Source organism: Bombina bombina, chromosome 2 (assembly GCF_027579735.1).
Source record: "Bombina bombina isolate aBomBom1 chromosome 2, aBomBom1.pri, whole genome shotgun sequence".
NCBI lineage: Eukaryota > Metazoa > Chordata > Amphibia > Anura > Bombinatoridae > Bombina > Bombina bombina.
Window position 1 is genome coordinate 1,367,332,721 of NC_069500.1, and position 288,358 is coordinate 1,367,621,078.

Below are 288,358 nucleotides of genomic sequence, written 5' to 3' on the forward strand. Positions count from 1 at the left end.
CATATGTCCTCTTTTATGCTGTTGTTTCTTTTGAGGCTCCGGGAGCCTCTAATAAAAAGGCCTAAGGATAAAGAAGTGTACTGGGTGTCTAATCTATGTTTTTTTAGATTTCACGGTTGCAACTAATTATCCCCGGGTTTCTAAAATCAATGCTTTTCCTGTAATCTATTATTCAGAAGGATGCCATATGTCCTCTTTCATGTTGTTGTTTCTGTTGAGGCTCCGGGAGCCTCTGATAAAAAGGCCTAAGGATAAAGAAGTGTACTGGGTGTCCAATCAATGTTTTTTTCTATTTCACGGTTCATATAAATGATCTTTGGGATTCTAAAATCAATGCCTTAACTGTAATCAATTGTTCACAAGGATGCCATATGTCCTCTTTCATGATGTTGTTTCTGTTGAGGGTCCTGGAGCCTCTGCTAAAAAGGCCTAAGGATAAATATGCGTACTGGGTGTCTAATCAATGTTTTTTTAGATTTCCCGGTTGAAACAAATTATCCCCGGGTTTCTAAAATCAATGCCTTTCCAGAAATCTATTTTTCAAAAGGATGCCATATGTCCTCTTTCCTGCTGCTGGTTTTGTTGAGGTTCCTGGAGCCTCTGCTAATAAGGCCTAAGGATAAATAAGTGTACTGGGTGTCTAATCAAGGTTTTTTTAGATTTCCCCGTTGCAACAAATTATCTCTGGGTTTCTCAAATCAATGCCTTAAATGTAATCTATTGTTCAAAAAGATGCCATATGTCCTCTTTCCTTTCCTTTTTTTTTTTTTTTTTTTTCTCTCAGTATTTTTGTTTATTTTAGAAAATTTAATGCACTTATAGGTTCACTAAGATTATGACTTTGAACACTGCCATTTTCCATGCAGCATTTTGACATGTCGTGTGATATGACTAGAAGAATGGTATGTTTTGAATCTGCTGAGCATAATAAAATAAAAAAAAAATTAATTTAACTTGAGTTAATAACTGAAGCATGACTTCAGGAGTCAGGTGTAGTCCTAGGTAGTGGTTGTTAGCCGATTCTTTTTAATGCAAATTGCAATTGCAACAGCGTGCATACAATGTGCGTCACTAGTCTCCAAATCTTACAATTTGTTTTCATTCAGGATTAGTTTGGTGTCCAGCGCCATATTGAAAAGGCGAAATACAGGTCTCTGTACCCGTTGATATAAGGGGTGACTAGTGCTTTTCCTTCTCTTTGTCAATAGTTGTGATTAACGAGTTGTCTAGTTACTATAGAACTGGTTTGATAACCCAGGGTCCTGGGGGGGTATATTGGCGGCACCTTTGACAGCACTATCAGGCTAGAGAGGCCTCTCAGTGTTGCGGCTAGCTGTAACGCAGTCATCTGAGGAACATAGGTAAGCCGATATGAGTAAGGTATCTCGAGGCTCCTCTTGGATAGCCCCAGAAAGTTTGACTATGAATCCCAAAAAGAAAATTAAATTAAGGTTGAAAACTAACTCCAAAGTAACTTGTAAGATCTGGAGCTCCTCAAACACACGTCCTACCGCAACAGCTATAGGCTCCGCCCCCCCCCCAAATCTTACCTTTTTAATGCCAATTGATATTGCCACAGCTGGATCAACAGTAAATAGCATGTGCGTCACCACAGTCTCCGAAGCTGTTGTCGGATGTATACAAAAACACTGATAAAGTATTCCTTTCGGGGCGCAAAGAGATGGCTACCGGAACACTCCAGGAACTTCCCAAGAGTCACTGTCTTGTGTTTCTGGTGATGTTGGAGACATATGGGTAGTGTACAGGGAGGCCCAAAATCCTCTCCATCTCGGTGCACCACAGGACAGGACGTCCTTGTCATCCATAAGCACATGAAATTGCTTGCATTTTATTTGCTTCAAGAAGTTCAGCTTTTGTGGTGATAGTACAGAATTAAATAAACTTTGGTTTCCTACCATACTCAAGACAATCTTGTAGTTCAAGCTTCGGACTTGCTGCGGGAAACAGTGGCCTGTCCATACCAGGAAGATGATTTAGACAGAAGTAACGAGCTCTGATTGCAGGTGACACATGTTTATCGTCAATCATCAAAGGGGTTGCGTGCAAAATATGGCTGATGGCCTCTTATTCACATGTTTGTCCAGAGCCACAACATTTGCAAACAGCCAGAAGAAAGGTCGGTTCTCACCAGCCTTAAGTTGAGCTTCATTTACCAAATGCTGATATTCAAAAAATAGACAAACAGTGTCTTAAAAAAGACTAGGAAGAAAAGGATAGAGGGCGCCACATGGTGCAGATCATAAAAATAAATAAAAACAGCAGCAAATGGATCACAAGAATCCTACTCACACAGTGTAGTGCACTAATGTGCAGTATTCACAGTCCGGAACCACACGTCGTCTGGTAGACCTCTTTCAAGGGATGTCATCAGGTGGGATTCCTCGTCTCAACACGGAGAGTCCAGGGAAATCCAAAGTGGTGTGATGGAAGCAAGTCAGTATCCAATATGGTTCATACCAGAAAGTCACAAAAAAAAACAAATGGATGGTAGTGATATAAAATTGGCCTAGGCCAGAAATGATGCAGCAGATGGAGAGTTAAAATGTAATAAAATTTATTCCAAATTAAAAACAACAGCAATGCGTTTCTCAGTGTTCAACACTGTTTCATCAGGCTATACAAACATACTCTCAACTGCCATATTTAAAATAAACAGGAACCAATCAACAATCTGAACAGAATCCACACCCTAATTGGGGTATACCATTATACACTTAATATGGTGAACAGCAGTTTTTATTTATAACATTGTTTTAAATAAAACTATATAAATTCTCTAAAAATCTGCAGAACCTATTATAGTATGCTATATAAGCAATCAATTACCAAAGACAACAAAATGTAGTGTCTTATTTGGGACATGACAATATTCTAAAGTGTTATCAGTTGTAACTCTGAAATAGTCTCATAGTGGTATGAGCTTTTTCATAGCAACGGCCTTTTGTGTAGTAAACACTTTTTGTGGTATGTATTTTCAAACCTAACAATTTATATTATTACTGATGATATAGTACCATATATTACTCCTTTGCTAATTTCGGAAATATGAGGAAATGATGTTTAATATATTTCTACTTTTGATTTAAATTTAAGAGCGACTATACTGGGCGCTTCCTGTTGCCATAGCAACCCTCCTGTATCGGTCTAAAAACAAGTTTGATGACCGGGGGGGGGGGGAGGGGAGGTGTGGTTGTAATCATGCCCAGAACTGCTAGATCTATCAGGCTAAATTTAGAGTTACCCAATATTTTGTTAATTGTGGATGGCGATTGTGTTCGTGCTGTCTAAAAAGAGATCAGCAAAAATATAACACCGCGGCGTGACATAGCATCTGATGGCGTGAATAATAACAAGGGGAGTGTGAGGATGACGATGCGGGGGGTGTGTAAGAATGGGCCAGTCAGAGCGGCCAGTAGAATCCGAGCGCCAATACAGTGGATGAAGAAAACAAGGGAGTGAACGATGTGACGTATGTCCGTGTATAGGAGGCGTGTAAGTGAATAAGCCGTATGTCCGTGTATTGGGGGCATGTATGTGAATAACACGTATGTCCGTGTATTGGGGGCGTGTATGTGAATAAACCAATGGAAGGATCAGTCTATTTTAAGAACCTGTCTGTGATCAAATGAATAACAAAGTAGACGGAACATTATGTCTATCCCTAATTTAGTGTACAAGAGGATATAACATGTGGAATCATAATATGATATGTATAATGTAATATATAACTAACAAAATAATGATGGGTTATGATAATTAGTAACATCTCATAATATGTGATAATTAGTAACATCTCATTATATCTGCAAATGGGGGAGATTGATCAAACTCCGAAGAGGGTGTTGATTACTATTACCTAAAAGGTATGGAATGTGAGGGTGAAAATGGATATGGGGATGTGAAATGATATGGACTATCAGTGAATAGGTGATAATACTAATGTTCGTGACGCGACTAAATGCGAGTAATACTACGTGCAGTATGGGGCATGAGACTAGGAGCCGCAGACCTAATGTCTATATTAATAAGAGGAGGGGAGGGAAGGGACATTAATAGATATGTCCAATGGGGTAAATGTTATAAGCTGCCAATATTAACACTATATGGTGAGGACTATATCTCAGGATCAAAAGAATTAAAAGATTAAATAAAATTAATATTGATAATGGGTTCCCAATAGGAACAATTAAAATGCTGCCAGTGTATAAAACATAGTATACACAGAATGGGGGACCATGGGGCACCTAAACGTGAGTAGTAATATTTCATGCAAGGACATCAGTAATACAAAAGATGTGGCCATTAGTATGAATAATAACTATGACAATAGGCAATCTGTGGGGAGTGGTCAATATATACAAACAACATATGTGCTAGAGAAATTAATAAAGGAAGGAAGGAGGGGTATGATAATACCCATAGATACCCTGAGTATAAATAGGTATAAGATTCTTTAAGGGGACAAGTGAGGAAACTACTAATATTGGAATTTTTGTGAACAAAATTAGATAGCGAATAACCACAAAACACGATACAATATGATTTATAACTATGCCTATAGGTAATTCATCGTGAGTGGTGAAGAATAGTGATAGTGATATATACTATATAGAAAAAAATACATTAAGGAATAATGAGTCTATTATCATGGTTAATACCTTAATTATTGTATGCAAGCTTCAATATATAAACAAAGAGGGTTTAGAAGGCAGCTAGATCTATATTAAGGTTGAGACCATGGGGAAAGAGTGTTTTTAGCTTGTAGATCCAAAAAGTTTCCCTCTGTCTCAACCTATTGAATCTATTATACAGATGGGAATGAGGGATCATCTCAATAGGACAGATGTTAAATGTATTAGTGATACGTTTATGTATATTGTTACAATGTCTGGGAACACTATGATGTTGGTACTTGTTTTTGATGTTCCTTAGATGTTCATTCCATCTATTCCTGACTATCCTACAAGTACGACCCACATATTGGATCCCACAAAGTTTACAGGTTAATAAATAAATAACGTAAGTTGAGGTGCATGTTATAAATTGATGGATATTGTATGATTTTTTGGTGACACTAGATGTTAAGGTTTTACTACCAAATGTGGTGTATTTACACATATTACAGTTTTTTACAGAACATCTCCCTATTCCGTTCTTTTTGGTTGTTGCATGTGCATTTAATCCTGTGCTACGTTTATGAACCACCACCTTACTAGGTGCTAAAACACTTTTAAGTGTTGGGGCTCGTCTAAAGACACATTTCGGTTCAGAGTCTACCAGATTTCCTAAGATTGGATCTTTTTTTATTATGCTCCAATGTTTTTTAATGATACGTTTGATTTTGGTATGATTAACGTTAAATTGAGTAATAAACAACGGATTGAAATAATCAGCTGATAAGGTATTTGTCTTGTTATTCTTCGGTTCATGAGTAAAATATAGATTTCTATTGTCAAGTTTTGCTCGTTCATATCCAGTGTCAATTATTTGTTGAGGGTACCCTTTTTCCCTAAATCTGGCTTTTAGGACTGTACTTTGTTGTTCAAAATCCTCAATATGGCTACAGTTCCTGCGTATCCTCTTAAACTGCCCATATGGAATGTTATTAAGCCAAGAGTGGTAATGATTACTTGTATAGTTAAGGTAACTATTACAGTCGACTGTTTTGAAATGTGTAGTGGTAATGATTTTGTTGTCATTGGAAAAAGATAGGCACAGATCTAGGAATACTACAGATTGATGATCGATAGTGCTGGAGAAAGTAAGACCCATTGTATTGGAATTTAGATAAGCAACAAAAGATTCAGCAGACGGAATATTACCTTTCCATAAAAATCATAGATCATCTATGTACCTGCCATAGAAGACCAGGTTCGCTCCAAAGGCAGATCTATATATGTACCTCTCCTCGAACAACCCCATGAAGAGGTTGGCAAAACTGGGAGCGAACCTGGTCCCCATGGCGGTACCTAGTATCTGTAAATAATATTCATCTTGGTAAACAAAATAGTTGTGTTCCAGAATAAACATAATCAATTGTAAAATGAACTCTTTTTGTAGTGTGGGGCTATAAATATCCTGTGACAAAAACTCAGAAACTGCTTCAATCCCTAATTTATGTTGGATGTTAGAATATAAGGCATGGACATCAAATGAAATCCAAATCAATTTCTCATCATAGTTGATCTGTTCCAATTTTTTAATCAGATCAGGAGAATCTTTGATATATGTATTCAATGTGGTGACATAGCGTTGAAGGTACCAATCAACATATGCAGATATATTATCCGTTAGGCTTCCGATGCCGGCTATAATAGGTCTACTTGGTGGGCATTGGGCATATTTATGCACCTTTGGCAAATGATAGTAAAAAGCGCAATTCGGTTTTATGGGAATTAGAAAGTTCTTTTCAGCCGTATTTATGATTCCTTCTTGGTATCCAAAGTTGATAACACCTGTTAAAATTTTAAGAAATTTTTCAGTGGGATCGGTACACAATTTTCTATAATATTTTTGATCATTTAATATTTTATTAGCTTCACATAGGTAGTCTGAGATATCCTGCAGGATAATACCTCCGCCTTTATCTGCCTGGCGTATTACAAGGCTGGAATTATTTTTAAGGGCTTTTAATGCTTTTATTTCATTGGGAGTGAGATTATTATTTTTATAATGAGAGGTAGTGGGAAGTTTTTCTAAGTCTTCCAGTATATATTCTTTGAACAATTCTAAATGGGTATTTTTTTTTTAGTACAGGAGAAAAATTAGGGGCGCAATCCGATATAGATCGCAGTTTGCGGCGCAAGCGAGGGAACCCACGTCGCCCGCAGTTTCAGCTCGCAACTCGAGCCATCCAATATGCGGCGCCGTCACTTGCTAAAGTGGCGCAAGTCTCACAAACCAGCGATGTCCAGAAATCTGCGTAAGTACAGATTTTTGGAGTCGCCAGTGACTTGCGCCACGTTAGAAACTGCCGGCGCCTATAAAACCTGACTAAAGTCTAAATCACCCGCACTGTCTAACACGCCTCCTAAACATAGCCCGACACGTCTAACACGCCTCCCTAACATAGCCCGACATGTCTAACCCTCTATCCGCTATCCCCCCTCACTATCCTAACAATAAAAAAGCTATTAACCCCTAAACCGCCGCTCCCGTACCCCGCCGCAACCTAATAAAGTTATTAACCCCTAAACCGTCGCTCCCGTACCCCGCCGCCAGCTATATTATATCTATAACCCCCTAAAGTGAGCCCCTAACACCGCCGCCATCTATATTAAAATGATTAACCCCTAATTTAATCTACCTACCCCGCCGCCAGCTATATTATCTATATTAACCCTAAGTATATTATAGTTAATATAGGTATTACATTATATATATTAACTATATTAACCCTAATTATATTAGGGTTAATATAGTTAATATAGTTACTATAGTATTTATATTAACTATATTAACTCTATCTAACCCTAACACCCCTAACTAAATTTATATTAAATTAATCTAATTCATTTATAAACTAAAATATTCCTATTTAAATCTAAATACTTACCTATAAAATAAACCCTAAGATAGCTACAATATAATTAATAATTACATTGTAGCTATGTTAGGGTTAATATTTATTTTACAGGTAAATTGTTAATTATTTTAACTAGGTATAATAGCTATTAAATAGTTATTAACTATTTAATATCTACCTAGTTAAAATAATTACCCAATTACCTGTAAAATAAATCCTAACCTAAGTTACAAATACACCTACACTATCAATAAATTAAATAAACTACAAACATCTATCTAAAAATACAATTAAATTAACTAAACTAAATTACAAAAAAAAAAAAACCACTAAATTACAAAAAATAAAAAAAAGATTACAAGATTTTTAAGCTAATTACACCTATTCTAAGCCCCCTAATAAAATAATAAACCCCCAAAATAAAAAAAATTCCCTGCCCTATTCTAAATAAAAAAAAATTCAAATCTCTTTACCTTACCAGCCCTTAAAAGGGCCTTTTGTGGGGCATGCCCCAAAGAATTCAGCTCTTTTGCATACAAATACAATACCCCCCCCCATTACAACCCACCACCCACATACCCCTATTCTAAAACCACCCAAACCCCCCTTAAAAAAGCCTAACACTACCCCCCTGAAGATCTCCCTACCTTGTCTTCACCACACCGGGCCGAACTCCTGATCCGATCCGGGCAATGTCTTCCTCCAAGCGGCAAAGAAGAATTCTTCCTCCGGCGATGTCTTCCTCCAAGCGGCAAAGAAGAATTCTTCCTCCGGCGACGTCTTCCTCCAAGCGGCAGCAAAGTCTTCATTCTTCCGGCGGCATCTTCAATCTTCTTTCTTCGCTCCGCCGCCGCGGAGCATCCATCCCGGACGACGACTGAACGACGAATGAGGTACCTTTAAATGACGTCATCCAAGATGGCGTCCGCCGAATTCTGATTGGCTGATAGGATTCTATCAGCCAATCGGAATTAAGTTAGAAAAATCTGATTGGCTGATTGAATCAGCCAATCAGATTCAAGTTCAATCCGATTGGCTGATCCAATTAGCTAATCAGATTGAGCTCGCATTCTATTGGCTGTTCCGATCAGTCAATAGAATGCGAGCTCAATCTGATTGGCTGATTGGATCAGCCAATCGGATTGAACTTGAATCTGATTGGCTGATTCAATCAGCCAATCAGATTTTTCTAACTTAATTCCGATTGGCTGATAGAATCCTATCAGCCAATCGGAATTCGGCGGACGCCATCTTGGATGACGTCATTTAAAGGTACCTCATTCGTCGTTCAGTCGTCGTCCGGGATGGATGCTCCGCGGCGGCGGAGCGAAGAAAGAAGATTGAAGATGCCGCCGGAAGAATGAAGACTTTGCTGCCGCTTGGAGGAAGACGTCGCCGGAGGAAGAATTCTTCTTTGCCGCTTGGAGGAAGACATCGCCGGAGGAAGAATTCTTCTTTGCCACTTGGAGGAAGACATCGCCCGGATCGGATCAGGAGTTCGGCCCGGTGTGGTGAAGACAAGGTAGGGAGATCTTCAGGGGGGTAGTGTTAGGCTTTTTTAAGGGGGGTTTGGGTGGTTTTAGAATAGGGGTATGTGGGTGGTGGGTTGTAATGGGGGGGGTATTGTATTTGTATGCAAAAGAGTTGAATTCTTTGGGGCATGCCCCACAAAAGGCCCTTTTAAGGGCTGGTAAGGTAAAGAGCTTTGAATTTTTTTTTATTTAGAATAGGGCAGGGAATTTTTTTATTTTGGGGGTTTATTATTTTATTAGGGGGCTTAGAATAGGTGTAATTAGCTTAAAAATCTTGTAATCTTTTTTATTTTTTGTAATTTAATGTTTGTTTTTTTTTGTAATTTAGTTTAGTTAATTTAATTGTATTTTTAGATAGATGTTTGTAGTTTATTTAATTTATTGATAGTGTAGGTGTATTTGTAACTTAGGTTAGGATTTATTTTACAGGTAATTGGGTAATTATTTTAACTAGGTAGATATTAAATAGTTAATAACTATTTAATAGCTATTATACCTAGTTAAAATAATTAACAATTTACCTGTAAAATAAATATTAACCCTAACATAGCTACAATGTAATTATTAATTATATTGTAGCTATCTTAGGGTTTATTTTATAGGTAAGTATTTAGATTTAAATAGGAATATTTTAGTTTATAAATGAATTAGATTAATTTAATATAAATTTAGTTAGGGGTGTTAGGGTTAGATAGAGTTAATATAGTTAATATAAATACTATAGTAACTATATTAACTATATTAACCCTAATATAATTAGGGTTAATATAGTTAATATATATAATGTAATACCTATATTAACTATAATATACTTAGGGTTAATATAAATAATATAGCTGGCGGCGGGGTAGGTAGATTCAATTAGGGGTTAATCATTTTAATAGAGATGGCGGCGGTGTAAGGGGCTTACATTAGGGGTTAATAATATTAATATAGCTGGCGGCGGTATAGGGGGATTAGATTAGGGGTTAATAATTTTTATATAGGTGGCGGCGATGTAAGGGGTCAGATTAGGGGATAGATAAGGTAGATGACAGCGGTGTAAGGGGTTCTAATTAGGGGATAGATAAGGTAGATGGCGGCGGTTTTAGGGGCTCACAGTAGGGGGTTAGTTTATGTAGATGGCGGCCGGGTCCGGAAGCGGCGGTTTAGGGGTTAATAACTTTATTAGGGATTTCGGGGGGGATCGCGGTTGACAGGTAGATAGACATTGCGCATGCGTTAGGTGTTAGGTTTATTTTAGAAGATCGCGGTTGACAGGGAGATAGACATTGCGCATGCGTTAGGTGTTAGGTTTATTTTAGAAGATCGCGGTTGACAGGGAGATAGACTGCGCATGCGTTAGGTGTTAGGTTTATTTTAGAAGATCGCGGTTGACAGGGAGATAGACTGCGCATGCGTTAGGTGTTAGGTTTATTTTAGAAGATCGCGGTTGACAGGGAGATAGACATTGCGCATGCATTAGGTGTTAGGTTTATTTTAGCAGCTAGTTTAGGGAGTTACGGGGCTCCAATAGTCAGCGTAAGGCTTCTTACGGCTGCTTTTTGTGGCGAGGTGAAAATGGAGTAAGTTTTCTCCATTTTCGCCATGTAAGTCCTTACGCTGCATATTGGATACCAAACTGTGCTGGTTTGGTATACCTGCCTATAGCCCAAAAAACTACGGGCGACGGCAGAAATATGCGCGCGTAACTTCTAGGTTACGCCGTATATGTGATACCAAACCCGCGCAAATATTGGCGTTGCCGGCTTTTGCGGGCGACGATTTTTATCGGATGGACCCCTAGATTTCCTTTTTAGATCAGTATGAATATAATCATTCAAAAGGTGTTCATTTAGATTTTCAGGGTCATGATATATTATATTATGGGAAATTCTAGCTTGCATATTATCTGTTAATATTGGGCAGGTGTTTGATTTAAGTTTTTTCTCAGCAAAATATTTTTGGAGTGATAGCTTACGAATGTATCTATTAACATCAACATATAATTCAAACATATTGTGGGAATTTGATGGACTAAATGACAGGCCTTTTCCCAAAACTCTAATTTCATCATCAGACAGTTGATGTGAAGATAAATTGAATATGCCACTGGCTAGTTTCTGTAATCTGTTTTTTTTGAGGGTTGATTTTCGTTCCCTAATTCCCCGTCTTCGGGGGCCCTTTTGCCTCTCTGATTTGGAGTATTGGTGACTAGTGGCTGTAAGAATTCTGCTATTTTGGGTTGGTGTAATCTGGGTGTTGGGCGCATGTCTAAAAAAGACTGATCATAGTTTTCATTATCTCTTCTTCATCACTCAAAAGTATTGGATGTCGATGGTTGGTTAAGATATTGTTCATCTGATCTATGTCTAGATCGTGTATCAAAATTGGTTGATGTTGATGGGTGATTGGAATATTGGTCATCTGGTCTAGTTCTAGATTGGATTTCAGAAGATTGTCCAGCTGATCTCAGTCTGGAACGTGTGTCAGGATAAGAGTTATGTGAAGAAGAGTTGTGATGGTAATGATTGGAATTAGAATAATTCTGGTGCTGGTTAGGATGTCTATTGGAATATGAATAATATTCTGACGTGTTATTCTGATACTGACCATTATGTTTTGGTTTAGGATAGATTGTTTTATTATGAATAGGTCTATTATTATTATTAAAATGTCTGGGGCCGTGTTGGTGTTCTGACCTAGAGTTATAATCAGACTCAAGTCTATTAAGAGACTTGTCTCTTAGCATTGCAAATCTATTCTGAGATTCAAATCTATTGTAATCAACATTTCTATTTTGATCCATATGGTAAGCGGATCCTCTATATGAATCATTCTGATGATGATGTCTATTAGAATACTGATCATACCCAGAGTGGTAATTAGAATAATTTCTAGGAGTGTGATTAATATTATTATTAGAATAATGTTCTTTGGGTTCATAATGGCGATTGGGATAGTTGTTGTAACAATAATTGGAAACATTATTATTTCTATTTCTATTGCGAGTTCTCTCAACTAGTGTCCATTCGTATGTATTCTGCGGCTGGTTCTCCCTAGATGTTTGGTTAGTTCTACTCTCTTCTCTTTGGTTAGTGCCAATGGTATCTTGTGATGTTTTTTTCATATAAGTGTACACTACACCTTGTTTATAGTCTTCGTTGTCTCTGGCTAGTTTCTTGTTTTTGAGATTAATAATATCTTGTTCATATTTGTCAATCCTATCCAATACTAGCTGATTGAGACCTTCATATTTCTCATTATTTTGTTCTGTTTGTAGTTGTTTCTGTATTAATTCAATTTCTTTACTTGCTTCATTGACTAATTTCTCTCTATGTGATATTAATATATTAATAATTTTAAAAGAGCATTCGTTAAGTGCTGTTTCCCATTCAGATAATAATGTGGGGTTATCTTTAAAGGAGCAATTTTTAAACATACGCAGACCTCTGGGTATCTGTTTGAGACTCAGATATTTTTTTAAGGTATCTAAGTCCCACCAATGTCTGCATTCGTTTTTAAGCTGCTCCTCTAATCTGAAAAACATGGTTTGTATAGGGACTCCAGATATAGGTTCGTTCATGGGATCATTGTCATTTGTTTGTGAATATTCAACCCTTAAAGTAGTCTTTTATTATGACGTTCGTTATTAGATAACATCCTGGCTGCTCTCTTAGAGGGATTCGGCAAGTGTATAAACAGTAATTAGTGTTTCAGTGAAGATATCACTAAAACACTTATAAGATGCGCCTAGGATAGGTATTACAAAGATTAGTAATATAAAGAATATATGAACTGTAAAGATAAAAATAATAAAAATAATTATATATAAATGTATATAAAATGGCAATAGCAGTATTATAATATTAGTATCAGAACATTGCTTGTAATGACACCAAACCAAAATAGCAGAATTCTTACAGCCACTAGTCACCAATACTCCAAATCAGAGAGGCAAAAGGGCCCACGAAGACGGGGAATTAGGGGATGAAAATCAACCCTCAAAAAGAACAGATTACAGAAACTAGCCAGTGGCATATTCAATTTATCTTCACATCAACTGTCTGATGATGAAATTAGAGTTTTGGGAAAAGGCCTGTCATTTAGTCCATCAAATTCCCACAATATGTTTGAATTATATGTTGATGTTAATAGATACATTCGTAAGCTATCACTCCAAAAATATTTTGCTGAGAAAAAACTTAGATCAAACACCTGCCCAATATTAACAGATAATATGCAAGCTAGAATTTCCCATAATATAATATATCATGAACCTGAAAATCTAACTGAACACCTTTTGAATGATTATATTCATACTGATCTAAAAAGGAAATCTAATTTTTCTCCTGTACTAAAAAACAATACCCATTTAGAATTGTTCAAAGAATATATACTGGAAGACTTAGAAAAACTTCCCACTACCTCTCATTATAAAAATAATAATCTCACTCCCAATGAAATAAAAGCATTAAAAGCCCTTAAAAATAATTCCAGCCTTGTAATACGCCAGGCAGATAAAGGCGGAGGTATTATCCTGCAGGATATCTCAGACTACCTATGTGAAGCTAATAAAATATTAAATGATCAAAAATATTATAGAAAATTGTGTACCGATCCCACTGAAAAAATTCTTAAAATTTTAACAGGTGTTATCAACTTTGGATACCAAGAAGGAATCATAAATACGGCTGAAAAGAACTTTCTAATTCCCATAAAACCGAATTGCGCTTTTTACTATCATTTGCCAAAGGTGCATAAAGATGCCCAATGCCCACCAGGTTGACCTATTATAGCCGGCATCGGAAGCCTAACGAATAATATATCTGCATATGTTGATTGATACCTTCAACGCTATGTCACCACATTGAATTCATATATCAAAGATTCTCCTGATCTGATTAAAAAATTGGAACAGATCAACTATGATGAGAAATTGAATTGAAATTTGGATTTCATGTGATGTCCATGCCTTATATTCTAACATCCAACATAAATTAGGGATTGAAGCAGTTTCTGAGTTTTTGTCACAGGATATTTATATCCTCACACTACAAAAAGAGTTCATTTTAAATTGATTATGTTTATTCTGGAACACAACTATTTTGTTTACCGCCATGGGGACCAGGTTCGCTCCCAGTTTTGCCAACCTCTTCATGGGGTTGTTCGAGGAGAGGTACATATATAGATCTGCCTTTGGAGTGAACCTGGTCTTCTATGGCAGGTACATAGATGATCTATTATTTTTATGGAAAGGTAATATTCCGTCTGCTGAATCTTTTGTTGCTTATCTAAATTCCAATACAATGGGTCTTACTTTCTCCAGCACTATCGATCATCAATCTGTAGTATTCCTAGATCTGTGCCTATCTTTTTCCAATGACAACAAAATCATTACCACTACACATTTCAAAACAGTCGACTGTAATAGTTACCTTAACTATACAAGTAATCATTACCACTCTTGGCTTAATAACATTCCATATGGGCAGTTTAAGAGGATACGCAGGAACTGTAGCCATATTGAGGATTTTGAACAACAAAGTACAGTCCTAAAAGCCAGATTTAGGGAAAAAGGGTACCCTCAACAAATAATTGACACTGGATATGAACGAGCAAAACTTGACAATAGAAATCTATATTTTACTCATGAACCGAAGAATAGAAGACAAATACCTTATCAGCTGATTATTCCAATCCGTTGTTTATTACTCAATTTAACGTTAATCATACCAAAATCAAAAGTATCATTAAAAAACATTGGAGCATAATAAAAAAAGATCCAATCTTAGGAAATCTGGTAGACTCTGAACCGAAATGTGTCTTTAGACGAGCCCCAACACTTAAAAGTGTTTTAGCACCTAGTAAGGTGGTGGTTCATAAACGTAGCACAGGATTAAATGCACATGCAACAACCAAAAAGAACGGAATAGGGAGATGTTCTGTAAAAAACTGTAATATGTGTAAATACACCACATTTGGTAGTAAAACCTTAACATCTAGTGTCACCAAAAAATCATACAATATCCATCAATTTATAACATGCACCTCAACTTACGTTATTTATTTATTAACCTGTAAACTTTGTGGGATCCAATATGTGGGTCGTACTTGTAGGATAGTCAGGAATAGATGGAATGAACATCTAAGGTACATAAAAAACAAGTACCAACATCATAGTGTTCCCAGACATTGTAACAATATACATAAACGTATCACTAATACATTTAACATCTGTCCTATTGAGATGATCCCTCATTCCCATCTGTATAATAGATTCAATAGGTTGAGACAGAGGGAAACTTTTTGGATCTACAAGCTAAAAACACTCTTTCCCCATGGTCTCAACCTTATTATGGATCTAGCTGCCTTCTAAACCCTCTTTGTTTATATATTGAAGCTTGCATACAATAATTAAGGTATTAACCATGATAATAGACTTATTATTCCTTAACGTATTTTTTTCTATATAGTATATATCACTATCACTATTCTTCACCACTCACGATGAATTACCTATAGGCATAGTTATAAATCATATTGTATCGTTTTTTGTGGTTATTCGCTATCTAATTTTGTTCACAAAAATTCCAATATTAGTAGTTTCCTCACTTGTCCCCTTAAAGAATCTTATACCTATTTATACTCAGGGTATCTATGGGTATTATCATACCCCTCCTTCCTTCCTTTATTAATTTGTCTAGCACATATGTTGTTTGTATATATTGACCACTCCCCACAGATTGCCTATTGGCATAGTTATTATTCATACTAATGGCCACATCTTTTGTATTACTGATGTCCTTGCATGAAATATTACTACTCACGTTTAGGTGCCCCATGGTCCCCCATTCTGTGTATACTATGTTTTATACACTGGCAGCATTTTAATTGTTCCTATTGGGAACCCATTATCAATATTAATTTTATTTAATCTTTTAATTCTTTTGATCCTGAGATATAATCTTCACCATATAGTGTTAATATTGGCAGCTTATAACATTTACCCCATTGGACATATCTATTAATGTCCCTTCCCTCCCCTCCTCTTATTAATATAGACATTAGGTCTGCGGCTCCTAGTCTCATGCCCCATACTGCACGCAGTATTACTCGCATTTAGTCGCGTCACGAACATTAGTATTATCACCTATTCACTGATAGTCCATATCATTTCACATCCCCATATCCATTTTCACCCTCACATTCCATACCTTTTAGGTAATAGTAATCAACACCCTCTTCGGAGTTTGATCAATCTCCCCCATTTGCACATACAATGAGATGTTACTAATTATCACATATTATGAGATGTTACTAATTATCATAACCCATCATTATTTTGTTAGTTATATATTACATTATACATATCATATTATGATTCCACATGTTATATCCTCTTGTACACTAAATTAGGGATAGACATAGTGTTCCGTCTACTTTGTTATTCATTTGATCACAGACAGGTTCTTAAAATAGACTGATCCTTCCATTGGTTTATTCACATACACGCCCCCAATACACAGACATACGTCTTATTCACATACACGCCCCCAATACACGGACATACGGCTTATTCACTTACACGCCTCCTATACACGGACATACGTCACATCGTTCACTCCCTTGTTTTCTTGGATTCTACTGGCCGCTCTGACTGGCCCATTCTTACACACCCCCCGCATCGTCATCCTCACACTCCCCTTGTTATTATTCACGCCATCAGATGCTATGTCACGCCGCGGTGTTATATTTTTGCTGATCCCATTTTAGACAGCATGAACACAATCGCCATCCACAATTAACAAAATATTGGGTATCTCTAAATTTAGCCTGATAGATCTAGCAGTTCTGGGCATGATTACAACCACACCTCCCCCCCCCCCGGTCATCAAACTTGTTTTTACACTGATACAGGAGGGTTGCTAAGGCAACAGGAAGCGCCCAGTATAGTCGCTCTTAAATTTAAATCAAAAGTAGAAATATATTAAACATCATTTCCTCATATTTCCGAAATTAGCAAAGGAGTAATATATGGTACTATATCATCAGTAATAATATAAATTGTTAGGTTTGAAAATACATACCACAAAAAGTGGTTACTACACAAAAGGCCGTTGCTATGAAATAGCTCATACCACTATGAGACTATTTCAGAGTTACAACTGATAACACTTTAGAATATTGTCATGTCCCAAATAAGACACAACATTTTGTTGTCTTTGGTAATTGATTGCTTATATAGCATACTATAATAGGTTCTGCAGATTTTTAGAGAATTTATATAGTTTTATTTAAAACAATGTTATAAATAAAAACTGCTGTTCACCATATTAAGTGTATAATGGTATACCCCAATTAGGGTGTGGATTCTGTTCAGATTGTTGATTGGTTCCTGTTTATTTTAAATATGGCAGTTGAGAGTATGTTTGTATAGCCTGATGAAACAGTGTTGAACACTGAGAAACGCGTTGCTGTTGTTTTTAATTTGGAATAAATTTTATTACATTTTAACTCTCCACCTGCTGCATCATTTCTGGCCTAGGCCAATTTTATATCACTACCATCCATTTGTTTTTTTGGGAACTTTCTGGTATGAACCATATTGGATACTGACTTGCTTCCATCACACCATTTTGGATTTCCCTGGACTCTCCCTGGTGAGACGAGGAATCCCACCTGACGACATCCCTTGAAAGAGGTCTACTGGACGAAGTGTGGTTCCGGACTGCGAATACTGCACATTAGTGCTCTACACTGTGTGAGTAGGATTCTTGTGATCCATTTGCTGCTGTTTTTATTTATTTTTATGATCTGCACCATGTGGCGCCCTCTATTCTTTTCTTCCTAGATATATCATCTGTGTTGCGGCACAACACCTTGGAGGAGCAGCCTATACTATCTTGGAATACCCTCACCTGTCTATCAGCTTCTGGAATTGCCATTGTATATTCTTGGACTCTGTATCAGAATACATACATTGAACTTTACAGGTTTTATTTTTATTTTTACTTTAAATTTTATTTTTGAGTGTCATTACAAGCAATGTTCTGATACTAATGTTATAATACTGCTATTGCCATTTTATATACATTTATATATAATTATTTTTATTATTTTTATCTTTACAGTTCATATATTCTTTATATTACTAATCTTTGTAATACCTATCCTAGGCGCATCTTATAAGTGTTTTAGTGATATCTTCACTGAAACACTAATTAACGTCTTAAAAAAGACATTTGCGATATGGATTCACCAGAGCAAGGTCATTGCAAGTACTTCCCATGATAACAAAATTAAAATGCCACAACTCCGCAATCTTCCCCTTCACATTATTATTGTCACACTCCATTGTACTCCTATGCCCAGCTCCCTGCTCTTGTTTTTGTTGAGGGTCCTGGAGCCTCTGCTAAAAAGGCCTATGGATAAAGAAGTGTACTGGGTGTCTGTTCAATGTTTTTTTTAGATTTCCCGGTTGCAACTAATTATCTCTGTGTTTCTAAAATCAATGCCTTTCCTGTAATCTATTATTCAAAAGGATGACATATGTCCTCCTTCATGCTGTTGTTTCGGTTGAGGCTCCGGGGCCCTCTTATTAAAAAGGCCTAAGGATAAATAAGTGTACTGGGTGTATAGCGCTGCGGAATCTGTTGGCGCTCTACAAATAACCAATAATTATAATTTCTATTTCACTGTTGCAAATAATGATCTGTGGGTTTCTAAAATCAATGCCTTTCCTGTAATCTATTATTCAAAAGGATGACATATGTCCTCTTTCATGCTGTTGTTTCAGTTGAGGCTCCGTGACCCTCTTATTAAAAAGGCCTAAGGATAAATAAGTGTACTGGTTGTCTAATCAATGTTTTTTTAGATTTCACGGTTGCAAATAATGATCTGTGGGTTTCTAAAATCAATGCCTTTCCTGTAATCTATTATTCAAAAGGATGACATATGTCCTCTTTCATGCTGTTGTTTCATTTGAGGCTCCGGGACATTCTTATTAAAAAGGCCTGAGGATAAATAAGTGTACTAGGTGTCTAATCAATGTTTTTTTCTATTTCACGGTTGCAACTAATGATCTGTGGGTTTCTAAAATCAATGACTTTCCTGTAATCTATTATTCAAAAGGATGACATATGTCCTCTTTCATGCTGTTGTTTCGGTTGAGGCTCCGGGACCCTCTTATTAAAAAGGCCTAAGGATAAATAAGTGTACTGGGTGTCTAATCAATGTTTTTTTAGATTTCACGGTTGCAAATAATGATCGGTGGGTTTCTAAAATCAATGCCTTTCCTGTAATCTATTATTTAAAAGGATGACATATGTCCTCTTTCATGCTGTTGTTTCGGTTGAGGCTCCGGGACCCTCTTATTAAAAAGGCCTGAGGATAAATAAGTGTACTGGGTGTCGAATCAATGTTTTTTTCTATCTCACAGTTGCAACTAATAATCTGTGGGTTTCTAAAATCAATGCCTTTCCTGTAATCTATTATTCAAAAGGATGACATATGTCCTCTTTCATGCTGTTGTTTCAGTTGAGGCTCCGGGACATTCTTATTAAAAAGGCCTGAGGATAAATAAGTGAACTAGGTGTCTAATCAATGTTTTTTTCTATTTCACGGTTGCAACTAATGATCTGTGGGTTTCTAAAATCAATGACTTTCCTGTAATCTATTATTCAAAAGGATGACATATGTCCTCTTTCATGCTGTTGTTTCGGTTGAGTCTCCGGGACCCTCTTATTAAAAAGGCCTAAGGATAAATAAGTGTACTGGGTGTCTAATCAATGTTTTTTTAGATTTCACGGTTGCAAATAATGATCTGTGGGTTTCTAAAATCAATGCCTTTCCTGTTATCTATTATTCAAAAGGATGACATATGTCCTCTTTCATGCTGTTGTTTTGGTTAAGGCTCCGGGACCATCTTATTAAAAAGGCCTGAGGATAAATAAGTGTACTGGGTGTCTAATCAATGTTTTTTTCTATTTCACGGTTGCAACTAATGATCTCTGGGTTTGTAAAATCAATGCCTTTCCTGTAATCTATTATTCAAAAGGATGACATATGTCCTCTTTCATGCTGTTGTTTCGGTTGAGGCTCCGGGACCCTCTTATTAAAAAGGCCTAAGGATAAATAAGTGTACTGGGTGTCTAATCAATGTTTCTTTCTATTTCCCGGTTGCAAATAATGATCTGTGGGTTTCTAAAAACAATGTCTTTCCTGTAATCTATTATTCAAAAGGATGACATATGTCCTCTTTCATGCTGTTGTTTCGGTTGAGGCTCCGGGACCCTCTTATTAAAAAGGACTGAGGATAAATAAGTGTACTGGGTGTCTAATCAATGTTTTTTTCTATTTCCCGGTTGCAACTAATGATCTGTGGGTTTCTAAAAACAATGCCTTTCCTGTAATCTATTATTCAAAAGGATGACATATGTCCTCTTTCATGCTGTTGTTTCGGTTGAGGCTCCGGGACCCTCTTATTAAAAAGGCCTAAGGATAAATAAGTGTACTGGGTGTCTAATCAATGTTTTTTAGATTTCACGGTTGCAAATAATGATCGGTGGGTTTCTAAAATCAATGCCTTTCCTGTAATCTATTATTCAAAAGGATGACATATGTCCTCTTTCATGCTGTTGTTTTGGTTGAGGCTCCGGGACTCTCTTATTAAAAAGGCCTGAGGATAAATAAGTGTACTGGGTGTCTAATCAATGTTTTTTTCTTTTTCCCGGTTGCAACTAATGATCTCTGGGTTTCTAAAATCAATGCCTTTCCTGTAATCTATTATTCAAAAGGATGACATATGTCCTCTTTCATGCTGTTGTTTCGGTTGAGGCTCCGGGACCCTCTTATTAAAAAGGCCTGAGGATAAATAAGTGTACTGGGTGTCTAATCAATGTTTTTTTCTATTTCCCGGTTGCAACTAATGATCTGTGGGTTTCTAAAATCAATGCCTTTCCTGTAATCTATTATTCAAAAGGATGACATATGTCCTCTTTCATGCTGTTGTTTCGGTTGAGGCTCCGGGACCCTCTTATTAAAAAGGCCTGAGGATAAATAAGTGTACTGGGTGTCTAATCAATGTTTTTTTCTATTTCACGGTTGCAACTAATGATCTCTGGGTTTCTAAAATCAATGCCTTTCCTGTAATCTATTATTCAAAAGAATGAAATATGTCCTCTTTCATGCTGTTGTTTCGTTTGAGGCTCCGGGACCCTCTTATTAAAAAGGCCTAAGGATAAATAAGTGTACTGGGTGTCTAATCAATGTTTTTTTCTATTTCCTGGTTGCAACTAATGATCTCTGGGTTTCTAAAATCAATGCCTTTCCTGTAATCGATTATTCAAAAGGATGACATATGTCCTCTTTCATGCTGTTGTTTCGGTTGAGGCTCCGGGACCCTCTTATTAAAAAGGCCTGAAGATAAATAAGTGTACTGGGTGTCTAATCAATGTTTTTTTCTATTTCCCGGTTGCAACTAATGATCTCTGGGTTTCTAAAATCAATGCCTTTCCTGTAATCTATTATTCAAAAGGATGACATATGTTCTCTTTCATGCTGTTGTTTCGGTTGAGGCTTCGCGACCCTCTTATTAAAAAGGCCTAAGGATAAAGAAGTGTACTGGGTGTCCAATCAATGTTTTTTTTCTATTTCCCGGGTCATATAAATGATCTCTGGGATTCTAAAATCAATGCCTTTCCTGTAATCGATTATTCAAAAGGATGTCATATTTCCTCTTTCATGCTGTTTTTTCTGTTGAGGCTCCGGGAGCCTCTTATAAAAAGGCCTAAGGATAAAGAAGTGTGCTGGGTGTCCAATCAATGTTTTTTTAATTTCACAGTTGCAAAAAAATTATCTATGGCTTTGTAAAATCTATGCCTTACCTGTCATCTATTGTTCAAAAGGATTCCATATGTCCTCTTTCCTGCTGTTGTTTTTGTTGGGGGGTCCGGAACACTATTCTAAAATGGTCGAAGGAGAACAACCTGTACTGTACTGGGTGTCCAATCATGTTTTTGTTTTCAATTTCACGGTTCATAATAAATATCGCCGTGTAACTAAAATCAATGCCATACCTGTACTCTGTTGTTCAAAAGGATGGCATATGTGGTGTTTCATTCTGTTGTGGTTGTTGAGGGTCGTGGCCATGGGACAGCATATAAAACGGCTGAAGGAGAACAACCTGTACAGACTTGCTCCTCTTTTTAAGCAGGCCAGCTCTTTGCATACATGCCCACAGACTCTGTAACCCATGCCTCTTTTAGGGAGAGGTGCAGCCATAATGCAGGGTCAGAACCTCTGCCTGCAACTGTTATACTCGATTTTGCGAAAGGAAGTAACCTTACCATGGTTCCCTGCACGCACGTATTGTTGTTATATTTTGGTGAGGGTAATCATGATGGCCATGTAGACCACCACCACTGAGAGTCCTGGAAGTAACAGGGATGAAATGAAAGAGCTAAGAATAGTAGAACTTGAAACAACAGAGTTAGCCATGGGTGTTAGTGCATGACTGCTTGGCTTTTTTTTGGCTTTGGGTGCGGCTATTCATTCAGGCCATATAGAGCTGCCAACATTCGGTGTTGTATCAGGTATTAAACTAATAAGAACAGTACTACCAAAATACAGCCAATGAAGGGCCTTATGAAGACTGAGCCTAGGTTGGATTGTAGTATTTGGTAAGTTTAATCATGATGGCCATGTAGACCACCACCGAGAGTCCTGGAAGTAACAAGGATGATGAGATGAAAGTGCTAAGAATAGTACTACTTGAAACAACAGAGTTAGCCATGGGTGTTAATGCAAGACCGCTTGGATTTATTTTTGTATTGGGTGCGGCTAATCATGCAGGCCATATAGAGCTGCCACCATTCGGTGTTGTATCAGCTATAAAAATAATAAGAACTGTACTATCAAAATACAGCCAATGAAGGGCCTATGAAGACTGAGCAAAGGTTGGATTGTAGTATTTTGTTCGGCTAATCATGATGGCCATGTAGACCACCCGTAACAGGGATGAAAGTGCTAAGAATAGTACAAATTGAAACAACCGAGTTAGCCATGGGTGTTAGTCTAAAACCACTCAGCTTCTTTTTGGGTTTGGGTGCAGCTAATCATGAAGGCCAGATAGACCTGCCACCATTTGGTGTTGTAACAGGTATTAAATAGCAAAGAACAGTACTACTTTACACAACCTACTTACCATGGGTTCCAGAGCATATGTTTGGTTATTATATTTTGTAAGGGTAATCATGCAGGCCATATAGACCTCCACCGATAGGGTGAGTATGAGTAACAGCTATTAAAATGCGAAGGACATTACTAATTAACACAACATATTTACCATGGGTCGCAGACGAAGAGCAGATGTCTTATTATTATATTTTGTATGGGTAATCATCCAGGCCATATAGACCTCACCAAATAGGGGGAGTTACAGAGATTAAAGTGCTAAGAATGGTAGTACTTAAAACACAACCTACTTAAAATGGGTACCAGACCGCATGTCTTATCATTATATTTTTTCAGAGTAAACAGGCAGGCCATATAGAACACCCCCGATGGGGGGGGGGCAGGGATTAAAGGGGGAGTAACAGGGATTACAGTTATAAGAATAGTACTACTTAAACACAACCTAATTACCATGGGTCCAAGAACAGTTGTTTTATTATTATACTTTGTCAGGCTAATCATGCAGGCCATATAGAGCTCCAACAAAAGGGGGGATAAGAGGGATTCAAGTGATAAGAAAAGTTTTACTTAATACAACAAAATTACCATGGGTCCCAGACCGCGTGTCTTGTTGTTATACTTTGTCAGGGTAATCATAACCGTCATATAGACCTCCACCAATAGGGGGAGTTACAGGGCTGAAAGTGCGAAGAACAGTACTACTTAACACAACCTAGTTGGGTCCAAGAACGCATGTTTAATTATTAGACTTTATCAGGGTAATTATATATCTAACAAATCTATCTATTTCTCTTCTATCGATTCTATCTAACTATCAATCTATGTATATTTATATATCCTATCTATCAATCTATCTTCTGTCCGGGATGTTTTGAGACAGCCACTTTGGGAATTTTAGTTGATTTAGGCCCATTATGGCTTAAAAGCAGACTCTGCATAAACTATGTAATTTTCCATGGGAGTTTTGCCAGGGATCCCCCTCCAGCATGCGACAGTCCAGGTCTTAGCACCCTTGAAACAACTTTTCCATCACTATTGTGGCCAGAAAGAGTCCTTGTAGGTTTTAAAGTTCACCTGCCTAACCGAAAATGTTAGGTTCGCGACATCACTAGTAAGGATACTCTTACAACTGAGGTCAAACAATTTAATTCAAGATTAACTATGGCGGAACACCGTATCTCTGACTTAGAAGATGGCCATAATACCTCTACACTGCAAATAAAATATTTAATTGAACAAAACATCTCTCTACATCAGAAGGTGGATGATTTGGAAAATCGGTCAAGCAGGAAAAATGTACAACTTGTGGGTCTACCTGAATCGATACGTCCTTCTGAACTACTCTATTTTGCAGAGCATTACTTACCGAATGTACTTAAAGTCCCGACTGAACATATTCCCATGAAGGCAGAAAGAGCGCACAGAGTTGGCAGTGACAGGGCCTCCTCTGACAAAAATGCTCCCCCATGAGGAGTAATGATCAAGTACTTAAACTTCCAATCTAAAATACAGCTCCTGAGAGCCTACAGGAAAATACAAATGCTCATCTATGATGACAAAAGACTCTATTTATTCCAGGATTACTTAGCTGATGTACTGAAGCGGAGAAAAGAATTTGCACCTTTGTGTACATTGCTCCCCAAGGAGAATTGACAGGCCACTCTTCTCTATCCAGCACGACCGTGCCTGCATACTTTGAGAGGACCAAGATTCTTTGACTCGCCCAAGGATGCCCAAGCATTCTTTGATCAAGCTAGAGAACACTCTTTACAACTCCAAGTCCCACCACAGAACTCTTCTCAGTGACTTCCACTATCTGATGATGCTACAAATGTCTCCCCTTTTATGGGGGATCCCAGATCTTCATCACATCTAAGGACCCAAAGTGTATTGGTTCCCAATAAGGTTGTATGTGTATGTTAATCTTTGTGTATGTGTGTTATGGTTATGGTTTTAATTGTTGTTTACTGCTATATGGTTCTACTTTAAAATATCTGCAAGATACTATGGTCTGCTAAACTATGCGCCACTGATTGCCCATCTCCACTGGATACTTATCTTGAACTTATATATAACTCCTGGCCATATTTCAATTTTTATCTCTCTTGTGATTATAGTTAATGACTGCTAAAATTCTCTCCCGGAACATAGGAGGCATTAACTCCCCCATCAAAAGGAAAACTGTCCTGGCCCACCTAAAAAAAAAAAAACATGCAGATATTATGTGCTTACAGGAGACTCATCTTAATGAGCTAGAGCATGCAATACTTAAAGGGACATTAAACCCAAAATTTTCTTTCAAAATTCAGACAGAGAATACAATTTTAAACAACATTCCAATTTACTTCTATTATCTAATTTGCTTCATTCTTTAGATATCCTTTGTTAAAGAAATAGCAATGCACATGGGCGAGCCAATCACAGGAGGCATCTATGTGCAGCCATCAATCAGAAGCTACTGAGCCTATCTAGATATGCTTTTCAGGAAAGAATATCAAGAGAATGAAGCAAATTAGATAATAGAAGTAAATTAGAACTTTGTTTAAAATGGTATTCTCTATCTGAATCATGAAAGAAAAAAAATTGGGTTTAACGTCCCTTTAAGACAAATTGGATAGCAGAAATTATTTCTGCCCCTTACAATAATTCCAGTAGAGGTGTGGCAGTACTCTTCCACAAAATCTTCCAGTACCAGATTGACTCTAAAATTATTTACCCACATAGTAGTTTTGTCATTGTTAAATTTAAATGGCCGGAACATTGGTACACTCTAAGTAATCTGTACGGCCCCAATCACCATAGTCTAGAATTCTGGCAGCACTTGACTAATACCCTGGCTCCTTTTTTAGATACTGCCCTCAGTCTTGCAGGAGATTTTAATTTAACACCCAACCCAGTCTTAGACCGATTCAAAGACCCGAGTAATTATGACCCTATGAAGCCATTGACCACTTCATGTAAATACTCATTTGGAGAACCAATACCCTGCAGGCCACGACTATACCTGCACATCTAGAGCACACAATACACTCTCAAGCATAGATCTCTTCCTTACATCTATTTCCCTAGAGCTCTTGGTTACTGAGATGAAAACACATAACATTACTATTTCAGATCATGCCCCTATCTCACTGAGACTCTACCCTGCCCCACACCCCGCCAACAAAATAATCTTTCATTTTCCAAAACACCTCTTAACATTCCCTGACTTTCAAATGTACCTCACCAGACAATGGAATGACTTTACATCTAACAAAGCACCCTACTTAACCCCTGAAATCTTTTGGGAAACAGCAAAGACTGTTTTAAGAGGAAAAAATATTGCATATGTCACTAAAAAGAAACGTCTACATAATAGCAGGGAAAAACTCTGCAATGACACACAAAAACCTACTTATCTTACTGTCAGGCACCGACTGTAGCTAATAGAATCTTATACTTTCAGGCCAAAAAAGAAAGAGACACCTTTCTACTCCAAAATGCAGCATATCAGGAAAATAGAAATCAGGTCAGATTTCTAAGACATGGCAATCGGACTGATGAGTACTTAGCATCATTGATCAAAATTAAACAAACAAAACAAAAAAATAAATAAACAACAAGCATTCCGGTTCTTCGTGAAGATAATTTGTTGATTCCCAACTCGACAGACATAATAGCAGAATTTGCACACTATTACTCTACCTTATATTGCAGCACAACCTAATAATACAAAAGCTCAAACCAGTTTTTGGGAAAAAGTTACCCTCCCCAAATTATCGACAGACCAAATTGACAATCTAAATGCCCAAATATCACAGGAGGAGGTGCAAGTCACCAGGCCCTGAAGGGCTTCCTATGGAATTTTACCGTATGTTAAATAACCAAGTCTCCCCACTTTTAACTAGATTATTTGACCTCTACTTCATACATCAACAAAAACCCTCCACAAATTTTTCAGCAGCCAATATTTCTGTTATACACAAACCGGGTAAAGATCTTACGCTTCTAGAGTCCTATAGACCTATCTCTCTGCTAAATATAGATTACAAACTATTAATGAAAATATTGGTCAATCCCCTTAAACACGCTCTACCTAGCATACTACACAATGACTAAACTGGCATTACAGCTGGTCGATCTCGGTCACCAATATATGGTGAGTCCTGCATGCAGGGACTCATTATTGTATGCCCAGTCACAAAGATGTGACCAATGCTTTACCGGATGCCTTTCTGCTGTTCTTGGATGCAGAGAAGGCATTCAACAGAGTGGAGTAGAGGCATCTGTTTGGTACATTGGGGAATTTTGGAATGAAGTGTTGTTTTACAGATTTCATGAAAAACATTTATTGTAGCCCCATAGCATATTTATTAGTCAATAATTTATATTCCCCGCCAATACCTCTTCATAGAGGCACTCAGCAGATATGCCCTTTATGCCCACTTTTATTTAATATAGCATTGGAACCCTTAGAGATAGAACTCCGATCTATAGTCCCTAGAATTGATCTTCACAATCACAAATTACAAATTGCCCTATATGCAGACTATATGCTGCTATTTGTGTTGGACCCTCAAAAATATGTTCTCAAAATCCTTGATGCTAAACAAATGTTTGGAGAATGCTCCGGATATAAAATAAAGATCAGCAATCAGAAATGTTATAGCGAAACCGTACAGCAGGAGAGGGATCATCCATATATCCCTTCCGTGTGGTCGACACATATCTTACCTATCTGGGCATACATCTATCGGCTAATCCACACAAATGGTATGAATATAACTTCTCCCCCCCCTTCTCCAGAAAATTAAAAGTGACCTTGTTGTTTGTCAAAACCTACCACTCTCCCTGATGGGAAGAGTGCATATAATAAAAATGATCTCACTTCCTAAGATCTTGTACCCGATGCAGATGATCCCGCTTCGACTTAGGGGAAATGACCTATTAGCCCTAAACCACACTTTTCACACCTTTTTGTGGAAAAGTGGCAAACCGAGACTTAGTCTCACTAAATTGTATCTACCTTACTCGAAGGGCGGACTAGGATTGCCGAACGTCCTCTATTACAATTGGGCATCTTTGACAAAGTAAATCTTGGACTAGAGATTAGGCACACAACACTTCTCCCCCATGAATCTGGAGGAGACACTGCTACCACAGATCTCACTACCCTTCCTGCTGCATGCTACTCTCATTGAAAATTCACCATTTTTATTAAACAACCCAATGTTTAAAGACATAATCCTAACATGGCATGCTGTAACAAAAAAAATGACAAGTTGTCCCTTATCACTCCCCTCTTCTACCGATATGTGGAAACCCAAGATTCCTACCAGGCACACTGTACCCTGTCTTTAACAATTGAAATGCTTAGGTGTCGACAATGTAAGCAAAGTCATAGATAAGTCTACGAAAACAGTACTACCTTTTGACATCATCTAACAAACTACTCTATCCCCCCAAATCATAGATCTGCTTATTTCCAACTGTGTCACTATGTAAACCAGACTATACGTGACTGTAACACATTTTGGGACCCTACACAATTAGGCCCCATATATGCTTTGTTTAGCTCACTTCACATTGCCATATTCCCACTTTATCAGATGCTATTATACTCAGGGCTTCCCAGTGCACAGCAAGATCTTGAGAAAACATGGAACAAGCGAACGACCAGATTTCAACCTACTGATATAATCTTTACTAGTCTGAAACTGGTCTGGTCGGCGAACTTAGCAACAGATCTTAGAGAATCTTAGATTAGAGTCATATATCAAGATTATATCACCCCCAATAGACTAAGTAAATGGAGAAGGAACTTTTACATCCATTCAAAAACATGTTATATATGATGGAAGCAAACTTAAGAGGAGAGTGGAATATTTGGGAGTAATTAAACTAATGTGACTAGACTTGGAGTAATTTGAAGCATAAGACACAACCAATTATCTCATGGAGGTATTGTATGTTGAGGGTCCAATGTTTTATTAAAATGTTTAGGTCAGTAATAGTAACAATCCATATATGTTTATGATAAGATTACTTTGCTACTGTAATTTTGAGTATTTTTAGAGTATGTGAGTACCCTTTTCCCATTTGTTTTCACTAGCTGTTATTTATCAGCAGGACTTCACTATATGGGCGCCATGTACTAAGGCGTCAATTTTTTCACACAGACCGTATCGAAATAACCCGCCGGCATTCGCACCATGCGGATGGCACTTCGTTACATGAATGTACTAAAAACCAAGCCGTAAAATTTCGCGTCTATTGTGTGTCGAAGACAATCGGATTATTGATAACTTTGAAGCTTCGTTCGGCGCAAAAGAGCAAAGTTAAGAAGCAGTCTGCAACCTGATTGGTTTAGTTCTTTACCCACGTGACGATCTAGGTGTCATAATCGCCAGACAAGAATGTGCATTTTCCCAGAAATCTTAGAATATTGTTTATTTAACCGGTATATAACCGGTGGCAAAAAAGTGTAAGGCTGCCAACAGTTTTAATAGTCCGGGTATGGCTTGTGAACGCGCTGTCATTGGTTCAAGGTATTCTGCTATTTCATTGTAAAGTTGCATAATAGCTTCTCTGTCCAAACGGAATCTCTGGATAATCTCTCGATCAGAAATGCTTTCCAAACCCATACGTGGAAGGAAAACTCTAGGGACTCTAATTCTTCTACCTCTCCTTCTTTGCAAGTTGTTAACCGGTGCCTGTATAGCCCTTCTTCCTCGTAATTGAATTAAAGAAACATGTGTAAAAGTGTCTCCATCTTCATTCACTGATCCAAAAACCAATAATGCTACAATAGTAGTCTAGTCCTTTCACTTAAGTACTTCTACCTGGCGTCAGGTTGATACCCCCTATAGTTTTCTATTGTATTCGCTACCTAAATGGTCACGAAGCAAATCACGCGAAGTTACAGTGAAAGTTGGAGCGGGCAGATTAGTTGTAACATTCATAATTTCCGATTACAGTGAATTTACGTTCGATCGAACATGTAGTAAGTGGAAAAAGGCTTCGGAACGATGAGTTGAGTAAAATTACGATCGCTGATGAAAATAGTGGTTTTTCAAGCAGATCGTAGATTGATACATACGAGAAGCAGATCGTGAGCGAATTTTGACGCGGAAATACAGACGGACGGTCACTTCGAAGCTTAGTACATGACGCCCTATGTGTTTTTCTCTTTTGTTTCTTGAGGTTTTCCCTAGAAACATCTACAGCAATTGCTACCTTTGGGACTTTTAACACATTCTGTTGTGCACATTCACATTGTTTTTTTGTTTTTGTTTTATTGGATTGTGATTTGAACAAGTTTATATATTGTTGTATCTCCTATAAAATACATACATATGTAATATATATATATATATATATATATATATATATATATATATACATATATATATATATATATACATATATATATATATATATATATGTATATATATATATATATATATATATATATATATATATATATATATGTATGTATATATATATATATATATATATATATATATATATATATAAAACACAGGGAAGATACAGCGCTACAAATATAAATGTCCCAAAATTTGGAGTACCAGTAGTGTCCTGATATTGCAGGTCTCCCTAGGAAATCCATCCCAAACACACCATCCAGTGGGAGTAGGAGGGACAGAGGTTAGTCCTTCACTTGCAGCCTAATCCCAAAGGAGCAAATGGAGTCCACCTGAAGACAGGAAAACTTCCAAAGAAAATCTGGAAGAGAAGAGGGAAGGGCGCACAGAAAAGGAGACCTTCCTGGTGTAGTATGTAAATAGGACTTGAAACTGTTCTACAGAATAAAGCCAAATGGACACTCACATGTTTCTACCTCAACTCCTATGAGTTATGGATAAGACACTGTGTGGTAGATGACCACTGTAGAAGGCAGCTCAGTCTCCTTTATTTTCCCTGTCAGCATACATTCCCCTCCTAAGATCCAATCCGCACCTCCCCAGCAGAAGATGAACCGCTTCGAAATGGGGATGAATACTCTGTGTGGAATGGGGTTGTGTCAACTCTTGTGGGGAAAAGGGAATATGTACCTGCCCACCAGTTTTAAACAAAAGCGTGCTTTATTCAATTGAAAGCTTTAATAAGCCCACGTAAAACATGAAATATAAAAGTCAGAGCATGAAACTGACTATCTACATATAAAAAGTACCGTTAATAATTGTGGCTAAAAAGTATTAACAAACAATGCTCCAAAAGACGTTTAAAATAGTGCCGTAGCACTTCTGTCAAATTTCGGCTAGTGAGGGGGTGTAGCCTATGCCATTTCCCCTTTCGCCATTTCCCATTCCAATGTTCTGTACATGGAAGAATATGTTCTATGTATTCATAATTACATATTTCTTCATATATCTGATGTTATTTAGGTACAATATGTATCTATACCAATATATATATATAGATAATATATAGGTATATATATATATATATATATATATATATATATATATATATATATATATATATATATATATATATATATATATATATACATCAATATATTATATATATATTATATAATATATATAATGATATAATTATATTTATATATATAATTAGATACGTATAATAGATACGACTATCTATTTAGACATAAATACAACATATTCTGCTATGTGCAAAACATTGGAATGTGAAATTTTTACAGTAAATATATACGCCTAGATTACGAGTTCTGCGTTAGCCTTTAAAAGCAGCGTTAAGGGGTCCTAACGCTGCTTTTTAACGCCCACTAGTATTACGAGTCAGGCAGGAAAGGGTCTACTTCTCAATTTTCTTCCGCGACTTTTGTCTACCGCAATTCCCCTTACGTCAATTGCGTATCCTATCTTTTAATGGGATTTGCCTAACGCTGGTATTACAAGTCTTGGCGAAAGTAAGCGGTACAGCCTCTAACTCCAAGACTCCTACCGCATAAAAAAGTCAGTAGTTAAGAGTTTTATGGGCTAACGCCAGAACATAAAGCTCTTAACTACAGTGCTAAAAGTACACTAACACCCATAAAATACCTATGAACCCCTAAACCGAGGCCCCCCCACATCGCAAACACTATAATAAAATTATTTAACCCCTAATCTGCCGACCGGACATCGCCGCCACCTACATTATACCTATGAACCCCTAATCTGCTGCCCCTAACGTCGCCGACACCTACATTATATTTATTAACCCCTAATCTGCGCCCCCAACATCGCCGCCACCTACCTACACTTATTAGCCCCTAATTTGCCGACCGGACATCGCCGCCACTATAATAAATACGCACTCCTGCGTCGCAAACACTATAATAAATTGTATTAACCCCTAATCTGCCCCCCACAACGTTGCCGATACCTATCTACAATTATTAACCCCTAATCTCCCGCCCCCAACATCGCCGCTACTATAATAAAGTTATTAACCCCTAAACATAAGTCTAACCCTAACCCTAACACCCCCTAACTTAAATATAATTTAAATAAAATGAAAAAAAAATAATATAATTAAATAAATTAATCCTTTTTAAAACTAAATACTTACCTATAAAATAAACCCTAATACAGCTACAATATAACTAATAGTTACATTGTAGCTATTTTAGGATTTATATTTATTTTACAGGCAACTTTGTGTTTATTTTAACTAGGTACAATAGCTATTAAATAGTTAATAACTATTTAATAGCTACCTAGTTAAAATAATTACAAAATTACCTGTAAAATAAATCCTAACCTAAGTTACAAATACACCTAACACTACACTATCAATAAATTCATTAAATACATTAACTAAAATTATCTAAACTCAAATACAATTAAATAAACTAAACTATAGTACAAAAAAACAAACACTAAATTACAAAAAATAAAAAAATATTACAAACATTTTAATCTAATTACACCTAATCTAAGCCCCCTAATAAAATAAAAAAGCCCCCCAAAATAATAAAATTCCCTACCCTATACTAAATTACAAAAGTAATCAGCTCTTTTAACAGCCCTTAAAAGGGCTTTTTGTGGGGCATTGCCCCAAAGTAATCAGCTCTTTTACCTGTAAAAAAAAATACAAGACCCCCCAACATTAAAACCCACCACCCACACACCCCTACTCTAAAACCCACCCGATCCCACCTTAAAAAACCTAACACTACCCCCCTGAAGATCACTCTACCTTGAGCCATGTTCACCCAGCCGGGCACCGATGGACCAGAAGAGGACATCCGGACCGGCAGAAGTCTTCATCCTATCCAGGCAGAAAAGGACATCTGGACCGGCAGACATCTTCATCCAGGCGGCATCTTCTATCTTCATCCTTCCGGAGCGGAGCGGAGCCATCTTCTATCCAGCCGATGCGGAGTCATCCTCTTCTTCCGATGTCCTAACGAAGAATGAAGGTTCCTTTAAATGACGTCATCCAAGATGGCATCCCTCGAATTCCGATTGGCTGATATGATTCTATCAGCCAATCGGAATTAAGGTAGGAAAAATCTGATTGGTTGATTTAGTCAGCCAATCGGATTGACGTTCAATCTGATTTACTGATTGGATGAGCCAATAGAATTGACCTCGCATTCTATTGGTTCATCCTATCAGCCAATCGGAATTCGAGGGACACCATCTTGGATGACGTCATTTAAAGGAACCTTCATTCTGCGTTAGGACATTGGAAGAAGAGGATGGCTCCGCGTCGGCTGGATAGAAGATGGCTCCGCTCCAGAAGGATGAAGATAGAAGATACCGTCTGGATGAAGATGTCTGCCAGTCCGGATGTCCTCTTCTGCCCGGATAGGATGAAGACTTCTGCCGGCCCATATGTCCTCTTCTGGCCCATCGGTGCCCGGCTGGGTGAACATGGCTCAAGGTAGGGTGATCTTCAGGGGGGTAGTGTTAGGTTTTTTTAAGGGGGGATCGGGTGGGTTTTAGAGTAGGGGTGTGTGGGTGGTGGGTTTTAATGTTGGGGGGGTCTTGTATTTTTTTTTTACAGGTAAAAGAGCTGATTACTTTGGGGCAATGCCCCGCAAAAAGCCCTTTTAAGGGCTGGTAAAAGAGCTGATTACTTTTGTAATTTAGTATAGGGTAGGGAAATTTATTATTTTGGGGGGCTTTTTTATTTTATTAGGGGGCTTAGATTAGGTGTAATTAGATTAAAATTCTTGTAATATTTTTTATTTTTTGTAATTTAGTGTTTTTTTTTTGTACTATAGTTTAGTTTATTTAATTGCATTTGAGTTTAGATAATTTTAGTTAATGTATTTAATTAATTTATTGATAATGTAGTGATAGGTGTATTTGTAACTTAGGTTAGGATTTATTTTACAGGTAATTTTGTAATTATTTTAACTAGGTAGCTATTAAATAGTTATTAACTATTTAATAGCTATTGTACCTAGTTAAAATAAATACAAAGTTGCCTGTAAAATAAATATAAATCCTAAAATAGCTACATTGTAACTATTAGTTATATTGTAGCTGTATTAGGATTTATTTTATAGGTAAGTATTTAGTTTTAAAAAGGATTAATTTATTTAATTATAGTAATTTTATTTCATTTTATTTAAATTATATTTAAGTTAGGGGGTGTTAGGGTAAGACTTATGTTTAGGGGTTAATAACTTTATTATAGTAGTGGCGATGTTGGGGGCGGGAGATTATGGGTTAATAATTGTAGGTAGGTATCGGCGACATTGTGGGGGGCAGATTAGGGGTTAATACAATTTATTATAGTGTTTGCGAGGCGGGAGTGCTGCGTTTTAGGGGTTAATACATTTATTATAGTGGCGGCGATGTCCGGTCGGCAGATTAGCGGTTAATAGTATAATGCAGGTGGCGACGATGTTGGGGGCGGCAGATTAGGGGTTAATAAGTGTAAGGTTAGGGGTGTTTTAGACTCAGGGTTCATGTTAGGGTGTTAGGTGTAGACTTAGAAAGTGTTTCCCCATAGGAAACAATGGGGCTGCGTTAGGAGCTGAACGCTGCTATTTTGCAGGGGTTTTTTTCAGCCGGCTCAGCCCCATTGTATCCTATGGGGAAATCACGCACAAGCACGTTATTCCAGCTTACCGCTACCGTAAGCAACGCTGGTATTGAGGTGAGAAGTGGAGCTATATTTTGCTCAACGCTCACTTTTCTGAGGCTAACGCAGCCATTCAGAAAACTCGTAATACCAGCGTTGTTTAAAGTAAGCACTGGAAAAAAAAGGAGCGTTAGCCCCGCAAGTTTTTACCTACAAAACCCGTAATCTTGGCGATAGTTTAAACCTTTAATTTTAAATGAATATTGCATAAATATGCTTTAACATGCTTCCATCTATTTAACTTCAAAGGGCTCCAATGCACTTGTGTATATGTCTATATATGTGTACATGTGTATTTACTGTATGTGTTTATATGTGTATATATGTCTGTAAATACATATATACACATATAAATACATAAATGCATTTGTAAACACACACATATATATATATATACACAAACATATATACATCTATAGATATGCATATGTATGTATCTATATGTTTAAGGCCTTTGTCTGCCTTTTTTCATATCTTTGAGCCTTTATAACGTTTGCGTTCAATATTTTTTGGAATAATTTGTATTAGATGGTGTTATTATGAGTGTAACTATATTTTGTAATATATTTTTGATGTGTTTTGTGACACTTTCTTGTTTCACAAAGCAATTAACCATAGCTATGAAGATGCAGTACTCATTCTAGCTTGAGCGCAATTGTGTTTACTTTCAACTTGTAATACCATCAGTAACAGTCCTCCCCCTTCCTGGGAGTTAGGCTACTTCCCGTCAAACTAGATATTATTTTCTGCCGTGTGTTAGATACATGATAAATATTGTAATGCAGGTTTTATCTGGATCACTGCTCAGAGGAAATAGCATAAATAATACAGCACAGTGTCATGGAAGTATAACATGTCATTTACAAGATTTAGGGGTAGATTTATTATTGGTTGAGTGGCCATGGTTCGCTGTAGAGAATCATGTCCTCTCAACCTCGCTAAATGCAGACCGCATACGCAGTCTGTATTTATCATTGCACATGCATTTGTAGTGAAATGCTTGTGCAATGCCGCCCGATGCTCACTGGCGGCCAATTGGCCAGTAGCTGGGGCCGTCAATCATCCAGATGGGATCTTCTTTATTTGTTGATTGTGTTGAGAAATTGCATAAGGTGTGTCATTTTGTTGTATTGTATTCTCTTTCTCCCATATTTGGGCTGAACTCTAGGTTCTTAAGGATATATTAGATATATGTAAGTACTTTACCTTTATATAAAAGATCAGAATTCATTAGCTGAGTCATTTAATTATGAAGATAAATGTCCTTTATATCCCAAAGACCCATTCAAGATGTTCCTCTCGTCATTGTGACTCTTGTGACATCAGGTCATTATTGCCTCTCGTGTAAGTTAATTCAAAGTTAAGTAATCTAGACAAGTAATATTATGTTAAATTAATTTTTGAATCATACAGGGTTAAATTTTACAGAAATGTAGTATCTCTGGATCTTAAATGTTTTGACCTTTACAGTAATTTTTTCCCAAATAAATAAATACATAATAAAATAGATAAGTAGGCTAAAATGATTAACATAATATATATGTGTGTTTCATTAAACACTAGAGCAGGAAAATAGTATTGACAGAAGATCTTTAGCAGGAAAAATTAGAGCCAAGGGTCATATCTTGGAGATTATGTAATGTTAATTATAACAATGATAAATGTGAGAGAGTATCTATGCATGGAACTCACAGGATATTAACTGACAAATGAAACAAATACACTACAGTAATGAACTAGCAGAATGAAATATGTTTTTGAAACTAGCTGCATTTTAAGTATGTAAAACAGAGAATTTACTAGAATATGCCAAATAGACTAAGCTAATACAAAACAATTTATTTCAAAGAAAGGGACATACGTTGGCTATAATAAAATCCATTATAGATTTCAACTATTGTTGCATATAACTATGTTTTTAATCCCTGGCAAAGGGCATAAACATATATTTAAATATATCTAGGTTTAACCAGAGGTTAACTACATGTATCTGATGGATCTCAATTGAGACAGAGCCCTCACCTCTAGGAAAACATTTGGGCCTGGCAATTAGCAGTGGCATCCACCTGCATCATGTCTGGCCACTCTCTGTGACCCCAGGAAAACCAGGCTCACTACTCAAGATTTTACTTTACAATATGGTAGAAGGGTTTCCAAGATGACCACTGCAGTATTGCAAGAAGAACCTTCCACTGGAAAGGAAGGTTATGCATATCCTCTAACCAAGGGGAAATAATGACTCCTATTTATAGATTAAAAGCTCTTCTTGCTTCTATGTTGCCTCCAACGACCATAAAAAGTGCTGTTGAAACAGGCACCCAACCACAGCGATTGCCCTAAGACCCAACAAGATATAGTTATGACCCTGATTTTAACTACATGTCTTTGCATGACTTAAAACCATTAGTTTCCGATTAGGCAAGCATGAGTGCAATAAGAAAATGATGAAAAGCATTCAAGCATTTTCTTGTTTAACTCTATGGGCCCCATTTATCAAGCTGCAATAGCAGCTTCAGAGCCACAGCATTTCAGGTTTGCTTCAGCGAGCCTAAAATGTTAGTTGAGTAGCAGCAGACTTAAGAACGCTATATTAGGCAGTATATTGCTGCCCGCTCGCCTCAAGGCTGGGTGGATGAGGTTCATAACAGCGAACCTTTCTGCCCGCCTGATGATAAATGGAACCCTGTATCTCCTTGAAAAAATTAAGAAAACAATATAAAAAGAATTCTGGTTTGTACAATAAAGTGCATTAAGCATGTAATTTTGAAAATTATTTAAAATTAGTAAATTCTTTATAAAATGCAAAACAGTGTTTCTTTGACAAATTCTGTACACCAGTGAAATTTTGTTTATTTTCTGTGTCCCACTGAAAACAAATCAACAACATGTTAAAATATTCCTGTTATTAATATGCATATGCTTATCTGAGTGAGATGTGGGCACAGGGTAATTCTTTGCTAGAGCACCCTTTTAAATGTCAAGGGCATATTCTGGAGGCTTATATATTACTCTGTCCTGGCTATACAAATCCTTTAAAAAACTTTAATGCACATTCAGTTCTTACAGGAGCATCAATTTTGATTCCTGTCAATTTATTAACCATATGATGTATGGTGCTTTATTTTTATAGTGAGAGTTCTACTTTTTTTGTTTTATAGTACAATTCTTAAAGCACCGTTCTATCTTACCTTGCTTATTTTTATATCAATTTAGCCATGTTAGTTATGATTTCAGTTCCAAAACACACCACCCAATAATTATTACATATAGGGTTAGATAACGAGTGGCGCCCTAGCTGTATTGCACAAGTGATATGGATTATTTCTTGGCTTTTTACGACACAGAAATAGCGGGTGTATCATGAGTCGAAAGTAAACACGTTTGAGTACAATCAAATGTAATGTGTGTCGAGTTGTTGCGACTTGAGAGCTTGTGTAAAGGGTAGTAGAAGAAAAAATGTTGAATATAAAACAAAACATAAATAATTAAAAAGTACAGATATACTCATGTAAACACTGGCTGATAAAAAATGATTTAGAAAAAAAGAGATGTTATAAGTTGATTGAAAAAAGAGATACAAAGGGCTTTAAGATATACAGTATAAGCATGCATACACATTTGTGTTTGTACATATGAATTTATATGTGTATATATGCATGCATACACATTTGTGTTTGTACATATGAATTTATATGTGTATATATGCATGCATACACATTTGTGTTTGTACATATGAATTTATATGTGTATATATGCATGCATAGACATTTGTGTATGTACATATGAATTTATGTGTGTATATATGTATGTATATGTGCATTGGAGCCCTTTGCATTCAAATACCAGAACACATCAAAAAAGCATTTTTGTTCAATATTAACATGAAATAATGTTTTTAACTATGTATTTACTGTAAACATTTAACATTCTAATGTTTTTCACATAGAGGAATATGTTAAGTATTTTTAAATAGATATTACTATATATTTGTTTATATATGTATACCTATGTATAATTATATAAATATAGGTATCAATAAATATTTTACCAAAAATCTTAGATATATAAAGAAATATGTATTTAAGAATAAATACAACATATTCTGTTATGTGAAGAATATTGGAATTAAATATTCATATTTATTTTGGGTTTAGGGATTCTGAATAAACACAGTCGGGTTAGCGTGTGAGTATGGGTGTTAGTTTTTTTTGCAGTTTTCAAGCACCATTGAAGTATATGGGGGAATACACTAACACAGTCGTGATATTCAACGTTTAACTTTTTGCGCACATCAGGTTTTTGCTTGTGCACTGTTTTTCCTTTTAATTTGTAATACAGGTGCAACCTGACATGCGCAAAAATACTCAATCTAGCTAAGCCTCTCAGAAATTCAGAAGAACAATGTTCAGTGTGCACTGTGCCACAGGAACGTTATAGCATCAGGGGTGCTTTAATACTATAGAATTGAGAAATAACTCTGCTGGGGGCAAAGTCGGAGGCTGATGTCTCCTTAAGCAAAGCTCTGGATTGTAGATGCTGTAAATATCACTGACATAGCAACCTATCCAACACAGCTGAATAAGACTACATAAAATTCACAGGTTTTGCATTGTAATGCCTCATAGGCCAAATACATTGTTTAGAAAGTTAAAAAAAAACTTCTGCATTTTGACCAATTATGGCTGCTGCTCAGAGGTTCCCCTTGGACACATTTTTATTGGATTAACAATTCATTTTTTAAAATACAAGCTGACTTCTGTTATTTAATTCTGAAACAATATTGCTTGAATGTTCTACTTTGATATTTTGAAATATATTTCAGTCTATTTAACGATCTACTTGACCCCAAGTTTAAGAAGCAGGTTATAAAAATGATAAGATCTTGGGGCCGATTTATTATGCAGTGTATGCTCCAGTTTAATAATAATAAGTATCCAGAGGCACAGTGTGATGTCATATAAATTAATAAGTGTCCAGAGGCACAGTGTGATGTCATATAAATTAATAAGTGTCCAGAGGCACAGTGTGATGTCATATAAATTAATAAGTATCCAGAGGCACAGTGTGATGTCATATAAATTAATAAGTGTCCAGAGGCACAGTGTGATGTCATATAAATTAATAAGTATCCAGAGGCACAGTGTGATGTCATATAAATTAATAAGTATCCAGAGGCACAGTGTGATGTCATATAAATTAATAAGTGTCCAGAGGCACAGTGTGATGTCATATAAATTAATAAGTGTCCAGAGGCACAGTGTGATGTCATATAAATTAATAAGTATCCAGAGGCACAGTGTGATGTCATATAAATTAATAAGTATCCAGAGGCACAGTGTGATGTCATATAAATTAATAAGTATCCAGAGGCACAGTGTGATGTCATATAAATTAATAAGTATCCAGAGGCACAGTGTGATGTCATATAAATTAATAAGTGTCCAGAGGTACAGTGTGATGTCATATAAATTAATAAGTGTCCAGAGGCACAGTGTGATGTCATAAATTAATAAGTGTCCAGAGGCACAGTGTGATGTCATAAATTAATAAGTATCCAGAGGCACAGTGTGATGTCATATAAATTAATAAGTATCCAGAGGCACAGTGTGATGTCATATAAATTAATAGGTATCCAGAGGCACAGTGTGATGTCATATAAATTAATAAGTATCCAGAGGCACAGTGTGATGTCATATAAATTAATAGGTATCCAGAGGCACAGTGTGATGTCATATAAATTAATAAGTATCCAGAGGCACAGTGTGATGTCATATAAATTAATACGTGTCCAGAGGCACAGTGTGATGTCATATGAATTAATAATTATCCAGAGGCACAGTGCAATGTCATATAAATTAATAAGTATCCAGAGGCACAGTGTGATGTCATATAAATTAATAAGTATCCAGAGGCACAGTGTGATGTCATATAAATTAATAAGTATCCAGAGGCACAGTGTGATGTCATATAAATTAATAAGTGTCCAGAGGCACAGTGTGATGGCATATAAATTAATAAGTGTCCAGAGGCACAGTGTGATGTCATATAAATTAATAAGTATCCAGAGGCACAGTGTGATGTCATATAAATTAATAAGTATCCAGAGGCACAGTGTGATGTCATATAAATTAATAAGTGTCCAGAGGCACAGTGTGATGTCATATAAATTAATAAGTGTCCAGAGGCACAGTGTGATGTCATATAAATTAATAAGTACCCAGAGGCACAGTGTGATGTCATATAAATGAATAAGTATCCAGAGGCACAGTGTGATGTCATATAAATTAATAAGTGTCCAGAGGCACAGTGTGATGTCATATGAACTACTAAGCATCCAGAGGTGAGATATTCTTGATTGTTTGGGGACAGTTATTACTTAGATTTTTTACTTAAACACTAGTTATTTATCTATAGGAGCTGCTAAATAGAAGTTTTATATAATGGAGGTGTCAAACAGGCAAAGAGAGTGATTTCTGTCCCTTCTGCAGTAAGATGTGCTGTACATTTAAGGAGTCCTAGAACATCAGTTAGCCTTAATTGTAGTATACTTTATGAGCTCTCTGTTTTCAGCATGGGGCTGCTTGTGTATTGAGTGTTCTGACCACATACTCTGGCAGGTTGTTATTTTGATATTCTGGTTTGATTTTGTCTTCCTCTGAATTTACTTCTGTATTAACCCCTTGGTTTGGATCAACTTGGTATTTGACTTTAATGCAGAAATAGGGGGACAGCGCCAATGTTGCGAAAAAGTATACAGGCTCACTTCTATTTGGACAATTGCCCCAAGATATTACTTTAGAATTAAAATATCATTGTGTCACAATATATATATAGAGTTTTTTTTATCTATATCCCAAAGTATAGTATTGTTTGCAACACGTCACTGTATTTCACTGCTGACTATACCATTACACGGCAATAAAGAGTATTCTATGGGATATACTTTTTATTTATAAACTTTTATTCATACACTTTTTTTACCAGTACAATATATCTTTTTACACATTCATACATTCCCCCCTCCCCCGCTTTTTTATTGCATCCCCCCTTTTTTATTACATCACCGCCATTATATACAATTGATATACCTTCGCATCACATCCTAGACATTGTATTGTATTCAACACACTTTTTTGTCACTTATTGTTACTATATTGTCACTTGTTATAGACTCTATATCTATACGCGCTTATTTACCTTGGTCATTATTAGCTATATCTGAATTAATTAGTACCCCCTTTTTTTCTCTTTGATGTTTTTTCCAGTCTCTATCCTCTCTTAGTTTGGGACACTTTTCAATACTATTTACTTACCGTATGAGAGTTGTGGCATAAATGTTGATCTCTTTTTAAAATGTGATGTCTGTTTAAAGGTTTCAGATTCCTTAGAGTTCTATTAAGTGCTTCTGATTTAAGCTCAGATCTACAGGTGATTAATCTGTCCTCATTTAGGCTTAACATTTCAGGTGCTCGGACAAAATTCCGATGGACAAAATGCCGAAGCACATTCGTCCGTCAGACATATGTCTGAGATACACTGCTTCCGACTGCACGCCGAACAGCACAATCACGCAATCACGTAATTGCGTAATTGTCATCAGTAAAAAAGTGGAGAATTTAAATATATATTGTGGCTACTGAGGTAAAAAAACAACACAAACACTTAAATAAATAAATTAAAAAAAAACATCAAATTAAAAAAATGGAGTTCATAAAGACGTGTGAAGGAGGAAGAAAAATGTTATATGAAGGTTATGCATACATTGTAGACAAAAAAAAAAAGAAAATGTAACATATTGGAGATGTGAAAAAAAAGGTTTTTGTGGAGGAAGGCTAAAAACCATTAATGATATAATTGAAAAAAATGCATCAAATCATTCACATCATTTCACATTCATGAAAACAATTGAAAAAATAAAAGAAGTTGCTAAAAATTCAGAAGAAGTAACATCAAGCATAATACAAAATTGCACATCTAATTTCCCCTTTGAAGCAGCAGGAGCTCTACCTAAAAAAGAAACTCTTGCCAGAATGGTACGTCAACATCAAACAACACCAAATGGAAAAATTTTAAATAATGATTTAAGAAAAACAACCAGAGGAGAAGATTTCATCATGTACGAAAGTGAAAATTTAATCATTTTGTCTACTAAAAAAATGTAGATCTTCTTTCAAAAAAACAACACTGGCTCTGTGACGGAACATTTGACGCAGCTCCTTTAGGTTTTCAGTTGTATACAATACATGTTTTAATAGAAGATAACCATACCATACCATTAGTATACTGCATATCAAAAAATAAAAATCAGGAAACTTATAATTTAATTTTTAGTATTATAAAAGAAAAAAATCCAGATATCAATCCTATATCAATTACTGTAGATTTTGAAAGAACAGCAATAAATTGCATGACAAATTTTTTTACAAAATACAATAATTTATGGATGCTTTTTCCATTTTTCCCAATGCCTGTGGAGAAAAATACAATCTTTGGGCTTAAAAATATGGTATAATAATGAAAAAAATGCTCTGATCATAAAATGCTTAGAAGCATTAGCATTTGTGCCAGTGGAAGATGTAGTTGAAACATTTAATGACTTTGTAAAATCAATAGAAAAACGAAACCGTAACATTTTATCTGAATTTTTAAATTATTTTGAAAAAACCTGGATTGGAGAACTACAACAAGGTACAAGAAGAAAACCTACTTTCGATATTACGATGTGGAACACTTTTGAAAGAACAAAACTAGGGTTACCTAGAACAAACAACTCTCTAGAAGGATGGCACAGAACATTTGACCAACAAATGTCTATAACCCACCCAAGCATTTGCAGACTAGTTTCAAAAATAAGAAAAGAACAAGCAGAATGGGAGTTAACAATTGAAAAGATTGATTCTGGAGTTGAACTGGGAAAACCAAAAAAAAAAAAAATGAAATCATAAACAACAGGATAATGAAAGTTTTAGAAAAATACAGTGAATACTCAAGATTAGACTTTTTAAAGGCAATAGCACATAATATATAAGATTTACTTAAATAAATCAAGATACATTCGGCCGAGGGCAGATATGATCCAAAAGTTTCTGTTACAATCAGTGACTCGGGAGCCGCAACCGCCTCTGGGAACCTATCCATGGGTCCCTACCCTCACAATGTACTTTTAACACATAATATAATTATTATAATTACAATATTATATATTATAATTAATATGTTACATATAAATTGATTTAATTGTCTTTTGTCAGTCCACTATTAAAAATGTTATAAATGTTATATATAAGTTGATTTAATTGTCTTTTGTCAGTCCACTATTAAAAATGTTATAAAACCGTGATTTTTAAGCTTCATTCCCACCCAGCAGCCGGATAAATGTCTTTCGGAATATTGTCTGTCGGACAAATGTCCGTCAGACAAGCGTCAGTCGGATAACAGTCCGGCCACGACATTTCACACATGAATTGTATTAAAAAAGGACTTTCTTTTTGCCCCACTAGTGGTCTGAACACATGTAAACTTTTAAAAGACCTCCATAGATTTGCTAGGAGAGTCGTACTATCACAAATTTTAAAAAAATAAAGCAAAAAACGTAATAGATGATCTAGGTCTTACTACCGTGGCCGGACTGTTATACGACTGACGCTTATTCTGACAATATTCCGAAAGACATTTATCCGGCTACTGGGTGGGAATGAAGCTTAAAAATCACGGTTTTATAACATTTTTAATAGTGGACTGACAAAAGACAATTAAATCAACTTATATATAACATTTATAACATTTTTAATAGTGGACTGACAAAAGACAATTAAATCAATTTATATATAACATATTAATTATAATATTATAATTATAATAATTATATTATGTGTTAAAAGTACATTGTGAGGGTAGGGACCCATGGATAGGTTCCCAGAGGCGGTTGCGGCTCCCGAGTCACTGATTATAACAGAAAATTTTGGATAGTATCTGCCCTCGGCCGAATGTATCTTGATTTATTTAAGTAAATCTTATATATTATGTGCTATTGCCTTTAAAAAGTCTAATCTTGAGTATTCACTGTATTTTTCTAAAACTTTCATTATCCTGTTGTTTATGATTTCATTTTTTTTTTGTTTTGGTTTTCTCAGTTCAACTCCAGAATCAATTTTTTCAATTGTTAACTCCCATTCTGCTTGTTCTTTTCTTATTTTTGAAACTAGTCTGCAAATGCTTGGGTGGGTTATAGACATTCGTTGGTCAAATGCTCTGTGCCATCCTTCTAGAGAGTTGTTTGTTCTAGGTAACCCTAGTTTTGTTCTTTCAAAAGTGTTCCACATCGTAATATCGAAAGTAGGTTTTCTTCTTGTTCCTTGTTGTAGTTCGCCAATCCAGGTTTTTTTAAAATAATTTAAAAATTCAGATAAAATGTTACTGTTTCAAGGGGGAAATTAGATGTGCAATTTTGTATTATGTTTGATGTTACTTATTCTGAATTTTTAGCAACTTCTTTTATTTTTTCAATTGTTTTCATAGATAAAATTCTTGCTGCATTAGGTGGATGTGAATGATTTGATGCATCTTTTTCAATTATATCATTAATTGTTTTTAGCCTTCCTCCACAAAAACCTTTTTTTTCACATCTCCAATATGTTACATTTTCTTTTTTTTGTGTACAATGTATGCATAACCTTCATATAACATTTTTCTTCCTCCTTTACACGTCTTTATGAACTCCATTTTTTTAATTTGATTTTTTTTTAAATTTATTTATTTAAGTGTTTGTGTTGTTTTTTTACCTCAGTAGCCACAATATATATTTAAATTCTCCACTTTTTTACTGATGACAATTACGCAATTACGTGATTGCGTGATTGTGCTGTTCGGCGTGCAGTCGGAAGCAGTGTATCTCGGACATATGTCTGACGGACGAATGTGCTTCGGCATTTTGTCCGTCGGAATTTTGTCCGAGCACCCTTACTACTGAGGACAGATTGGCACTTCAAGATCTAAAAGCACTATATCTCGAATCATTGTCACAAGTAAGTGACTCTTTGGACTCTACGGAATCTGAAACCTTTAAGCAGACATCACATTTTAAAAAGAGAAATTCAGAATATATCTTATACAGGTGTTATAAATGATAATCTTACTAAAAAAGAAAGAAAAGAATTAAAAGAATTAATGCAAGCCCCTAATGTGGTGATAAAATATGCTGACAAGTGGGACAATATTGTCCATTGGGACGAAGCTCTGTATTGCATGAAAGTGAAAAGATAATTATTAGATAAGGAACAATATCAAAGACTTTCCTATAATCATATTTTAACTTTAAAATTGAACCTATTTAAGATTCTTAGTGATGCTAGAAGTGAGGGTCTCATTACTGTCACTGAATTTAAATATCTTTTTACTGATAATCCGGTAATGTCTATCTTCTATTGCATACCAAAAGTGCATAAAAATCTAAACAACCCCCCAGGCCGCCCGATCATTGCGGGTATAGGTATACTTTCTTAAAATATAGGGAACTATGTGGATTATTCACTTTGGAAAAGAGAAGAGGCAGCGGATCCCAATTGAGAATAGATAAAAATATATTCTTTATTGGACAAAAAGGTTAAAAAGTTGCGTTCAGGGGCAACAGGTGGGGTGCAAAAAGTAAGATAGGCGAGACACCAAATGGCTTACATGTTTCGGCGCTCAGCCGTAATCATAGCCTAAGGTGTCACAGTTGTGAGATGGTTTAAAAACAGTACACTTCATGCTGATTGGATTAAGACATAAAAACAAAACACGCCTGTGTTACAAACCAAAAAGCAGAAAAGTTAACCCTATATGCCTGACAAAGCTAAATAGCTTAATATACATAATGAAAGATAGGGAGTGAGAAGGGGCAAAATAAATAAGTAGCAGTAAATGCATATATTAATACAAAGGGTACAGAATATATATATATATATATATATATATATATATATATATATATATATATATATATATATATATATATATATATATACAAAAGATCATGAAATGCACAAGTGGTGTAATATGATAATTATGAGTTAGCTAATGTGCAAAATAAAACACAATCTAATGAAAAAATAATAATGATGGTAAAAAATAGGGAAGATGAGTATATAGAAAAAATATATATATATATATATATATATATATATAGATGAATATGTATGATATTGAACATGGATGTGAAATGTTGATTGTCCATATTATTAGGACAAGAGCTGTGGCAACAATTATCTGTAAATAATAATATGGATAATCATAGTGTGCATAATGATATTCAACAGATATAAACCTGTAATTATAGATAGCTACATTATAATGCAAAAGGGTGAGAACACCGTTGGAAAAGAAGATTTAGGGAAGGGATGATAAATGAGAAAATAATGGAAAAATGGCCATGTAAGATAATCATAGTATCTGTTTACTCCCAAAAGTTAATAAGATCATATTTAGAATTTAACCCCAGGGGCAGTCTAGTTTTTAAAGTGAAAATCCAATAAACCTCCCTTTTAGGTAGAATATCATCTAGATTGCCACCTCTATTGGGAATTTTGGCTTTTTCAATTGCTGTCCACCTGAAAGAATCAAGGCTACTGTTATGCTTGGTGACAAAATGCTGTACCAGGGGAGTAGTTGATTTACCCCTGGAGATAGTGGAAAAGTGTTCCCTAATATGGGAGTTGACATCCCTAGAGGTCAATCCTATGCATTGCACCCTACATACCGTACATAGAATGAGGTAAACTACATGAGTACTTTGGCAGTTTAAGCAAGACTTGATAGGATATTCCTGACCTGTCACTGAGGAGGAAAACGTGGTGGTAACAAGAGCATGGTCACAGGGCTTGCATCTACGATGGCCACATTTATACATCCCCAAATGTAGGAGCCAAGAGCTGGTAGAGCTCTGAGTTTGTTTAAGTTGTGTAGGGGCCAAGATAGATGCAAGCGTTGGATACTTTCTGTATGAACATCTCTTTATTATGCTACAAATCTGGGAATATTGTGCACTATTGGTCACGAAATGAACCTTGTTAGAGCCCTTAGAAGTTTTTCTGGGTTTGTCACGTAATAGATTAGTTCTGTCGAGACTATCTACCTTGTTTCTGGCCGCTTTTATGTGTTTGCGAGTATAGTGTCTTTCTTTCAATCTGTGCTCTAGCAAATTAGCCTCCTGCATGTAGTCTGATGTCTTACAGCAATTTCTTTTTATCCGAACAAATTGTCCTTTGGCAACTGTGGAAGCAGTATTTTTTGGGTGACAGCTAGATGCGTGCAGGAGGGTATTGCCAGAAATTGGCTTGCGGTAAACTGTAGTGTGTATAGGTCCCTCTATATCTCCAGTTAGACACAAATCTAGATAGTTGATAGACCTGGAATCAAAGACATAAGTAAAGTGGAGATTGAGGTCATTGGTATTAAGGGTCTCCACAAAGTGGGGAATCTCCTTTTGTGAGCCTGACCAGACCAATAGAAGGTCGTCTATATATCTTTGATAAAAACTAATCAACGATTTCAAAGGATTACCGTCTCCAAAGATGCTGTATTGTTTCCATTTGCAGAGGTATAAATTTGCATACGAGGGGGCATATTTCGCCCCCTTCGCCGTACCGCATCTTTGGAGAAAATATCTACCCTCAAATGAGAAAAAATTATGTGTCAGGAGGAAAGTCAAAACACTTACAATATATGCCTGGAAATCCTCAGTGAAATCTGTAGCTGTACCAAGAAAGTACTCAACCGCCTCAATGCCCTCTTTATGGGGAATAGTGGAATAGACGGAAACCACGTCAACTGAAATCCATGTGAAATTGGATTCCCATTTAAAGTCAGCGAGGAGGTTGATTATTCACTTTGTCAGTTTCGATCTACTCTTCCTTCCTTAGTTCTTGATACTTCTGATTTACTTTGGAAAGTTAATGATATGACCATCACAAAGGAAGCTATCCTAGTGTCATTGAACATTGGGAGTTTATACTCTTCCATCCCACATGATATTGGAATAAAAGCATGTGAAGAATTTCTCTCTAGCAGAGGCCCACGTTTTGAACTTAACACTAACCTTGTTATAAAACTATTGAAGTTTGTATTGGACAACAATGTGTTTATGTTTGAAGATAAAATCTTCAAACAGCTAAGAGGCACCGCTATGGGGGCTATGTGTGCCCCAACATATGCTCGCCTCCACTTAGGAAAATGGGAGATGGATACTGTATACCAAAACTGTATTTTCAATAAATATGTAAATTTATGGCTCCGCTATGTGGACAACATCCTCTTACTTTGGGAGCGGGAGTTTAGAATTACTTCACATTTTTGTTGATGAATTAAATCAAAATAATTCCAACATATATCTCACATTGCAGTACAGTGTTACATAAATTGACTTTTTGAATATAAAATTAAGTAAAGAAAATGACACACTAGTAAAAGATAATTTTCGAAAAAAACCCGGCTACAAATAGTCTTCTAATGGCTTCAAGTCATCACCCCTCACATATGATAAAAGGAATCCCTAAAGAACAATTTTTACGATTACGTCAAAATTGTTCATCAAAAGTAAAATTTGACTAGCATGCAGAAGAAATGCATGATAGATTTATACATAGAAGATACTCTAGGAGATGCATTAATAAATCTAGAGCAATATCAAGAAAGCACGATAGGGATGAACTTCTTTTTTATAAAAAGGAAAAAAAGGATTCAACGATTAGACGTATAAATAATTACAATTGTCATTGGAATACTATAAAAATGATCCTAAATAAACACTTAGGCCTAGATTTGGAGTTTGCCGGTAGCCGTGAAAACCAGCGTTAGAGGCTCCTAACGCTGGTTTTAGGCTACCGCCGGTATTTGGAGTCAGTCAAAAAAGGGTCTAACGCTCACTTTTCAGCCGCAACTTTTCCATACTGCAGATCCCCTTACGTCAATTGCGTATCCTATCTTTTCAATGGGATCTTTCTAACTCCAGTATTTAGAGTCGTGGCTGAAGTGAGCGTTAGAAATCTAACGACAAAACTCCAGCCGCAGAAAAAAGTCAGTAGTTAAGAGCTTTCTGGGCTAACGCCGGTTCATAAAGCTCTTAACTACTGTGCCCTAAAGTACACTAACACCCATAAACTACCTATGTACCCCTAAACCGAGGTCACCCCACATCGCCGACACTCAATTACATTTTTTAACCCCTAATCTGCCGACCGCCACCTACGTTATCCTTATGTACCCCTAATCTGCTGCCCCTAACACCGCTGACCCCTATATTATATTTATTAACCCCTAATCTGCCCCCCACAACATCGCCGCCAGCTACCTATACTTATTAACCCCTAATCTGCCGTCCGCACGCCGCCGCCAGCTACATTATAGCTATGTACCCCTAATCTGCTGCCCCTAACACAGCCGACCCCTATATTATATTTATTAACCCCTAATCTGCCCCCCTCAACGTCCCCTCCACCTGCCTACACTTATTAACCCCTAATCTAATGAGCGGACCGCACCGCTACTATAATAAAGTTATTAACCCCTAATCCGCCAATCGGAATTAAGGTAGGAATATTCTGATTGGCTGATGGAATCAGCCAATCAGAATCAAGTTCAATCCGATTGGCTAATCCAATCAGCCAATCAGATTGAGCTTGCATTCTATTGGCCGTTCCGATCAGCCAATAGAATGCAAGCTCAATCTGATTGACTGATTGGATCAGCCAATCGGATTGAACTTGATTCTGATTGGCTGACTCCATCAGCCAATCAGAATTTTCCTACCTTAATTCCGATTGGCTGATAGAATCCTATCAGACAATCGGAATTCGAGGGACGCCATCTTGGATGACGTCATTTAAAGGAACCATCATTCGTCATTCAGTCGTTGGTGAGGATGGATGTTCCGCGTCGGAGGTCTTCAGGATGCTGCCGCTCCGCTCCGGATGGATGACGATAGAAGATGTCGCTTGGATGAAGACTTCAATCGGATGGAAGACCTCTTCTGCCCCGCTTGGATGAAGACTTCTAACAGATGGAGGACCTCTTCTTGCTCCGCTTGGATTAAGAATTTGGCTCGGCTGGGTGAAGACGACTCAAGGTAGGGAGATCTTCAGGGGCTTAGTGTTAGGTTTATTTAAGGGGGGTTTGGGTTAGATTAGGGGTATGTGGGTGGTGGGTTGTAATGTTGGGGGGGGTATTGTATGTTTTTTTTTACAGGCAAAAGAGCTGAACTTCTTAGGGCATGCCCCGCAAAGGGCCCTGTTCAGGGCTGGTAAGGTAAAAGAGCTTTGAACTTTAGTAATTTAGAATAGGGTAGGGCATTTTTTTATTTTGGGGGGCTTTGTTATTTTATTAGGGGGCTTAGAGTAGGTGTAATTAGTTTAAAATTGTTGTAATATATTTCTAATGTTTGTAAAAAAAAATTATTTTTTGTAACTTAGTTCTTTTTTATTTTTTGTACTTTAGTTAGTTTATTTCATTGTATTTATTTGTAGGAATTGTATTTAATTTATTTATTGATAGTGTAGTGTTAGGTTTAATTGTAGATAATTATAGGTATTTTATTTAATTTATTTATTGATAGTGTAGTGTTAGGTTTAATTGTAACTTAGGTTAGGATTTATTTTACAGGTAAATTTGTAATTATTTTAACTATTTTAGCTATTAAATAGTTCTTAACTATTTAATAGCTATTGTACCTGGTTAAAATAAATACAAAGTTACCTGTAAAATAAATATTAATCCTAAAATAGCTATAATATCATTATAATTTATATTGTAGCTATATTAGGATTTATTTTACAGGTAAGTATTTAGCTTTAAATAGGAATAATTTATTTAATAAGAGTTAATTAATTTCGTTAGATTAAAATTATATTTAATTTAGGGGGGTGTTAGTGTTAGGGTTAGACTTAGCTTTAGGGGTTAATACATTTATTAGAATAGCGGTGAGCTCCAGTTGGCAGATTAGGGGTTAATAATTGAAGTTAGGTGTCGACGATGTTAGGGAGGGCAGATAAGGGGTTAATACTATTTATTATAGGGTTAGTGAGGCGGATTAGGGGTTAATAACTTTAAAATAATAGCGGTGCGGTCCGCTCGGCAGATTAGGGGTTAATAAGTGTAGGCAGGTGGAGGCGACGTTGTGGGGGGCAGATTAGGGGTTAATAAATATAATATAGGGGTCGGCGGTGTTAGGGGCAGCAGATTAGGGGTACATAGGGATAATGTAAGTAGCGGCAGGTTTACGGAGCGGCAGATTAGGGGTTAAAAATAATATACAGGGGTCAGCGATAGCGGGGGCGGCAGAATAGGGGTTAATAAGTGTAAGGTTAGGGGTGTTTAGACTCGGGGTACATGTTAGAGTGTTAGGTGCAGACGTAGGAAGTGTTTCCCCATAGGAAACAATGGGGCTGCGTTAGGAGCTGAACGCGGCTTTTTTGCAGGTGTTAGGTTTTTTTCCAGCTCAAACAGCCCCATTGTTTCCTAACGGGGAATCGTGCACAAGCACGTTTTTGAGGCTGGCCGCGTCCGTAAGCAACTCTGGTATCGAGAGTTGAAGTTGCGTTAAATATGCTCTACGCTCCTTTTTTGGAGCCTAACGCAGCCATTCTGTGGACTCTCAATACCAGAGTTATTTTAAAGGTGCGGCCAGAAAAAAGCCAGTGTTAGATACGCGGGTCGTTACCGACAAAACTCTAAATCTATCCGTTAGTCAGTTCTTACCAGTGAAGCTAACATAGCGTAAGAAGTGGGGCCTTCTCCAAATCTAACTGCCAAATGTGCCTTGAATATAAGAGATATGCTTGCTAAGAGTCAATTTGTTCATCTCCATCTAAACACAAATGGATCATGAAACATATTCCAAATGGGAATTTTCCGTTTGGGAAATGTGTGACATGTGAATTCATGAAAAGAACAAAAGTATTTTCAGGAAATTGTGAGAAAGATTTTTGAATAAACCACTTCTTCAATTGTAATTCTGAGGGAGTGGTTTACCTTCTTAAATGTTCTTGCCCCAGCTTTTATGTTGACAAAACTAAGAGAATCTTCAAAGATCAAATTAAAGAACATAGCGATGATCAAAGGAAAAATTCAAACAAGCAGTGTAGACACTTCTAATTGAAACACAATAATAATCCGGTGTGTCTGAAATTCACAGCGATTGATAAAGGCCTCTTCCCTGGTAGAGGAGGGGATAATGATAAATGTCTACTCCAAAAGGAATGTAGGTGGATCTTTACTCTAAACACCCTTACCCCTTTGGGATTAAATGAAAAATTAGATATGGCCAGTTTTATAGGCTAAGGCTAATATTAACACGTTCTCCTCTTATTCCGCGCTCTCAAATTAGTTTAAAATCTACATATAAAAAAAACATAAAAAATTAGTGAAGATCACAACTGAGTATTTTTCTTATGTCACCGTTCCTGCATCTGATATAATGTACTCCTTAAATTTATTGTATCTTATCACACTACATTGCTTTTAACATTGTATTTATTACTGTTTATGTAGAGATATATTGTTTCATTGCACCTGTGGGCGGAGTTAATTGAGCATAAAATCCCAACAAGGGAAAGGATCCAATAGTCCTGAGGAAGCCCCATCTAACAATAGATGTTTGGGGTGAAACAAGCATAGGCATTGGATGCTACTGCCACGTGACCAAACCCTTACTACGCAATATGCTGCTAGTAGATGCCACGGACACTGGCGTTCTATTCAATAGCAAGAGTTTCTTTCTACTTTCCCGGATTCAAAGTTTGCTTCGGACTTGAATTCAGGCTGGACTAAGTTGATACAAGACCACAGATAAGTTGTTACAAACAATGATGACATTTTATATATTGTCAGAACTTTGGGGATACATCTAAGCTGAGAATATTGTTTTTTCTACTAATACCGCAATGTGGAAGGTTGAAAAATTTAAAAACCTGTTAATGTAGAGACTGCCTCTTCTTATATCAGCAGATGTTATTTGTTAAATCTTTGTGCTTCTAGTAGCCTCTTACAGTAATTAATTAATGTAATTATCTATACTTTGCATGGATACCATGTATGTTATACTATAGCCTCTTAATGCACACCTATATTTTTTTAGTATTGGAGGTATCACGCTCCATTTAGATCCCTATATCGAACCTGCCCAGGCCTATTCCTTCTTGGAATTTTTCAAGGGGGATCTGTGCGCAGCTGGGGTGTAGTGGTAGTGCTGTACCATGTAAAGTTATGAATGTGGCTTTTAGATGTACATATCATTTGCCTACATGTTTAAGGGTATTGATAGTCACGTGGCTTAGCAATATAAGTATTTAATGCACAGCATCTGTATTTTTCTAATTGTACATATTGATGTGCTGCTTTACTAAGTATGCGTATCTCACACTTGGCTTGTTAAATATGAGAATGTGTTAAATATTTTAATTGCATAAAAAGTGCTTGATTCCCGATCTTTTGTAAGGTTCATTAATTATGATTTTCCATTCTATTTCTAATAGTTTATAGTTCTAAATAATTTATATAGGGTTTGCACCATTAATACCATGTTTACTAATACTACAATCTAATTTATATCAACCATTTGTCCTCTGAAAACTTTGTATGTATATATATATATATATATATATATATATATATATACTGTATGTATGTATAGGTATCTGTGTGTGTATGTACATTCACCTGCCACTTTATTAGATACACCTTGCTAGTACCAGGTTTGACCTCCATTTTGCCTTCAGAACTGACTTAATTCTTCGTGGCATCGATTGAACAAGATGTTGGAAATATTCCTCAGAGATTTTGGTCCATATTGACATGATAGCATCACGCAGTTGCTGCAGATTTGTCGTCTGCAGATCCATTATGCAAATCTCTCGTGCCACCACATCCCAAAGGTGCTGTGGAGACTGTTTAGGCCATTGGAGTACAGTGAACTCATTGTCATGTTCAATAAACCAGTTTGAGATGATTTGAGCTTTGTGACATGGTGCATTATCCTGCTGGATGTAGGTATCAGAAGATGGGTACACTGTAGGCATAAAGGTATGGACATGGTCAGCAACAATACTCAGGTAGGCCATGGCATTTAAACGATGCTCAATTGTTACTAAGGGACCCAAAGTGTACCAACAAAATATCCCCACACTATTACACCACAACCATCAGCCTTAACCATTGATACAAGGCAGGATGGATCCATGCTTTCATGTTGTTTATGCCCATTTCTGACCCTACCATCTGAATGCCGCAGCTGAAATTGAGACTCATCAGACCAGGCAACGTTTTTCCAATCTTCTATTGTCTAATTTTGGTGATCCTGTGGGAATTGTAGCCTCAGTTTCCTGTTCTTAACTGACAGAAGTGGCACCCGGTGTGGTCTTCTGCTGCTTCAAGGTTCTATGCGTTGTGTGTTCAGAGATGGTATTCTGCATACCTTGGTTGTAACGAGTGATTATTTGAGTTACTGTTGCCTTTCTATCATCTCAAACCAGTCTGCCCATTCTCCTCTGACCTCTGACATCAAGAAGGCATTGTCGTCCACACAACTGCTGCTCACTGGATATTTTCTTTTTTTTCTCTGTGAACCCTAGAGATGGTTGTGCATGAAAATCCCAATAGATCAGCAGTTTTTGAAATGCTCAGACCATCCCATCTGGCACCAACAACCATGCCACGTTCAAAGTAACTTAAATCCCCTTTCTTCCGCATTCTGATGCTCATTTTGAACTTCAGCAAGTCGTCTTCACCATGTCTATATGCCTAAATTCATTGAGTTGGTGCCATGCGATTGGCTGATTAGCAATTTGTGTCACCAAGCAATTGAACAGGTGTATCTAATAAAGTGGCCTGTGGATGTATATATAAGTATATATAATATACAATTTAGTCCGGAAAATGGATTGTAGCTTTCCTTCGTGGCTGTTAGAGTATGTTTACAGCGTGCATCGAGCACTCCCAAGAAGCCGGTTTTCAGCTGTGAAGAATAATGACGTCACACGCCAACGGCCATTTCACCCCCCACGTGACCAAGCGTCATAGGGGCTTCCTCAGGGCGTACGTGGGGGGTGAAACGGCCATTGGCATGTGACATCATTATTCTTCATAGCTGAGAACCGGCTTCTTGGGAGTGCTCGATGCACGCTGTAAACATACTCTAACAGCCACGAAGGAAAGCTACAATCCGTTTTCCGGACTAAATTGTTCCTAAGGACCTTTAATGAGGAGGATTTCTACAGAAAAATGAACAACCCTCTGTAATGTATAACGGACTTACGAGTATAAACTCCCACCATACCCAAAAGTGATATATAGGAAAACTAAAAATTTAAAATCCATATTAGCACCAAGCGAATTTAAAAGAAAGAAATTAGTGAAGAATCTAGATAGAGACCTGAGGGGTAAGGAATTACAAGGATTTTATCCATGTATAACTTGTAGGTCCTGCAAATACAGTAAGAAGAAGAAGAATTTTATAGTCCCCAATACGAACATAGATTTTGAAATTAAAGACACGATAAGGTGTAATAGTAAGGGGGTGATTTATGTTATCCAATGTTCATGCAATCTAATCTATATCGGAGAAACAACTAGAATGCTCAGGGATAGAATGCGAGAGCACCTCTGGAACATAGAGAAGGGGAAACTAGAAACTCATCTATACCAGCACTTTAGGGAAGTACACAAAAACAATTTACAAGATTTTAAATTCTGGGGATTATGTAAAGTTAAGGGGGATTGGAGAGGGGGTGATTATGAAACTAGACTATTAAGAAAAGAAGCAGAAATGATATACAATTTTAATGCGTTATATCCATATGGACTGAATTCCGAAATAGAGATTGCACCTTTTTTATAACCAATTTTTAATAAATAATTTCTTTTAGAAGAAATGGGATTTGTTTTAAATCGTTTTTTGATAAATTTTTCTTAATTTTTGATAATTGAAAGTTTTTTAAATAATATATATATTGATATCTAGTTTTTATAAATCAAATTATTTTATTTTATTAAATTATTGTTATGCCCTGTATTACCCATTGATCAGAATAGATACTATTATAATTAATATCCCTGTCAGTGTAATTGATATTATATTGAATTGATTTTAGAAGATATTATGTAAATATACTTTTTTGAGTTGTTAATAAAAGTAATGAAATTCTAAGACCCAACATTTTAGGACCCCTTTTTTCTATTGAATAATATCGATAGTAGCAATAGAATAAATTTTACACACAGAAATAATCATGGAGGTTGAACAACACATGAGGTTGCCACTCGAAAAGAAACAGAGACACAATGAGAAAGGAAACAGTCAATCTTAATGACCCACCGGAAGTTGCAGGTGTATTTAAGGCATAGGTGAGCAGAACACAGTATCTTGAAAAAGCCCCGTCTGTAAGGGGTGAAACGCGTAGAAATACTGTGGAAAAACTGTGGATCTATTCGGAGAAATTGGAAAACGTAAGCCCGGACCTGTCTCCACTCTGCGTACCAAAGTACTAAGTGCAGAGAGTGAGTAAAGGGCTTTGGAGAAGAGACGGACACTTTCTATAATACTTGCGCAAGTATTCCACTCACCATATAGGAGTTGACAAGCAGATCGGACCCGGTGACGTCAGGCGCTTTGCTAGCAGCGCGAGAACTCCCGGGGAAAGAACAAGCCGCAAACCGAAAAACCGGACTAATCCGCAGGTGAGAGCTCTGTACCTGGAGACAAGTGCTACACCAAGGCGGTAAGACTACAACTATATCATCTTTGCCAACGGAAGTTTTAAGTGATAAATGTGCACATACATCTAAGTATCTATCTTTCACTATCGTAATATTTTCTGCTCAAAGCACCTTTGCCTGAGTTGTATCAAATAGAAACAAAAGTGCAAGAATTAATTAACTGTGGGAAAAAAACCCCTTAAGGAAATAATTGACTGTGGAAAAATCACCTCTAAAGAAAGGATTGTTTGGAGAAATTAGACACCAACTGAGTGTAAATTAAGGGTAAAATCTTTTTACAAAAAGAGATCTGTGTGTAGAAACACCCGATATATGTTTAGATTCTAAACTCTATCTGGAGACCGATTAACCCAAAAAGACAGTTTTTAAGTAATTTGTTATATATCATTTTTTATACATCATTTTTATATTTATCTTTTTATCAAAGGGTCTATATATTAATTCATGAATTGTTTAAACCTGCTTTTGAATGAGTGTGTATTCTGAATGAGTTGTGATTGAATCGTATAGATTTTAAAGTGCTATTATATGTGGTTGTTATTCTTTTTATTTTTTAGCATCTGAATAAATTGTTTATTATTCTATATATTTACAGATTGTCTCAAGTGTATTCTTATAGTGTATCGTAGTGTAGTATTGAGTCTTTTTCCCATAGCTTATAGCGCCATCTACAAACCATATTGTAACCATTTGTTTGTTTTCACTGTCTGGGAAGGAGACAGTTACTCGTAGATTGGCCAGGTGGGCTAAGCCTTAGCGCTTCACACACTTATTTACCTTTCTTTAGGATACAAATAGTCAAGAACACTATATACCGCAGTTTGATTAGTACTGGAGTTTAACCAATACGGCAAAAAAACTGCAAAAACAATCTACCTGGAATGAACTGCTTATTTATTTGTCATGACAACATGTGTTCTTATATAAAAGACTGTTATTATGCACTCATTATAAATTGAACATAGAACCCTATAAGTTTCTATGGTAGCGTATACTTTTTTAAAAATTGGTGCTACCCTCTGGTTGGGGTGTTGTTCATTATAATTTAGTGCAAGCTTATATTACACTTATATCATGTTTTGATATTCATTGTTATGTAGTATTTGGCATAGATCCTCAGGTGAATTTTATCTCATGATAACAGATTTCCAATTTTTATTGGGTTATCCTCTGAGAGAGGTGTTGCCATCTATACCTAAAACTTTTTATGCTTTATCTTGCATGGATCCCCAATATTATCTATGGTAGCAGATTCCTGTGGGTCACAGGGCTACCCTCTGGCCCTGCAAGTTAGCATATTAAATAATAGTATATATTATCACTGTGTGTATCGAGCTAACTTTAAGTAAGCTGGTCAGCTTTTTTATTCATGCTATATATTTAAGATGTACTAATTATTTGCACAGACTAAGGGCTCCATGTACGAAGCAGCAAAAGCTGCTCCGGAGCCTTTGTGGGGCAGGTTCGCATATGCGAGCCTGCTTCCCGCAATGTAAGAAGCAGCGGTCATTAGACCGCTGCTTCCTACACCCTACGCCACCTCTTAGGTGGCGAAGCAAAATTACAGAGAGCTCGCTCGCTCTCTGTGATTGACAGCCCCTTCAGTTGCGTGATTGGTCGCGCGACTGAAGGGGCGGGCATTACACACTCCGCTGAGTGTGTAATGGTACATACGGGCAAGCGGATCAATAGATCCGCTGCCCGTGTGTAGCGGAGGCGGGCGGACAGCTTCGCGAGTTAAGAAGCTGTCCGCCCGCCTCTTAGTACATGGAGCCCTAAATGTATTTGTATTTCAATATGTGTATGGTTTCGTTAAGGGGACCCAGCTGGTGTATATTTTACACCAGAGCAGTAACCGCAGCTAAATAAATCTTCATATTATTTTTCAAATGTGTAATTGACTTAATCATTGTTGTATATATTGAGTGCTGAAATCCCTGGCTTTCGTGAGGGTAATACTTGTACCCTCTATTTCTTCTTTTTGTTTTTGGAGGTTTAACTATTTGTTCTTCAGGGTCTGCACCTAAGTAATTATAAATAAGCTAATAATTGGTCTCTTCTCCCCAATAAATAGTGTTTATATATATTTATTTATGTAAAATTTAGTACAATTTTCTCTCCATGCTTGAGGGGTATTATTTCTGACGCTTCTCCTTTATCTTCATGGTAGTGTCATGTATTGTTTTCATCTATTGCGTATGTCTTGCTTTTGGTTTGTGCCAGTGTGTAAACTTCTGCATTGACCACGACTATACTTTCAGATCACAATTCTTCCTTTATGATTACTGTCTGTTGCCAATTATGTCTCATCTTCCCTGCTACCACTAATCAGCCACTGAGTCCATATATGTGCAGACAAATACTATGTGCCTTACAGTAATAAAGCTAGGTTTTATATTAGATTAATTAAGCAGCAGAAGCTGAGGTGTAGTCTCACTAATGGAAGCCTACTTACTCATTTGTAAGAAGCAAATGCTTATTACTTCTCCACCATATTACGAGTTTTGTGTTATGACTGGCTCGCTAATAACTTGCAAGTTATTTTTACCACTCACCTTTCATAGCGCTGTTATTAAAGGTTTGCAAAAAAATGGCTTGTGTGCAGGCGATATGGTTGCGTTGAGCTCCATGCTTCACCCAAATAAAAGCAGTGTTTTGACATGCTTGTGCACAATTTCCCCATAGACATCAATGGGGAGAGCCGACTAAAAAAATGCCTAAGACCTGCAATCGTGGATCGTAAAGCTCCGTGAGGCAGTCCCATTGATGTCTATGGGGGAAAATATGTATGTTTAAACCTAGCACCCTAACATAAACTCCGAGTTTAAACACCCCTAATCTGCTACCCCTGACATTGCCGCCACCTACATTACAGTTATTAACCCCTAATCTGCCGTCCCCAACGTCGCTGACACCTACCTACACTTATTAACCCCTAAACTGCCACCCCCTACATCGCCGACACCTAGATTACACTTATTAACCCCTAATATGCCGCCCCCTATGTGGCCACCACCTACCTACACTTATTAACCCCTAATGTGCTGCCCCCAATGTCGCCGTCGCCACTATACTAAAGTTATTAACCCAAAAAAAACCTGGCCTCCCACATCACTTACCCTAAATAAATATATTAACCCCTAAACCTAACCCTAAGCATAAGTCTAACCCTAACCCCAACTTAACCCTAACCCTAACACCCCTAACTTTATCATAAATAAAATAATTCTAAATAAAACTTACTATTAATAACTAAATAATACCTATTTAAAAATAAATACTTACCTGTAAAATAAACCCTAAGCTAGCTACAATATAACTAACAGTATCTATCTTAGGTTTTATTTTTATTTCACAGGTAAGTTTGTATTTATTTTAACTAGGTAGACTAGTTATTAAATAGTTATTAACTATTTACTAGCTACCTAGTTAAAATAAATACAAATTTACCAGTAAAATAAAACCTAACCTGCCTTACTCTAATTCACTAAACTGCCAATGGCCCTTAACGGGCCTTTTGCAGGGGATTGCCCCAAAGAAATCAGCTCATTTACCTGTAAAAAAAATACCAACAACCCCCCGATAGTAAAAACCACCACCCACACAATCAAACCCTCCCAAATAAAATCCTATCTAAATAAACCAAAGCTCCCCATTGCCCTGAAAAGGGCATTTGAATGGGCATTGCTCTTAAAAGGGCATTTAGCTCTTTTACATTGCCCAAAAGCATAAGATAAACCCACAAAATAAACCCTTAAAAAAACCTTACACTAACCCCCGACGATCCACTTACAGTTTTTGAAGACCGGACATCCATCCTCATCCAGGCTGCAGAAGTCCTCATCAAAGTCGTAAGAAGTCTTCATCCAAGCGGGCAGAAGTCTTCATCCAGACTGCATCTTCTATCTTCATTCATCCGGCGCGGAGCGAGTCCATCTTCAAGACATCCGGTGAGGAGCATCCTCTTTCTTCTGATGGCTGTTGAAGAATGAAGTTTCCCATTAAATGACGTCATCCTGTGAAATAAATATAAAACCTAAGATAGATACAATGTAACTATTAGTTATATTTAAGTTAGGGGGTGTTAGGGTTAGGGTTATGTTCCGAGTGGGCGGACGTTAGATTAGGGGTTAATAATATTTAAATAGTGTTTTTGATGTGGGAGGGTGGCAATTTAGGGGTTAATCATTTTCTTATAGTGGCTGCGATGTCCGGAGCGGCAGATTAGGGGTTAATAATTTTATTTTAGTGTTTGCGATGCGGGAGGGCCTTGGTTTAGGGGTTAATAGGTAGTTTATGGGTGTTAGTGTAATTTGTAGCAGTTTAGTTATGAGTTTTATGGTACAGCTTGGTAACGTAAAACTCATAACTACTGACTTTAGATGGCGATACGGATCTTGTCATTTTAGGCTGTACCGCTCACTTTTTGGCCTCACCGCAAAACTCTTAATACCGGCGCTGTGAAAATCCCATTGAAAAAGGACTTTTTTAAAAAGTGCAGTACTGATGTTGCGTGACGGCCAAAAAAGTGTGCGGTACAGCTATTCTGACAAGACTTGTAATAGCAGTGTTAGGGAAAAAGCATCATTATGGGCCATAACAATGCTTTTTTGCTCATAACGCCAAACTCTTAATCTGGCTGGCTTTGTCTTAAACCACTATTACATATGGTAGAATTTAATATTTGAGAAATACATAATTTAAAGACTGTGCATAAGCAATTTGGTTTTATTTGAAATGAGCAGTAAAATATTTTCTACAAAATTAAACACAAAATCCTGAGCTCGCATTCTATTGGCTGTTCCGATCAGCCAATAGAATGCAAGCTCAATCTGATTGGCTGATTGGATCAGCCAATCGGATTGAACTTGATTCTGATTGGCTGATTCCATCAGACAATCAGAATATTCCTACCTTAATTCCGATTGGCTGATAGAATCCTATCAGCCAATCGGAATTCGAGGGACGCCATCTTGGATGACGTCATTTAAAGGAACCGTCATTTGTCGTTCAGTCGTCGGCCAGGATGGATGTTCCGCGGTGGAGGTCTTCAGGATGCTGCCGCTTCGCTCTGGATGGATGCCACTTGGATGAAGACTTCAATCGGATGGAAGACCTCTTCTGCCCCGCTTGGATGAAGACTTCAGCCGGATCATGGACCTCTTCAGCCCCCCGCTTGGGCTTGGATCAGGACATCGGAGGAGCTCTTCTGGACCGATCGGTGAACCTGGTATGGTGAAGACTAGGTAGGATGATCTTCAGGGGCTTAGTGTTAGGTTTATTTAAGGGGGGTTTGGGTTAGATTAGGGGTATGTGGGTGGTGGGTTGTAATGTTGGGGGGCTTGGGTATTGTATGTTTTTTTTTACAGGCAAAAGAGCTGTATTTCTTGGGGCATGCCCCGCAAAGGGCCCTGTTCAGGGCTGGTAAGGTAAAAGAGCTTTGAACTTTAGTAATTTAGAATAGGGTAGGGCATTTTTTTTATTTTGGGGGGCTTTGTTATTTTATTAGTGGGCTTAGAGTAGGTGTAATTAGTTTAAAATTGTTGTAATATTTTTCTTATGTTTGTAAATATTTTTTTATTTTTTGTAACTTAGTTCTTTTTTATTTTTTGTACTTTAGCTAGTTTATTTAATTGTATTTATTTGTAGCAATTGTATTTAATTAATTTATTGATAGTGTAGTGTTAGGTTAATTGTAGGTAATTGTAGGTAGTTTATTTAATTAATTTATTGATAGTCTAGTGTTAGGTTTATTTGTAACCTAGGTTAGGATTTCTTTTACAGGTAAATTTGAAATTATTTTAACTATTTTAGCTATTAAATAGTTCTTAACTATTTAATAGCTATTGTACCTGGTTAAAATAAATACAAAGTTACCTGTAAAATAAATATAAACCCTAAAATAGCTATAATATAATTATAATTTATATTGTAGCTATATTAGGATTTATTTTACAGGTAAGTATTTAGCTTTAAATAGGAATAATTTATTTAATAAGAGTTAATTAATTTCGTTAGATTTAAATTATATTTAATTTAGGGGGGTGTTAGTGTTAGGGTTAGACTTAGCTTTAGGGGTTAATAAATTTATTAGAATAGCGGCGAGATTCGGTCGGCAGATTAGGGGTTAATAATTGAAGTTAGGTGTCGGCGATGTTAGGGAGGGCAGATTAGGGGTTAATACTATTTATGATAGGGTTAGTGAGGCGGATTAGGGGTTAATAACTTTATTATAGTAGCGCTCAGGTCCGGTCGGCAGATTAGGGGTTAATAAGTGTAGGCAGGTGGAGGCGACGTTGAGGGGGGCAGATTAGGGGTTAATAAATATAATATAGGGGTCGGCGGTGTTAGGGGCAGCAGATTAGGGGTACATAAGGATAACGTAGGTGGCGGCGCTTTGTGGTCGGCAGATTAGGGGTTAATAAGTGTAGGCAGGTGGAGGCGACATTGAGGGGGGCAGATTAGGGGTTAATAAATATAATACAGGGGTCGGCGGTGTTAGGGGCAGCAGATTAGGGGTACATAAGTATAACGTAGGTGGCGGTCGGCAGATTAGGGGTTAAAATTTTTTAGAGTGTTGGCGATGTGGGGGGACCTCGGTTTAGGGGTACATAGGTAGTTTATGGGTGTTAGTGTACTTTAGAGCACAGTAGTTAAGAGCTTCATAAACCGGCGTTAGCTCAGAAAGCTCTTAACTACTGACTTTTTTCCTGCGGCTGGAGTTTTGTCGTTAGATGTCTAACGCTCACTTCAGAAACGACTCTAAATACCGGAGTTATAAAAATCCCATTGAAAAGATAGGATACGCAATTTACGTAAGGGGATCTGCGGTATGGAAAAGTCGCAGCTGGAAAGTGAGCGTTAGACCCTATTTTGAGTGACTCCAAATACCGGCGGTAGCCTAAAACCAGCGTTAGGAGCCTCTAACGCTGGTTTTCACGGCTACCGCCAAACTCCAAATCTAGGCCAAAGTTATTCCAATTTTCTGGTCATGTTTATCATGAGACAACCATCAGCCAATCACAAAAGACATACATATATGCTGAGCAGTTTTGCACATGCTCAGTAGAAGATTGAGCCTCAGAAATTGAAGTACTGTATATTGGAAAGTTTTTTTTTTCTTTGTTTTTTTTTAATAACTTTTTATCTGATTCATGAAATTTTAGTTTTGACTTTAGTGTGCCTTTAACCTTGCCTTTAACCTTTGAGGTGGCGACAATGAATATCCCTGAACTCTTTCATTCCGAGTGATTGACAGAACCTACTTTTGCATGATTGGTTGCATTAATAAATAAGTGCAGTGTATGAACAGCTTCCTAGCAGGGAACCTTGTCTGGCTTTAAGTTAATAAAAAGACGGAGTTACAATTTGTTAGATGTGCAGAATATTTTCTTGCTTTTCTATCATAATGCTGTTACAAGAAATGTATAATCATAGTAAAGAAAATTTGGTGATATTCATAAATAATAAACAAAAGTTTATGATAGAATGGAAAAAGTTCAGGAGCTAAACTACAGAGACTGGATAGTCATTATTATCTGCTTTTTTAAGTCTGTTCAAAATATAATGCAGGGTTTCGAGGCATTTTTTCATTAATAATGAATTCAATTATCTGTTCCTAGAGATAAGGCAAATTACATTCAGCATAAACTTGGGAGGAGAATTATTGCTAGCCCATACCCATTTATTTATAATAGAAAAATATTTCAGTTATCATCAATGATCTCCCAGTCGTGAAATTACTTTTTTTCCCCCTGTATTTCTTTACTACCTGAAGGATAGTTTTACCTGTTCTATCATGAGGTTACATGGTTTTGAGAATGCTAATAGTTCAATTTTTAAGCACCGTCAATTTATTTTGTCTTAAAAATAGCAAGCAATAAGAAACATTTAACACATATTTAGATAGATAGATAGATAGATAGATAGATAGATAGATAGATAGATAGATAGATAGATAGATAGATAGATAGATAATTAGATATAGAGAAAGATAGATAGAAAGATAAAATAGATGATAGATTACAATTCTTCAAGAATATATAAAAAAAATAAAAGAGTATATAAATATTTTTTATTTTTTTAACACAAAATTAATGAGTATTAATGAGTTATTAAAAAAAAACAACATGCAAGAACATACAGGCAAAATGTTCATGCCAGTTCTGCAATACAAGTATGAATTTCATGTTTACATCATTAAAAACAATATATATTGAATGCAAACATGTTTCAGATTCAATAGCAAATATACACCTAGATTTAGAGTTTGGCATTAGCCGTCAAAAGCAGCGTTAAGGGGTCCTAACTCTGCTTTTAGCCGCCCGCTGGTATTTAGAGTCAGGCAGGAAAGGGTCTACCGGTCACTTCCCTACCGCAATTCCTGGCTACCGCAGATCCTCTTACACCAATTGCGAGGCAGGAGGGTGGCGGTTTAGGGGTTAATACATTTATTATAGTGGCGGCGAGGTCTGGTCGGCAGATTAGGGGTTAATAAGTATAGGTAAGGTAGCTGCGATGTTGGGGGGCAGATTAGGGGTTAATAAATATAATATAGGGGTCGGCAGTGTTAGGGGCAGCAGATTAGGGGTTCATAGGGATAATGTAGGTTGCGGCGGTGTCCGGAGCGACAGATTAGGGGTTAATAATATAATGCAGGTGTCAGCAATAGCGGGGGCGGCAGATTAGGGGTTAATAAGTGTAAGGTTAGGGGTGTTTAGACTCGGGGTTCATGTTAGGGTGTTAGGTGCAGACTTACAGAGTGTTGCCCCATAGGAAACAATGGGGCTGCGTTACGAGCTGAACGCTGCTTTTTTGCAGGTTTTTTTCAGCCCAAAATGCCCCATTGTTTCCTATGGGGATATCGTGCATGAGCACGTTTTTCCAGCTTACCGCTACCGTAAGCAAAGCTGGTATTGAGGGTTGAAGTGGAGCTACAGTAGGCTCAACGCTCCTTTTTCTGCACCTAACGCAGCCCCTCAGACAACTCTATATACCAGCGTTGTTGGAAGGGTGCGTTGGGAAAAAAAGCAGCGTTAGCTACACTGGTCTTTACCGACAAAACTCTAAATCTAGCCGTTTGTTTAAATTTTTCTTTGCATAAATATTTTGTAGATGATCCATTTATATAGTCCAAACAGGTTCTTTTATTTTTTTAAATGTATAGGTTTGCTTATTTTTAAATAACATTGTGCTGATTTTCAGACTCCTAACCAGGTCCCAAAGTTATAGATGTATACTGATGTATACAGACTTCAGATTGTTTCTGGTTGTTTAAAGGGTCCTTTCATATGCAGGGGAGGGAAAGGTCTGCTCGTTTTTTCCCCAGCCCATTTCAGTGGGTGTCCACGCCTAACTTTATCAAGAGTGCTAAATTGGGAGCTTCTAAGTACATTTTTAAAAGATTTTATACTGGATTTTTATATCAGTATCTGTGCACATTCTTCTTTATAGCAGTATCTATTACATGTAGTTATATAATAATTGGTGTATACTGTCCCTTTAATGACAGTTTTTAAAGGGACAATCAATTCAAAATTAAACTTTTAGGATTTAGAAAACAAATTTAATTTACTTTTGTTATCAAATTTTATTTTTGACTTTTTTTGTCCCTTTAAAGGGACACTAAATTTAAAATGTAAATGTCATGATTCAGATAGAGCAAGAAATTAAAAAAAAACATATATTATACTTCCATTATCAAAAAATGCACATTTTTCTGAGGCTTCAGCTTCAACTGAGCATGTACAAAAGTGCATAGTATATACATATATGTTTTTTGTAAATGACTGCTGGCTATCACATGATGATGGAGAGAGACATTTGGATTAACTTTGAAAATTGCCAGAAAATATTCTACTGCCTTTTTTTGTGTATTTGTTAATGATTCAATTCTATTTTATTTAGTGATCCTTATAGATCCTTATCACGAGCAGGCGGCTATCTACGGTAACATATGGGCTGTGGTATGAGGAATCCCCAGAAGCATGAGCAGACAGAGAGATCACAGCTAGAACCATTATGCTGCACTGTCTTCATTAATGGCTCTTCATACTCAGTAAGATCTCTGAAGCCTTTCTAAACATCGGTGGACCTGACCGTACCCATAGCCTACATGATGTTACTGGAGCAGATGAAGCTTTAGCTGTAGTTTTCTCTCTTATATTGTGACTTGCCTGGAAGCAACAGTGTTTCTTTCTGTGTGCACTATAATCCCTTCTTCTGCAGTTTGACTGGTAGCTCATGGTGCATGTTTTTCTGAGGAAGGTGGGTGTTTCTGACATTCATTCCCTCACTTGAAGGATTGGTGCAGTATGTGTTGTTGTTTGGGCTGTTTGAGTATTCCTCCTCTTAGGACCACTCATGACACGTGCTAGCAATCCTTTTTCTACAGATAGTAATTAAGGTCCATTGGCCCAGCCCTACATTCCCCTTCCTGTCCTGTCCTCTTGGTTTTATTTTTTTGGTTTCCAAATGACAGTCAGGGTATTAAAATGATGTCTGTAATAATAATAGTATTTGTATGGTATCTGTGTGTAGTGTTTGTATGGTATGTGTTTGTGTAGTGTTTACGTGGTATTTGTGTATAGTGTCTATATGGTATGTGTGTGTAGTGTTTGTGTGCTGAGTTTAGAATTGGTGCATAGTTTTTTGTGCTAGACAAAATCTATCAGGATTACAAATTTGTTAAAGATTGGATTAGAAGTGTATGCTGTAGCTTCATCTAATCATCAATGGTGCCTTGTGTATGCTGCTGAAACAGTAATAATTTTTACTAGATAAGCTAGACTCATTTTTGCTAATAGTAATTTGCAAAGATGCTTCTAATTGAAATTGAAATGCACTCATGCACATTTCAATTTTTCAATTACTGTCCCTTTAAGATGCTTTTTTTTCACTATCTCTGTCACGCCAATCCTTGTACCGCTCTGGCTGTTGCTGTGAGCGTGCAAGCAATGACGTCATCGCTGCACGTCTGTTCCCCTCTCAAGCCGGATCCTTTGAACAAATCAGTGGTGCAAATCAGTGCCTATGTATGTACCTGCATAACTTACATTTACTGCCCAAGTATAGGTGCTACTGTGTGTGCTCCTAGGTGCTTTATTTCTTTAATTGCTGGATTGCCTTATTATTGCTGAACTCTACCTGTCTGACTACCCTGCCTGTTTAACCCTTGAATTGCTGGATTGCCTTATTATTGCTGAACTCTGCCTGTCTGACTACTATGCCTGTTTAACCCTTGAATTGCCGGATGGCCTTATTATTGATGAACTCTGCCTGTCTGACTACTCTGTCTGTTTGCCCTTGAACTACTAAACTGCTGGATTACCCTTTGTTGCTGACCTCTGCCTGTTACTGACCATTCTATTGGTTTTCCCCTGAACTGCTATTCTGCTGCATTGCCTTTCTGCTGCTGAACTCTGCCTGTCCCTGACCATTCTTTTCCTTCAACTTATTGCCGTGAAGGACTACCCTGTCTACCATGAGTACTGCTTGCCACACTTCTTACACTTACTTTGTTCTGGGATATGTCCTTCCACTTGACGCCAGGATAAGAAGACTACTTGCCAAGTTTGGTCTGATAGGGAAATATCCCGCAAGCATTACATTATACTTTGACCATTGACCCGAATGAGGTAGTAAGAGCAGTCTCTCCTCAGGGACAGACACTGGGAACCCACGCCATAGAATGTGGATTCTAAACTTGAGGCTATATCAGCTATGCCCTGCTCACTGGTTGCAGAAAAGAATGCTGTTCCTGTTGTTAAACAGTCAGCCCCTGCTGCTAGTGCTGTAACACCCCCCCCCGTTATTGGAAGTATACCCCAGATAACATTGACTGACAAGTATGATGGTACTATCAACTGTAGGGGTTTTCTCAACCAGTGCAGACTACACTTCCGCAATCATCCTCACACCTTCCAGTATCATCAGTCAAAGGTTACTTGTATCATTTCTTTATTGAAAGACAAGGCCCTAGCCGGGGTCTCTCCCCATTTGGAACAGAGTACTCATCTCCTGAAAAATGCTGATGCCTTCATTTCTGCATTATCTTCCGTATTTGGCATCTCCAACCACGCTTCTGCTGCCTAGTTCTCTCTTTTGAATCTCCACCAGAGCAATAGATCTGTGGCACAATACGCCATTTAGTTTCACACCTTGGCACATGAGACTAGTTTGGATGGCAGTGCTCTCGAAGCGGCCTTCAGGGGAGACCTGCATGAGCGTATCAAGGACAAGCTCACTTATCGTGATGTTCCATCTTCCTTGGATGACTTCATAACACTTTGTATCAGTCTGGATTCTCACTTTCATGAGACAAGTTGAAAGAGAGAGAACAGGCAGAATCCTTCCCTCTTGTCCTCCTACTTGTCCAGTCTCTAGACTATCCTCTAGACAGCACCTCTTGTTACCTCTGAAGAGGAACCCATGGATCTCTCTTCCCTCAAGCCCTCTGAATCTGAAAGACAGAGAAGAAGGAGCTTGAGACTGTGTTTCTATTGTGGTTTTACTTCAAAACAATTCAATAATTGTGATACACTGCCAACACTTAGAGGATAACAGTAAGGTACCTCTAAGCATGACCACTACTAAATCCCCTCACTTATTTTGGATCCTGGTACCTGTTGCTCTTACCTTTCTTCAGAATTCTGTCCATGCTCAAGCATTTATTGATTCAGGGGCAGCTGGAAATTTTCTGGATCATCGTTTCATGATTCATGCAGGGTTGCCTTTTCTTCAGAAAAAACAATGTCTTAAAATAACTGCTTTGGATGGCACTCCCCTTGGATTCGGTTTAATCCATTTTAAATCAGCACCCCTAACCATGACTGTGGCTGTCCTACATACCGAACAATTGTTGTTCAATGTCATTCATTCTCCTGCACAACCAGATATCCTTGGTCTTCCTTGGATTCATATTCACAATCCTCAGTTCGACTTAACTGAGGGACAGTTGGCCTCCTGGGGTAAATCCTGTTATCACTCCTGCCTGGCTAAGGTTACTCCACTGCATCACGTCCCTATAGCCAGCCTGCAGACCCCTTCTAGTCTTCCCTCAGTATATGCAGAATTTACAGAAGTTTTTTTTTAAAATAAAGCAGCTAATGTGTTGCCACCTCACCGTCCTTACGACTGCAAAATTGACCTGTTTCCTGGAGACCAAATTCCTAAAGAAAGAACTTATCTGCTCTCCAATGCTGAAACCAAAGCCATGGAGGAATACATCCAAGAAAACCTAGCGAAAAGGCTTTATTCGCCCTTCCTCCTCTCCTGATGGGGCTGGTTTCTTTTTTGTCTACAAAAAGGATGGTGATCTCAGACCCTGTATTGATTAAAGAACCCTAAACAATATTACTATCAAGAATCGTTATCTATTCCTTTGATCACTGAACTATATGATTCACTCTAAAATGATCGCTAATTTACAAAGTTGGATCTACGTGGGACGTACAATCTCATTCATATCTTCCCAGGACATGAAGGGAAGATTGACTTCAACATGAGCTCAGGTAACAAATACCTTGTAATGCCTTTTGGGCTGTGTTACGCCCCTGCTGTCTTCCAAGTATTTGTCAATGATGTCTTCCATGACTTCCTTAATCACACTGTCATTGTCTATTTGGAAGACATCCTCATATTCTCCTCCACCCTTGAGGAGCATCATGAGCATGTGAAACAGGTATTTCTTCGCCTCAGAAACAATTCTCTGGTAGCTAAACTAGAGAAATGTGAGTTTGATTAAGTTCAGATTCAGTTCCTTGGCTATGTCATCTCGGAGGAGGGTTTTGCCATGGATCCTACAAAGCTAACCACAGTTCTGGAATAGCCTCAACCCACCTTATTAAATTAACTACAGAGATTATTGGGGTTCTCTAACTATTATCGCAAGTTCATAAAGAACTTCTCCCAAATCGTTGCTCCACTCACTGAGCTGACTATACGAAACAGAGACTGCTAGAATTGGCCTCCTGTAGCAGTGGATGCTTTCTCTCATCTGAAAAAAAGTATTTTGTTCTGCTCCTGTGCTCAGCCATCCTGAGCCTGACCTGCAATTAACTTAACGTATGTCAATAAGAAGTTTGTATAATGTATAATGGAACCTTGGTTTTATATTATATAAATAAGTAAAATAGTCCCCACAGTGCTATATAGAACATTTATGAAGTCATCTATTCTAATAAAATTGGGGCAAGAGGGTGTTAGCTTATTTATATACCAAAGTATATTGGGAAGGGGGAAGGAAAGTTCAGCGGGTAAAAGCCGCTCTAAATGAAATAAGGGAGGGAATGGGGAGCGGAGCCATTTAGGATGCCAAAATGGTAAAGACTTTGGGACCTCTAAACTTTTTAGTACAGAGCTGGTAAGGATATCTCACACCAATGCGGCATATAGGGGGGGAATCTAAAATAGGTTTTGATCTCTAGAGTATATGTAGCGTCAGATGCATAACTAACTTAAGTACCACCATAGATATAAGTGGGGTGTAATATGCCCTTAATAACAGGTTTGTATGGCAAATATCTATATAAGAATTAACATGGTGATAGTATGGTCATCTCTGAACCGTTTTCTGAATAAGGGAGTAATAGCATAGATACTCAAAGGTCTGAGAGGCACTAACAACCTGCAGCAGTGTAGTAAGTGTGATAAGCACTTGTGGTACAAAATTCCTACATTTTTGTTTCCTAACATGCTCATTAAGCTAAATAAAGGCTTCTGCTTCCTGTAGGGCTGTGGTATGGAAGAAAGGAACTGCATTTTAGGGGAAAACCAGTTGGTGTTTCTGAGGAGAGTTTGCCTTATAACATTAAGAATACAAAAGTATATATATTGGGATTTGATACCTAATAGAGATATATCGTTTAATGCAAACCTGTTGTGAAGGTAAACATTCTAGCAACGCTATTTGCCCAGGAGCATTTATATTAATGAAGTTAGTGTGATGGATGAGCAGGGTTATTAAATTAAGTAGCCGCACAACCCAAACAAAATGTAAAGCAACAACAAGTCTTAATTATGACTTGGAGTAAACAAATAAAAATAGCCAGATTCATGAATGTAATAAGACCTGCTGGATATTACCTGTTAGTTTAAGGTCCAATGTTAAACTTCTATGTAGTCCCATGAATATAAGATATTCGCTAATGGCATGATACTGCAACCCATCTATCCTAAGATATAAAAATACTACATTTATCACTACACCTATGCCTAATGATTGCGCATATCTCAGATGTAAGACTAAGATCAGACCACACAATATATCCCCACAGTCACTTATTCTGATGCTGATTCAGCAAGTTTTCTTTTTCTATATAACTGTGCACACGTTGTTCTTTGAATAGGAAATACCTTGCACTCCTAATCTTTACATGCTATGTCACAACATTTTTCACTTGGCTGTGGTAGTGTAAACTAATCATGCAGGTTCTAAAGACATAGGCACCTTAATGAGAATACTTATGTTTGTGAATAGCGTATGTCTTACTATGTTTGTTAGTGGTCTGTTATCTATTTGCTTAATTTAATATAAGTTGCGCTCTTCACTGTCATTAGTTGCTCCTAGTACAGTATAAGTAATAGTCCTTTTATTTTTCAGTAACCGTTTAGCTTGTACACCCTATCTGACCTTCAGAATTCTATGTGATCACCTGCCCTGTTGCAGAGTTAGAGGTTATATTGAGGTTATGCAGATGAGTCTCACGCCCCATGATTACTCAGAGATTTAGTTGGTCTTATATAAAGTTTGCTCTTATGGAGCTCCAACGTCTATTATATGCTTATTAACCTCCCTTGTCCTTCATTTCTATTTCTATATCTAACCAATCTATTACATCCATGAGATATAATTCACCTATAAACAGAGTACTCCCTTTTTCAGTGAGACATACACCTGTCTCCTTAGCTATCCAGTTCACAACTGTACTAATGATGCTCTCTTATACTCCAGGTAGCTCTTTAGAAGATACGTGAGTTCACAGACACATCTAATGTTATTATGTTCTATTTACAATACCCCACATAAGCCTCTTGTTATTTGATATAGTGGCACACCTAAATATGTTTTACGTTTCTAGCTACCTGAGTGGTACAGTGAAACCATAAGCCACCACACATAGGACTGTAAACACATTATAGAATACCTTCAGTTCTTCTAATGCATACTTTCTGACAATTGGGACTTAATGCGTAGTATAGTATAACTATGTAAGCTTCCTATGCAAAAGGTTTATGGTTAAATGAGCTGTTTACCTACGTCTTTAATGAGACTTTCCCACTCTTAGCCTAAACCACTCGCAGGTACTGCCCCACTCGCAAAACCCATATCCTTGACTTGATAGTAAGCCCCCTGATTGCCCCATTCACATTATGGATTTGGTATTTAGACAACTCCGCCCCTCACTCCCCTCACTCTCCTCTCTTTTAATCCCTTTTTCTCTCTCCCTTTTTCATTTCTTTAACGCAGCTCTGACCTGCTATATTTCCCCATCTTGCTCTTTTAAACACTAGGTCCAAAAGCGACCCCTCTCAACGCCAATTCCTCTCTCAGTATCCATCAGCTCCGTTGGGTTCAAAAGTAGCCCGTTGTTTTCATAGAGGAACTCATTTCAGAAAAGTAATATAAAACAGAGGTTTTAGAAGATAAGCCATACAGATTTAATGTGATTATTCTCTTTTTTTTTATCACTTTATTCAAAATGTTTTTGGTTGTCATGTATTCTGATATTTATGTTTTATGGCATTTCGCATATATTGTACTATTTCATAACCTCAATAAAAAAATATTTAATAAAAAAAAAAAATACTACATTTACAGAAGAGAGTCTGCTTGACATCCTGATGGACGGAATATAGAGAACTTTCAATACCTTACTAACACCTAGAGTCTTGTGTTAGCCTTAAAAAGCAGCGTTGCGGGGTCCCAATGCTGCTTTTTAACGCCCGCTGGTATTACGAGTCTAACAGGTACAGGTGTACCGCTCACTTTTTTCCCTGCAATTTTAGCATACCGCAAATCCCCTTACGTTAATTGCGTATCCTATCTTTTCAATGGGATTTTCCTAACACCGGTATTATGATTGCTGGAAAAAGTGAGCGGTACACCCTCTCCTGTCAAGACTCCTACCGCATTTAAAAGTCAGTAGTAAAGAGTTTTATGGGCTAACGCCGTAACATAAAACTCTTAACTAAAGTGCTATAAAGTACACTAACACCCATAAACTACCTATTAACTCCTAAACCGAGGCCCCCCCACATTGCAAACACTATAATAAATATTTTAACCCCTAAACCGTCTCTCTCCCACCTCGCAAACACTAGTTAAATTTTATTAAGGCCTAATCCCGGCTGCTACTATATTAAATGTATTAACCCCTACATCTAAGTCTAACCCTAAACCTAACCCCCCTAACTTAAATATAAATTAAATAAATCTAAATAAAATGACTACAATTAAATGCATTATTCCTATTTAAAAATAAATACTTACCTATAAAATAAACCCTAAAATAGCTACAATATAATTAATAATTACATTATAGCTACTTTAGGATTTATTTTTATTTTACAGGCAACTTTATATTTATTTTAACTAGCTACAATAGTTATTAAATAGTTATTAACTATTTAATAACTACCTAGCTAAAATAAATAGAAATGCATCTGTAAAATAAACCCTAAATTAAGTTACAATTACAACTAACACTACACTATAATGAATTACCTAAATTAACTTCAATTAAATACAATTAAATTAAATAAACTAAAGTACGAAAATCAACAAACACTAAATTACAGAAAATAAAAAAATAATTACATTTTTTTTAACTAATTACACCTAATCTAATCCCCCTAATAAAATAAAAAAGCCCCCCAAAATAATAAAATTCCCTACCCTATACTAAATTACAAATAATAATACAAATAATAATACAAATAATTACAAATAATTAGGGCCTTTTGCGGGGCATTGTCCCAAAGTAATCAGCTCTTTTACCTGTAAAGAAAAATACAATACCCCCCAACATTAAAACCCACCACCCACACACCCAACCCTACTCTAAAACCCACCCAATCCCCCCTTAATAAAACCTAACACTAACCCCTTGAAGATCACTCTACCTTGAGACGTCTTCACCCAGCCGGGCCAAAGTCCTCCAAGAAGCTGGGCAGAAGTGGTCCTCCAGACGGCCAGAAGTCTTCATCCAATGCAGGCAGAAAAGGTCCTCCAGACGGCAGAGGTCTTCATCCAGGCTGCATCCAAGATGGCGTCCCTTCAATTCCGATTAGCTGAATTTTATCAGCCAATCGGAATTAAGGTTGAAAAAATACTATTGGCTGATGCAATTAGCCAATAGAATTGAACTTGCATTCTATTGGCTGATTGGAACAGCCAATAGAATGCAAGTTCAATCCTATTGGCTGATTGGATCAGCCAATAGGATTGAACTTCAATTCTATTGGCTGATTACATCAGCCAATATATTTTTTCTGACCTTAATTCCGATTGGCGGATACAATTCTATCAGCCAATCAGAATTGAAGGGACGCCATCTTGGGTGACGTCATTTAAAGGAACCTTCATTCTTTGTTTGGACGTCATTGGAAGAGGATGCTCTGCGTCGGCTGGATTGAAGATGGACCCGCTCCACGCCTAAAGGATGAAGATAGAAGATGCCGCCTGGATGAAGACCTCTGCCGTCTGGAGGACCTCTTCTGCCCGGGTCGGATGAAGACTTCTGGCCATCTGGAGGACCACTTCTGCCTGGCTTCTTGGAGGACTTTGGCCCGGCTGGGTGCAGACGTCTCAAGGTAGGGTGATCTTCAAGGGGTTAGTTTTAGGCTTTATTAAGGGGGGATTGGGTGGGTTTTAGAGTAGGGTTGGGTGTGTGGGTGGTGGGTTTTAATGTTGGGGGGGATTGTATTTTTTTTTTACAGGTAAAAGAGCTGATTACTTTGGAGCAATGCCCCACAAAAGGCCCTTTTAAGGGCTATTTGTAATTTAGTATAGGGTAAGGAATTTTATTATTTTGGGGGGCTTTTCTATTTTATTAGGGGGATTAGATTAGGTGAAATTAGTTTAACATTCTTGTAATTATTTTATTATTTTTTGTAATTTAGTGGGTTTTTTGTACTTTATGTAATTGTAATTAGTTTAATTTTATTTAGTTAATTAATTTATTTATAGTGTAATGTTAGGTGTAATTGTAACTTAGTTTAGGTTTTATTTTACAGGTACTTTTGAATTTATTTTAGCTAGGTAGTTATTAAATAGTTAACAACTATTTAATAACTATTGTACCTAGTTAAAATAAATACAAAGTTGCCTGTAAAATAAAAATAAATCCTAAACTAGCTACAATGTAACTATTAGTTATATTGTAGCTATTTTAGGGTTTATTTTATAGGTAAGTATTTAGTTTTAAAAATGAATAATGTATTTAATTGTAGTTATTTTATATAGATTTTTTTTCTATTTTATTAGGGGGATTAGATTAGGTGAAATTAGTTTAAAATTCTTGTAATTATTTTATTATTTTTTGTAATTTAGTGGGTTTTTTGTACTTTATTTAATTGTAATTAGTTTAATTTTATTTAGTTAATTAATTTATTTATAGTGTAATGTTAGGTGTAATTGTAACTTAGTTTAGGTTTTATTTTACAGGTACTTTTGAATTTATTTTAGCTAGGTAGTTATTAAATAGTTAACAACTATTTAATAACTATTGTACCTAGTTAAAATAAATACAAAGTTGCCTGTAAAATAAAAATAAATCCTAAACTAGCTACAATGTAACTATTAGTTATATTGTAGCTATTTTAGGGTTTATTTTATAGGTAAGTATTTAGTTTTAAAAAGGAATAATGTATTTAATTGTAGTTATTTTATATAGATTTATTTAAATTATATTTGTTAGGGGGGGTAGGGTTAGACTTATGTTTAGGGGTTAATAACTTTATTATAGTGGTGGCGACGTTGGGGTAGGCAGATTAGGGGTTAATAATTGTAGTTAGGTTGCGGCGACGTTGGGGGCGGCAGATTAGGGGTTAATAACTATAATGTAGGTGTCGGCGATGTTAGGGGCAGCAGATTAGGGGTTCATAGGTATAATGTAGTTGGCGACGGTTTCCGGAGTGGCAGATTAGGGGTTAATAGTATAATGCAGGTGGCGACGATGTTGGGGGTGGCAGATTAGGGGTTAATAAGTGTAAGAATAGGGGTTTTTAGACTCAGGGTTCATGTTAGGGTGTTAGGTGTAGACATAATTTTTATTTTCCCATAGGAATCAATGGGGCTGCGTTAGGAGCTGAACACTGCTTTTTTGCAGGTGTTAGTTTTTTTTTTTCAGCCGTCTCTGCCCCATTGTTTCCTATGGGGAAATTGTGCACGAGCACATTGTGACAGACCCCTCTGTCAGTACTGGAAGGGTTAACTTTGTTCAGTTTTGAGAAACTATTTTCTAAAGACAGGTTTCCTGGCATCAGCTATTGTTTACTGCAATTAAGTTTAAGTGATAAGCGTTCAAATTATTTAATCACCTCCAGAGTCAGACTGCCAGGTGTGAAGAAGGACTCCATTGTTTTCTTGTGTTCAATTGTTTATTTGGTTAAGTAATGCAATTCTATTGTATCCTGTAAAAGGGCGTCTTCCCTCTATCTAATGTACTATCTCCTTCCTGTGCAGCTGTTGCTGGGGAGTGTCAACCAGGTGGGAGACCTGCATAAATACTTTGCATATAGCCCTCAATAAAACACATTCTGTTTTACTCTCAAGATGAAGCTTGGTCTCATGTTTGGGGGGAATTAAATGGGTTCGTGTGTTGCTGATCCCATATTCAGGGCATCTTTCATCTGGTATTAACCCTTGATATCCGGGTTATACCATAACAACTGGTGGCAAGCGACGGGATGATCCTCATCACCCAGAAGAGCAACTACACATCCGGACCTAATGGGAATACTATATGAAAGGCTGAAAAGAGCTACCCTTAAAGACCTGCTAGAACAATGGGGCCGACAAGCCAGTAACCTCAGGAAGAGGGAGATTATTACAATACTGACCGAGATGGATGGAGTACCAGGGCCCGAAGGAACCAATGAGCCCAGCATATAAGACAGAACCCCCAAAGTAGCAAGCTTTTACCGGGCGGTTAAAATAAGACTGGCACATTATGGCCCCAATCCGTTTGCTGAAATTATCTACCGGGGTCATAGCAGCCGTGGAGGCCAACCTACTTTGCCAAAGCGGTGCTGCAGCAGCCCAAGTCATAGCAACCCCAGTGGAAAAGAGAAAGGTACATTTTGCAGCTTTTAAAAACTTCCTGGAAACAGAAGAAGAGACTGATGGGTACCTTGCGGATTTTGAGAGGCATTGTGCCCTACACAAGGTACCCGCAGAGGACTGGGTCACGATATTATCCAGAAAATTATCCGGCCGGGCCAGCGAGGCTTTTCGGGCCATTCCAGATGAGGAAGTCATGGATTATAATGCTTTAAAAGAGGCGCTGCTCTCCAGGTATGCGATAACACTGGAGGCATACAGGAGGTGGTTCATAGACACTGTTAAACTAGCTGGAGATTCCTACGTTGAGTGGGCATGTAAGGTGCACCGCACAGCAGCTCACTGGATGGCCGGGTGCCAAGCCGTATCTGGGGAAGAGGTGCTGCAGCTATTCCTGTTGGAACATTGCTTTGAAAAGTTATCAGCAGGAGTTAGAGAGTGGGTTCAGGACTGTAAACCCTCCACCCTGCATGAAGCTGCTAGCCTGGCAGATGAGTATACGGATGCCCACAAACTGGACACTGCTACCACTAAGATCACTGCCACAGTGGAGTAGAGACCCACAGTCACCCCAGCAGCTACTAGTTACCAACCCCCGGTGCACCGCTCTACCACATCGCCTTCAGCCGTGAACTATCCTCAGACAGCCCGGGTTCAACTCACAGGACTACTCACAGCCTATTCGGTGCTTTGGATGTAAGCAACTAGGGCATAAAAGACCAGAGTGTCCCCCAAATACAGTGAACCAAGCACAGTCCTGGAGGAGACCCACCGGCGGAAACCCACGTAACCCTCAGCCTGCTGTCCACTGCGTAGAGGAGGAAGAATGCTGGGGCATCCTACATGAAGCAGACCCGGTGCAAGCTGCCCACTGGGATAACCAGCAACAGCACCGGCAACTGGTTAAAGTGAATGGGAAGGAGGTCAGTGGTCTACGGGATACTGGTGCTACCATGACCTTGCTCCAAAAGAACTTGGTGTCTGAGAACCAGCACACCAGAGACACTGTGGCTGTGAGGGTAGCAGGGGGTGCTGTGTTCCGTCTACCTGTTGCCCGGGTACATTTGGATTGGGGAGTGGGCGCTAGACATGTGAATGTGGGGGTCATGAAGGACTTACCAGCTGATGCTCTCCTTGGAAATAACTTGGCCCCCCTTGTTTCTGCCTACGCTCCCATGGGTCCCACTGATGTTAAACCTGTGACTACCCATGCCCAGATCCGTGCCGCTGAGACCGACCCACCTGCTGCTGAGCCCCAGGACTCTGAGCTCAGTAAATCTCTATCTGCTATTGATACATGGAAGTCCCGTTACAACGTGCTGATGAAGGAGAAGAGTCAAGTAGAGGATGAAATGGTCACGTTAAACAATGACGTAACAGTGCTAGCGGGAGAGAAGAGGAGCGTATAGAAAAAAAGCACGTTTAGAATGGGAATCTCTGCTAGACAAGCTGCACCGACAGACTGCAGAAAACACCAGCTTGAGAGTGGAACATGAAACATTAAAGACAAACTTAGCGACACTGGAGGAAAAGCTGATGCTGGCTCATAGTGAGGTGCAGCAACTCAAGGGCACCCTATGTCAGTATGAAGGGATTTTGGATACCTATAAAGTGCAGGTACAAAAAACTTGTAAACAAGCCAATGAGATTTGTCTCCAACTGGAAAGAAGCGTCTCTGAAAACAAAAACTTGAAGGAATGTTTAGCCCGGGTCTGGGCACTGAAGAAGTTGAACCCTTATTTGTACGGACAGGAATTCTCTCTCATAATGGGAATGCAGATGGATTGTCCTGGCAAACTGACATTCCTACCGCCTCCTAGTCCGGTCATCCCCAAGTTGACCCGCCAAAGGGTCAAGCCGGGTCTGCCGGAGTGTCCCACCAGGAGGGAGCCATGTGACAGACCCCTCTTTCAGTACTGGAAGGGTTAACCTTGTTAAGTTTTGAGAAACTATTTTCTAAAGACAGGTTTCCTGGCATCAGCTATTGTTTACTGTAATTAAGTTTAAATGATAAGCGTTTACATTGTTTAATCACCTCCAGAGTCAGACTGCCAGGTGTGAAGAAGGACTCCATTGTTTTCTTGTGTTCAATTGGTTATTTGGTTAAGTAATGCAATTATATTGTATCCTGTAAAAGGACATCTTCCCTCTATCTAATGTACTATCTTCTTCCTGTGCAGCTGTTGCTGGGGAGTGTCAACCAGGTGGGAGACCTGAATAAATACTAGGCATCTAGCCCTCAATAAAACACATTCTGTTTTACTCTCAAGATGGAGCTTGGTCTCATGTTTGGGGGCATTAACTTGGTTTGTGTGTTGCTGATCCTGTATTCAGGGCATCTTTCATCTGGTATTAACCCTTGATATCTGGGTTATACCATAACACACGTTTAGCCAGCTTACCGCTACCGTATGCAGCGCTGGTATTGAGGTGAGATGTGGAGCTAAATTTTTCCTCAACGCTCACTTTTCTGCGGCTAAGTCCGGGTTTCAGAAAACTCGTAATACTAGCACTGTCTTAAGTGAGTGGTGAGAAAAAAAGCCTCGTTAGCACCGCACACCATTACAGACAAAAATTCGTAATCTAGCCATAAGTTAGGAGCCTCCATCATTTTGAGCAAAGCATAGCACATCCATCATAACAGTCCACTCAGCACATATCAATATATAAGAAAACCTGCTGATGAGTAACTCAGAACATATACGATATAAAGAAGCAATAGTAAAAATGATCAAATATAAGGTAAAGACTAACTTCATATTATTCAACATTAACGGCTAGATTGTGAGTTTTGCAGTAAGCTGAAACACCCTATCCCGTCAAGATTTGTACCGCATTTTAAAGTCAGTAGTTATGAGTTTTACACTACAAAGCCATAGCATAAAACTCATAACTAAAGAGCTAAAACGTACACTAAACACCCATAAACTACCTATTAACTCCTAAACCAAGGCCCTCCCGCATCGCAAACACTAAAACCCCTAAACCGCCGCACTCCTGCCTTGCAAACATTAGTTAAATATTATTAACACCTAATCTGCCCTCCCTAACATTGCCGCCACCTATCTAAATTTATAAACCCCTAATCTGCCGCCCCAACGTCGCCACCACTATATTAAATTTATTAACCCCTAAATCTAAGTCTAACCCTAACAGCCCCTAACTTAAATATAATTAAAATAAATCTAAATAAAATTACTATTATTACCTAGATAATTCCTATTTAAAACTAAATACTTACATGTAAAATAAACCCTAAACTAGCTACAATATAACTAATATTTACATTGTATCTAGGTGTTATTTTTATTTTACAGGCAAGCTTGCATTTATTTTAACTAGGTAGAATAGTTATTAAATATTTATAAACTATTTAATAACTACCTAGCTAAAATAAATACAAAAGTACCTGTAAAATAAAACCTAACCTAAGTTACACTAACACCTAACCTAACCCTACAATTAAATAAATTACCTAAATGAAATACAATTAAATAAATTAAATAAAATTAGCTAAATTACCAAAAAAATAAGAAACATATTAACCCCTAAACTGCCGCACTCCCGCTTCGCAAACATTAGTTAAATATTATTAACCCCTAATCTGCCATCCCTAACATCGCCGCCACCTACCTACATTTATTAACCCCTAATGTGCCGCCCCCAACGTCGCCGCCATTATACTAAATGTATTAAACCCTAAACCTAAGTCTAACCCTAACCCTAACACCCCCTAACTTAAATATAATTTAAATAAGTCTAAATAAAATTCCTATCGTTAACTACATTATTCCTATTTAAAACTAAATACTTACCTGTAAAATAAACCATAAGCTAGCTACAATATAACTAATATTATTATTTTTATTTTACAGGCAAGTTTGTATTTATTTTAACTAGGTACAATAGTTATTAAATAGTTATTAATAACTACCTAGCTAAAATAAATACAAAAGTACCTGTAAAATAAAACCTAACCTAAGCTACAATAACACCTAACACTACACTACAATTAACTAAATTAAATACAATTTCCTAAATTAAATTAAATTAGCTAAAGTACAAAAAAAACAACACTAAATTACAGAACATAAAAAACTAATTACAAGATCTTTAAACTAATTACACCTAATCTAATAGCCCTATCAAAATAAAAAAAAATGCCCTACCAAAATAATAAAACCCCCTAGCTTAAACTAAACTATCAATAGCCCTTAAAAGGGCCTTTTGCGGGGCACTGCCCCAAAGAAATCAGCTCTTTTACCTAAAAAAGAAATACAAAAAACCAACAGTAAAACCCACCACCCACACAACCAACCCCCCAAATAAAAGCCTAACTATAAAAACCTATGCTCCCCATTGCCCTGAAAAGGGCATTTGTATGGGCATTGCCCTTAAAAGGGCATTTAGCTCTATTGCTGCCCAAAGCCCTAAGCTAAAAATAAAGCCCACCCAATACACCCTTAAAAACTCCTAACACTAACCCCTGTAGATTCACTTACCGGGAGAAGTCTTTATCCAAGAGGCAAGATGTCATCAACGAAGCCAGCAGAAGTGGTCTTCCAGAAGGGCAGAAGTCTTTACCCAGACGGCATCTTCTATCTTCATCTTTCCGACGCGGAGCGGGTTAATCTTCAAGACATCCAGCGCGGAGCATCCTCTTCTTCTGAAGTCTTCTTGCTGTATGAAGGTTCCTTTAAATGACGTCATCCAAGATAGCATCCCTTAGATTCTGATTGGCTGATAGAATTCTATCAGCCAATTGGAATTAAGGTTGAAAAAATCCTATTGGCTGATACAATCAGCCAATAGGATTGAACTTCAATCCTATTGGCTGATTCAATCAGACAATAGTATTGAGCTCATACTCTATTGGTTGTTCCAATCAGCCAATAGAATGCAAGCTCAATCCTATTGGCTGATTGCATCAGCCAATAGGATTTTTTCAACCTTAATTCCGATTGGCTGATAGGGAAAATTATCTAAAACTGGGGTTATTGTTAGTATATACTGACAGGGCTGAAGTATATAACATATAGTATAATAAACCATATCAGTAACACATCATATAAACAACATATGAGGCTAAACATTTAACAATACTAAAACATTCAGAAGACATCTAGACTCAAAGATCCACTATGTCTATGGAGAAGTCATGACTATAATGTTTACAGAGAGAAGTGCACTCACAGGAACGAACAATTGGCTCAATACCATTGTTAGCCTGTTCTATTACAAATTTAACACTTGGGTGCAGCTTTTTAGCCCATTAATGCTTTTCAGAGAGTAGAACTTTCCTATAGCATATCAGTCTGATCCCGCCTATTACGGTCAGTCCAGCACCGAAATACCAGGCAATTCCTCTCTGAACAAGGAACATAGCAACCCCAGACGATTGTTTTGGCCTTCATTGGGCCTCGTCAGTGAGGTGTAGCCATAGTCCTCTAAGCCAGGGGTCGCCAACCTTTCAGATCTCAGGAACCACTAAACTCACAATTTTGAATTCCGTGGACCACTTACATTATTTTTTTTTTAAAGGTACAAACTTCTATAAGGAGTGTGTGTGTGTGTATAATAATATATTATTTTTATTTTTATCTGTATAGCGCTTTGAATGTGTATATATTCATTTTATCCCCATCTCTGCATAAACAGAGAATTTTTGTCTGACTGGTGCAGGTATAATGATCCCAGTCATTCACATAGTATATATGGGGGGTTTTCTAAGAAAAAGAATGTAGCAAATGTTTTATCTCTTAAAAAAGATTATATAACAACATACACATTGGTTTAAATGCTATATTAGGAAAACAATTTATGCAACGTTCCATCTAAATGAAGCCCTTACACGGCTATTGGAAAATACATGCTGCCCACAAATAATATGGCTTCCAGGGGGCAAGTAGGAGGATAATCAACCTCAGTCTAAGCGTATAAATACTTCTAGGTAGGGGGGCGGCCCACACCTCTGATGAAGTAACCCATTGGTTACGAAACGCGTTAGGCTCCGCCCCCTGCCAAACGTCAGCACTACACACAGGAGTTTTCACATGAAGCTGCATAAGGAACAGACTTCTGCACAATTGAAACCCAGTGCAGCGGTGTAGCGATATTCCTTTAGTGCTCCATTGCTGCCTTATATTTTATCTTGTGGAGAGCAAATTAGCCAACACCGGGTTGTAAGGTCCATACATAGGATCCTGTTACCGGTACCGACTACGGCTCTCTAGTCTTTTATGTCAATTGTAATCTTATTATATGTGCCTATCTGAGCAATAGGTGTTTTACTACACTTTATATTTAACAATAAATCTGGTGTTACTTTTTCTTGGTGTTAGTAGTATTTATGTGATAAAAACACATTGGTCTTCCCCATCCCCTTTCCCTCAAATATCATCTACTTTGGTCCTACAAAGTTCCCTAGCAATAGGGGAAAGATCCACAAGCACTCTGGGATCGTGGAGAGGCAGAGAAGCAAGACGAGGAAGACTTCACTAACACTAAGGCTCTTTAAATACCTCATACTGTGAGGATACACCAGGTGAGCGTGGATTTTTCACATTCTTTCTGTTTTTCAATACCAGAACATATTACACGAAGTGTGCCCTGTGCGCCTGTTTTGTCACCTACTTTATATATATATATATATATATATATATATATATATATATATATATATATATACACACAGTCATATGCAAAAGTTTAGTTACCACTGAATTGTTGAACGATGCACAGGGACACCATCTGCAGCAAGATGATGTTATAGGTCTTTGGAGGTGGTCTGTGGGCTGTTTGTTTGACCATTCTCACCATCCATATGGCTAGATTTAGAATTCTGCGTTAGCCGTCAAAAGCAGCGTTAAGGGGTCCTAACGCTGGTTTTGGCCGGCCGCTGGTATTTAGAGTGAGGCAGGAAAGGGTCTAACGCTCACTTTCAAGCCGCAACTTTTCCATACTGCAGATCCCTTCCTAACGCCGGTATTTAGAGTCTTGGCTGAAGTGAGCGGTAGACCCTCTACCAACAAGACTCCATCCTCAGAAAAAAGTCAGTAGTTAAGAGCTTTATGGGCTAACACTGGTTTATAAAGCTCTTAACTACAGTGCTCTAAAGTACACTAACCTACATAACCGACACCTACATAATTTTTATTTACCCCTAATCTGCCCCCCCAACGTCGCCGCTACCTTACCTACACTTGTTAACCCCTAATCTGCCGACCGGACCTCACAGCTACTCTAATAAATGTATTAACCCCTAAACCGCTGCACCCACCTCGCAAAACGTATAATAAATTCTATTAACCCCTAATATGCCCTCCCTAACATTGCCGCCACCTAACTTCAAGTGTTAACCCCTAATCTGCCAACCAGACCTCGCCACTACTATAATAAATGTATTAACCCCTAAAGCTAAGTCTAACCCTAACCCTAACACCCCCCTAAATTAAATATAATTTTAATCTAATGGGTTTTATATTTATTTTACAGGCAACTTTGTATTTATTTTAACTAGGTACAATAGCTATTAAATAGTTAATAAAGATTTAATAGCTACCTAGTTAAAATAATTACAAAATTACCTGTAAAATAAATCCTAACCTAAGTTACAATTAAACCTAACACTAAACTATCAATAAATTAATTAAATAAATTACCTACAATTACATACAATTAAATAAACTAAACTAAATTTTTAAAAAAAACCCCACTAAAGTACAGAAAATAAAAAAAGATTACAAGAATATTAGGCTAATTACACCTCCTCTAAGTCCCCTAATAAAATAAAAAAAAAACCCAAAATAATAAAGGTCCCTACCCTATTCTAAATTAAAAAGTAACCAGCTCTTTTACCAGCCCTTGAAAGGGCTTTTTGCAGGGCATGCCCCTAAGTAATCAGCTCTTTTGCCTGTAAAAAAAAATACAACCCCCCCAACATTACAACCCACCACCCACATACCCCTACTCTAACCCAAACCCCCCTTAAATAAAACTAACACTACCCCCTGAAGATCTCTCTACCTTGAGTCGTGTTCACCCAGCCGGGCACCGATGGACCAAAAGAGGACATCGGGAGCGGCAGAAGTCTTCATCCTATCCAGGCAGAAGAGGACATCCGGACCGGCAGACATCTTCATCCAAGCGGCATCTTCTATCTTCATCCATCTTCAAGACCTCCGGCGTGGAACATCCCCTTTCTTCCAACGACTACCGACGAATGAAGGTTCCTTTAAGTGACGTCATCCAAGATGGCGTCTCTCGAATTCCGATTGACTGATAGGATTCTATCAGCCAATCGGAATTAAGGTAAGAAAATCTGATTGGCTGATTGAATCAGCCAATCAGATTCAAGTTCAATCGGATTGGCTGATCCAATCAGCCAATCAGTTTGAGCTTGCATTCTATTGGCTGTTCCGATCAGATGTCTGGACCAAAAGAGAACATCCGGAGCGGCAGAAGTCTTCATCCTATCCGGGTAGAAGAGGACATCCGGATCGGCAGACATCTGATCGGAACAGCCAATAGAATGCGAGCTCAATCTGATTGGCTGATTGGATCAGCCAATCAGATTTTCTTACCTTAATTCCAATTGGCTGATAGAATCCTATCAGCCAATCGGAATTTGAGGGACGCCATCTTGGATAACGTCACTTAAAGGAACCTTCATTCGTCGGTAGTCGTCTGAAGGAAGAGGATGTCCTCTTCTGCCCAGATAGGATGAAGACTTCTGCCGCTCCGGATGTCCTCTTTTGGTCCATCGGTGCCCATCTGGGTGAACACGACTCAAGAAAGGGAGATCTTCAGGGGGGTAGTGTTAGGTTTATTTAAGGGGGGTTTGGGTTAGAGTAGGGGTATGTGGGTGGTGGGTTGTAATGTTGGGGGATTGTATTTTTTTTTACAGGCAAAAGAGCTGATTACTTAGGGGCATGCCCCGCAAAAAGCCCTTTTAAGGGCTGGGAAAAGAGCTGGTTAATTTTTAATTTAGAATAGGGTAGGGACCTTTATTATTTTGGGGGGCTTTTTTATTTTATTAGGGGGCTTATAGAAGGTGTAATTAGCCTAATATTCTTGTAATCTTTTTTTATTTTTTGTAATTTAGTGGGTTTTTTTTGTAATTTAGTTTACTTTATTTAATTGTATGTAATTGTAGGTAATTTATTTAATTAATTTATTGATAGTGTAGTGTTAGGTTTAATTTTAACTTAGGTTAGGATTTATTTTACAGGTAATTTTGTAATTATTTTAACTAGGTAGCTATTAAATAGTTATTAACTATTTAATAGCTAGTGTACCTAGTTAAAATAAATATAAATATAAATAATATATAAATATAAATATAATATAAATATAAATATAAATAAAGTTGCCTTTAAAATAAATATAAACCCTAAAATAGCTACAATATAATTATTCGTTATATTGTAGCTATATTAGGGTTTATTTTACAGGTAAGTATTTAGCTTTAAATAGGAATACTTTAGTTAGTAAGAGTTAATTTATTTCGTTAGATTAAAATTATATTTAATTTAGGGGGCGTGTTAGACTTAGGGTTAGACTTAGCTTTAGGGGTTAATACATTTATTAGTAGCGGCGAGGTCCGGTCGGCAGATTAGGGGTTAATACTTGAAGTTAGGTGGCGGCGATGTTAGGGAGGGCATATTAGGGGTTAATACAATTTATTATAGGGTTTGCGAGGCGGGAGTGCAGCGGTTTAGGGGTTAAAACATTTATTAGAGTAGCGGTGAGGTCCGGTCGGCAGAATAGGGGTTAATAAGTGTAGGTAAGGTAGCAGTGATGTTGGGGGGGCAGATTAGGGGTTAATAAATATAATATAGGTGTTGGCGGTGTTAGGGGCAGCAGATTAGGGGTTCATAGGGATAATGTAGGTTGCAGTGGTGTCCGGAGCGGCAGATTAGGGGTTAATAGTATAATGCAGGTGTCAGCAATAGCGGGGGCGGCAGATTAGGGGTTAATAAGTGTAAGGTTAGGGGTGTTTAGACTCGGGGTACATGTTAGGGTGTTAGGTGCAGACTTAGAAACTGTTTCCCCACAGTTCCGTACTCTCCAAAGAGGAGTAAACTCCAAAGAGGAGTAAAACAGCAAGGCAAATGGTGGTTTGTATTACGATGGCAAAATACAATGTTACCAATGGTGATAACAAAGAAAGTTCGTGGCTGCAATCTTAAAATGAATAAGACTTTTATTGGCACAACGTTTCTCGGTCTGTACGTGACCGTTTACTCAGGTGCAAACTTTTGAGCTTGAGGGCCCATGTTTCTGGCGAGCCTTCAGACTTGCCAGAAACGTAAGTTATGCGTTTCCCTGTCCGCCTGCTCTGAACAGGCAGACAGAGATTGCCACAATTCAACCTGATCGAGTATGATCAGGTTGATTGACACCTCCCTACTGGCGGCCGATTGGCTGCGAATCTGCAGGGGACGGCTGCTGGTGCAATGCTGAATACGGAGAGCGTATTGCTCTCCGCATTCAGCGATGTCTGTCGGCCTCTATGTATATATTTATACATTTTTAAGATTTTTTTTGGAATTAACTAATTGAATGACAGAACTGAGAGAATACTTCCAAATGACAGATGAAGGGTGAGTGCAAACTTTTGAGCTGGAAACAGAGTGGCAGAATGTGGGGGGAAAAAGAATTATGTTTAAAAGGACCACAAGACTTCCAATTTACCTCCCCAGTTAGGAATTATTCAAAACTACTTATGATCATGGACAGACTTTGGAGTCATAAATTAAATTTATATCAGAAAGTTCTCAATATGGATCTGAGCTAACCACGACTGATGTTACTGGCAATTACTATAATACTGGTGGGATATGGCTGATCTGCTGGATGGCAATTACTGGATTTCAGGTGGAATAAAATTATTAAATGAAAAGAATTATGGAGGGGATGAAGACAAACAGTGATGTAAGTCCATCTGAAGGAATTAGGAAAACTACTATAAAGAGACAGGCAAAGGGAAGAAAATAAATGAAATATAAGAGAAAATTTTTATTTAAGATTTTCCTTTTTTATATACTTAATTCCACTATTTCAAGCCAAGACTATACCAACCTCTGCTGGATTTAGAATGGAAGCATCTTCCTCTGAGCAGTGTGTGGGGCAAGAGGAGTTAAAAATACAATCTAGCTATGCAAGTTGTGTAGTACTACCCAACGTGCATAGGGAAATTGTAATTTAACTCCTCCTCCATCGGTTTTCAACTATGTCAAGCCTGGCATTGCAGGGAGTTGCGGCGTGATGGGGTGAAACCATCAGAGTAGATTAATCACTGCTTGATGGTGTCAAGGACCACCAACATCTTCTCGTGGACCACTGGTTGGTGACTGCTGCTCTAAGCACACGGAGCAAGGAGTCCACGCCTGGTTGCCCCTTTTTCCCATAGGGAGACAATTTACCACCTGGGTGCAGCTTTTAGCTCAGTAATGCTTTTCACAGAGTAGAACTTTCCTATAGTATATCAGTCTGATCCCGCCTATTGCGGTCAGTCCTGTGCCGAAATACCAGGCAATTCCTCTCTGAACAAAGAACATAGCAACCCCAGATGATCATTTCGGCCTTCATTGGGCCTCGTCAGTGAGGTGTAGCCATATTCCTCTAAGCACACTGAGCAAGGAGTCCACGTCTGGTTTCCCCTTTTTCCCATAGGGAGACTAAATACCTACAGAGAGAAGTGCACTCACCGGAACGAACAACTGGCTCAATACCATTGTTAGCCTGTTCTAAGGCGATTTACCACCTGGGTGCAGCTTTTTAGCCCAGTAATGCTTTTCACAGAGTAAAACTTTCCTATAGTATATCATTCTGATCCCGCCTTTTACAGTCAGTCCAGCTCTGAAATACCAGGCAATTCCTCTCTGAACAAGGAACATAGCAATCGCCAGACTATCATTTCAACCTTCATTGGGCCTCGACAGTAAAGTGTAGCCATATTCCTCTAAGCACACTGAGCAAGGAGTCCACATCTGGTTGCCCCTTTTTCCCCATAGGGAGACTAAATACATACAGGGAGAAGTGCACTCAGAGGAACAAACAACTGTCTCAATACCATTGTTAGCCTTGTCTATGGCAATTTACCACCTGGGTGCAGCTTATTAGCCCAGTAATGCTTTACACAGAGTAGAACTTTCCTATAGTATATCAGTCTGATCCCGCCTATTATGGTCAGTCCAGTGCCGAAATACCAGGCAATTCCTCTCTGAACAAAGAACATAGCAACCCCAGATGATTGTTTCGGCCATCATTGGGCTTCGTCAGTGAAGTCTCCCTAAGTGTAATGCAGGAAACCAAACATGGACCAGCTCAGTGTGCCTAGAGGGATATGGCTGCAACTCGCTGACAAGGCCTACAATAGGCTGAAACGTACATTTGTGGTTTTGCTGTTTCTCTCGTTCAGAGAGGGATTGCCTGGTATTTCGGGACTGTACTGTACTGTGAAGTCAGGATCAGACTGATATGCTTCAGGAAAGTTCTTCTCTGTGAAAGGCACATGTTGGGCAAAAATAGGCTGCTTCTTGTGTGGTAACTAGCCATAGAACAAGCTATTATGCTATTGTTCGTTTCCAGGTTGAGCACTTCTCTCTTTTTATTTATGCAAATTATGACACTTAGGGAAGTCTCCCTAAGTGTGATGCGGGAATCCAGACGTGGGCCCGTTGCTCAGTGTGCTTAGAGGGATATGGCTGCACCTTCGTGATGAGGCCCACAATAGACCGAAACGTACATCTGGGGTTTTGCAGTTTCTCTCGTTCCGAGAGGGATTGCCTGGTATTTCGGGCTGGACTGTACTGTGAAGTCAGGATCAGACTGATATGCTTCAGGAAAGTTCTTCTCTGTGAAAGGCACATGTTAAGCAAAAATAGGCTGCTTCTTGGGTGGTAACTAGCCATAGAACAAGCTATTATGCTACTGTTCATTTCCAGGATGAGCACTCCTCTCTTTATATTTATGACTATAATGTTAGCCTATGTCAGCCTTTGGTCATTGAGATCTGAAAATTTATAAGGATATAGAAATTCCTCTTCTTTCTAATCCTGAGATCTTCATCTGGGAGAGCAGTTATCTATAAAACAGTGTCACTGAAGATAATATATACCATGTAACTGTACATGTTAGAAACCTAGGTGCAAGTATATCATGGTAAATAGTCATAGACATATTCCCCTAAGACAACACAAGCACACACTCAATAACAGTAGCAAATCACCCCACACCAGATCAGACCATGGGAGCTGGGATCTGTTTAGTAAGCATGTCTGACGGCTTCATAGTTGGGAGATCACTCCTAAAAAGCAGACCTAATTGAGCCAACAAACCTGCTAGCTTAAAGGTAGAAGTCCCAGTCTTTCTTGTGCATTCTGGTTACCAAGGCAGGGAAGTCCTAGATCTCCTAGGCTGTTGCAGTCGACTATTCCTACCTTTAGCTCTCCTCAGCCAATAACTTGAAGCCTTCCTGAGTAGTTGCCGCTTCTCACCCAGAGGGTGCTTTCTCTGGGTTTGCGCTGTTGGATTTGTTAGCTCAGCTATTGTAAGCAGGGGTGATGAACTAGACAGGATAAGTCTGTGACTTCTACTGAACATTTGAGTGGCCTCTGTGTCCATTAGTGCATCCATATTGCTGACCAGCTGATGAGACTCTGCATCAATTCTCTTTACCACTTTATGAGCTTCTTCTAGATCAGGCTCTATCCACACAATTTTCATATTGCCAATCCAGGCGTTCAGACAAATCATTTAGGAGGAGGATAATGCACTTCATTCTGAAAATTATAACACGTGCATGGTATGTGTTGGTTGAATTTGAGATATGCAAGATATTGACTGCATCCTGCTGTCTAAATTGCAGGGAGATTTACCTAGAAAGTACATCAGGCTGTATATTTAGCGCTCAAAAGGTATGTTGGCTCCGATTACCTTAAGGAGCTGTGTGAAGATGATGATGAGCAGCTGGGTTTTCTAGCCCTGTCAATATCAAGAGCACCGCAAGATTTGCAGTATGGCTGCTCCTCAGCTGTATTGCATTTGAGTTGCGGTGTCAGATATAAGGGATTTCTGTTATTTAGAGCAGAGCTGGTGTGTCCTGCAGTATGTGGTCCACGTTTCATCATTATCCGGGGTAAGTAAATCTCTACCACACATATGGCATTATGTATTTTCACTGTTGTGCCAATGGGTCTACACATTGGCTGGAAGATGGCCGCAGCAACACAGCTCTCATCTTGGGCTTCATGTAAAATTGCAGCATTTTATCCCTTCAGGGTGATCAGCTGGGGTCAGGTCTGCAATACATTAGTTTAGCCTTTATATGGAACCAAGCACTCAAATTATTTGGTTAAAATATGATTCATTACGGAGCTATAGTAAGATGCGACCGCTCGGCTCCTGAGCTAACTCTGCCCCCGTCTTTTCTCGGTTTAATTTTATAGTCTCTTACCTTCCTGGGAGCAAGAATAAAAAGTCTGATGCCCTTTCTCGTCAGTTTCCTCAGTCTAGTGACTCTTCTGAAACTCCTATCAAACACATCATACCCCCAGCGGTGTGGTTGCTCAACTCAACACCTCCCTTCTTCAAAGATTGCAACAAGCCCAGTCAAGAAAACCTTCTGAAGCCTCAGTGGCTCTTGAGATTCTTTATTTTTATGATGCTGGGCTCATGACAGCAAGTTGTCAGGTCATCCTGGTTCAAAAAGAACCTTTAAACTCCTTTCGCAACACGTGTGGTGGCCTACCATGAAGTCAGACTCTCAGGATTATGTCAAAGCTTGTCAGAGTTGTGCTGTTAATAAGACTCCCCATTCTCTACCACATGGCCTACGTCAACCATTTTTCATACCTAAACAACCATGGACACACATAGCTATGGATTTTGTTGTAGACCTTCCTCCTTCTGACCATCATACATTCATATGGGTGGTGGTGGATCAGTTCTCCAAACTTGCTCATTTTGTACCTTTAACAAAGTAACCTACAGCCCAAGAATTGTCCACTCTTTTTCTGTTATACGTGGAACGACTACATAGTATACCCATAAATATTGTCTCTGACAGAGGACATCAATTTATTTCTACCTTTTGGAGAAGCTTTTGCAAATTGCTTGGAACCACTGTTTCTATGTCCTCAGGTTATCACCCCCAGACTAACGGGCAGATGGAAAGAACCAATCAAGATCTGAAAGCTTATCTTAGAGCATATGTCAATTCACAGCATGCTAATTGGTCTGGGTTGTTACCCCTAGCTGACCTTGCAAAGAACACTCATTGGCATTCTTCTCTATGAAGCTCTCCTTTCCAGGTTACAGCTGTTTATCAACCTTGTGTTTTTCCTCTTTCTGCTCAATCCACAGGAGTCTCTGCTGCAGAACGTCGCTTCACTTACCTCACTACCCATTGGCAACGAATACGCTCTCCGTTACACTCAACCACCTCCAGATATATCTGTAGGAGCAGAGAACAGAAAGAGGCGCCTTATGGGACAGTATCGTGGTGTCGCTAAAAAGCAGGTAGGAGCAGACAGCACACACAAATGGCAAAATACTCACAAGTGAGATGGCATAAACGTATGCCAAACTAGACAGGACGGAACCTTAGTCGCCCGCTAGACGGTCCAATAGGAGGAAGGCTCTAGCGCTCCAGTGGTCCAATCCGCTATGGCGGACAAACACAGACGTCAGAGGCCCACAGCGTCTGTGGGAGGATTAATGGCTCAAAGTCCTTGGTGTAAGTGGCGAGATACCGCTCCACACATAGGATCAGATAGTAGACGATGAGAGCGGGGGTATCATAAGAGAAATTTTTATTGATAAAATAGAATTTAAAACTGTTTAAAATACAAAGAAACAACAACGCGTTTCTCGACCTTCCGGTCGTTTCATCAGGCTGATATTCACTTTGAAAACCCCGCTCTACTTAACATAAGGATCATCCAATCATAGCCCGATCTATTGTCCACACCCATCATCGAACCAATCATAAATTGTGATTGGTGTCTATGGTGACAATCGCACCTGTTCTGTAATCAGAGATGAAGAGTGTAAAGACAATAATGCCGACTGTGATCAGTATACATACATAACCAAAAAATGACTGCAATGTCGGAATGTAATAAATTCGTATATAATCCTAATAAAAATATATCGAGAGATACTGGAAATTTGCAGTTGTTACTATTGTAAAAAAAGAGGTGTTTAGCTGAAAGAATGTAACAGAATTATGTCTGTGTTTCTCCTGTGTAGTAATTGTGATGTGTGATAGTTGCAATAACGATAAGAAAGTTTAAAATATCATATAAACCGCCATAACATACAGATGCAGTATTATTGTACCATCTGTAAGCTAATGCAATAAAAACTTAATTGTAGGGCATGAGTAAATTAATATTCGTAGACCTGTTGGTGATATAATCACATATTTAAAGGGACCATGTTTTCTGATGAATAGTAATGTAATAGCATATTTAAAGGAACCATGTGTTCTAATCGATGGATATAATAAATTATTATTCATATGTGTTGAAGGTGTAATGTATATTGACAAGTAAATTTGATAGATAGGTATCTATAGGTATATTATTATGATAGCCTCCACATATTTGCATGGCCTATATGTTCTAACAGATAAATATCAATGTGTGGTCATAAATGATTTTATCTCTAAATCTGAGTATAATTAACTTGTAAAGTGTTCTTAATAATCAAACCAGTTATATCTAGTTGGTCCGAGACCATAGACGTCTACTCCAATGAGGACAATTGGTTGGTAATAAATAACCTACATCAAAATCAGGCAGAGGGACTAAAGAAATGGACCTTTATGAGAAGGCTGCCAAATCGACACATAAATTGAGACCATCAGGGTACATGCTTTTCAGCAGATGGATCCAATAAGTCTCCCTCTGTCTGAGCCTAAAAAACCGGTTATAAAGGTGAGATTTAGGAATGAATTCTATGGGATTGACAGAATAACAATTAAGATCTCCCCTATGTATATCGTTACAGTGTCTTGATACACTATGAAGTCTGTAGTTATTCTTCATTTTTTGATGGTGTTCGGACCATCTGGTGCTAAGGTATCTACAGGTACGCCCTACGTATTGTACCCCACAGACACATGTAAGTAGATAAACTACATAAGAGGAAGCACAAGAAGCACGGCCAATGATGGTATAGGATTTGTGGGTGATACTAGACCTAAAGGTTTTTTGCCGATCACCAATGAAAATACACATCTTACAACGGGCTCGTCTGCACTTATAAGACCCATGTTGTAAATTGTTCCTATTATTTCCCGGGGAAGGTTGTCTATGTTTGACAATCTTGCTCGGAGCCAACATTGTTTTGAGGGTTGGTGCCCTTCTATAGACTATTCTGGGTTTGTCGTCCAAAGTTCTTTTCAAAATAGGGTCTTTAAGTAATATTTGCCAATGACGTGTGACAATCTCTCTAATTAGATTATGGTTAGAGTTGAATTGGGTAATGAACAACGGATCTTTATGAAAGGTACTGTTATTTATTGGTTCTAATTGTGCATTGGACTCAGTAAAATACAATTCTCTATTGTCATTTTTGGCTCTCAAGAAGCCATTTTCGATGATAGAATTAGGGTAATGTTTCTCCCTAAAGCGTTCCTTTAAGGTGAGGCTTTGTGTTTCATAGTCTGCCATAGAACTACAGTTACGGCGCACTCTTTTGAACTGACCATAGGGGACGTTCAATTTCCACGGGTGATAGTGACAGCTCTTGAAGTCGAGGTAGCTATTACAATCTACTGCCTTGAAGTGGGTAGTGCTATTCACTTGGCCCTCAGTAAAACTAAGATTGAGATCTAAGTAAACTATTGATTGCCTCTCAATAGTACTGGTAAACACTAAGCCTCTATTGTTGGTGTTTAGATGCTCAACAAAAGATTCAGCACTGGACGGTTCGCCCCTCCAAATAAAGATAAGGTCATCTATATATCTTCCATAGTATACCAGGTTCGCCCCATATGCTGAATCGTAGATGTAACATTGTTCAAAGGAACCCATAAACAGGTTCGCATAACTAGGGGCGAACCTGGTACCCATGGCCGTACCCTTAGTTTGGATATAGAATTCGTCTTGAAAGACAAAGTAGTTATGTCTCAAGATAAAAGCAATAAGATCTAGAAGAAACTCTCGTTGGGTCTGTGGTATATAAAAATCTTTTTCCAAATATTCGGAAATTGCCTGTAGGCCCATATCATGGGGAATATTGGAATATAGGGCCTGAACATCACAGGTGACCCAAATCATATCGGATGATCAAGGCAGTAGATTGTAATAGCTACCTCGACTTCAAGAGCTGTCACTATCACCCGTGGAAATTGAACGTCCCCTATGGTCAGTTCAAAAGAGTGCGCCGTAACTGTAGTTCTATGGCAGACTATGAAACACAAAGCCTCACCTTAAAGGAACGCTTTAGGGAGAAACATTACCCTAATTCTATCATCGAAAATGGCTTCTTGAGAGCCAAAAATGACAATAGAGAATTGTATTTTACTGAGTCCAATGCACGATTAGAACCAATAAATAACAGTACCTTTCATAAAGATCCGTTGTTCATTACCCAATTCAACTCTAACCATAATCTAATTAGAGAGATTGTCACACGTCATTGGCAAATATTACTTAAAGACACTATTTTGAAAAGAACTTTGGACGACAAACCCAGAATAGTCTATAGAAGGGCACCAACCCTCAAAACAATGTTGGCTCCGAGCAAGATTGTCAAACATAGACAACCTTCCCCGGGAAATAATAGGAACAATTTACAACATGGGTCTTATAAGTGCAGACGAGCCCGTTGTAAGATGTGTATTTTCATTGGTGATCGGCAAAAAACCTTTAGGTCTAGTATCACCCACAAATCCTATACCATCATTGGCCGTGCTTCTTGTGCTTCCTCTTATGTAGTTTATCTACTTACATGTGTCTGTGGGGTACAATACGTAGGGCGCACCTGTAGATACCTTAGCACCAGATGGTCCGAACACCATCGAAATATGAAGAATAACTACAGACTTCATAGTGTATCAAGACACTGTAACGATGTACATAGGGGAGATCTTAATTGTTATTCTGTCAATCCCATAGAATTCATTCCTAAATCTCACCTTTATAACCAGTTTTTTAGGCTCAGACAGAGGGAGACTTATTGGATCCATCTGCTGAAAAGCATGTACCCTGATGGTCTCAATTTATGTGTCGATTTGGCAGCCTTCTCATAAAGGTCCACTTCTTTAGTCCCTCTGCCTGATTTTGATGTAGGTTATTTATTACCAACCAATTGTCCTCATTGGAGTAGACGTCTATGGTCTCGGACCAACTAGATATAACTGGTTTGATTATTAAGAACACTTTACAAGTTAATTATACTCAGATTTAGAGATAAAATCATTTATGACCACACATTGATATTTATCTGTTAGAACATATAGGCCATGCAAATATGTGGAGGCTATCATAATAATATACCTATAGATACCTATCTATCAAATTTACTTGTCAATATACATTACACCTTCAACACATATGAATAATAATTTATTATATCCATCGATTAGAACACATGGTTCCTTTAAATATGCTATTACATTACTATTCATCAGAAAACATGGTCCCTTTAAATATGTGATTATATCACCAACAGGTCTACGAATATTAATTTACTCATGCCCTACAATTAAGTTTTTATTGCATTAGCTTACAGATGGTACAAAAATACTGCATCTGTATGTTATGGCAGTTTATATGATATTTTAAACTTTCTTATCGTTATTGCAACTATCACACATCGCAATTACTACACAGGAGAAACACAGACATAATTCTGTTACATTCTTTCAGCTAAACACCTCTTTTTTTACAATAGTAATAACTGCTAATTTCCAGTATCTCTCGATATATTTTTATTAGGATTATATACGAATTTATTACATTCCGACATTGCAGTCATTTTTTGGTTATGTATGTATACTGATCACAGTCGGCATTATTGTCTTTACACTCTTCATCTCTGATTACAGAACAGGTGCGATTGTCACCATAGATACCAATCACAATTTATGATTGGTTCGATGATGGGTGTGGACAATAGATCGGGCTATGATTGGATGATCCTTATGTTAAGTAGAGCGGGGTTTTCAAAGTGAATATCAGCCTGATGAAACGACCGGAAGGTCGAGAAACGCGTTGCTGTTTCTTTGTATTTTAAACAGTTTTAAATTCTATTTTATCAATAAAAATTTCTCTTATGATACCCCCGCTCTCATCGTCTACTATCTGATCCTATGTGTGGAGCGGTATCTCGCCACTTACACCAAGGACTTTGAGCCATTAATCCTCCCACAGACGCTGTGGGCCTCTGACGTCTGTGTTTGTCCGCCGTAGCGGATTGGACCACTGGAGCGCTAGAGCCTTCCTCCTATTGGACCGTCTGGCGGGCGACTAAGGTTCCGTCCTGTCTAGTTTGGCATACGTTTATGCCATCTCACTTGTGAGTATTTTGCCATTTGTGTGTGCTGTCTGCTCCTACCTGCTTTTTAGCGACACCACAATACTGTCCCATAAGGCGCCTCTTTCTGTTCTCTGCTCCTACAGATATCTGCCATTATCCTACCTTCGGGAGTGCTGCCGTCAGATCGGGTGGCCTGTGGTGGGGTATTACCTTGCCTCCCCCGAGACTGGTTCTGTTTTTTGTGCTCTGCTTCTCATATGTGCGCACCTCCACAAGGACTCAATCCTCGTTTTATCTGACTGCTCCGCCTGGCATTGCCAAGCTTGGGAGGTTTGCTGCATATAACTTTATACTCTGGCACATAGACTTTTCTTTTGCATAACATTTGTTTGTATATTCTGTATTTCTTTTCTTATGCATAATAATTGTTTTTATATTCTGTATTTTCAGCGATATATATTTTATCATTAAGTTATACCATTCCTAATATGTGTTCTATGTTGTCATCTGAGTTTGTTATTTGATTAGGTTTTATGCTAATAGGTTATATGCTAATAGGTTTATGAATTTGATCTTTATATGCACATTCTGATATGATAGCACATATGTATTATTAAGGTCCAGTACTTATTCACATTATCACTGGGTATTTTTTTAGATATTATTATATTCCTTGTATATTTTGTTTGTTTCCAAATGCATTTATTGATGTTCTTTTTTATACTCACTCTGCTGTTGTGTATTGTATTCACTATTTCGGTCCCTCATTAATTCACACACGAGTGTTTCATTACAGGGATTTGTTCACTACCCTATAGGTCTCACTATCCTACTTATATATAGGTCACACCTACTACCAATAGGCGTTCATATTTTCTTACTTACACTCTATATCACACGTGATACACACGGTTGAATTAATTACAATATATCAGGTCCTTCACCAATAGTACAGGTTTTACACTGAACATCTACAGCACCTCTATTACTTTTCACTTTTCTAAATTCACTTTTACACGACCGCTATTTACTGTCGACCCACATCTAATAGATTTAGATTCCACTAACTAGTATTAGCAAGACTTAATAATACAATGTTATCTGTTAGCGAAAGGACGAATAAAAGACTTATGCTAGTATCACACATAGAGTCAACCTGCCCCTTAACAGAAAATGCTGAAAACAATACAGAAAATCTATCTATACATGCATTATTTGCCAAACTAGAGGATGCAATTAATATTGAATGCAGGCATTGGTTAGATGCAGAGATGCTGCAGAAATATCTAGATAAAAAGCAAATACCACGTGGCCTTAGATTACATAAAAACTGTTCTTTTAAGGACAATATGGCCCTTAACACAAAATGGGAAGAAGCTATGCACGTCTGCTCCACCACTTTCATTAACATTCTGATTTCACATAGAAAAACTTTGGTTGAACATGCATCCAAAGAAATTAACTCTATCCAAATGAGTTTGGAAAAATTAAAAAATTCTACATTATATGACGAATTGAATTCTATGGTTTTGGAAAAAACAGAATGTTTTCAAAAAGAACTGATGGCCACTAAAAATAGAAAATTACTGAGAGATGACGATGACTACCAGAAAGGCCAAGTATATACTTATAATAAAAATAAAGATAAGAAGCCTGATCCAACTTACCCACAGTTGAGTTTGGATTCAGACACTCAACAAAATGCAGACTATCCTAAAACCCCTACAACAGGGGACCATAAGAATTCGAATTATGATTGGACAGTAGTCAACTATTCCAAAAATAAAGACAGATATAAGAACACTGCCCAACACCAAAATAGGAATAATTTTAAGCCTTCGGCTTCTAATCCCCACCATTATAATGATAATGGTGGAAACTCCTACAATGACCCTAGGTACTACTCTCCTAGGTACCATGAAGGCTTTGATAGAAGAAATACCTATCATTACAATTCTCCTAGACCTCATGAGGGTTTTGAGAGAATAAATAATTATCATCAAGATTCCTTGAGACACATGTACCAACATGATAAAAGGGAATTTCCAAATCGGACTTATCCCTCTAACAGACAGTATCATAATGATTACTCAGGTACTAGAAACTACTCCTATGACTATCATCATTCTAGACCTCACACTCAAAATGATGCACTTAATAACATCAGGCCAAATGATTCGAGGAATCATCACCATGACTACAATGGTGAATACCACCCTCCTAACAACTATGACAAATCTAGAGGCCATTTCTTGGGAAACCGAGATTCAGGGTCCCACAGGAAAACATCCAGCCTGAATGACCATCATACTTATGATGGCCCAAGGGCCAATAATGAGAATAGTCGTCGGTTCCCTAACAATAGACCACAAATGAATACTAATAATGATCATTATAGGGCTGAACCAACTTGCCTTCCTATTTCTAATCCAGGCCCAAGTTACGATCAGGCAGGACCATCATCTAATAATTCTCCTCATTTTTTAGAATCAGGCCTCAGACCACCAGCATAGAAACAGAAAACCATATCCGGTTACTTAGAACCGATGACCTCCCTTACGGCCCCACAAAAAGGCAAAAGACCTCACAGAAACGAGGGCACAGAGGAAGAGGCACAGCCAGCAAAGAGGCACGATTACAGACCCTAAAAAAGGGTATCTACAATCTATCCTCACATAACCTGACAAACGACGAGATACGGGTCCTAGGTAAAGGTCTGTCATATTGTCCTACCAATAAACATAATACATTTTCACTCTTTGTTGACTTAAACAATTTCACGCAAAAGTTATCCATGCAGAAATACTTTGCGGAAAAAACTTTGAAAAATGACACAATGAGACCAATTCTTACCAATTCCATGGATGATAGGCTTAGACATGAAACAATCCCCATTTTTGACCCAGAGACTTTAATGGATCATTTATGTGATGGTTACATACATACACCTTTCAAAAATAAATCTAATTTTACGCCTCAGCTCAATAATAATTCACACATTGAGATTTTTAGACAATTAGTGAACGATGATTTCGAGAAAATATCAACAAAGATATCCAAGAAAGACAATTTATACCCCAATGAAAAACGTGCATTGAACAACCTTAAAAATAATAAATCTCTGGTAATACGACAGGCCGATAAGGGCGGTGGAGTGGTCCTTCAGGATCGTACTGACTACCTTTTGGAAGCCAGGAAAATCCTACATGATACTGCTTATTATAAGGAATTACACTCAGACCCCACTGTGGAGTTTAAAGCCTTATTAAAACAAATTATAACATCAGCCTTTGACAAAGGCATATTTCTGAAAAAGGAGAAAAATTATTTGATTCCGACTGAACCTAATCTGGCCTTTTATTACCACCTTCCTAAGGTCCACAAGAACCGTTCATGCCCCCCTGGAAGACCTATAATAGCAGGGATCGGCAATCTTACTGACAATGTCTCATCATATGTTGACTACTTCCTACAGAAGTATGTTTTAGGTCTAGAATCCTATATTCGTGATTCAGCCGATCTTCTTAAAAAACTAGAATCATACCGCATTACATCCGATATGATTTGGGTCACCTGTGATGTTCAGGCCCTATATTCCAATATTCCCCATGATATGGGCCTACAGGCAATTTCCGAATATTTGGAAAAAGATTTTTATATACCACAGACCCAACGAGAGTTTCTTCTAGATCTTATTGCTTTTATCTTGAGACATAACTACTTTGTCTTTCAAGACGAATTCTATATCCAAACTAAGGGTACGGCCATGGGTACCAGGTTCGCCCCTAGTTATGCGAACCTGTTTATGGGTTCCTTTGAACAATGTTACATCTACGATTCAGCATATGGGGCGAACCTGGTATACTATGGAAGATATATAGATGACCTTATCTTTATTTGGAGGGGCGAACCGTCCAGTGCTGAATCTTTTGTTGAACATCTAAACACAAACAATAGAGGCTTAGTGTTTACCAGTACTATTGAAAGGCAATCAATAGTGTACTTAGATCTCAATCTTAGTTTTACTGAGGGCCAAGTGACTAGCACTACCCACTTCAAGGCAGTAGATTGTAATAGCTACCTCGACTTCAAGAGCTGTCACTATCACCCGTGGAAATTGAACGTCCCCTATGGTCAGTTCAAAAGAGTGCGCTGTAACTGTAGTTCTATGGCAGACTATGAAACACAAAGCCTCACCTTAAAGGAACGCTTTAGGGAGAAACATTACCCTAATTCTATCATCGAAAATGGCTTCTTGAGAGCCAAAAATGACAATAGAGAATTGTATTTTACTGAGTCCAATGCACGATTAGAACCAATAAATAACAGTACCTTTCATAAAGATCCGTTGTTCATTACCCAATTCAACTCTAACCATAATCTAATTAGAGAGATTGTCACACATCATTGGCAAATATTACTTAAAGACCCTATTTTGAAAAGAACTTTGGACGACAAACCCAGAATAGTCTATAGAAGGGCACCAACCCTCAAAACAATGTTGGCTCCGAGCAAGATTGTCAAACATAGACAACCTTCCCCGGGAAATAATAGGAACAATTTACAACATGGGTCTTATAAGTGCAGACGAGCCCGTTGTAAGATGTGTATTTTCATTGGTGATCGGCAAAAAACCTTTAGGTCTAGTATCACCCACAAATCCTATACCATCATTGGCCGTGCTTCTTGTGCTTCCTCTTATGTAGTTTATCTACTTACATGTGTCTGTGGGGTACAATACGTAGGGCGCACCTGTAGATACCTTAGCACCAGATGGTCCGAACACCATCGAAATATGAAGAATAACTACAGACTTCATAGTGTATCAAGACACTGTAACGATGTACATAGGGGAGATCTTAATTGTTATTCTGTCAATCCCATAGAATTCATTCCTAAATCTCACCTTTATAACCGGTTTTTTTAGGCTCAGACAGAGGGAGACTTATTGGATCCATCTGCTGAAAAGCATGTACCCTGATGGTCTCAATTTATGTGTCGATTTGGCAGCCTTCTCATAAAGGTCCATTTCTTTAGTCCCTCTGCCTGATTTTGATGTAGGTTATTTATTACCAACCAATTGTCCTCATTGGAGTAGACGTCTATGGTCTCGGACCAACTAGATATAACTGGTTTGATTATTAAGAACACTTTACAAGTTAATTATACTCAGATTTAGAGATAAAATCATTTATGACCACACATTGATATTTATCTGTTAGAACATATAGGCCATGCAAATATGTGGAGGCTATCATAATAATATACCTATAGATACCTATCTATCAAATTTACTTGTCAATATACATTACACCTTCAACACATATGAATAATAATTTATTATATCCATCGATTAGAACACATGGTTCCTTTAAATATGCTATTACATTACTATTCATCAGAAAACATGGTCCCTTTAAATATGTGATTATATCACCAACAGGTCTACGAATATTAATTTACTCATGCCCTACAATTAAGTTTTTATTGCATTAGCTTACAGATGGTACAATAATACTGCATCTGTATGTTATGGCGGTTTATATGATATTTTAAACTTTCTTATCGTTATTGCAACTATCACACATCGCAATTACTACACAGGAGAAACACACACATAATTCTGTTACATTCTTTCAGCTAAACACCTCTTTTTTTACAATAGTAACAACTGCTAATTTCCAGTATCTCTCGATATATTTTTATTAGGATTATATACGAATTTATTACATTCCGACATTGCAGTCATTTTTTGGTTATGTATGTATACTGATCACAGTCGGCATTATTGTCTTTACACTCTTCATCTCTGATTACAGAACAGGTGCGATTGTCACCATAGATACCAATCACAATTTATGATTGGTTCGATGATGGGTGTGGACAATAGATCGGGCTATGATTGGATGATCCTTATGTTAAGTAGAGCGGGGTTTTCAAAGTGAATATCAGCCTGATGAAACGACCGGAAGGTCGAGAAACGCGTTGCTGTTTCTTTGTATATTAAACAGTTTTAAATTCTATTTTATCAATAAAAATTTCTCTTATGATACCCCCACTCTCATCGTCTACTATCTGATCCTATGTGTGGAGCGGTATCTCGCCACTTACACCAAGGACTTTGAGCCATTAATCCTCCCACAGACGCTGTGGGCCTCTGACGTCTGTGTTTGTCCGCCGTAGCGGATTGGACCACTGGAGCGCTAGAGCCTTCCTCCTATTGGGCGACTAAGGTTCCGTCCTGTCTAGTTTGGCATACGTTTATGCCATCTCACTTGTGAGTATTTTGCCATTTGTGTGTGCTGTCTGCTCCTACCTGCTTTTTAGCGACACCACGATACTGTCCCATAAGGCGCCTCTTTCTGTTCTCTGCTCCTACAGATATCTGCCATTATCCTACCTTCGGGAGTGCTGCCGTCAGATAGGGTGGCCTGTGGTGGGGTATTACCTTGCCTCCCCCGAGACTGGTTCTGTTTTTTGTGCTCTGCTTCTCATATGTGCGCACCTCCACAAGGACTCAATCCTCGTTTTATCTGACTGCTCCACCTCCAGATGTAAGAGGTTTGCCGATCATCATCAAACCAGTATTCATGCCTTTGTTACAGGTGATCTTGTCTGGGTCTCTACCCAGCACATCTGCTTATGTAAACCTTGTCACAAATTGGGACCTCAATATATATTGGTTCTTATAAAGTCCTCAAAGACTTTTTCCTGCTATCTACAGAGTGGGCTTGCCTAAGAACCTGCACATTCACTCAGTCTTTCACATCTTCTTGCTCAAACCCTACATCACAAATAGGTATACTCGACTTAGACGTCCTCCACCTCCACTCCTGATTCATGGCCAACCAGAGTATGAGGTTGTCAAAATCCTGGATTCCAGAATCAGGCACATGCAGCTCCAATACCTCATACACTGGAAGTGATACTCTGTGGTGGAGTATTCCTGGGTTCCTGTCCGTAATGTGCATGCTCCATTTTTGGTCTCCAAGTTCCATGCTGCTCACCCTTCGAAGCCGACTCTGGTTCCCGGAGGGAACCCTTGAGTGGGGGTCTATGTCACACCGCTCCTTGCGCCACTCTGGATGTTGCCAGGGACACAGCGGTTGCTGTGGGCATGCGGCGATGATGTCATCGATGCACGTCTATTCTCCTCTCAAGCCGAATCCTTTTAACTCCTCCTTGGCACAAATTAGTGCCTATGTAAGTACCTGCATAACTTATATTCACTTCCCAAGTATAGGTGTTACAGTGTGTGCTCCTATGTGCTTTATTACTTGAATTGCTGGATTGCCTTATTATTGCTGAACTCTGCCTTTCTGACTACTCTGCCTGCTTAACCCTTGAATTGCTGGATTGTCTTATCACTGCTGAACTCTGCCTGTCTGACTACTCTGACTGTTTAATTTTTGAATTGCCGGATTGCCTTATTATTGCTGAACTCGGCCTGTGTGACTACTCTGACTGTTTACCCCTGAACTGCTAAATTTCTGGATTACCTTTTGTTGCTGACCTCTGCCTGTTCCTGACCATTATATTGGTTTACCCCTGAACTGCTATTCTGCTGGATTGTCTTTCTGTTGCTGAACTCTGCCTGTCCCTGACCATTCTTTGCCTTCATCTTATTGCCGTGAAGGACTACACTGTCTACCGTGAGTACTGCTTACCTCATTTCTTACACTCACTTTGTTCTGGGATATTTCCTTATGCTTCCACTTGATGCCGGGATATGAAGATTACTGGCCAAGTTTGGTCTGATAGAGAAATATCCTACGAGCATTACAATCTCTTACTTAACTTATTTAAAGCCAGACAAAATTTTTATTATTTTAATAATTCATAATGGCTCAAATTTTGAAAATGAAATTCCCCTTAATATGCTAAAAATCCAGTGAGTAAACTGTATAGTATACACAGTTAAATATAAAGTAAATTGTAATGCGTCTTAGTTATGGGGTATGCCATCTCACTTGTGAGTATTTTGCCATTTGTGTGTGCTGTCTGCTCCTACCTGCTTTTTAGCGACACCACAATACTGTCCCATAAGGCGCCTCTTTCTGTTCTCTGCTCCTACAGATATCTGCCATTATCCTACCTTCGGGAGTGCTGCCGTCAGATCGGGTGGCCTGTGGTGGGGTATTACCTTGCTTCCCCCGAGACTGGTTCTGTTTTTTGTGCTCTGCTTCTCATATGTGCGCACCTCCACAAGGACTCAATCCTCGTTTTATCTGACTGCTCCGCCTGGCATTGCCAAGCTTGGGAGGTTTGCTGCATATAACTTTATACTCTGGCACATAGACTTTTCTTTTGCATAACATTTGTTTGTATATTCTGTATTTCTTTTCTTATGCATAATAATTGTTTTTATATTCTGTATTTTCAGCGATATATATTTTATCATTAAGTTATACCATTCCTAATATGTGTTCTATGTTGTCATCTGAGTTTGTTATTTGATTAGGTTTTATGCTAATAGGTTATATGCTAATAGGTTTATGAATTTGATCTTTATATGCACATTCTGATATGATAGCACATATGTATTATTAAGGTCCAGTACTTATTCACATTATCACTGGGTATTTTTTTAGATATTATTATATTCCTTGTATATTTTGTTTGTTTCCAAATGCATTTATTGATGTTCTTTTTTATACTCACTCTGCTGTTGTGTATTGTATTCACTATTTCGGTCCCTCATTAATTCACACACGAGTGTTTCATTACAGGGATTTGTTCACTACCCTATAGGTCTCACTATCCTACTTATATATAGGTCACACCTACTACCAATAGGCGTTCATATTTTCTTACTTACACTCTATATAACACGTGATACACACGGTTGAATTAATTACAATATATCAGGTCCTTCACCAATAGTACAGGTTTTACACTGAACATCTACAGGACCTCTATTACTTTTCACTTTTCTAAATTCACTTTTACACGACCGCTATTTACTGTCGACCCACATCTAATAGATTTAGATTCCACTAACTAGTATTAGCAAGACTTAATAATACAATGTTATCTGTTAGCGAAAGGACGAATAAAAGACTTATGCTAGTATCACACATAGAGTCAACCTGCCCCTTAACAGAAAATGCTGAAAACAATACAGAAAATCTATCTATACATGCATTATTTGCCAAACTAGAGGATGCAATTAATATTGAATGCAGGCATTGGTTAGATGCAGAGATGCTGCAGAAATATCTAGATAAAAAGCAAATACCACGTGGCCTTAGATTACATAAAAACTGTTCTTTTAAGGACAATATGGCCCTTAACACAAAATGGGAAGAAGCTATGCACGTCTGCTCCACCACTTTCATTAACATTCTGATTTCACATAGAAAAACTTTGGTTGAACATGCATCCAAAGAAATTAACTCTATCCAAATGAGTTTGGAAAAATTAAAAAATTCTACATTATATGACGAATTGAATTCTATGGTTTTGGAAAAAACAGAATGTTTTCAAAAAGAACTGATGGCCACTAAAAATAGAAAATTACTGAGAGATGACGATGACTACCAGAAAGGCCAAGTATATACTTATAATAAAAATAAAGATAAGAAGCCTGATCAAACTTACCCACAGTTGAGTTTGGATTCAGACACTCAACAAAATGCAGACTATCCTAAAACCCATACAACAGGGGACCATAAGAATTCGAATTATGATTGGACAGTAGTCAACTATTCCAAAAATAAAGACAGATATAAGAACACTGCCCAACACCAAAATAGGAATAATTTTAAGCCTTTGGCTTCTAATCCCCACCATTATAATGATAATGGTGGAAACTCCTACAATGATTCTAGGTACTACTCTCCTAGGTACCATGAAGGCTTTGATAGAAGAAATACCTATCATTACAATTCTCCTAGACCTCATGAGGGTTTTGAGAGAAGAAATAATTATCATCAAGATTCCTTGAGACACATGTACCAACATGATAAAAGGGAATTTCCAAATCGGACTTATCCCTCTAACAGACAGTATCATAATGATTACTCAGGTACTAGAAACTACTCCTATGACTATCATCATTCTAGACCTCACACTCAAAATGATGCACTTAATAACATCAGGCCAAATGATTCGAGGAATCATCACCATGACTACAATGGTGAATACCACCCTCCTAACAACTATGACAAATCTAGAGGCCATTTCTTGGGAAACCGAGATTCAGGGTCCCACAGGAAAACATCCAGCCTGAATGACCATCATACTTATGATGGCCCAAGGGCCAATAATGAGAATAGTCGTCGGTTCCCTAACAATAGACCACAAATGAATACTAATAATGATCATTATAGGGCTGAACCAACTTGCCTTCCTATTTCTAATCCAGGCCCAAGTTACGATCAGGCAGGACCATCATCTAATAATTCTCCTCATTTTTTAGAATCAGGCCTCAGACCACCAGCATGGAAACAGAAAACCATATCCGGTTACTTAGAACCGATGACCTCCCTTACGGCCCCACAAAAAGGCAAAAGACCTCACAGAAACGAGGGCACAGAGGAAGAGGCACAGCCAGCAAAGAGGCACGATTACAGACCCTAAAAAAGGGTATCTACAATCTATCCTCACATAACTTGACAAACGACGAGATACGGGTCCTAGGTAAAGGTCTGTCATATTGTCCTACCAATAAACATAATACATTTTCACTTTTTGTTGACTTAAACAATTTCACGCAAAAGTTATCCATGCAGAAATACTTTGCGGAAAAAACTTTGAAAAATGACACAATGAGACCAATTCTTACCAATTCCATGGATGATAGGCTTAGACATGAAACAATCCCCATTTTTGACCCAGAGACTTTAATGGATCATTTATGTGATGGTTACATACATACACCTTTCAAAAATAAATCTAATTTTACGCCTCAGCTCAATAATAATTCACACATTGAGATTTTTAGACAATTAGTGAACGATGATTTCGAGAAAATATCAACAAAGATATCCAAGAAAGACAATTTATACCCCAATGAAAAACGTGCATTGAACAACCTTAAAAATAATAAATCTCTGGTAATACGAAAGGCCGATAAGGGCGGTGGAGTGGTCCTTCAGGATCGTACTGACTACCTTTTGGAAGCCAGGAAAATCCTACATGATACTGCTTATTATAAGAAATTACACTCAGACCCCACTGTGGAGTTTAAAGCCTTATTAAAACAAATTATAACATCAGCCTTTGACAAAGGCATATTTCTGAAAAAGGAGAAAAATTATTTGATTCCGACTGAACCTAATCTGGCCTTTTATTACCACCTTCCTAAGGTCCACAAGAACCGTTCATGCCCCCCTGGAAGACCTATAATAGCAGGGATCGGCAATCTTACTGACAATGTCTCATCATATGTTGACTACTTCCTACAGAAGTATGTTTTAGGTCTAGAATCCTATATTCGTGATTCAGCCGATCTTCTTAAAAAACTAGAATCATACCGCATTACATCCGATATGATTTGGGTCACCTGTGATGTTCAGGCCCTATATTCCAATATTCCCCATGATATGGGCCTACAGGCAATTTCCGAATATTTGGAAAAAGATTTTTATATACCACAGACCCAACGAGAGTTTCTTCTAGATCTTATTGCTTTTATCTTGAGACATAACTACTTTGTCTTTCAAGACGAATTCTATATCCAAACTAAGGGTACGGCCATGGGTACCAGGTTCGCCCCTAGTTATGCGAACCTGTTTATGGGTTCCTTTGAACAATGTTACATCTACGATTCAGCATATGGGGTGAACCTGGTATACTATGGAAGATATATAGATGACCTTATCTTTATTTGGAGGGGCGAACCGTCCAGTGCTGAATCTTTTGTTGAACATCTAAACACAAACAATAGAGGCTTAGTGTTTACCAGTACTATTGAGAGGCAATCAATAGTGTACTTAGATCTCAATCTTAGTTTTACTGAGGGCCAAGTGACTAGCACTACCCACTTCAAGGCAGTAGATTGTAATAGCTACCTCGACTTCAAGAGCTGTCACTATCACCCGTGGAAATTGAACGTCCCCTATGGTCAGTTCAAAAGAGTGCGCTGTAACTGTAGTTCTATGGCAGACTATGAAACACAAAGCCTCACCTTAAAGGAACGCTTTAGGGAGAAACATTACCCTAATTCTATCATCGAAAATGGCTTCTTGAGAGCCAAAAATGACAATAGAGAATTGTATTTTACTGAGTCCAATGCACGATTAGAACCAATAAATAACAGTACCTTTCATAAAGATCCGTTGTTCATTACCCAATTCAACTCTAACCATAATCTAATTAGAGAGATTGTCACACATCATTGGCAAATATTACTTAAAGACCCTATTTTGAAAAGAACTTTGGACGACAAACCCAGAATAGTCTATAGAAGGGCACCAACCCTCAAAACAATGTTGGCTCCGAGCAAGATTGTCAAACATAGACAACCTTCCCCGGGAAATAATAGGAACAATTTACAACATGGGTCTTATAAGTGCAGACGAGCCCGTTGTAAGATGTGTATTTTCATTGGTGATCGGCAAAAAACCTTTAGGTCTAGTATCACCCACAAATCCTATACCATCATTGGCCGTGCTTCTTGTGCTTCCTCTTATGTAGTTTATCTACTTACATGTGTCTGTGGGGTACAATACGTAGGGCGCACCTGTAGATACCTTAGCACCAGATGGTCCGAACACCATCGAAATATGAAGAATAACTACAGACTTCATAGTGTATCAAGACACTGTAACGATGTACATAGGGGAGATCTTAATTGTTATTCTGTCAATCCCATAGAATTCATTCCTAAATCTCACCTTTATAACCGTTTTTTTAGGCTCAGACAGAGGGAGACTTATTGGATCCATCTGCTGAAAAGCATGTACCCTGATGGTCTCAATTTATGTGTCGATTTGGCAGCCTTCTCATAAAGGTCCATTTCTTTAGTCCCTCTGCCTGATTTTGATGTAGGTTATTTATTACCAACCAATTGTCCTCATTGGAGTAGACGTCTATGGTCTCGGACCAACTAGATATAACTGGTTTGATTATTAAGAACACTTTACAAGTTAATTATACTCAGATTTAGAGATAAAATCATTTATGACCACACATTGATATTTATCTGTTAGAACATATAGGCCATGCAAATATGTGGAGGCTATCATAATAATATACCTATAGATACCTATCTATCAAATTTACTTGTCAATATACATTACACCTTCAACACATATGAATAATAATTTATTATATCCATCGATTAGAACACATGGTTCCTTTAAATATGCTATTACATTACTATTCATCAGAAAACATGGTCCCTTTAAATATGTGATTATATCACCAACAGGTCTACGAATATTAATTTACTCATGCCCTACAATTAAGTTTTTATTGCATTAGCTTACAGATGGTACAATAATACTGCATCTGTATGTTATGGCGGTTTATATGATATTTTAAACTTTCTTATCGTTATTGCAAATATCACACATCGCAATTACTACACAGGAGAAACACAGACATAATTCTGTTACATTCTTTCAGCTAAACACCTCTTTTTTTACAATAGTAACAACTGCTAATTTCCAGTATCTCTCGATATATTTTTATTAGGATTATATACGAATTTATTACATTCCGACATTGCAGTCATTTTTTGGTTATGTATGTATACTGATCACAGTCGGCATTATTGTCTTTACACTCTTCATCTCTGATTACAGAACAGGTGCGATTGTCACCATAGATACCAATCACAATTTATGATTGGTTCGATGATGGGTGTGGACAATAGATCGGGCTATGATTGGATGATCCTTATGTTAAGTAGAGCGGGGTTTTCAAAGTGAATATCAGCCTGATGAAACGACCGGAAGGTCGAGAAACGCGTTGCTGTTTCTTTGTATTTTAAACAGTTTTAAATTCTATTTTATCAATAAAAATTTCTCTTATGATACCCCCACTCTCATCGTCTACTATCTGATCCTATGTGTGGAGCGGTATCTCGCCACTTACACCAAGGACTTTGAGCCATTAATCCTCCCACAGACGCTGTGGGCCTCTGACGTCTGTGTTTGTCCGCCGTAGCGGATTGGACCACTGGAGCGCTAGAGCCTTCCTCCTATTGGACCGTCTGGCGGGCGACTAAGGTTCCGTCCTGTCTAGTTTGGCATACGTTTATGCCATCTCACTTGTGAGTATTTTGCCATTTGTGTGTGCTGTCTGCTCCTACCTGCTTTTTAGCGACACCACGATACTGTCCCATAAGGTGCCTCTTTCTGTTCTCTGCTCCTACAGATATCTGCCATTATCCTACCTTCGGGAGTGCTGCCGTCAGATAGGGTGGCCTGTGGTGGGGTATTACCTTGCCTCCCCCGAGACTGGTTCTGTTTTTTGTGCTCTGCTTCTCATATGTGCGCACCTCCACAAGGACTCAATCCTCGTTTTATCTGACTGCTCCACCTCCAGATATAAGAGGTTTGCCGATCATCATCAAACCAGTATTCATGCCTTTGTTACAGGTGATCTTGTCTGGGTCTCTACCCAGCACATCTGCTTATGTAAACCTTGTCACAAATTGGGACCTCAATATATATTGGTTCTTATAAAGTCCTCAAAGACTTTTTCCTGCTATCTACAGAGTGGGCTTGCCTAAGAACCTGCACATTCACTCAGTCTTTCACATCTTCTTGCTCAAACCCTACATCACAAATAGGTATACTCGACTTAGACGTCCTCCACCTCCACTCCTGATTCATGGCCAACCAGAGTATGAGGTTGTCAAAATCCTGGATTCCAGAATCAGGCACATGCAGCTCCAATACCTCATACACTGGAAGTGATACTCTGTGGTGGAGTATTCCTGGGTTCCTGTCCGTAATGTGCATGCTCCATTTTTGGTCTCCAAGTTCCATGCTGCTCACCCTTCGAAGCCGACTCTGGTTCCCGGAGGGAACCCTTGAGTGGGGGTCTATGTCACACCGCTCCTTGCGCCACTCTGGCTGTTGCCAGGGACACAGCGGTTGCTGTGGGCATGCGGCGATGATGTCATCGATGCACGTCTATTCTCCTCTCAAGCCGAATCCTTTTAACTCCTCCTTGGCACAAATTAGTGCCTATGTAAGTACCTGCATAACTTATATTCACTTCCCAAGTATAGGTGTTACAATGTGTGCTCCTATGTGCTTTATTACTTGAATTGCTGGATTGCCTTATTATTGCTGAACTCTGCCTTTCTGACTACTCTGCCTGCTTAACCCTTGAATTGCTGGATTGTCTTATCACTGCTGAACTCTGCCTGTCTGACTACTCTGACTGTTTAATTTTTGAATTGCCGGATTGCCTTATTATTGCTGAACTCGGCCTGTGTGACTACTCTGACTGTTTACCCCTGAACTGCTAAATTTCTGGATTACCTTTTGTTGCTGACCTCTGCCTGTTCCTGACCATTCTATTGGTTTACCCCTGAACTGCTATTCTGCTGGATTGTCTTTCTGTTGCTGAACTCTGCCTGTCCCTGACCATTCTTTGCCTTCATCTTATTGCCGTGAAGGACTACACTGTCTACCGTGAGTACTGCTTACCTCATTTCTTACACTCACTTTGTTCTGGGATATTTCCTTATGCTTCCACTTGATGCCGGGATATGAAGATTACTGGCCAAGTTTGGTCTGATAGAGAAATATCCTACGAGCATTACAATCTCTTACTTAACTTATTTAAAGCCAGACAAAATTTTTATTATTTTAATAATTCATAATGGCTCAAATTTTGAAAATGAAATTCCCCTTAATATGCTAAAAATCCAGTGAGTAAACTGTATAGTATACACAGTTAAATATAAAGTAAATTGTAATGCGTCTTAGTTATGGGGTAATTATGTAAGATATTGTTATAAACCTATGAAAAACGTTACTAGCTTCTTTTTGCCCAATATACTTTAAAAGTAAAATATGTTTATGCCTTGGAACATTTTACTAGAAAATAGTTGAGAAAGAGATTTACTTAAATACAAATGTTAATGGTGTTGACATTTGCCTAAAACGATCCACCATTGCCTTTATGTGCATTAGAGCTGTAAAATCATTGGTTTCTGTATTTGTTATCCATTTTTTTTTTAAAATGCTGCTTATTATTATCTAAACTAATATGATTTTTTTAGTTTTATTTTGTATGAATCAATAAAACCTTTTAACGATCTTATAAATATTAAGATAATTCAAATTTAGTATTTGCTATTTATATTTTTACTTTTTCCAGAAGAGTTAAAAAAAAACTTTGGATTACTTACTGTATGTTTATGTGTTACCAGAATTCTTATCTTTGATTTTATTCATCTTGTGTTCGTGAAGCTACAGTCTATGGCAGGAAAGTAGATTGTAATAAATACTTGGAAACTTCAAGCAATCATCACTCAAAATACATAACGAACATTCCTTTCAAAGAGCTAGGAGAAAAATGCTCTAGAAGGAATGACTTTGAAATACAATCACAGGCATTCAGACAGATTTTTTTAAAGAAAGGTTATAAAAGGAGAACATACAAAGCAGCTTATAATGGAGTATACAAAGAATAAATCCATAATGGACTAGGACGTTTTATTCCTTAAACAATACAGCCACCTAGCAAATTATATTAAATAAACTTAATTTAAATTTGTGTCCTGTTCTTTTATAACAAATATATTTCAAAAATACATTATTGTAAAGAAAGAATGTTTATCCTGTATGTAATATTAACTACTGTTTAACAGGGCACACAAAGAAATGTATTATGTATGCCTGTGTTGTACAAAAACATAAAACAACATATTTAAATATATTTGAATTAAAAATAAATAAAAAGGTTATTATATGGGGGGCGGAGCTGGACACCGAAACAACAAGACACAGTTTTGATTATCTACTAAATTTAGGAACTAATAGTTCTGTTTCCCTACAATTTTCACATTGCCAAACCTACTGAACAATTCAGGGACAATATCACTCTACATTTATCCTGATCATGGCGATATAATACGTATTTTGTCTGTCGAGTGAGCTTCCATGTGGTGAGGCCTGAGAGGCTGGCTGGGAGTTGGTAGCTGGAGGGGTCTGTGCTGCCGTGCTTCAATATCTCAAGCTGACTGTTTTTTATACTAGTTCTGCAGCGATTACTGCATGTTGGTCTAATCACAGCTATTTTATTCAAATCTCCATAATTTTACTCATGGAGAAAGTTCTGCGCAGCCTACAAGCCGTCTTTGATAACTTTGAAGTGGCACTACTCAAAAATATACATTACCTCCTACTGACAACTCATAATGAGAAGTTATCGACTAAAGCCTCAGTACCACTACCTCAGGAAATACCTTTGCATATCATAGACCAAAAGCAAATGGCATTACATGTGCATGGACTGACCTGACCTTGTGGGATGCGGCCGATCCCTGGGAACAGGTCCCAGACTATTTAATCTACTGGTCCGGAGAGTTTGCTGATGCAAGAGGTGAGCCACATGACAACATGGCGTCTCCATATAGTGTGTCATGGTTAGAGGTGAGGGGCCCTAACTTCTTGACCGGAAAGTGTCTAATGCCTATCCGGCAGCTAAGTATAGCAGAAATTGCTCAGGTTATACATAGAGTGGAGAGCTATACGACAGCAACATTATTGCCAGTGTGTTGCTCCCAGATAGCTGGGGACTCTAGCCTACAGTTCTGGGTGACGGCCTACACCGCTCCTACACAAAGGAAGAAATCCAGAACAACTCTGTTACAACAAGCTGCCAGAAAAGATGGAGTGGGGTAAAATGCTAAGTCCATCACAGAGACTTCTTTGATTAATGTGAAAATACTCTTAGTTTCGCACTGTAAATATGATAGTTTGGCACAATTCATTTAGTTCTGTTGCCAATTGCTTATTTCACATCAAGAGCTCAGTAGATGTGTTCTGTTTAGAGTGTTGTATTAGACAGTCATAGAACTTGATAAAAGTGTATGTATTATAGGGAACTAGTCTGTCATAACCGGTTGTCCATCTCAAATTCCCATAGGAATGTTTAGAATATAACAATATGAGAGGGTGGCCCTGGTGACCCACACAATGTAACCTCTTGTTATATTAATGATGGAAGTTGCTAGTTAAATATTAGCCACTATTAGCTTTGTTTCATTGTATATTATATAATGTAGTACATTTTGTCACATGATTCATTGACGTGAACTTATTAGCTGAATATTAGGATAATAGATAGTATGACTATACCGACTAAAAGATGTATGGGTAGTGGAACTTTAATCTCTCTGCCGTGGGGTATAGGGCCCATGCCCACATGGCAGAACTACTCTTTCTATATCTTCCAATAGTACAGGTTATCAACGGTGACTCATATTTTCCATACCAGGATATTCTAATAATGTACAGGGAATATAAACCCATAGCTAAGTATAGAACACTATAAAGCTTCACCCTATAATCTAACTACTTATCCTTAGTTAAGATAAGGTTATACTCTATATCGGCCTCCATATAAATTTATATGTTTCTAGTTTCATAAGGCGCTATCTAGAATACTATTGCTATTGATCATGTGGGACTAATATGGTGTATCATGGTGGCTCATATTTTCTTTCGTTTTTTAATTGTTTGAGCCTTCTCCCCCTCCTCCTTATACTATTGAGTTATGGTACATAGTGGTTAACATAGCCCGACACCAATGTTTGCTTACTCTACATTGGTTAAGATAGACATCAGCAACCAGGAAGAAAGGTATCTCCCCTCACCCTTTCCCACTCTGTGAGTCAGAGTGGGTCATATCCAATGCCCCTTTTCTGTCTCCGTCCAGTGGTGACAGCAATTCCTGTGGGGAGATACAACACAAATCCCTTCCCCTTATTCATAAACTTCATACATAGCTCTTAGTTCTCCTTACACTGTTATTTCCCCACCCCGAATTATACCCCTACCCCACTTCTTTACACCTTTGAGCTTACTTCGTAAGCAGCAGAAAATATATCCTATAGAAATTCACCTTGGTTGTTCATGTACAGGGAGTGCAGAATTATTAGGCAAGTTGTATTTTTGAGGATTCATTTTATTATTGAACGACAACCATGCTCTCAATGAAACCAAAAAACTCATTAATATCAAAGCTGAATAGTTTTGGAAGTAGTTTTTAGTTTGTTTTTAGTTATAGCTATTTTAGGGGGATATCTGTGTGTGCAGGTGACTATTACTGTGCATAATTATTAGGCAACTTAACAAAAAACAAATATATACCCATTTCAATTATTTATTTTTACCAGTGAAACCAATATAACATCTCAACATTCACAAATATACATTTCTGATATTCAAAAACAAAACAAAAACAAATCAGTGACCAATATAGCCACCTTTATTTGCAAGGACACTCAAAAGCCTGCCATCCATGGATTCTGTCAATGTTTTGATCTGTTCACCATCAACATTGCGTGCAGCAGCAACCACAGTCTCCCAGATACTGTTCAGAGAGGTGTACTGTTTTCCCTGCTTGTAAATCTCACATTTGATGATGGACCACAGGTTCTCAATGGGGTTCAGATCAGGTGAACAAGGAGGCCATGTCATTAGATTTTCTTCTTTTATACCCTTTCTTGCCAGCCACGCTGTGGAGTACTTGGGCGCGTGTGATGGAGCATTGTCCTGCATGAAAATCATGTTTTTCTTGAAGGATGCAGACTTCTTCCTGTACCACTGCTTGAAGAAGGTGTCTTCCAGAAACTGGCAGTAGGACTGGGAGTTGAGCTTGACTCCATCCTCAACCCGAAAAGGCCCCACAAGCTCATCTTTGATGATACCAGCCCAAACCAGTACTCCACCTCCACCTTGCTGGCGTCTCAGTCGGACTGGAGCTCTCTGCCCTTTACCAATCCAGCCACGGGCCCACCCATCTGGCCCATCAAGACTCACTCTCATTTCATCAGTCCATAAAACCTTAGAAAAATCAGTCTTGAGATATTTCTTGGCCCAGTCTTGACGTTTCAGCTTGTGTGTCTTGTTCAGTGGTGGTCGTCTTTCAGCCTTTCTTACCTTGGCCATGTGTCTGAGTATTGCACACCTTGTGCTTTTGGGCACTCTAGTGATGTTGCAGCTCTGAAATATGGCCAAACTGGTGGCAAGTGGCATCTTGGCAGCTGCACGCTTGACTTTTCTCAGTTCATGGGCAGTTATTTTGCGCCTTGGTTTTTCCACACGCTTCTTGCGACCCTGTTGACTATTTTGAATGAAACGCTTGATTGTTCGATGATCACGCTTCAGAAGCTTTGCAATTTTAAGAGTGCTGCATCCCTCTGCAAGATATCTCACTATTTTTGACTTTTCTGAGCCTGTCAAGTCCTTCTTTTGACCCATTTTGCCAAAGGAAAGGAAGTTGCCTAATAATTATGCACACCTGATATAGGGTGTTGATGTCATTAGACCACACCCCTTCTCATTACAGAGATGCACATCACCTAATATGCTTAATTGGTAGTAGGCTTTCGAGCCTATACAGCTTGGAGTAAGACAACATGCATAAAGAGGATGATGTGGTCAAAATACTCATTTGCCAAATAATTCTGCACTCCCTGTATGTCTGTATGGTTTTTTTTTATCCACTGTTATTACAATTTAATTATGCTTTATTCTTGGTACCTGAATGAGCTACAACTAAACCTTTAGTAACCTAGCTGAATCGGATCCTCCTGATATCTGTGAACAGACTTTATTTTGTCTGGCAACTATACACCAAGAGAATATACTATATAATGTTGTTTAATACTACTGAGATACAAAATAGGCACGCCTCTATTGGATATATTATTGAATCTTGTTGATAATGTGACATACCATTAGTGTTTGCTAAATGTTTCGATGCAATGAAAAGTATCTATGCAAATATTTTCAATAACTGGACACTATGTATACTGCTGTATTTGATTAATCTGTCTTTATTGGTTGACATCTTGTATACAGTCATGTTTGATGATTTTCTGTTTACTTATCCAAAAATCTTTCAATAAAACACATTTTGTAAAAAAAAGGTTATTATATTATTTTATTATTTAATTAGAATTTTTTTAGAATCAAAGTTTTTTTTATTGAGGAATACCAGATATACAAGGGTAGCATTCAATAAACATTATACATAGAATTGAAACACGTCACCTCTGAAGTTTTGTCAAACCATAAATCTCTAGCATAACAAGAAATAATCACATTCTGGCATTACCTCTTTTTCGTTTTGTTTCCTATGTTACAACACAGAAAGAAGAAAAGAACCATTCACAGTTTAAATATCCAAAACAACTTGTATATCCTATAGTATGGTAGACTGAATGCAATATAAAGATGTATTTGGATTCTATGTAAATAAAAAAGGGATATAAGAAAAACATACAATATAGTTAACACCATATACCATGTTTCCTCACTTAACATATAAGGTTACTCTGGAACCTATTCACGTTTATGTTACATAAGAGGAAAATTGGCTTAAATATATGGAAAGTAGCGGATTAGTACCGCAGTAGAATTCACCATACTGGGTGAATGAAATTATAGAGTATCATAGAAGTAAAATTAACAGTAATGGTCCTCTCCCAGCTGTGTAAGAAGATAATTAGGGTATCTATTCAAATAAGGTTAGGGCTAGGGAGGAGGTGGCTCTATAGTTTTATGGGGTAGGGGGATGCAGCGGACGAGAGCCGCTCAAAGTAGAGTGGGGGGGTGGAGGGCAGAGCCAGTTAGTATGTCAAATTTGTAAGCAGGGGTTACTCAGGGTATAGGAATTTATATGCATAGTTGAGGGGCTTTCAATAAGATAAATAAGGGTAGTTCTTAAGAACGTTATATGGAGGGGGGGATATTAGTATATATGGATTATACAGAATCTCTGGGTGAGCTCCTCTCCTGGGGAAATGTCAGCTATAGACGATGCAGGAAAAAGGAGAAGGGATATGACCCGCAGGCAGCCAGTACCGGCGGGAAAGGGAGGAGAGGGACCCAGCAGTAACAGGGTGTGAGCAGCGTAAGCAAAACCTATGATAGATATACTTTCATACAAGCAAGTCATACAATAATATATTTATGATGACAGTACCAAGTTATATACTTAAGAAACCCATCTGAAGATCATGGAGAGTCCATACCAACATACCACTTGAATTATATCACTCCAAGTAACCTAAGTAAAATTTTTAGCACGTCACACTGCCTCGGCCGCTGGCAGTGGGGAAGAATGCCAAGATATACTGGGGTCTCAGAAAGCAATATTCTAATGTAATGCAACATAACACTTTCCAGTATAATCCCCTGTAACATAAGGATGCAACCATGTACAATCATTGAAAACAAACACTTATATCCTCATAATTAATAGCCCCAAAAATTGCTACAGCTAGGGATAGGGATATTATGTAATACTAGCACATTGCAGTAATATTGGCAATTTGTAGGACTATAGGCAAATATGTCCTAGTAAAATAAGATTATGTATCAGAGTTTACTATCGTAATAGCAAGTATAGTGGCATGTAAACATAGTAAATGTATGCAGATAGTAGGGCTTTACAAGTAAGGCCCCCTCTACTATGTTATAGTGTATTGGACGGGGAATCTAAGTACTGAAATGAGTCTGCGCTATTTGCAAGAGCCTGCAAAGCTGTATTAGGAGTTTAACTATTCTTGTATGAAGGTTTAAACCTAAGCTAACCACAAAAATGATAGGTTTTGTGTGACGACGTAAAAAGCAGTGAAAATTCAACAAACATGCATCAAATATATGCCATGAGATAGGAAAAACATTACAAATCATATAGCGAATTTTGTACAATCTAAACACAATCATATAGAATTTTATAATAATAATGACCTGTTTTGTCGTGTAGCATAAATATTTCGCTTTTAATGGCTGTGTTTTATTGCTTGTTATAGGTGCGACCCACAGCTGAAAAAGACCACGTGGAACCATATATTCCATGAGGTGTATGTCTGGGTGAATAAACACTGGATACTTTTATGAAGCCTAGAAATTACTTAGAGTTTAAGAAAACAGAGAGGGCTTATGTAACAAGCTATATTGCCATAGCATACTAGTGAGGTTTACATGGGAGTTGCTAGGAAGGGGTAATAAATTGTACATATTAGTTTAGATCTAGTGTGGGGGAAACCATCAGAGGAGCCTTTGATTGTTGATATAAACATAAGACATAATGATCGTGCACATAGTGCTAAGAAGTAATGCTAAATGATTTAGAGGACATACTGCGTTTACTGTAATAGTGAAGGCTGCCATTTATGGGGAAACTGGAGTGAGGCTACCTTAAAGGAGTAGGGGAAATAGCAATGCTTCATTAGTTAAATGTAACAGCAAACCACACTTTTAGCACTAATTAAGATTACAAAGGCTGTATACTAGCAGCAACATTATGAATAAAATCAACCTTCACAGCTGCTGACAAGAGCTGCACGTACTCACAAAAACGTGTCAAATTTTAAAGTCCTCATTTGAGTCGAAAACAACTGAATACAATTAGAGTCCAAAGAATAAGACTCTGGTGCGTATGTATCTTCAAACATATTAACAGCACAACAATAAAAATGGGATTACATTTACTAATAGTCTGGCTTTATAAAAATGGTAAGCTATTTAGTTACGGAGAGCCTAGGTATTGTCCCTCCTATATGAACAGAGCTAGCCCGCTTCAAGTAGCTGAGTACCCATAGCAATCAGACATTTGCGATCGTGGGGTGGGATCACTGGGGTCTGCAGGGGTCTGTATTTGAGAAGGGGATCCTCATGATCTGGGTCCGAGGGTGAGAAGGGGACAGTTGGTGGGTGAGATAGTACCTCTTTAAGGGTGGTCTGGTCTCTAGCATGTAGTGCAGCCTGTTGGCGACAAAATCTCCCAGGGTCCCACAATGACCTCCCCGGAATAAACATGTGAAAAAGCACAATTTAGCCAACATCATAGGATTATCTGCCTGAAATGATTGGGGATGTAAACTGCCTGTCAGGAGAGATCTCACTCCGCAGGTGGTAGCTCTGGCCGTCTTCTGATGAATGACTCCCCTGCTTACAATAGATTCCCGTCTGTGAGGGCTAGCGCTCAGTGGTTTCGGGTTAGAGGACCCAGCAACTGGGTGACCGCATCTCAAAGCCTGTGCCATAGACTTGTAGGTGGGACGCGTTGGTGACTTTTTGTCAGATCTCCGGGCCTCACTGTGTATAGGTGATGGTAGTGTGGGCTCCCTGCTTCCGTTGTAATACCCGGTCAGCTCATCTCGATTTGTGGTTAGCGGTAAGCGATGCACTTCTCTAGGCATGGGATAGAGTTTGGGGTCCAGGGACTGTCTCAGCTCCACAATCCGTGGGGGTCTTTCCGGCATTGAAGCGCTGTTCCCTGAAAGCATCATGCTATCACTGAGGAGCTGGTCATAGGGAGCTAGTAAAGTAACTCCAGACTCTTCATAGCAGATATTCGGTGGAGGGAGATGGAGAAGCTTTGCGGGTGAGCAGCCCTTAGACAATACTGGCCATGTGACTCCGGGATCTTTACTGGATAGCGTATTGTTGATTGTTCCCCTTAATGCCGATGCTAGCGTGGCCAATAAATCAGAAAAACACCTTGCCATCTGCTGATCCAGTTCCTGCAATACAGCACACAGTAGCTCATGACTCTCCCCCATATTGTAAAGAGTCCCAGGTTTCATCTAGTAGAGACAAGAGTCGGTAGTAGGAAGCGTAGGCCCTGATAACTCGCTGCCTGTAGTGCCGTGTTATCCTCCAGTAGAAATCGTTGATCCTTAAGTTAGTTATGTAGTTCGACTTAGACAGAGTATCCTTCAGCTAAAACTTAGCTAATAGTTGCCCACATATGAACTTTGTGCAGTCTTTGCTGTAAACAAACACTATTTTTTAATTTTAGGCCTAGGAGCTCAGAGGATGTGCGTCTGGCTACCCCGGCTGTTGGCTCCGCCCCCCCTAATTAGAATTTTAAAAACATATATATAATGATCTGTATTTCTATGCACAATGGGCTAGATTAAAAGTGGTGCGCTATTCAGTGTTCCCGCTCAAGGGTGAACTTCGCTAGAAGTAATTGTTTTGTGAGCAATGGGTTAGCATGCATATTAAAAGTTGAAAGTAAACATTTTATGTGCAAGTGAAACCCAACACATGCTTACTGACTTCGGATGTCACTTATCGTTTGCATGCTAACCGGACAGGAGTTATTTATATTTCACATTCCAATGTACAGGTAACCCTCAGTTTATGCCGGGGTTAGGTTCCAGATGGAATGGTTGTAAATCGAAACCGTTGTAAATTAAAAACCCAGGTTATAATGTAAGTCAATGGGAAGTGAGGGAGATAGGTTCCAGGCCCCTCTCAAAATTGTCATAAGTAACACCAAATACATTATTTTTAAAGCTTTGAAATGAAGACTTTAAATGCTAAACAGCATTATAAACCTAATAAAATAATCACACAACACAGAATATATAATTAAACTAAGTTAAATGAACAAAAACATTTGCTAAACAACATTACAAACCTAATAAAATAATCACACTGATTTATAGACAGGAAGATCTTGTTCCTTTGAAATCTGCTCGATAGCTCAGGTCTGGTTAATCTGATTAATTTCAGCTTGCTTGGCTTTGCTGCAACACAAACGGACAGCTCCACCTACTGGCTATATTAATAAATGCACTGCTTCTCAATGCTTTTTAATAGCAGTCACATGACTGGAAAAAAAGGTTGTTATTCTGAAACGGTGTAAATTGAACCGTTGTAAAATGAGGGCCACCTGTACTTTATATACAGAATATTTATTGTAAATACATACGTATATATATATATATATATATATATATATATATATATATATATATATACAAACAAACAACATATAGTCTTACATTAGAACAAAGGTAGCGTTAGCACTGTTTCTTAATAAAATAGATTCCTTTATTAAGGTAACATGGAAATAAAATAGTGATGCTTCAGGTCCACCTGACCCTTAATCATGCTATGGAACACTGGTATCCACCTCCTTAAATACCACCTGTATGCAAATTAGTTTAAACATTCCAGTTCTCACACCTGAGTTTATTGTACTTGCGCCATCTACTGGTAAAATCTAGGATATTTTTCATTTTAAATTTAAACTAAAACTTTTTCTTTCTTTATTCTCATTACCTATTAACCCTTTGAGTGCTAATGACGGCTCTGAGCCATCACAGAGTTTCCCACTCTGATGCTAATGACGGCTCAGAGCCGTCACTAGCACTCTCCCTTCTTGAGGGAGATCTGGGGGTTCCCACCCACTCCTACCCCGGCGATCATACCTGTAGAGTGACAGACATCGCTGGGGCTTTCTGTTTTGTGTGGTGATGTCAGGCACAATAACGTAATGACGTCACCATGCAACTTTATTTATACGTAACAATGTTAAGTATAGGAGCATGGAGCATGCTGCTTAGAAGCCTGTATCTCAGGCATCTAAGCAGCTACAGACCCCCAAGACCCACCATTGGAAAGGTAATCGCATAACCTTTCCAACAGTGTAATTAATAAAACAAAAGTTAAACATTTTCTTTTTTCAAAAAATAGAAAAAAAAAACATTAAAAAAGCTTAGCACCCAGGTGGGAAAGTGCTTAGCACTCAAAGGGTTAAGGGGTGTATATCAATGCGATTACAATAAATACATATAAATATATAGGTATGAACATATATATATATATATATATATATATATATATATCTGTACATACCTATACCTGTATATCTATTCCTATAGTCCTATAGATATACAAATACTGGTGCTCGGACAAAATGCCGACGGACAGAATGCCAAAGCACATTTGTCCGTCAGACATATGTCCGAGATACACTGCTTCCAACTGCACGCCGAACAGCACAATGACGCAATCACATAATTGCGTAATTGTCATCACTAAAAAAAGCAGAGAATTTAAATATATATTGTGCGCTACTGAGGTAAAAAACACAACACAAACACATAAATAAATAAATTAAAAAAACCATATCAAATTTAAGAAATGGAGTTCATAAAGACGTGTAAAGGAGAAAGAAAAATGTTAAATGAAGGTTATGCATACATTGTAGAAAAAAAAGAAAATGTAACATATTGGAGATGTGAAAAAAAAAGGTTTTTGTGGAGGAAGGCTAAAAACCATTAATGATATAAGACACATCAAATCTTTCACATCCACCTGATGCGCAGGAATTTTATCTCTGAAAACAATTGAAAAAAAAAGAACTTGCTAAAAATTCAAAGGAAGAAACATCAAGCATAATACAAAATTGCACATCTAATTTCCCCCTTGAAGCAGCAGGAGCTCTACCTAAAAAAGAAACTCTTGCCAGAATGGTACGTCGACAACGAACAACACCAAATGGAAGCATTTTAAATGATGAATTAGGAAAAACATCCAGAGGAGAAGATTTCATTATGTACGAACGTGACAATTTAATCATTCTACTAAAAAAATGTAGATCTTCTTTCAAAAAAACAACACTGGCTATGGGACGGAACATTTGACTCAGCTTCTTAAGGTTTTTAGTTGTATACAATACATGTTTTAATAGAAGATAACCATACCATACCATTAGTATACTACATATAAAAAAATAAAAATAAGGAAACTTATAATTTAATTTTTAGTATTATAAAAGAAAAAAATCCAGATATTAATCCTTTATCAATTACTGTAGATTTTGAAAGAGCAGAAATAAATTGCTTGACAAATTTTTTTACAAAATACAATAATTTACTGATGCTTTTTCCATTTTTCCCAATGCCTGTGGCAAAAAATACAATCTTTGGGCTTAAAAATATGGTATAATAATGAAAAAAATGCTCTGATTATAAAATGTTTAGAAGCATTAGCATTTGTGCCAGTGGAAGATGTAGTTGAAACATTTAATGACTTTGTAAAATCAATAGAAAAACAAAACAGTAACATTTGATCTGAATTATTTTGAAAAAACCTTGGGCCTAGATTTGGAGTTTGGCGTTAGCCATGAAAACCAGCGTTAGAGGCTCCTAACGCGGGTTTCTTACGGACTCCGGTATTTAGAGTTCAGTTACCGACACTCAAAAAAAACCTAACGCTCACATTTCTACCGACAACTCAGACCCAGTAGTAAACATATACCGACAAAAAAAAGATCCACGAATCAAATAAAAAATATTACACAAACTACACTTACAGTCATACAAACACTACACTATGTTTATTTTTCATATTTAATCATTTTTCATCAAAATACAAAGGATTAAAGTTGTGAGATCTCGGGTGTTAGAAAAAAAACAACACAAATCCATTTTCCCATTGACTTACATTGACACACGGGAAAAGACCCTCATATACCTACATCTAACTAATAACATTATCACAAACATACACTCATCGATGCATACAAACAATATACACCACATGACATACACAAAATATTTATTTATTACAAAAAGAACACGATTTAGTTACTTTTTCACAAAAGCTCATGACGTCATTCACTTTACGAGGAAAACCAGTCTTAGAAAAAAAACAAGAACAAATTTTAGAGCCTCCATTGACTTCTATTGGGAAGACGTGCTCGTGCACGCGAAACCCTCATTTCCCTAACGCACGCAAATAGCGTAGACAGAAAAACTCCAAATACCAGCGCTAGAAAAGACATGATTTCATGCGTTAGACACAGCTATGATAAATAGATCAAGAAATGACTATTTCCCTATGGTGGATTTATGGATTTTACTGTTTGAATATTCACAACACCATTAAATTCTTTCAGACTTTTATATTACATCAACTACAAATCAACATCACTAGTAACAAAATTTTTGTTTTAAAAATATTACATTTAAACGGACACAAAAATAATGTCAACTTTTCAGGATTCACAAACACTACACAATGGGAAACAATTCTCATTTACCTTTATTATTGCATTTCAGTTATTCAACTCATATGCTTGCAGCAACAGCATATCTACATAGGCTTAACACATGATCACTCATGGATGCACATACATTACTTTTAACATTCACTCATACATGTGCATTCAAATGATGGGGGGAAAACACATTACATTCGCTAGAGGAATCACAAAACACAACATATGGATTTTACTGTACTTTTAACATCATGATTCCATCACCAGAAACCATTAGGAATTACGTACAACAAGAACATCAGTACACCAGATTACAGATGTCACTTTATGGGAAGGAACAACAATGCCAGACCGCTATATAGAAGTCAGCATATGTGGGACACAATCACAATATATATGTACATGTACATAACACGCATCACCCATCACGCAACCACAAAGCACACATTTAGATTTTATTCAGCACACAATAACAATGTAGCACAATACAACAACACAATGAGGATTTCAGAACTACATAGGCAGGTTAATAATATCATGACGTCATTAGAAGATTCAACCATACACATCACAGATTCACGACTGTACCGCCCCTTTCGGAACTTTAACATTCAATACTACAATACAACATATACGTAAACAACAGTTTGGAACAGCATTATTAAGGCGATTTCAATGGGACAATTAATAAATATTGTCAGATCGCAAATCACTTATATATATAATACTACAGATGACAGCCGGAAGTTCTTCACTATTAGTGCCATTTGAATGGGACGCCTACAATATTGACATCTCGGCAATCACCTATATATACAATACTACAGATGACAGCCGGAAGTTATTCAGTATTAGTGCGATTTGAAAGGGACGCATACAATATTGACATCTCGGCAATCACTTATATATACAATACTACAGATGACAGCCGGAAGTTATTCAGTATTAGTGCGATTTGAAAGGGACGCATACAATATTGACATCTCGGCAATCACTTATATATACAATACTACAGATGACAGCCGGAAGTTATTCAGTATTAGTGCGATTTGAAAGGGACGCATACAATATTGACATCTCGGCAATCACTTATATATACAATACTACAGATGGCAGACGGGAATTTCGTAATTATTATTGCGATTTTAAAGGGACGCGTACAATATTCACATCTCGGCAATCACTTATATATACAATACTACAGATGGCAGACGGGAAGTTCGGAATTATTATTGCGATTTTAAAGGGACGCATACAATATTGACAGCTCGGCAATCACTTATATATACAATACTACAGATGGCAGACGGGAAGTTCGGAATTATTATTGCGATTTTAAAGGGACGCATACAATATTGACAGCTCGGCAATCACTTATATATACAATACTACAGATGGCAGACGGGAAGTTCGGAATTATTATTGCGATTTTAAAGGGACGCGTACAATATTGACAGCTCGGAAATCACTTATATATACAATACTACAGATGACAGCCGGAAGTTATTCAGCATTAGTGCGATTTTAAAGGGACGCATACAATATTGACAGCTCGGCAATCACTTATATATACAATCCTACAGATGGCAGCTGTTACTTTATCGTTTACAAACAATATTGCAGCAACATTGATCGATCACATTCGATGCACATTATACACAACTATGCACTTTCATTCATGTTAGCCTGGACGTGTGCTTGTTACTATAAGATCGCATTTAAGAAATATTGATTACGCATATGAACAAACATTACAAACATGCACTGTGTGATCTTTGACACTTTCACATTGAGAATCATTGTTTGAAAATAACATTTCAGCAAACAACAAATAAACGCCCACTGTGAAAAGCATTCGCGCCGCTCACATACAAACAGGTGAATACAATCAGCAATCATTACAAACTCACTACCATTGGACTAATTGTACTATAAATCCCCCAAACAACATGGCCAATGCATCACTTGTGATCCACATCAGATCAAGTGCTTACCTTGTTACGCTGTTTTGAAAGATGGATGACGATGACATGGTAGACGCTGCTGGTGCTGCTATTGGCGAACTAGCTGTTGGTCGAATCAGGCAGCCTCGGCGGCTCAGACTGAGACGAAGGGGTCATCTGGTTCGAGGTCCTCGTGTCTACAGGGTGAGACCCACCTTGGAAAACATGAGCGACTTTGAGGTTTTTGATAAGTATCGCGAACAGCTCATTGGCCTTTACGATCTTCTTAAACCTCATTTGGAGTCACGTATAAGAATAAGGACTGCTGTTCCCGCCATGAGTAGGATGCTAAGCTGTCTATTCGTCCTGGCCTCCGGGAGTTTTCAATCCGGAGAACTGTACATGCATGGCCTGGCTCAAGGTACATTCTCTGGGGTGTTTGATAACTTTCTGGACGCCATGGTACGTATCAGTAAGCAATACATAGGATTCCCACAGAATGATGGTGATTGGAGGCACTTGAAGCGGGAATTCTTTGATATTGCTCAAATGCCCAATGTCTTGGGAGCCATAGATTGTACCCACATTGCGCTGCGTGCTCCAATTGATGACTCGCCCTTCAGAAATCGCAAACATTTTCATAGCCTCAACGTGCAGTATGTTTGTGACGCACAGATGAGGATTATGCATGTGTGTGCGAATTTTGGAGGAGCTTGTCATGATGCCCGCATCCTCTCTCTGTCGTCCCTGTGGAGACAGTTTGAGGAAAGACAAATGCCCCCTGGTTATCTCGTTGGTGAGTATTTGTGCACAACATGGTTAATTATTTTGACAATTGCCACTGTAGTTTTAAAATGTTAGCGTAATGTTCAGCTATAGGATGCAATTTAACCATATATTTTCCCCCCGCTAATGTCTACTTTTAGTTCAATGCAGATATGTAGCATGTCTTACCTTAAATGCTCAGATAGAGAATGTAATGTAACCATGTAGTTAGCATTTTACACAAGGCTTGATTTAGGAGAAATACGCATATGTAGCATGTCTTAGCTGAAATGTGAAGATATTAGCTAATGCAATTTAACCATGTCATTGTCTCTTTCCGCAAATGTCTTTTAGTTCAATGCAGATATGTAGCATGTCTTACCTTAAATGCTCAGATAGAGAATGTAATGTAACCATGTAGTTAGCATTTTACACAAGGCTTGATTTAGGAGAAATATGCATATGTAGCATGTCTTAGATGAAATGGGAAGATATTAGATAATGCAATTTAACCATGTCATTGTCTCTTTCCGCAAATGTCTTTTAGTTCAATGCAGATATGTAGCATGTCTTACCTTAAATGCTCAGATAGAGAATGTAATGTAACCATGTAGTTAGCATTTTACACAAGGCTTGATTTAGGAGAAATACGCATATGTAGCATGTCTTAGATGAAATGTGAAGATATTAGCTAATGCAATTTAACCATGTCATTGTCTCTTTCCGCAAATGTCTTTTAGTTCAATGCAGATATGTAGCATGTCTTACCTTAAATGCTCAGATAGAGAATGTAATGTAACCATGTAGTTAGCATTTTACACAAGGCTTGATTTAGGAGAAATATGCATATGTAGCATGTCTTAGCTGAAATGGGAAAATAGAGAATAATATTGAACTAGATATTTTAAAGTTAAAATAAACATTTGTTAATGGATTATCGTGTACAAAACTTTTTATTGTACTACAAATACTATTTTGAGGATTCTGTTGGAATTATGTTCTGTTCATAATTTATAGGTGATTCTGGGTACATGAGCTGGCCTTGGCTCATTACCCCCTTGCGTAGCCCGACTGATGTGTCTGAGGAGCGCTACAATAGGGCTCATAAGAGAACCAGGGTGGTGGTTGAACGGATGTTCGGGCTCCTGAAGATGAGGTTCAGGTGCCTGGACAGGTCGGGAGGAGCCCTCCAGTACAACCCAAAGAAGGTGGCTAAGATTGTTGTAGCCTGTAGCGTCCTGCATAATATTGCACAGCGGGCTGATCCTGTTCTAGAGGGGCCATTCCGGGACGAGGGGCTCAATGTCAGAGCAGACATCATCAACCGCAACTTTAGACGGTAAAGAATAGAAGTTAGACTGGAGTATTATCAATAGATGTGAACTGTAGGGAAATGCCAAGTAGAGAATTGTGCAAACATGTTAGGATTGTTCATCAAATGCTAAAAATGTGTTTCATTTATTAATATATGTGATGCTCTGGCCATTGGGTCCTGTAGCGATTCTTTGCCACCTGGTTTTTAAAGAGGACATCAGCTGGTAAGTATAAATGTCTGGACTGTTGCTGGCATGAATTGTACACAAATACATCATATGGCATACATTTTCTAAACTAGTATTTAGTTTACACATTACTTAAAATGAAAATACTCAGAAAGGGATCCTCTAGCATGACTATGGTTCAATGTCACACATTAGAGGTTTGTTCTGCTCAATATGACTCATCTTCACACTTGATAGAACATAACACAAGATGCTACACAGTAAGCTAGTGACAGAAATTTCTTATGAAATGGTGGGTGGGAGAGGGCTAGAGAAATGATTCACACACTTGTAGTAATTTTGAATAAACCTTTTATGCCATTAGGGAGCTGACTTAATCTAAAGACTGAAAGGGAAGAATTAGAAGCCTGACAGTGAAGATTGCCCAGACTGACAGTGGAAAAAGCCAAGATTGAAATTGAAGTATACCAATGGGATCATGTCTGGCATTATCTTTCAAATCTGCTGACCTTGAAAAGCATACAAAGACATGTTCACATGGTAAGTGCCAACTATTTAATAGAATAAGGCTGTTGAGGCATCCTATTGGAGACACTTAGATGATTTTCAAATTTTTAGATGGTATTTCACAGTCCTCTATTTTTGAAATGATGAATAAGACACCTATTGAAGATCAACTTTTTACCCCTGAATTGACTTTCAAAGACCATGCATTATCCAGGTTGGTGTACCAATGCATGCTAGTTAAGAATCACAGGAAGAATGTTGAATATTAGTAGCTTCCATACATTAGTCATATTTAGTTCTTAATTAGATATTTAGGGATCACAATCAGACACTTAGATGAATTTCTAATTTTTAGATGGGATTTCAGTCCTCTATTTTTGAAATGATGAATAAGACACCTATTGAAGATCAACTGTTTACCGCTGAATTGACTTTCAAAGACCATGCATTATCCAGGTTGGTGTACCAATGCATGCTAGTTAAGAATCACAGGAAGAATGTTGATTATTGGTAGCTTACATACATTAGTCATACATATTTCATCATTAGATATTTAGGGATCACAATCATAAAAAGGAATACATATTATAGTTGATATAGAGGTATTTGAATGGACATGAAATATGACATTTATGTTCAACATATATATTATTGAAATGTGATATACATTTTTATGTATAATTCGAAAATCAGATTTTTTTTTTTAATTTATTACACAATATTTTTTTTATTTTTTTTTAAATATAATTAATAAATATCTTTAAAAAATGTTGAACAAAGTTAGAGCATAGACACAAGATGATTGTAAATGTATTTTATGAATATTTGACTACGTGTGTATTAACTTTTGTAAAAAAAAATTTTACATTTCAGATTGGCATCTGATGACTTCCAGGAATATTTTTTTATTTTTGGTTCAGAAACTATTAAATTTTAAAATGGTAATAATAAACATTTTAGTATTAAATACACTCTTTGGAACAGATTATAATAAATATTCATATAATCTGTCAATAAAAATCAATTTGACTCCCATGACTGGTAGTTGTCTATTTGACAAGCACATGCATAAGATCAAATAATGCATTAATTGTGGAAAATCCACTGATTCAGAGAATATTACATTAAACTATCTTTTTTAACATTCATTGGGGAGTGAGATCCATCGATGCTTTTCTTTTGAAATTCTTAGATGTTAAAATAATTTCGGATATGTAGTCAATTTCACAAAAATTAATTTTTTTCACTTTTAAGAAGGGGAAGTGGTTCAATTACATTAAAGTGACAGTGTTGTTGAATGTAAAATTAATTTTATAAGATCTTGTATCTTCCTTAGGTATCTCAAAACATTATTTGCTAAATTATTTTAATTTTTACATTTATAAATGGTAGGTCATTTAACTTTATATTTTTCACAAGCTAGTTATTGGATGGCAGGTTAATCGATTTGATTTTCTAGTGGAGTCATTTAACTATAGTTAATAATATTATGTAGTTTTTAAAATCTTACCTCTTGGGTTAGACATCACATATCTATATATAATTTTCATTCCCCTTTAGTTTATTTTGACAATGTTAAATCAACATTACAAATGTGTTGGTCCTTAAAGGGACATTCACAAAGTATATTGTGTATTGATTTTTAAATAATTCATAAAAGAATTTAAACATATTTAGAAAGTACTATAGAATTACATTCAGTCTTTAAATATACTTTGTAAAAAAAAAATCAATGCACATATCTTAGTCAGTTACATAAGGTATCTATGTGCAACCAACAATCAGCATCAAAATAGCCTATGTAGATATGTATTTAATCCAAAAATATATATAATTACAATCTAATGATTGAATACCAAAACATATTAAGTTGTTCAAATATTATAATCTTATCCAAAATGCATACATAACATATAGCTTAATGTCCCTCTAAGCTGAAGACTCCGAAATACCTCCTTTACAATATATATTTCAGTCAGTGTGTAAAACAATCCAAAAGTTAATCTAAATTTTATATACTCATATGTTATACTAATTTATCAAAAGGAAGGTGCCTAGGTTTCTGATATTTCAAGCATTATTGTGAAATGTTTATTTAAAGGGACATGAACTAAAAATATACTTAAAGGGAGACAGTTAAAAAATTAATGATTTATACATTCTGAATGAGTATTCTATTTTAAGCAACTTTCAAAATTGTCTCATATTATGAATGCTCCTTGTGATGTTGCTATCATTACTTTAAAAATAAGGCATTAAATAGATAATTTATTAGCTTCAGTACTCTGGACTGAACTTGTTTTTTTGTGGTGGATTGATTTATCCAACAATCATCAAGGACAACCCAGGTTTTTTGAAACAATTGTCCGTAATCTCAAATATCATTATTGATTTGCAAAGAATGATAACAAGATAATTGTTAACATTTGAGAATCGGATTAAATTATAACGTTGATTAACATTTCATGCTCAATCTGAATCACCAACGCTAAATTTGTTTGGACAGTGTCCCTTTAAGAGATTTAAAGAGTGTATTTACTTCTCTTCCTATCTTGACATACTTTGCTTGAAAAGCATATCGAGATAGGCTCAGTAGATGAAGATTGGTGGATGCACATAGATGCCTTATGTGATTGTCTCAACCATGTGCATTTAAATTTCTTCTGTTGAGGATATCTAAATACTAAGATAAATTGATTTACATTTTAAAGTCTAAACAATCTTCTATCTCTACAGATCATTTGATACAATTGTTTGTTTGTAATGTCTATTTAAAAATAAAGACGCCATTGCACAATAACATATATGAGCACTTCAGACAAATACAAGCTCAAGGTTTATTTACTAATAACAAACAAACCTGTAGTTTAACATTTATAAACAGATTATCCAAGTTACTGACCTTATAACCTGAATTTGAACATTCAGAAATATTGCGTGGGAAACGCATCTTGAAACACCAGATTAGCATCTTTAAACATTAAAGTCTAATATCACGCAATAGCACACAATCAATGTGCATTATGAAATACATTTAATAGAGCAATATCAATACTTCACAATAAGTCAATAAATTGATTTTATGAACAATAAAGACATACAATATTAAATGTGTATTTGTATTAAAGAAACAGACAGTTATTAAACCGAGAAATGTCTACAACATTAATAATGTGACAGTATTAGATGTTAAATAGAATTTAATCATTAATATTTAACGGATCATGGATATTAAATCTGCGTCACACATGACAGGCCCATGAGTTACAAATAAGTCTACATGAAAAATGAAGTTACAGCACCACCATGAGGTATGTGTAAGGAAGTTACTAAGATATGAAACATTAAGGAACGGCCAATCAGAGTTCATCATACAAACACAACTTGAGTCAGGATGGTCTCACAGACATTCTAACAATATTTCAAACTTTTATCCAATCAGATGTACAGATAACTTGTCCCATGGTGCATCTCATGTTTACTTCACCATATAAAAGTCCATTACACGTTGCCATCTTTGTCAGTTCTCTAATGCCTGCAGGCAGTTTATATTATTATTATTATAATATATTTATTGGACAACCCAGCAGGCATGTCAGCTCCCAGGTTCACTAAGGAGGAGAGCACTGCACTGGTCCACGCCATAAAGGACTTTTATCCCCAGCTGTTTGGGAACAAGAGGAGGTTGACAGATGCGCCTGTTAAGAAGGTCCTCTGGGAGTCTATCACCAATGCAGTTAGATTGGTGTGTGACGTCCAGAGGACCCAGGATCAGATCATGAGGAGATTCGGAGATATGAGGTTGCGGTTAACCAAAAAAGTCAACCTCATAAGGGACTGGGTACAAGCCCGTAAAAGAGGTGGCAAAAGAGAGGCCCCGCGGAAACTGTACCTACTCCCTTATGAGGTGACTTTATGCGAGCTCCTCAATCTCCGGGTCCCCAAAAGATTCAGATCCTCGCCATCCTCGGCCTCCTCTTCTTCCCTCCCAGCTGCGGGATCTGAAAGTCCTGACACGGGGGCCAGGGCAGCTGCTTCTCCGTCCGGTGGCCTGGGAGGAGATGGAGAATCTGAACCAGGTAATTATCCAAATTCATATAATATCTTATTTTTTTTTTTTTAATCAATAAATGTGTATATAGTCAGATACTAAACCTATACAGATCTCACAACATACACTACATATGATGTTTAGATATCTGATTTTAGATTAGTGACACATGAAATAGGAATGATGTGTCTTGCGCTCTACAGAATATGCGTCACAGAGCGAAAATGGAATTGCGCATACACGTTAACATGGCTTTGCTGTAAGTGGCATTGCTTTATACATGTTGGTCAAATGACGGATGCGTAATTCCGCTTTGAATCATTGCGCAATGATCGCGAAAATGGAATTGCGCATACACGTTAACATGGCTTTGCTGTAAGTGGCATTGCTTTATACATGTTGGTCAAATGACGGATGTGTAATTCCGCTTTGAATCATTGCGCAATGATCGCGAAAATGGAATTGCGCATACACGTTAACATGGCTTTGCTGTAAGTGGCATTGCTTTATACATGTTGGTCAAATGACGGATGCGTAATTCCGCTTTGAATCATTGCGCAATGATCGCGAAAATGGAATTGCGCATACACGTTAACATGGCTTTGCTGTAAGTGGCATTGCTTTATACATGTTGGTCAAAATGAAATGTGAATTATTATATATGTGAAGAATACAGTATTCTTATTTTCAATATTATACATAATAAAAAAAGAAGAATCCAAATAAATTATAACATATGCACATCAATTGATGAGAATGAAATAACACCAAAAAATAATTAAAGCTACAGTAAACAACACAACTGATTGAAAATAAGAGTACAGGATATATTTATCATGAATTTAATTGAGCAAACAATTAACTCATGGGACTACCAAAGGATTAATAGTTTTAAATTGATTTGCTAATAATGTAAAGATTTTAAACATGGCATGATTTGTATTAATGATATGCAATCCTCATTTAATATATTACAGATATGGATGTTGCTGCTGGATCCTTAAGGCAGGGCTTGTCACAGTATGGTATGTCTCATTTTAATTGACATTTGTCTTAGAAACATGGACAGAACATTACATACTAAATCCACATTGTTCAATATTTATATGTAATGTCCCTTTAATAGATGAAAATTAAATAATTCTTCGGATATCCTTAAATAACATATTAGATTTGAATTGCATGCTCAATCCCATTCATTACATCAAAATATGGAGTAGAGAATTCATTAACACCAACATTGTCAAATCAATATAATTTTATATTAAAGGGATACTGATCTACAATTATTAATGTTGTCATTCAGATAGAGTATGCAATATTAATAAACATTTAAATATAATACTATCATCATATGTGAAATATTCTATTGCTAAATGTATTTTAAAATCAAGAATGTACGTTTATCTGCATCTCAATTTTGGTTGAACAACCTGGGTTTTTATTGATGATTGGTGGATACCTTCAACAAACAATATTTATTGAATACAATATTGCTTATCTGCCTTTAAGATTAAAATGTAGCAACATTCAAATTATAATAGGAGTCAATGTTAAATCATTTTGAACAGTTTGAACAGAGAAATCAATGATTTAAATTAATCATGTCAGTGTCCCTTTAATAAACAATAAATTCATTCATCTTTACATTCTTTGGATTAAACAATATTGATATATAATTCACATATTCACTGTTGGAGTTACTTTATAGATATCAGCATACTCTAACAGCACCATGATTACATATTTGTACTAATCAATTTGGTTTTGTATTGTGATAAATATGTGTTGTGTCCTAAACAAGATTACTGTACATTGCACAAATGGCTCGATGTGCCACATGTGTTTGTTTAGATTTGTCAACAGCTGCTCTTCAAAATGTGGTTTGTGTGTATTCTTTTAAGAACATTGATCAATGGGTATATTTAGATATGCAATAGCATCGTATGAGATGAGTTTGATGTCTAATATAGTCTGAAATGAAACATATGTTCAATACATCATTTTTAACAGAATCCCCTTGATTCAATCAAGCATTTTCTGGTTTAATGACTGCTCTATTATTCACATTTTCAAGTAGATTAATCTTAAAATTCGATACAGATGTGATTTAGTGATATCCCAAATGTGTTTCCTAATATATATCTATATCATTCATAGAGAGAGTTGGTGTGGTGAGCCCACAGGAATCCAGCAGTGACATAGAGCCGCCTTTGCGGTCTCCTGGTAAGTCCATTGACTCATTTATATGTCATTGAAGGTGTATTGGTAATCAATATTATGAGCATGATTCTGATGAAGCATAGCATTTGAAACAAACATATAATTTTCTCTTCTGATTATATATTAATTTTCTTTTAATATTGAAAGATTAATAATTAAAACTTTATTAGTCTACACATTTGTTATTCAGAAGATGTATAGCATATGTTTGATTCCATGTTCATTTTTGACAACATTCATCAAGTGATACACACATGAGAAATCTTAAATGTTCTATGTACTATGCTTTTATGATTTTTAAATTAATACAAACAATACATCGAAAATATGAATCATTGAGAATAACAAATCTAATGTAATTTGTATGCTCCATCAAAATGATGTAAATCATAACTTTGGGTGTGTATATCTTTAATGCAACATCGATGTGTGTCTTTGAACAACAGTAACATATGTTATAATATCTGTTCTTAACGTGTACACAACATTTTATGTTTTACAGAGATTGATTTAACATATGTGACGGAGGAGGAAGAGGCTGCCTTGGAGTCTAATGGTATGTGAAATATATCTATCATGTTTCCAACATGTTGCTTTATTTGAAATCATTTCATTGAAGACATTCAAAGTCTACAGCTTTTGCACTTTAAAAAGGAATACTGCCCCCTTTCTATATCAGGCAGCATTAATTTTTTAAATTTTTTAAAAATGTATAATTCATGCCATCATTATGTCACATGCATATTCCAGGCCAAAACACAATAATAATGTTATAATTGTACAGACAGTAATTGATATTCATCTGAGTGCCTATATGCATACCATATCCTCATTTCATAATTGTTTACAAATTCAAACACACTTCTAAGTATATTGAAAACATAATCAATTTGAAATGCGTTGATTTGATTTCATGATGTATGAGATGTTAATATATATTTATTAAATTTTCAGATGGATCCACCACTTCTGGTCATCTGGTTTCCGCCCCTGCCCAGTCCCCTGACCAGTCACAGACCCCTGCCCATGCCCAGACCCCTGCCCATGCCCAGACCCCTGCCCATGCCCAGACCCATGCCCAGACCCAGACCCCTGCCCATGCCCAGACCACTGCCCATGCCCAGACTCCTGCCAGTGCACAGACCCCTGCCGGCCCTTCCCATTTATCATTTCCTGCCCCTCCCAAAAAACGCCCCTACAACCCCCTTCGCCGCTCTCCCCGTATTATGGCCCGTACAGCTGCCCAGACCCCAACTCCCCACTCCCCAGCTGTACGGCCTACCCCGGAGCATCAGCTCATCCCTCCCCAAGCCAATCCCATCCCTCCCCAAGCCAATCCCATCCCTCCCCAACCCAATCCCATCCCTCCCCCCTGTCTCAACCTTCATTGTCCTGAGTGTCGGATTGTCCTTCCCAGGCACAGCTGTAAGTATCATTCAAAATCAACATTATAAGATACTTAAAGGTACACTGAAGGAAAATATTTTCTATTGTGATTCAAATAGAGCATGCAATGTTAATCAAATTTATAATTTACTACTCTTATGAATTATTCTTCATTCTCTTGATATCTTTATTGAAACAAAGAAATGCCTATAATTATTTTTAAAAATAAAATAATTGTGGACATCATTTCTTTATTGTTGGATGAATGTATCCATCAACCAGCAGGGACAAACAAAGTTGATAAACAAATATGGCCTGCCCTAAAAACCGACATTCTTGCATTCAAAATCTAGCTATAGAATTCAAACATTTAAAGAATATGTGTAATTTTTAAATATTTGTAATGTCATACTCTATCTGAATCAGTCAATTAAATATTTAGGTTCAGTGTCCCTTTAATTGGATATCACTACATATACCAATCACCACTAGTTGGATCCAACAATTAATGTACAAATGTTTATACATTATCTCTTGTCTAACCCAGTGGGAATGTAATTTCTTCAGGTTGCTATGTTTACACAGCTTGTCCTCAATGCCAAAATGTTTAAGGATAGGTGTGCCTACCACAGTATAATTAAAATATTTAAATTGCTAATGTAAGTACAATGTAAATCCTTTAACAAGATTTTATACACTCAAGCTGTATAAGTGGATCATCTAAAACCAATTAAAGGGGACAACATGTTTGAGTAAACTGTCCCTTTAATGATTTCGGTCTGTCTGAATAACATAATTCATGTGTAAAGAATAAATTTAAACTAATTGATGTAAAGAATGATTTGTCTTTATGATGACAATGTATCTTTTCTATTTTTTTTTGTCTGTTGTGTAATTATCATTAATATTTAATTTATTCTTTATTTTAGGCTGTGACTCAGCATGGCTCATGCTAGAAGGTATAGCAAGAGTAGAGCAGGCCGTGTTGAGGAACGCAGCTGTCCTGAGAGGGATGAACGACACCATGCAGGCCCAGCTCCGGGTTCAGGACTTGACTCTGCGTGAAATTATGCGATTAAGTTCAAGGCCTGAATCTGGAGCTGGACATGCACAGGACGATGAAGAGGATGACCAGTAAGTGGAGGATCTGGAGATGCTCCAAGGTGGCAGATAAGAATCCTCCGTCCACATGTTGATGTTTTTTTTTATTGTTGCCATTTGGCCTTTTTAAAAGTTTATTGTTGTGCCTGTTGCACTCTTTTACCTTGTCATATGTCTCCAATGGGGCTATGGTGGCCCTTGGTAACTCTCTTCATGGACTGTGATGCACTCTTTTACCTTGTCATATGTCTCCAATGGGGCTATTGTGGCCCTTGGCAACTCTCTTCATGGACTGTGATGCACTGTGTTACCTTGTCATATGTCTCCAATGGGGCTATGGTGGCCCTTGGTAACTCTCTTCATGGACTGTGATGCACTCTTTTACCTTGTCATATGTATCCAATGGGGCTATGGTGGCCCTTGGCAACTCTCTTCATGGACTGTGATGCACTCTTTTACCTTGTCATATGTCTCCAATGGGGCTATGGTGGCCCTTGGCAACTCTCTTCATGGACTGTGATGCACTGTGTTACCTTGTCATATGTCTCCAATGGGGCTATGGTGGCCCTTGGTAACTCTCTTCATGGACTGTGATGCACTGTGTTACCTTGTCATATGTCTCCAATGGGGCTATGGTGGCCCTTGGTAACTCTCTTCATGGACTGTAATGCACTCTTTTACCTTGTCATATGTCTCCAATGGGGCTATGGTGGCCCTTGGCAACTCTCTTCATGGACTGTGATGCACTGTGTTACCTTGTCATATGTCTCCAATGGGGCTATGGTGGCCCTTGGCAACTCTCTTCATGGACTGTGATACACTCTGTTACCTTGTCATATGGCTCAAATATTCCTTATTTTTACAAGATTATTTCTAAACGTTGTTGATGTTTTCTTACATACTAATAAAAGACATGTAATTGCACGATTCTTTGTCCTCATTCTTCATGTTATTTTTTTAAAGCTCTAGTTTATCTTGTTTATCCTTAAAGGGACCTACCAAAAATATTTTTTTATAAAAAATCATATATGTAAGACAATTGTAAATGACTTTAAGATTAACATCTCCAATGTAATCTTATTATTTGTCTTTATATATTTTTCTCTTAGCTTTATCATTGCATGATTATGATTACCATAGTAATTGTTTTATATATGTATATATAGATTGTTATTTGTGTATATATGTATATTTCAATTTTCACATCCATGTGTGTATTTAGAAACTCTGCATGAATTGATGGACCTTTAACAAATGATCTGAGGATTGATACAATGATATAATCCCTGTAAAGTGTTCATTTTATTGAAATAGTATTGTCTATGTGTATCCTCTTTTTAAAAACAAAATAATGTCCCTTTAAGGGATGGTGAGCACAATTGTTAATGAATGTATTTCCATTTCTAAAGCGTTTTTGTCCTTTTTACATGAACAAGGACATATAATCTTATTAATACACAATCTTATTGTAATGTTGACAGCACATGTATTTCATTTTCTATTCTATTTTATTGTAAAAGTGTAACCAAATAAATCTCTGTGTGTAATGCAAATATTTTAGATGATGAATATTTTTTTTAAAAATATGTTAACAATATAATTCTACTCCCATATATGGCTATAGGTAGGCTGACCATATTTAAACTTGAATAAATGACACGTTTAATCAATCCATGTATCATTATTGTTATTCCAAAACAATCAAAACATATCTTAAAACATCAATGGCATATGTATTTCTCATGTGTATCTTTTAAATGTTAAAGATATACACCATAGCTATAGTTCAAGGGACAGTCAAGTCCGAAAAGATGATTCATGATTTGGTGACATTCCTAGATAGCAATCTAGACACATACTAGTTCCTAAAATATAAATAAGTTTTTTAGTGATATGCCAAGCTGTCAACTGAGTCCTTGTATTGGCTGCGGTTTTTCAGTTATCTCGGATGCGCTATGTTGCTTAAAACGTCACCTGCCAGGCTGTCCAATGATTCCTTGTATTGACTGACGTTCTTACGTGATCAAGAATGTGCCTTTTATTGGATGGCGTTTTGACGCGATCAAGGATGTGCCTTTTTTTTTGGGCGTTCTTACGTGATCAAGAATGTGCCTTTTATTGGATGGCGTTCTTATGTGATCAAGGAAGCGCCATGTTAAGATGTCACATGCAAAGGTAAAAAAACGTATGATTGGATTACGTAGTCCCGCAATATTTGTTTGTGCACGTTAAACACGTTTGTGACTGCAGCCAATTTTATGTATTATTTGCATCATGTTACATTGTTGACCCGTAGCTGATAAAGACCACCACATTCTCTTTTGCTGGATGTCTGGTTGAATAAACGAACAAAAGCAAAATGTTTTCATGCATATGATATTTCGAGGAAAGTGCAAATCTCTATAGTCCATGGTGTTTAATATGTTTGTCAACAATATGTTCCTTTTTCATAAAAATGACTGTTGTTTTTAATGTTAAAGATATCTAATTAATAAATATGCGCTATTGTGTTAGAATAAAGTAATCAATATGCATTTAGCTTTATCATATGCTAAATATATGATGCCGACTTCTTCTAAATGTAATTTCGTTGTATATTTTATTAAAGGTTCATTAGACACTCACATTATAAATCAAAACTTTTTATTTTGTCTCTAGTTAGATAGTCCATTGTTTAACAAATACACGTTTCATTTTGCTTCTGTTCAAAGAAAATGTTATTAATTTTCAGACTCCTCGCCCAGCCTCTGAGTTTCATGTGAGTACCATCTCCAGCTTTCTCCTGTTTGTGTAAAGGGTCTTTTCATATGTTAATGATGGGGTATTGTCTTGTTTTACGGTTGTAATGGGGGTTCATCTATATTTCTCTTGTTAAGTGTATCCAGTCCACGGATCATCCATTACTTATGGAATATATTCTCCTTCCCAACAGGAAGCTGCAAGAGTCCACCCACAGCAAAGCTGCTATATAGCTCCTCCCCTAACTGCCATATTCAGTCATTCTCTTGCAAGCCTCAACATAGATAGGAGGTCGTGAGAGTCTGTGGTGCTTTCTACTTAGTTTATTCTTCAATCAAAAGTTTGTTATTTTTAAATGGCACCGGAGTGTGCTGTTTATCTCAGGCAGTATTTGGAAGAAGAATCTGCCTGCGTTTTTCTATGATCTTAGCAGACGTAACTAAGATCCATTTGCTGTTCTCGCACATTCTGAGGAGTGAGGTACTTCAGAGGGGGAATGGCGTGCAGGTTTTCCTGCAGATAAGGTATGTGCAGTAAAATATTTTTCTAGGAATGGAATTGACTAAGAAAATACTGCTGATACCGAAGTAATGTAAGTAAAGCCTTAAATGCAGCGATAGCGACTGGTATCAGGCTTATTAATAGAGATACATACTCTTATAAAAATGTGTTTTAAAACGTTTGCTGGCATGTTTAATCATTTTTTTAACGTACATTGGTGATAACACTGTAATGTTGGTATAGCCTTAAATGCAGTAAAAGCGACTGGTATCAGGCTTATTAATAGAGATACATACTCTTGTAAAAATGTGTTTTAAAACGTTTGCTGGCATGTTTAATCGTTTTTTAACATATGTTTGGTGATAAAACTTATTGGGGCCTAAGTTTTTTCCACATGGCTGGCTTAAATTTTGCATAGAAACAGTTAACTGAAGCTTCCCACTGTTGGCTGTGGCAGTTTGTTGTGTCTGTTTTTAAAAACGTCTATGTCGTTTTTTTTTTTTTTTTTTTTATCTGTTTTTTGCATTAAGGGGTTAATCATCCATTTGCAAGTGGGTGCAATGCTCTGTTACGTTATTACATGTACTGTAAAAATTTCGTTTGTTTTACTGCCTTTTTTTTTCACTGTTTTTAAAATTTTGACAAAATTTGTTTCTCTTAAAGGCACAGTAACGTTTTATATATTTGCTTGTTAACTTGATTTAAAGTGTTTTCCAAGCTTACTAGTCTCATTATTAGTCTGTTCTAACATGTCTGACATAGAGGAAGCTCTGTGTTCATTATGTTTTAAAGCCATGGTGGAACCCCATCTTAGAATGTGTACCAGATGTACTGATTTCATGTTAAACAATAAAGATCATTTTTTGTCTTTAAAAACATTATCACCAGAGGATTCTGTCGTGGGGGTAGTTATGCCGACTAACTCTCCCCACGTGTCAGACCTTTTGACTCCCGCTTTAGGGACTCACGCTCAAATGGCGCCAAGTACATCAAGGGCACCCATAGCGTTTCTTTTACCAGGGGATTCTGTCGAGGGGAAAGTTATGCCGACTAACTCTCCCCACGTGTCAGACCCTTCGACTCCCGCTTCAGGGACTCACGCTCAAATGGCGCCAAGTACATCAAGGGCGCCCATAGTGTTTATTTTACAAGACATGGCAAAGGTGGTGAATAATATTCTGGCAGCAGTATTAGTCAGACTACCTGAAATTAAAGGAAAGCAGTTAGCTCTGGGGGTAGATACAGAGCATACAGACGCTTTAAGAACCATGTATGATACTACCTCACAATATGCTTAGTCTGTGGGTGATTTTTTTTGACTCAGGGAAGATGATTTAACCTGATTCTGATATTTCTACATTTAAAATTTATGCTTGAGAACCTCCACTTGTTGCTCAGGGAGGCTTTGGCTGCTCTGAATGAATGTGTACAATCGCAGGGCCAGAGAAATTGTGTAGACTGGATAAATAATATGCAGTGTCGGTGTGTACTGATGTTTTTCCAATACCTAAAGAGGTTTACTAAAAATTTTTTAATAAGGAATGATATAGACCAGGTGTGCCGTTCTCTTCCCCTCCTATTTTTTAGAAGAATGTTTTCTAATAGTTACCACCACACGGGACTTCTGGCAGACAGTTCCTAAGGTGGAGAGAAGAGTTTCTACTCTAGCTAAGCGTACCACTACCTCTGACGAGGACAGTTGTGCTTTTTAGATCCAATGGATAAAAAATGTTTATTCAACAGGGTTTTATCCTGCAGCCCCTTGCATACATTGCTTCTGTCACTGCTGCTGCAGCGTTCTGGGTTGAGTCTCTTGATGAGGCTTTACAGTTAAGCGACTCCATTGGATGAATATATTTGACAAGCTTATGCTAGCCAATTCCTTTGTTTTCTGATGCCTTGTTCATTTGACTAGACTAACGGCTAAGAATTCTGTTTTTTACTATACTGGCGCGCAGAGCGCTATGGCTTATATCATGGTCAGCTGTCGTGACTTTAATAAATAAGCTACTTAACTTCCCTTCAAGGGGCAGACCCTATTCGGGCCTGGTTTGAAGGAGATTATTGCTTATATCACTGGAGGAAAAGGTCATGCCCTTCCTCAGGATAGGTCTAAATCAAGGGCAAAAAAAAAAAAAAAGTCTAATTTTCGTACCTTTTAAAAACTTCAGGGCAGGTGTGGCATCCTCTTCCTCTAAGGCAAAACAAGAGGGAATTTTTGCTCAGTCCAAGGCGGTCTGGAGACAATCGGACCTGGAACAAAGATAAGCAGGCCAAGGAGCCTGCTGCTGCCTCTAAGACAGCATGAAGGAACGGACCCCTATCCGGTAACGGATCCTATAGGGGGCAGACTTTCATTCTTCGCCCAGGCGTGGGCAAGAGATGCCCAGGATCCCTAGGCATTGTAATTTATATCCCAGAGATATCTTCTGGATTTCAAAGATTCCCCCCCAAAAAAGGGGAGATTTCGCCTTTCACAATTATCTGCAAACCAGATAAAGAAGGAGGCATTCTTACATTGTGTACGAGATCCATCCAGTTCCAAGAGAGGAACAGGGACAGAGTTTTTACTCAAATCTGTTTGTGGTTCCCAAGGAGAGGTAACCTTCAGACCTATTTTGGATCTAAAGATCTTAAACAAATTCCTCAGAATTCCGTCATTTAAGATGGAAATTATTCGTACCATCTTAACTATGATCCAGGAGAGTCAATAGAGGACTACAATGGATTTGAAGGATGCTTATCCTCACATTGTGATGCATAAAGATCACCATCGTTTTTCAGGTTTGCCTTTCTAGACAGGCATTACCAGTTTGTAGCTCTTTCCTTTGGGATATCTACAGCCCCAAGAATCTTTATGGAGGTTCTGGGGTCGCTTTGGCGGTCCTTAGACCGCGGGGCATAGAAGTGGCCCCTTATTTAGACGACATCCTGATACAGGCGTCAAACATCCAAATTGCCCAGTCTCATACGGACGTAGTACTGGCATTTCTGAGATCACATGGGTGGAAAGTGAACAAGGAAAGAGTTCTCTATCCCCAATCTCAAGGGTTTCCCTCCTAGGGACTCTGATAGATTCTGTAGAAATGAAAATTTACCTGACGGAGTCCAGGTTGTCAAAGTTTCTAAATTTCTGCCGTGTTTTTTCATCCCATCCGCGCCCTTCAGTGGCTCAGTACTTGAATGAAATCGGCTTAATGGTAGCGGCAAGGGACATAGTACCGTTTGCACGTCTACATTTCAGACCGCTGCAACTATGCATGCTCAGTCAGAGGAACGGGGATTACACAGATTTGTCCCCCTGTTAAACCTGGACCAAGAGACCAGAGATTCTCTTCTCTGGTGACTATGTCGGGTCCATCTGTCCAAGGGTATGACCTTCCGCAGGTCAGATGTTACAATAGATGCCAGCCTTTTAGGTTGGGATGCAGTCTGGAACTCCCTGAAGGCTCAGGGATAGTGGACTTAGGAGGAGACCCTCCTTCTAATAAATATTCTGGAACTGGGAGTGATATTCCATGCTCTTCAGACTTGGCCTCAGTTAGCAACTCTGAGGTACATCATACTCAGTCGGACAATATACACGACTGTGGCTTACATCAGCCATCAAGGGGGAACAGAAGTTCCCTAGCGATGTTAGAAGTCTTACAATAATTCACTGGACAGAGACTCACTCTTGTCTATCAGCTATCCATATCCCAGGTGTTGAGAACTGGGAGGTGGATTTTCTAAGTCGTCAGACTTTTCTTCCGGGGGAGTGGGATTTCCTCCGGAGGTCAAGACCAAGCAGGAGAGGGCTTTGGTGTTTTTGACAGCGCCTGCGGAGCCACGCAGGACCTGGTATGCAGATCTGGTGGACATGTCATCCTTTCCATCACGGTCTCTGCTTCTGAGACAGGTCCCTCTACCTCAGGGTCCTTTCAACCATCTAAATAGAATCAATCTGAGATGGACTGCCTGGAGACTGAACGCTTGATGTTATCAAAGCATGGCTTCTCCGAGTCAGTCATTGATACCTTAATACAGACATGAAAACCTGTCTCTAGGAAAATTGAACATAGATATGGTGTAAATATCTGATTGTTATGAATCCAAGGGTTACTCATGGAGTAAAGTCTGGATTCCCAGGATATTATCTTTTCTCCAAGATGTTTTTGAGAAAAGGGTTGTCAGCTAATTCCTTAAAAGGGGACAGATTTTTACTCCGTCTATTTTTTTGCACAAGCGTCTGGCAGGTATTCTAGACGTTCAGGCATTTGGTCAGGCTTTGGTTAGATCCAAGCCTGTGTTTAAAACTGTTGCTCCGCCATGGAGCTTAAACCTGATTCTTAAGGTTCTTCAAGAAGTTCCGTTTGAACCTTTATTGTTCCATAGATATCAATCTTTATCTTGGAAAGTTCCTTTTGGGTAGCTAATTCCTCGACTCGTAGAGTCTCCAAGTTATCTGTGTTACAATGTGATTCTCCTTATCTGGTCCTTCGTACGGATAAGGTAGTCCTGCGTACCAACCTGGGTTTTTTCCTAAGGTGGTATCTAACAAGTACATCACTCAAGAGATAGTTGTTCCATGCTTGTATCCTAATCCTTCCTCAAAGAAGGAACGTCTATTACACAATATTGGACGTGGTTTGTGCTTTAAAGTTTTACTTACAAGCTACTACAGTTTTCATCAAACGTTCACCTTGTTTGTTGTCTATTCTGGACAGAGGAGAGGTCAAAAGACTTCAGCAGCCTCTCTGTCTTTTTGGTTAAAAAGCATAATTCATTTAACTTATGAGACTGCTGGACAGCAGCCTCCTGAAGGGATTACAGCTCATTCTACTAGAGCTGTGGTTTTCACTTGGGCCTTTTTTAAATGTGGCTTCTGTTGAACAGATTTACAAGACGGAGTCTTGGTCTGCGCTTCATACTTTTCAAATTTAACAAATTTGATACCTTGCTTCTTCGGAGGCTATTTTTGGGAGAAAGGGTTTTTTACAGGCAGTGGTAACTTCCGTTTAAGTACCTGCCTTGTCCCTCCCATCATCCGTGTACTTTAGCTTTGGTATTGGTATTCCATAAGTAATGGATGATCCGTGGACTGGATACACTTAACAAGAGAAAACATAATTTATGCTTACCTGATAAATTTATTTCTCTTGTAGTGTATCCAGTCCACGGCCCGCCCTGTCACTTTAAGGCAGGTAATTTTTTCATTTGAACTACAGTCACCACTGCACCCTATGGTTTTTCCTTTCTCTGCATGTTTTCAGTCGAATGACTGAATATGGCAGTTAGGGGAGGAGCTATATAGCAGCTTTGCTGTGGGTGGACTCTTGCAGCTTCCTGTTGGGAAGGAGAATATATTCCATAAGTAATGGATGATCCGTGGACTGGATACACTACAAGAGAAATAAATTTATCAGGTAAGCATAAATTATGTTTTTCAATAGAGCTAACCCGATTTTCTTTGAAAGTGTTTGAAGCTTTGTAATATTGATATCAGTATATGTTAATCTTGTTGTTTGTAGTAGTGTCTATTACATACAGTTATGTTAAAAATATAGTATACTGTCCCTTTAATGCAAATGTTGATTTTTGTATCATGTATGAGTTCCACATTGTTTAATCTTCAAATATATTATTGTTAGCATATTTTCACCCCCCACTCCTAAAAGGACTTTAAACCATATTCATTGTTCAAACAAATGTCTTTCTAAAAAAAAATTAACACAATAATGTCTCTTTAAGAAAATATACTTTATTTAACACGTCAATATAAATCTGATTTCAATATTTAATTTTTGACCAAGTACATGTAGATATACCAACAAGCTTCAAATATGTGTTAGCATATGTAATTTTGTTAAAGGGACAGTTTAGAAAACAAATAATGTTTTGCATTATTCTAAAAGTCAATTTTGTAATATCAATGATATCAAAGGTTTCTCACCAATTAATCATTTGTCTTTGTTTATTTAAATTTGCTAGCTAAACCTATGAGGTTCGTGTGCTCATTTCTTCGAGCTTGAAGAGTGCATGTAATCATTATACAATTTGACCACTAGAGGGCATTTGGATAGCATTTGTATATGTAAAACCTTGTGCTCATACAGCATATTATTTACCATGTATTGATCATTGATATCTAAAAGGTTGTTATGTCAGAACAACAAATAAGTGGTCATTTTTCCTAGTCATAGATACAAGGTTAAGCACATAAGTCACACGTATTTCTCCATGTTTTGTTGTTTCCAACTTGATAATGCGTAATACAGTGTTTTCTTTGTAATCAATCATTTTCTGACTGTCCCTTTAAGCTGTGTTATTGGCATTCAAACAGTAATATGCCATCATGGATAATTGTAATGGTAATTTTGTTTGCGATTCGGGAAACAGTTTGGACATCACATCACAGAAACCAATCAATATCATGAACAAGGATAGGTATGTGATGATGTGGTTTTCACACACTTATAACCCACACTCTGCAAACAATCTTCCTCCATGGACCCGGTCCCATAGAAGTAGATTATATACAGAGTGTGGTCCACAAGTGTATGAAAACCACATCATCACATACCTATCCATTACACATAAAATAAAAAAAACATTAAAGATGAAAATAAATACTTACTTCCTCTTCCTTCCCCTCTTCCCACGGGGCTGAGGCTCTGGGAGGGGCAACTGCCGACTCCAAAGAGTTCTCCTTGGAGATGTTGTGGGAAGAGTGGAAGGAAGAGTACTGGGACGACCAAGGTGAGGAGGAGAAGATGGCTGAGGAGGAGAAGATGGCTGAGGAGGAGAAGATGGCTGAGGAGGAGAAGCTGGCTGAAGAGGAGGAGATGACTGAAGAGGATGAGATGGCTGAAGAGGAGTAGATGGCCCGGCAGGAGTAGATGGCCCGGCAGGAGTAGATGGGCCGGCAGGAGTAGATGGGCCGGCAGGAGGAGATGGCCCAGCAGCAGGAGGCCCAGCAGCAAGAGGCCCAGCAGCAGGAGGCCCAGCAGCAGGAGGCGGACCAGGAGGTAGACCAGCATGCGCCTCCCGGAAAAAAATTGAACATCTCTTGGTGCAGATTAAAGATTCTGTTTTGGCCTTGTTCGATTCTATTGAGTATGTTTATTATTTGGTTTTGTCCTTCAATTATTTGATTTTGTCCATCAAGAATTCGAGTGCGGCCTTCGATATTTTGTATCCGGGAGTTACGCATCTGGTCTATGTAGTCCAGTAGAACCCGCACCTCCGCTATTTCCTCTTGTTGTGCTTGGCGGGGTACCCGTGCACGGCGGGGTGCCCGTGCACGGCGGTGTGCGGGTCCTTGAGGGTCCTCTGGTTCCGCGGGCTCCTCCTCTGCTTCCGGGGCCTCTTCATCAGCTTCCGTGTGCTCTTCGTCACAGGGGGCCTCTTCCTTCCGAAGTGGAAATTCCTCCCCACCACTCTCATCCCGGGGAGATAGATGAGGCTGTGTTTCTTGTGCTGCCTCCTCCCCAGACTCTGTATATTAAAAAAAAAAATGTATATATTAGCATATTTGCAAATCAAGCTTTAAATGACTTAGCTTACGATACAATTACAAATGCAGAATCATTAATCCACTTTGAAATCTAACAAACAATCAATACGATTTCCACTTTTTCAAAACCGTGTTTGTGATATCTCTGGTCAATCTGAATGTTTTCGCGTTTGTTTTCAGTCTGTTTAAATGCACACCTAACCTATAGCCTAGATAGTGATGTAACCGCAAAGTAATTGAATGCGTGTAAACAACGTTATAGCATTAATCTGATCCTTAAAGGGACATGTTTTATCTTTCATGATTTAGAAGCATACATTTATTATCAACTTTCTAATGTACTTTTCTTATCTAATTAGCTTCATTCTCTGGATATTCTTTGCTGAAAAGCATATCTAAATATGCTTATAAGATGCTGATTGTTAGCTGAATATAGCTGCCTCCTGTGATTGTTTCACCGTGTGCATGGCTATTTCTTAATTAAAATATATCTCAAGAATGATTCAAATTAGGTAATATAAGTACATTTGAATGTTTTGTCAAATTGTATTCGCTACCTCAATCATGAAAGTAAAGGTTTGCGTATAGTGTCCCTTGAAATACATTCGTATGTGAAATTATTGTTCAATGAGCTTACCGTCAGATGAGAGTGGCAGGTTCCCGGTATCAATTCCTCCGATACCGACTATTTCCACCTCGGAGATGCTGGGCCGCAACATTTCCTCCCATCGGCAGTACTCTATTTCCAGGGCAGGTCCGCCACCGGTTCCTGTGGCATGTCGGGCCTCCAGGCTTAACTTTTTCTTGAGATCCATCTTACAGTCCCGGTAGCGATGTTTTATCGAATCAAGATCTCTGTTCCGGCCACCCACTGCATTGACTGCATTTCTTATCTCATTCCAGAGCCTCCTCTTGTCAGTCGGGGTAGTCTTCTGGTGCTGTAGCCTCCTATACCTGGCCATATAGGCCTCTATGAGGGCCTCCTTCTCCTCCATCAAAAACCTCGCCTCCCTAGTCGCCTTGGCCTTCCCCTGTGACGATGCCCTCTGTTTCCCGGACTGTGAAGCCCTACTCTGTCCGCCACTGGGCCCAGCCACTTGTTCATCTTGAACCAAGTGGCTGGGTCCACCCACCGCTTCCACCCCAGCTTCCTGCCCCCCTTCCTGCCCCCCTTCCTGCCCTGTTCCTCTCCCCCTCCCTCTCCTCCCCCCTCTACCTCTCCCCTGCCTGGCCTCCATCTGTTCCCTAAACTAAACCCCAAATAATCAAACAAAAAGTGAGTGTGATGAAATGAAAGGGGGTCAAAATAAAGAACTAAAAAGACAAAAAAAGTGCTGAAAGTGTGAGAGGGATGTAAAAAAACAAAGAGGGTAAGGAGTATTTAAATAAACCAAAAGAAGAAGAAGACTAAAAGGAGGATATGTAAACTAAATGTAACTAGGGGATGGGTATGGGATGGGTATGGGGTATGGGATAAGAGTAAATGGAATGAAAGGGAATGGGACTACAGGGAATGGGGTATGGAGTGTAGTATGAGGGGGTAGGGGGTATGGAGTGTATGTAGTGTTATTGATAAGTGTATGTATGTATTGAATGTGTTTGCGTGTAAATGTGTTAAGTGTACAGAAAAATCACTCGCTCGCTAACTCACACTACTACTAATTCTCACTAACACACTACTACTAATTCTCACTAACAAACACTCCCACTAACTCTCACTAACTACCACTAACTTACGCTCCCACTAACAACTCTCACTAACAACTCCCACTCCCACTAACTCACTCATGCTCCCACTAACAGACTCTCTCCCACTCCCACTAACTCCCACTAACTCACTCACAATAACACTAACAACTGACTCTCTCACGCTAACACTAACTCACTCACAATAATGCACCAACTCTCTAATCTTAAACCTCCAATCTCCAAAGACCCACCAGCAACACAGTCAAAGAAGCCCTGCTTGTGTGGTGCTTATATACCCTGTGTAAATGTTTAATGATGTACCAATTTCCGTTGTAAATTGTGTTCAGGTGTGCTTTATTAGCAATTAATATTAGTGCAATGTGTATTAGTTGTGTGAATTTGCGCATGCTCATTTTGAGTTAGTATTTGTGGAATGTGTAGAATGCGATGTCATACTGGTCGTTTTCTCTAACATTGTCCAATAGTATTCTTTTTAAATGGGAATTTGCGATGGTGTGTTATTAGTGAAGTGTTGTATATGTATGTTTGTCCTAATATATAGTTATATTGAATGCGATTATTTTTCTAGTGTATGTATATATTTTTTATTCCTTGTTGTTATTTTGCGAATTTCCGCATCTTAAAGTATATGCGTATTCCCCGTATTAAATTTTATTAAAAATCCCCCCGCTTGTGAATGTGTAATGCTTGTGTGCTTTGTTGATTGATTGTTGTTGTGACATTTGCGGCGTGTTATTGTTGTGCATGATGTGGTATGCGTCATATGACCGAGCTGTGCGTATTCTCGCGAGATTGAGTGTTAGGTGAAAAAAGCTATTTTTTTGCTTTCCCATTGATCTCTATGGGAGACTGTCTTACGCGGGCAGTATTACGCGTGTGATATACACGCATTAGGAGCATCGTTAGATGGTCTGTTTTGAACTCTAAATACCGGAGTCAAACAATGACGTGCGTTAGACATAAAACACGCGTGGCGTTAGCAACCCATCTACCGCCGAACTCCAAATCTAGCCGTTGGTTTGCGAACTACAACAAGGTACAAGAAGAAAACCTACTTTTTATATTATAGCGTGGAACACTTTTGAAAGAACAAAACTAGGGTTTCCTAGAACAAATAACTCTTTAGGATGGCACAGAGCATTTGATCAACAAATGTCTGTGACCCACCCAAGCATTTACAGACTAGTTTTAAAAATAAGAAAGGAACAAGCAGAATGGGAGTTAACAATTGAAAAAATTGATTCTGGAGTTGAACTAAAAAAAAAAAAAAACACCAAAAATATAAAATCATAGACAACAGGATAAAGAAAATTTTAGAAAAATACAGTGAATACTCAAGATTAGACTTTTTAAAGTCAATAGCACAAAATATATAAGATTTGCTTAAATAAATCGAGATACATTCGGCCGAGGGCACATACGATCCAAAGTTTTCTGTTAAAATCAGTGACTCGGGTGCCGCAACTGCCTCTGGGAACCTATCTATGGGTCCCTACCCTCACGATGTACTTGTAACACATAATATAATTATGAGTTAATATATTTTAATATGTATATGTAAGTTAATATATATGTATGTTATATATAAGTTAATTTAATTGCCTTTTCTTTTTTTTATTTCCAAAAATTCCAGTAGAGGGCAATCTTTTAATAGTTATGTTCTTGTTGTTAATAAAATAAAACATTATTTTTAATAAATGTCATCAAGTTTATTAATATTTTATACCCAGTCCACTATTAAAAATGTTTTAGCTAAAACCTCATTCCCATCAAGCAACCGGATAAATGTCTTTCGTATTATTAATGTCCTTTGGACAAAATGTCCTTCGGACAAGTGTCCGTCATATAACAGTCCGACCACGCATATATCTATATCTAATATGGCGGCGCTGTGTCACCTCCCAGGGGATCCAAGCTGCTCACGTCCTCTGAGTTAACCTGACTTATTTCACCTTCAAGATAAAAGGCTCACAATAGTGTAGCAAGTTGCAAACAGTTTGGTAGGCGCACAAACAGGTTATACAAGATTTCAGATAAAATTAGCCTTTTATTAATAATAACAATGGTGTCTTCAGATGCAGCTTCAGGTTTATTTAAAATACAGCTCAACGCGTTTCAGCTAAAAAAGCCTTTATCAAGAGCATAAAAGTAAGACATTTCTGGAACAAGTTGTATAGCCTAGCAGTGTACACAAACATATTTATAGTCTCTAGAACGACTTGCCTTCTTCAAGCCACACCCTTCCAAAGGTGTGCTGAGTCCAGCTATAATCAATGACTATCCCATTCTGCCAGGAAGTGTCAAAATAGACCAATGAGGTATAATTGAATATGTCAGTAAGTGTGAATAAATTTAACTGTTCACATTTCATGACAGAAAATGCTTCCAATCTAAATGTCACAGACAAAAGACAAATGTCTATAAATTCAGTATATCTCATTCAATATGGTATCTCAAGAGTTAACGTTAAATACACCAATTTATAACATGAACAATATTATTAGCTTCTATCCATTATGTATGGAGTAGTTCAATCCTAAATAGCTTTTTTATAAATAAAAATACACCATTTTAAAAACTTTGACAACAATAACAACTTATTGAGGAATTATAGTATCACATTATATTCCTGGTACATAGAGGATTTCACTAATTTTCTATTCAATAGAAAGTCAGCGACAAATCAATGTACTAACACGGTCACATGTCTATCGAACAATCAAAAAGTTCTATAGGTTACGTTCTCAAACAAGTCATCTGTAACAACATTGTCCCGACCAGGTCCGCTTAACCTTCTGTTAACGTGGCAGACTTGTCATCAGGAATTGTCCAATCCTGTGTTTTCAAGATGTAGGCTTAAAAGTCCTTAAATATATTGCTATTTCACCATCTCAAAGTCCCATACAGGAAACCACATAAAGGATTCCAATGCCCACTACTTAAATATATAAATGGGGAGGAAAGAAAACAAATTAGAGTTTCATATAACATCGATTGTATTAACTAATCTTACAGGTCTAAATAACGGTTTCAGGCATACTAGTTTTGGGCTTACAAAAAACAAACATTCTATACAGAACTGATTATTCATATAAACAAGAAGAATACTAATGACCTTATGATAAAGATGTCAAGTATGTTGATATTAAAATATAGCAGGGGACAGTATCTACTTTATTATTGGACAAATATTATTTATCCAAAGATGTTGTGGGGGATGGATTATTATCTTAAAGGGACACTGAACCTACATTTTTCTTTCATGATTCAGATAGAGCATGGAATTTTAAACAACTTTTTAATTTACTCCTATTATCAATTTTTCTTAGTTCTCTTGCTATCTTCATTTTAAAAGCAGGAATGTGGGGAGCATGTCTGGGCAGCAATGGCGCTCAATCACATTTTCAGAAGCTCCTGTCTAAGGGGCATATTTATCAACCTCTGTATTGGAGCTCGATGGAAACAGAAGTTATGAAGCAACGGTCTAAAGATAAAGTTAGTTTCCCTTGCCATTACACCATAAGATTAGTCAGGTCCAAGAGTAACCATCCAAACCATGTTGGGAATGTTGAATAGTATATAAAAATAAGGTTTCATTCTTATGTGACCAACTTTATTCCTGACACATATGTAAGTTGTGGTTCATGAAACTATTTCATTTTATGTGTTTTTCTTTACCATTTATATGTGTTTACCATGTTTCATTTTTTTATGGTTTAAAAAAAAGTGATATACAGTATATGCTCATTGTTTAGCTGTATAATCTTATGTTCTATAATTTTCATACATTGATATACTAACATATTTGTATATGCATATATCAGATGCTAATTTTCCTCCGAAGGGTTTTGAATTTTTGACCCTCTAAGTTTAGGGAGGAACTTAATATTTTAAACATTAGGTTTCATCTCTACTATGCCTTTCTACATATTGTTCAGCTAGTATACATGCCACTTAAGAGTAGAGAAGTAGTTTTATTTCACACTGTTTACCAATAGATTATCCTTTTCAAAAAGTTGGCTTATTAACTATCGGCTAGATTATGAGTTTTGCGTTATGAGCTGTGCGGTGCTAACGTGCAGTTTTTTCTCACCGCTCACTTACCTACAGTGCTGGTATATTACAGGTTTTTACAAACCCAGCATTAAAAGGCAAGAAGTGAGCGTAGAGCAAAATTGAGCTCCACACTGCGCTCCAATACCAGCGCTGCTTAAGTCAGCGGTGAGCTGGTTGTACGTGCTCTTGCACGATTTCCCCATAGACATCAATGGGGAGAGCCGGCTGAGAAAAAGTCTAACACCTGCAAAAAAACAGCGTATAACTCAGTAACGCGGCCCCATTTATTCCTATAGGGAAACTAAAGTTATGTTTACACCTAACACCCTAACATGAACCCTGAGTCTAAACACCCCTAATCTTACACTTATGAACCCCTAATCTGCTGCCCCCAACATCGCCGACACCTATATTATATTTATTAACCCACAATATCCCTCCCCCAATGTCGCCGCAACCTACCTACATTTATTAACCCCTAATCTGCTGCCCCCAACGTCGCTGCCGCTATAATAAATGTATTAACCCCTAAACCTAAGTCTAACCCTAATCCTAACACCCCCTAACTTAAATATAATTTAAATAAATCTAAATAAAATTCCTAACATTAGCTAAATTATTCCTATTTAAAACTAAATACTTACCTATAAAATAAACCCTAAGCTAGCTACAATATAACTAATAGTTACATTGCATCAGCCAATAGGATTTTTTCTATCTTAATTTCGATTAGCTGAGAGAATTCTATCAGCCAATCAGAATCTAAGGGACACCATCTTGGATGACGTCACTTAAAGGTACATTCATTCCGAAGAAGCCGTTGTTTGAAGAGGATGCTCCGCGCCGGATGTCTTGAAGATGGAGCCGCTCCGCGTCGGAAGGATGAAGATAGAAGATGCCGTCTGGATGAAGACTTCTGCCCGTCTGAAGGACCACTTCGGCCGGCTTTGTTGAGGACATCTTGCCGCTTGGATGAAGACTTCTCCCGGTAAGTGAATCTTCGGGGGTTAGTGTTAGGATTTTTTAAGGGTGTATTGGAAGGGTTTATTTTTTAGGTTAGGGCTTTGGGCTCCAATAGAGCTAAATGCCCTTTTAAGGGCAATTCCCATACAAATGCCCTTTTCAGGGCAATGGGGAGCTTAGTTTTTTTTAGTTAGGCTTTTATTTGGGGGGTTGGTTGTGTGGGTGGTGGGTTTTACTGTTGGGGGGGTATTTGTATTTTTTTTTTACAGGTAAAAGAGCTGATTTCTTTGGGGCAATGCCCCGCAAAAGGCCCTTTTAAGGGATATTGATAGTTTAGGCTAGGATTTTTTTTATTTTGGGGGGGGGGGGGGGGCGTTTTTTATTTTGATAGGGCTATTAGATTAGGTGTAATTAGTTTAAATATCTTGTAATTTTGTTTTTTATTTTCTGTAATTTAGTGTCTTTTTTGTGATTTAGCTAATTTAATTTAATTTATTTAATTGTATTTAATGTAGGGAATTTATTTAATTGAATTGTAGTGTTAGGTATTATTGTAACATAGGTTAGGTTTTATTTTACAGGTCAATTTGTATTTATTTTAGCTAGGTAGTTATTAAATAGTTAATAACTATTTAATAACTATTCTACCTAGTTAAAATAAATACAAACTTGCCTGTAAAATAAAAATAAACCCTAAGCTAGCTACAATGTAACTATCAGTTATATTGTAGCTAGCTTAGGGTTTATTTTATAGGTAAGTATTTAGTTTTAAATAGGAATAATTTAGTTAATGATAGTAATTTTATTTAGATTTATTTAAATTATATTTAGTTTAGGGGATGTTAGGGTTAGGGTTTAGACTTAGGTTTAAAGGGTTAATAAATTTAGAATAGTGGTGGCGAAGTTGGGGACGGCAGATTAGGGGTTAATAAATGTAGGTAGGTGGCAGCGATGTTGGGGGCAGCAGATTAGGGGTTAATAAATATAATGTAGGTTGCGGTGATGTTAGGGGCGGCAGATTAGGGGTTAATAATATTTAACTAGTGTTTGCGAGGCAGGATTGTGGAGGTTTAGGGATTAATATGTTTATTCTAGTGGCGGCGATGTCTGGAGCGAAAGATTAGTGGTTAAAATTGTTATTATAGTGTTTGTGATGCAGAAAGGGGCTTGGTTTAGGGGTTAATAGGTAGTTTATGGGTGTTAGTGTACTTTTTAGCACTTTAGTTATGAGTTTTATGCTACAGCGTTGTAGTGTAAAACTCATAATTACTGACTTTAAAATGAGTTAGGAATCTTGGAGTTAGAGGGTTTACCGCTCAATTTTTGGCCTCCCAGGACAAACCCGTAATACCAGCGCTATGGAAGTCCCATAGAAAAAATGGTTTACGAACTTTACGTAAGTCGGTTTGCGGTAAGGCCAAAAAAGTGTGCAGTGCCCCTAAACCTGCAAGACTCGTAATACCAGCGGTAGTGAAAAAGCAGTATTAGGTCCTAACGCTGCTTTTTCATCTTACCGCAAAACTCGTAATCTAGCCGTATGTTTACTCTAATTTTTCTTGGGCAACGATTGAAAAATGTAGGTATATGTATACTTTTTTTGTGATTTGGCATGTATTGTATTTTTCCTTCTATAAAATCCTCAATAAAAGATTAAGATTTTTTTTTTAAAAAAAGTCAGGAATATAAATTTTAGCAGCGAGCCCATTTTAGCTTCAGCACCAAGGATATCACTTGCTTACTGGAGACTATTATTTACCCACCAATAAGCAAGCATAACCCAGGTTCTCAACCAAAAATGGGCCAGCTCCTATGCATCACATTCCTGCTTTTTAAATAAAGATAGCAAGAGATCAAAGAAAAATTAATAATAGGAGTAAATTAGAAAGTTGCTTAAAATTGGGTTTAGTGTCCCATTAAAGGACCAGTCTATTCATTGTCTTTTATAGAAACTTTTATAAAAAAAAGCTGCCTTTTGTGTCCTTGTTTAGCCCCCATTCTCCATATATTGTCATGCCAAATATTCACCACATTTCTCTTTTCAGCAATAGGGATTCTATATTCCCTCCTACCAATGACTGTTTAACCTTCTCAATTCAAACCCATTTAATATTAACTTTAAATGTATTGCATTGATTACAATGGATGGGTACTCCATGGTCTGTTTTCCTTTTCTCTATCCTGTTAAAGTTCTCCAAGATCCTAGTTTTAAGGAATCTAGACGTTTGACCTATATAGTTTACCGCAGGATAAATCACATTAGTGGTCTTGCCGCTAATAAACACCTAGATTTAGAGTTTTGCGGCCAAAAGGGTGCGTTAGCTACGCATATTTTTTTTCTAGCGCTGCTTCTAAACAACGCTGGTATTTAGAGTTCTCTGAAGTGCTGCGTTAGGCTCCAAAAAGGGAGCATACAGGCATATTTAATGTCACTTCAACTCTCAATACCAGCGTTGCTTATGGTAGCGGCTAGCTGGAAAAACGTGCTCGTGCATGATTCCCCCATAGGAAACAATGGGGCAGTTTGGTCAGAAAAAAAACCTAACACCTGCAAAAAAGCAGCGTTAAGCTCCTAACGCAGCCCCTTTGTTTCCTAAGGGAAAACACTTTCTAAGTCTGCCCCTAACACCCTAACATGTACCCCGAGTCTAAACACCCCTAACCTTACACTTATTAACCCCTAATCTGCCGCCCCGCTATCACTGACCCCTGCATTACACTATTAACCCCTAATCTGCCTCTCTGTACACCGCCAAAACCTACATTGTACCTATGTACCCCTAATCTGCTGCCCCTAACATCGCCAACACCTACATAATATTTATTAACCCCTAATCTGCCTCCCCAACGTCGCCCCTACCTAACTACACTTATTAACCCCTAATCTGCCGACTGGACCTCGCCGCCACTCTAATAAATGTATTTACCCCTAAACCTCCGCACTTCCGCCTTGCAAACGCTATAATAAATAGTATTAACCCCTAATCTGCCCTCCCTAACATCATCGCCACCTAACTTCAAGTATTAACCCCTAATCTGCTGACCAGACCTCGCCGCTACTATAATAAATGTATTAACCCCTAAAGCTAAGTCTAACCCTAACCCTAACACCCCCCTAAGTTACATATAATTTTATTCTAACAAAATAAATTAACTCTTATTAAATAAACTATTCCTATTTAAAGCTAAATACTTACCTGTAAAATAAACCCTAATATAGCTACAATAACGAATAATTATATTGTAGCAATTTTAGGGTTTATATTTATTTTACAGGCAACTTTGTATTTATTTTAACTAGGTACAATAGCTATTAAATAGTTAATAACTATTTAATAACTACCTAGTTAAAATAATTACAAAATTACCTGTAAAATAAATCCTAACCTAAGTTACAATTAAACCTAACACTACACTACCAATAAATTAATTAAATAAATTAAATACAATTACATACAATTAAATAAACTAAACTAAATTACAAAAAAACACTACTAAATTACAAAAAATAAAAAAAGATTACAAGAATTTTAAGCTAATTACACCTACTCTAAGCCCCCTAATAAAATAACAAAGCCCCCCAAAATAAAAAAAAATCCCTACCCTAATCTAAATTAAAAAAGTTAACAGCTCTATTACCTTACCAGCCCTTAAAAGGGCTTTTTGTGGGGCATACCCCAAAGAAATCAGCTCTTTTGCCTGTAAAAAAAAACAACACAATACCACCTCCCAACATTACAACCCACCACCCACATACCCGTACTCTAACCCAAACCCCCCTTAAATAAACCTAACACTACCCCCCTGAAGAGCTCCGTACCTTGAGCCGTGTTCACCCAGCCGGGCACCGATGGACCAAAAGAAGACATCCGGAGCGGTAGAAGTCTTGATCCTATCCGGGCAGAAGAGGACATCCGGACCGGCAGACATCTTCATCCAAGCGGCATCTTCTATCTTCATCCATCCGATGGGGAGCGGCTCCATCTTCAAGACCTCCGGCGCGGAACGTCCTTCTTCAACGACGACTTCCCTACGAATGAAGGTTCCTTTAAGTGACCTCATCCAAGATGGCGTCCCTCGAATTCCGATTGGCTGATAGGATTCTATCAGCCAATCGGAATTAAGGTAGGAAAAATCTGATTGGCTGATTGAATCAGCCAATCAGATTCAAGTTCAATCGGATTGGCTGATCCAATCAGCCAATCAGATTGAGCTTGCATTCTATTGGCTGTTCCAATCAGCCAATAGAATGCGAGCTCAATCTGATTGGCTGATTGGATCAGCCAATCCAATTGAACTTGAATGTGGTGTCGGCAGATTAGGGGTTAAAAAAAATTATTATAGTGGCGGCGATGTGGGGGGGCCTCGGTTTAGGGGTACATAGGTAGTTTATGGATGTTTGTGTACTTTAGAGCACAGTAGTTAAGAGCATTATGAACCGGCGTTAGCCCAGAAAGCTCTTAACTACTGACTTTTTTCTGCGGCTGGAGTCTTGTCGGTAGAGGGTCTAATGCTCACTTCAGCCAAGACTCTAAATACCGGTGTTAGGAAGATCCCATTGAAAAGATAGGATACGCAATTTGCATAAGGGGATCTGCGGTATGGAAAAGTTGCGGCTTGGAAGTGAGCGTTAGACCCTTTCCTGGCTGACTCTAAATACCAGCGGGTGGTAAAAAGCAGCGTTAGGAGCCCTTAACGCTGCTTTTGATGGCTACCGCAGAACTCTAAATCTAGGCGAAAGTTTTTGATATTATACTGCTTACCTGTGACTGTGGATACAAAAGATTTAATTGAATAGTTCTTGTAATTGCAAACCTTGCATTTCCCACATGAGTGGAACCCTATTAGGTTGTTTAATGTATATGGAGGTTTTGGTTGCATACCCCTAATTAAGGAAGGGGCTAAAATGTTCTTAATAGAATTTGTCTCTTTGTATACAATTTTCGGTCTATTCGGGATTACAGTTTTAAGGACCTCACCTATTTCAAGAATGTGCCAGTGTCTATTGATTACCCTATTTATAAGTTTGAAATCATTACTATAAGTTGTTACAAAAAATGGAAACTTATTTTCTTCACCTTTCTCTTCCTTATTTCTGTTAATCAGTAATTCTTCCCTTTCTATCTGTGCCATAGTAGATCTATCCTTCTCTACCTATAGTCTTTTATACCATTTTTCTATGAATCTATCCCTGATGAATTCTGACTGTTGTCTATAGTCTTCTAGATTGCTACAGTTACAGTGTATTCTATGGAATTGGCTCTTAGGTGTTGACTTAAGCAAACTTGGGTGATGACAGCTGTTCTTATCAATGTATGTGTTCGCATCACATTCTTTAAAATGAGTTTGAGTACTAATAATATTATCTTTACTGCTGATGTTAAGATCAATAAAGACTATTTATGTCCTATTAATATTGGGTGTAAATATCATGGACAACTCATTTGAATTTATGAAGGTAATGAATTAATCAATTTTTCTTATATCCCCATCCCAAATGCATATAACATCATCTATATGGCGGTGCCAGAGCAAGTAATATACTTAAGCCACACAAAGATTAGTTGAAGGAGTACAGAACCTTTTAGTATAATCTGCTAATAGATGTGTGACAAGTGCAGAATACAATCTACTACCAAGTAAATAGGGTGTTAGTACTCGGCTTGATTTTGCCTAATTCGAGCTTGACAAACATATACCAGAAATACTTGTGTCAGTGCAGGAGAAAGTATTATACAGTCTCAATATTACAACTGAAGGTTAGTTAGAAACAGTAGCTGTTACTTTAAATAATATGATTGTAACTCAAATGCAGCAGCAGAGTTCACGTTATAGATAACTTAACAGAGAATAGTTGAGATAAGCAGTGATGATTGATTACCTAGTAGTTAGAGTGGAACAGAGCAAGCAGTCTGATATCAACCTGGAGACAAAGTGGCTGGAAATGCTGCAGGACTGAGGGCCATGTCTGATGACGTCACGCACACGGAGAGATGAATGCAGAGTGTCTGCAAACTGCCAGGAATTCCTGGTAGGGAGAGGAATTATGCTAGATTAGCAACTAAGTGTTCAGGATTCAATAAACTGCGTAAAGGCTAGTGGAACTATTGAGAACAGAATATTCAATAAACCAGCAAGGAACAGAAGTCAGTTGGAAGGTTATATAAAGGTGAGAGGTGGTGATGAATAGATGATAATGTGATATTGCAAGATGACTGACAAAAAGAATAAAGGAGGAATAGAAAGATGAGCATGACATACTCCCCCCCACAAGTAAACCACAAAGTTTCATGGGGCAGGCCTGTCCGGATGATGACTATGGAACTGAGAAACAAGACAGGGAGCGGAAAGGTTACAGACAGGTTCCCAGGAATCTTCAGAAGAATCATATCCAGACCAGTGGACGAGGTACTGAAGCTTACCACAAGAACGTCTGGAGTCCATAATACTGTCAACTTCATATTCAGGCAGAGGTAACTCACGGGAGGACAATTGGAGAGGAATAGTAAACAAACAGTGTAGGATAGGATGAATGCAAAAGGTAGGGGGCAACTGCAGAGTGACAGTGACAGGATTAAGTACCGCATTTATGGGAAAAGGTCAGATGAAGTGTTTCATAAGCTTGCACAGAGTATGAAGTTTTAAGTTCCTAGTTGAGAGACAGACCATCTGTCCAACCCTGTATTCAATATGGGGTCTGTGACAAAGGTTATAGAATTTCTTTTGGTTAAGCTGTGTTTGTTTCAAGTTTTCCCGGACAAGATTGAAGGTCTGGTTAATGTTGTTAACAAGGTCAGTGACTCGAGTATTTTGTGTATCAGGTTTGTGTAGAGGATGGAAATGTGGATGGTGACCATACGTAGTTGATATAGGTGAAAATCCAGTGCTAGAGTTTGTTGAGTTATTATACTCAAATTCAGCCAATGACAAGAAGAAAGACCAAGTATCCTGTTGATGAGAACAGTAGCATCTTAAATATTGTATAAGGCATTGATATGTCCTCTCACATTAGCCATTTTTTTGTGGGTGGTATGTGGTTGTCAAGGTTTGATGTATATTAAGGGATTTACTTAACAATCTCAAGAATTTGGAAGTAAATTGAGAAACTCTGTCGCTGAGTACTGTACCAGGCAAACCATGAAGTCTAACTACTTCTTTAAGAAATATCTCTGCTTTTTGTTGAGCTGTGGGTAAAGACTTTATGGGTAGAATGTGAGCCACGATAACAAATATGACTATGTTACCTTGAGGTTTAGGGAAATCAACAATAAAGTCCATGGACACACTGGACCAGGGTCTGTTTGCAACTGGTATATGGATTAACAATCCAACAGGATGCTGGTGCGAGGATTTTGAGGTGGCACATGTAGAACAAGATGAGACATACTTCCTTACATAGGATCTCATGGAAGGCCACCAAAAGAATCTCTGAAGAAGTTCAAATATTTTCTTGAAACCTAAATGTCCAGCTAAAGGTGACTCATGCGTTGTATGTAGAATTGGTTGATGTAATTGAGATGGTGGATAATAACATGTACCGAAACCGAGTAAACCATCCTCATCTGGGTGTAGAACATTAAGTGGTTTTGTCACATCAGACTGTTGTTTAACCTTGAGGTCTCAGAGAACATCAGTGATTAATCCTATGAAGCTCTGTTTTGAAATGACAGTTGAAAGGAAGACATCAGAAATAGGCTTGAGGTCTTTTTGAGACAAAGCATTGGCTTTACCGTTTTAATTGTCGGGTCGATAAGTGATCACAAATTGTATCCTAGAGAAATATAGACTCCAGCGGAGTTGACATGCGGAAAGTATGCGTTTGAATTGGAGGTACTGGAGATTTTTGTGGTCTGTAAGAATACTGATTGGTAATACTGCTCCTTTGAGAAGATATCTTCATTGATTGAAGGAACACTATGATATTGGATGGAGGGGATCTTTTAATGACTCTCTTTGGGAGAGCACTGAGACAATTGCTTACTCAGAAGCATCTACTTCTAACACAAATTGACAAGTGGTATCAGGAATTTGTAAGATGGGGGCAGTGACAAATATTTGTTTGAGATGGTTAAAAGCAGACTGGCATTGTGCGGACCATCTGAAAGTCATATGGAGTTTAGTTAAATCAGTTAACGGGTTACAGATGGAATGGAAGCTGGAAGGTTATATACAAGTGAGAGGTAGTGATAAATAGATGATAAGGTGGTATTACAAGATGACTGACAAAAGGAATAAAGGAGGAACAGAAAGATGAGCGTGACATAGCACCAACTTTGCACAAAATCGGTTATTATCCCAAATGAAGTGGGATTAAAAAAAATACATGAACATTTTCGCATAACTAAGTGCAAACTTGGTGCCCATGGCAGTCCTGCAAACCTGCAAATAATAATTTCCATTAAAACAAAAAAAGTTGTGGGTCAGAATGAAATTTATGGCATCTAACAAGAAATTTAACATAGAAGGACTTGCCTTGGGGTTCTTTGATAATCTCCACCTTATTGCTTCCAGACGTTTTTATGTTCTATTACCAAATATAACGAGGTAACATACAGAGTGATCCAAGTAAAGCTATCCCTCCATTCAACAAAATATTTGTTTAGTGATTAGCTTGTCATCAAAGGCACTCGTCAACAGTCTAGACATTTTTTCATGATAAACTGTTTTAGGGTTACTTTTTAACAGCTCATATGTATTTCTATCATCTAGAATCCTCTACTCCTGTATGTAGTATTCTCTGTTCATGATAACCACCCCTCCTCCTTTATAGGCCCCCTTGATCACAATATCTTCTCTTTTTTTGTAAAGATTGTAATATCTGTATTTCCTCTTTATTTAAATTATGGTTAATATTTGTTGGGGTTATTGTGATTCCCTATAGCCTCTTTAATGTCTTTTAGTAAGAGTTTCCCAAACACCTCTATGTTAGAGCCTTTAGAGTTAGAGGGGTAGAATGTTGAAGACTTTTTGAAAGTAAATATTTTTGTTTTTAAGGGGGTCGCTTGAGGTTTTTTAATGGCAGCAAATAAGTTGCTTGAGGCATTATTCTTATTTAGAAAAAATCTTTTGACTGTTAATGATCTCAAATATCTTTGGGTGTCTAAAAATAGTTGGAAAGAGTTATCTTTATTGGTTGGAGCAAATTTTAGCCCCTTCTTCAGAATATTGCACCCTTTATTTGTTATTTCTTTCCTTGAGATATTAAAGACCCCTTCAAAACTGTCTTTTCCTTTATTTATCTTTTTTTTCCCTGTGGTGGGACTCTTCCTCCCCTTCATCCTCTGAGCTTGTGTATGATCGCTCTTTTTTTCTGGGTTTATGTGTTTGGAGGGGTACAAATCTGTTTCTGTGGATCCAAGTGTGAAGGTGTGTAGTGTTTTCCTTTTTCTGTGATTCCCTCCTCGTCTTTTTCTTTGTTGAATTGTTGGTGATAATGTCTCGGTGGTGAGGAGTGTTGTTACACTTGTGTTTTCTTTTTAGTGTTGGAATATGGTCCCCCAAAGTTTTTGAACTTGGACCATTATTGTGTGAATAGGTATGTCTCCTAACTTCTGGTGAGTGTTATGTACTGGTCTGCTGTTGATAACATTTATCATACTTTGGTTAGAATTTTTGGGGGGTTTATCGGTAATATATATATATATATATATATATATATATATATATATATATATATATATATTACCCTCATTAAAATCCTCTTTGTCTCTGCAATATTTATTGAATTTTAAATCGCTAGTTTGCTTGTCAACAGCGACAGGGAAATAGTGATATATTCAAGGATTTTTCATCTACACCTTGAAAACACAGGATTGGCAAATTCCTGATGATGAGTTTGCCACATGAACAGAAGGTTTAAGCAACCTGGTCGGGACAATGCCGTTACAGATGACTTGTTTGAGAACTTAACCTATAGAACTTTTTTAATTGGTCAATAAATAGACATGTGACTGTGTTAGTAAATTGTTGATTAGTCGCTGGCTTTCTATTGAATATATTGTCATCAGTTCCGATCTGATGTTAAAATGTTAATAGACGATTAGTGAAATCCCGGATGTACCAGGAATATAATGTGATACTACGATTCCTTTTTTAGCTGAAACGCGTTAAACTGTATTTTAAATAAACCTGAAGCTGCATCTGAAGACACCATTGTGATGTTTTTAATAAAAGGCTGATTTTAACTGAAATCTTGTGAGTATAACCTGTTTGTGCACTTACCACACTGTTTGAAACTTGCTGCACTATTGTGAGCCTTTTATCTTGGAGGTGAAAGAAGTCAGGTTAACTCAGAGGATGTGAGCAGCTTGGATCCACTAGGGGTGGCACAGCGCCACCATATTTGATTTTTCTTGCTTCTATACACGGTCTGGGAGAACCGGGGCTGGCAGCAAGCACCTGAAGGAAGTGCTAACATTGCTTCATACTTTATATATATTGATATATAAATATATATATATATATATATATATATATTATTTTTTACATTAACCCTTTGAGTGCTAAGCACTTTTCCCTAAGATTTTTTAAAGTTTTTTTTTATTTTTATAACAACTTTTTTTTAACTTTTTTTTTCTTCAGACACCCAAGACTTACACTGTTGGAAAGGTTAGGCTTAGATGCCTGAGATACAGGCTTCTAAGCCGCATGCCCCTGCTCCTATAATTAACATTGTTAAGTATAAATAAAGTTGCGCAGTGACGTCATCACGTTATTACGTGTGATGTCACCACGCAAAACGGGAAGCCCCGGCGATGCCTCTCACTCTACAGGCATGATCACCAGGATAGGAGTGGGTGGGAGCCCCCAGATCTCCCTCAAGCTGGGAGAGTGCTAGGGTTAACATTATCATATATATATATATATATATATATATATATATATATATATATATATATATATATATATATATATATATATAATATATTTAACAATAAAAAAAAAATCTATGTGAGGAGCATAGGAATTGTGCAGTCCGATAATGCATTCAGCTGTTCGTATATTAAACAACTCAGTGAATCAGCAAAATTTGGACTAATTTGCATTAGTCCCAAGACTGAATGTACATCTCTAGGGAAAGCAGCCTTTTCACTGCAATGGCAGGCAGACAATTTTCTGACCATGTGATAATTGGACCCTTCTATCTTGAATCTATGTTCAAAATGTTAATTGATTCCATTTTCATGACAATTTCATGATGGTAGAATAGTCAGGAATGTTGTGGGTTAAGGTTTGCTATGTAACTTTTGGGATTTGTTTTTACATGACTCCCTAGTTTTGAAGAACATTCTGTTTATTGAGGGCAAACCCTGAAAATGGGATCTAAATACTATGCAACATTGTGTATAAATATTTCATCATGAATCTATACATCTGAATAAAAAAGTTTAAAATAATAACTGTATAATAATGACATAATATAAAATAAATTGGCATAAATAAAAAATTTAGATATATTATATGGATTATTTAGAATTCTTAAGGTAGGTAAAATAATTTTCAATAATTATTATTAATACATTTTTAATATTTTTTATTTAATATTTCAATAATGTGCATTAAAGTTAGCATTTATATGTGTGCGTTAAACAGACTGTGGTAGACCTAAATCTCGAACCCCAATGCATGTTACAGATATTTTATATTCCTATGTTCTTCACATAGAAAAAAATATGTATATCTGATACTGTTAATGTAAAATAGATATCTATACCTATATATCTATATGCTATAAGGTATAGGTATATATACATATATATTTACAATAACATATTCCTGTAAGTGAAGAAAATTGGAATGTGAATTATGTACAGTACATATACATTAAAACACATAAATACAGATGTACACCCATATACTGTATGTATGAGTATATATATATATATATATATAAGTTATAACACAAGCACTCACTGGACTTGATACAGGTGAAATAAAAAGTGTTTTATTCCATATAAACATTGACATTTCGGGGTGTTCACCCCTTCATTAGACAGGTTGGTCTGATGAACTTTCTATAGCACCCTGGCAGAATTGAAATTTACTGTTCGTGGAAGTGCCTTATTTCAGTGGATTATATATATATATATATATATATATATATATATATATATATATATATATATATATATATATATATATATATTGAGATATTAGTAAAAATAGATCCTGATCCTGCCACTATGGGTCGACCTGAGGTTTTAATTCATCTTTATGGATCTTAGGTAGACAATATATAACTGGTCTTACAGGGTGTTTAACCTCTTAAGGACATATGACGGAATTGTTCCGTCATAAAACAATTGAGCAAACTGAAAGCTGTGTCCTTAAAGGGTTAATATACAAAAATTCATACAACCCTTTTGAAATCAACCCATTATTCTTAGCTTTATGTAAAATACTAGCAATCACAATCAGTATCTTATGTGTGGGATCGTAACCAATCACAGTATAGACTGTAGAATCACTAAGTTGTTGTTCAATTTCATAAATATATGCCTCCTGATTCATGACTACAAGGGCTTTAATGGTTAAATCTCTCCTTGACTTTAAGGACTTTAAGTCAAGGAGATATATAGTTGTAATCAAAATTATTAATAAAAAAATGCAACTTTTAATGACCGGGTCTTAATTCCGGTCCGGTGCAGAATTACAGGAGCCCGGCTATACCAGCGAGGTTTTGCCGGCCCTCCGAAATTTACCTCATCTTCTTCACAAAGTATGTATTGTCATGTACAATGTAGATTATTTAAAGTATTGAAGATGTTATGAGGGGGATTTAATAGTTGCTTGCTATTTGAAAATATATGTTTATGTTTAAAATAGCAAGACATTATTAAATCCCTTTTAAGTTATCTACAATACTTTAAACAATATGCATTGTACATGACTATGCATATCATTATTATTATTATTATTCTTTATTTATAAAGCGCCAACAGATTCTGCAGCACTGTCTATGGGTAACAAAGATAAAAGAATAGTACAATATGAGACACCAGACAAAATTTAAGAAACAAATACAGTTCTACATAACTTCATGCCTGCTCCTGACTACTATAACATAAATATATATAACATATCTATGTTATCACTAATAAACAAAGCAAGCTAACTTAAACACATTTTAATGTATATGCAATTGTTTAAAGAATATGCATCATACAAGAGAATGCATAATATTTTTAAAAAATTGTAGATAAATGCACTATTAGTTGCCCTAACCTAATCACCTAATCAACCCCAATACAGGTATGATGGTTGGTTAGGAGATTACGGTTGAATAAAAGTTAACCATCATAAATCACTTAACCCCCTCCCCCTTTGAGAGGGTAATCTCTACACTAAATCTTAAATTAACCTTACAAGTTTCCTAATTAACCCCTTCACTGCCAGGAATAATAGAAATGTGCTGCATGGCTGCAATTAGTGGGATTCTAATTACCGAAAAGCCATGGCAAAGCCATATATGTCTGCTATTAATGAACAAAGGGGATCCAAGAGATGCTTTTACAACCATTTGTGCCATGATTGCACAAGCAGTATGTAAATATGTTCAGTAGAGAAACCCAAAGTTTGTAAAAAAAAATATTATATTATATACCAAAATGGGCCTAGATCAATGCCTTGGGTTTTCTACTTAAAGGGATAGGAAAGTCAAAATTAAACTTTCCTGATTCACATAGAGCATGTATTTTTAAAACACTTTTAATTTCAATACCATTTTCAAATATGCTTTGTTCCCTTGCTATACCTTGTTAAAAATGAATATGCACATATCATACACTAATGGGAGTTGCTGCTAATTGGTGCCTGTACACATTTGTCTCTTGTGATTGGATAACTAGTTGTGTTCAGCTAGCTGCCATTAGTGCAATGCTGTTCCTTTAGCAATGGATAACAAGGGAATAAAGCAAATTTGATAATAGAAGTAAATTGGAAAGTTGTTTTATATAAATATATATATATATATATATATATATATATATATATATATATATATATATATATATATATATATATATATATATATATATATATAATCCATTATAGAAGAGGACTGCACTCACTGGATTTGGTATGCCTGGTCTGAGGAAGGGGTCTGCGTACCCCGAAACGTCACCTTAATAAAAATTTTTATTTTATATATAAAATCCAGTGAGTGAAGTCCTCTTCTATAATGGATTATTGATATACCTGACTTGGCACCCTGGTTGATGTCCCTATTGCATTGTGAGTGCAGACACACATGGAAGTTATATATAGTTTTGACAGGTAAATAAAAACAAAACAAGGTTCTATTTCTGTTTAAATGGAGTGATAGCAAAAATGCTGAAAAATGTTTTGGGCAAGCTTTTTAGATATGAGGGGTGATAAGGAGATTAAGGACTACTAAATACTAACTACCAATAATCACCTAATCAACTCCTATACAGGTATGGGGATGGTTAGGAGATTAAGTCCTTAACCGCTACTTTCCAATGCAAGTTAAAACTACACTGACATAAAGCCACTCTTACCAAATATCTAAATAAATTTAAATCCAAGATAACTCAGAAAAAACTTCATTTTTATCACACAAAATTGCACCCTCGCACAATAGACCCAGGCAGCTGTTTCGCACAATAGAAAGGCTCTGCAAACCAGCATGCATGCTTAGCCCCACCAACTTTTCTCAGGATAAATGTGAAGCATGTGTGAACTTCTTCAGAGACAAGATTTCTTCAATCCGAACCACTATCACAAACAGTTACACACCAGAACCACCACATTGGAATGCCAGATTGCCCCAGTTTATGGTCCACTTTAACAAATGTGAATATAAAAGGAGTTAAAACACCATACAAAAGTTTCACCCTACTATGTGGGACTTAGACCCTGCTCCTCATATCTGGATGCATTAAAACCCTCACAAAAATAGAGCAGTGTTTACTAAAAACAGGAGACTTCTCAGATCCTCTAAAAGAAGCTGTGGTAAAACCATTCCTAATGAAACCTTTATTAGAAACAGACTGCATGACTAATTACAGACCAGTATCCAACCTCCCATTTCTGGGGAAAATAATTGAAAAAGTAGTGGCAACTCAACTGGAAGCCCATCTATCACACCTGAACATATTCAAATCTTTACAGGCAGGCTTCATTTGCCGCCACAGCATTGAAACAGCACTAGTCCGAGTGCTAAATGATCTCCTCATGGCAAGAGACCAACGTAATTATTCCATCCTAATCCTCATGGATCTCTCAGCTGCATTTGACACCATTGACCATAGGATTCTATTAGAGTACTTGCAGCACATCTGTGGTCTAGGAGGCACAGTCCTTAACTAGTTTAAATCTTTCCTTGCTGGTAGATCACAGAGAGTAATATCAGGATAAAGTTCATCAGCACCGACAGAACTGTCCGGTAGAGTTCCACAAGGATCCATCTTGTCTCCCATGCTATTCGCAATTAACTTACTACCACTGAGGGACATCATTAACCGACAGGGCCTAAGGTATCATTTTTACACTGATGACACACAACTCTACTTCTCCTTTGCTCCAGATACTACAGACCCAGCATGCCGCATACACAGTAGCTTAACAGACCTCATAGAATGGATGAATGCTAACTGTCTAAAAGTGATCCCAGACAAAACAGAATTACTCTTGGTGAGAGGACCCCGGGAATCAAAAATATCCCACGATCACCCAACTGTCCTGGAACTTGGATGCTCTGAACTCGTTAGTTCAGCATAGGTAGGAAACCTCAGAGTACTGATTAATGCTGGACTATCTTTTAAACAGCAGATTTCCTCTGTAATAAAATCTGCCTAATATCATTTGAAAAACATTGCCAGGATACAACACTTAATTCCACCGGATGATATGCCAACAGTAATCCATGCATTTGTATCCTCTAGGCTAGATTACTGCAATGCACTTTACTTGGGCCTCCCATAAAAAAGAACTCCATCGCATTCAGATGGTACAAAACACAGCAGCCAGACTACTGACCAATCCAACTCGCTCCTGCCACATAACCCCTGTTCTCCACTCCCTGCATTGGCTTCCAATTAAATGGTGAACATATTTTAAAATTGGTATGCTGATCTTCAAAGCCTTAAACAACCAAGGCCCACAGTACCTGAAAGAGCTCCCGACACCCTACATCCCATCCCGCTCACTGAGGTCAGCCAACACATCTCTCCTCTCAGTGCCAAGAATAAGGATAAACTCTTCTCCAGAGCATTCGACCATGCTGCCCCTACTTTCTGGAACTATTTACCATGCACAATTTAGAGAAGCACCGTCCTTAAAGACATTTAAAAAAAAAAAGCTAAGGACCCACCTGTTCTATCAGGCATTCAGTCTGCTTATCTGACTCCTATTATGTCTTTATGTTGGTATATATTTGTAAAGTGCTTTGAGTCTCACAGGGAGAAAAGTGCTATATAAATTGCAAATTATTATTAATATTATTATAACCCCCCCTCTAAACTAAAACCCTCCTATAAACTAACTGCACTATTTTACAAAACAAAACCCAGTTAAATTAAAAAAAAAAAAAAGCTGTTACGAAAAAATAAATAAAATAAACTACAGTATCCAAAATAAAAAAAAAACTGCATTAAATATAACAATAAACCACATGGCCCATAAAATAAAGGCCCACACTAAACACTAACATAAAAAAAAATTACAATAGCCCTTTAAATGGCCTTTTTTTTGGAGTTTTTTTATTTTATGGGCCATATAGTTTATTGTTATATATTATGGTGTTTATTTTGGCAATTGTAGTTTTTTATTTTTAGTAACTAAGCTTTTTTTTAATTTTTGTTATTTTTTTATCTTTGTAGTTTAGTGGGGTTAGTTTAGAGGGGTTCAAAACTAAATAACAACCCTTATAATTAGCTCAGCCATCCTGTAAGAGAGGTTTTATCCCAAAAGCTTCTCAAATGACAAACTAAAATATTAAAAATATAGAAAGCGCCCTAACCGGTTTGGCTAATATACTAAGAACAAAGATACTAATAAAGAATAACTGTAAAGTATCAAAATGTAATTAGATCTAATATCCACACACATGCAAGGAGAAAAACAAAGTTCAAATAGTTAAATAAAATCTAAACCACCGGTGGTATACATTAATGAAAACAAGAACTCACTAGCTCAAGTAATCTGAAAAAAACACATATATTTAATGTAAACCAGAAAAAGTTTAAAAATGTTGCTAGTATTGTAGCTAGCAATTTTAAAAAATATAAATGTTCCAAAGTGTATAACCAATAAAGAGTGCTAGTCCAACAGTTAGGCCGTGAGTTCGTAGAAAACAAACAGTCCAGATGTTCTTTTTACTCGATATCACTAAAAAGCATTTTTTTATATATACATAGATACAAAGCACCTTGTTAGATATACATTGATACAAATTGGAAAATAAACTTCACCCTCCAATGTTGAGATGTTGGCAGATTAACCCTTCATTAGAGTCGCACTTTAGAGTGTTATATTAACGTATGTAGAGTACAGTTACTTTTTTGGAAGGAATGAACAAACTCACTGGAATTCGAATCTTTGATTTATGACTTCTGCTTTTAGTCTAATAGTACTTGCTGTAAATCTGTGTACAGCTTTGGCGTCTCTGTCTTTCACTACAGACGCCTCCTACGTGAGCTCCAGTCACATGGCTTCTAATAGACCAATCGTATCAGCGGTTTATCGGTTTCTGTCAATGTTGCAGTCTGTTTACTTCACATGAATCCAAAAACTGAATATTACACAGAGTGCTCTGGTATTCTTATACAGACATCGTGTTTGTAGTACCTCATCAACACGTTTCAACTTACAAAAAGCCTTTTTCAAGATGGATGTAGTGTTGTTGTCTCTTCCTTTTATACCAAGTGCTGCTCTATTGGTGTTTTTAATTTAAAGGCAAAGTTCATATGGAGGGATTTTTTTAACAGCTTGGCTCATTCTTTGTTTCTTTTTCTTTTTCGCTCAAGACACTTAAAATATGTTATAAATTCCGAAAAATATATCTACATTTTTAGCAGAAGAGTTTTTTTGCTCACAAGAAAAAGTAATTTTTACAATCTATATAATTATTAAAATGGTAAATCAGATTATTAAATTAACAGTTCTACACTTACCATATAAAACTATTGTTTAATTAAAAAATTAAGTGGAATAAACAAATCACTTCCTGATCCGGTGCGCACAAGTAGTTGGGTGCGTGCGTGGGAGTGTGCACGCACTAGTACTTAAATAATGCCGGTACTGGGATGGTGGGAGAGCTGTGCCAACCTCTTAGCCAATAGCCGTGTGGTAAGTCTGGCTTGGCGCCCATTGGAGCTGTTTAACTTAGGGCAATGCCTTACAAAAGAGCCCTTGGTAGTTTATTCTAGATTAGGCTTTTTTATTTTGGGGTGTTTTTTTTTTTTAAAAGGGTATTAGAATAGGAATCATTTTTATTTATTTTTTTGATAATTTCATTTGTTTTGTTTTGTAATGGTAGGTTTTTTATTTTTTGTAATGGTAGATTTTTATATTTTTTGTAATGGTAGGTTTCAGTGTAAGGTAGCTTAGGTTTTATTTCACAGGTAAGTTTAACTTAAGATAGCTACAATGTAACTACTAGTTATATTGTAGCTAGCTTAGGTTTTATTTCACAAGTTAGTATGTATTTAGTTTTAAATAGGTATTATTTAGTTAATAATTGTAAATTTAATTTAGATCTATTTTAATAATGTTAATGTTAAGGGGTGTTAGGGTTAGGTTTAGATGTAGGTGTAGGGGTTAATAGTTTAATTTAGGTTCTTGCGATGTGGGGGGCTGGCAGTTTAGGGGTTAATACGTTTTTTTAGTTGCAGTGATGTGGGAGGCCAGAGGTTTAGGGTTTAATAATTTTATTTAGTTGTGGTGATGTAGCGGAATCGTGGTTAATAACTTTAATATAGTGGCAGCGATGTTGGGGTGCGGCAGAATATGGGTTAATAACTTTAGTATAGTGACAGCAATATCGGGAGTGGCAGATAATGGGGTTAATAACTTTATATAGGTAGTGGCAATATCAGGAGCAGCATATTAGGGGTAACAGTATAACAGTAGGTAGGCGTCGGCGATGTCGAGGGAGGCAGATTAGGGGTGTTTAGACATGGGGTTTATGTCAGGGTGTTAGGTTTAAACTGTATTTTCTTTTTCCTTATAGACATCAATGGTGCTGCGTTACAGATCTTTTCTTTTGGCGATCACAGGTGTTAGATTTTTATCTTACCCGCTATCCCCATTGATGTCTATGGGGGAAGCGTGCATGAGCACGTCAAAACAGCGCTTGTTTTTGGTGCGGTATGGAGTTAAAAAGCACCATATCGCCCGTACAAGCCATTTTTTTTATTTATTCTATATACTGTCTAATGCTTTTATATTAAAACATTTAAATTGAGATCTGCATTTAGTCCTAGTGGCTCAAGGGTTTTAAAATTAAAAATAAACAGCCTCAGTTCTAAATAGTTCTTTATTTATATCTCCTACTCTCCAGTCTTTTTGATTTTTTTTACCCCACAATATTTCATACTATTGGCATTCTGATTATGTACCTCTTTGAAGTGCCTAGACAGTAAATATCTATCGAAACCATGCTCTATATTTAATAGGTGTTCCAGAGTCCTATCTCTGAAAGGATGGGAGGTCTCCCCAAAATACTGTCTATAACAAGGGCATTGTATAAGGTAAACCACATTTCTGTCAGAGCACCTAATGCAATCTCTGATATTGTATTCTTTTTTAATTACATTTGAGATTATTGATTTTGTTGTTGTACTATATTTACAAGCCTTAGTATTTTTGTTTTTAGTATATTAGCCAGACCGATAAGTGTGCTTCCTATATTTTTAATAATTGAGTTTGTCATTTGAGAAGTTTTTGGGATTAAACCTCTCTTACAGGATAGCTGAGCTAATTATAAGGGTTATTTTAAGTCAGACAAAACATGATCACTGAGATTGAGTTATTGGAAACCTTAGAAACTAATGAAAATTCAATTGAATCTGTAAACAAAGATAATATTACAGAGGTTTGTGAGAAATTGACGATAATACTAATTAATGAATTATCACAGAAAATGGAAGTGAGTTTTCTCCAGAGATATATTAATCAAAACATGGTCCCTAGAGGTTTAAGATTAGCAAAATATTGTACATTTAAACTGCAAGATCAATTACAAGATGAATGGTACAATACACTTAAAGATGCTTCCCTCAATTTAATAAAAATCATAATAAAATCCAGGAACATTTCCCTAAGAGAATTAGGAGAAAAGAATATTTTAGCAATGAGCTAGCCCCCCTAAAAGATGAGGATTTGTATAAATCATTACAAAAGGAAATGATACAATATATTAAGCAAGTTAAAAAAGAAAATATATAAATAAAAAACAAGAAAATGAATAGAGATAACGAAGATTATAATCCAATAAACACTGAGCAAAAAGAGAATAATGTAAATTATATTAAAAGAACCAATAGATAGTTTAAATGCAATTTCCCTATCCCAAAAAAAAGAACCGAAATTGGCAAATCTTCTCAAAACAAAAAACAAAGAAAAATGAAGATCAGAAATACACAGACACTTATAACAATATATCAATGCAACACAGGGGCCAATCTAGATCTAACCCAAAACAAAAGAATAAATGAGAATAGATTTCCAAATGACTATCAACATAAAAATAACGTATATACATATCACTCTAATGAATATTATAACACCTATTCACCCACAACATCAAAAGATATACGGCTAGATTTAGAGTTTTGTCGGTAACGACCCGAAAAACTAACGCCGGCTTTTTTCTGGCCGCACCATAAAAATAACTCTGGTATTGAGAGTCCACAGAATGGCTGCGTTAGGCTCCAAAAAAGGAGCGTAGAGCATTTTTAACGCAGCTTCAACTCTCGATACCAGAGTTGCTTACGGACGCGGCCAGCCTCAAAAACGTGCTCGTGCACGATTCCCCCATAGGAAACAATGGAGCTGTTTGAGCTGAAAAAAACCCAAACACCTGCAAAAAAGCCGCGTTCAGCTCCTAACGCAGCCCCATTGTTTGCTATGCGGTAACCCTTCCTACGTCTGCACTTAACACTCTAACATGTACCCCGAATCTAAACACCCCTAACCTTACACTTATTAACCCCTAATCTGCCGCCCCCGCTATCGTTGACCCCTGCATATTATTATTAACCCCTAATCTGCCGCTCCGTAAACCGCCGCTACTTACATTATCCCTATGTACCCCTAATCTGCTTCCCTAACATCGCCGACCCCTATATTATATTTATTAACCCCTAATCTGCCCCCCACAACGTCGCCTCCACCTGCCTACACTTATTAACCCCTAATCTGCCGAGCGGACCTGAGCGCTACTATAATAAAGTTATTAACCCCTAATCCGCCTCACTAACCCTATAATAAATAGTATTAACCCCTAATCTGCCCTCCCTAACATCGCCGACACCTAACTTCAATTATTAACCCCTAATCTGCCGACCGGAGCTCACCGCTATTCTAATAAATGTATTAACCCCTAAAGCTAAGTCTAACCCTAACACTAACACCCCCCTAAGTTAAATATAATTTTAATCTAACGAAATTAATTAACTCTTATTAAATAAATTATTCCTATTTAAAGCTAAATACTTACCTGTAAAATAAATCCTAATATAATATAATATAAATTATAATTATATTATAGCTATTTTAGGATTAATATTTATTTTACAGGTAACTTTGTATTTATTTTAACCAGGTACAATAGCTATTAAATAGTTAAGAACTATTTAATAGCTAAAATAGTTAAAATAATTACAAATTTACCTGTAAAAGAAATCCTAACCTAAGTTACAATTAAACCTAACACTATACTATCAATAAATTAATTAAATAAACTACCTACAATTACCTACAATTAACCTAACACTACACTATCAATAAATTAATTAAATACAATTCCTACAAATAAATACAATTAAATAAACTTGCTAAAGTACAAAAAATAAAAAAGAACTAAGTTACAAAAAATAAAAAAATATTTACAAACATAAGAAAAATATTACAACAATTTTAAACTAATTACACCTACTCTAAGCCCCCTAATAAAATAACAAAGCCCCCAAAAATAAAAAAATGCCCTACCCTATTCTAAATAACTAAAGTTCAAAGCTCTTTTACCTTACCAGCCCTGAACAGGGCCCTTTGCGGGGCATGCCCCAAGAAGTTCAGCTCTTTTGCCTGTAAAAAAAAACATACAATACCCAAGCCCCCCAACATTACAACCCACCACCCACATACCCGTAATCTAACCCAAACCCCCCTTAAATAAACCTAACACTAAGCCCCTGAAGATCTTCCTACCTTGTCTTCACCTCACCGGGTTCAACGATCTGTCCAGAAGAGCTCCTTCGATGTCCTGATCCAAGCCCAAGCGGGGGGCTGAAGAGGTCCATGATCTGGCTGAAGTCTTCATCCAAGCGGGAGCTGAAGAGGTCCATGATCCGGATGAAGTCTTCATCCAAGCGGGAGCTGAAGAGGTCCATGATCCGGATGAAGTCTTCTATCAACGGCATCTTCAATCTTCTTTCTTCCGGATCCATCTTGCAGACCTCCGACGCGGAACATCCTGCTGGCCCGACGGACTAACGACGAATGACGGTTCCTTTAAGGGACGTCATCCAAGATGGCGTCCCTCGAATTCCGATTGGCTGATAGGATTCTATCAGCCAATCGGAATTAAGGTAGGAAAATTCTGATTGGCTAATGGAATCAGCCAATCAGATTCAAGTTCAATCCGATTGGCTGATTCAATCAGCCAATCAGATTGAGCCCGCAATCTATTGGCTGTTCCGATCAGCCAATAGAATGCGAGCTCAATCTGTTTGGCTGATTGGATCAGCCAATCGGATTGAACTTGATTCTGATTGGCTGATTCCATCAGCCAATCAGAATATTCCTACCTTAATTCCGATTGGCTGATAGAATCCTATCAGCCAATCGGAATTCGAGGGACGCCATCTTGGATGACGTCCCTTAAAGGAACCGTCATTCGTCGTTAGTCCGTCGGGCCAGCAGGATGTTCCGCGTCGGAGGTCTGCAAGATGGATCCGGAAGAAAGAAGATTGAAGATGCCGTTGATAGAAGACTTCATCCGGATCATGGACCTCTTCAGCTCCCGCTTGGATGAAGACTTCATCCGGATCATGGACCTCTTCAGCTCCCACTTGGATGAAGACTTCATCCGGATCATGGACCTCTTCAGCTCCCGCTTGGATGAAGACTTCAGCCGGATCATGGACCTCTTCAGCCCCCCGCTTGGGCTTGGATCAGGACATCGGAGGAGCTCTTCTGGACAGATCGGTGAACCCGGTGAGGTGAAGACAAGGTAGGAAGATCTTCAGGGGCTTAGTGTTAGGTTTATTTAAGGGGGGTTTGGGTTAGATTAGGGGTATGTGGGTGGTGGGTTGTAATGTTGGGGGGGGTATTGTATGTTTTTTTACAGGCAAAAGAGCTGAATTCTTTGGGACATGCCCCGCAAAGGGCCCTGTTCAGGGCTGGTAAGGTAAAAGAGCTTTGAACTTTAGTTATTTAGAATAGGGTAGGGCATTTTTTTATTTTGGGGCTCTTTGTTATTTTATTAGGGGGCTTAGAGTAAGTGTAATTAGTTTAAAATTGTTGTAATATTTTGTTTATGTTTGTAAATATTTTTTTATTTTTTGTAACTTAGATCTTTTATTTTTTGTACTTTAGCAAGTTTATTTAATTGTATTTATTTGTAGGAATTGTATTTAATTAATTTATTTATAGTGTAGTGTTAGGTTAATTGTAGGTAATTGTAGGTAGTTTATTTAATTAATTTATTGATAGTATAGTGTTAAGTTTAATTGTAACTTAGGTTAGGATTTCTTTTACAGGTAAATTTGTAATTATTTTAACTATTTTAGCTATTAAATAGTTCTTAACTATTTAATAGCTATTGTACCTGGTTAAAATAAATACAAAGTTACATGTAAAATAAATATTAATCCTAAAATAGCTATAATATAATTATAATTTATATTGTAGCTATATTAGGATTTATTTTACAGGTAAGTATTTAGCTTTAAATAGGAATAATTTATTTAATAAGAGTTAATTAATTTCGTTAGATTTAAATTATATTTAATTTAGGGGGGTGTTAGTGTTAGGGTTAGACTTAGCTTTAGGGGTTAATACATTTATTAGAATAGCGGTGAGCTCCGGTCGGCAGATTAGGGGTTAATAATTGAAGTTAGGTGTCGGTGATGTTAGGGAGGGCAGATTAGGGGTTAATACTATTTATTATAGGGTTAGTGAGGCGGATTAGGGGTTAATAACTTTATTATAGAAGCGCTCAGGTCCGGTCGGCAGATTAGGGGTTAATAAGTGTAGGTAGGTGGAGGCGACGTTGTGGGGGGCAGGTTAGGGGTTAATAAATATAATACAGGGGTCGGCGGTGTTAGGGGCAGCAGATTAGGGGTACATAAGGATAACGTAGGTGGCGGTCGGCAGATTAGGGGTTAAAAAAAATTATTCGAGTGTTGGCGATGTGGAGGGACCTCGGTTTAGGGGTGCATAGGTAGTTTATGGGTGTTAGTGTACTTTAGAGCACAGTAGTTAAGAGCTTTATAAACCGGCGTTAGCCCAGAAAGCTCTTAACTACTGACTTTTTTCCTGCGGCTGGAGTTTTGTCGTTAGATGTCTAACGCTCACTTCAGAAACGACTCTAAATACCGGAGTTAGAAAGATCCCATTGAAAAGATAGGATACGCAATTTACGTAAGGGGATCTGCGGTATGGAAAAGTCACGGATGAAAAGTGAGCGTTAGACCCTATTTTGAGTGACTCCAAATACCGGCGGTAGCCTAAAACCAGCGTTAGGAGCCTCTAACACTGGTTTTCACGGCTAACGCCAAACTCCAAATCTAGGTCCTAGGAAATAAAAAATGGGAAAAACAAATTATGATAAGTCTAGATCAAAATATATAGAGCAACCTTTCCAAAATAGTTATAGGAATAGGTTTGAGGGAAATGGAAACCCTAATAGGGGATTTGCTTGGTGATTCTCACATTCAGAAAGAGACGATATACCAATTTACAATAGATACACACCATTACAAAAAGTGGATCATAATAATGATTCATGGAGAACATCAAAATTGTATTCAGAGCAGGGTACCTCAAATTCTTTTTTAGAAGAATACTAGGGAAGAAGGGAGAGATTGAAAACAAAAAGAGGAAGAGAGGATCCAGAGTAGGAGGAAGTTACAAAAAATCAAAAAAGTATGAGATAGATTCTAGTGGTATCTTTAATCTAAGTGACAAAACATTGAATATACAGGAAATTAATGTCCTGAAGAAAGGATTATCTTTCGCCCCCAATGTAAAACAGGTAAAACAGCTTTGTATGAAACCTAACCCTTAAGAGGTATTTTCTAAAAAAAAACGCTAGAGAGAAAATTAGAAACTGAAAAAAGGAAATAAAAATGGATTTATTCAAACTAATCTAAAATAAAAATCAAATTTATTTCATGTAAATGAGAAAGGAAAGAATATTGAAATGTTTGAAAAACTGGTCAAAAGAGACACTGAAAATTTGGAAATAGATAAACATAAAAGGTTTAATCTAACAAAAATAGAGAATGACACAATAAAGAAGCTACATTTTGTAATTTTGAATACTGAAGATTACAAAAAAGAGGCCAAACAGGCTACTCAATGATGTTAATACATAAAAAAAAAAATATTTTAATCCAATATATAAACAGAAACGCCACTTAGAAAAGCTGCACGGTGATGCTTACAAGAGAGGCATAATTAATGGTATAGAACACGAGTATCTACAAGAAAAAACATCCTAGGACCCCAGTGTTCTATTACCTTCCTAAAATACATAAATCTCTGATCAATCCACCGGGCAGACCCATCATTTTGGGTATCCAATCGATAACATCAAATCCGTCTGAATATTTAGTTTGTTTTTTACATAATTATGTAAGTCGTTTGCCATCATACTTGAACGATTCTACAGAACTAATAAGAATTCTAGACACTATCGAGTGCAAAGAAAATTACCACCTGATAATGATAACATGCGATACATGTACATTATATACTAGCATCCAACATCTAGTGGGTTTAGAATCTGTAGAATACCACTTAAGGAAGGATAATTATATGCAAATTAAACAGTTAAATTTTTGTTAAAATGCATTGAATTTATTTTAAATAAGAATAATTTTATTTTCAAAGACCAATTTTATTTACAGGTCCAGGGAACGGTGATGGGTACCAAGTTCGCCCCCAGTTATGCCAACCTGGTCATGGGATATCTGGAAGACAAATTGATCCATGGGTCCATATGGGAGGAGAACTTGGTACTCTATCGCCGTTTCATCAATGATATTTTCATTATATGTAAAGGTGACCTATAATTGGTAGATTTATTTATGGAAGATATAAAATACAACAGGTTTGGTTTAGATTTTACTTTGGAAGTCAAAAATACCCACATTAGTTTTTTGGGTTTAGACATAGAGATACAAGCATCCAATTTATTAACAAGAACACATTTTAAAAAAGTTGATTCTAATAATTATATCCACAGAAAAAGTTGTCATTATAAAAAATGGATCAACAATATACCGAAAAATCAGTTCTTAAGGATAAGGAAACATTTTAGTAAAATAGAGAATTACGATAAACAAGCAGATAACTTACAAGTGAAATTCGATCAATGGGGTTATAATAAAAACTTAATAAAGAAAGCTAAAACAACAGCGAAATTAACAAATAGGAAAGATTTAATAAAAGAAAAGGTGAAATCCAATCAGCCTGTAAGAGAGAATTTGGGGGTACCCTTTATAACTTATTTCAATATACAACATGGTAAAGTCAGATCGATCATAAACAAGCAGATAACTTACAAGTGAAATTCGAACAACGGGGTTATAATAGAAACTTAATAAAGGAAGCTAAAACAACAGTGAGATTAACAAATAGGAAAGATTTAATAAAAGAAAATGTGAAATCCAATCAGCCTGTAAGAGAGAATTTGGGGGTACCCTTTATAACTGATTTCAATATACACCATGGTAAAGTCAGATTGATCATAAACAAACACAGGCACATTTTACAAAGGGACCCATTTATTGGGGACAGGTTAGAGGAAAGACCCAATATAGTATATAAGAGAGGAAAAAAAAAATATATACTGTCATTGAGCGTACTTAAAAATAAAAGAAAGAATGATAACATCCAAGACTTAGAAGTTTATTTTGTACACATTTTTTTCCTTGTATAAGTTGCAAGGCTTGTAAATATGGTACAAAAACAAAATCAATAATTTCAAATGCATTAGGTGCTCTGAAATGTGGTTTATCTTATACAATGCCCTTGCCATAGACAGTATTTTGGGGAGACCTCCCGTCCCCTCAGAGATAGGATTCGGGAACACCTATTAAATATAGAGCATGGTTTCGATTGACATTTACTGTCTAGTCACTTCAAAGAGGTGCATAATCAGAATGCCAATGATATGAAATATTGTGGGGTAAAAAAGAGAGGAGGAGATATAAATAAAGAACTACTGAGAACTGAGGCTGAGTTTATTTTTAATTTTAAAATCCTTGAGCCACTAGGACTAAATGAAGATCTCGATTTAAATGCTTAATATGAAAGCATTAGACAGTATATAGAATAAATATTGAGAACACACATTTTTACACTATGGGTTTAATAAATGACACACTCACAAAAAGATAGGTCTGTTGAGTTTATAATTTACACATTTATACTTTTAATATTTAGATAAAAAACACCATGCATTTGAGATGTTCAAGTGATTGTAGCATAATATCACATAAGGGTACATATTTATAATGATGAATGGGTTAGGGTATATGTATACACACATTATATGCACGTATAAGAATATATTTTGTAGCATAACATTGAAGTTTAAATATTAAATAACAAACAACAAGATTGTTTTTCAAACAATAGCACTTTATCCTAAGTATTAAATAAATACATTTATAAATAAATAATATAAAACTGGAAACTCTGTACTGGTAATACCACAGATTACCTATAGGAGGCGCTAAGCAACAATGATAAAGGTTACCCAAGTGTTAAATATACATTTAAAGACCCCAAATAATTAAAAAGGTATATGGAGAAAACAAAATATAAAATACAAGAATAATTTAAAAGAATTATTAGAAAACAAATGGATATATATATATACACACACACACGTGGCACTGGGTAGTGGCCAATGTAAAAGGTATATGTAGACAGTCCCACAAAAGTCTGTATGGGGAAAAAGGCAGCTCTCGGTCTTCACTTCACAAGTGATGCAACTTCTGAGATGGAAAACTGTAATCAAAACATAAACAGAGGCGCCACATGTGTAGGTCAAAGGATACCACAAAAAACAAACTGAACAAGATGCAGGGTACTCACAAACGTGAAGGCACTCTCTTGTGCCTATTAGAAGCAGGCTGGTATTCAATCAGCAAACCAGCTGGCTGTGTGAAGGAATCCCCGTCGTAATGTCTTGTAACAGTGGATCTCCTGAGCGGCAACCCTTGCCTGAATAGCTTCCTACGAATTGGAACAGGGGAGAAAGGCTAAACAGCCCTTGGGTTACTTGAAGAGAGATTGGTTTACACACCAGTCTTGGTAAATGGTAAAACTAGCATTTATTGTACAAAATAAAATAGCCAGCAATGTAACACATTACAGCTGGGTGTGTTAAAATCAAATCTCCTATGGCATATAGAGATAGAAAGCGACGCGTTTCTCTGGAGTAACCCCGTTTCCTCAGGCTTGTATACTCTAACTGTGTCTTAGTTCCCCTTAAATAGGGCTCAGTAACCACATGTTTACAATGAACACTCCCCTTCCTTCACATAAACCAATAGGACCCTTCCTTTCCCACCACACCCACTTGTTGCAATAATTAATTGATGTTTATAGATTAAATATACAATTGTAACAATGTTACTATTTCCCTATGGGCAGTATTCCATAAATAGGTGATCTTGCGATTTTCCAAATGTAACCTTTTACCGATCGTGTAAGAGTTGGTAACTGAGCCTATGTAAACAAACTATGTCAATCAAATCTTACTAGCTAATCATAACCAAAAACTATGGGGCTTGTGTCACATACTGAATCCGATTGGTTAGAGTTCTAGTCGTTTATGAACTACATATCCCATCATTCCTGCATATTAAGTTCGTGGGTGTGATAAGCATTGGAGCGGCATCATTCGCCGTCTGCTTGGGCGGATGTGATGTAAGCGTTAGCATATAGAGATGACAATTCATCAGTCAATGCAAAAACACACCCACAAAAACGATTGGTCAATGCAGTGTATGTGGTCCGCCATCTGATTGGCCAACACTGACAATTTGCCGAACCATGTTAAGCTGACAAATATACAGACAGTGACAATAGATAACAATAACTAAGTGTATAAATTGTGAATATGATGCGTAAAACTCATCTTTAAGCGATATGTTGTTTCTATGTGAAAAATAAAAAGTGCAGTGCTTATGGTGAAGAAATATAAGCAGAAATTGTATCAAAAAAAGACTGACATATAATCGGATAGTAATAATAATGATAGTCACTATGTGTGGATTTTGTGAATCCAACTCGTGTATACACCCATGAGCGTTAATTATTTCTTATGTGGATGATACACAGTGCAATACTTATGGCAATATATCAATAGTTGATATGTTCATTAATGCACCAAGCATATTGCATGTATTAATGTGATGTGTATGTAATATCCAAAACTCGATCTGATGTCTGTGCATATTAAACCCTATAGATAACCATATCATCAAGTGGTGGATGTAGAAATAATTGTAATGGGAAAAAGAGAAGCAAATAACCAAAAGAATATATGTATATGTATTACTACGTGTTGTGTGGTGAAACTAACCATGTGATAAGTGTATGGGGGATGCATAAGTGCTAAAATGATAGTGAATCTAATGCTGCTGGAGGGATATTTACTATTACAGACGTGCATTTATATTTAAGATGATGGGATAACAAATTAATAAGTGTAGATTTATTCATCACAATGTGGGGAAAACTATAAGTGTGACCTAATACCTATGCTAAATAAAAAAGTGGCCTAAAACAACTTGATGTAATATAATTATGATGATCATTCCAATCAATAGTAAAAAATAGTGTAGGGAGTAATAGATATACATTAAAAGCCACACTGTTGTAAGGGATTAAGCAACAAGTGGGGGGTGAAAGTCTGGTGTACATAATGACTAGATAGGACCATAAACGTCAGTATATGACCCTTTATCCACAATACAAAAATAATAATGTAAAAAATAAAAAACAGATAAAATAAGGTCCAAAAAATTAAATTGGAAGTCATCCCAAGATTTAACTCAATATTGAATAGAAAAACTGATAACATCATGTAAATACAATCGAGTCTATGACCTCGTTAAGGCCTGTGGGAAACAGACTATTGAATTTGAAAATCCAATAGGTTTCCCTTTGTCTAAGTTTAGTAAACCTATTATACAAATTACTTTTCGGGATGTTTTCTATTGGAGTGATTCTGAATGAACATTTTCCAGATATGTACTGTTGACAAGTATGTCTGGATACACTATGTTTGGATGATTTTGCTTTAATGTTCCTCAGATGTTCGCTCCATCTAGTACGGACCTTCCTACAGGTCCTGCCTATGTACTGTAAGCCACATTTGCAGGAAAGCGCATAAATGACGTAGATGGAATCACAAGTCATTTTACTTTTAATAGTGAATTTTTCCCCATTACTATATGACACTATACTGGTTGTTCCATGGGTAATATGTTTGCACATGTGGCACAGTCTCTTTCCACATTTGTATACTCCCTTTTTACTGAAGATGTGGTTTCCTATCTTTTCTCCTAATTTTCGTGTGTTGACTACCTTTCTTTTTGTTGTAACCACCTTACTTGGGGCTAGTTTTTGTTTAGAGGAGGGTGCTCTTTTAAAAACCAATTTTGGTTGTAGAGGGAGCGTTTTGTTCAGGATCGGATCTCTTAATAAGATCGGCCAGTGTTTCTTTAGAACTTTGTTAATATTTTTATGATTGGAGTTGTATTGTGTAATGAAGAGTGGTTGTTTGTTAAAATTTACCTCTTCTTTGTTCTCATGTTTGTCTGAATTGGAAGCTGATAATAATAATTGTTCTCTATTTAGATCCCTGGCTCTCTGGGAGCCCTTGTTAATAAGTTCAAGAGGGTACCAATTCTCTATAAATCTAGATGTTAGAATGTGAGCTTGCTGGTTATATTGTTCTAGTGTGCTACAATTCCTATGTAATCGACAAAACTGGCTAAATGGAATATTTGTCTTCCATTTTGTTAAATGGTTGCTGGAGAAATGTAGGAAATTGTTGCAGTCTACCTTTTTGAAGTAGGTAGACGTTGATATATTGCCCCAAGGGTCCCAGGCAAGTATGATATCCAAAAATTCTATCTGGTCCTTTTGTAAGTTATGTGAAAAACTTATACCCATATTGTTATAATTCAAATGAGAGACAAATTCTAGTGCTTCCAATTCTGAACCATCAAAAATAAAAATCAAATCATCTATGTAACGGCCATAGAACACCAGATTGCCCCTCCATTGCGAGTTGTAAATATATAGGTCCTCGAATTGACCCATAAAAAGATTTGCAAAACTGGGGGCAAATCTGGTGCCCATGGCCGTTCCTTTGATCTGTAAATAAAAAATATCCAAAAACTGAAAGTAATTGTGTTTCAAAATAAAATTTATAAGTGAAATCAAATTGTTTCCCAGGCATGTAAAGGTCTCTATTCAAGTATAACTGTGTTGATCGTATCCCTAAATCATGGGATATATTTGAGTATAGAGACCCAACATCACATGAGAGCCAGAAATAGTTTCCACTATTAAGTTTGATGCCAGATAATTTATTGAGTAAGTCTCTAGTGTCTTTGATGTAAGATGGTAAGTTGGTCACGTACTTCTGGAGATAGATATCTATGTACTCAGACAATTTGTCGGTAATACTATTAATACCCGCTATTATGGGCCTACCAGGGGGAACCTTATCATCTTTGTGCAGTTTAGGGAGATGATAATAATAGGGGGTGCTGGGGTGATCAGGTGTGAGGTATCTCTTTTCTTTTTTCGTGAGGATATCCCCAATGAAACCTTGTTCTAATAAGAGATTAAGTTTCCTGGTGAAGTCAATAGTTGGATCATAAGATAACTTTATATAATATTCCCTATCATCCAAAATACGGTAAGCCTCTTTGATATAGTCTGAATAATTCTGTAGGACTATACCCCCACCCTTATCCGCCTGATGGATGACCAAATTCTTGTCACCCGTCAGGCTTTTAAGGGCTCTGGCTTCATTGGGCCAAGTTCGTTTTTTCCCCATGATTCTTTTGGGCATAGATTCAAAATCTTCTAGGACTAATTGCTGGTACAAATCAATATAGGATACCTCCTCTTTAGGTGGATGAAAAGTGGAGGGGGGTGCCAGTGAAGTGTGAATTATTCCCTCAAACAATTCTTCTGTTAATTGACTAGGGTCATACATTATTACAGATGTGGGGTTTCTGGTTAGTTGGGAATTTAACAGTACCGGAGCCCCTTCAATATTTTGTTTTCTTAGGGCCTTAATTGCAAACTACCTCTGCAACGACAATTTATGGGTGTATTTATTGAGGTCCACAAACAATTCGAAAATGTTATGAGGATTGGGAGGGCAATATGATAATCCTCTTAGCAACACCCTCACTTCATCATCGGTGAGACGATGGGAGGAAAGATTAAAAATACCTTTTTTCAGTTTTTGGAGTTTATCTTTTTGGTTGGTTTTTCCCTCTCCCTCTCCTTCCCCGTTTGGGTAGGGTCTTTTCTTTTGGTTTGTCGCGGGGTTGGGTCTCCTCCATAGAGGTGCCAAATTGGGGGTTCCTAAAAAAACCTCAGCTGAGGGAGATGGAATATTATCCATTCTAGATGGACCGGGCCTTTCATCTCTGGGGTGATCAAAAGCATTGTCTTGTACTGAATTCAAGGCTTGGAATCTATTGGATATAGGAATATTGTTTCGATTATTATATTCCTAGTAGTCAGACATTCTTCTATAGTCTCTATCTGAATGCGATGGTCTATGTGGGTTCCCACTGTTACCCTGATATTGATTCCTATGTTAATACGCTGTGTTCTGATGTTGGTAATTATTAGTGTAATTTGTGTTTTGAATTGTATTCTTATCTGTTACAGCATTGTAATTATGATTGTGATTGTTTCTGTTCATATTCCTATTTTTCGTTTGTGATTTTGAACTACAGTCCAATCACCTTTCTGATTATTTTTAGTTCTATTGTAAGTATAGACCTCCCCTTTCCTGTAGTCATCCTCATCTCTTTTAAGTTTCAGATTTGTATTAGTTATAATTTCTCTCTGATAATCATCAATTGATTTGATAGTCTGATTATTCAGTTTCTGATACTCTGAGTGTTCTTTATGTACCTCTAATTCCTTCTGGACAGAATCTATCTCTAATCCCACCTCATCTACCAGCTGTTGCCTGTGAGAAATAAGTAAATCAATAAGATTAAAAGAGCATTCATCTAAAATACTATACCATTTTGTCAACAATTCTGCATTATTTTTAAAAGAACAATTCTTAAAAACACGTATACCCCTGGGAATCTGTTTCTTTTCTTTATATTTTTTTAAACCATCCAAGTCCCACCAATGTCTGTTTTCAATTTTTAACAGATCCTCCAATTTGGAAAACAGACTTTCTATACTAGCACTAGTTGTGGGATCTGTGATGGATTGTATACTCCCAACATTACTAGTAGAATTTTGTCTCCTCAATGCTCTTTCAGAAGAGGATAGCATGATGGTCAAGCAGCACTCCTATCAAACCAAAGAATGGGGAAAACTACTATAAAACTGGAAACTCTGTACTGGTAATACCACAGATTACCTATAGGAGGCGCTAAGCAACAATGATAAAGGTTACCCAAGTGTTAAATATACATTTAAAGACCCCAAATAATTAAAAAGGTATATGGAGAAAACAAAATATAAAATACAAGAATAATTTAAAAGAATTATTAGTAAACAAATGGATGTATATATATATATATATATATATATATATATATATATATATATATACACACATGGCACTGGGTAGTGGCCAATGTAAAAGGTATATGTAGACAGTCCCACAAAAGTCCGTATGGGGAAAAAGGCAGCTCTCGGTCTTCACTTCACAACTGATGCAACTTCTGAGATGGAAAACTGTAATCAAAACATAAACAGAGGCGCCACATGTGTAGGTCAAAGGATACCACAAAAACCAAACTGAACAAGATGCAGGGTACTCACAAACGTGAAGGCACTCTCTTGTGCCTATTAGAAGCAGGCTGGTATTCAATCAGCAAACCAGCTGGCTGTGTGAAGGAATCCCCGTCGTAATGTCTTGTAACAGTGGATCTCCTGAGCGGCAACCCTTGCCTGAATAGCTTCCTACGAATTGGAACAGGGGAGAAAGGCTAAACAGCCCTTGGGTTACTTGAAGAGAGATTGGTTCACACACCAGTCTTGGTAAATGGTAAAACTAGCATTTATTGTACAAAATAAGATAGCCAGCAATGTAACACATTACAGCTGGGTGTGTTAAAATCAAATCTCCTATAGCATATAGAGATAGAAAGCGACGCGTTTCTCGGGAGTAACCCCATTTCCTCAGGCTTGTATACTCTAACTGTGTCTTAGTTCCCCTTAAATAGGGCTCAGTAACCACATGTTTACAATGAACACTCCCCTTCCTTCACATAAACCAATAGGACCCTTCCTTTCCCCCCACACCCACTTGTTGCAATAATTAATTGATGTTTATAGATTAAATATACAATTGTAACAATGTTACTATTTCCCTAAGGGCAGTATTCCATAAATAGGTGATCTTGCGATTTTCCAAATGTAACCTTTTACCGATCGTGTAAGAGTTGGCAACTGAGCCTATGTAAACAAACTATGTCAATCAAATCTTACTAGCCAATCGTAACCAAAAACTATGGGGCTTGTGTCACATACTGAATCCGATTGGTTAGAGTTCTAGTCGTATATGAACTACATATCCCATCATTCCTGCATATTAAGTTTGTGGGTGTGATAAGCATTGGAGCGGCATCATTCGCCGTCTGCTTGGGCGGATGTGATGTAAGCGTTAGCATATAGAGATGACACTATTCAGGCAAGGGTTGCCGCTCAGGAGATCCACTGTTACAAGACATCACCACCGGGATTCCTTCACACAGCCAGCTGGTTTACTGATTGAATACCAGCCTGCTTCTAATAGGCACAAGAGAGTGCCTTCACGTTTGTGAGTACCCTGCATCTTGTTCAGTTTGGTTTTTGTGGTATCCATTGACCTACACATGTGGCGCCTCTGTTTATGTTTTGATTACAGTTTTCCATCTCATAAATAAATAATAAGTTGGTATATGTAAAATGTTTTTAGTGAATATGCTTTTTAGTGAAATTGTTATGGTGAAGTTGAATGGAAACAGTGGTCTAAATACAAATTAAATACAAATTAAAATGATAACCCATAAAATATCTACCACAGTCTTATAATAAACCAAATACATTAGTTTAAATGTTACCATTGATTATTATATTGTTATTTAGACACTAATGAATATAAGGACACTCAAAACTCAAGGATGAAATTATAACTCTAGACATTTTATCAGTTCTTAAGTCTGTAATCTGTCAGAGGAATATATATATATATATATATATATATATATATATATATATATATATATATATATATATATATATATATATATAAATATATATATAAATATATATATATATATATATATATATATATATATATATATATATATATATATATAATTTTCTGTTTCATTAGTTATGTTGAAATAATTTTTATTGAATACAATTTTGTTAAAACAAGAACAACATCAAACATAATCACATACTTGTACAGGCTGCTTTGTTAACGAAAGCATCATATACCGAATACAACATAACTGAAGTGATGTCGCAAACTTAAAATTTTCGGTTCGCGAACGGCGGACTCGATCTTCCAGGTTTGTTCGCGAACCAGCTAACCGCCATTGAATTCAATTGGCAGGCGAACTTTAAAACCTACAAGGACTCTTTCTGGCCACAATAGTGATGGAAAAGTTGTTTCAAGGTTACTAACACCTGGACTGTGGCATGCTGGAGGGGGATCCCTGTCAAAACTCCCATGTAAAATTACATAGTTTATGCAGAGTCTGCTTTTAACCCATAAAGGGCCTAAATCACCTAACATTCCCAAATTGTTTGCAATAACGTGCTTTAAAACATCAGTAATGATGTCGTATCTATCAGGTAGTGTAAGGGTTACGGCCGCATCACAGTGACAGTGCAAATTCCAAGTGTAACGCACTGCAATCAACCGCAAACAGTCCACTTGAAGAACCACGAGATAGGTAGATTTGATTGATACATAGATTGCATAGCTCAATCGATGCAATATACATATGATCGATACCCTGTACATAGCTCAATAGATGCAATATACATTTGATAGATACGAATTACATCGATCAATAGATGCAATATACATTTGATAGATACGAATGTTATCGAATCAAAGATGCGTACAATAGATGCAATATACATTTGATATATATGAATGACATCAACCAAAATATGTAATATACATTTTATAGATACGAATTACATTGATCAAAAGATGCAATCTATATTTGATCAATACGTTTGATAGTTCGATCGATTTGATATATAAATAAATCGATTTGAAATATATATAATTTCCCTGACAGAGTATAACAATAAGACATGTGGTCTGTGACCCGTGGTGTGTAAAGTAGTACTATTCTTAACATTTTACTACAACCTGTTACTCCCCCTATCGGTTGAGGTCTATATGGCCTTCATTTTTGGAACCGGGAGATGGAAGAAGATGATTGTTCTGTCCTCCTACTTCAAATTTGTCAGAAACACAAGTGGCTGTCTCAAAACAGTCCGGACAGAAGATAGATCGATCGATAGGATAGATATACATAGATTGATAGTTAGATAGAATCGATAGAAGAAAAATAGATAGATTTTTTAGATATATAATTACCCTGATAAAGTCTAATAATTAAACATGGGGTCTTGGACCCAACTAGGTTGTGTTAAGTAGTACTATTCTTCCCACTTTAAGCCCTGTAACTCCCCCTATTGGTGGAGGTCTATATGGCGGTTATGATTACCCTGACAAAGTATAACAACAAAACACGCGGTCTGGGACCCATGGTAATTTTGTTGTGTTAAGTAAAACTTTTATTATCACTTGAATCCCTCTTACCCACCCTTTTGTTGGAGTTCTATATGGCCTGCATGATTAGCCTGACAAAGTATAATAAGAAAACATCTGGTCTGGGACCCATGGTAACTAGGTTGTGTTTAAGTAGTACTATTCTTAGAACTGTAATCCCTGCTACTCCCCCTATCAAGGGCAATCTATATGGCCTGCATGATTACCCTGACAAAGTATAACAACAAGACACATGTGTTGGACCCATGGTAACTAGCTTGTGTTAATTAGTACTTTTCTTAGCACTTTAATCCCTGGTACCCCCCCTATCGGGGGAGGTCTATATTGCCGGCCTGATTACCTTGAAAAAATATAATAATAAGACATGCGGTCTGGGACCCATGTTAACTAGGTTGTGTTTTAAGTAGTACCATTCTTAGCACTTTAATCTCTGTAACTCCCCCTATTTGGGGAGGTCTATACGGCCTGGATGATTACCCATAAAAAAATATAATAATAAGACATCTGCTCTGGGTCTTGGACCCATGGTAGCTATGTTGTGTTAAGTAGTAATGTCCTTAGCATTTTAATAGCTGTTGCTCACCCTATCGGTGGCGGTCTATATGGCCTGCATGATTATCCTTACAAAATATTATAACAAAACATGCGGTCTGGGACCCATGGTAACTAGTAACAATACTGTGACAACAATTATGATTGGTGTACATAGTTGGCAAGACGGCCTGGCACACAGGCTGGCAGGCAGGAGGTAAATGCAATTCAAGGACACTAGGAGACTGGATACTGACAGTCAAAACAGTGATGATTGACAATTTTTGCAATACTGTTAAAAGAAATATGATTGCTGGGAATAATTGGCTAGGTGGGCCTGGCACACAGGCTGCAAGGCAGGAGGAAAGTGCAATTCAATGGCATGAGCAAACTGAGGATTCAGAACAACAATTACCAAAAATGTTAATTTTTAATTATTAAGAATACTGTGACAACAAATATGATTGGTGTAAATATTTTGAAAGTCGGCCTGGCACACAGGCTGGCAGGCAGGAGGAAAATGCAATTCAATGGCACTAGGAGACTGAATATTTGCAGTCCAAAAAATTATGATTTTTATTTTTTTATATACTGTTACAAGAATTATGATTGGTTTCACTAATTGGCTAGTTGGGCCTGGAAAACACGCTGGCAGGCAGGAGGAAAGTGCAATTCAATGGCATGAGCAAACTGATGAATCACAAGCGATCAATTTGGAATTTTAAAGATTAACAATACTTTTACAACAACTAGGATTGGTGGCACTAATTGGCTAGTTTGTGCCTGGCACATAGGCTGCCAGGCAGGAGGAAACTGCAATTCAATGTCACTAGTAGACTGAATATTTGCAGTCCAAAAAATTATGATTTTTAATTTTTTTGATACTGTTACAAGAATTATGATTGGTGCCACTAATTGGCTAGTTGGGCCTGGCACACAGGCTGGCAGATATGAGTCGTGGATGCTAGGTAGGGCAGCAATTTAACACAGTATGCTGTGTAAGTGACAAAAACACAGGTCTGATAGAAAATTAAGTTAGATTACACTAGCAAAATATTTTAAAATTTTAGATTTTAATATTAAAATTATGTTAATGCAATGCACATATGAGTGGTCGCACTGGCTGGCTGCTACCTAGGGCAGTAATTAACAACAGTATGCTGTGTAAGTCAGATAGACAGTTAGACACAGGCCTGATAGAAAATAAAATTAGATTACACTAGCATAATGATTTAAATACTTTTTTTTTGGAAATTTTAAGAAAAAGGTTAAGCACATACATATGAGTCGTGGCTAATAGCCTTGGAAGGGCAGCTATTAAAAACAGTAGGCTCTGTAAGTCAGATACACACACGCCTGATAGAAAATACTATTAGATTACACTAGAAAAATTATTTAAATTATTTTTTTGGGGGGGGAAATTAAAAAAAGGTTAAACACATATGAGTCGTGGCTCATAGACTAGGGAGGGCAGAAAGTAAACACAGTAGGCTCTGTATATCAGCAAAACACACAGGCCTGATTGAAAATGATATTAGATTACACTATCAATTAAGGTGAAGAAGATATGAGTGGTGGCTGCCTGGCACAGACCAATTAACCAAAAGACCGAAAAATTAGGTATATTAATGCTGTGTGAGCCTGACAGACACAAGCCTGATAGAAAATGTAATTAGATTACACTAGCAAAATTATTTAATTTTTTTTTTAAATTTAAAATAATGTTATAAACGGATATTAACACTGGTGGCTGGCACAGAGCAATGAACCAGAGTATATGCTGTGTGACACAGGCCTGATAGAAAATGAAAAAAAATTACACTAGCAAAATAATTAAAATTTTTGGTTAGTTAAATTTAAACTAATGTTTTTAGGGAGATATCAGTGGTGGCAGTAATCACATCATATGCTGTGAGCCTTAAACACACAGGCTGAAAGCCAGGCAAATGCTAATAAAAATACGGAAAAAAAAACAAAACAAAAAAAAAAAAGGCACGAAATATAGACCTAAAAATGGCTTTTTGGGGTGCTGTCCTTGCAGCAGAGATGAGTGGAGTCCTTCTGGACTGTAGTGGACACTAAATACACTAGCCTAGCTATGTATTTCCCTATAATGTCAGGAGCACAAACACAACACGTCCTCTCACTAAGAAAGCAAGGTCGTTATGAGTCTAAAATGGCGGCTTCCGAGTAGCTGGGAGGGTCTGTGAGGGAGTGTCTGATGTTGATTGTCTCTAATGTGTCAGACGGCTGTGACATACAGGGTCAAAGTTTCCTCAATGATGACACATGGGGGGGCGGATCGAACATCGTCATGTGTTCGCCCGCAGCCGCGAACGCGAACAAGCTATGTTGCTGTGAACCGTTTGCGGGCGAACAGTTCGGGACATCACTACATAACTACTGTTCAGATTAATAACCCGATGGCCATGACATAGTGCCTCTATAAACTTACATAACATCCAGTCAGCCTAGTACAATTAGTAGCATAGTACTATAACTAACCCTAACATCCCCCCTCCCAAACTACCAACCCTCCCCCCCTCCAGGAGGTGCCATTTTACTTTAATAAGTAAGCCTTACAGTGTAGCTATACCTAAACATATCCTTTACTACCCCTCTAGGACTTATCCCAATTCTGAGTCTTCAGACACACCTGAATCTTATGTCTCCAGCCCTTATCATCTATTTAGTTATCTCCATTCTTCCTCCCTCCTTTACTGCTCTGATCTCAAAATCCAATAAAACCAGATCTTCTGGAACTGCTCTGGTTGCCCCAGTGACCAGGCGGCCAGTTCTGACAGAGTGTATGTATCTGTAATCTTTCCTAGCACCTCCTGCCATGAGGGCACCCCAATTTTCCAGTGCCGAGCTATGCAAATTCTCAAACATGTGCAAAGAATTTTAATAAACTTGTTAATCGTTGAGTTGAATGGTTGTACCCTATCGTGCAATAAGGCTTGCGCCATCGTGAGGGTCACCCTGTCATCCAGCAGTCTACTTATCAAGTCAGATAGTTGCCCCCATAGTACTTGGACTTCATGACAATCCCACCACATGTGTCTATATGTGCCCCTTTCCTTACATCCCCTATAGCAATGCCCACTATGCGCTGAGACAAAGTGAGCTGTCCTCTCAGGTGTCAGGTACCATCTAAACATCACTTTGATACAATTTACCCTCCTGTCAGCGCTAACCAGACCCTTATAAAAATTTAACATCAATTCATTCCATTTATTTATCTCCCACATTTCTGTTGTGTCCTCTTCCCATCTCTCTGTCAAAGCTAGCTTAGATTCGTATTTAGTTTTCTGTATTAAAACATATATCCTAGAGATCAGTTGTTTCCCCCTATGTGGTGCCACTACCATTCTTTCCAGCTCTGTGGTTTGACAGGGCTTTTTATATGACATATATGTTGCTATTGCCGAGCTAACTTGTAAGTACATAAACCAGTGTAGCGTTCTCAATTTGTTCCCTAATTTGGTTAAACGTAAGCATTTTGGAGTTAGATAAAAAGTCAGCCACCCTATATTAGCCCTTGTTCACCCACTTATCGACTACTCTACTCAGATCCCTTGGCAACAAGAACCTAACCAGCCTTATCGATGTATCTGACCTACACAGACCCAGTCCTTTTGCCATCTTATTTCACAGGCGTACTGCTTCTAGTGTTACGGGTGACCTATAGTTCCCCGACTTAGCGAATGCCTCCGGATCCCATAAAATATCTGCCGCTCTCGGGCTACCCGCTATTTCCGCCTCTATTTGCGGCCATACCAACCCAGTATGCTGCTTACTTAGTATAACTGTCTGTGCCAGCCTGGAGGCTTGATAATATTCTACTAAGTTTGGTACTCCCACCCCTCCAACCTGTCTGTGCATTTTCAGCAGTTGCGAGGCTATTCTTGTCCTGCCTTCTCCTCTCAAGAATTTCAGTAGATCTACCTGTAAGGCTTCTAGCTCCGGTAAAGGTATGCCAATTGGTATGGCTCTAAATAGGTACATTAACCTGGGGAGCACATTCATCTTAATAGACATGAGTCTCCCATACCATGTGAAGCCTCCTTTCCTCCACTTCCTCAGGTCTGCTCTAATTGCTTTATAAACAGGAGTAAAGTTTAGTCTGTATAAGTCTGTCAGTTTGTCTCCTATCTTAACCCCTAGATAAGTAATGTGACTTTTTGCCCAGGAGAAATCAAAATTTAACTTGATCTCTTTCATAGTGTGTGGGGGCAATTTAACCGCCAGCGCCTCACACTTGTTGGAGTTTATCTTATACCCTGAGATTTCTGAAAATTCCCCTAGAACTTTATAGAGGTGTGGTAATGAACTCATTGGTTTGGTAATTGTCAGCAAGACATCATCCGCAAACAACATAGATTTATACTCAGAAGTCCCCACCTGCACTCCCGATATTTCTTTAGAATTCCTAATGCCTGCCGCCAGAGGCTCGATACAGATTGCGAATATAAGTGGCGACAAAGGACAGCCTTGCCGCGTCCCATTCAGAATGATTATTTGCCTTGACAAGTATCCTGCCACTCCTACCACTGCCGTCAGCCTTGAGTAGATACGCCTCAATGCCTGTACGAAAGCTCCACTAAATCCCATGACGACAATACTTTAAACATAAATTTCCAGTCTACCCTGTCGAACGCTTTTTCTGCCCCAAGCGACAGGAGTAGAGCTGGTGTCTCCGTGTTGTTTAAATAATCTAGAAGGGTGAGAGTTCTTCTGACGTTATCTGGCGCCTCTCTGTCTCTCTGTCTCTGTACAAATCCCACCTGATCTTGATGAATCAGCAAGGGTAGAATCTGCCTCAATCTGTTGGCCATAATTTTGGCAAAGATTTTTATATCATGAATGATCAGGGAGATGGGCCTGTAATTTTGACATAACTTTGTATTCTTCCCACTTTTTGGTATTACAATAATCTTTGCTTGGAGCATTTCCCCCCGTATTTCCCACCCGTCCAGGATCCCGTTACAAAAATTTGTCAGATGGGGCAGTAGTTCTTTTTATTCACCTACCAAACCATCCGGTCCCGCTGCCTTACCCACTTTTAGCTCTTTGATTACCCCCAACACTTCCATGTTTGTTATCTTTGAATTGAGGTTCTACAGGTCCCCAACTGCTATAGTTTTCAATTCCCCTCTGTCTAAGAAACTAGATATTAGGGCGTATTTGTTCCCCTCTGCATAATATTGCACAAAACTATTTGCTATTTCCTGCGGATTTGAGGTGAGCTCCCCCTTTGCTGTAACTAATTTAGGTATAGAGAAGAACTTGTTCTTCTCCCTCAGCTTGTGTGCCAAATACCTATCCGGCTTATTTGCATACACAAAATAATGGGCCTTAACTCGCAGTGCTGCCCTAACAGAAGCGTCATTTAACAGTTTAGTTAGTTCTCTTCTCTTAAAACCTAAAGTTTTGTATATTTTCTCAGATAGCGTGTGCTGATGTTCTTTTTTTAAGTGGTCCACCTCCCCTTGTAATATATTAACCAGTGCTGTCACTTTTTTATTTTTTATCTCTTTTTCCTTTATCAACAATACCCTCATCACAGATTTGTGGGCGGCCCATGTGATTAATGGATTCTCGACTGAGCTAACATTGATCTCCCAGTATTCGGTTTGCGCCCTCCGCATTCTAGCAAAAATCTCTGGGTCTTTCAGTAAAGTCGGGTTGTATGTCCATGTCCGTTGCCTGGAAAAGTTGATAAGCCCTGTGAGTTCTAAATAAATAAGCGAATGGTCAGACCATACGCATGCCTGGGTACCTGTTTTCACTACATTTGGTGACAGGATTTGGCTGATATAAATATAGTCAAGTGTCGTGTAGGTCTTATGGGAGGGTGAATAATAGGTGTAGTCATGGTCTAAATTTCCCCTTACCTCCCATGAATCTGTCAGTCCTTGCTCCTCTAGTGACTGTCGGATGGATTTGACTATACTGTTATGTCTGTGCTGTTTAGATGTAATTTTCAAGGTATCAGTCCCTCCAAAAGAAGACATATTAACATTAAAGTCAGCAGCCAGGATTATCCTAGTCTGTGACCACTGTGTGAGCAGGGCAGAGACCGTAGAGAAGAACACATTCTGAGTTTCATTGGAGGCGTATATATTGCGTATATATTGCATAACGTGACTGATGTGCCCTGAATTGCACCCTGAACAATTAGATAACATCCCTCCTTATCCTTTATTACCTTTCCCACCTCGAAATCTAGTGACCTATGTATCAAAATTGAAACCCCCCTTTTTTTGGTGTCGGCTGTGGCATGATAGTGTAGTGGAAAGTGGCGAGACCAGAACCCCGGAAGGTTTTCCTTCACAAAGTGGGTCTCTTGCAAAAATATTATTTTGGCTGTTATTTTCAAATATTGTGACATGGCGGTTTTTCTTTTTGTGTCTGTATTAAGTCCCCTCACATTATGTGACAGTATAATGAAGTTATGTGCCATTACCTCCTTCCTTCTGGGCCCTCCAACCACGTCTCTTACACAAATATCCAATAAATGTTGTGTATATTGCACCATTCTATACCTTAGTGTCTGATTGATTATCCTCTCCTTTCCCGCTTGCATTACTACCTCCATCTTTGTCCCTGTATGGCACCCCCTGGATAAAACCCCTATACAACGAAATGTAACATAACAAATGTACAGTATTTTTAACTAAACATTGCATTGCATTTACCAAAAAGGCAGCATTATTACATTGTCTAACATTGCATATATTGTATATGACTGGCTTATTTAGATAGCTGTTAATACCTCAATCATTATGGAATAACATTATTAACCGTGTTAACTTGAATTATAGCAGACTAGGGTTGGCTTTGTGCAAGTGTCCATACAAGTCTTATATGAGTCTTTTGGCGCCTGCAACCTAAAACTGATATAGTCTCAACAACGACCTCTCGGTCTATCTGTAACATAGTCCCTTAAATGGGCGCAATTTATTGATTCGTCAGCAGAATACCAAATTTTGATCTCAACTCATTAAACTAGAACAACATAATAACTTTAAACCATACTCATCGGTCTGTAGATCTGTATTGTCCGTACAGTCCAAGATTTCAGACCTCCAAAATAAAAGAAACGTTCAAGGCCATCTTGGGAACACAAACCAGCTCCAGATGACTCCCGTTTTGTTTGATCTTTATCTCCTATTGCTTTCTCTGCATGGCATTCATCAAGAGCTTCATGTCTTTCATCTCTTCTCGGGCATTTTAGCCCATTTCTTCTGAAAAGGTGTCCCCCCCATCATTTCCTGCAGTTGAATTTCTTTGTTGAAGAACAGATATGTCCAACTTCAGTTTTCTGCAAATTTCTGGTATTTCTTCTGGGTCTTTAATGGATATTATCTTATTCTCCCAAGTGATATGCAGAGCAAATGGAAAATCCCATCTGTATGGTACTTGAGCTTTCCTTAGTTGTGATGTAAGAGGCCTAAGAGCGCCCCTTCTTTGTAGGGTCCTGAGGCATAGATCTTGGAAGAACTTAATTACATTGCCTTGGTGCTTAAATGTAGGGTTTCTGCGCACTTCATCCAAGATTTCTTTTTTTTCCTGATATCTAAGCATCCTTATAATGATATCTCATGGTGGGTCATCTCCTTTCGGCCTAGGCCTCAGGGCCCTATGAGCCCTTTCCATCTGAAATTTGTTTACTTCGTCAGAACCCTTTATGCTTTGGAATAAAGTAAGCAAATATGTATTCAGTTCTTTAGGGGTTACCGTATCTGGCACCCCTTTCACCCTTATGTTGCAGCGTCGACTCCGGTTCTCCAAGTCCTCAAGTTTATCATAAAGATTCTCTATGTCTTGTTGTTGGGTATGAGTTTGATTCTTGACTTTGTTCAAACCTTCTGCTAAGGCATCGCCATTTTCCTCAAGAGAATTCACTCTGGAACCCAACTCCCCCATCTCCTGTTTGAGTTCAGCCAGGCTACTGGTAACAGTATTTTGCAAAGTCTCCATCTTCTCCAGAAGCTTCTCGAAGTTTGTAGAGATGTCCTGTTTTGATACCAAATTATCAAGGTCTGCTTTTGTCAATGGCGTCTGGTTATCCGATTCTGCATGATATCCTATGACAGAACCTTGCTCCTCATCCGATCGGGGTGATTGCTGCCCAGGAGACTTGTCTCCTTTGTTGGTTTTGAAAAAGATAGGAGCCGTAGTTTGTTTGCCTATTGGCATAACTTTTACAGTTCTTTTAGACGCCATGATGATGACTTAACTATTGTAGTGTTTATCCCAGATCTTTGTGATTTTCTGTTTGTATTTTAAAGTCTCCTTTTTTTATTATTTTGTTTTTGCTCTCTGTCTTTTCCCCCTTTTTATTTTCCTTTTTTGTTTTCCCCCCCTGTTTATGTAAATATCAGGGTTCTGTGACCGGTCCACCCAGGAGGTTATCCCTGTTCAAAATTTGTCAACTTGAAGTCTAATGAACTTGTGTATATCACTCAGGCCACAGGTTAGTGTATCATGCAGGCTGTTTGTATAAGCACTGACCCAAAATTTGTCATCCAGTTCAAGTGCCCAGCTTGTTATATCGCCTTAAACGATTCTTTCAGCTCATAGTCTCTCATCACCCTTTGGCATACAACTGTCTATCTATCTGTGGCTTTTATTGTTGTTATTGCCTAAAGGGGATCTGTATTGTGGGCCTGTTTGCAGCGCATCAGACTCGCGCTTTTGTATGCATTATGGTGCTGCGTGATGGCCTCTCTTTTTTTTCCCCCATACTTGTGTCCTGGGTTATGACTTCCTCTTTTTGCCGCCTTCCATATATGTATAACCCCTCTACGTTCCTTAATTAGTGTCCCCAACAGCTTTCCTCACACTCAGACAGTGTACTCCTAAAGAGATTGCGGTCTCCGCCATGCCATGTGGGTATCCGACATAAGCTGACACTTACTGCACTCTGCAGCTCCGCTTCAGTCACCTCCTTTTCCGGTACAATCGAGGTCTTGTTGCTTTTATTTCTGCCCCATCAGCTACTTCAGTCAGTCTGGTTTGCAATTTAGGGACTGAGGATCCTGTCTGCCACCTCTAGCAGGGTATCTTTAGCCTTCTTACATTTATTGCTGCCGGAGCTCCTCACTTATGCGGCCATTTCTTTGCCTCACCAAACTCCGCCCGGATATTCTCTTTAAAGGGACATAACTTTTCTTAATTTTCTTGTTATCCTTTGAGGAAAAGCATTATGGTAAATTAAAAATCCTGTTTCATTAGTTAAAGGGACACTGAACCCAATTTTTTTCTTTTGTGATTCAGATAGATAGATCTATCAGATAGATATGATAGAGCATGGCATTTTAAGCAGCTTTCTAATTTACTCCTATTATCAAAAATTACTTTTTCTTGTGAGCAGAAAAATCTTTATTTTAGCTAAAAATTTAGATACATTTTGTAATTTATAACATATTTTAAGTGTCTTGAGCAAAAAAGTAAAAGAAACATAGAATGAGCCAAACAGTTAAAAAAATCCCTCCATATGAACTGTGACTTTAAATTAAAAACACCAATAGAGCAGTACTTGGCATAAAAGGAAGAGACAACTACACTACATCCATCTTGAAAAAGGCTTTTTTAAGGTGAAACACGTTGATGAGGTCCTAAAAACTTGATGTCTGCATAAGAATACCAGAGCGCTCTGTGTAATATTCAGTTTTTGGATTTGTGGGAAGAATAGAGACTGCAAAAGTGACAGAAGCCGGTAAACCGCTGATCCGATTGGTCTATCAGAAGCCACGTGACCAGAGCTCACGTAGGAGGCGTCTGTAGTGAGAGACAGAGATGCCAAAGCTGTACACAGACTTTACTATTAAACCAAAGCAGAAGCTGTAAATCAAAGATTCGAATTCCGCTGAGTTTGTTCATTCCTTCCCAAAAACAGAATTTATGCTTACCTGATAAATTACTTTCTCCAACGGTGTGTCCGGTCCACGGCGTCATCCTTACTTGTGGGATATTCTCTTCCCCAACAGGAAATGGCAAAGAGTCCCAGCAAAGCTGGTCACATGATCCCTCCTAGGCTCCGCCCACCCCAGTCATTCGACCGACGGACAGGAGGAAATATATATAGGAGAAACCATATGATATTGTGGTGACTGTAGTTAGAGAAAATAATTCATCAGACCTGATTAAAAAACCAGGGCGGGCCGTGGACCGGACACACCGTTGGAGAAAGTAATTTATCAGGTAAGCATAAATTCTGTTTTCTCCAACATTGGTGTGTCCGGTCCACGGCGTCATCCTTACTTGTGGGAACCAATACCAAAGCTTTAGGACACGGATGAAGGGAGGGAGCAAATCAGGTCACCTAAATGGAAGGCACCACGGCTTGCAAAACCTTTCTCCCAAAAATAGCCTCCGAAGAAGCAAAAGTATCAAATTTGTAAAATTTGGCAAAAGTGTGCAGTGAAGACCAAGTCGCTGCCTTACATATCTGGTCAACAGAAGCCTCGTTCTTGAAGGCCCATGTGGAAGCCACAGCCCTAGTGGAGTGAGCTGTGATTCTTTCAGGAGGCTGCCGTCCGGCAGTCTCATAAGCCAATCGGATAATGCTTTTAAGCCAAAAGGAAAGAGAGGTAGAAGTCGCTTTTTGACCTCTCCTTTTACCAGAATAAATAACAAACAAGGAAGATGTTTGTCTGAAATCTTTAGTAGCCTCTAAATAGAATTTTAGAGCACGGACTACGTCCAAATTGTGTAACAAACGTTCCTTCTTTGAAACTGGATTCGGACACAAAGAAGGTACAACTATCTCCTGGTTAATATTTTTGTTGGAAACAACTTTCGGAAGAAAACCAGGCTTAGTACGCAAAACCACCTTATCTGCATGGAACACCAGATAGGGCAGAGAACACTGCAGAGCAGATAACTCTGAAACTCTTCTAGCAGAAGAAATTGCAACCAAAAACAAAACTTTCCAAGATAATAACTTAATATCTACGGAATGTAAGGGTTCAAACGGAACCCCTTGAAGAACTGAAAGAACTAGATTTAGACTCCAGGGAGGAGTCAAAGGTCTGTAAACAGGCTTGATCCTAACCAGAGCCTGAACAAATGCTTGAACATCTGGCACAGCTGCCAGTCTTTTGTGAAGTAAAACAGATAAAGCAGAGATCTGTCCCTTCAGAGAACTTGCAGATAATCCTTTCTCCAAACCTTCTTGTAGAAAGGATAGAATCTTAGGAATTTTTATCTTGTTCCATGGGAATCCTTTAGATTCACACCAACAGATATTTTTTTTCCATATTTTATGGTAAATTTTTCTAGTTACAGGCTTTCTAGCCTGAATCAGAGTATCTATTACAGAATCTGAAAACCCACGCTTTGATAAAATCAAGCGTTCAATCTCCAAGCCGTCAGTTGGAGGGAAACCAGATTCGGATGTTCGAATGGACCCTGAACAAGAAGGTCCTGTCTCAAAGGTAGCTTCCATGGTGGAGACGATGACATATTCACCAGGTCTGCATACCAAGTCCTGCGTGGCCACGCAGGAGCTATCAAGATCACCGAGGCCCTCTCCTGATTGATCCTGGCTACCAGCCTGGGGATGAGAGGAAACGGTGGGAATACATAAGCTAGGTTGAAGGTCCAAGGTGCTACTAGTGCATCTACTAGGGTCGCCTTGGGATCCCTGGATCTGGACCCGTAGCAAGGAACCTTGAAGTTCTGACGAGACGCCATCAGATCCATGTCTGGAATGCCCCATAATTGAGTTATTTGGGCAAAGATTTCCGGATGGAGTTCCCACTCCCCCGGATGGAATGTCTGACGACTCAGAAAATCCGCTTCCCAATTTTCCACTCCTGGGATGTGGATCGCAGACAAGTGGCAGGAGTGATCCTCTGCCCATTGAATTATCTTGGTCACTTCTTTCGTCGCCAGGGAAGTCCTTGTTCCCCCCTGATGATTGATATATGCAACGGTCGTCATGTTGTCTGACTGAAACCTTATGAATTTGGCCTTTGCTAGTTGAGGCCAAGCTCTGAGAGCATTGAATATCGCTCTCAGTTCCAGAATGTTTATCGGGAGAAGAGACTCTTCCCGAGACCATAGACCCTGAGCTTTCAGGGATTCCCAGACCGCGCCCCAGCCCACTAGGCTGGCGTCGGTCGTGACAATGACCCACTCTGGTCTGCGGAAGCTCATTCCCTGTGACAGATTGTCCAGGGTCAGCCACCAACGGAGTGAATCTCTGGTCTTTTGATCTACTTGAATCGTCGGAGACAAGTCTGTATAATCCCCATTCCACTGTCTGAGCATGCACAGTTGTAATGGTCTTAGATGAATTTGTGCAAAAGGAACTATGTCCATTGTTGCAACCATCAATCCTATAACTTCCATGAACTGCGCTATGGAAGGACGAGGAATAGAATGAAGTACTTGACAAGAGCTTAGAAGTTTTGATTTTCTGACCTCTGTCAGAAAAATCCTCATTTCTAAGGAATCTATTATTGTTCCCAAGAAGGGAACTCTTGTTGACGGGGACAGAGAACTTTTTTCTTTGTTCACCTTCCATCCGTGAGATCTGAGAAAGGCTAGGACGATGTCCGTATGAGCCTTTGCTTTTGACAGGGACGACGCTTGAATCAGGATGTCGTCCAAGTAAGGTACCTCTGCAATGCCCCTTGGTCTTAGAACCGCTAGAAGGGACCCTAGTACCTTTGTAAAAATCCTTGGAGCAGTGGCTAATCCAAATGGAAGTGCCACAAACTAGTAATGCTTGTCCAGAAAAGCGAACCTTAGGAACTGATGATGTTCCTTGTGGATAGGAATATGTAGGTACGCATCCTTTAAATCCACGGTAGTGATAAATTGATTTTCCTGGATAGTAGGTAGGATCGTTCGAATAGTTTCCATTTTGAACGATGGTACCCTGAGAAATTTGTTTAGGATCTTTAGATCCAAAATTGGTCTGAATGTTCCCTCTTTTTTGGGAACTATGAACAGATTGGAATAAAATCCCATTCCTTGTTCTCTTATTGGAACTGGATGTATCACTCCCATCTTTAACAGGTCTTCTACACAATGTAAGAATGCCTGTCTCTTTATTTGGTTTGAAGATAATTGAGACCTGTGGAACCTTCCCCTTGGGGGTAGTTCCTTGAATTCCAGGAGATAACCTTGAGAAACTATTTCTAGCGCCCAAGGATCCTGAACATCTCTTGCCCAAGCCTGAGCAAAGAGAGAAAGTCTGCCCCCCACTAGATCCGGTCCCGGATCGGGGGCTATCCCTTCATGCTGTTTTGGTAGCAGTGGTAGGCTTCTTGGCCTGCTTACCCTTGTTCCAGCCTTGCATTGGTTTCCAGGCTGGTTTGGGTTGTGAAGTATTACCCTCTTGCTTAGAGGATACAGAATTAGAGACTGGTCCGTTTCTGCGAAAGGGACGAAAATTAGGCTTATTATTAGCCTTAAAAGACCTATCCTGTGGGAGGGCGTGGCCCTTTCCCCCAGTGATGTCTGAAATAATCTCTTTCAAATCAGGTCCAAATAATGTTTTACCTTTGAAAGGAATGTTAAGCAATTTTGTCTTGGAAGACACATCCGCTGACCAAGACTTTAGCCAAAGCACTCTGCGCGCCACGACAGCAAACCCTGAATTTTTCGCCGCTAATCTAGCTAATTGCAAAGCGGCATCTAAAACAAAAGAGTTAGCCAATTTAAGTGCTTGAACTCTGTCCATAACCTCCTCATACGAAGATTCTTTACTGAGCGATTTTTCTAGTTCCTCGAACCAGAAACACGCTGCCGTAGTGACAGGAACAATGCATGAAATTGGTTGTAGAAGGTAACCTTGCTGTACAAAAATCTTTTTAAGCAAACCCTCTAATTTCTTATCCATAGGATCTTTGAAAGCACAACTATCTTCGATAGGAATAGTAGTGCGTTTGTTTAGAGTAGAAACCGCCCCCTCGACCTTGGGGACTGTCTGCCATAAGTCCTTTCTGGGGTCGACTATAGGAAATAATTTCTTAAATATAGGGGGGGGAACAAAAGGTATGCCGGGCCTTTCCCACTCTTTATTTACTATGTCCGCCACCCGCTTGGGTATAGGAAAAGCGTCGGGGGGCACCGGAACCTCTAGGAACTTGTCCATCTTACATAATTTCTCTGGAATGACCAAATTGTCACAATCATCCAGAGTAGATAACACCTCCTTAAGCAGTGCGCGGAGATGTTCTAATTTAAATTTAAATGTCACAACATCAGGTTCAGCTTGATGAGAAATTTTTCCTGAATCTGAAATTTCTCCATCAGACAAAACCTCCCTCATGGCCCCTTGAGATTGGTGTGAGGGTATGTCAGAACAGTTATCATCAGAGTCCTCTTGCTCTTCAGTGTTTAAAACAGAGCAATCGCGCTTTCTCTGATAAGTAGGCATTTTGGATAAAAGATTTGCTATGGAGTTATCCATTACAGCCGTTAATTGTTGCATGGTAATAAGTATTGGCGCACTAGATGTACTAGGGGCCTCCTGTGTGGGCATAACTGGTATAGACACAGTAGGGGATGATGTAGTATCATGTTTACTCCCCTCATTTGAGGAATCATCTTGGGCAATATCATTATCTGTTGCATTACTGTCCTTACTTTGTTTGGACGATATGGCACAATTATCACATAAATTTAAATGGGGAGACACATTGGCTTTCATACATATAGAACATAGCTTATCTGATGGTACAGACATGTTAAACAGGCTTAAACTTGTCAACAAAGCACAAAAAAACGTTTTAAAATAAAACCGTTACTGTCACTTTAAATTTCAAACTGAAAACACTTTATTACTGAATATGTGAAAAAGTATGAAGGAATTGTTCAAAATTCACCAAAATTTCACCATAGTGTCTTAAAGCATTAAAAGTATTGCACACCAAATTTCAGAGCTTTAACCCTTAAATTAACGGAACCGGAGCCGTTTTTACATTTAACTCCTATACAGTCCCAGAATGAGGCTCTGTCTATAACTAGAAAGGCCCCCATCTGAAAAAGGTGTCCAACACAGTGCCTGCCGTTTTTCTAAACGTTCCCCAAGATTATAATACCAATAATTAGTTAGAATCTGCATAATATGCCTAGTAAAGCAATTGTTTTAGCCCAGAAAAATGTCTACCAGTTTTTAAGCCCTTTTTGAAGCCCTTTATTCTTTTATGTTTAACTAAGAAAATGGCTTACCGGTCCCCATGAGGGGAAATGACAGCCTTCCAGCATTACATGGTCTTGTTAGAAATATGGCTAGTCATACCTTAAGCAGAAAAGACTGCTAACTGTTTCCCCCAACTGAAGTTACTTCATCTCAACAGTCCTGTGTGGAAACAGCAATCGATTTTAGTTACTGTCTGCTAAAATCATCTTCCTCTTACAAACAGAAATCTTCATCCTTTTCTGTTTCAGAGTAAATAGTACATACCAGCACTATTTTAAAATAACAAACACTTGATAGAAGAATAAAACTACATTTAAACACCAAAAAACTCTTAACCATCTCCGTGGAGATGTTGCCTGTGCAACGGCAAAGAGAATGACTGGGGTGGGCGGAGCCTAGGAGGGATCATGTGACCAGCTTTGCTGGGACTCTTTGCCATTTCCTGTTGGGGAAGAGAATATCCCACAAGTAAGGATGACTCTGTGGACCGGACACACCAATGTTGGAGAAAAGTACCTATACTCTACAAACATTAATAAACCACTCTAAAGTGTGACTCTAAAGAAGGGTTAATCTGCCAACATCTCAACATTGGACGGTGAATACTTGTATGTTTATGTTCCTATTTGTATCAACGTATATCTAACAAGGTGTTTTGTATCAACGTATATCTAAAAAGGTGCTTTTTAGTGAAATCAAGTAAAAAGAACATCAGTACTGTTTGTTTTCTGCAAAACTCATGGCCTAACTTTTGGACTAGCACTCCTTATTGGTTATACACTTTGAGCATTTATATTTTTTAACATTGCTAGCTACAATAGTAGCGACATTTTTAAACTTTTTCTGGTTAACATTAAATATATGTGTTTTATCCAGATTACTTGAGCTAGTGAGTTCTTATTTTAATTAATGTATACCACCAGTGTATTAGATTTTATTTATCTATTTTAACTTTTTCTCCTTGCATGTGTGTGAATATTAGATCTTATTAAATTGTGATACTTTACAGTTATTCTTTCTTAGTATATTTGTTCTTAGTATATTAGCCAGACTGATTAGGGCGCTTCCTATATTTTTTATATTTTAGTTTAGATGGGTGTTAGGTAGAGTAGGTTAAGATTGTGTTTGGGGTTGTGGCGGTTTAGGTTTAATATTTTTTTTTTTAGATTTTTATTGTAACTTTGGGCATTTTGTTTAGAGGGGGGGTTAGGTGTAAGGTTAGTTTGCGTTTGGGGTATGTGGTGGCATATTGGTTAATAATAGTTAGATACTTGCAGTGGGTATGTGGTGGCATTGGGGTTAATAGATACTTGCGGTGGGTATGTGGTGGCATTGGGGTTAATAGATACTTGCGGTGGGTATGTGGTGGCATTGGGGTTAATAGATACTTGCGGTGGGTATGTGGAAGCATAACGGTTAATAGTTAGATACTTGCGGTGGGTATGTGGCTGCATAGGGGTTGATAGTTAGGTACTTGCTGTGGGTATATGATGGCATAAGGGTTAATAGTTAGATACTTGCAGTGGGTATGTGGTGGCATTGGGGTTAATAGATACTTGCGGTGGGTATGTGGAAGCATAACGTTTAATAGTTAGAAACTTGCGGTGGGTATGTGGTGGCATTGGGGTTAATAGATACTTGCGGTGGGTATGTAGAAGCATAACTGTTAATAGTTAGATACTTGCGGTGGGTATGTGGCATTATAGTTGTTTACATTTAGAGACATAAGGATTAATAGTTAGATACTTGTGGTGGGTATGTGGCTGCCTAGGGGTTGATAGTTAGGTACTTGCTGTGGGTATATGATGGCATAAGTGTTTATAGTTAGATACATAGGGTTAATAGTAGGTTTGTATATGGCAGCATAGGGGTTTATAGTTACTTGCAGTGGGTATGTAGTATAAATATATAAATAAAGACGTACGTATGTATGTATATCAATGTTAAAGCCCTTTACCTGCCTTTTTTTTCTAACACCCGAGATTTCATATCTTTGAGCCCTTATAACTTTTTTGTGCAATATTTTATTTAAATATTTTTTATTAGACAGTGTTGTTATGAGTGTAACTAAACTTTGTAATGTATTTTATGTGCTTTGTGCAACATTTTAATTTTGCAAAACAGCTAACCACAGCTCTGAGATTGCGGTAATAATTCTAGCATAAATCGCTATTGTGCTATTTAGTGTAATATGAGCGCAATTTAACCTGCATGTAACAATCACGAAAACCCTTGCGCAAACATTTGAGTGCCACTTGTAATCTAGCCCTTCATTAGGTTGTGTTTTCAATTAACAAAAACAGCTATTTCTTATACAAAATCATACCTAAATGTGCAATTTCCCATACATTTTAAACTCTGCAGCTGATATAACAATTCATTATAAACACAATAAGGAGAAAACTATTTTACAGTGCACTATCCCCTCATTCAGCATTATAGTTATCTCATGCCATTATTATCTTTAGGAGATAAAGGATTATTACTGAAGAAGAAAATAATTGATATTATCCTTGCAGGTTTGTTCAAAACTGATAAATATCACTATCAGATTTGTTTTTTATCGGTCACACTGCCCTGACTTTCTCACGAAAATGACAGTTTTAATTAATTCTTTTTTTTTTTTGTTGTGTGATTCATGTGAGGGACACAAGCGCCATTGGGTTAAAAGCTTATTATATTTTATTATTTGCCTTAATCGTGGATTCTTGATTGCTGATCATCATGTTCAGCATTATGAGAATTAGGTCATGTTTTTTTTGTTCATATAAATAATAAGTGTCTAGTTAGTTATGACATTTTATGATGAGCAAGACTGCATTCAAATCAGTAAAAAAGTACTTTTTTCAAATTCCATTGCAAACAATATGTTACATTTTTAGCAGGTTCTTGTAGTTGTGTGGATCTAACCTTATTTCAGGTTCACATTATACATATCTGTTTACCCAGAATAAATAGTGACTGGTGGTGCTCATTAACAAATTAAACAAAAATAATTTTTACAAATATCTCTATTATAGAAATTTAAAGCAGTAGGAAGAATGAGTTTTGATAGCACGAGATAATTTAATACTTTTAGAGTTGTTTAACTGATTTGAATACATTTATAAGGTTTATTAAAACAGATAATTTGATTTCAAAAGACGTAAATGTTAATAATAATGATTGTGATATTTTAGTAAGATATGGTATTCTATACATTTGTTTTTGTTGTTGTTTTTTTAGGTATTCCAATGCTATTTTGTTCTCCGTAGCTGAATTTGACATTATTGAGCATTTCTATCAAACTCCGTATGGAGCTTGAAGCCTCGTGTTTCTGGCGAGCCTTCAGACTCGCCAGAAACACCAGTTATGGAGCAGCGGTCTAAAGACCGCTGCTCCATAACCTGTCCGCCTGCTCTGAGGAGGTGGACGGAGATCGCCATAATTCAACCCAATCGAATACGATTGGGTTGATTGACACCCCCTAGTGTCAATTGACACCCCTGCTAGTGACCGATTGGCCGTGAAACTGCAGGGGGCAGCATTGCACCAGCAGTTCACAAGAGCTGCTGGTGCAATGCTGAATACGGAGAGCGTATTGCTCTCCGCATTCAGCAAGGTCTGTCGGACATGATCCGCAATGTTGGATCATGTCCGATAGGCCTTTCATAAATAGGGGCCTATACCTTAAAAGCAGTTAATTAAAGAAGAAAAGGGCCTTGAGTCTGGATTATGATGGTCCCACTAAAGTTATTTTGACACCTAAAAAGTGTATAATATATTTGGCATCAAGGTGGCTTATGAAACTTTTTCAACATCATTGCATTTCAATGTTCATGAACCAGTTACGTGTCAGGAATGTCAGTAATCACCAACTGAGGGCTAGATTTTAAGTTTAGCAGTAGTTTTTGTTCCCGCTCATGTATTAATTCTATTAGTAGTAAGCTTTAATCGTACGTCGGGTAGACAATGGTACCCTGGGGTTTGAATAAAAAGACTCTGTTATGCTTTGTATGGAAGAGATGAACAATAGTATTAAAGGGATACTAACCCCAATTTTTTTCTTTTGTGATTCAGATAGAGCATGCAATTTTGAGCAACTTTTTAATTTACTCCTATTATCATTTTTTCTTTGTTCTCATGCCCATTTTTAGTTCAGCACCTGGGTAGCGCTTGCTAATTGGTTTGCTACATTTAGCCACAAATCAGAAAGTGCTACCCAGGTGCTGAACAAAAAATGGTCCGGCTCTAAAGCTTACAGTACTGCATTTTCAAATCAAGATAACAAGAGAACAAAGAAAAATTGATAATAGAAGTAAATTAGAAAGGGGCTTAAAATCTCATGCTCTGTCTGAATCATGAAAGAAAAAAAATTGGGTTTAGTATCCCTTTAAGGAAGGTTACTAGGGGGAATGGAGTTTGAAATTATCTACCTCTTGGTTCCCATGCTCAACCTCTGATACTTGTGTTTTAGTACATATAGCTCTATATTAGTATTATATGAGCTATACAATCATGTTGGCAATAATATTTTTTTGAGACACTTTGATATACAGTTTAGTGTAATGTATAGATATCTTTTGGCTGTGACAACACATTCCTTTTTTCTGCTTGGTTTTATTTTTGGTTTGTTACCATGCTGACTGAGATGTTTGGCGGTAACCATGGGAACCAGATACAAGATAAGTTTATACTGTCCGTAATATATATATATATATATATATATATATATATATATATTATTTTTTTTTAGGTATGAGATACAAGCTCTTTGGTGCTTTATGTATTTGCTATTGATGTTATAATAGTTTAATGATCATTTCTATTCATGAATGGGGATGATGGCATCACAGCTGGAAGTGATTGCATGTCACTTTCGGTTTAGAACTAAAACCGTGTGCAAAAAGATATATAAATATATTTTTACATATATATATATATATATATATATATATATATATATATATATATATATATATATATATATATACTGTATATATAGCTATTTCAAAATACTTAGAACAATATTCAAGAACATTGTTATGTGAAATATTTACAGTACATGGGATGGCTGGAGCGGGTGGGACCGCTGCACTACAGAAAAAAAAATTGAGAGTGAAGGGGAAGGAGGGAGGAAATCCGAGTGGATATATATAATCAATTGCGCTCTGGTGTGTCTTTGGGAATTTATGCCCATTAGTCCAAAAGAGCATTTGTCAGGTCAGGCACTTGAGTAGGACTAGAATATCTATATCACAGCTGGTGGTCCAATTCATTCCAAAAAAGTTTAAAGTAATTGAGTTCAGTTTATCTATGGAGATTTAATGGCTATGGCTATGTTCTGTATTCTTTTTTTTATACATTTTTATTGAGGTTCAAAATACTGTTACACTTGCAAATTCACCAATCTCTGAATCCAGGGACCTCCTTTCTTCGACCTACTTAGGTTGTAACCATCATGGTCTCCAGTCTTTAAGGTTGTGGTGAAGTCTGGGGTATCTAAATTGTGCTGGGAGTTCGGTCTCCCTGGGAGGCAAGGTTAACAATCTGCATCATCAGAGCTGACCCTTTTTAAAACAGAAGGTTTTTATTTTGAGGTTTCAGTCAGTCAATGTCACAGCAGTAGGTTACATCAATCACCAAGGTGGTGCTCATAGTGCCTTAGCAATAAAATAGATAGCCCTCATTTTTACTTGGGCAGAAATCCATCATTGCATGATTTCAGCACTCCACATTTCAGGTGTGGACAACTGGGCAGTGAACTTCCTCAGTAGTTGATACCTTCACCCTGACAAATGGTTGTTGAATAATGAGGTATTCAACCAGATTGTGTATCTTTAGGGCAGGCCAGGCATAGATCTCATGGCCCCTCGCTTGAATCACAAACTACTACTACTACTGGTCACTACACAATTGTCTCTCATAGATGCATTAGTGATTCCCTTGTTATTCAAACTGATCTACATAATTCCTCCTTCTGTGTACTATCCAGGTTAATATCCAGGATAAAACAAGAAAGGGCCTCTGTTATTCTGATTTCTCTGACATGGCATCTCAGGACAGGTATGCAGATCTGATATAGATGTCCAACAGCCATCCTTGGCATCTACATCTCAGGAAGGACCGTCTCTCTCAAGGTGCCTTCTTCAATCAAGATCTCTCCAACTGACAGCATGGCAATTGAACTCCTAATCTTGTCTCAGAGTAGTTTTTCAGATCAAGTGATAGATCCCTTGATTCAGGTCGGCAAGCCTTTTACAAGACACATTTATCAAAAAATTCTGGAAAGTTGTCATTTCCTGGTGTTAGTCTAAGAATTATAGTTTGAACTATTTTAGATTTTCTCTTATTCTACATTTTTTACAGAATGATATGGATAAGGTTTTATCAGACAGTTCCCTTAAAAGCCACCTTTATGCTATATTGGTCTTTTATCACAAGAACATTTCAATACTGACATTCAAGCATTTGTTCAAGCGTGGTTTGGGATAAGACTAGTTATAATTCCTACTTCTCCACCATGGAACCATAACCTGATTTTGAGAGTTCTTCATGCTCAACTAATTGAATCTATGCATGTTCTGGACATTCAAATGTTGTCATGGAAAGTCCTTTTTTTCCTTGGCCAGAAAGGTATTCTGCTCTCTATTGTGACTCACTTTACCTGATTTTTTCATCAGTATAAAGTGGTATTGAGAACTAAATGTTCTTTCCTTACTAAGTATGTATCTTTGGATAACATCAAAACAATTGAATTGAGAAATTATTCATTTTGTTTATACATTTTTCTAGTCCCTGCAAGGAACAAAAAAATAAAAAGTTATAGCAATTCCCTTGGCCACTTGGCTTAAATTGTTATTCCTAAAGCAGGGGGTCTCCCCCAGAACAATTTACTGCTCACTCTATTGGAGCAGTTGCCACCTTTCAGACTTTCAGAAATAAATCATCCATTGATCAGATTTGTACAACAGCTACTTGATCATCTTTGCATACTTCTACAAAATTTTACCATTTTGATATGTTTGCCACTTCTATGGCTGCTTGTGGTAAAAAATAATAATAAAAAGTTCTGCAGCCCACAGTCTATATTTAGTGCCTTTGTTGCCTTGACTGTTTTTACCATCCTATTTCATGATGGTCTTGTAGATTTTACAGCTTAGCCACATGAAACCACACGTGATGGCTCATGGACTCTAACCATCTTATGAAAGAAAACAAAATTCATGCTTACCTCATAAATTAATTTCTTTCATGATAGTAAGAGTCTACAAGACTTGCCCTTGTCTCTTCAGTACAAATGGTGACAGTTCCAGATTGGTCTTCACTTACCCTGCTTCTCTTTCATACTTTTCTAAATTCCTCCTTTCTTTCTCTTGGTCATACATATGACTGAGGGATAATGGGAAAGTGGGAGGGATTAAAAAAATCTGTTATGTTGGGTGTTTTGCCTCCTCCTATTAGACTGTACTTTAATCCCACATGGTTTTATTTTACATGCACTAGTATTTGTTTTTCCTTTTCTATTTTTTATTTTTATCTGTTTCTTCTCATATGTTTTTCCCTTGTGGTTTTTCTTTGTGTTATCAACTTAAAACAAGTTGTGGGAGACTGAAGCAGAAGGAAAGCTATAGCTCACTCCAGGAGTGAGGCATGTTGCACTAGTGTATCTTGCAGCTTTCAGCGAGGCTCTATTACAAAGCCAAAAACCCCTTAAGGATATGCAATGTTTAGGGGTTAAATACAGAGAGGCCTAGATTATAAGGGGAGTTTAATTAGTAGAGTTTTGATTTTCCCACTCATATTACAAGTTCAAAGTAAAATGTTAACACTCAAGCAAAAGCCTGGGGAGCAATAACATATGGATGTTGTAAGCATGGGGATATAGTATATGAGAAGGTGTTGGACTTGGAAGGGCACAGGTGAAAACTCGAAAAATTAGAATACCGTGCAAAAGTTCCTTTATTTCACTAATGCAACTTAAAAGGTGAAACTAATATATGAGAAAGACTCATTACATGAAAAGCAAGATAGTTCAAGCCATGATGTGTCATAATTGTGATGATTATGGCTTACAGGTCATGTATGTAAATATATGTGTGTATGTTTGTACATACCATATATAGATACAAAACATATTTCTACACACATACATATACACCATTGAGCCCTTTCAAGTCCAACATCTTGTTATATATCATATTCCTTAAAATCACTGTTAAAACATTTATTTAAAAAAAAATACTATTGGCTAGATTACGAATTTTGTGGTAAGAGCTGCTCGGTAATAACTTGCAAGTTATTGTCACCGCTCACCCCCCTACAGCCCTGGTATTACAGGTTTGCAAAAACCCGGCGTTAGCAGGCAGTAAGTGAGCGTAAATCAAAATTGCGCTGCATACCGCACTCCAATACCAGCGCTGCGGTTTTTTATTTTGTGTAATTTAGTGAGGTTTTTTTTTGTAATTTAGTTAATTGTATTTAATAAATGTAATAGGTTAGGTGTTAGTGTAACTCAGGTTAGATTTTATTTTACAGGTAAATTTGTATTTATTTTAGCTAGGTAGTTAGTAAATAGTTAATAACTATTTACTAACTAGTCTACCTAGTTAAAATAAATACAAGCTTAGCTGTGAAATAAAAATAAACTCTAATCTAGATACAATGCAACTATTAGTTATATTGTAGCTAGCTTAGGGTTTATTTTACAGGTAAGTATTTAGTTTTAAATAGGAATTATTTAGTTATTAATAGTAGGTTTTATTTAGATTTATTTTAATTACATTAAAGTTAGTGGGTGTTAGGGTAAGAATTAGGGTTAGGGGTTAATAACTTCATTATAGTGGCGGCGATGTTGGGGGCGGAAGATTAGGGGTTAATAAATGTAGGTAGGTGGCTGCGATGTTAGGGGTGGTAGATTAGGGGTTAATAAGTGTAATGTAGCTGTCAGGGGCAGCAGATTATGGGTTAATAACTGTACTGTAGGTCTGCGACATTGGGGGGCAGCAGATTAGGGGTTAATAAGTATAATGTAGGTGGCGGCGGGGTCGGGGGCGGCAGATTAGGGGTTAATAATATTTAACTAGTGTTTGTGATGCGGGAGTGCGGTGGTTTAGGGGTTAATATGTTTATTCTAGTGGCGGCGATGTCCAGAGCGTCAGATTAGGGGTTAATAATTTTATTTTAGTGTTTGCGATGCGGGAGGGCCTCAGTTTAGGGGTTAATAGGTAGTTTATGGGTGTAAGTGTACTTTTTAGCACTTTAGTTATGAGTTTTATGCTACGGCTTTGTAGCGTAAAACTACTGACTTTTAGTTTACGATATGGATCTTGACGGTATTGGCTGTACCGCTCAGTTTTTGGCCGGACAGGTAAACTCGTAATACCAGCGCAAAGGAAGTCCCATTGAAAAAGTATTTTTTAAAAGCTGCGGCCAAAAAGTGTGCGGTATACCTAAACCTGCAAGACTCATAATACCAGCGGTAGTGAAAAAGAGCCTTAACGCTGCTTTTTCACTCATACCGCAAAACTCGTAATCTAGCCATTTCTTTTATATATATATATATATATATATATATATATATATATATATATATATATATATATATATACACATATTGTCATGCTTATAGGAGTGGGTTCAGGAGTTTGGAGCTTATGTGTCAAGGTGACAGATTTAGTCCCATTAGGAGTAGTGATGTCGCGAACCTAAAATTTTCGGTTCGCGAACAGCAGACTAGAACTTCCGGTATTGTTTGCGAACCCGCGAACCGCTATTGAATTCAATAGGCGGGCGAACTTTAAAACCTACAAGGACTCTTTCTGGCCACAGTAGTGATGGAACATTTGTTTCAAGGGTACTAACACCTGGACTGTCGCATGCTGGAGGGGGATCCCTGGCAAAACTCCCATGGAAAATTACATAGTTTATGCAGAGTCTGCTTTTAAGCCATAATGGGCCTAAATCAACTAACATTCCCAAAGTGGCTGTCTCAAAACATCCCGGACAGAAGATAGATTGATAGATAGGATAGATAGATATACATAGATTGATAGTTAGATAGAATCGATAGAAGAGAAATAGATATATTTGTTAGATATATAATTACCCTAATAAAGTCTAATAATTAAACATGCGTTCTTGGACCCAACTAGCTTGTGTTACTTAGTACTTTTCTTAGCACTTTAATCCCTGCCCCCCCCCCCTACCGGGGGTGTTCTATATGGCCTGCCAGATTACCCTGAAAAATTATAATAATAAGACATGTGGTCTGCTACCTATTTTAACTAGGTTGTGTTTTAAGTACTACCATTCTTAGCACTTTAATCTCTGTAACTCCCCCTATTTGGTGAGGTCTATACGGCCTGGATGATTACCCATACAAAATATAATAAGACATCTGCTCTTGGTATGCGTCCCATGGTAACTATGTTGTGTTAATTAGTAATGTCCTTTGCATTTTAATAGCTGTTACTCATACTCATCCTATTGGTGGAGGTCTATATGGCCTGCATGATTACCCTTACAAAATATAACAACCAAACATATGCTCTGGGACCCATGGTAAGTCGGTTGTGTTAAGTAGTACTGTTCTTTGCAGTTTAATACCTGTTACAACACCAAATGGTGGCAGGTCTATCCGGCCTTCATGATTAGCTGCACCCAAACCCAAAAAAAAAGCTGAGTGGTCTTAGACCATGGCTAACTCGGTTGTTTCAATTAGTACTATTCTTAGCACTTTCATCCCTGTTACGGGTGGTCTACATGGCCATCATGATTATCCCGAACAAAATACTACAATCCAACCTTTGCTCAGTCTTCATAGGCCCTTCATTGTCTGTATTTTGATAGTACAGTTCTTATTATTTTTATAGCTGATACAACACCGAATGGTGGCAGCTCTATATGGCCTGCATGATTAGCCGCACCCAATACAAAAATAAATCCAAGCGGTCTTGGATTACCACCCATGGCTAACTCTGTTGTTTCAAGTAGTACTATTCTTAGCACTTTCATCTCATCATCCCTGTTACTTCCAGGACTCTCGGTGGTGGTCTACATGGCTATCATGATTAGCCTAACCAAATACTACAATCCAACCTTGGCTCAGTCTTCCTAAGGCCCTTCATTGGCTGTATTTTGGTAGTACTGTTCTTATTAGTTTAATAGCTGATACAACACCGAATTGTGGCAGCTCTATATGGCCTGAATGAATAGCCGCACCCAAAGCCAAAAAAAAGCCAAGCGGTTTTGCACTAACACCCATGGCTAACTCTGTTGTTTCAAGTTCTACTATTCTTAGCTCTTTCATCTCATCCCTGTTACTTCCAGGACTCTCGGTGGTGGTCTACATGGCCATCATGATTAGCCTAACCAAATACTACAATCCAACCTTGGCTCAGTCTTCCTAAGGCCCTTCATTGGCTGTATTTTGGTAGTACTGTTCTTATTAGTTTAATAGCTGATACGACACCGAATGGTGGCAGCTCTATATGGCCTGCATGAATAGCCGCACCCAAAGCCAAAAAAAAGCCAAGCGGTTTTGCACTAACACCCATGGCTAACTCTGTTGTTTCAAGTTCTACTATTCTTAGCTCTTTCATCTCATCCCTGTTACTTCCAGGATTGCTCGGTGGTGGTCTACATGGCCATCATGATTAGCCTAAACAAATACTACAATCCAACCTTGGCTAAGTCTTCCTAAGGCCCTTCATTGGCTGTATTTTGGTAGTACTGTTCTTATTAGTTTTTATAGCTGATACAACACCAAATGGTGGCAGCTCTATATGGCCTGCATGAATAGCCCCACCCAAAGCCAAAAAAAAGCCAAGCGGTTTTGCACTAACACCCATGGCTAACTCTGTATTTTCAAGTTCTACTATTCTTAGCTCTTTCATCTCATCCCTGTTACTTCCAGGACTCTCAATGGTGGTTTTCTACATGGCCATCATGATTACCCTCACCAAAATATAACAACAATACGTGCGTGCAGGGAACCATGGTAAGCTTACTTCCTTTCGCAATTTTTTTTAATAATTAATAATAATAATAGTTTTTAATTATTAAGAATACTGTCACAACAACTATGATTGGTGTAAATATTTTTCAAGTAGGCCTGGCACACAGGCTTGGAAGGCAGTAGAAAAGTGCAATTCTAGGGCACGAGCAAACTGAGGATTAAGATCAACACTAAAAAATTTTTTTTATTTAAATTACTAACTATACTGTCTGTGATAACAATTATGATTGGTGTAAATAGTTGGCTAGACGGCCTGGCACAAAAGGCTGGCAGTGGCAGGCAGGAGGTAAATGAAATTCAATGGCACTAGGAGACTGAATATTTGCAGTCCAAAAAATTATGATTTTTTTTTTTTAATTACTGTTACAAGAATTGTGATTGGTGCCACTAATTGGCAACTTGGGCCTGGCAGACAGGCTGGCAGATATGAGTCGTGGATGGTAGGTAGGGCAGCAATTTAACACAGTATGCTGTGTAAGTGACAAAAACACAGTACTGATAGAAAATTAAGTTAGATTACACTAGCAAAATATTTTAAAATTTTAGATTTTAATATTAAAATTATGTTAAGAAGTGCAATGCACATATGACTCTATGAGTGGTCGCACTGGCTGGCTGCTACGCAGGGCAGCAATTATAACAACAGTATGCTGTGTAAGTCAGATAGACAGTTACACACAGGCCTGATAGAAAATACAATTAGATTACACTAGCATAATGATTTAAAGACTTTTTTTTTGGAAATTTTAAGAAAAAGGTTAAGCACATACATGAGTTGTGGCTGATAGCCTTGGAAGGGCAGCTATTAAAAACAGTAGGCTCTGTAAGTCGGATACACACACGCCTGATAGAAAATACTATTAGATTACACTAGAAAAATTATTGAAATTATTTTTTTGGGGGGGAAATTAAAAAAAGGTTAAACACATATGAGTCGTGGCTCATAGACTAAGGAGGGCAGCAAGTAAACACAGTAGGCTCTCTATGTCAGCAAAACACACAGGCCGGATAGAAAATTATATTAGATTACACTAGCAAACAAATTTAAACTTTTTTTTTTATATTAAAATTAAGGTGAAGAAGAATAGATATGAGTGCTGGCACAGAGCAATGAACCAGAGTATATGCTGTGTGACACTGGCCTGATAGAAAATGAAAAAAAATTACACTAGAAAAATAATTAAATTTTTGGGTTAGTTAAATTTAAACTAATGTTGTTAGGGAGATATCAGTGGTGGCAGTAGTCACAGCATATGCTGTGAGCCTTAAACACACAGCTGAAAGCCAGGCAAATGCTAATAAAAAAACAACAACAACAAAAAAATACGGCACAAAATATAACCCTAAAAAGGGCTTTTTGGGGTGCTGTGCTTGCAGCAGAGATGAGTGGAGTCCTTCTGGACTGTAAATATACTAGCCTAGCTATGTTTTTCCTATTAATGTCAAGAGCAAAAACACAACACGTCCTCTCATTAAAAAAGCAAGGTCGTTATGAGTCTAAAATGGCGGATTCCGAGTAGCTGGGAGTGTCTGTGAGAAAGTGTCTGATGTTGATTGGCTCTAACGTGTCAGGCAGCTGTGACATAAAGGGTCAAAGTTTCCACAATGATGACACATAGGGGTGGATCGAACATCACCATGTGTTTGCCCACAAACGCGAACAACCTATGTTCGATGTGAACCGTTCGCGGGCGAACAGTTCGGGACATCACTATTTAGGAGCACCAAAAGGGCTTCTTTATGTTTCTGCCCCTTTTAGGTATGGTTGAGATAACAGACAATGTAGGTATTATTTTATGGGAAACAGGATTAGGCAGCAGTAATGCCAACACAAGAGCTGGAGACAGAAGTAGTGCCTGCTTTAGGGCCAGGAACAGGAGTGCCCTCCAGATGGTATGCTGGCTGGGATACAGTGTGATGTAATTGTGAGTACACTTACTATATTATTATTATTATTATTATTATTATTATTATTATTATTCTTTATTTATAAAGTGCCAACAGATTCCGCAGTGCTGCCCATGGGTACAAAGATAAAAGTACAACGGAGAAACAATATAATAAAAGACAAAATTTTACAGACAAATACAGGGGGAATTGAGGGTCCTATTCCCATGGGAACTTACAATTTAGATGGGTAGGAGGATAGGAAACAGGAGGCGGGGACTGCAAAGGTGAGAATGACATTAGTGAGGAGATAGATGAGGGCAACTGTTAGGTAAGCAAAATTAATTTCTGAGTTGGGTGATAAGCTTCCCTAAACAAAAAGGTCTTTAGGGAACGTTTAAAGGATGACTGGTTAGTGGAAAGTCTGACAGCTTGAGGAAGTGCGTTCCAGAGGGTTAGTGCCACACGAGAAAGTCCTGTAGTCTAGCATGAGAGGAGGTGATGGTAGAGTGAGAGGAGGTGATGGTAGAGGATGCAAGGAGCAGAACATTGTTGGATCTTAGGGGGTGGGCTGGAGTACAGGACAGGTAGGGTGGGGCAGCATTGGTGAAGGCTTTATAGGTCAGGGTGAGAATTTTGAATTTAACTCTGCTGTGTGAATGGGAGCCATTGAAGGGACTCACAGAGAGGTGCAGGATGAAGAGAGCAATTGCATATGGGGAATGAAGGACAGATTTGAGTGATGGGGAGATAGTGGTGCCTTTTAAACTCAATCCAATCCAATGCATTAAATTAAAATAATAATTTTTTCACATACCTATAATTAGTTAAAGTAAATGTGAATTTTGATGCTAAAGTGCCTGGTTTTTAAAAATTCGATTAAAAACAGGGGCACTTTAATTCATCACAATTTACATTTCACTCATTGTGAAAAAATACCTTTAAAACTTGACAGCCACTCCAGCTTCCCCTAGTCGTAGCAAAGCCATTTCTGACATCAGAAATGTTGGATCGGTCATCCTCCAATCACAGCTCCCCCCCGGGGGAATCAGTGTATGATTCAAAGCCACCATAAGTGGAATATAATGAATGTTACTAACGGGACATTTATAAAGACATTCATTACAGAAGATCTGCTAATTAATCATTTGAACTCATAACCATAGAAACCTTACATTAGCTTATACAGATTCATTGAGAAGTGGGCTGATTATATAGTGATAATTTAATATCCATATAGACTGTTGGCAAAAGTGTAATTTACACCCAATATAGGCCAGTATTACCTATGTCTAGTCACACAATAAATAATAAGTGGCATCAGCCTGGTGAGTCATCTGTCCATCTACTATAGTGGATCTTGCAATATATAAAACCAATTTGCTTATATTTACTAGCTGGTATAATTACTAGTCACTCTGCTATTTTCTTATTACAGCCGGTATACATAACCGGGGTTCATTTTAGTTTTAATTTACCCATTGTTTTAATATTGTTCTAATAATCTTTAATGTTTTAATTCTTCTATTATGCTAATACCCTGTTTCAATATACTTCTAGGGTCTCATTTGAGTGCTTATATAGTATCATCTTCTCTGTCTAGTTCCTTTAACTGACAATAGTGAATATTGTTTCATTGATACATAGCACTATATACCACAGTACATATAATATTATTAGGCCAGATACAATTAAATCTGAATGGTAATAGACCCTAATATCATAACAGGTGGTGCAGTCAACAGTGATGGAAAAATTAGAAACTGGAGTAGAGTTAGAGGGAGGGATTAGAAGTTGTTCAGTCTTGGACATGTTTATTTTTAGGTGGTAAGAGGACATTCAGGAGAAAATGCCAGATAAGCAATCACTGATTTGAGAATTGACAGATGGAGAGAGTGCAGGGGTTTTATATGTAGATCTGGGTATCATCAACATAGAGGTGATAGTTGAAGCCATAGCTGTTGATAAGTTTACCCGAAGAAGAAGTGTAAATAGAGAAGAGTAGAGGACCCAGGACAGAGTCTTGAGGTACTTCAACAGACAGAGGCAATAGATAGGAGGAGTCACCCGCAGAGGAGACAGAAAAGGATCTGTTAGAGAGATAAGAGTGAATCCAGGAGAGGGCAGCGTCACAGAGTCCAAGAGATACTAATATATATACAATTTTATATATACGCAATAAACATTGAACTTTTTAATATTTTAGTGTCCTCGGATCTGTAAGGGGTATAAACGCTACAACTGTAAATGATCTTCAACTATATTGTGGTACCCACCAGATTGCCATGAACTGGAATTCCAACTTGAGGTCCAAGGACAGGTTTTCCCACTCAAAGGCAGAGACTGGATTGCCAACCTTGGCCAAAGACAGGAGTTTACACTCTAAGGCTGAGACTAGAGTGAGCACTCCAGTCTTGAGGGCCAAAGACAAAAGCAGGCTACAGATATTGGCAGAGGCCCTCAGCATGGCTAGGGTATAGAATCAGGGTACCAGTGCTTGACAGACACCCTCTGCAGGAGCGTGCATACCGGAACACGACACCAGTGCTTGTCAGACGCCCTCTACAGGGCTTGGGTACATGAGCAGGATAGAATAGCTTGACATATGTCCTCTACAGGGTGTGGATACTGGAATGGTATACCAGTGCTTGCCAGGCGCTCTCTGCAGGGCTTAGGTACAGGAGCAGGATAGTGGAGCTTGGCAGATGCCCTTTGCAGGGCGTGTATAAGGGAACAGTATACCAGTGTTTGGCAGTTTCCCTCTGAAGTGCTTGGGTACAGGAGCAGGATACTGCTGAGAAAAGAAGGAATACTTTATTTGTAGTAGAGACAGGCTGGTAACCAGAGAAAAGTAAGAAGACAGGCCAAGGGCAAGATAAAAGAAATCAGTCTGATCAGTTACCAAACACAGGGAGAATCTGAAAGAGAAGTCAGGAAAACAGGACAGGTTCAGAATACTGGAGAAGCTGTAAAATCCTTCATCAAATCCAAGGGAGATCCAAAAGAGAAGTCAGGAGGCAAGATGGCTTCATAACCTAGAATAATCACCAAACAACATGGAAACAGACTTCAGGACAAAGGCACTAATAGCAAGGATTAACCACAATGTCAGGACAGAGAGTGGACTGTGAGGCAGCCTTTTATAGCTATGCTGATTGAAAACTACTTGCAGCTGGCAAGCAGGTAGAGCTAGAGAGCTTTGGTGGTGCAGAATCAGGGAAACAGGCTGATAACAAGAAACCCCAGTTTCAATCCTGGTCACAGATGTGACATAGAATGTATGTATATAGATGTATGCATATATGAAATACTTTATTTTATTATCCATGCACTATCCATTGAAAGTATAGGGCGTGAAAAAACAAATGTTGGCTACGTCAAGATTCTCTGGTCATTTATTTTCCCCATCTATTTTAATACCAGACTGTGTGCTATTCTTAGTTGAGATATGGAAAGAGAACCCTCCCCTTTTGATTGCGCTCAACTTAAAGGGACAGTTTACTCAAAAATTGCAATTATTTAAAATGATAGTTAATCCCTTTATTACCCGTTCCCCCATTTTGCACAGCTAACAAGGTTATATTAATTAGCTTTTTACTTCTGTGATTACCTTGTATCTAAGACTCTTCTGACAGCCTCCTTTTCACAGGGCTATTTATTTATTATCCATTGACTTGCATTTTAGCCAATTAGTGTTGTGTAAGGCACAACTCCATGGGAGTGAGCACAATGTTATCTATATGGCACACATGAATTAGTGAATAAAATTGCATTTGATAAGAGACTGTCTGTAGTGGCTTAGAAACAGGCAGACATTTAGAGGTTTAAATGTTATAAAGTATATTAATATAACAATGTTGGTTGGGCAAAGCTGGGGAATGGTTAGTAAAGGCGTTATCTATCTTTTTAAACAATAACAATTTTGGTGTAGACTGCCCCTTTAAAATCTTGGCCAATTTATTTTAAGTCATACAATAGCATCTAAATAAAGAACTGTGAAAATATAGAAACATTATTCATATCGGCATCTCAGCTAAACTAAAAAATGTGATTTTTCCCTTTGCAGAAACATTATTTGCAAAGTTCAATAATAATTTTAAAGTATTCTCTCATTCTTATACTGTTTTAAAAAAAAAAAAAGATTATACATATGAATGCTGCCAATACATCCATTTTACATGAAGATGCTAACAGTACAATCGTTCATCAATTTGAAGCAATCTCAGTGAAAGAGAAAAAAATATATGAGCGCTATTGGGATATCTGAAAGTAAAATGGATTTTAATGTATTTGAAATTGGGGTGTATTTGAGACTGACATTATTTGAAACTTTCTAAGTTAATATTAAAAATGAAATAATATTCTTTATAAGTGTTTAATCGATCTACTTTCTAAGGCTCTATAGAGTTTTAAACTGGATTTATTATTTAAAAAGTAGTGAGAATGCTTTTAACAGAACTTGCTTACAGGAAGCGTCCAGCACTGAGTAACTTCTGGCTAATTCATAAAAAGTTCTGCCAGTCTTAAATTTAGAAATAATCTAAAGCAACTGAACCCAGAAATGTTAAAACTTTTGAAGTACATTATTTTATTTATTTATTTACTTACTATTTATTTATTTACTAGGCGATAAACCTGCCCAGAGGGCAGTCTATTTTAAAGAAACTACAATCCCAAAGCTAAAATTATAAAAAATAAAAAATGTAAAATTATAGAAAAAAATAAACAAAGCTATCCAAAATAAAAAAATAAACTAATACCCCTATAAATAAAATCCTCCCCAAAATAAAAACACCCCCTAATCTAATACTAAACTACCAATAGCCCTTAAAAGGGCTTTTCTAGGGCATTGCCCTAAGTTAAACAGCTCTTTTACCTAAACAAATGACCAATTACCCTCTAACTGTAAAAAAAAACCCCACCCAGCAAACCCCCCAAACTAAAAATAACAACACTAAAAAAACTTAAACTACCCATTGCCCCTAAAGGGGCATTTGTATGGGCATTTGTATGGGCATTGCCTTTAAAAGGGCATTCAGCTCTTTTACTGCCCATTAAATCCATAATCAATTTGGGGTACCTTGCATTTCTATTGGCTGAAATTTTGAAATCAGTCAATAGGATTAGAGCTACTGAAATACTATTGGCTGTTCAAATCAGCCAATAAGATATCAGTAGCTCTCTGTCAGGGTGCCAGGAATCATACTGATGAGAAGTGCAAAAATAATCACACCTTTATTAATAACAAAAAATAATAAAAAGTCCACAAGTCAAATAACAAGCCAGGAGTCAAAACCAGACCTGGTAGTCAGACGAGCCGAGTCAAGAGCCAAAGCGAATAGTCAGACGAGCCGGAATCAGGAACAAGGAAAACAGCAGAGTCAGGAACAAGCCAGGGATCAGGAATCAGGAAGGATGTCAGACAGCCAGGTAATACACAGGAACTCTCACAAACAGGTCTGAGACAATGCAAAGGCAAAGCATACTGAACAGAGGCCCTTTAAATAAGAAGTGATGACATCACAATTCCGAGACTGCATCCTGTCTCACACAGATGATGCACACCAGTCTGGCCATAAAAGGAAGTGCAGGAAATGAGCAGCATCCCCCACAATGCAACATAGTCAGCAAGAATGGTGAGTAAAATGGCAGCCAGCAGCACATGGCAAACAAAACAGGGAAAAAACCCTGACACTCTCATCCTATTGGCTGATTTCAAAATTTCAGCCAATAGGAATGTAAGGCACCCAAATAAATATGGGGTACCTTGCATTCAATCATCAGTGTGTGACTGACGATTGCATGAAGAGGAGCCTCCACGCTGCTGAGGGCTGCTGCCGCTGAGGACTGCTGCCAAGGAATGCCGCTGAGGATCCAGGCATTGGGAAGACAGCTCCGCACCTCTGCTCTGCGCCGCCATCGCTCCAGATGAAGATAGAAGATGATGGAGCAGCGGAGCTGCCTGGAAGAAGACCTTCTCCACCAGACTTCAGGAACAGTGAGTGCCTATTTGGGGCTTAGGTTTAGGCTTTTTATTTAAATTTTTTGCTTGTTTTTTTTTTTTAGATTAGGGTTTTTGGGGCTTGAAAAAGAGCTGATTGCCATTTTAAGGGCAGTAAAAGAGCTGAATACCATTTTAAGGGCAATGCCCATACAAATGTCCCTTTAGGGGTAATGGGTAGCTTAGTTTTTTTTTAGGAAATTTAATGTGGAGGACAGCGCCAGATGTAAACCGTACTTGCTCAACTTCTGTGTTGAACGATTGCCCAATACAGTCGTTCTTAGTAGAGAAGATAAGATATATGCGAAGGAGCGCCTCACAAGGGGCTATAGTACGTCAGAAAATTTAGCTGAATAGTAGAAAAAGTCGACAGTTTATCCAAATAGTGACTGGATAAACAATAGTGTGTATTAGCTACTACACAGCTATTAAAGTTATCAAACAAAATAGAAGGACAAAAGATGCCACAAAGTGTTGAGCTTACCTATATATAGCTAGTAGTTAATACTAAATATCAGCACCTAAGATGTATATTGGCTACCATGTAGCTCTTGCCACACCACAAAACTAGACACAATTGTAGTATTACAATTATATATATATATTTACTATGAAAAAAATGATGTAAAACAAATTGTATTGACAGAATGCAATGGTAGTAAGTTAAAGCAATATGTTTTATACAGCTTAGTTAAAATTGATGTTGTAAGTATTGTAAAAGTGTTAATGTTAAAAAGATATTACGCAATGTTGGTATAACACATAAAAACAATGATTTTAGCTAAATCCTTACAGCAATCATGTTATACACTGTAACAGTTAGCATGAGGGAAAACAAATACAGTCTGAAATTGATTGATATAATAAAATTTATAAAAACTGATACAATGGCCTCTATTTATTAAAGTCTGGTGGACCTGATCCGACAGTGCGGATCAGGTCCTCCAGCCTTCACTGAAAATGGAGAGCAATACGCTGAAGACTCGCCAGAAACGCGGGCCATCAAGCTCCTTTCTGAGCTTGATAGATAGGCCCCAATGTGTAACGACCAATACGGAAGTTTTTATATAGATCTAATGCGTGTCAAAGCGAGATGAAACTGTTATGTCTCAGAAGGATTGGAGAAACTTTTGTAAAGTAAGTGAGTGACTGTGCTAGGGGTTACCCAAATCTTTTCTAGAAGTATAATGACACAAGGATACCAAATATAGTGGATTGGCCAATCCGCTACTTACTTATATATAGCGATAGTACAATGAAACACAAGTATACATATATAAATGTCCATAGACAAAATTAAAGAAAAAAAGATAAAAGTGTCCAAGTGAAGTCCAGAGGTAGTGTCCTGGATATGGAAGTAAAATCTCACTGTGGTGTCCTCGATTAAGTGAAGGACCGAGTGTATCCAAAAAGGAGGAAAGGAGGGGAGTGTGTAAGTATCCCTTGTCTGAATCGGTTAGGTTGTGTTAAAAAGATACCAATGGGAAAAAAAACCTGTGAAGGGAAAGGAAAGAAAAAAACTATAGCAAACAATATAACTAATTTGAGTAGATATGGAAATGAGCACATTTCCATATCTGCCCAAATTAGTTATATTGTTTGCTATCGTGTTTTTCTTGGGGGGGGGGCTTTGTTATTTTCATACGGATTAGGTCTAATTTTTCTTTATTTTTGATAATTTTGTTTATTTTTTTCTGTAATGTTAGACTTTTTTATTTTTTGTAATTTACTTTGTGCGGGCGGTTATGTGTTTTTATTTTTATTTTGTGTTTTTTATTTATTTTGTGCGAGCGGTTGCATGTTTTTTTTTTAAGGCTTCAGGTTTACCTATGCAGCATCCAGGTGGATTCCGAAAATAGTAGGGTTGTGAAAGAATCCACCTTCAGTGGATTCTTTCACCACCCTGACATTTTCGGAATCCATCGGGATTAAGCTTCGCTGTATCCAGGTGGATTCTTTGTGCTGTGCTCACAGCCAACATTCTTTTGGCTGCCTTGTGCAGCCAAAATTCCTTTGAGGATGCATGCGCAACTGGCGACACTGATGGACGTGTTACAAACGCGATTATAGTATAGATTTTTCAGTATATCTAATACTAAAGCATCTATATTAAAGAGACAGTGCACTGTAAAATTGCACAAACTAATAAGGGGAATGGGGAATGGAGAATTTAAGCTATGAGGAGAGGCTAGCCAAACTGGGTTTGTTTTCTCTAGAAAAAAGGCGCTTGAGAGGAAACATGATTACTTTATATAAATATATTCAAGGCCCATATACAGAGATTGCAGAAGTTCTGTTTATTACAAGAAAATTGTTTGTGACAAGAGGTAAAAATTTAAGGTTGGAGGAAAGGAGATTTAATCTCCTGCAATGAAAAAGTGTTTTCACTGCAAGAGCAATAAAATTGTGGAACTCATTAACAAAGGAGGTAGTGAATGCCAATAACGTAGATACATTTTAAAATTATTTGGATTAATTTCTGGCTAGAAACAAAATTCATAATAATATTGCTTGTATTAAATAGGTCACCTTTTAGTGGGATTAATTTAAACTCAACTGGAGCTTTTTTTGTAGGTATATTAGATTTATATAGGTTGAACTTGATGGACTTCAGTCTTTTTTCAACCTCATCTACTATGTTACTATGTTACCCCACTGACAGTGTTTCTGCTGGCTGTGTTTACTTAGGCTTGTCAATAGCGTAGACTCCAGTATAGAAACTTTCAGTGTAGGTTGCGATTCCACAGGCTAAATTAGCTATTTCAAATGCCAAAGTAAGGGTAAACAAACTTTTTGTAGACAATTGAATACACTCCAGCAGCAAAAATGAAGATTGAAGATTGTGATTTTACAGATTCTGATTCTGATTTCACAGTTTTTGTGTAACTTTAACAAATTAGAATCATACTTTGTGTATCTTTTACAACTTATATTTCATTTTGAATTTCTGTCAGCTTCAGTTTCCCTAAGAGCTTCATTGCTTTCAATGTGCCGGATACCTTGTCATACTTTCTATGGGAAAGATAATTATCATGCAGACTTCAAAGGGGTTAAACTCACTAAATTTTCTATGAAAAGTGTGGAACCCAGAAGTCCCACAGATATGGGAGGTGCCTTCCATAGAAAGCAATGAAGCTCTCTAGGACCTGGGGCCAATAGCAAGAAAGGTTTATATATTAAATTCTAATTATACTTTTCTATTGGATGATTAGATTTTAAAATTAAAAATTGTATGCTATTGGCTGATTAAAATCAGTCAATCGGGGTGAAGCAGTATTTTTTTTAAAAAATGCTCGCGAAAGAGAGCCAAAGAAAAGAAGATGCAAAGTGGAGGTAGGGAAAAAGGCAGCTGAAGTCCGCATAGGCGAATATGGGCCCCTGTCACAAGGAGTTGGGATGAAGAGGGCCCTGACATAGATGAAGATTGAAGAGCGGACATGGCAGAAAAGGCCACGGAAGTCCACCTCCACGAAGATGGGCACCCAGTGCCAGGAGCCGGGACAAAGAGGGTCCAACGTCAGATCTAGAGGAGATGGATTTTAGAATGGTGAGTATAACTTTTAGGGTTGGCTAGGGCTTTTTTGGTTATGTTTTTTATTTTTTGAAAAATGTTATTCTATTTTTTATGATAGTTTTTTAAGTATTTTTTTTAAGTAGTTTTTGTTATTTTGGGGGTGGGCTTTGCTTGTATTGTAGAGGGGGGTTTCGTAATTGGTTTTATTTGGAAAAAAAAACTCAAATATCTTTAAGGCAATGCCCTACAAAAAGGCTATTGTAATGCAGTGTTAGGTTTTTTTTTGTTTTGGGTGGGCTTTTTATTTTTTGGGGCATGTAGATTAGTGTTAGGTATAATGGTGTTTTTTTATTTTGGATCATGTAGTTTATTATTTTATTGTAACTTAGATTGTCATGTAACTTAGGGGGTTCAGATTGGGGGGGGGGGTAGGTGTAAGTGTAGTTCTAGCTTGTGTTGGGTTATGGCAGTTTAGGTTTTAATCACCTAACCACTCCCCATACATATATGGAGGTTGATTAGGTGATTATTGATGTTTAGCATTTATTATGCTATAATCTCCTAACCAACCCTCATACCTGTATGGATGTTTATTAGGTTATTATTGATGTTAAACAGACAGTATACTTAATCATGTTTATTGTTTAAAAAGATAGAGCATCCCTTTATTAATTATTCCCCAGTTTTGCATAACGAATACTGCTATATTAATACACTTTTTACCTCTGTGATTACCTTGTATCTATATGACACACATGAACTAGCAATGTCTAATTGTTAAAAACTGTAAAAATGAGGCAATTAAGAGGCAATTCAACTGGCACGTACTATTTAATGACCATTCCCTCTATGAACATGTGGGGGAGCACCCACTTATGACAGCAAGGAGATCCAGTAATCTTAAGGACCTTCTTGTAAAAAGTGAATTCGCAAAAGTTCCTACATGTAATTGGTTAGAATGAAGCGCTCAAAGGATAACTGGCTGCTCCCCATGCAATCACTGTGTCTTCTGCAAATGTGTGCAGAGGGTTAAAGCATTCAGCACCAACACTGGAATTCCATACAAAATAAAGTCATTTATTAATTGTTCAACCACAGGAGTGATCTACTTGTTGTACTGTTCTTGTAAATATTTTTATGTAGGAAAAACCTTTAGAGAATTTAGATCACGCATTGCCGAACACAGGGATGATTTTAAAGATTTCAATATAGATAGCCCCGTGGCTAGAAATTTTGCTCATTTCCATCAATCAAGAATTGATGACCTCCACTGGTATAGAATCAGTGAAATTGAGCAAGCGAGGAGGTGACATTGATAAAATTCTTTTACAGGAAGAAACAAGATGGATGTACAAGTTAGGAACACTATCGCCAAAAGGGATTTTATGGGGCATGTAGATTAGTGTTAGTTATAATGGTGTTTTTCTATTTTGGATCATGTAGTTCATTATTTTATTGTAACTTAGATTTTCTTGTAACTTAGGGGGTTTAGTATGGGGGGGTAGGTGTAAGTGTGGTTCTAGTTTGTGTTGGGGTATGGCAGTTTAGGCTTTAATCACCTAACCACTCCCCATACATGTATGGAGGTTGATTAGGTGAATATTGATCTTTAGCATTTATTATTCTTTAATCTCCTAACCAGCCCTCATACATGTATGGGTGTTTATTAGGTGATTATTGAAGTTAAGCATGCAGTACCTGTATGGGAGTTGATTAGGTGATTATTGATGTTAAAGGGACAGTCTACTCAAGAATTGTTATTGTTTAAAAAGATAGAAAATCCCTTTATTACCCATTCCTCAGTTTTGCATAACCAATACTGCTATATTATTGCACTTTTTACCTCTGTGATTACCTTGTATCTAAGCCTCTCAGTGAGGAGGGTAGGGGACATGCTTTTTTGCCAGCTATCAGCTGTCTAGACTACATAGCCTGAGGTAGTAAGAGTAGGTGCAGAAAAACTTAGATCCAGAAGACAATATTTGGAGTGTGTCTACATGGAAACTATTTTTATTTTCAGTGAGCGCACTGTCTGCACCATGTAGTCTCATTTCAAATAGGGCCCCCGGGCCACAGCGAAATGCAGAAGAGCGGAGATGTCGGTGATCCGAGTGGTGATGTCATGCTCCCATTGACTTCTATGGGAGAAACATCGCTGCTCGTCGGCAATTATTGACCACAACCCTTTTTTAGATCTAGACAGACTATTGGACTGCCAGTATGGCCAGTATGGCATTTTTTAGATGGTCTGTCATTGGTTTGAATATCGGGGCTAAAGAAAGAACAATGAAAAAATAACATTTTATTACTTCTCTGTCACCCCACACTTGAAGTGTGGTTCATTAATTTTGAGCTATTAAATAGTAAAGTTCTGGCAGTATCTGACTTCTATAAAACTTGCACCCATATCTTATATTGATAGCTTTGTCACAGTCATTAAAAATAAGCGTAAAGGGACTCTAAAATAGTTTTTTTCCTTAATGTGTTCCCAGTTACTTGCCATACCATGTGCAGATTATAAAATATATAAGAAAGTGCTTCTTTACATATATTTGTGTATTTTTAGTAGATGTTTTTGTTCTTTGAAACCACAACCCATCAAAATTGGATGAACTTGCTGGGAAATCAGATATCCTTATTTATCACTTTCTAAACAAGCACATGCTTATTTATATTATTTCTGACTATATAACAAAGCCCAATACTTTTGGTCCAATGATCAAAAGCTCGCCAATACAAATGTGAAAAACCAAGTTTAGCCTAGCACAGATCTGGGTGCAATTATTGAAAAGAAAATGGGTTGTCCCTGCGAGTGGCAAGCTGTCTCCCATAGAAATAATGAGACCTCTCTGCTATATGAAAGTTTGCGATGGGGACAAAATACACGGAGATAACGGTGTATGTTTAAACTTTAACTTTACGCCTAATGTTTTCAGTATTTTGTTATAAGCTTTACATTATTTAAGTTTCAGAAAAAAAACAGTGAGATCTGTATGTTGGAAATGCTTTGATAATTATGCTGGGATTTGAGAGACAGTTTCATACACATCCATGAAATACCCATGTTCAGCCCATTTTACAATGAAAAAATACACTGTTTTGTACGTATAAGTACAAATTTCTATGTGTTATTTGCATATCCAGTTTACTTACATATTTAATATGATCTATTGCTGTGTGATTTACATACAATTTTTTTTTTTTTTTTTATAAATTACGATTTTTTTCTTGAACAATTTTGTTACGATTTTTGAGGTACCTTACCAATAATTTTTTTCCTGTGTATTTTTGTGTGAATGGTCAAATTATTTATTTTGTATGATTTTTACTTTTGTAATTTAAGCATCTCCAACCCATATAAAACAATATTATACATCGCTTAGCGATAATTCCACCAAGGAAATAGAAGTACTACCGAGCATTCTTAAATGATCTCACTAGCCCAGAGGCCTGTAGATTATAGGGCCCTTAGAGAGAACAATTGAAAATTAACGTTTTATTGCTTATCTCTTCTACCTCCTACTGGGAGTGTAATCTCTTCTTCTGGCTATGTTTTTAGATTTTATTTAGCCTATACTTAAGTATAGAACATTTTAGTATATTTGGAGACACCATATACAAAATAAGCTATTTAAATGCTGAAATAAAGTAAAAGCAGTATTGTGTAAACAATTTAATACAATCCAGCAGGTAGAACAGATTATTGGGAAGAAATTAAAGGGAAAGAAATTTAGAAATCTTAACAACCTCAGTTCTGATCCCTTTACCACAGGTTTCTCTAAACAAACTGTTCTTTAACCCACCAATACACTTTAAAATGACTACCTGGTCACTCCTCTCTTGCAACCTAAACACATAAAACCCTAATGGATATATTTCAATACCCCCACTGCAAATATTCTTGATCTAAATGTATAGGATTCTCCACATAAGGAGGCTTTGGGAGGATTGGACAACTGGTCTGCAGTACTAATGTGGCACATAGCCTGTCTAAAGTGCTAGGGAGTCATGTATCTTGTCTGGGGTTGGAGTCTATTATGGTACATATCTGGCCTATGAGAAGTGCAGGGGATCATGTATCTGGCCTAGTGCAACTGGTCTGATTTGGTATATATCTAGTATAAATGGAGGTGAAAGAGGGCTTTGCATTTGGCCCTGGGGTCTGATGTGGCATACTTTCAGCATAAAAGGGTGCATGGGCAATTGGTCTGGTTTTGGTCTAATATGGCATAATAGATACAGTAAGGCAATGCATCTTGTAAGGGATTTGCTATGGCATATATTTGGCACAACGGGAGGCAGGAGGCTATGTATCTGTTCTGGGGTCTGATCTTCTGTACTGTAGTTTGCAATTGCAGATGCATAAAGGGAACAGATATTTAGTCTGGGATCTACTGTAGTGCATCTGTTGCTCATGATGGCTGTCAAATACTAGCAATGTTTACATCAGATTACAGGATATTATAGTTATAGTTTGCATTACAATGCTCGTTTAAGCAACCTTATTTGTGACTTTATCTGTATTATAATGTACATTTTTTGTTTTAAATAACACATTTATTCTCATTTAGGAGCCAGTAACAATATTAAGCCAGCCACATACTTAGGACCTAGACAATTATTTTTGAGTCACAGAGATACGCTAAAATGCCGGCAGCCGCCAGGGACCGAAATTGAAGACGTCTCAAGGTAGCGTGATCTTCAAGGGGGCAGTGTTAGGTTTTATTAAGGGGGATTGGGTGGGTTTTAGAGTAGGGTTGGGCGTGTGGGTTGTAATGTGGGAGGGTATTGTATTTTGTTTTACAGGTAAAAGAGCTGATTACTTTGGGGCAATGCTCTGCAAAAAGCCATTTTAAGGGCTATTTGTAATTTAGTATACGGTAGGGATTTTTATTTATTTTGGGGGGCTTTTTATTTTATAAGGGGGATTAGATTAGGTGTAATTAGTTTAAAAACTTTGTAATTATTTTATTATTTTCTGTTATTTAGTGTTTGTTTTTTTTTGTAATTTAGTTTATTTAATTTAATTGTAATTAATTGTAGTTAATTTAAGTAAATTATTTAAAGGGACAGTCAAGTCCAAAAAAAACTTTCATGTTTTAAATAGGGCATGCAATTTTAAACAACTTCCCAATTTACTTTTATCACCAATTTTGCTTTGTTCTCTTGGTATTCTTAGTTGAAAGCTAAAACTAGGAGGTTCATATGCTAATTTCTTAGACCTTGAAGACTGCCTCTAATCTGAATAGATTTTGACAACTAGAGGGCATTAGTTCACATGTTTCATATAGATAACATTGAGCTCATGCACGTAATGTGACCTAGGAGTGAGCACTGATTGGCTAAACTGCATGTCTGTCAATAGAACTGAAATAAGGGGGCAGTCAGCAGAAGTTTAGATACAAGATAATTACAGAGGTAAAACGTGTATTATTATAACTGTGTTGGTTATGCAAAACTGGGGAATGGGTAATAAAGGGATTATCTTTCTTTTTAAACAACAAAAAATCTGGTGTTGACTGTCCCTTTAATTATAGTGTAGTGTTAGGTGTAATTGTAACTTTGGTTAGGTTTTATTTTACAGGTATATTTGTATTTATTTTAACTAGGAAGTTATTAAATAGTTAATAACTATTTAATAACTATTCTACCTAGTTAAAATAAATACAAAGTTGTCTGTAAAATAAAAATAAACCCTAAGCTAGCGACAATGTAACTATTAGTTATATTGTAGCTATTTTAGGGTTTATTTTATAGGTATTTAGTTTTAAATAGGAAAAATGTATTTAATTGTAGTAATTTTATTTCAATTTATTTAAATAATATTTAAGTTAGGGGGGTGTTAGGGTTAGACTTAGATTTTGGGGTTAATAAATTTAATATAGTGGCGGCGACGTTGGGTTTGGCAGATTAGGGGTTAATAAATGTAGATAGGTGTTGGCGATGTTAGGGACGGCAGATTAGGGGTTAATAATATTTAATTAGTGTTTGCGAGGCGGGAGTGCGGCGGTTTAGGGGTTAATACATTTATTGAAGCGGCGGCGATGTCCGGTTAGGCAGATTAGGGGTTAAAAATTGTAATATAGTGTTTGCGATGTGGGGGGGCCTTGGTTTAGGGGTTAATAGGTAGTTTATGGGTGTTAGTGAACTTTTTAGCACTTTAGTTAAGAGTTTTATGTTACGGCGTTAGCCCATAAAACTCTTAACTACTGACTTTTAAATGCGGTATCAGTCTTGACAGGAGAGGCTGTACCGCTCACTTTTTCAGAGACTCGTAATACCGGCGTTAGGAAAATCCCATTGAAAAGATAGGATACGCAATTTACATAAATGGTTTTGCGGTATGCTCGAGACGCGGAAAAAAAAATTGAGCGGTACACCTCTACCTGCCAGACTCGTAATACCAGCGGGCGTTAAAAAGCAGCGTTGGGACCTCACAACACTGCTTTTTAAGGCTAACGCAAGACTTGTAATCTAGGCGATTGTTTATACAAATAAATATATGGAGCTAATTTTTGCATTTTTTCCCTTTTGTGTGTGATGAGGGGCCTCACATTTTAGTTTTGCCTAAGGCCTCACAAAGTCTAGAGTTGTCTCTCTCTAGGACAGTTCAGTTCATGTTCATTTACCTTAACTGAATAAAATTTAGAATAATTTATAATGATTTTCCAAGACTGAGTAATAGAAAATATAATGATTTGGACAGCATTTGTTTCTATATCTGCTCATTTTTTCCAAGCTGGTAAACTGAACAAATTGCCAAATATGACTAATATACTGTTTTACTATTGATGAAGAGAAGCTGGCCTTTAGACAAATTATGATAGCCCAGTCCCAACTTCACATCTACTCTGCTAAATGAGCAGTAATAGGTTTTAAAAAAAAAACAAAACTATTTTTAAACAATTATTTTGCCGAAACAGATGGTCTTGCTGAGTATTTTAATCAAATACTTACACAGATGTTAAAAAAATAATTAGTAGAGAACCATAACACTGGGATAAATTACATTGAATACCATCTACTTACTGGATTGGTGAGGTTCAAGTCAACAACCATATTTTCCCATACTGTAACTGTACAAAACCCTGGACTATGGTGGATTAATTATTGTAAACACCTTGATATTGTAATATAAAATGTTAAGGTATGTGTAGCAAAACAACTTTCCAATATAATTTTATTATATATTTTGCCACCTTTTCATGTAACTTAACTCTGAAAATTGAAGATATGTGTTATTCTTAGAGATGGAAATGCACCGTGATTGATTTTTCATATATAGAAAGCAGAAATCGAATGAACAATGTCTCTAGGCTGAAATAATCTTCTATATGCCCCAAGATGCGATTGACCATAGATCCCCTATGCAGAGGCAAAATTAGATAAACAAGTAATACACAGTCTCATGTATGCTAGTAATTCAAAAGTAAGTGGGCTAAGATTCAAATCCCCAATGGTGAGATAACATCGGTATGGGTCTTAAACTCTCAAACAACTGAATCCATGTCAGTGTAGAAACCGTTATGCGGCTGTGCCCACTTACCGGTCTCACAATCCTTTTTTCAGTCCAGACGAGGGTCCTACAAAGGTATCCGCTGTTTAGCGTTAGTTCCTTTCACCTCGAACGCTGTGTGTGTGTATCACACCATGTGATCCAGCCTGTCCAATCGGATGTCCAGGAACTCAAAGTTGATCCAATGAGCTGTGAGCCTCATACAAGCTTAAGCATAGGAGTCTAGCTATCGACGCATTCAAGGGGCAATTGGAGTGACAAAAAAAGTGCAAAACCGCATCTGCTGTACTGGTAATGTAGTATAGAGTTGCAAAAAGAGCTCAGCTAACCCAGGGGTTTTACCCCCGTCTTCAGACTTATATACAGTGCATAAAACAAAGTGCATACTTATACCTACTTACCCCAATGTTTTCAATACAATTAATCAATTAACCCACCTCGTGTATATCCCAGCGGTGTGTGCCAGGCTCATAGTATACGTCATCAGAAAGAAGACACTGCTCGTTGTCAGGCACCACCACTGGAAATGATAGCCACCATATATTGCTAACCCAGCGCATATACGTCATTAGAGATGCCGTCTGTTGCTAGGGAGCACTTCGCTAGGTGATCGTATCTTCACCTTACTAATGTGACAATCTGTGTAAATAAAAGCAAAAGCAATATAAAACCAAAAATGCAAAATGTCACAATTACGCTTCACATAACTATGCTCAATCTATATAATAGTCCCTATACTAACCTCTATATATTACTACCGGTGTGAGCAACACTGAAACATCCAGGCTTACATGTATTTATACAGTGTATCATCGCCTATTCATCTTGCCACAACCAGTAGTAATTATAAGACAAAATTTAGGCTAAGAATTTATAAAGGTACACTATGCTCATAGGATTATACATATTAACAAAATGCTAATAAAATGCTAATTTATAGTGAAGACATATCACTAGAAAAGACATATGTTCAGAAAACATGTTCTTAGAGAGATAATTAATTGATAAAACATATATTAGGTTGAGTAATTCTTATCAAGATTATATACACACTTATTAGATGAAAACCATTACAATCTATTCCTACAGAAAAAAAAACTTTTTCCTAAAGAAAATCTATTTGGGAGAAAAATTTAAATTAAACACATTAAAATTAAAAATGTACCTATGTGTTTAATTTTAATTTTTCTCCCAAATTTTATTAGCATTTTGTTAATATGCATTATCCTATGAGTATAAATTCTTAGCCTAAATTTTGTATTAAAAATTGTGTCTTATAATTACTACTGGTTGTGGCAAGATGAATAGGCGATGATACACTGTATAAATAAATGTAAGCCTGGATGTTTCAGTGTTGCTCACACCGGTAGTAATATATAGAGGTTAGAATAGGGACTATTTTATAGATTGAGCATAGTTATGTGAAGCGTAATTGTGACATATTGCATTTTTGGTTTTATATTGCTTTTGCTTTTATTTACACAGCGAAGTGCTCCCTAGCAACAGACGGCATCTCTAATGACGTATATGCGTTGGGTTAGCAACATATGGTGGTTATCATTTCCGGTGGTGGTGCCTGACAACGACTGGTGTCTTCTTTCTGATGACGTATACTATGAGCCTGGCACACACTGCTGGGATATGCACGAGGTGGGTTAATTGATTAATTGTATTGAAAACATTGGGGTAAGTAGGTATAAGTATGCACTTTGTTTTATGCACTGTATGTAAGTCTGAAGACGGGGGTAAAACCTCTAAACGTCACTTTATGGAGTAAATATTGGTGATTTAATACAAAGAGTGCCTGCTGTTTTTCTTTGATGTATATGTATATATATATATATATATATATATATATATATATATATATATATATATACACACACATATACATCTCATATATTTTCCTTTAATATCACATGAGACACTCTTTTCATTTCCAATAATAAATTAAGTCATATTCAGAATTCATCCCTGAGGGAACAAATTTCATTTCAGATTTCAGAATATTATCAAACTTAGGGCTGATAAAGGGGGCTCAATAGTCGTTTTGAGTAGTGTTGATTACATTAAGGAGGCTCTGCATCAATTACAGGACAGGGTCAGGACCCCACTATGGTGTGTCAAGGAGTATTAAAAACTCTTTTGGACGATGGTTTGGAAGATGGGCACATCAATTTGTCCACAAGGAATTATCTTTTTGTTGAAAATCCCGTGGTTCCCATCTTCCACCATCTTCCAAAAGTGCACAAAAGCATTGACAATGTACAATGCCGTACGATTGTGAGTGGCATTGTTTCTGTATCAGAACATTTATCTGAAAGGTTGGATGCTATTTTGAATCCTCTTGTGATAAGGTTGCATAGTTACTTGAAAGACACAAAACATGTCATTAACTTGTTGGAGGAACAAGAATGGACTGAGGGCCGTTACAGATGGGTAACGATTTATGTGGCAGCACTCTATTCCTCTATACCTCATGAGAAAGGGCTTGAGGCAATATCTTTTTTTCTTGAGAACATGTACAGATTTCACACACCCTCATTTGCCAACCTATATATGGGGTGTTTAGAGATAAGGGGTTGGGGGGAGTAGAGTTGTAAAAATAGTACCAGGTTTTACATGTATTTACTATTGCAAATGATATTCAAAATACTAGAATTTTAAATTTTGTAAAAAAGCAAAACCTGGAGTGGATTACTCACTGAAACAACTGACAACAACTAGGCAAACTAGTTGTAACTAAGAGTACAACAAAGTTTTAAAGAGAGAATAATTCCACTTATGTATTATCAAACTTTAACCTATATATGGGGTGGTGGGAGCTGTCCCATATCTTTGGAGATGAAAATAGACATAAAGATAATATTGTGTTTTACAGGAGATACATAGATGACCTGCTCCGTCCTCATATGGCAGGGTACTGAAGAAGAGCTGAAATCATTTGTTAGTTATATAAATGATAATACTATGGGCCTGCGCTTTACATTTGAACATCATGCAAACTCAATTTGTTTTCTGAATTTGGCCTTGATGGGTAATAAGAATGGATACATTACATGTGACACCTATCGAAAACCGATTACACGAAACACACTTCTGCATGCCAGAAGCTGCCATCCTCCACATGTGCCATTTGCAGTGGCCAAGGGGCAGTTTTTAAGATTATAAAGAAACTGTACTGAAAATGGAGAGTGATGACCTGAGAAAAAGACTTAAAGAAAGGGGCTATTCAGACACAATCGTAGACAAAGCTCAAAAACAGGTAGCTAGTCTAGATAGAAGGATACTTCTTGACAACAAAAGGATGAATACTGGACACACACAAAAGCAGAATGAGGGAACCTATTTGGTTACAGATTACAGTGCCCAATACAAGGACATCTGTAAGATTGTCAAGAAGCACTTTAGACTCCTAGTTGCAGATGATGGTCTGATAAATAGCATTGATAGGGGTCTAAGATGCTCCTATAGAAAATGCAAGACTCTGGGGAATTTTTTATCCCCTTTCTGTTTGCCAAGAATGGACAACAGGTCTCAGAGCTCATGGCTTAATCAATGAGTACAGGGGAGGTCTTTCAGATTGAATCATGCCTAAACTGTACTATTTCTTACGTTATCTATGTAATAACATGTACGGAATGTTTGGTTCAATATGTATGGTTAACATCTAATGACGTGAATACAAGGATTAGGAACCATCTATCTACTATTAGTTCAGGAGAAGCCACTACCCCTCTTGTCCAGAGCTTTGCAAGAAGGCACAACAAAGGTTTGACCACTTTTCGGTGGCAAGCTATTGAAAAGGTGGTAACCCCCCTAGGGGAGGGGATAGAGGCAATTTGCTGGGCAAGAGGGGAAATTTATTGTATTTTTAAATTGGGCACAAGAGTTCCCTCAGGGATGAATTCTGAATATGACAATTAATTATTGGAAATGAAAAGAGTGTCTCATTTGATATTAAAGGAAAATATATGAGATGTATATGTTTGTGTGTGTGTGTATATATATATATATATATATATATATATATATATATATATATGTAATCTATATATATGTGTTTTTAGGTGTGTATACATACCTTTAAATTGGGCCTTAATATGAGAGTCTGTTCCTATGTTTTTAACTCTTAAAAAAGAGGTTTAAACCGAATTTAACATTTCAGTATACTATAGATGTGTTTCATTCACTTTTGCCAATCAATAATGAATAGGAAGTATATATTTTGTTGTTACTGCAATTATCACCATTGTTTTCAGATAAGTCCAAATGTTCGTCATACATTTTATCTGAATAATTCACTAACATTTAGTTAATAAGTTGGTCTGATGAATTAAATAATTTGTCATTAGTATAAATGAACTAAGTTGTTTTCAGATAAACTCCAATGTTCATCATACATTGTATCTGTATAATCCATTAACATTTAGTTAATAACTAAGCTGGTCTGATGAATTAAATAATTTGTTATTAGCATAAATGAACTAAGGTTCACTAATAGTTATCCCAGGCATAAGTATCAGGAATGTATATAAAATACAGGAAATATATATTTTACATTTGATAAGTTTTAAACTGCAAACTGCGTACCTGCTGAACTCTTTTTGCAACTATATATATATATATATATATATATATATATATATATATATATATATATATATATATATATATATATATATATAAAAACAGAATGAGGCAGGTACACTCTCACAAACAGTTCTCCAAGGGCCAGGGTGCTAGAGTAGGTTAGAATATAGAGAACAGAAAACAGCACTCTCTGGACTTAAATAACAATAATTAATTTATTCGGTAACGTTTCGGGGAATGATGAAGGGGAGCATTCCCCAAAATGTTACCGAATAAATTAATTACTGTTATTTAAGTCCAGAGAGTGCTGTTTTATGTTCTCTATCTCTCTCTCTCTCTCTCTCTCTCTCTCTCTCTCTCTCTCTATATATATATATATATATATATATATATATATATATATATATACATACATACATATTTAGACGTATATGTATGCATCTCTATGTTAATGTCCTTTGCAGGACTTTTTTTTTTCTAACACCCGAGACCTCATATTTTTTGAGTCCTTATGCTTTTATTAAAAAAAGCATCTTCATAAAAAAGTTATAACAGTTACTCATAGGAGGTCTCAGTCGAGTATCTATTCGTGATGTAAGGCTTGATCAGTGATATGTGGAAGATTAGGTGTATGCGCAGGGTTCTGTGCAAAGCCACTTTATAGGCAACAGGAGATAGTCTTTTGAGGACCTTGTAAGGGCCGGTATACCTGGGTCCTAACTTATGACAGGGTTGACATAAATGAACATGTTAGGTAGAGACCCTGACAAGTTAACCTACGGAAAAGGCATGAATAGTAGCTCGATGATGATTGGCAAACATCTTGTATCTGGAGACAGCTGAACATAACTGAGAGCAAATACGTTGCCAATGGGTAGTAAGATCAGTAAAGTGACGTTCTGCAGCAGGAACTCCTGTAGACTGTGTGGAAAGAGGGAAGACACAAGGTTGTTAACCAGCTGTGGCCTGGAAAGGAAGAGAGCATCGTAGAGAAGAATGCCAATGCGTGTTCTTAGCTAGTTCAGCTAGGGGTAACAACCTAGACCAATTAGTATGCTGTGAATTGACATATGTTCTGAGATAAGCTTCAAGGTCCTGATTGATTCTCTCCATCTGCCCATTAGTCTGGGGGTGATAACCAAAGGACAAAGAAACAGTGGTTCCAAAAGGTAGAAATAAATTGAGGTCCTCTGTCAGAGACGATATTTATGGGTATACCATGGAGCCATACCACGTGTAACAGAGAAAGAGTGGACAATTCTTGGGCTGTAGGTAACTTAGGTATAGGTACAAAATGAGCAAGTTTGGAGAATCAATCCACCACAACCCAGATGACTGTATGATGGTCAGAAGGAGGGAGATCTACAACAAAATACATGGCTATATAAAAGACAAAACAAAGGGGTGCCTCATGTGTGGTATCATCAAAATAAGAACAAAGCCACAGAAAAAAAGCCAAATGGCTACTCACAAGGCTCTGGAGCACACCTATGTGCTTGTAGGGACAGGCTGCAGATTTTATCAGGTCTGATAGCTCACCCACAAAGGATATCAGTCATTAACTGTAGTAAAAAGATGAAACACAGGAAAAGCACCAAATTGTGCAGATCACAAAGGATATGGTGTTTAACTTAGCACAAAGGAAGATTGGGTACTCACATATTGGATGAGCACACCTATGTGCTAGTAGGAGCAAGCTGGCATATTTTGGTAAGGTGTGTCAGCTCACCACCAAGGAACTTTTCTTTAGGATGCAATATCCAAAAGTTGCAGACTTCTCTGTGTTAGGCTTGAGATGCTTAATATTTTTAAACATTAATCTTATGGTCATGTCAATTTTATTTATACCATAGCAATTTGTAGTATGGGATTCTTCGTCCACCACAGGAGACCTCAATGCATACTTAGATAGCCCATTTAGGCATAGACAAATATAGTTATGATAAATAATGATTCCTGATAATTATAAGCTCCTAGATATAAATAATTTGTACTTCTAGGCTCCTTTAGTATTAACATACAGGCATTGCATCTTATGAGTTATGACTTTAAATTTATTGCAGTATACACAATGTGGCATAAGCTGTTGAATTACTTGGAGACAGCCGACACCTACCGTTAGAATTCACCATTTGATCAGATAGAATTCTCGTCATTTGAATGTGCAATAGTTTCAACTGATTGTGAACATATCGTTATAAATTGGAAGTGTGGGTTATCTGTTCGCTTTGAATGCAATAGTGATACATTGATTTCCCAGCGAACCATGGAGGGTTATATACTAGGAGGACATTACATGTCCTCTTAGTTTACATACGAGGTTGGCTTGTGCCATAGGGTTATAGAAAAGTAAGTCTAACCCGCTGTCAGGAGCGAGTGACACACCTCTAATCCAATAGGTCAGGAAATTTTCATCATGGTTTAATCAATAGAGCGTATATGTGAAACACGGCTTGAACATACTAAACATAAGTTAAATATGGCGACAACTTTTGACGATCTTCACACACAATGGCTTGTATAATAGAAATTTAACAGGAGAATCATATTCACAATCTATAGAAAATCGTTTTCATTTATTGAAAAGTCATGGTTAAAATGCGAACAACTCAGACATACTATAGGTGACGTACTGATACCACAGTGAATTATAAAGCGTTATATACCGGTAGGATATCTTATATCCTCTTTATGCACACATGAGAGTGGCCTCTGACATAGAGTTGTTGATAGACTGATTCAGCACGCTGGTTGTAGTGAGTGACACACCTCCAATCAAATAGATTAAGAAATTTTTCAGTAAGGGCCAATCAATATAGCGTGTATGTGTAACACGGCTCTAACACATTATACAAGTTAAGTAGGGAGTGTGAGAAGATTAATACGATATGGCGAAAACAACTTTTAACTATCCTTGCATACAATATTTTGCATAATAGAAATTGAACATAAGAATTTCATTTACGATCTATAGAAAATCGCTTTCATTTATGGCAAAGCCGTAGACAAAATGTGAGTAATCCTAACATACTATATATCGGGATATACATTACGAATTATAAATTTGAAATATAAAATAATTTAAAATATGTTGTTGATGATGAACTGTATATGGTAGGAAAACCGCTGTGAATATGTCATACATTGTATAATATGAAAGTGAAAGAATACTTTTTTGTATTCATGATTACATTGTTTCTACATGCTTAGAGATTGTTGTTTAGAATTTTTAGGTGTATATGAGTTGCTGTATAGAGTTTCACTTTATGCCTTTGTTTTATGTTAACACACAAGATTGACACCTTTGTAATTAAACACTGAAACGGTCAGGTGTTGAAGGTTACCAATTAAGGGTACATGCCCTTAGGATAGAGAGGAAAAATGTTAGTTGGCATTAGATAGTAGGTCTATAATGCAGGACAGAAGCAGGGTAAAAAATATGCCTGAGGAAACGGCGTATGAGCCGAGAAACGCGTTGCATTTACAGGGGGCTTGACTGTATTTCCCCTGTTCACTCTTTTGTATATGTATTTAAATTTGTTTTTAATAAATAGTATTTTTAATTTGTAAAAAAACTCTTGTGAATGATTTTACCTGCCTGCACCTGCTTGGAGTGGAGCCTAACGCACAGAAGTCTGCCACTTTTGGATATTGCATCCTAAATAAAAGTTCCCCCTTATTTCAGTTATTTTGACAGACATCCATTTTAGCCAATCAGAGCTGGCTCACTGGAACTCCGCATGCGTGAGCACAGTGTTATCTATATGACACACATGAGCTAACACCCTCTAATGGTGAAAAACCTCTTAGGTTTAGCTTTCAACTAATAAAACCAAGAGAACAAAGCAAAATTGGTGATAAAAATAAATTGGAAAAATGTTTAAAATTACATTCTCTATCTGAATCATGAAAGTTTATTTTGGACTAGACTGTCCCTTTAAAAATAAAAAACCCATGAAAAATTTAAAAAGCTTAACTCTAACCCCCAAATAGGTACTCCCCACTCCTGAAGTCTGACGGAGAAGGTCTTCTTCCAGGCAGCTGCATCATCTTCTATCTTCATCCGGAGAGAAGGTGGCATGGAGCGGAGTTGTGGAGCTAGCTTCCTAGATGCACGGATCCTCAGCAGTGGTCCTCAGCAGCAGTTCTCAGCGGCGGTCCTCAGCAGAGGTCTTCAGTTGCAGCGGTTCTCAGCGGCGTGGAGGGTCCTCTTTATGCGATCGCCTGTCGCTCTCTAAGGATTAAATACAAGGTACCTCATATTCTCTGGGGTACCTTGCATTCCTATTGGCTGAAATTTGGAAATCAGCCAATAGGATGATAGCTACTGAAATCTTATTGGCTGATGTACCTTCCATTCAATTTTTAGTGTACGCTGGAGATCGGATGTAGAGGAGCCTTCACACCACTGAGGATCACCACCGCTGAAGACCGATTCTAAGGACCACCGCTGAAAATTGCCGCTGAGGACCGCCGCTCCAGATCCACGCATCGGGGAAAAGCGCTCTGCACCTCCCCTCCATGCCGCCTTAGCTCCGGATGAAGATTGAAGATGATGGAGCCACCAGGAAGAAGACTTTCACCGCTGGTTTTAAGGAACGGTAAGTACCTATTTGGGGCTTAGTCTTAGGATTTGTTTTTTAAGGGTGTTTTTTTTTTAGATTTGGGTTTTTTGGGCTGTAAAAGAGCTAATTGTCCTTTTAAGGGCAGTAAAAGAGCTGAATGCCCATGCAAATGCCCCTTTAGGGGCAATGGGTAGCTTAGGTTTTTTTATGCATTTTTTGGGGGAGGGGTTGGTTGGGTGAGGTGTTTTACTGTTATTGGGTAATTAGTACTTTTTTTAGTAAAAAAAGCTGTTTAACTTAGGCAATACCCTACAAAAGGCCCTTTTAAGGGCTATTGGTAGTTTAGTATTAGATTAGGGGGTGTTTTTATTTTGGGTTGGATTTTTTTATTTTTATAGGGGTATTAGTTTAGGTTTATTTTTTTATTTTGGATGACTTTGTTTAATTTTTCTGTAATTTTATATTTTTTAATTTTTTTGTAACATTTGCTTTGGGGTTTGTATTTTTTTTTTTTTTAAATAGACTGCCGTCTGGGCAGGCTTATCACCTAGTGTATTATATTTGTTATTACAATTATTAAATCTAAGTCAGCCTTTTTCAGCTCCAATCCTCAAGGCAAGCCGTCCTTGGGGTGGAACAAGCACCTCTCACTTGTCTTGGGAACATGCTATGTTCATTGATGAACTTTTAACGTTTTCTTTGAATAAAGTTATCTGAATATTTCCACCGGCTCCCAGTGCATCCTTGAACTTGTGGGTGATTTCATCATTGAAACAGAGGTTTTGCACAGAGATATTGGTGGATATACCTGTAAACACAAATCCACTCACTTCCCGCAAGAACAGGAGCACAGGAGGAGTGGTCCTGTGATGTCAGATGCCGAGACACTTTGAGGCTGAGAAGACAGAGCAGAGCGGAACAACCGTTTGCGGTCCACATCTTGGAGCCCAGTAGCGGAGAAATTCCCCTGGTGTTGAAGAGCTCTGTGGCCTCTGAAAGGTACGGTCGTTTGTCTGGGGCATATCGCAGCCGGAACCTGTGAAGTGAAGCTGGGGTGTGTGGTGAAGCAGCGGACTAGCAATCACTGGATCTATTTAATCTTTGTGTCCAAGTGGTGTTATTACGAGTCATTTGCAAATAGACTTTTTGAGGTGTATATTGGTGCCGATAATTTCTGTACATTTAAACAATATGCTAGACAAAGGCATTAAAAAATGCAACTAGGGAACTTCCGATTGGGTGGTGTCAACTTGAGCAGCAACACCGAGAGCTGGCTATATGCTCTTACTACCAGGGGCAAATTCTATCTTCCCACACTGCCTAGAGAAAAAGGCCACAGGATGCAACTTGGAGGTTGAAGGGTCTCTTTGGGTTAAGACTGCACCAGCTCCAATTTCAGATGCATCAACCTCTAAGGTGAACTGTATATCAGGATCAGGATGACATAACACAAGAGCAGTACAAAAGGCTGTGTTCAGACGAGAGAAGGCATGAAAACTCTTGAAACACTAAAACTTTGAATTGATCAATCATGATGTGATTAGTCGTACGATAGTGTCACAATATGTTAGATTTGTCCTGGAAATGTAAAAATTTTATTATAACTGATCTTGCCTTTAATGTGCCATCTGTATTCCTACGTGAGGAACCAACCCTATGAACTCTTTCTATGGCCAGCAGTGTGTTCTCTGTGTGCATCCCAACAAGTTGGGGTAGTCTACTGGATGCAAATCTCAATAGGTCTTGGAAATAGTGTTTCGCCTAGATTAATAATTCTAAGATTATTACGGCGCATTCTGTCTTCTAACCCATTTTATTTTGCAATGTATTAATTTGATTACTATGAGTTAAAAAAGAGTGGTCCAGTATATTAATTCTATCATCAGCAACTGACACCCTGGTTTTATTATTATTATTATTATTATACTTTATTTATGAAGCACCAAAAACATATTCTGCAGCGCTGTCCATGGATGCAATTCATTTAAATAAAACAATATAAGACTTGTAAGAGACATGACAACATTTACAAACACATACAGGAGGGATTGAGGGCCCTATTCCCGTGGGAATTTACAATCTAGAAGGGTAGGAGGTTGAGAAACAGGAAGTGAGGACTGCAAGATTGAGAAATCTCAGCCATCCGGGCAAAGAATTGTCTAAATTCAGTAACCATATTTCTCATTTCATGTTTAAGTGAGTCAAATTGTGGTGTAAATAAGTCGGGAAATTGGTGTAGGAGTAATACAGAGTCAAAGTTAGTTGGAGCAGGTTCAATACAGGTCTCAGAGCTAATATCAGTCAGTTTAGTTTTCCTTTTCTTGTGTTTAGGCGGCATAGCCGGTGAATTACTTTTAGTGTGTGATACAAATTTTTCCATGGGAATCAAAGAACCTCACATACAGTGAGATATTGTAAATATACATGATGCAAAATGTGGCTTTGCCCTACAAAAGGCCCTTTTAAGTGCTAATGTTAGTTTAGTTTAGATTAGGGGGTGTTTTTATTTTGGGGGGTTTATTTTCATAGGGATTAGGTTTAATTTTTTTTATTTTTGATAATTTATTTTTTTATTTTTTGTAATTTTAGATTATTTTTTGTAATTTAATGTTAGGTTTTATTTTTAAATTAATATTAGATTTTTTTTATTATAATTGTAACTTAGTATTATGGTCAATTTAGGAGTTGTTAGGGGGCTTAGTAATTAAATTACGGCTAGATTACGAGTTTTGCGGTATGGGTGAAAAAGCAGCGTTAAGGCTCTTTTTCACTACCGCTGGTATTATGAGTCTTGTAGGTTTAGCTGCACCGCACACTTTTTTAGCCGTAACGCAATGTAATTACTGCAGCATTCAAAAACTCTTTTTTCAATGGGACTTCCACAGCGCCGGTATTACGAGTCTGCCTGGGAGGCCAAAAAGTGAGCGGTACAGCCAATACTATCAAGATCCATACCGTAAACTGAAAGTCAGTAGTTATGGGTTTTACGCTACAAAGCTGTAACATAAAACTCATAACTAAAGTGCTAAAAAGTACACTAACACCGATAAACGACCTATTAATCCCTAAACCGAGGCCCTCCCGCATCGCAAACACTAAATGAAAATCTTAACCCTTAATCTGCCGCTCCGGACATCGCTGCCACTATAATAAACATATTAACCCCTAAACCTCCGCCCTCCCACCTTGCAAACACTAGTTAAATATTATTAACCCCTAATCTACTGTCCCTAACATTGCTGCAACCTACATTACAGTTATTAACCCCTAATCTGCCGCCCCAACGTAGCCGCCACTATACTAAAGTTATTAACCCCTAAACCTAAGTCTAAACCTAACCCCCTAACTTAAAAATAAATAAAATAAATCTAAATAAAACCTACTATCATTACCTAAATAATTCCTATTTAAAACTAAATACTTACCTATAAAATAAATCCTAAAATAGCTACAATATAACTAATTACATTGTATCTATCTTAGGGTTTATTTTTATTTTACAGGCAAGTTTGTATTTATTTTAACTAGGTAGAATAGTTACTAAATAGTTATTGACTATTTACTAACTACCTAGCTAAAATACTAATTTACTTGTAAAATAAAACCTAACCTGTCTTACACTAACACTTAGCCTTACACTACAATTAAATAAATTACATAAATTAAATAAAATTACCTAAATTACAAAAAACCCCACTAAATTACACAAAATAAAAAAAGAAATTATCAGATATGTAAAACAATTACACCTAATCTAATAGTTTTGAAGACCAGACATCCATCCTCAACGAAACCAGGAGAAGTCTTCATCCAAGCGGGCAGAAGTCCTCAATGAAGCCGGGAGAAGTCTTCATCCAAGCCAGCAGAAGTGGTCCTCCAGAAGGGCAGAAGTCTTCATCCAGACGGCATCTTCTATCTTCATCCATGCGGCACGGAACGGCTCCATCTTCAAGACATCCGGCACTAAGTTACAAAAAATAAAAAAGAAATTATCAAAGCTTTAAACTAATTACACCTAATCTAAGGGCCCCCAAAATAATAAAAACCTAACCTACAATAAACTACAAATAGCCCTTAAAAGAGCCTTTTGCGGGCATTGCCCCAAAGAAATCAGCTCTTTTACCTGTAAAAAAATACAAACAACCCCCCCAATAGTAAAACCCACCACCCACTACACCAACCCCCCAAATAAAAAGCTCTCTAAAAAAACCTAAGCTCCCCATTGCCCTGAAAAGGGCATTTGGATGGGCATTGCCCTTAAAAGGGCATTTAGCTCTTTTGCAGACCCAAGTCCTAATCTAAAACTAAAACCCACCCAATAAACCCTTTAAAAAATCCTAACATTAACCCCAGAAGATTTACTTACAGTTTTGAAGAATCAACATCCATCCTTTAAGAAGCCGGGAGAAGTCCTCAACAAAGCGGCAGAAGTTTTCCTCCAGACAGGCAGAAGTCTTCATCCAGACGGCATCTTCTTTCTTCATCCATCTGGCACAGAGCGGCTCCATCTTCAAGACATCCGACGTGGAGCATCCTCTTCATTCCGACGACTACCGGTGAATGAAGGTTCCTTTTAATGACGTCATCCAAGATGGCGTCCCTTAGATTCAGATTGGCTGATAGAATTCTTTCAGCCAATTGGAATTAAGGTTGAAAAAATCCTATTGGCTGCCAATAGAATGCAAGCTCAATCCTATTGGCTGATTGCAACAGCAAATAGGATTGTTTCAACCTTAATTCCGATTGGCTGATAGAATTCTATCAGCCAATCGGAATCTAAGGGATGCCATCTTGGATGACGTCATTTTAAGGAACCTTCATTTGTCGGTAGTCGTCATAAGGAAGAGAATGCTCTGCATCGGATATCTGGAAGAAGGAGCCGCTCTGTGCCGGATGGATGAAGATAGAAGATGCAATCTGGATGAAGACTTCTGCGGGCTTGGATAAAGATAGGCTAATTATTTGGTGCATTGATGTGTCAGCCATGATGTGTCAGCCATGTTTAGCCAATGGCAACCTATGTGTTTCATCAGCTTTCAGCTTTATCTCACTTGCAAATCTTAAGAAAATCAGATCAGTTAATTTCTTAGGAAAATAAAGTTCAGTTATTTCAGCCACACTCATTTCTAACAGGTGCATAAAATCCAGCACATAGCCATGAAATCTCCATAGACATAATTGACAGTACAATGGTTTTTACTGAAGAACCCAGTACCTTTATACATGGAAACAGATGCCATCATTGCCACATGTATTCATGGACATAGTGGCATGGTCTTGCTGGAACAGGAAAGGGCTTTCCCCAATCTGTTGCTACAAAGTTGGTACCATTAAGATGATATTTCACTGGAAAAAAAACCTAGCCCAAACCCTGAAAAGAAGCCCCATACCATCACTCCAAAGAACATGATTCCATTGCTCCAAAGTACAGTGGCTTTACACCACTCCAACCGACCCTTGGCACTTCACAAGTTGATGTGAGTGAGGCTTGTGAACATTTTTTCTGCCATGGAAACCTATTTCATGAAGCTCCCAATGCACAGTCCATGTGTTAATGTATCTTCTAGAGGTAGTTTGAAATTTTGTAGTGAAAGATGCAAAAGATAATAGGTGATTTTTATGAGCTACGCACTTCAGAACTGGATAGTCTAGCACTTTGTGGCTGGGCTGTTGTTGCTCCTAGACAACTCCACTTTACAATACAAAATGAGAAGAAACAGAGGGGTGCCTCATGTGTGGTATCAACAAGTATACGTGAATTAAATGATAAGTCAAGCCAAATGGGTACTCACATATTATAAAAGCACACTTATGTGCTGGTAGATGCAGGCTGTAGCTTTAGACAGGTGTAACAGCTCACCCACAGTGGAGTTTTTACTTCTGTGCTGCAGTACTGAGATGGAGTAAAACACAGATATGGGCACTACATATGCAGATCATTCAAAGTATAATGATGTTTATTTTCACAAATTCCCAAATGGGTACTCACAATTTGACTGAGCACACATATGTGCTGGTAGACACAAGCTGGCAGATTGGGGAGAGGTGTGTCAGCTCACCCCGTGTATAGATACCCAATGATGGGTGTAGAAGTTGATGAAATTAGTCTCTCAAATATAAGTCAGGATAGCAGGATGGTAGGATAAATCCACTCAGAAAATTATTAAATAAATTAAAGAGGACTCTCTCATATCTAACTGCTAAAAAGGGACACCTGTGTATATTCTTTTCAACACTTTGTTTTATTGCATTTGTTGAATTACTCCTGTCCTATATGGATATGTATATATAGAGATATGTTTATATCTGGTACCTATATAGGATTGTATTAACCTTATGACTGGTAAGGGTTAAACCACTGAATCCATACCTCCATTTGTATCTGTATATTGTCACATATAGGTTAAGCGCCCCCTCTTTATAGTTAGGACTCATCTCTATTATCATACATTTTACAATAATAGCACTTAAATTTGACTGGGGCAGATCTAGCAGGACAGAAATTTCAGAAACTGACCTGTGGCAATGATGGTATCTGTTTCCATGTATAAAGGCACTGAGTTCTTCAGTAAAAACCATTGTACTGTCTATTATGTCTATGGAGATTTCATGGCTATGTGCTGGATTTTATGCACCTGTTAGAAATGAGTGTGGCTGAAATAACTGAACTTTATTTTCCTAAGAAATTAACTGATCTGATTTTCTTAAGATTTGCAAGTGAGATAAAGACGAAAGCTGATGAAACACATAGGTTGCCATTGGCTAAAAATGGCTGACACATCAATGCACCAAATAATTAGCCTTATTAAATGGTCAAGAAATCTGCATAAAATATGTTTTACTCCCACATCCCTGAGGATAGTACAAGCCTCAAATGTCCCTAAGGTTGTTTTGAATGTTAACAAATGGAAAGGTCTTAGGTTCTGATGATCGAAAGTGCCACAAGACGTTGAGATATTATAAAGGGATCCGTGGCCATGTCGAGAAAGCCGGCAAAATATTCAAAAGTGTTGACAGTACTGTTTAAACACAACATCACCAAGAGGCATTTTACAATACATTTCAGTGAGTGGCAATGCTGCTTTGATACTGGCGATATATACAAATCAGCATTGCCACCTTCATCAAAGGTGTAATGTAAATGATCCCTTAAAACAGTATTGTATGACAATAAAATTTACTTGTCAACAGAAACTCAACCCTTGTTCCTACAATACAATAGTGAATTAAACATATGAATAATCACCTATAAAAGCTGGGGGTGCTGGGGGTATATGAAATATGTTTATACATTGTTTAATGTATATGTATTCTGGGCTAACGCTGGTTTATAAAGCTCTTAACTACTGTGCTCTAAAGTACACTAACACCCATAAACTACCTATATACCCCTAAACCGAGGCCCCCTCACATCGCCGCCATTCTATTAAATTTTTTTAACCCCTAATCTGCCGCTCTGTACAGCGCAGCAACCTACGTTATCCCTATGAACCCCTAATCTGCTGCCCCTAACACCACCGACCCCTATATTATATTTATTAACCCCTAATATGGCGTCCCCAACGTCGCCGCTACCTACCTACACTTTTTAATCCCTAATCTGCCAACTGGATCTCACCGCTACTATAATAAATGTATTAACCCCTAATCCGCCTCACTCCCGCCTCAATAACCCTATAATAAATAGTATTAACCCATAATCTGCTCTCCCTAACATCGCCGACACCTAACTTCAAGTATTAACATCTAATCTGCCGACCGGAGCTCACCGCTACTCTAATACATTTTTTAACCCCTAAAGCTAATTCTAACCCTAATCCTAACACTCCCCTAAATTAAATTTAATTTTATTCTAACAAAATAAATTAACTCTTATTAAATAAATTATTCCTATTTAAATCTAAATACTTACCTGTAAAATAAATCTTAATATAGCTACAATATAAATAATAATTATATTGTAGCTATTTTAGGATTAATATTTATTTTACAGGCAACTTTGTAATTATTTTAACCAGGTACAATAGCTATTAAATAGTTAATAACTATTTAATAGTTACCTAGTTAAAATAATTACAAAATTACCTGTAAAATAAATCCTAACCTAAGTTACATTTAAACCTAACACTACACTATCAATAAATAAATTAAATAAACTACCTACAATTATCTACAATTAAACCTAACACTACACTATCAATAAATTAATTAAATAAAATACCTACAAATAAATACAATTAAATAAACTAACTAAAGTACAAAAAATAAAAAAGAACTAAGTTACAAAAAATAAAAAAATATTTACAAACATTAGAAAATATTACAACAATTTTAAACTAATTACACCTACTCTAAGCCCCCTAATAAAATAACAAAGTCCCCCAAAATAAAAAAACGCCCTACCCTATTCTAAACTTAAAATAGAAAAGCTCTTTTACCTTACCTGCCCTGAAAATGGCCCTTTGCGGGGCATGCCCCAAAGAATTCAGCTCTTTTGCCTGTAAAAAAAAACATACAATACCCCCCCCCAACATTACAACCCACCACCCACATACCCCTAATCTAACCCAAAACCCCCTTAAATAAACCTAACACTAAGCCCCTGAAGATCTTCCTACCTTATCTTCACCACGCCGGGTTCACAATCAATCCAGAAGAGCCTCCTATGTCTTGATCCAAGCCCAAGTGGGAGGATGAAGATGTCCATGATCCGGCTGAAGTCTTCATCCAAGCGGGAGCTGAAGAGGTACATGATCCGACTGAAGTCTTCTATGAATCTTCTTTCTTCCGGAGCCATCATCTTCCAGCCGACGCGGATCCATCCTCTTCTACCGACACCTACTCGCCGAATGACGGTTCCTTTAAATGACGTAATCTAAGATGGCGTTCGTCGAATTCCGATTGGCTGATCAGCCAATCGGAATTAAGGTAGGAAAATTCTGATTGGCTGATGGAATCAGCCAATCAGATTCAAGTTCAATCCGATTGGCTGATCCAATCAGCCAATCAGATTGAGCTTGCATTCTATTGGCTGTTCCGATCAGCCAATAGAATGCGAGCTCAATCTGATTGGCTGATCGATCGGTGGATCAATCGGTGAACCCGTCGTGGTGAAGATAAGGTAGGAAGATCTTCAGGGGCTTAGTGTTAGGTTTATTTAAGGGGGGTTTGGGTTAGATTTGGGGTATGTGGGTATTGGGTTGTAATGTTGGGGGGGTATTGTATGTTTTTTTTTACAGGCAAAAGAGCTGAATTCTTTGGGGCATGCCCCACAAAGGGCCCTTTTCAGGGCTGGTAAGGTAAAAGAGCTTTTCTATTTTAATTTTAGAATAGGGTAGGGCATTTTTTTATTTTGGGGGTCTTTGTTATTTTATTAGGGGGCTTAGAGTAGGTGTAATTAGTTTAAAATTGTTGTAATATTTTTCTAATGTTTGTAAATATTTTTTTATTTTTTGTAACTTAGTTCTTTTTTATTTTTTGTACTTTAGTTAGTTTATTTAATTGTATTTATTTGTAGGTATTGTATTTAATTAATTTATTGATAGTGTAGTGTTAGGTTTAATTGTAGATAATTGTAGGTAGTTTATTTAATTTTTTTATTGATAGTGTAGTGTTAGGTTTAATTGTAACTTAGATTAGGATTTATTTTACAGGTAATTTTGTAATTATTTTAACTAGGTAGCTATTAAATAGTTATTAACTATTTAATAGCTATTGTACCTGGTTAAATAAATACAAAGTTGCCTGTAAAATAAATATTAATCCTAAAATAGCTACAATATAATTATAATTTATATTGTAGCTATACTTGGGTTTATTTTACAGGTAAGTATTTAACTTTAAATAGGAATAATTTATTTAATAAGAGTTAATTTATTTCGTTAGAATAAAATTATATTTAACTTAGGGGGGTGTTAGGTTTAGGGTTAGAATTAGCTTTAGGGTTTAAAAAATGTATTAGAGTAGCGGTGAGCTCCGGTCGGCAGATTAGGGGTTAATACTTGAAGTTAGGTGTCGGCGATGTTAGGGAGAGCAGATTAGGGGTTAATACTATTTATTATAGGTTTATTGAGGGAGGAGTGAAGCGGATTAGGGGTTAATACATTTATTATAGTAGCGTTGAGATCCGGTCGGCAGATTAGGGGTTAATACTTGTAGGTAGGTGGAGGCAACGTTGGGGGTGGCAGATTAGGGGTTAATAAATGTAGGTAGGTGTTGGTGATGTTAGGGATGGCAGATTAGGGGTTAATAATATTAACTAATGTTTGCGAGGCAGGAGTGTGGCGGTTTATTGGTTAATATATTTATTATAGTGGCGGCGATATCCGGTTCGGCAGATTAGGGGTTAAAATTAGGGGTTAAAATTTTTATTTAGTGTTTGTGATGTGGGAGGGCCTCGGTTTAGGGGTTAATAGCTAGATTATGGGTATTAGTGTACTTTTTAGCACTTTAGTTTCAGAGTTTTATGCTACAGCGTTGTAGTGTAAAACTCTTAACTACTGACTTTAAAATGCGGTACCAGTCTTCACAGGAGAGGGTCTACCATTTATCACTTTTTATCAGACTCAAAATACCGGCACTAGGAAAAGTCTCATTGAAAAAAGAGGATACGCAATTTACGTAAGTGGATTTGCGGTATTTCCAAACCTGGCCAAAAAAGTGAGCGGTACACCTGTACCTGCAAGACTCGTAATACCAGCGGGCGTTAAAAAGCAGCATTGGGACCGGCCAACGCTGCTTTTTAAGCCTAACGCAAAACTCAAAATCTAGGTGAATGTTTCTTAGGCATAGTCCCTCATGTTATTTTGTCATTGGTTACACTATGCCCAATAACCTTTCTTTATGCTGCACATGTACAAAGCATCATCCAGCTATTCCCCTTCCTAACAATCACAACAGTATTTCATTGAATTTGATAAACATATTGATATGGGTTTTGCATATATAAGAAAAAAAGTACCTTAATGCGACATTAAAGTTAAATTGTATTTGTGCATTAGAAATAATAAGGGTTAAAGCCACTGATCAAAGTTAATTGTCTAGCATTAAAAGAATAATATAACCACATAATGAGGTGGTGGAGAAAAGATTGTATATAGTTTGATTTTATTAGCCAAACTTTTATGTCATGAGGGGTAGTTATCAACGTGTCTACTTTACCTGCCTTCGCCGGTTCAATACGCCCGCCTACCATAGCCACCGCGGACCTGCAAAATTTCGCCTAAGTTATCAATAAAGCTGTCAAAAAGCCGCGCACCAAGTACGGGGCGATGAGCAGCGGACTGTGAGAGTTATCATTCATCCGATCTCGCTGCTCTTCGGCTTTTTCCCAGCTTTATTGCTAGCCTGTCACTAAGCACCCACACTAACTACACTGTTCTACCCCCTATACCGGTGCCCCCGGAGCCCCCCGCAACTCAATAAAGTTATTAACCCCTAAACCGCCGCTCCTAGACCCCGCCACAACTCTTATAAATGTATTAACCCCTAAACCGCCGCTCCCGGACACCGCCGCCACCTACATTATACCTAGTAACCCCTATCCTGCCCCCCTATACCGCCGTCACCTATAATAAAGTTATTAACCCCTATCCTGCCCCCCCTATACCGCCGCCACCTATAATAAAGTTATTAACCCCTATCCTGACGATCCCGGACCTCGCCACAACTAAATTAATAGTTTAACCCCTTAACCACCGCTTCCGGACCCTGCCGCAACCTATACTAAACTTATTAACCCCTAATCTGACCCCCTACACCGTTGCCACCTATAATAAATGTATTAAACCCTATCCTGCCCCCCCCTACACCGCTGCCACTGTAATAAAATTATTAACCCCAAACCTAAGTCTAACACTAACCTTAAAACCCCCCTAACTTAAATATTAATTAAATAAATCTAAATAATATTTCTCTTATTAAATAAATTAATCCTATTTAAAACTAAATACTTACCTTTAAAATAAACCCTAATATAGTTACAATATAAATAATAATAATATTGTAGCTATCTTAGGCCTAGATTTGGAGTTTGGCGGTAGCCGTGAAAACCAGCGTTAGAGGCTCCTAACGCTGGTTTTAGGCTACCGCCGGTATTTGGAGTCAGTCAGGAAAGCGTCTAACGCTCACTTTTCAGCCGCAACTTTTCCATACCGCAGATCCCCTTACGTCAATTGCGTATCCTATCTTTTCAATGGGATCTTCCTAAATCCAGTATTTAGAGTCGTGTCTGAAGTGAGCGTTAGAAATCTAACGACAAAACTCCAGCCGCAGAAAAAAGTCAGTAGTTAAGAGCTTTCTGGGCTAATGCCGGTTCATAAAGCTCTTAACTACTGTGCTCTAAAGTACACTAACAGCCATAAACTACCTATGTACCCCTAAACCGAGGTCCCCCCACATCGCAGCCACTCGATTAAATATTTTTAACCCCTAATCTGCCGACCGCCACCTACGTTATACTTATGTACCCCTAATCTGCTGCCCCTAACACCGCCGACCCCTATATTATATTTATTAACCCCTAACCTGCCCCCCACAACGTCGCCGCCAGCTACCTACAATAATTAACCCCTAATCTGCCGAACGCCACCTACGTTATACTTATGTACCCCTAATCTGCTGCCCCTAACACCGCCGACCCCTATATTATATTTATTAACCCCTAATCTGCCCCCCTCAACGTCGCCTCCACCTGCCTACACTTATTAACCCCTAATCTGCTGAGCGGATCTCACCGCTACTATAATAAAGTTATTAACCCCTAATCCGTCTCACTCCCACCTCAATAATCCTATAATAAATAGTATTAACCCCTAATCTGCCCTCCCTAACATCACCGACACCTAACTTCAATTATTAACCCCTAATCTGCCGACCAAATCTCGCCGCTATTCTAATTAATGGATTAACCCCTAAAGCTAAGTCTAACCCTAACACTAACACCCCCTAAGTTAAATATAATTTAAATCTAACGAAATAAATTAACTCTTATTAAATAAATTATTCCTATTTAAAGCTAAATACTTACCTGTAAAATAAATCCTAATATAGCTACAATATAAATTATAATTATATTATAGCTATTTTAGGATTAATATTTATTTTACAGGTAACATTGTATTTATTTTAACCAGGTACAATAGCTATTAAATAGTTAAGAACTATTTTATAGCTAAAATAGTTAAAATAATTATAAAATTACCTGTAAAATAAATCCTAACCTAAGTTACAATTAAACCTAACACTACACTATGAATAAATTAATTAAATAAAATACCTACAATTACCTACAATTAAACTTAACACTACACTATCAATAAATTAATTAAATACAATATCTACAAATAAATACAATGAAATAAACTAACTTAAGTACAAAAAATAAAAAAGAACTAAGTTACAAAAAATAAAAAAATATTTACAAACATCAGAAAAATATTACAACAATTTTAAACTAATTACACCTACTCTAAGACCCCTAATAAAATAACAAATACCCCCAAAATAAAAAAATGCCCTACCCTATTCTAAATTACTAAAGTTCAAAGCTCTATTACCTTACCAGCCCTGAACAGGGCCCTTTGCGGGGCATGCCCCAAAGAATTCAGCTCTTTTGCCTGTAAAAAAAAACATACAATACCCCCCCCCAACATTACAACCCACCACCCACAAACCCCTAATATAACCTAAACCCCCCTTAAATAAACCTAACACTAAGCCCCTGAAGATCTTCCTACCTTGTCTTCACCATGCCAGGTATCACCGATCGTTCCAGGCTCCGAAATCTTCATCTAAGCCCAAGCGGGGGGGGCTAGACATCCATCATCCGACGGCTGAAGAAGTCCAGAAGAGGCTCCAAAGTCTTCATCCTATCCGGGAAGAAGAGTAGATCCGGACCGGCAACCATCTTCTTCCAAGAGGCATCTTCTATCTTCATCCGATGAGGACCGGCTCCATCTTGAAGACCTCCACCGCGGACCCATCTTCTTCCGACAACGACTTCCCGACAAATGACGGTTCCTTTAAGGGACGTCATCCAAGATGGCGTCCCTCGAATTCCGAATTTATATTGTAGTTATATTAGGATTTATTTTACAGGTAAGTATTTAGCTTTAAATAGGAATAATTTATTTAATAAGAGTTAATTAATTTTGTTAGATTTAAATTATATTTAACTTAGAGGGGTGTTAGTGTTAGGGTTAGACTTAGCTTTAGGGGTTAATACATTTATTAGAATAGCGGTGAGCTCCAGTCGGCAGATTAGGGGTTAATGTTTGAAGTTAGGTGTCGGCGATGTTAGGGAGGGCAGATTAGGGGTTAATACTATTTATTATAGGGTAAGTGAGGCGGATTAGGGGTTATTAACTTTATTATAATAGCGGTGTGGTCCGCTCGGCAGATTAGGGGTTAATAAGTGTAGGCAGGTGGGGGCGACGTTGTGGGGGGCAGATTAGGGGTTAATAAATATAATATAGGGGTCGGCGATGTTAGGGCAGCAGATTAGGGGTACATAGGGATAATGTAAGTAGCAGCGGTTTACGGAGCAGCAGATTAGGGGTTAATAATAATATGCAGGGGTCAGCGATAGCGGGGGCGGCAGATTAGGGGTTAATAAGTGTAATAAGTGTAAGGTTAGGGGTTTGACACACAAGGATAACAAGGGCACTATATAGGCAAGCTCCTCACTGGTTTCAATTACTTTAAGATACTGTATTTAATTGTAGTATCTTTATTCTATATTCCTTTTGAGGAGTGGTGCTAGCATCTGATACTGAACTTGCAGAAAAATTGGGATGTTTTGGATGTTTGGGATGTTTTCCCAGGAAAGAAATGCTGTGTAGCACTCTCTGCCCAGACTGGGGTAGAGCCACTAGTACCTTTTAAAATTTAACTTTTATTTTCCACTTTAAAAACAATGGGTGAACACAAACAAATTAAAATATCTTTATCTCTGAATAGCTAGTATCAAATATTTCTGGTTGCTATTGAATTATTCAAGTAACCGGCTGTCTTTGATATTTTTATGTATAATTTTGTTAGATCAGTCGGTACTTTGTTATATTACTCAAATCAGGTTGCTCAAAACCTTGTAATGGGTGTCTGTTGTGTTTAGCTGCCTCTTATATTTTCCGAGGCTTGTATTAGCGTGAAGTTGGATGGGCTTAAGCCTGAGTGATAGCAGGGGTTATCAGGTTTTATTCACATTTATGTGTGGATCTTGGTAGTGGTTATATAATTTGAACTCTATTCTGCTTTATTATACAAGTGTTTGTATGCCAATATTTGGGTATCTCTTGTATGCAGAATTATTTTTTATAAGTTCCACTCCTATTTTACATAAATTGTGCAAGCATATACACTAAATCTGTTTTTTTCTTGATAAAGGCCTCTCTTGAGGGCCGAAACGCGTTGACAGAGCTATGGTGAGCTATTTATTCCTTGATTGTTGAATTATAATACAGTATTACACTATTGTTATTATCTTTTATTTTCAGGGTTTGAAGATTCCCTAGGATTATTTTTATTTATATTTTTGTATTTTTGCTTATTTTTATTTTTTATTTTTTATTTTTATACAGCAAATAATTTTTCTACATGGAAACATAACCCCTCCACATAAGCCCCCTTTTTGGGATCACTCTCACTAGTTTGTGCACATACTAATCATTTATTTTTTGTTTTTTATCTTTTGGATATTTTACATCTTTTTTGGACTTATTTTTATCACTATTTTGGATTGACTTCACGGATTATTCTTTGTCACCATATTTTGATAGACCTTTTTTTCTACCTTCATTTTGATGTTTTTTAAATGTCTCTTTGAAATGTTTTTTGCAAAGCTTTTTTAATAGAACTTTTGAATCTGCTGGATTTGCACTATTCATTTATACCACGTTTTTGGACAACACTTAAATTTGGACAGTTTATTTTTTGGATACACATGTAAAATCTATTTATATCTCTTAACTTTGAGAAGGGATTTTTGGACACTACTTAACCTTTTTTTTATATACCTTTTTTTTTTTATATATATCTCTTAACTTTGAGAAGGGATTATTGGACATTATTTACTTTTTATTGTTTTTTATTATTTTTTATTGTTTATTATTATTTTCAGATTTATGCCAACACAACTATATATGAGACGAATTTTATGAGACATTATACATACAGCTAAAAAGCAAAACACGCGTGTTTTTATAGATATTTATGTGTTTATGTGTTTTTACACATTATTTCTTGCCGTTCTGTTAAAATATATTTTAAACGACACCCTTGTTTTATATGTTTAATATGTATTAAATGCTTTTATGTATCAACTGTGCCACTCTTAGATCTTATATCTAGATATCAAAACCTACACATCTATACAGCACAACTACCATAATTGTAGCTGAGCTATAGCGCTATACAATCTCTCAGACAGAATACCATATTTTCACACCTATACCGCACCAGACCTCGCCAAGATTTGGCGCTCCTTTCTAAACCACGTTTTGACACATATTTTCTAAAAGTGGGCACCTGGGGACCCACTATAGACAGGAGCTATAGGTCCACACTTTCAGCGCTGTAAGAAAACATTGAACCAATATTTGGGTATCTCTTGTATGCAGAATTATTTTTATAAGTTCCACTCCTATTTTACATAAATTGTGCAAGCATATACACTAAATCTGTTTTTTTCTTTGTAAATAGAATAATCCCTTATTTCTATTACATGTATTTTTTGTGCACACTTGATTCAATAAAGACACCAATATGCCCGGATTTTGGCTAATAATTTTGTCTCAGACCTACTGTTCACAGTCTTTCTTTCTATATATATCTCCTGTTTATTATCAATGGTGGGCTTATTGTATATCTATCTCTCAGTCTCCTTCCTTGTTAGGCACTCGGGGACTGTTTTTATTTATAGTTTCAGCTTCCACCTGAGATTTCTCTCTCTCAAAAATGCTTTAATTCTTTATCTTGAGTATGTTCCCGGGTGGGCATACAGATTCTATGTCCATATAATCTAAATTGTTATGTTGTTTGTATATCACACCTATGGTACGGTACTGCAGTGTTACTTTAAGTGCACAGTGTTGTCACAGTCTGATTCTATATTTTTGCTCGAAATTCAGGCATTAATTATCTTTGTAGTAGAAACTTTATTATTTGTTTTTACTCTTATATCGCACATATTCTATAATTCTGAAGTGTAGTTATAGTGTCACAATTATACACCACTTTAAATCTGTTTCTTTGTTGAGGACTCAGATTTTTATGATTATCGATATAGTTCACCTCTGAGTTCGGTTTTCACTCAATACTCATAATAGTAACTATTGCTTATATGTAACAGTGCCTATTAGTTATACTTTTGTGTGAATCTTCGGTACTCTGTCTTGTATAAATTACTTATGATAATATTCCCTGACTGCCGCTCTACGCTGTTTTCACTACAGCTGAGTGTGGCGGTTTATCGCTAATACAGAGTTTGGTTCAGTTAAGAATTTGTTAGCACCCGGTACCTCTACTTAATTGGGCCCCCTTTGTGACCCTGGTACAGTTATACTAGGATTGTGCGTTTAGATAAGGTTACCCCTGAATTCTATTTTGGTTCTTATCAGGATTGCCCCTTACACGCTAACACACATTCACGCAATATTGGCTATATTTCCCATTACTTGTTTGATTATGCGCTATTAGAGATAGATTGATTTAAAACACATATATCACACTTTAGTGGGACCCCATTGTCCCACTCAACCCCCCTGACGCGTTTCGCCAGTTACGGCTTTATCAAAGGTGGCGGGCCACCGATTTTCAAAGCCTTTATTTGTTTTCATTTGCGGAAGTTCCGCCTCTACCCTGTTTTCGTTTGTTAGTCTTGGCTGTCAATCTTGTATGTACAGCCTGTTAGGATCAAAGTAATTAAATGTGGTCTTTCTTCTTAAGGTCGAATACTGATTTAATAGCTTAAGGTGGACCTATTCCTTTACTCAATTCTCGGATATTCTTTTTATCTATCAATGCTCATTTTTTACTGCTAGTTTGATATATCATATGTGTATAGTTCGTTGTACTATTGTGTAGGTGTTTTTTTCTTTTTCTTAACAGTTGGTTTGTGTTATTTTTGTCTTGTATTGATGTCATATCTTATTCAACGAGGAAATGTTATTATTGGACAATATTGCGTTCTTGAGTTATTCTCTTATACCATATATTTTAGATGTCAAAATCCAATGTTTTAATTTCTAATAACCTGATTCCCAATAGCACAGCTATGCTAAATAACTATAGTATTATGGCATTGGTAATATTATTCGTTTGTATGGGATGGTACAATAATTTCCCATCTACATCTATATTTATTATTTTTCAATATCTGTTATTTACATGATTCCTCTTGGATTATATGATGTCTCCTGTCTTTTTTATTTTTTCTGTCACATCTTATTCTTAAGTTACTTTGTGTGTACAATTGCCTAAGTGATTACTTCTAATTGGCAATTGTACACACAAAGTAACTTATGAATAAGATGTGACAGAAAAAATAAAAAAGACAGGAGACATCATATAATCCAAGAGGAATCATGTAAATAACAGATATTGAAAAATAATAAATATAGATGTAGATGGGAAATTATTGTACCATCCCATACAAACGAATAATATTACCAATGCCATAATACTATAGTTATTTAGCATAGCTGTGCTATTGGGAATCAGGTTATTAGAAATTAAAACATTGGATTTTGACATCTAAAATATATGGTATAAGAGAATAACTCAAGAACGCAATATTGTCCAATAATAACATTTCCTCGTTGAATAAGATATGACATCAATACAAGACAAAAATAACACAAACCAACTGTTAAGAAAAAGAAAAAAACACCTACACAATAGTACAACGAACTATACACATATGATATATCAAACTAGCAGTAAAAAATGAGCATTGATAGATAAAAAGAATATCCGAGAATTGAGTAAAGGAATAGGTCCACCTTAAGCTATTAAATCAGTATTCGACCTTAAGAAGAAAGACAACATTAGATACTTTGATCCTAACAGGCTGTACATACAAGATTGACAGCCAAGACTAACAAACGAAAACAGGGTAGAGGCTTAACTTCCGCAAATGAAAACAAATAAAGGCTTTGAAAATCGGCGACCCGCCACCTTTGATAAAGCTGTAACTGGCGAAACGCGTCAGGGGGGTTGAGTGGGACAATGGGGTCCCACTAAAGTGTGATATATGTGTTTTAAATCAATCTATCTCTAATAGCGCATAATCAAACAAGTAATGGGAAATATAGCCAATATTGCGTGAATGTGTGTTAGCGTGTAAGGGGCAATCCTGATAAGAACCAAAATAGAATTCAGGGGTAACCTTATCTAAACGCACAATCCTAGTATAACTGTACCAGGGTCACAAAGGGGGCCCAATTAAGTAGAGGTACCGGGTGCTAACAAATTCTTAACTGAACCAAACTCTGTATTAGCGATAAACCGCCACACTCAGCTGTAGTGAAAACAGCGTAGAGCGGCAGTCAGGGAATATTATCATAAGTAATTTATACAAGACAGAGTACCGAAGATTCACACAAAAGTATAACTAATAGGCACTGTTACATATAAGCAATAGTTACTATTATGAGTATTGAGTGAAAACCGAACTCAGAGGTGAACTATATCGATAATCATAAAAATCTGAGTCCTCAACAAAGAAACAGATTTAAAGTGGTGTATAATTGTGACACTATAACTACACTTCAGAATTATAGAATATGTGCGATATAAGAGTAAAAACAAATAATAAAGTTTCTACTACAAAGATAATTAATGCCTGAATTTCGAGCAAAAATATAGAATCAGACTGTGGCAACACTGTGCACTTAAAGTAACACTGCAGTACCGTACCATAGGTGTGATATACAAACAACATAACAATTTAGATTATATGGACATAGAATCTGTATGCCCACCCGGGAACATACTCAAGATAAAGAATTAAAGCATTTTTGAGAGAGAGAAATCTCAGGTGGAAGCTGAAACTATAAATAAAAACAGTCCCCGAGTGCCTAACAAGGAAGGAGACTGAGAGATAGATATACAATAAGCCCACCATTGATAATAAACAGGAGATATATATAGAAAGAAAGACTGTGAACAGTAGGTCTGAGACAAAATTATTAGCCAAAATCCGGGCATATTGGTGTCTTTATTGAATCAAGTGTGCACAAAAAATACATGTAATAGAAATAAGGGATTATTCTATTTACAAAGAAAAAAACAGATTTAGTGTATATGCTTGCACAATTTATGTAAAATAGGAGTGGAACTTATAAAAAATAATTCTGCATACAAGAGATACCCAAATATTGGCATACAAACACTTGTATAATAAAGCAGAATAGAGTTCAAATTATATAACCACTACCAAGATCCACACATAAATGTGAATAAAACCTGATAACCCCTGCTATCACTCAGGCTTAAGCCCATCCAACTTCACGCTAATACAAGCCTCGGAAAATATAAGAGGCAGCTAAACACAACAGACACCCATTACAAGGTTTTGAGCAACCTGATTTGAGTAATATAACAAAGTACCGACTGATCTAACAAAATTATACATAAAAATATCAAAGACAGCCGGTTACTTGAATAATTCAATAGCAACCAGAAATATTTGATACTAGCTATTCAGAGATAAAGATATTTTAATTTGTTTGTGTTCACCCATTCTTTTTAAAGTGGAAAATAAAAGTTACATTTTAAAAGGTACTAGTGGCTCTACCCCAGTCTGGGCAGAGAGTGCTACACAGCATTTCTTTCCTGGGAAAACATCCCAATTTTTCTGCAAGTAAGGTTAGGGGTGTTTAGACTCGGGGTAAATGTTAGGGGGTTAGGTGCAGACGTAGGAAGTGTTTCCCCATAGCAAACAATGGGGCTGCGTTAGGAGCTGAACGCGGCTTTTTTGCAGGTGTTAGGTTTTTTTTCAGCTCAAACAGCCCCATTGTTTTCTATGGGGGAATCGTGCATGAGCACGTTTTTGAAGCTGCCGTAAGCAACTCTGGTATCGAGAGTTGCAGTGGCGTTAAATATGCCTGTACGCTCCCTTTTTGGAGCCTAACGCAGCCATTCTGTGAACTCTCAATACCAGAGTTATTTAAAAGGTGCGGCCAGAAAAAAGCCAGCGTTAGCTACGCGGGTCGTTACCGTCAAAACTCTAAATCTAGCCGTTTTACAGGCATCTTTCAATTTATTTTAACTAGGTACAATAGCTATTAAATAGTTATTAACTATTTAATAGCTACCTAGCTAAAATAAAGAGAAATTTACCTGTAAAATAAAATCTAACCTAAGTTACAATTACACCTAACACTACACTATACTTAAATAAATTATTTCTAATTAAAACTAAATACTTATCTGTAAAATAAACCCTATGGCCTAGATTTGGAGTTCGGCGGTAGCCGTCAAAACCAGCGTTAGAGGCTCCTAACGCTGGTTTTGGGCGCCCGCTGGTATTTGGAGTCAGTGATTAAAGGGTCTAACGCTCACTTTTCAGCCGCGACTTTTCCATACCGCAGATCCCCCTACGCCATTTGCGTAGCCTATCTTTTCAATGGGATCTTTCTAACGCTGGTATTTAGAGTCGTTTCTGAAGTGAGCGTTAGAGCTCTAACGACAAGATTCCAGCCGCCTGAAAATAGCAGGAGTTAAGAGCTTTCTGGCTAACGCCGGTTCATAAAGCTCTTAACTACTGTACCCTAAAGTACACTAACACCCATAAACTACCTATGTACCCCTAAACCGAGCTCCCCCCACATCGCCGCCACTCGATTAAAATTTTTAACCCCTAATCTGCCGACCGCCATCTACGTTATACTTATGTACCCCTAATCTGCTACCCCTAACACCGCCGACCCCTGTATTATATTTATTAACCCCTAACCTGCCCCCCACAACATCGCCGCCAGCTACTTAAAATAATTAACCCCTAATCTTCCGACCGCAAAGCGCCGCCACCTACGTTATCCCTATGTACCCCTAATCTGCTACCCCTAACACTGCCGACCCCTATATTATATTTATTAACCCCTAATCTGCCCCCCACAACGTCGCCGACACCTGCCTACACTTATTAACTCCTAATCTGCCGAGCGGACCTGAGCGCTACTATAATAAAGTTATTAACCCCTAATCCGCCTCACTAACCCTATCATAAATAGTATTAACCCCTAATCTGCCCTCCCTAACATCGCCGACACCTACCTTCAATTATTAACCCCTAATCTTCCGATCGGAGCTCACCGCTATTCTAATAAATGTATTAACCCCTAAAGCTAAGTCTAACCCTAACACTAACACCCCCCTAAGTTAAATATAATTTACATCTAACGAAATTAATTAACTCTTATTAAATAACTTATTCCTATTTAAAGCTAAATACTTACCTGTAAAATAAACCCTAATATAGCTACAATATAAATTATAATTATATTATAGCTATTTTAGGATTAATATTTATTTTACAGGCAACTTTGTAATTATTTTAACCAGGTACAATAGCTATTAAATAGTTAAGAACTATTTAATAGTTACCTAGTTAAAATAATAACAAATTTACCTGTAAAATAAATCCTAACCTAAGATATAATTAAACCTAACACTACCCTATCAATAAAATAATTAAATAAACTACCTACAATTACCTACAATTAACCTAACACTACACTATCAATAAATTAATTAAACACAATTCCTACAAATAAATACAATTAAATAAACTAGCTAAAGTACAAAAAATAAAAAAGAACTAAGTTACAGAAAATAAAAAAATATTTACAAACATAAGAAAAATATTACAACAATTTTAAACTAATTACACCTACTCTAAGCCCCCTAATAAAATAACAAAGCCCCCCAAAATAAAAAATTCCCTACCCTATTCTAAATTAAAAAAGTTACAAGCTCTTTTACCTTACCAGCCCTGAACAGGGCCCTTTGCGGGGCATGCCCCAAGAATTTCAGCTCTTTTGCCTGTAAAAAAAAACATACAATACCCCCCCCCAACATTACAACCCACCACCCACATACCCCTAATCTAACCCAAACCCCCCTTAAATAAACCTAACACTAATCCCCTGAAGATCTTCCTACCTTGTCTTCACCATCCAGGTATCACCGATCCGTCCTGGCTCCAAGATCTTCATCCAACCCAAGCGGGGGTTGGCGATCCATAATCCGGTGCTGAAGAGGTCCAGAAGAGGCTCCAAAGTCTTCCTCCTATCCGGCAAGAAGAGGACATCCGGACCGGCAAACATCTTCTCCAAGCGGCATCTTCGATCTTCTTCCATCCGGAGCGAAGTGGCAGGATCCTGAAGACCTCCAGCGCGGAACATCCATCCGGACCGACGACTGAACGATGAATGACTGTTCCTTTAAGGGACGTCATCCAAGATGGCGTCCCTCGAATTCCGATTGGCTGATAGGATTCTATCAGCCAATCGGAATTAAGGTAGGAATTTTCTGATTGGCTGATGGAATCAGCCAATCAGAATCTAGTTCAATCCGATTGGCCGATCCAATCAGCCAATCAGATTGAGCTCGCATTCTATTGGCTGATCGGAACAGCCAATAGAATGCGAGCTCAATCTGATTGGCTGATTGGATCAGCCAATAGGATTGAACTTGATTCTGATTGGCTGATTCCATCAGCCAATCAGAAAATTCCTACCTTAATTCCGATTGGCTGATAGAATCCTATCAGCCAATCGGAATTCGAGGGACGCCATCTTGGATGACGTCCCTTAAAGGAACAGTCATTCGTCGTTCAGTCGTCGGTCCGGATGGATGTTCCGCGCTGGAGGTCTTCAGGATCCTGCCACTTCGCTCCGGATGGAAGAAGATCGAAGATGCCGCTTGGAGAAGATGTTTGCCGGTCCGGATGTCCTCTTCTTGCCGGATAGGAGGAAGACTTTGGAGCCTCTTCTGGACCTCTTCAGCACCGGATTATGGATCGCCAACCCCCGCTTGGGTTGGATGAAGATCTTGGAGCCAGGACGGATCGGTGATACCTGGATGGTGAAGACAAGGTAGGAAGATCTTCAGGGGATTAGTGTTAGGTTTATTTAAGGGGGGTTTGGGTTAGATTAGGGGTATGTGGGTGGTGGGTTGTAATGTTGGGGGGGGGTATTGTATGTTTTTTTTTACAGGCAAAAGAGCTGAAATTCTTGGGGCATGCCCCGCAAAGGGCCCTGTTCAGGGCTGGTAAGGTAAAAGAGCTTGTAACTTTTTTAATTTAGAATAGGGTAGGGAATTTTTTATTTTGGGGGGCTTTGTTATTTTATTAGGGGGCTTAGAGTAGGTGTAATTAGTTTAAAATTGTTGTAATATTTTTCTTATGTTTGTAAATATTTTTTTAATTTCTGTAACTTAGTTCTTTTTTATTTTTTGTACTTTAGCTAGTTTATTTAATTGTATTTATTTGTAGGAATTGTGTTTAATTAATTTATTGATAGTGTAGTGTTAGGTTAATTGTAGGTAGTTTATTTAATTATTTTATTGATAGGGTAGTGTTAGGTTTAATTATATCTTAGGTTAGGATTTATTTTACAGGTAAATTTGTTATTATTTTAACTAGGTAACTATTAAATAGTTCTTAACTATTTAATAGCTATTGTACCTGGTTAAAATAATTACAAAGTTGCCTGTAAAATAAATATTAATCCTAAAATAGCTATAATATAATTATAATTTATATTGTAGCTATATTAGGATTTATTTTACAGGTAAGTATTTAGCTTTAAATAGGAATCATTTATTTAATAAGAGTTAATTTATTTCGTTAGATAAAAATTATATTTAACTTAGGGGGGTGTTAGTGTTAGGGTTAGACTTAGCTTTAGGGGTTAATCCATTTATTAGAATAGCGGTGAGCTCCGATCGGAAGATTAGGGGTTAATAATTGAAGGTAGGTGTCGGCGATGTTAGGGAGGGCAGATTAGGGGTTAATACTATTTATGATAGGGTTAGTGAGGCGGATTAGGGGTTAATAACTTTATTATAGTAGCGCTCAGGTCCGCTCGGCAGATTAGGGGTTAATAAGTGTAGGCAGGTGTCGGCGACGTTGAGGGGGGCAGATTAGGGGTTAATAAATATAATATAGGGGTCGGCGGTGTTAGGGGCAGCAGATTAGGGGTACATAGGGATAATGTAGGTAGCGGCGGTTTACGGAGCGGCAGATTAGGGGTTAAAAAAATATGCAGGGGTCAGCGATAGCGGGGGCGGCAGATTAGGGGTTAATAAGTGTAAGGTTAGGGGTGTTTAGACTCGGGGTACATGTTAGAGTGTTAGGTGCAGACGTAGGAAGTGTTTCCCCATAGGAAACAATGGGGCTGCGTTAGGAGCTGAACGCTGCTTTTTTGCAGGTGTTAGGTTTTTTTTCAGCTCAAACAGCCCCATTGTTTCCTATGGGTGAATCGTGCACGAGCACGTTTTTGAGGCCGGCCGCGTCCGTAAGCAACTCTGGTATCGAGAGTTGCATTTGCGGTAAAAATGCTCTACGCTCCTTTTTTGGAGCCTAACGCAGCATTTGTTTGAACTCTCGATACCAGAGTTAAATTTATGGTGCGGCCAGAAAAAAGCCCGCGGAGCGTTAACAGCCCTTTTACCGCCGAACTCCAAATCTAGGCCTAAGATAGCTGCAATGTAATTAATAATTACATTGTAGCAATTTTAGGATTTATATTTATTTTACAGGTAACTTGGTATTTATTTTAGCTAGTTAGAATAGTTATTAAATAGTTATTAACTATTTAATAAATACAATTAAATAAACTAACTAAAGTACAAAAAATAAAAAAATAAGTTACAAACATTTAAAAAATATAACAACAATTTTAAGATAATTACACCTAATCTAAGCCCCCTAATAAAATAACAAGCCCCCCAAAATAAAAAAATGCCCTACCCTATTCTAAATTAAAAAAGTTCAAAGCTCTTTTACCTTACCAGCCCTTAAAAGGGCCTTTTGCGGGGCATGCCCCAAAGAATTCAGCTCTTTTGCCTGTAAAAGAAAAATAAGACCCCCCCAACATTAAAACCCACCACCCACATACCCCTAATCTAACCCAAACCCCCCTTAAAAAAACCTAACCATACCCCCCTGAATATCATCCTACCTTGAGTCGTCTTCAGCCAGCCGACCATTGATGGAACCGAAGAGGAGATCCGGAGCGGCAGAAGTCATCATCCAAGGGGCGCTGAAGAAATCTTCCATCCGGGCGATGTCATCTTCCAAGCGGCGTCTTCAATCTTCATCCATCCGGAGCGGAGCCATCTTCAGATGAGCCGACGCAAAGCCATCCTCTTCTTCCCGACGACTACTGACGAATGGATATTCCTTTAAGATCGATATTCCTGTTCCGATCAGCCAATAGAATGCAAGCTCAATCTGATTGGCTGATTGGATCAGCCAAACGGATTGAGCTTCAATCTGATTGGCTGATTCAATCAGCCAATCAGATTTTTCCTACCTTAAATCCGATTGGCTGATAGAATCCTATCAGCCAATCGGAATTGAAGGGACGTCATCTTGGATGACGTCCTTTAAAGGAATATCCATTCGTCGGTAGTCGTCGGGAAGAAGAGGATGGCTCCGCGTTCGACTGAAGATGGCTCCGCTCCGGATGGATGAAGATTGAAGACGCCGCTTGGAAGATGACATCGCCCGGATGGAAGACTTCTTCAGCGCCGCCTGGATGATGACTTCATCGGATGGAAGATTTCTTCAGCACCCCTTGGATGTTGACTTCTGCTGCTCCGGATCTTCTCTTCGGTTCCATCGATGGTCGGCTGGCTGAAGACGACTCAAGGTAGGATGATCTTCAGGGGGGTAGTGTTAGGTTTTTTTAAGGGGGGTTTGGTTTAGATTAGGGTTATGTGGGTGGTGGGTTTTAATGTTGGGGGGTTGTATTTTTCTTTTACAGGCAAAAGAGCTGAATTCTTTGGGGTATGCCCCGCAAAAGGCCCTTTTAAGGGCTGGTAAGGTAAAAGAGCTTTGAATTTTTTAATTTAGAATAGGGTAGGGAATTTTTATTTTTATTTTGGGGGGCTTTGTTATTTTATTAGGGGGCTTAGATTAGGTGTAAGTAGCTTAAAATTGTTGTAATATGTTTTAAATGTTTGTAACTTATTTTTTTTTATTTTTGGTTACTTAGCTTTTTTTTATTTTTTGTCCTTTAGTTAGTTTATTTAATTGTGTAGGTAATTTATTTAATTAATTTAATGATATTGTAGTGTTAGGTTTAATTGTAACTTAGGTTAGGATTTATTTTACAGGTAATTGTGTATTTCTTTTAGCTAGGTAGTTATTAAATAGTTATTAACTATTTAATAACTATTCTAACTAGCTAAAATAAATACAAAATTACCTGTAAAATAAATATATGTCCTAAAATAGCTACAATGTAATTAAAAATTATATTGTAGCTATCTAACGCCTAGATTTAGAGTTTGGTGGTAGCCGTCAAAACCAGCGTTAGAGGCTCCTAACGCTGGTTTTTACCGCCCGCTGGTATTTGGAGTCAGTTAGGAAAGGGTCTAACGCTCACTTTCCAGCCGCGACTTTTCCATACCGCAGATCCCCTTACGTCAATTGCATATCCTATCTTTTCAATGGGATCTCTCTAACGCCGGTACTTAGAGTCGTGGCTGAAGTGAGCGTTAGAAATCTAACGACAAAACTCCAGCCACAGAAAAAAGTCAGGAGTTAAGAGATTTCTGGGCTAACGGCGGTTCATAAAGCTCTTAACTACTGTGCTCTAAAGTACACTAACACCCATAAACTACCTATGTACCCCTAAACCGAGGTCCCCCCACATCGCCGCCACTCTATTAAAATTTTTTAACCCCTAATCTGCCGACCGCACACCGCCGCCACCTGTTCCGATCAGCCAATAGAATGCAAGCTCAATCTGATTGGCTGATTGGATCAGCCAATCGGATTGAACTTGAATCTGATTGGCTGATTCCAGATCTACTCTTCTGCCCAGATAGCATGAAGACTTTGGAGCCTCTTCTGAACCTCTTCTGTCGCCGCTTGATAGAAGACTTCAGCCGGATGATGGATCTCCAGCCCCCACTTGAGCTTGGATGAAGATTTCGGAGCCTGGAGCGATCGGTGATACCTGACATGGTGAAGACAAGATAGGAAGATCTTCAGGGGCTTAGTGTTAGGTTTATTTAAGGGGGGTTTGGGTTAGATTAGGGATATGTGGGTGGTGGGTTGTAATGTTGGGGGGGTATTGTATTTTTTTTTTTACAGGCAAAAGAGCTGAATTCTTTGGGGTATGCCCCGCAAAAGGCCCTTTTAAGGGCTGGTAAGGTAAAAGAGCTTTTCTATTTTAATTTTAGAATAGGGTAGGGCATTATTTTTATTTTGGGGGGCTTTGTTATTTTATTAGGGTGCTTAGAGTAGATGTAATTAGCTTAAAATTGTTGAAATATTTTTATTATGTTTGTAATTAATTTTTTTATTTTTTGTAACTTAGCTTTTTTATTTTTTGTACTTTAGTTAGTTTATTTAATTGTATTTAATTGTAGGTATTTCATGTAATTAATTTATTGATAGTGTAGTGTTAGATTTAATTGTAGGTATTTTATTTAATTTATTTATTGATAGTGTAGTGTTAGGTTTAATTGTAACTTAGGTTAGGATTTATTTTACAGGTAATTTTGTAATTATTTTAACTAGGTAGCTATTAAATAGTTATTAACTATTTAATAGCTATTGTACCTGGTTAAAATAAATACAAAGTTGCCTATAAAATTAATATAAATCCTAAAATAGCTACAATATAATTATTATTTATATTGTAGCTACATTAGGGTTTATTTTACAGGTAAGTATTTAGCTTTAAATAGGAATAATTTATTTAATAAGAGTTAATTTATTTCGTTAGATTTAAATTATATTTAACTTAGGGGGGTGTTAGGGCTATACTTAGCTTTAGGGGTTAAAAAATTTATTAGAGTAGCGGTGAGGTCCGGTCGGCAGATTAGGGGTTAATACTTGGTTAGGTGTCGGCGATGTTAGGGAGGGCAGATTAGGGGTTAATTCTATCAATTATAGGGTTAGTGACGCGGATTAGGGGTTAATACATTTATTATAGTAGCGGTGAGGTCCGGTCGGCAGATTAGGGGTTAATAATTGTAGGTAGGTGGAGGCGATGTTGTGGGGGGCAGATTAGGGGTTAATAAATATAATATAGGGGTCGGTGGTGTTATGGGCAGCAGATTAGGGGTACACAGGGATAATGTAGATTGCGGCGGTGTATGGAGCGGCAGATTAGGGGTTAATAATAATATGCAGGGGTCAGCGATAGTGGGGGTGGCAGATTAGGGGTTAATAAGTGTAAGGTTAGGGGTGTTTAGGCTCGGGGTACATGTTAGGGTGTTAGGTGCAGACATAGGAAGTGTTTCCCCATAGGAAACAATGGGGCTGCGTTAGGAGATTAACGCTGCTTTTTTGCAGGTGTTAGGTTTTTTTTTCAGCTCAAACTGCCCCATTGTTTCCTATGGGGATATCGTGCACGAGCACGTTTTTGAAGCTGGCCGCGTCCGTAAGCACCGCTGATATTGAGAGTTGCAGTGGCAGTAAATTATGCTCTATTCTGTGAACGCAGCCATTCTGTGAACTCTAAATACCAGCGGTATTTAAAAGGTGCGGGGGGAAAAAAGCATGCGTTAGCTACGCTGGTCGTTACCGACAAAACTCTAAATCTAGCCGTTAGGGTTTATTTTACAGGTAAGTATTTAGTTTTAAATGAAAATAATTTATTAAAGTATAGTGTAGTGTTAGGTGTAATTGTAACTTAGGTTAGTTTTTATTTTATAGGAAAAATTCTCTTTATTTTAGCTAGGTAGTTATTAAATAGTTAATAACTATTTAATAGCTATTGTACCTAGTTAAAATCAATTGAAAGTTACCTGTAAAATAAATATAAATCTTAAAATAGCTACAATATAATTATTTTATAATTATTTTAAAGGTAAGTATTTAGTTTTAAATAGGAATATTTATTTTAATAAGAGAAATATTATTTAGATGTATTTAATTAATATTTAAGTTAGGGGGGTGTTAGGGTTAGGCTTAGGTTTAGGGGTTAATCATTTTATTACAGTGGCGGCGGTTTAGGGGGGGCAGGATAGGGGTTAATAAATGTATTATAGGTGGCGACGGTGTAGGGGGGGGCAGATTAGGGGTTAATAAGTTTAATATAGGTTGCAGTGGGGTACGGCAGCAGCGGTTTAGGGGTTAAACTATTTATTTAGTTGCAGCGAGGTCCGGGATCGGCAGGATAGGGGTTAATATCTTTATTATAGGTGGCGGTATAGGGGGGGCATGATAGGGGTTAATAGGTTTCATGTAGGTGGCGGCGGGCTCTGGGAGCGGCGGTTTAGGGGTTAATACATATATTATAGTTGCATCGGGGACCAGGAGCGGCGGTTTAGGGGTTAACATATTTATTATAGCTTGTGGTGGGCTCTGGGAGCGGCGGGTTAGGGGTTAATAAGTTTATTATAGTGGCGGTGGGCTCCGGGAGTGGCGGTGTAGGGGGTAATAAATTTATTTAGTTGCGGCGGTATAGGGGGGACAGATTAGGGGTGTTTAGACTCGGGGTACATGTTAGGGTGTTAGATGCAGACAGCTCCCATAGGAATCAATGGGATGTCAGGCAGCAGCGAACATTAACTTTCGCTATGGTCAGACTCCCATTGATTCCCATTGGGCCGGAAAATTGCCGAGCATATCTGCTAGTTTTTTGATAACTAGCAAAAGTAGTCAGATTGTGCCGAACTTGTGTGCGGAACATCTGAAGTGACGTAAGAATCGATCTGTGTCGGACTGAGTCCGGCGGATTGAAGCTTACATCACTAAATTCTACTTTTGCCGGTGTCTAGGGCTTGTCTAGGGCTTGATTGTCTAGGGCTTGATAACTAAGGCGAATCAGCCTCACCACAAATACGATGCGGAATTCCAGCGTATTTGAGGTTGACGGCTTGATAACTACTCCCCATGTCTCTAAACTAAACTTTTGTTTGCAGGAAAAGTACACAGGAAGACGGGGCAAGATTTCCTGAACTAAAATCCAATCACAAGCAGAGCAGAGCCAATTCCGAACTCCACCCTTCAATTCACAACCAGATACCCACCAAGGAAATGCACAACAGGCTTTGACCTGCTGTATCCTTCCCCTGCCATTAGCTCAATCATTGCCGCAAAAGGTTCTGAACAAAAGAATTGTCCCTGACACAGCTTGCCAGTACAATAACAACAAGCTCCAATCCAGTAGGGATTAAAGTCCTGCTAGCTGTGCCACATGCAATCATATATATATATATATATATATATATATATATATATATATATATATATATATATATATATATATATATATATATATATATATATATATATATCTATCAATAATCATAGTCCTGACCTACAGGGTGACTTAACACTTTAGGCATTTTGGTTAAATGCCTTACACTTTTTTCACTGCTTTACAAAAGATCTGCATTTCTTTACAGGCTCAGGACACTTTCTTGGAAAGCCTCTTGAATGTTGTCTGTCTCACTTCGTTTGCCAATTAGGGAAATATATATAAAAACTCCTGCATATATTAACCAATCAATGGGCTGCATGTAGGAATTCCAGGGTTCTTAATTCAATGGTATGAACTAATGGAGTAGAAACACTATAGCTCTATAGCTAGTTTGCTGTAAAGGTTAGCAAAATAAATAAATTGCGAATTGTAAAGTTTATTTAATTATGCATAATTAAAAATTTAGGCTAGATTACGAGTGGAGTGACAGTTTGTGCTTTTGCTCGCGTGGTAATTTCACTAGATTGAGGCTTTTTGTGCACGTAAGGTAGTGTGCATATTGCAAAAAGCTGAAATTGGCATATGGTGACTGCATTAACGTATTCTCCCATAAACTTCAATGGTGCGCAAAAAAGTGGGAAAAAACACCCTTACACGCAAACCTCACCATGTTTTCTCAAGTGCGCCTACCCAACATACTAATATCTCACATTCCAATGTTCTTCAAATAGAATAATATGTTCTTTTTATTCATAAATACACACACACACATATATATATATATATATATATATATATATATATATATATATATATATATATATATATATATATTTACATATATATATTTACACAGAAAACCTGGCACTCACCATCAGATTCACAGTAATGTTTAAAAGCAAAACTGGGGGAAGTCAGTTACTGTGAATCTGCTGGCAAGTGCCAGGTTTTCTGTGTGTTGTGTTGATAATGTGTCTAATGCTTCCCAGTGGGCCTGACACCCAGGCTGTTCAAGGGGTTAACTGCCTGGGTTGCTGGGAACTGTGCAGCTGTCTGTTAGTGTTCAGGGCTGTGGAGTTTGCTGTGGCTTAGGATGTGTACCCAGTGCAGTCTGTGAGTGCGGTCAGTTCCTGTGTTTTGTATTTACATAGGGGAGATTACAAAAGCCTGTGTCACCCTGGGATGTTCCCAGTTGGTTTGTTTGAAAGTATGCATTGTGTGGGTGCTGGTTTAGGGTCCGAGGAACAGGGAGACCTTGACGTGGTCCTGGGCTTGATCCTTTGGTGCCAAATGTAACTGACTTCCCCCAGTTTTTCTTTTAAATATTACTGTGAATCTGCTGGTGAGTGCCAGGTTTTCTGTGTGTTGTGTTTATAATGTTTGTAATGCTTCCCTGCGGGCCTGTCACCCAGGGTGTTCAGGGGTTAACTGCTTGGGTTTGCTGGAAACTGTGCAGCTGTCTGTCAGTGTTCAGGGCTGTGGAGTTAACAGTGACTTAGGATGTGTACCCAGTCCAGTCTGTGAGTGCGGTCCATTCCTGTGTTTTGTATTTACATAAGGGAAGTTACAAAAGCCTGTGTCACTCTGGGAGGTTCCCATTTAGTTTGTTTGAAAGTATGCATTTTGTGGGTGCTGGTTTAGGGTCCCAGGAAGGGGGAGGTCTTGATGTGGTCCTGGGCTTGATTCTTTGGCACCAAATGTAACTTTCTTCACCCAGTTTTGCTTTTAAACATTACTGAGTATTTGCTGGCAAGTGCCAGGTTTTCTGTGTTTTGTGTTGATAATGTTTGTAATGCTTCCCTGTGGGCCTGTCACCCAGGCTGTTCAGTGTTTAATTGCCAGGGTTGCTGGCAACTGTGCAGCTGTCTGACAGTGTTCCGAGCATAAAGTTTACAGTGACTTAGAATGTGTATCCAGTCCAGTCTATGGCCTCTATTTATCAAGCTGTCTACTTTCTAGCATTCGCTGGCACCAATATGCTTGCCTAAGCTCACCTAACATCGCCGCCGCGGACCTGAATACGTTTGCCAAATTTATCAAGAAAGCTGTCAAAAAGCCGTGCATCAAGTACGGCCCGATGAGCAGCAGACTGTTGTTAACTGGCAGTCATCGATCATCGGCTTATTCTCAGCTTTCTTGCTAGACTGTCACTAAGCACCCACACTATACTACACTGTTTAACCCCCTATACCACCGCTCACGGAGCCCCCCGCAAATAAATAAAGTTATTAACTCCTAAACCGCCGCTCCCGGATCCCACCGCAACTATAATAAATATATTAACCACTAAACCGCCGCTCCCGGACCCCGCCACCAACTATAATAAATATATTTACCCCTAAACCGCCGCTCCCGGACCTGGCCGCCACCTACATTATACCTATTATACCCTAATCTGCTGCCCCCTATACTGCCGCCACCTACATAAAGTTATTAACCCCTATCCTGCCGATCCCGGACCCCGCCGCAACTGAATAAATTGTTTAACCCCTAAACTGCCACTCCCGGAGCCCACCACCACCTACATTATATATATATATTAACCCCTATCCTGCCGCCCCCTACACCGCCGCCACTATAATAAAGTTATTAACCCCTAAACCTAAGTCTAACCCTAATCACCCCTAACTTAAATAGAATTTAAATAAATCTAAATAAATATTACTATTATTAACTAAATTATTCCTATTTAAAAACGAAATACTTACCTATAAAATAAACCCTAAGATAGCTACAATATAACTAATAGTTACATTGTAGCTAGCTTGGGGTTTATTTTTATTTTACAGGCAACTTTGTATTTATTTTAACTAGGTACAATAGTTATTAAATAGTTATTAACATTTAATAACTAACTAGCTAAAATAAATACAAATATACCTGTAAAATAAAACCTAACCTAAGTTACAATTACACCTAACACTACACTATCATTAAAATAATTACATAAATTAACTACAATTTAATAAAATTAAATTAACTAAAGTACAAAAAAACCATACACTAAATTACAGAAAATAAAAAAAAATTAAAAGCATTTTAAAATAATTACACCTAATCTAAGCCCCCTAATAAAATAAAAAAGCCCCCCAAAATAATAAAATTCCCTACCCTATACTAAATTACAAATAGCCCTTTAAAGGTTTTTTTCGGGGCATTGCCCCAAAGTAATCAGCTCTTTTACCTGTAAAAAAAGAAATACAACTCCCCCCAAAATTAAAACCCACCACCCACACACCCAACCCTACTCTAAAACCCACCCAAACCCCCTTAAAAAAACCTAACACAAACCCCCTGAAGATCACCTTAAGTTGAGACATCTTCACCCAGCCAGGAACAAGGTGACCTCCAGACCGGCAGAAGTCTTCATCCTATCCGGGCAGAAGAGGCCATCCAAACCGGCAGAAGTCTTCATCCAGGTTATATCTTCTATCTTCTTCCAACCGGAGCGGAGCGGGTCCATCTTCAATCCAGCCGACATGGAGCCATCCTCTTCCATCGACGTCCTAACACTGAATGAAGGTTCCTTTAAATGACGTCATCCAAGATGGCGTCGCTTGAATTCCGATTGGCTGATAGGATTCTATCAGCCAATCGGAATTAAGATAGGAAAAATCCTATTGGCTGATGCAATCAGCCAATAGGATTGAAGTTCAGTCCTATTGGCTGATCCAATCAGCCAATAGGATTGAGCTTGCATTCTATTGACTGTTCCAATCAGCCAATAGAATGCAAGCCAATCCTATTGGCTGATTGCTACAATGTAACTATTAGTTATATTGTAGCTAGCTAAGGGTTTATTTTATAGGTATTTAGTTTTAAATAGGAATAATTTAATTAATAATAGTAATATTTATTTAGATTTATTTAAATTATATTTAAGTTAGGGGGGTTAGGTTTAGACTTAGGTTTAGGGGTTAATAACTTTATTATAGTTACGGCGGTGTAGGGGGCAGGATAGGGGTTAATAAATATAATGTAGGTGGCGGTGGGCT